The following is a 276,568-nucleotide window of genomic DNA, read 5'->3' as shown; positions in this document are numbered from 1 at the left end:
AGGAAGGAAGGAAGGAAGGAAGGAAGGAAGGAAGGAAGGAAGGAAGGAAGGAAGGAAGGAAGGGAGGAGGGAGGGAGGGAGGGAGGGAGGGAGGAAGGGAAGATATCCAAATATCTTCAGTGTATTTGAATATTGAAAGTAAAGCAAAGCATTAAGCTTTCTAGGAGTTTACTCTTACATGAGAGGAAGAAGAGAAGGATAAGAACTACCTCAAAGAGTGAGGCAAGTAACACCAGTTTAACTTGGTTGGCTGCACCATTTTACCCAACCAGAGGCCTATTGTAATTCTAGTTTCTCTCAAGCTCTTACTTCCTGTTGTTAGGTGAAGGTGGGTGGCAGTTAATGGGGAAAAGCTGATGATGTTCAAAGATGACTAAGGCTGTACAAGACAATCAGGCTCTTCCTACAATTCATGCTTAGGAATTAAAAGAATCCTCCCCCCTCCCCCAACCTTCCAGAAAGTCATCTCTACTCCACCCACTGTCCTTGGCTTATTTTATCTTTTTGAACACAGTTGACCCTTGTAGATGTGGGTACTTGTCTTATGTGGCAAAACCATTTGAAAAGACCTTGATAACAACCATTTCATTTAAAGGTGTGTTCTTCAGCTACTAGTGATTTCTAAAGGCTACAGAATTCTCAGAATAGCTTGGCTATCCAAGTAGCAAACTCAGTGATCAGTCTCCCTACCTGATTATGCTTCCCTTAAGAAATAGGCTAATCTAGAAAATCCTAAGTGAATGTACATCTTTCCTTGGCTTTTGCTTTGTTGTATCCACATGTTGTAGTGCTCAGTGCTCAGACCTATACAAAGCAATCAGATAACGAATAGTGCCATGGGAGTAGAAAATTATTTTTAGGGCACCTGGGTGGCTCAGTCGGTTGGGCGACTGCCTTCCGCGCAGGTCATGATCCTGGAGTCCCAGGATCGAGTCCTGCATTGGGCCCCCTGCTCAGCGAGGAGTCTGCTTCTCCCTCTGACCCTCTCCCCTCTCATGCTCTCTCTCACTCTCTCTTTCTCTCAAATAAATAAATAAAATCCTTTTAAAAAGGAAAAAAAAATATTTCTTGCCCTATTCAAACACTTTTATTATGAGACACCCACAAATCATCTTAACTATATACTGATGCCTGTTTAAGTGTGCAGCTGAGGTGTGGTATCTAGACTGTTTGAAGAGAATATAATTATGTGTTTATTTATGTAATCTCTCTGTTACCAAAGAGTTATGTATGGGAAATATGGATCATTTGTGTGCCATATTATCATAGTGTTCGATTGCACATCATTTGTGTTCTTTTCAAAATACAAGTAGCTATTGATATGTCTAGCCTTTTTCTATATTTTTAGTTGCAAGAAGATCTCTGTCTCACATAATTCTACAGGATTTTTCTTTGTCTCTCTCTCTCTCTCTCTCTCTCTCTCTATATATATATATATACACACACACACATGCGCGTGCACACACACACACACACACACTGTCAAGCACTCAGGGAGGCACCTTCATAAACTTGCCCTGCATGGTTGTTGGTTTATCTGTCAAAGAAATCCATTACCAAGAGAATGCCTTGCTTTATATGCTTACTAAATTTTTAAAAAATGTTTTTCATTATATTTATGCAAACGTACCTTGGCCAGCTCATAATTTACCAAATGTGAGCATTTGTCAGGGTTATTTCCAATCACTCAGAAAAATGTGTCTTTGTGTATTTTGATTATTTAAAGCAATTTTGTTTCCATTATGCATCTGTGTGGCCAGAACAGCATGACTGTCTTGACTGAGGAAGTGGGAATGCTCTTAATTTTCATATGTGCATCTGCAGAAGTACTTTTGATTGTTTAACCAATGTACAGATAGTGACATGGGCATAAATGCTTTTGCACACATTTATTTTCCTTGGCACTTCAGAAGAGAAGGGTAATGCAAAAGAAAATTGCATATGCTGTTGTTTGCATTAAAAATATATATAACCGATTGTAAGCTGAGGATAGGTTTAATATTTTGAAGCATAAATATTAGGATACACTATATAGAAATCTCTGTCTTGTGATCACATCTTATTTATACATTAGCTAAACATCTGGAATTTTTTTCCCTTTGGGCTTGTGCAAACTTTATACCAAACTCTGAAGTTCTCAGGGATCAAATAATGTCATTCAAATTTGCTTACTTTGCCTTGAAGCAAGTCAGCTTATTTGCTCATTAGATGAGAAAATAGTGGTATTTTCCAATGAGACAGGAAAGGGAAATAGAACCAATTCAAGGCATTAAGGACCACTATCCTGATTATGGTGTCACCATATGACTGTAGAATCAAGTCTTATGTAGTTTTCTGAGATACTATGTTTCATTGAATTTAAAATGCTATCAATAGTAAGATGCACCAATATTTTATATTGTACAAAGAAAATTTAAAACTATGCCAATGAAACTATGATATATCATTGATTGAATAGCCTTATCCCAATTTCAGAAATGTTAAAACAAGGGGGAAAAATACATCTCACAATGAATAAAATAGCATATAAGAAATAATTACAGAGCTTTAGATCTTGAGTGTAGTATATTAACTACATCAGCACAACTGAAAGACGTTCTTTTCTTGGCAAGAGAAGATTTATTATCTCCTTCATTCAGGGGGCCAAAAATATGTACTGTGTATTCCAAACTGTTTCTACTTTTTCTCATTCATAGAGTTATCAAGAAGATACTCTCTCTTTTGAAAGACTTGACTTTTTTTTTTTTCAGGTTTATTGAAGTATCATTGACAAATAAAATTGTAAGCTATTTAAAGTGGACAATGTGATGATTTGTATAGTGAAAGGATTTCTCCCATTGAGTTAATTAACACATCCATCCCCACACGTATTTACTTTTTCTTTCCCTTTCCTTTTCTTCTTCTTCTCCCCCTCCTCCCCCTCCTCCTCCTTCTTTTTTTTGGTGAGGACTTTGTCTTGAAGGAAGCAAAATTGTAATACAAAAAGGAAAAAAAAACCTTATAGTGTCGAATTTTTTAAAAGTTCTGACTTGATTCGTGTGAGACTTTAGTCTGTAAATTAATTTAGATGAGACTCTGTGTCCTCACTCACTCTGTCCCCTCAGGTTTCTGTTTTTTTGTCCATCAAAACTCCCCCTCCATAGCAGTCTAGGACTAATAGGCATTCAAGGTTTTATGACAGGAAACTGAAAAAGAGGTGGGTCCTAAATATTCCTTAAAGCACAATGATAAAGCAATATAAAAAACAGTCAACCAAAACTTGTTAAAATCTTCAAAAGGTGTTAAAACTATTTTATCCCAAACGCGTTTGTTGTAAAATATATAAACAAGTAAATTCTTTGACTTGGCTGTCAAATAATGAACTTTAAGAAAAATAAACTATTTCATTGTCCCTCTCATCACTACTGATATCCAACCTAGAGACAGGCAAATGGTATTTTCCCAGTAGATGTCTGTTGAATAATTTAATTAAATGATAAATTATGACCAAAGAGTCTTTTTCCTTATCTCAGTTTTGGAGAGAGGCATTATGAGGCAAGAAACAAGGGTAGACAAATAATAATAATAATAATAAATTGCATTGTAATTGATTCCTTACATATTACATATCAAGATATTTTCTATTATAGTAAAGATTTTTTTCTGGCATTATATACAATATTCTGTTACTTTATCAACCATCTATCTATTGAATAAATATGTATAAAATACCTAGTGAATAATAGGCATTTTGGATAGAAAGATGAATGGTGTTGTCCTCTGAAGCAGTGATTCTTACAGTTTTTGGTCTCAGCACCCATTTCCATCCTCAAAAATTATTGAGGATCCCCAAAGCTTTATTTGTTGATTATAGCTTTCAATATTTTTCACATTAGAATATCAAAAAAGTTTAATATTTATTCAATTAAAAATAGCAATAATAAACTCATTGCATTTTGGCATAAAAACACATTTTTGGGGCGCCTGGGTGGCTTAGTCAGTTGAGCGTCCAACTCTTGATTTCTGCTCAGGTCATGATCTCAGTGTCTTGAGATCAAGCCCCATCTAGGGCTCCATTATCAGCAGGGAGTCTCCTTGAGATTCTCTCTCCCTCTCCCTCTTGTGTGCTCTCTCTTTCTCTCTCTCTCTCTCTCTCTAAAATAAGTATATCTTTTTTAAACAACCATATTTTTATGAAAATTTCTTGTTTTCAAAAATATAGTCTGAAAATTGACATTTACATTTTTTTGCAAAATCTTTAATATCTGTGTTGAAAGAGGACATCCAAATTCTCACATCTACTTGTATATCAATCTATCGCAATGTATTATTTTGTTTGAAGTATATGAAAAAATTCAGCCTTACAGATATTAGTTGAAATGAGGGGGAATTATTTTAATAGTGTTTTGAGATAAATGCGATATTCTTCGTTGGTACTAAACTAACTATGAAAGCATATTAAAGAACATTTTAAAATCTGTTGCATTAAAACACATTGGTTTAGTGTAGTGTTCTATGATTCATTGTTTGCATATAACACCCAGTGCTCCATTCAATACGTGCCCTCTTTAATACCCATCACCAGGCTAACCCCCAACACTACATCAAAAAATAAATAAAAAAATAAAAAGGGAAAAAAAACCACATTGGTTTATCTTACTTTTTTTTTTTTTTTTAAGTAATCTCTGTGACTAATGTGGGGCTCAAACTCACAACCTCAAGATCAAGAGTCACATGCTCTGCCAACTGAGCCAGCCAGGCGCTCTGGTTTATCTCACATTTTGCATAGATCTTTTACCCATGCATTACTTGCATGATTTTATAACATGATGGAAAATACTGTTTCACTGAATTATGCAGATTTCCCAAAAGTTGACATAAGTCATAAAACTTTTTTTTTTTAATCACCACTGTTAATATCACCACCAAGCTTACCAGAAAAGTCCGTAAGTATTGGGAAATTGTCAAGTTCACAGTAGACAAATTGTTCTTTAGATTATAGTTTTAGCAGGAATGTTTGAATTTTATCATTGGCAATAAATACCATCGGTTGTTTTCCTTGAATTAACTTACTTGCTTTCATTCATCTTTTGAAAAATATCTGTGAAGTACCCAACTCTGAATAACCATGTTTTGTCTGTCAGTTACTTTTTAAAGTAAAAATGGTATGCCATGAAAAGAGAAGCTATTTCAGCTTGCAACCCAAATATTTTATCTCACAAGTGCTTGACAATCACCATCCTTCAGTTACAGTGTGAGTGCTTTTTATATACATCCCATTTTGGCACACAGAATATTAAAGATGTGTATTCAGGAATTTGGACTTTATAAAATGAATGTTAATTTTCATTGTTTTTAAAAGGGCATTGTTAACTGAAATTGGTATGTTATTTTTTGTTCTTTGTTTAGTATTATTTTGCTTTTGTGTTATTGCAAGTGTTAGGTGATTAATATAATGACTACAATACTACAGTTTGATGTACAAATTATACACAAACTAGTTTGGTGCCACTTAATTCAAAATGTTAGCAGTTTTATACACCAATGCTTTTCCATCCTCAGTACATATGTCAATAGAGTGAAATAGACAACTAATGTCTTAGTATTATTTTGAAAGTAGATTTGGCTTTGCAGATCCCCCTGAAAGGGTCTCAGGAAACTTGAGGAGTCTGCTGATTTCACTTTGTGAACAGTTACTCTAGAGATTGAAAGGTTAAGGGAGCACATAGATAAATGAACATTAATGTTCTGTGGTTTGTAATAAGTACAGTGATAGAGGAAAGCACGGAGTCTTTGAGGAACATTTCCCAAAAGAGAGAGAATGTGTCTGACTGGGATCCTGAAGGACAACTAGGTGTCAGCCAGGTAAAGGATGGAGTCTGGGTGATTGAATCCTGTGCCTCACAACGTTGTTTCTGTTTTCATTTTACTAATGCTCTTTGTAAAGTCTAAAGAGATCTCAGCCATATGGTTCCTATATGGCAACTGGATTCCAAAAAACATGCATGCCTAGTCAAGTAAGGTCATTAATAAGCTATTACCACTCAAAGCTGAGTTACTATGGGAATTTGAAAGAGAGAACCTGGATAGTTGCATGAGGCTCCATGTTGTGTTGCACAGACATTTTTATGTGTTAAGCCAGATGTCATCTATTTTATGGGCTTTTGGGCTCTGTGTCTCCACAGAAATAAATCCAAACTGGTCCTCATCAATGTGACCTGGTTAGGTATCATGAACCATTTTAACTAACACAAAAAAGAGTGTAAAATAACTGACATGGATTGAATTCCTAATATGTGAGTTAGTGGGCTTACCGACATGATCACATTTCATGATCAAACAATTTGATAGGTATTTATAGTATCCCCATTTTTAAGACCAGGAGACTGAGGTTCAGAGAAATTCAGTAGTGTGCCAAAGGCCATGAAGTGGGTAAAAATGCAGAACTGGCTTCTAACCCAACGAGGGGGTCTCTGTTCTTTCTCAAACTGGGGTAGAGGTAACCCGGAAGCAGGCAGAAGGGTATCAACAGACAGTGTCAGGAGCACATACTTACCCATCTCACCGGAGCACAGATTTGCCTTGGGCAAATTTTTAAAACATATTAAAATTCAAGACAAAAACAGGTATGTAATGAAATAAAATGGAAACCACTTGAATTTTGAAGAATCAGATGGAGACTTCTAAGAAATTTTCTCTCAGGAGGGGAGAATCAGGCATTTTCCCAGATGGTCCAAAAAAGTCAGAGATCATACTCCTCTGCCTTGAGGGCACTTCTGAGATGCACTCTGAGACACTCATGCCCTATATCAAAATGAACCAATGTGTTGCCCCAGGAGCTAGACCAAATGCTGCCCACGTAGTGTTCAACACAGCCTCAGTCTAAAGTGCTAGGAAAGTGCTCCTAATTCCTGGTTGTTATGGGTACAAGGCAAATTTCTAACCATCTTCCATACATGTGACATGAGTACTAGAAAAGGTGATATTAGAAGGAGAGAAGAAATTAGCTCTAATATTTACAAACAGCCTCTAATGGCAGACGATAATGATGATCATGAGAATGAGTGTGACGAAAACTGTATTTTTGTGTATTTACCATGTGCCAAGCACTATGCATAAATTCATCATCTTAAGTTAACGGCACAACAATCTTATAAGGTGATCTTATTATCCCCATTTGTGTATGTACCCAGACATAATACTATTGCATTCATGTTATCCCAATAAGTCTATGAGCTATTATTATCCATATGCTGTTGATGACAAAATTGGTCTCAGAGTAGATAAGTAATTGCCCGAGTATACACAGTAAGTAAATGATGGAAATATGCACAGACCCCCATGGGCTTGTCTCAAAAACCTCAGATCTTTTCATGCCATGCTGCCTTGATATTAGGTAGGCATAACTATATAATTTTGATCTAAACTTGGATGCCTCTGAGAGTAAAAGGGATGCTATTAATAATTGTGCCAGAGCAAGAGACATAAACTGGGATTGCCCAGATGAGGGATAAATGGTTACCTTATTATTAGGCAAACATAGGGGCTATATGATATCAAACTTCTTAAAAATAAATGCATTTTGATATTTCTTTGTTTTATAATATTTACTAATCATTTTACCTTAAGCAAAGTTTTGTAACTTAGGGGCAAACACTTTTGTGTATGCTATAATTTAGAGCTGAGAAATAATTTTTACCTAGCAATTTAAAAAAGGACAGTAGAGTAAAAAAATATGCATATTTTTTTAAAGATTTTGTTTATTTTTATTTATTTGACAGAGAGAGAGAAACAGCATGAGAGGGGATAGGGTCAGAGGGAGAAGCAGGCTCCCCGCTGAGCCGGGAGCCCGATGTGGGACTCGATCCCAGGACTCCAGGATCATGACCTGAGCCGAAGGCAGTCGCTTAACCAACTGAGCCACCCAGGCGCCCCTATGCATAATTTTTGATACATTTTTATACACAATGAAACAGAAGTCAGGCATAAAACTCTAAAGGGGATAAAGGAGATTTAGAAAACTCTAATTCAGTATTAGAGTTTAATGAATGTGGCACTTGCTGTGTTCTGCAATGTTATAACTTACTGATTGAGGGAGAAAATTCTGGGAAGTATGTTGCATACTTGAGTATTTTCCTATTTCAGAAATAATCCTGTAACAATAACTTGAGATGGTTTTATATAATTGTGGCAGGTAGCTACTCCACCTTGATCCAAATACAGGTTTGGACATGTTTTTTTTTCTTTTATAGTTGCTTCTACTCCAGTGTATCATAGGTACAAGTCTTAATTTCTTTCCAGTAAAAGAAGAATAGCATATAATTTCTTTTGTTTCTTTTTCTTTGATGCAAGAGTTCTCTCCTCCCAGTTTTTAACCTGCTTTGTTCAGTTTCTTTTTTCTGCTTTCATTTTTTTCCTCCTCAGTAGATTTACGTAAAGCTAAATGACTTAAGCTGTTTATAATATTATTTTTGGATTTTACTGCTTCTTGCTTTGACTGTTCCTGATCATATCCAGATTTGTTTTCTAGAAGAAGCTAATTTAGTAAGATCTTTTGTTTTGGGGGGGGTTGTTTTTTTTATTGTAAAATAAGTACTATAAACTTTCAACCAAACAGGCCACTCAAAAATACAGATTCATTCACAAACAGATGAATTTTTCTTTTTACTTTTTTTAATTCTGAAGAGACATACGTATATTCTTGAGTGATACAATATGTACCAGCTTTGAACAAACATTTTATGCAGACTTTAGGTCTAAACAAGAGAAAGAGCAACAGCTCAAAGAGTGTATTTTACCACTGTGAGATTTTGCTCTCTGTGTGTGTATCTTGTAAATTTTTGTGCTTAGAGTAGCCTTTCAATCTTTTTAAATCATCCTTATGAATCTTTGCAGTTGGCTGGACATAAGAAAAGAAGGCTTTTCTCTTGAATGAATACGAGAATTATTATGTTAAGCATTGAGTAAGAGTGTGCTGAGTACTTAATGCAACTTGACATGCATGGTACTCCCCACAAGCTCACCTTCAAAAGGATGAGACAGAGATAAATACAGATCTGCATACATGTCAAATTGCCAAGTGCTGGGGAAAATCTCTCTTATCCCCCCTGCTTTCTCTTTCATTGTTTCTTCATGAAACCAGGGGCACATAACATAATGAGGAACAGAAGTCAAAGGAAGCAGAGTTCTTATGTCCAGTGTACACATTAGTAGAACCTGGTATTATAATTAAGAGCTGAGGTTTTGAGGCCAACTAGGTCAAGGTAGGCAAGGCATCCTGTACCCACAGACACCAGTAAGCTTGGCAATTCTAGAGTTAGGGATGGTTTGTTTCTTCCCTTCACTTATGACAACCGCTGCCAGACATCCCAAGCTCCACCATATCACAATTGTTCAAAGTACTGAAATATATAATATCATTTCACATAAAAATGGGACAAGAGTGGACAGAAGGAAGATGCAAGTGATAAGGGAAGAAAGAAAGAAAGGCAGTTATGCTATTGTATCTTTTCTTTTAAGATTTTATTTATTTATTTGAGAGAGAGAGAGATGACAAGCAGGAGAGAGGAGTAGATGGAAAAGCAGATTCCCCGCTGAGCAGGGAGCTCGATGCAGGACTCGATCCCAGGACCCTGGGATCATGACCTGAGCTGAAGGCAGATGCTTAACCTCCTGAGCCACCCAGGCGCCAATGCTATTGTATCTTATGCTAATGATCTTCACTTTTTGTCTCTAACAGAGTTTGTCAGATCCTAAAAGTTTATCTCTAGCCTAAAAGAATGTAGCTTGGAAGAATTAATATTCCTGGATATGGAAAGCACAAGGTCATGGAGACAGAAAGATCTATGTTGGATCAGTTCTGCTATAGACTTTTTGTAATCTTAAACAAGTTCTTTAAATTGTTTGAGCTCCATTTCATTATCTGTAAAATGGTTACAATACTTACTCCACAGTGTTGTGTGAGTCCTGAATGAGTTTCTATACCCAAAGCATCTAGCATAGGGCCTGATACGAGTGTGCACACATTCATTGGCTATTTTTTATTGTTGTTAAAAATATAATTATATTCCCAGAAATTACATTTTGTTACTGTCAGAATCATATAGACCAATAACAAACAGAGGAATCTCTATTTTCTCTTCCACATATGGTCAGCATTTTTAAAGAAAAATCTCTTAGAGGGAAATAAGAGCAGAACCAACTGTAATTGGCCAGGGTCATACAAAGAGCTGCATGCTCCCACCACCAACAACAAAGTCATAATCTAAGACCTAAATTAAACCAGGTTAAAAACTATCAAAAGCAGCATAAAAGAATAAAACCACAAAAACCAATGTATATCCCAAAAAGTATGTATAAAGGGCAAATTACTTACTTGGTGGTGGTGGTGGTGGTGATTGTGTTGGGGAGAATTGAAGGGAAAGACAGTATTTAAAGTGGTTAAGAATGTTTAAAATCCAACTCCACTACATAGCATTTGATCTTCAGAAAAATAGAGTGCTATATGGTTTTAATCCTCAATCTTCTCATCTGTAAAATAGGGACAATAATAGACCTACTTTATAGGATTGTGCAAGGCTTATATGGGATAATGCATGTAAAGCAATCACTATAAGCCTAAGTAAGCACTCAATATTGCTATCTGTGCCTGTGGGCCTTTTGCCTCTGTTTAGCAAGGTCACGTTGCCATTTTCTCATCTGGCTGTTTCTCTAAGTCATCAGGACTTCCCAAAGCATAGTCCTGGACTGTTTACTTCCAGAACCCTTTGTGCATTTGAGAGCTCCATGAGAGTGAAGCATTTTAAAATGTAAATCATGAGCCAGTCATATATGATTCCCTGCATAGACCCACAGGAACCTGAGGCTGGGCTTCTCTTTGGAGAAAGGCATTGCATGGTTCCCAAAAGGCTAACTACAAGCCAAAGGTCGTGCATCATGTTTTGACATTTCACCATCAAAAATCATCTATCAGTGAGACTCAGTTCATATGCCTAATCTTGTTTGATTTGGCAATGAGGTGAAATGTCAATAGGCTTCCTATTTTGACTGACATTGTTGAATATACCAAAGGGAATATTGCATGTGTGTTAATCATCCCAGAATAAAGATGAGTATACTTTCCTGAAAAGTTCAGCTACACTAATGGGATAGTGGATCACCAGAATACTTTATATTTGAAATGGGTACTTTGTTCACATTCTTGCTTCACTTGGAAAATTGTGTCATTGTTGCCAAAGTCTTGAGTTTCCTTTACCCCATGCCTGGATTCTCCATTGACACTAATGGGAATTTCACCTTCAAGCACAGACAGTATATGGAACTAAAATGACAATAGCAGAAGGTAAAGAATACATTTTATACATTGTGCTACATAATATTTTTCTTGACGGTTTCTGTTATAGTCATTGACTATTGCTAAAAAAGATCCATTTGGAAATCTGAAAACATATTGTCTCTAGGGGCTAATCTTTTGAAAACACACTTTTACCCATACATGTCATCACAAATTATATAAAAGAATAATTATAAATCAATCTACATAATTTTAATTTTGTGGTTAGTTAATTACAAAAGCATATCCCTCTGGCACTGCCATTAGTCTATAAGGTATGTGTGATTTTTTTTTTTTTCAATTTAAAAGAACGACATTTGGAGAAAAAAATTGTCCATATTTTCTTAAGGAAACATAATGCAAAATTTGCCACTTGCTGAAATTTAAAGTACGATGAACTCTTTGTAGTTCATGTTCACACATGAGCAATAACCTGTAGAGCTATGAGCTGTTAGAATGTAGCATTAAAAAAGAAAACCTATATGAAAGGAGAAATATAAAGCCCATTTTTATGAGTGACCAAATGTCAAAAATGTATTAAAGCAGTTTACAGGCTATCCTGTTCATTATTTTGCTGACTTAGAAAACTTGAAGTGTTTTGTATCCATTTCATTATCTGCAAAAGTATGAACTGTAATGGAATTTACATAAAAATCCTGCTAGAGAGTGGGGACTTTACTGCATAGTCAGCTTTGCCTCCTAATCCAATCTTCCCCAATGCAGTTGGTAAGGCAGTTGCCAAACTCAAACAGCAGGATCTCTTTTATAAAGAAAAGTATGAATTCGAGCTGTAAAATGAGCACAACTATTTTTCTATTACTCTGGATGCTTCCTCTTGCTGAGTTTACATAAGAAGTCTAGCAGGAGGTGTTATTAAATAGCCACAGAAATTAGCCCCAAAACAATTATCTTGGTTTAACTATGGAAAAAGACACAAGAGACTTAATGAAAAGAGCATTTAAATTTTTGTGATTGAATATCTGTTGGACACCTCTGTAGTTATTAACCCTTGTGGGCAGCATTTCAGATTTTTTATTATTTTTAATTGAATTGTTTTTGGAAAACTGCAGATTAAAAACCATTTTCTCCCCTATGTTAGTCAGAGATCTCAGGGCAAACTGTGAAATAATGGGTTCTTTAAAAGTTTGGTTTAAGCCTCACTGCATGGCAAGGAGCATACCCTTGTTCAATATAAATTTGAATTTACATATTATAATAGATTTGTAGAAATACTAAGTAGGAAAAAACATCTCCGGTCGTATCACTCACCACTCATTCCTTACAATCATCTTCCAACACCCATGGCTTTCTTTGTAGTTAGTAGTAAATTTGCCATGAATTAAAGCTTCCTACGGTCTCCTTAAGAAAATATTTCAAAAGTTACTATTTGTGTTTGTTTTTCATTTTCCCCATACATAGCCATAATTTTGGATTTCTCAGTATTGCTTATTTTCCTGCAGTCTTTTGTCATTCCAAATAATTTCTCTGTCTCAAGTCTCTGTCTTAGTATTTGCTATTTTAAAATATTTGTTGGCTCTTATCATGTCAGATCTTAAAACTTACTTAGTCAGTTGCTTTAATCTTTCCTCCCAAACCCCCCTCCCAACCTCACCTCCCTAGTCACTTCGTCATTTTTCCCCCTCTTAACTCTCTCCAATCTTCTACATATTTCTGGAATTGAGTTTATCCAAACTCAATGCACTTTTCCAGGTGCATCATATATCATTCCCTGAGTCTGGGATGTGATGGCTCTTTGTATACAGTCCAAATGCTAGCGGAGTTTGTTTGTTTGTTTTTTCCTGATCACTGTCAGTACGTTGACTCAGAGTGTTTTTTTGAATATTTCCCACCGATTCCTGAGGGAGCCTTTCTGAAAATGGGCTATCTTCTACTTGGTTAGTCTATTTAAAGGATATGAAATGGGAGAAAATGTAATTTTGTAAACTCTGTTAGAAAACATGTCCAGTTACCCCACCCAATCCCCTGCCACTTTCAGAAACACATCTATTTTCTTGGCATTTCCCTCTTTGTTAAATATATTTCATTATGAAAATGGAATGGAAGCATATGCAAACAAATTGCTGTGAAGTTCATCAGAGCAAAAGTGGAGAACTCAACTCAACTTAGGGCATGATGATTCTCCTAGCTGTATTACAGATGTTTAAAAGAGAAAACAAACAAACAAAATATTTGAAAAGGTCTGCACTGAAATTAAAGCATTCTTTATGTAATGATAACAAGTTGGGTCTTTACGTTTTCTTCACCTATTCCGTACAGTTCATTTTAACTACTTGTTCTGACCTTCAAAGCCAGTGATAGTAGGTATAAATTAGGGGAGAGAAATAAGAGAAAAGAAATATAAAATTAAGGGGCGCCTGGCTGGCTCAGTCGTTAAGCGCCTGCCTTCGGCTCAGGTCATGATTCCAGGGTCCTGGGATCGAGCCCCGCATCGGGCTCCCTGCTCGGCAGGAAGCCTGCTTCTCCCTCTCCCACTCCCCCTGCTTGTGTTCCCTCTCTAGCTGTCTCTCTCTCTGTCATATAAATAAATTTTAAAAATCTTAAAAAAAAAAAGAAATATAAAATTAAATATGGCACATCAAAACGTTAGCAATAAACTACACAAATTTCTTTCTGTATCTTCAGAAGAACTATGACTAAATATGAAAAGACTTATGTGTAAGTCACAGTGGGCTTATGTATCCAATTATTGGATAGAAGCAGGCTACACCAAAATGAAACACAAGCCACTTCAAGCAGTCCACAAAAGATTATAAACACCTATGCATCAGTAAAGCAAATCTGAGAATGTATGAGCTGATGAAGATGGGGGAAAAGTTACTGTCCTCCCAATGTTTTCTATATTAACATAAATATGTATCATATTCGTAGATTCTAAGAAGCTATCAATTATAAGAATCTACTCCCACTGATTTGATAACAGCTTTTCAGAAAATAAATGACGTGAAATTTACACACAAGACTTCTGTTTGCTAAATGGCAACAGCATACATATATCTATGTAGTTACGTATCACTCTCATATTTGAATTACAAAGTTTGACTCAAAATCTTTTTTATATCCTTGGAGTCACTTTTGAGCCTTGATGGTGGCATCAAAGAGACAACCATGATGCTTTTCAGTTAATTCACCTTCAATTATATATCTCAGTCAATACTCCTTCAGCTATATATCTAATCAACCTAGTAGCCCCCAAATGATCCTGAGCAAAACGGAAAATTATTGGCTTTTGTAACTTAAAAACCTGTAAATAGTCTTTAGGCACTGCCAGTTCATAGACTCCGGAAACATCATCATGATCTCATTTCTCTCTTCCACGCAGTTTCCATACTCAGCAGGGTTGTCCCTTGTGGAAACTGCACTAGTTCCAATTTCATATCCTATTTTATTCCAATAGAGTCACGAGAACCTCTCTCTTTCAACCCTTACAAGAGTCCTGGTCCTGGCTCTCACCAACCTGATTGGATCATGTGTCCTCTGAATTCATCACTATGGCCAGTCACATGGGATTTCCTGAGTTACTTAATTCCACATCACAATTCAAAAGAACTTCCTGTGATGATGGAAATGTCTATAATTTACACTGTGCAATGTGGTAGCCACTTGTCATGTGTGGCCATTGATTCCTTGAAATATGCATGATGCAACTGAGGAACAAAATTTTAAATTTTATTTTAAGCAATTTAGATTTAAAATAATAGCCACTACCGCACTGAACAGCATAGCCCTAGAGTTCGGTGTGTGGGCCAAACCTACATGGATTACATGAGCTGAGAAGGGGTTCCCCAAAGGAAAGGTTTTTTTGTAGAAAGCAGGTCCTATTTTCCAGAGTGGGAAATACAGATGCCAATGTGTAAAAACAACAGATGTTCACTATAATGTACCCTAAAACTTGGACTTTTTATTAACATCTTTTGGACTGACGGTTTAATTTCATATTATATGGCTTGCATTATATGACTTACAGTTGTTCTATTTTCGATTGTTTTGTTTGTTTTCCTTAATTAAAATGCATACAATGGGAACTTTGGACACAGAGCTATTCAGGCTTGAATGAGAAACTATTGTTAGGGATCCACTACCTTTAATTAAATTGTCTTTTAGGTACACTGTGCTCATCTTTTCAAAGGACATTTTAAACAATATATATGGATACAAACAAGTTAAAATTCATGTGGCATTTTAGAGACAAATAGCTCAACTGGAGGGACAAAAGTATTAATGAGCTTATAGGCAGCCTTAATGTCAAACATACACAGTGACAATTGTACTACAATGTACTCCTTTGTCTAAAGGATGGACGTTTTCTTTTTGACACGATCACATTCATTGATGCAACTAAGTTTCTAACACAGATTCCTGCCCGCATTGAGCTCATAATTCTCAATCTTAAAAATACAAAAATGTGAAACATCATGCATCTTCCACTTGAAGCAAACGATATCAAATTAATACAGTTTCATTACAGAAAATCTAGAAACATGGAGACATAATATGAGCAAAATTAAAATTATCTATAATCTCATCATACAGAGGCAACGACCAATACTGTTTTCGTATATATTTCTTTTGATTTAAAAAAGTATATGTGTGTGAGTATTCATCTCACTATTTAAACTACTTGAACAATTTTTCATAAGGATGAGAACCTACTGTAGTTACTCCTTTATAACCTAATACTTAACCTAACATTATATTCTTTAAAAACATGTGTTTAATGGCAACATAGTATTCCATTGCGTGAAAAAAATGCATATACATATATCTAAAAACTACCACTTTTAGGTTAAAAGGATATGTACAGCTTTAAACTTTTAGAAAAATATGTAGGTTCCATGCAGGCAGATTTCTGTCTGTTTTGTTGACTGCCAAATTTCAGTGCCTAGAACAGTGTCTGACATCGAAAATACATTCATTAATATTTGTTGAATGAATGAGAATTGGTATATTTCCTATTATAATTCCAACACCCAAGTGTGACATGGCCCATTTCCTTAAACCCTCATCAACTCTAGGTTTTTTGGTTTTTGTTTTTTGTTTTTTGTTTTTTTTCAGTTTCGTAGACAGAAGATGGCATCTTATTACAGTTTTTCTTCTAACCTCTGTATTTCTACCAGAAGTACAAATTGTGTCACATCATGCTTACTTAGGCAAAAACACATTATGTAGAGGAAGAACTTGAAGCCTAATTTTGGATAACTGTTTCAAAATCTTAAAGTTTTGACTAAGCAAAATCTAATAGGAGGATTATGTGTTTGGAAATCATATTCCAGTCCACTAAGAATCCATATGACCTGGAGAAGTTACTAAACCTACTCATTCCATTATTATGTGTTAACATATAGTGAGCCTATAAATGCAGGTATTGTGTTTTAATAAATTACCAAATAGAGTAACTTAAAAGAAGAGAAATGTATTGATTCTGCTTCATATTTACTTCTCCCCCTAACTTCTGCAGAACCTTGCCTTTTCTCCATGCCCTAAATTTAACTCATAGCATAATGTTTAAGCAAATTGAAGATTATCATAAAAACTGTAAGGAAAACTCCCAGAAACCCAGGATGGGGACTCCAATCAAACCTCATGTGAAACCATAACCATATAGAACAAGAGAAAGTTTCATGGGGGCGGTCTCTCATTGAGTATCTGCTTTTCTCTTGTGCGTACCCTCTACCTTTCTTGCTTTTGCCCCTCAGTCTCTCTCTCTCTCTCTCTGCATCTCTTTCTCTCTTCCTCCCTTTCTCTCAAGTGACTTTCTCTGCTTCCACACATGCACATGCTCAAACACAGCCCTGCACTGACTTCCCATCCCTTTCCCATCCTGCCCTTAATTAACTATGCTTCAGTTCCAAATTCTCTAGAGAGAGAATCAGCTCTACCCATGTTAGGGCAGATCTTTTTCACTCTGTCCTCAGTCCTATCTGCTATGATGACAGGGAAGGATCACCTCGTTCAAATACGGGACCTAGCATTCACTATAGAAATGGGACTAGTTTTCGAAGAAGAGGATTAGGACTAGTAAACATCCCAAAAGGTAAACATCATATGTGCTTTCACTTATTAGATGCTGGGATTATAAATGTAGGTAGAAAGTGGCCCCTATTATGTAATAATTCACTCACCTAATTTGAATATGTAATTTTAAAATATCTTCCAATCTTCACCATTTTAAAAATCATTTATGATAATCAGGGTTTTGTTTTGTTTTCAATCTAGTTTTAATTCTATGGCTAAGCTTCTTTACATTTATTTCTTTTTCTTTTTTTTTTCTTTTTTTAAGATTTTATTTATTTATTTGAGAGAGAGAATGAGATAGAGAGAGCATGAGAGGGGGGAGGGCCAGAGGGAGAAGCAGACTCCCTGCTGAGCAGGGAGCCCGATGAGGGACTCGATCCAGGGACTCCAGGATCATGACCTGAGCCGAAGGCAGTCGCTTAACCAACTGAGCCACCCAGGCGCCCATTTATTTCTTTTTCAACTTAAGTGTTTTGCCTTTTGTCCCTGCTTGAGATCTTTGATTCCTTAGTAACAAAACTTTTTTTTTAAGTTTATTTTTTGTTCTACCAAGGATAGCTTACTATTTGTAGTTATTTTTAACTGGGATGCTGTGTCTAGCAATTTTGGTAACTTCTGCCGTACTGTTTTTCTCAAAATTATCTGACTTTGCAAAAAATTTTTAAAGATGAACAGAATTACCTTTTGCAATGCCACATTTTAAGCATTTTTGGAGATAATCCATTATTAACTGTGCTCTCTATACTAAGCAAAATGACTCATCTGAACTAATGACTTGATGATGTGTGTATTTCTTCCATATTTTCAGTTTCTTTGCATTTCATAATTTTTATATTTTTCTCCTTCAATTCTGATGTAATTTAAATATGTTATGAGATAAACTAAATCATTTTCTCTTTCTTAGTTAAGTAATTTCTGACAGTTAATCTTCCCAGTCTCAACCATGGTTCTTTTGAGGAAAAAGGAAATAAATTACACTTAGGTTACACCTGTGGACAATAAACTATTTAAATCAAGCCATCTCCATCATTAATATCCATCACCCTGGCCATCGACTCTAGATCTTGTAATATGTGATAAATGGCTAAATTTACGGGATTGGGCATGTTGCAGTTTCATTGCTTCCACTATTCAGACATGTCCTCAAATTATGGCAATATGCGTGAAATGACAGCCTTCCTTAATGACTGATGGGGATGGTCTCATCATGGTTCTGGCCACTGTGATGAGCATCAATCACAAAGACAGCCAAAGATGTCAAATCTGCTGAGATGCTCTTTAATCCTGTGATCCTAGAAAGTCACAACTGTCAGCACAGATCCAAGCAATCGTCCAGCTCGATGGTCCCTAACCTTTTCCAGTTAGAAGAATGTATTATACCAGAAAACATTGTTGAAGAATTCCACTTCTTCATACATACAATAGCCCTAACCAGGCACATTGTCACAAAGACCCTTTGAGATGTTTTGCATTTTGCACTGCCTTAACTAACCCCTCTTCTCTGAGAACTGCTCCCACATCTACAGAGGTGGTACTTTGTGCTATATTTGAAGTCAGAAATATTTGTAAATGAAATTTTGATTTTCAAAGTATCATAACACTTACTTATTCCAAAAAAAGTGTGAAACATACTATTTATTCAGTCAATAGATAGTGCTTATTTTGTTTTAAACAAGATAAGAACCACTGATCTAGAAAATGTACTCTTTATAAAACCCACTCTTACCTTAATGATTCAGGTAATTGAGGGAGAAGTTTTGTTTTGTCATTTTATTCTTTTTTTTTTTTTTAAAGATTTTATTTATTTGACAGAGAGAGCACAAGCAGACAGAGAGAGAGGGAGAAGCAGGTTCCCTGCTGAGCAAGGAGCCTGATGTGGGACTCGATCCCAGGACCCTGGGATCATGACCTGGGCCGAAGGCAGCCGCTTAACCGACTGAGCCACCCAGGCGTCCCTTGTCATTTTATTCTTTACTCAACATTATTGATTGACTTGGTTCTCTAATTCACCTGCACAGCCAAAGCCTGTGATTTTATAGAAAACCATGTCTAAGGTATCACAATTACTCTCTCATGATTCAGGTAGGGTAAAATTATGAGTGTGTTTCCCTAAGGTGCAGTAAAATAGTTTATTTATTACTACTTCCTCAATGTCTCACTCACAGGTGGTTAGATTTTGAAAGATTATTAACTGGGCTTGTGTAGGCAAGTGCAACAATTTGACTTCAGGAAGGCATCATCTGAGCCAGCCTCCCTTCTGCTAGGGCCCAAGGATATTATTTACAGAAATAAACCATTGTATTATGCTTAATACATTCTTAGAACATTTATACATACACTATATCAAATTTTCCTGTTTCTCTGTTGTATGAGTTCATTAAAAAATTTGCCCACATTATTCTGTCCCTCAATTCCATTAGGCTTTTCAAATTCCTACAGTGGCTTCCTAATCTATCAATTTTGTACTTCTTACCAAATGAGAGCTCACACTTCCTTCACAATTGGACTGAAACCTTATTTCGTCCAAGACCTTTTCACAATATATTGCATTTGATTTTGCATTTCCTCTAGAGACGTCCTAAGATTTCAAATGTCCTATCATTGGTGGTGGGGGGAGGGTTGGGGAGGTAATAACATAGGTACCATGTTTATATATTGTTTGAACTGCTTGATGGGCTGTGAGATATATGTAATTGCTGTTACTTCCTTATTTCACAGATGTGTGTCTGTGCTTGTTCCTCTCTCTGCATCTTTTTTTTTAAATTTTTTTATTCTTATATTATTCCCATACATTACATCATTAGTTTTAGATGTATCCATGATTCATTGTTTGTGCATAACACCCAGTGCTCCATGCAGAACGTGCCCTCTTTAATACCCATCACCAGGCTAACCCATCCCCCCACCCCCCTCCCCTCTAGAACCCTCAGTTTGTTTCTCAGAGTCCATCGTCTCTCATGGTTCGTCTACCCCTCCGATTTCCCCCCCTTCATTCTTCCCCTCCTGCTACCTTCTTCTTCTTCTTCTTCTTTTCTTAACATATATTGCATTATTTGTTTCAGAGGTACAGATCTGAGGTTCCTCAAAAAGTTGAAAATAGAGCTACCCTACGACCCTCTCTCTGCATCTTGATAATGCTTTGCTTGAGCCTGAGGCAAAGTGGCCTATATGTTTTTTGTTTTTTGTTTCAATTCCGCCAGATGGAGCTCAGTACCATTTATCACTGTTGACTAAGCAACTAATAATATTTTTGCTAATGAAGAGTGGTGATACATTTTGCAGTTTGCTCATTCACTAATTTACCCATTAAAAATTATTTATTGATCACCTCCTGGGTGCCTGGCACTGTGCAAGCGCCTGGGAAGCAATGACAGAAGAGAGAAACAGTTCTAGACCAAGGAGTCTGTTCAAAGCACTTGAATCCTGATGTTTTCCAGGATCATTCCAACACTCACATGTTAGCCAGAGAGATTATAGAGTATCCGTAGCCTTGTCTCCCTTGCTTTTCTCAGTACCCTATTTATTCATGTTAACACAGTGAAGAAACATGTAGATTGTAGTAACGGTGAGAAATCCATGAATTTTCAGAGGGAACTGAATGGTGGATCACATATTCATTGTCTTGACCTTGGAGCAGGTCAGAATAGACACAGAGGAAAGGAATGCTACCTGCTGCCAACTATTGTTAAGAGAGTACAATGTGAGATTCACCCCCAGAGTACTGGTTGATGTATTGCCCTAAAATCTCTAGACATGCCAGTCATAAGTAATATGTCAGATAAATATCTCAACAATAAATATATTTGAAATCATACTTGTCAGAGAAAAGCTTAAGAGAACTATATATGCTTCTTTAACTTAATCATTCTGGCTTTCTGTTTTAGAGGTTGACGATATCATTATTAATATTTACCGTTAATTGCTTATGTATATTATTTGAACACCAGCATAGGCTTACAAATGTGGTGTTTTTAATGACAAAGATAATGATAACTGAATTGGTGATTAAAAATACACTATAAGCTTAGCACCTTCATAAAAATCCCAAAGCTCTTTACAAAAGCAATAGAACAATGAACTAAAATAACAGCTGTGCTAATCATAAGCTAGTTAAAAAAGATAACACTTAGGAGTTTAGGGTTTTTTCAAGCCCATAAATTAAAAGACGCAAAGTTTCATGCTCATCAAGGCTATTTTTAGAATTTGTTAATGGAAGATGGTATATAATAGGTAACTTAATATACAAGTGAAATGGCTCTTAAGTTGAAATGGGGTAAAATATCATGTATATGTCTGAGGACTTTTATTTTACTTTAATAACCAAAATTGTCAATTAACCAGATTTTTTTTAACATTTACCTTGCAAAAGGAAAAGGTAGATCACAAGAAAATAAGCTTATAATAGTCCTCTTTAATCTAAATCCTCTATACCTTCTAGATTTCACAATAACCATACTATTCATTATGATGGTCTGAGATACTACAGAATTTTAGTTGCCAGGTACTTGACTATATTCACTGTGCTTCACTTAGTTCAGCTACAAAATCAGGCAGAATTTCAGTAAAGTGGCACTACCTACTGTATTAAGTAGTATCTAAGCAGGATACTACTCACATTGTAAGGTTACTGCAAACAAGGGATTCATGAGCACACTCTAAGAAGTCAGATTCCAAATGATGAATCACTAAATTCTACCTCTGAAACTAATAATACAGTGTATGTTAATATAAAAAAATTAAAAATAAATACTGTACTGAAAGTGAAAAACAGAAAAAGAAAGTCAGATTCCATGTGTAGACTGCTAGGCCCCTAAATAAACCAAAAAAAAGGGGCACCTGGGTGGCTCGGTCAGTTGAGCTTCTTCCTTTGGCTCAGGTCGTGATCCCAAGGTCCTGGGATCAAGTCCCGCATCGGTCTCCCTGCTCAGCGGGAAGTCTGCTACTCCCACTCCCGCTCCCCCTGCTTGTGCGCTCTCCTTCTCGCTCTGATAAATACATACATACATACATACATACATACATACATACATACATACATAAAATCAATCTTAAAAAAAAGAAGCCAAAGAAAGCAGGCCCCTCGTTAATGTAATGTATTATGTTAATTTGTGAGGGCGGCCTAACAAAATACCACAGACTAAGTGGCTCAAACAACAGAAATTTTCTCCCGTTCTAGAGGCTGCAGGTACAAGCTCAGGGTGTCGGCAGGTTGGTCTTCTGAGGCTTACCAAATGGCGACTTTTTACTGTGTCCTCACACAGAGCATGCTTTCCTCTGTGCATGTGCATTCCTGGTGTCTCTCTTTGTGTCCAAATCTCCTCCTGTTACAAAAACACCAGTCAGACTAGATTAGGGCTCACACTAATGGCCTCATTTTAACGTGATTACCTCTTCAAAGGCCCTATCTACCAAATGCAGTCGCATTCTGAGGTACTGGGGGTTAGGGCTTCAACATACCAACGTGGAGGGATACAATTCAGCTAACCACATGTTTTGTAGTAGAGTGAACTATGTTCCTTCAATAGATATGTCCACTCGGAACTTCTCAATGTGACCTGATTGGGAATAAGGATCTTTGCAAATGTAATTTGGTAAAGATCTCCAAATGAGATCATCCCAAATTAGAGTGGACCACAAAGACAATGACATATATCCTTATAAGCAACAGAAAAGGAGAAGACACACAGAGCCACAGAAAGGAAGGCCATGTGAAAACAGAGACAGAGAGACTGGAGAGATATGTCTACAGGTCAATGATTACCAAAGAATGCTGGCAGCCATGGAAGCTAGGAGAGAAACATGGAAAGGATTCTCCCTCAGGGTCTCCAGAAGAAGCCAGCCATGCCGACAGCTTAATTTTGGATTTTTTACCTCCAGAACTGTGAAAGAATAAATTTCTGTTGTTTGAAGACACTCAGCTTGTGATCATTTGTTGCAGCAGCCACGGGAAATGAATACCGATATTGGTATAGGGAAATAATAAAACTACCAGGTACTGATGACTTCCATGTGCAAGGCCCTATCCTATGTATATATCATCCCTTAAATCCTCTCATCATCTATGTGAGATGGGTACTATTTTACCCATTTTACAGTGGAGACACTGAGGCTTAAAGAGGTATAAGTAAACTTCCCAGGGAGGCACAGATGGTAAATGTCAAAGCCAGAATTCAAACTGATATCGGTTTGACTCCGCGTTGTGGTCATTCCATCATGTTGCATCAAACTGATAGGTAAGAGTATCTTGGAGCTATAATGAATTAAAGATTTTGTGCTGAAAGCGCTCAATTTATTGAGTTTAGGCAGTGACCCATGGAGGCAGTTATAGAGAAAGACAAGAGACAGGCAGAAGAGGTATCATAGGGAATTGATATTGATAGGGAATATTGTAGGGAACGCCTTGCCCGAGCATCATCCCAAAACTAAGGCAAAGGAATGAGGTCACCTTCTCTTCTAACCATGCTATATCAGTTGGGGTTCCTATGCTTTATTTCCTCCCTCAAAGCTCTGCTGAACTCAATATCACCTACAGTTCACTGTTGGGCGAGAATGTGTTCTTCCTTGACGTGGGTCTAAGAGGCCATATTCAGTTTGCAATCTTGGCTTTCTCTTATACCCAGATCTCTGTGCTTAGTAACCTCAGTCTGATTCTTAGTTGCTTCTTCAGTGTTCTGGACTCTGCATATCATGAACAGAGTAGAAGTGGTCACTGAGGACAAATTTATCAGGAATAAAGATGAGATAGCAGCTGGAGTTTAATGTGAACATTCTTGCCCCATTCATTTATAAGATTTTGTTCTTCTCCACTAATAGCCCGGAGAAGCCTCCCTCAATCCCAATCCCTCACCCAGACTCCAACTGATGACTTGTCATGTTGATGGAGCCGGTTTTTCTAACTTGTAAGTCTGAACCATTAAACAGGAAATATTTCCGTAGCTCAGATATTTTCATGTATTTACATACTTTGAGTCCATAGAATACGTTCATTTTCCATTTCTTCAAGAGCCTGTGATACTGTCAACATGATCTGAGTCCACAAACAGAAGCTGACTAAACAACAAGCAGGATACCAGCCATGGAGCTTCTAGAGTCATCCTGGCAAGTGGAACCTTTCAGGTCTGACCTTTAAAATTAAAACAATGTATATGTTTGTATTTATAGTTGCAAAATGAGAAGATGTCCAAATTCACAACCCCAAATATGTTTAACCCATAGAATATTATTGTTGAAATTATCGAACTATCCTTTGATTCGCTGGATACAACTAAAGACTTGAGAACAAACTGAAACCCAGGTTAGAATTCAAAATTTGAAACCGACTGCTAAGACAGATCATGGTGGCCTCAGCATTCAATTTAAATAAGTAATTATGTCATAAACAAACTCTATATATCCTACAATGCAGGAAATGTATCAATGTTGCCTAAGTATGTCTTTAGCGTGCCCTAAAATTCAGCAGGACCTAGATTTAGGTCAAGATTGAATGCTGAGGGCACCTGGGTGGCTCAGTTGGTTAAGCGACTGCCTTCGGCTCAGGTCATGATCCTGGAGTCCCGGGATCGAGTCCCGCATCGGGCTCCGTGCTCGGCAGGGAGTCTGCTTCTCCCTCTGACCTTCCCCCCCTCTCTCAAATAAATTAAAAAAATCTAAAAAAAAAAAAAAAAAAGAGAAAAAAAAAACTGTGAGGAAAGAGGAAGCAAACATAAAAAAGAAAAGATTGAATGCTGAGCTAACTTATAAACAATATACCAACCAGTATATTGTTACCCAAGGTCCTAATTCTCATGACTAGAAGAATGACAGATTCTCTGAGCTAGCCCTTACTCTTCTATAGTAGTTTCTAGCATGATAGTAGCTGTTGAAGAAGCTCTTCAGTCTCAGTCTGATTCTCCATCAGAAGCAATAGTCCAACACAAGGAAGGTCAATGAAAAAGCAGAGTGGAAAATGAAATCTTCCCACGCATTCCTAGGTGTAGCTCTACCGGTTTAGGAACCTAGAACTAAAAGTGAGAGATTAGTGTTCACCATCAGAACCTTATAGAAAAAGTAGGTAGGCGAGACACAAAGGGGTTGCCATAGCAGCTACAGATGCAAAAGGGACCCCACCAAGTGCAGCAGACTATGCTTGCTCTTTACCTGGCAGTTTAACCTTTCTGCATTCTACACAGTGAGCCTGAGCTGTGGTGTGACTTTTCTACCCCTGTTTTCCTGATGCAGTCTGGTATTCTAACACCTGTGTTTTTTACCTCATTTCCCTTGTGCTCTCTTAGCCTTACCTCAGGCCCTGACCTCTGTGTTCTTCTAGCACCCTTAACCTGGTGACCTAAGTGATCATTTCTCAAGATTCTATCTTCACAACAATTAACCTGGTTATAGAGCTGTAGCCAGCAAGACTTGGGCTACTTCTATCACTCCTTCCAGTGGGTGCTTCTCTATACCTGCTGCCCCAGGGACCAGTGACCTAGTGTCCTCCTGATAATGCTGGTGTTTTGCTTTTGGAATAATAAGCCCAAGAGAAAGAGCTTCACCCAAAAACAAAAAACAAAACAACAACAAAAAGTTTTGTGCTGGCAACTGCAGACAAGGCAATCTATTCGGCGTGATTCAACCCAGCAAAGTAAGCCTGGCAGACAGAAAACAAAACAAAACAAAACCACCACTTCACACAACAAGAGTTGAATTAATTAACTCAGTTACCCTAGGACAACCTTACTTGTTGAGAGGGCAGTCTCTCAAGTCAGATTGCGGGGTTCCATCCCTGGCTCTACCACTTGCTGCATAACCTTAGACAAATTTTTTAACTGATTAGTGCCTCAGTTTCCCCATCTGTGAAAAGGAGATAGATGTGTTGGGAGCCTGAAAATGAAATCATTTACGTAAACATCTTCAAAAGTGCTGGTACATAGCTAGTGCTCAATAAATTATGAGTGCTTTGATAGAGTCCATCAACCTATTTCCTCTGCCTTAGACACAAAACCATGAGCTCACTCGAGAAAATGCCCTGGCCTGAAACACTGAGAAGGAGCCAGGGTAAGGAAGGCCTTGTAACTGTTTATATTAGGATGTAATATAAACTAATTTCTTTCTACCCCAGCCCAGCCCTGTGGGCTGAGAAAAATCGAAAAAGAGCCTAAATTGTTCATGATGAACAATAAATATTGATTGATAAATAAAGGAGGTAAGTGAAGTGGGAGATACTCACCTCAGCAGAGGCCCTATAAATATCAAGCTTAGACTCACCCACCCTGCCTGCCAAGCAAGACTCCATGACACTTCCAGTGTCTCTCAACAGAGGAACTCTTGGCGGTGAAGTCACTTTAAAGAAAAGAGTGTGGTTCATGTGTTTTTCTTCCAAATAATTCTCTGACAAAATTATTATTATGCAGTTTCCATCCATTTAAACAAGGGTTTATTAAATGCTACCGAATACATAGCACTATTGGATACATATCCACTTTAAAAGGGTTATTTGAATAAGAACAAAGCACAGTGAATTTCTGGCATCCTTGAATATGATTTCTAGTCTATTTAATAGCCATGTCTGAGGTGGCATCTTATTTTTGAGCTCTGAGTGGTTGTCATTCACACAATATAGCTTAAAATATTTTTTTCTTCCTTTTTTTTTTTTTTTTTTTTTTTTACTTTTTGTTATTTTGTGAACCTAAGTCAAACTCTGGCATGGCAGTATTTCTAATACAGCTTCAATGCCTTTTGGTCTGAATGACTGCCCTGAATAACCCTAACAAAATTGAGACAAGCACATGATTATTCAGACAAGATATGGAGTCCAGACATATACAGGGAAATAATTTTAAAGGTTTGAGCCCCCATAGTGCTTACTGTTTGTACTGTACAGACTTGCCACTTGGCACTCCAACCAACGTTCACATTTAGTATTTGAAAGTGAAACCACTTGGTGGGTTTTCTCCTCTATATCCCCTCCCTGGATGAGCTATCTAGAGGGTCAGCTGCCATGAACAGAAGTGGGGCATTTTTGAGAAGAGATAGGCATGCAATATAGCAAAAAGGATGAAAGGTTCAATTCTCAAAGAGATAATAGGGAAGGAGGATCAAAACCTGCAAATTGAGTGTGGAAAAGCAGAGTGATGGATTATAGAACAGAATGGAGAAAGACATGGTTAAAAGTTTCTATTACCACAGAAAGAAAGGCTTCAAATGGAAAAAAATATATATTATAAACAGGAATGTTATGTTTTCAGTACACGGAATGGTCTTACCCCCCTTTTGTATATTATAGGCTAGAGGCTAATCTCAGGTGAAGATGAGACAAGGGAATTCTAAGAGAAGTGACAGGTTATAGAATAAAGGTAAAGAAAATTACAGTGAAATGAAGTTGAAGAGTGAGGCCACAATAGATACAGAAAATGGGAAAAAAGGAATCAGTGATAAAGAAAAGTATATTATAAGGAAAAGAAAAGCATACAAAAAATAATTTTATGATTTCCTTTGAATTTAGAGTCATCTTACTTTTAGAAAACAGACCTTTTGTGCAGTATATTTTAGCATTTTGAGTACTAACCACTAAGATACTGAAATTTTGTTCAGGGAGATGTAGTCTTTGAGTTTCAAGATCCATATCCTTAGAACAACTTTAACAAAGTAATGATCATACTCAGAACATGATAATTAGATACATTCAATTAAATTTCATTGAGAGTTACCTTTACTTCTCACAAGACTTGTGATCTTTTGCACTTAAAATTTAAAGGTGCATGTGAAGTCTACACAAACCTACCCACTTTTTCTCTGAAATCTAACACACTACTGCCCCTAACTGAATTCTCCTTAGAAGCTGCATTTTTCTAAGTAAGAAAAATCAACTGAAGACAACTTTTAAATATGTCTAACCAAGAAGACTGCAATATTCAATCAAGTTAATATTATCAGTGTGGTGATTATTTGAATATCTTTGATGTCAAAGCCATGCCTCAGAATTTCAAAATTCACTTCACTTTGAAATCAAAGTATACATGAGTTTTTCCTACTGTAATATAAAATATATATATTAAATTTTTATCAAAAAATTGAACACACAAAAGGAAAGTGCAAACTTTACCAAGGATTTTGATAAAAACTTAATTTGTTTTCAAATATCTTATTATCTATGAAATATATAAAACATAAGCTAACTGTGAATGTGGTATATATTTGACTATTTGTATGGCAAAAGACTGCTGGTATACACTAGCATGTCCATTTTTAAAAGGCAGAAGTATGTATTATAATTTTTAAAAATCGAACCAGGATTTGGAAACCTATGTTTTAACCTCAATCCTGCTTTTGTCTACTAGCTATGCCACTTGTTTAACTTTTCTCTTTTTTTCTGTGAAAAACATCTTTTTTTTATTTTTATTTTTTATTGAAATAGAGTTGACATAAAACTTTTTTCTCTTTTAAACTGGGAGTAATATGTTTCCTACCTAGTTTGTTTAACATAGAAAGGTAGTTTTAAAACAAATCTATAAAAACATATGAAACATAATTTCATTATTTAACTGTAATTTCCTTAGGGGTCATAAACAACTTCACTCACTAAACGTTTGTTATCCAATATATGGCTCTCTCTCTTTTCTTCAAATTGTCACACTCTTGGACTCTTCTTTTACTAGTAGAAAAGGTAGGAAAAGGAAGGGAGAGATGAAAACATTTTACTTTATTTTATTATCATGATTTAAACTATTCTAGTTGAAGCTTTTGAGGGAAATGACATTGAATTCAATACTTAAAGCACGTGTTTGATGTCTTATGTGTACCTTTTGACTTTGAATGGTATCATGTGAAGAGTGAGGAGTGGAAGCAAAGACTGCAACAAAAAATAACTTGTTCCATAAATGAATACGCCAGAAAATAGATATTTTACTGCTAGGATCGTTATTATCATTCCAGGCTCTGGTGTAGTAGAGGATCTGGGATATTTATTATATGAATGAATGTCTCTATCTTTGCAAGAAAAAAAATAATTTCTATTCTTCTTATACCTAATTATTTGCCATGGAGTTATTCTTACCACAAATTTTTCTCTGTCCCCATGTAATTGCTTTTCCCGGGGTTTCTAAATTAGGATTTGTTGCCATTTTATCAAATGTAGGACCTATAGTCATCTCTTAACTTGTTTGGCAAGTTCAGTGGTAACACTTATTTCTTCTCCTTAATCAGGAGGTGAGATTTCCAGAAGCATCTCAAAGACAGAGGGACAAGGCTTAGAGAATTAAAAAAAAAAAAAAAAAGGGCACTGTCCTTGCAAAGAGTGATGTAAGAGGCAAGGAGGTTAAGAGACAAAACTGAACAAATGAGTTTGGGGAGAAAGCTAGGCTTTTTATAGGGTAAAAGGAAACAGAAGTACTTTTGGCCAGCCTAATGAAGGGTTTTGAAATTGAGGGTCCTTAGAGGAAACCTGGAATTAGAACAAGTTAAAAAAGTAAAGAATGTAGGGAATGAATGGAGAGGGCTTGTTTGTCTAGAGTTGGTGCCTTAATAGAAAAATGGCAGGCCAGCAGCAATGCTACAGCTGATAAATTGGCATGTGTAAGAATGGGGACAGGAAAGCACAGTGCTAATAACAGTTAGAGATTTTTTTTAAAGGAGCACATGAACTAATCCAAAGGAGTTACTTAAAATTACAGTTTGCTCTTTTTTCTCTCTCTCTCAGAATTGTTTAAAGAGAAGAGGGAGAGGAAAAGGGAAGGTGTAATTTATAGGATGTACCTTAGGAACTATTATTAGAAGAATAAAAAAGAGAACTACTGGCAAATGTAAGTGCATTAGAAATGCAGTAATTAAAAGGTTCTACAAGAAAAAAGGAAAATCAGAGCTAACAGTCTTCTATTAACCTACTGTGATTTATAACTCACACTCTACTTTTTTCTTCTAGTACAAGTTCTCTGTTACTGTGTATAATATCCACATGCAATTTTCTGTTGTGGTAACCTATATTGGTTGTAGTGAGTGGATCTTAATTTGTTTTTAATGTGCCTCTAGTTCATCAGCTTCAATTTCAGGGGAAAATTTCTCTGTGCTTCGAATAGCACTCAGTGTTGCTACTCTGTATTTGCAACTGATGTCTATTTGGTAATACAACAGTTATCAGTAAATGAGAAGAAACAATGAAATATGTTACAACATTGAAGGAAAGGACAAGGATAGATATAACTGGTGATGAAGTATATTCTGGAAAAACTGAGATGGTATGAAATGTTGGGAAGTGGGAAAAGATACATTAAAGATAAATCTAGAAAATAAAGTGAGAATAAGATAAACGCAAAGAGTGTGATGAATCATTTCTTAAGGAAATTAACCTAAATTCCTGATGGATGGTTAAGCATTCTCTGAACACATGAAAGCACTTGTGTTCTAAATGTTAAACTAAGATATGTTGAAAATTTCATGAGAAATCAATACCTATTAAAATGCTGAGCATGTTTGGCAATATTCTAAACATTAAGAGCATTATCCCATTTAAAATACTTCTAAATTATATAAGTAGGAACTAATATATTCCATATGAAAACCTGATGTACAGAAATATGAAGAAACTTGCCCAAAGTCACACAAGTAGTTAAGTGGCAGAGATTTCAAATACAGGTTGAGTTTGGTCTCATACACAGGTTGACTCCTGAGTCAGGCACTGGTAGTTACTAAACCCTCTGTGTCCAGGAGAACCATAAAGATAAACTGTTACTGTTGCAGCTGAAATTTTTACAAGGAAGCCACTAATGGAATTTAAATACTTCATTGGAGTAGTATACCTAGCACATGTTGCTAACTAAGATCTTCATGTTCTCTTGAAGATGGTCTCTCCTAGCCTTATTGCAGGGCACCAAATGCTCAAAGATGATGTCTCAAAGTGCCTAACTTATACAGGGGCATTGATGAAAATAGAGCAGAAGAGGGGGAAAAAAAAAAAAAAAGAACAACCAGATGTCCCTACTTAGGTTCTTCCTTCTTCTGCCGTGTATGCTTTCTAAAATGTCCTGGTTCCAGCTCAAATTAAATCACATGAAATTTTGTTTGAAGATTATTTTGTGTGCTACTTGAGAAATGATAATGTTTCATGAATGTTTTTATGTTATCTCCAATAGCCCTTGCACCTCATCTGTCCCAAGGACATCATGGAAAATAATTTGAGATCAAACCAAAGTACTTTAGCACCTTAATCATTTAGCATTGGGTTGATAACAGAAAGAGCAGGGAAGGATGACTGCAGTCGCCCTGTCATTTTGGAGGGAAAACATCTCAGAAGAGAGTAAATATGATAGCCTTTTCATCTTGATAACTAAAGGCATCATTTCCTTGTAATCCTTGGTTATTGGAGAATGAAAGACCTAATATGACTGTAGGAAGAGATTTTATATTAGCAGCAGAAATAGTTTAACATTTTAGCAATATGAAATGTACAAAGTAAATAAGCAGATATAATCTCTTTTGATCTAACTCCCTGAGAGGCAGGTAGCTGTGTATCCTTGGAAAACTTGCTTGTTCTTTCTTAAACATCAGCTTTCTCAATTGTAAAATGAGAAGAACAATGATTCTCCTTAGGCAAGTTACTTAACCCCTCTGTTCTTCAGTTTCTTCATTTGTAACATGAAACGATAGGATGAGGTTGCAATATAATTCTGCTGATATTCAACTGTTTTTTCACCTATAGAAATGTCAATTTCTTATGCTTCAACCTAATATTTGTAGTGTTGTTGTGAAGATGAATACACTTAAAACAGGGGGTGCCTGTGTGGCTCAGTTGGTTAAGCGTCTGCCTTCGGCTCAGGTCATGGCCCCAGGGTCTTGGGATCGAGCCCTGCATCAGGCTCCCTGCTCCGCGGGGAGCCTGCTTCTCCCTCTCCCACTCCCCCTGCTTGTGTTTCCTCTCTCCCTGTCTCTCTGTCAAATAAATAAATAAAAATCTTTAAAAAAAAAAAAAAAGACACTTAAAACAGGACCAAGATCTTAGTACACACATTTTATAAATATGATCTCAATTCATTCTTATAATAGCCCTGTGACAGATAATTGGGTTCCACCTTTGGATATAAATTTATGTGAAAAAACATATACTATTTATGGATTTAGGGGGGGGGGATATAGCTTTACAGCAAATACCACTGCAACCTAAGCCTTTGTCTAGTGCTTTCTAGGCTGCTCAGTGTATGTATATTGTATCAGCCAGCTAACAAGGTCTCTGAGCTGCTTTTTCCTTCCATCCAAATTTGCCATCCACTGAATACTTCACCAGTTTTGCAGCTGAGGTTTTAACAAATACTCACGTGACTTTGTTTAGCTTATAAAATGGCTTAAGGCCAAAAAAACGAGTATTTTTTTAAGATTTTATTTATTTATTTGACAGAGAGAGACACAGCGAGGGAGAGAACATAAGCAGGGGGAGTGGGAAAGGGAGAAGCAGGCTTCCCGCTGAGCAGGATCCCAGGACCCTGGGATCATGACCTGAGCCAAAGGCAGACGCTTAATGACTGAGCCACCCAGGTGCCCCAAAAATGAGTATTCTTATGCTCATCAATTTAGGTAGGGGTGTAAAAGCACGTCAGTATGTCAGAGGAAATTTTTTAGTGGATTCAGGTGCTCTTTGGTTAAAAAAATAAAGTAAATTATAATGTACAGGAAGAAATAAAATCAAAGTTCAGAATTATTTGTATGTTCTGATTATTTTGTGGAAAGTTTTTCCATTTTGGTTTTGATTTCTAAAATACCAATCATAGCACACATACTAAAAACTGGAATGATACAGAGACGATTAGCATGGCCTCTGCACAAAGGATGCCATGCAAATTCGTGAAGTGTTCCATATAAAAAAATAAAATACAATAAATAAAATACCAATTGTAAGGTCCTTGCCAGTGAACATTGCACCTTTGCAAATATGTGTATATAATATGTATACTAAATTGGTACACATTAAAAAGGAATAATTCATTAAAATTGAAAATATAGGATGCTAAATATTATGGAGGCAAAATCAGTAAAAGAAATACATTTTTGAAACTGTTTAATCTGTATTTTATAAGATGCCTTTGAAAATGAACTAGGAAAATCACATGCATATTTTGTAAAGTATTCTCTACTGTGAATAAATGTACTATATAAAAGCCAAGGTATTATTGTGGTTAACAAAACTTATTGGATTCTTTTTTCCAATAATTTAAATAGTACAATAGTTATTTTGGGTCCCCTTCTCTCTGAGAATGAATAAACTAATTCAACCTTGTACATTATTATTATTTATTTGAGAAATAATATAGAATGTATCAGGATTTTTTCCATAAAATGTATTTTTGCACATATGCAAAGTCTAAATGATTGAGACATAGACGTCTTTTGTGAACTCTATGAAAAAAATAAAGATCAAAAGAGAAATATAATGTAGCTATTTCTCCTATCCTTATTTTTTCTCAAATATAATCGTTTGAGAGGATTATTGTAATTTTTGAAAGGATCGAAACTAACAGAACAGTAATCTTAGTGAATAGGAATTTTAATAATTGAGTATTCAACATATTCTTTTATTTGACTGAAAAATAATTTTTCTTTAGTACTGTATGTGTGTGTATAGTGGGAGAAGGTGTGTGTGTCAAAACATATGAGGCTGATACTTTTTTATTGGTTTTGTTTGTTTTGACTCTAGGATTTTGTTTCTAAATGGTGACTTTAGACACAAACTGGCATCATCTTCATTTTGCCAAAGAGAAGACTGGAGATAAGAAAGTAGGATTTGTTTGCCCAAAGTTACCTAACAAGAACTAGGAAGAGCTCAAATCAGGTCTCAAAATTCCTGTCCAGTGATCTTTCTTTCACATATAGATGCTACTGACTTCTATTTACTAATCTATCCTAGAATTTACTCACTTTCATTTTCTTATTTTTCTTTCTGTTAAACTGATATTATCAATTCTTTACATTTATAACAGTACCATCGGAGTAGACAAATCTTTTGAGCTAAGGAATAAGATACCAAATTTTGCTTGAGAATAATAGAAGGGTTTTAAGCCATATCCATCATTTAAATTATTAAAGTAGAGTGACCATTTGTGGGAGTTAGTAAAACATACATATCTGGAAAGTGGCTAATGAACAATAGAAAGATTTACAGATTTTTGTCTTTCTCAATCATTTCATCTTCCATTCATTCTTGTTCAGGATACATAAGCTCTATCAGCATACTGTTTGAAGTGGAATTCAGCTACTGTGAAAATATTTTTTTTTAACAAAAATAGCTTTTAAACATCATGAAGATATCGTAACTCATGTAGAAAACCTAAGCAATATACGGGTTTCTTTTTTAATTTAAAAATCCACTCAAACTGCTTCCCCAAATAACTCTTTCTTTCCCTTTTACCTTTCCAATTTGCCATCTTGATTAATATCTGCCCAGTCTATTCAAAATGATTTAGATACAACTAAGAGTTTACTATAAATTTGACCCAAACATATTAAAGAAAACCAGCAAACAAATATGAGAACAATGTATTTCTCATCTTGAGAAAGAGAATCTCATTGGATAAATGACAAACTGATGGCAAGGAAAAACTAAATTAGCTATCTTTTTAAGGCAGCTCCCCTAGCTTTCTTTGTTTTTCTTCTTAGCACTTATAATACCTGGAATAGCACATATTGACTGTTTATTATCTTTTTTCCCCTCACTAAGATGTTAAACTCCATCAAAACAGGAACTTCAATAGATTTTCTTAAACAGTGCCTGACACATATAGATACTTCCTAAATATTTGTAGAATGAATAAATAAACTAGAAATTGGTTGTTTGGGGAATATAGTTTTATGGTTAACAGAATAAAACAATATTTGTTGAAAATATTTCTAACATGTCTATAGTGAGCATGGCAGTATTTAGATTGTGATTGAGTTTCATATTCCCTTTCAGGGTCATAATTCTGAATATCACATCTTATATAGTATAATATATAAGTCATGTGAATTACAGTAAAATCCATACTGACTTTATGACTGACCTTGTTTGGAATAAATCTTCAATTTGGATGTGATTTCTTATAATTGGCCAATTTCCCTGAAAAGCAAGTAAATAAAATATATTGATTGAGAACTGCAGTTAATTGGGTTTTTACTAAAATTTATTTATACTGGCACAGAGTAGGTACTTAATAAATATTTGTCAAATATTTGAAGTCTAGTTAGTTAAAGTAGACTTGTTATTTTGTTTCTTGTTACTCAATAAAAAGAGAACTTTTCAATTAAATATGTAATATGCAATGGCATTAGAATCCACAGAGCAAACAAATAAGCAATTTAAAAGTATTACAAGTTCTTCTCATTCTCTTTTTTTCCATCTTCCTTTGCATCTTTCCTTCTCTTTCCTTCTCTTTCTCTCCTGAACAATTTAGTCCCAAACTCGTTACATGGGGACAAGTAAGGTTAGCATCCATAGAGAGTGTAGGTGGGGAGAGCCTCAGCAGCATGAAGAGCAGTGTTGGAGCTCAAGAAGGATGAGAAGAGCATCTGGTGGGGGGAGGGAGGACTGGGATGTTTAGCAGCAATAGAATATTGGTTATACATGAGGAAATAGATAAAATAAATAAATATATTAAGGATAATTGGGAGATAGGGTTTTCTTTTTTGGAGAAAGTAGTTATAAATATGAAAAGAAAGAAACTATGTTGGATCCTGTGGTGTTGGTTTAAAAATGGATATATCAGTGTGAACTCCTAGTGTGTGGATATAGATATAAGATATATCTTAATATGTGTATATATGTAAAATAGACAGATAAATAGATAGATGAATTTCTCCTACATATATTTCCTTAGTTTCAAATCCTGAGAACAATGACACACCCAAAACAATGGGCACATCTACCTCCCAAATCTTGGTTTCTAAATACCATTTCTGAATAAAAGAAATTAGGACTGCTTGGAGAAGTAGCTGTTTGCAGAGCTGGGGCATGAAAAAGACGAAAAGAGCCTCTCTTATCGTGGCAAAAATATGGAAGTATTCAAAACAATGCCAGAGACATGTCAAAGAAAGAAGTCAGATTAAAGAGGATCACACTGCCCATATCTGAGACTATTGGAAGATCAAAGTGAACAATAATAAAAGCAGATTATAACCTATTGGATAAAATGGATATCCATGAGTTCATATTGATATAAGTAAATCAGTAAGTTGAAAGTTAATGTACTTCTCCACAATATACTTACAAAAAAATTCTTTTTCAGTGATCGCCTTAATCATGAGTTAATACTAACATCTCAAGTAATGTACCAAATGATAGGATACCATGAGATGTACACAAGATCACTTTCACGATTCTTCAAAGACAGATAATTTAAATCCAGTAATAAGAAAGCAGAAGATAAACCTCAAACAAGGAGCATCTTGCAAAATAACTAAATTGTAATTTTTTTAAATGTCAAATCCATGAAAATAATGGGGAAATTGAGGAAATCTAGATTAAAAGAGACTAAAGAGGCATGGGGTGCCTGGGTGGCTCAGTCATTAAGCGTCTACCTTCAGCTCAGGTCATAATCCCAGAGTCCTTGGACTGAGCCCCGCATTGGGGTCCCTGCTCAGCGGGAAGCCTGCTTCTCCCTCTCCCACTCCCCCTGCTTGTGTTCCTGCTCTCGCTATCTCTGTCAAATAAATAAATAAAATATTAAAAAATAATAATAATAAATAAAAAATAAAAGAGACTAAAGAGGCATAATAATGAAATGCACTGCTTGATTCAGGACTGGATCCTTTTGCTATCAAGAGTATTATTGAAACAAGCAGCAAAACTTAAATGCAGTCTGAGGATTATATGGTAGTGGTGTATCAATTTTCTGAATCTGGTGGCTGTATTTCATTTAAAAGAGAAATGCCCTTATTTGTGGGGAAAATATGTTCAAGTATTCAGTTGTTATTACTCTCAGATCATTCAGGAGCGATATTATTTGTTCTGCAGTTGCAACATTTTTGTGATTTGGAATTGTTTCAAAGTAAGAAAATAACTTTTAAAAAATCCAGATTCAACATCTCCCTTGAAATTTTGTCATAATCCTAAAATAATGTTCAGGTTATAGAAAAGTCATTTATATTTTATGAATTTGTATAATACAATCTGAGGTATAGAATGCAGCCCCCCCCCTTTAAAAATAAAGTAGAACGATAATAAAAAAAGAACAATATCCTCTGCGGGGGTTCCAGTGAAAACAATTAAGACTTCTCAGATGTTTGGTACTAACAGCTGTAAGGATGCTTTCAGTTTTCTTTTACTTAAATGTTAAAGGCCTTTTTATATACTTTAGTAGGAAGGGGCCAAATCTCTATGATAGGTATTAAAACATCAATGAACGTTATCTAAAAGGGAAATTATGAAGGGCGCCTGGGTGGCTCAGTTGGTTAAGCATCTACCTTTGGTCAGGTCGTGATCCCGGGGTCCTGGGATCGAGCCCCATTTCGGGCTCTCTGCTCCGCGGGGAGCCTGCTTCTCCTATCCCTCTGCCTGCCACTCCCCCTGCTTGTGCTCTCTCTCTCTGTCAAATAAATAAATAAAAAATCTTTAAAAAAAAAAAGAAAATTATGATATGTCCTGAGGGGCAGAAAACTTAGTAGAAATAATATGTGGATAGATAACATTTTTATATTTACTTACATTACTATAATACTATTTTTAAATAGTATGGCAAATAATAGATTACAATGTTCCCTCCATGTATGAACTTGAAGTAAATTCCAGCAGGAACTGGCCATCCAGGTCACGGATGAGGAGAAGCCTAAGATGGAGCTACAGATACACTGCATCTCTTCAATGTTATCAATGTCTGCGTGTGCAAAAGGCACAGACAAATTTAGAAGAGCAAGTAAATTTATGAAGTGGAAGTTGAAGTGCAATCAAAAATGGATATGCACGGGACCCCCGGGTGGTGCATTCGGTTAAGGGTCGGACTCTTGGTTTCTGCTCAGGTCATGATCTCCAGGTCGTGGGATTGAGCCCCATGTCAGGCTCCATGCTTAGCATGGAGTCTGCCTGGGATTCTCTCTCCCTTTCCTTCTGCCCCTCCTGCTTGTGCTCTCTATCTCTAAAATAAATAAATCTTTAAAAAATGGATATGCTCAAAAATATATTGGTGTACTTGGGCAAATTAAATCATTTTCTTTATAATAAAATATGAAAGTGCATATTTTCAGAAGTTATGACATTATCAAATTTAAATATTAAAAATTTAAATTAGAATATTAAGCTCGTGTGGCATAAAATATTCTACTTGTATTTGAATGTTTATTTATTTGGTCAATCAAGTAATAATTTTTATCGTATCTGACATTTAAAATATCTGAAAGATTATCATTATTAACCTAACAAGGGAATACAGAGGTCCACTATATTTTCCTAAAGGCAAAAAAAGTTTAAAGGAGACTTTCCTTTGAATATTCCTTTCCCTGTTTTGGAGAATACTCATTCTTTTGTGGAATTGAGTTGTGGGCATGAGGGGTTTGTAGCATGACTGGAGAGGTGAGGTGTATGGGGGCCCCAGGTTATCTGAAATTTGCTATGCTTTCATAGAAAAAAAAATGCCTTCATGTCTAAATGTCTGCCAGTCTTGGGGAATTCCTCCTGGTCAGGCATTGTAATGTACTCATAGAAGCAAAAATATAACAATAAGATCTCTTACATTTCATGGACTCTTTCTTAGCTTGTGAGAAAATTAACTTTTCACAAATATTATGATTTGAAGAAATTTATGGTGTTCACTTAAGAAAAACTAAAGAAAACACTCAGAACTCCATGTTACAGTGTAGTGGGCTCAAACTACAATTCTGCTCTGTAAATATGGAAATGTAGACAAATTATTAAATATCTTTGTGCCTCATTTTCTTCATACGTAAAACAAGGGTAATAATTACACCTAAATCATAGGATTATTATGAGTATTAAATGAGACAAAACATGTAAATTGCTTAATGTAGTACCTAGGACATAGGAAAACACTCACAAATTCCTATTATAATTATTTGAGATCAAATTTGCTATCAAGCAAAAACGGAAGCTACACTAAGAAACCAGTGATTTCTTAGGACACATCTTGACTGATCATTCTCTGAATAAATATATTTATTGGCATGTAGCTAACACCATATTAAAGCATGTAAGTATTCTTTTCTTTTTTCCATCTGTAGAAATGGGGATGATAATAGCAGTCCTCGCAGCATTTTTATAAGGATTTAATTATAAAACTTAGCAATTTGCCTGGCGCTCCTAATAAGCACTCAAAAAACACTAATTGTACTACTATTGCTAATTATTATTATTATTATCTTTATGATATAATAAGATCAGAGTCTGAGACATACATCTGAGGACATGATTACGATTTTATAGTATGATAAGAACAGAAGAGTTAACATTTCAACTATTTTTAAGAAGGAATGTAGTTTTTCCAGATGCAGAGGAACAGAAGAGCCTTCATGAATTCCCCATGTGTTTTACCTAAACTTGACTTGTTTTCAAAAGTCAGTGGGCCCACAGTTATTCCACTGAGAAAGTACTTTTGAACTGACCATGTCCACACAAACTAATCAATCAACAGGTAATTGAAAACCAAATCTGTGAAATATGCAGATAAAGTGTAAGACAGCCTCCCAGCTGGTTTTCCTATATCCACATTCTCTCTTCCTTAGCATACTATTCATAAGGTTGACACACTAATCTTCTTAAATGCAGTTTTCATCATGCTGTAACTGCTGGAGAACATAGAGTAGTTTTCGAATAACTGCTGTATCAAGTCCAAATGACTGTGTCTAGCTTTAAGAATCCTCCACAGTCTTGCAATTCAGAGCATAGCACCAGCATCAACATCACCTGGGAACTTGTTAGAAATAGATAATCTCACACCTCAATCCAGACCTACTAAAATAGAGTCTGCAGTTTAACAAAATCCCCAAGAATGCAAATTAAAGGCTGAGAAACACTACTATACAATATCCATTAATCTAAACCAAACAAAATCACTAACCCATAACACAACCCGTGGTCCCATCAAGAAGAATGAAATCCTTTCATTAATATCTCTGCATCCAAACAATCCCTTTGCTCATAATCTTAACACTACTAGAAATACCTTATTTCCTTCCCCTCTTCTATCTAAATCCTATCTATTGCTGAAGGCCCCATGGAAAAACCCCTTATCTTCCATGAAGCTAACACCATTTCAAGCCACACTAACCTTGCTGAACGTTCTTGCATTTAGGTCAATACCATTTCATTCCTCTTATTATTCACTCATTATTCATTGAATAATCATTTTCTAAATGCTTATTATTGTTTACCAGGCACTGTTGCTTTGGCCAGAAAGCAAACAAAAACACAGACTTTTCCTGCCTTCATTAAGCCACAATCAAAGCAGTAACGGGGTTCAGTAAAGATACCTTATGCTCCACAGACACAAAGTGTAAATGGGTAGATGTGGAGGTGCAGGCCATACTGGGTAAAGCAACATTTTTGTGCTTCTATGTTGTTAAAACCATTTAAATGAAGGAGGTAGAGCTGTTGAAATACATTCAAACCTTCTGTGGCATAAAATAGATTAAACATTTTAACTGATAGAGACAAGACTGAGATATTGCGCTTTGTTTCTTGTTAATTTTATAATCCTATAGATGATTAAGGTTTTTTTTATAGGACAGCAGTATGTCTTCATTCATTCAACAAATAGCAGAATTTTAATTTTATTTGTCTTTTCTGACTCTTTAAGCTTCAGACATGGTATGCACTAAATAAATATTTGTTGATTGGAGACAATCTTTGATCTCAAGTTGGGGACTAGGTTTATACACACGGAACAACCATTGCACAAAAGCAGCCCTTTCCTCCTACTGCTTTTCATGACATAAGGAAATGTTCATGAATTTGCAATGACACTTTGGTTTATTAGTAGTGTCTTTTGGATCAAAAATTTCCTCCAGGGTGCCATGGAAGTTTCTGTTTCTCTGAAGCTAATGTTTTTGTTCACCAAAGACCATTTTGGAGTATAGCCAACCAAATGGAATTGGCTAATAAAAAGCTTTTGTGGGTGAGCAGTTTGGAAACAAGTTTCAAGACCATTTGCCAGCAAAACCTCAGCAGGTAGAATTTTAAACAACATAAGTTAATATAAAGGCTTGATTTGAAGAAGCCTGGAGAAGCAGGAGCAAGAACATGAAGTGGGTAACATCCCATATTCTCTGAGGGTAAAAATTAAAGTTAGCTTCTCTTATAGTTGCAAAACTACCCATCAGCTGTTTGGATAGAAACAGATGCTTCTGGAAGACAGTCATTCTTCAAAAGATCTCATGCTCCAGACAACAGCCCTAGAGCACATTAAGGTTAGGTATTATGCAAGACCTTTTGTGAGTCTTTGGTTTCCTTCAGTGTGATTTGAAAGCAGGATCACACAAGGAAATTTCAAAACCAAACTAAGTAAAAAGATTATCTCCAACTAACATAAACTAGAACTTTATAGGATCTGGTATTACACAAAAAGTGCCCACTGCTTTGACTCAAGAATCAGCAATTTCCTTATATTTATAATCTTCAAATTAGTTACAACTTTCCCTTATCTTATTCAGCAATCTTGGTGAAGATGAGCATTCCCACATCATGCGCAATTCTCTCTTCAACTTTTAATCTCTCTGGGTACAGAAAAAACTCTGGACCCTTAATTGAGCAATTATTATTCTTAAGTGAATAAAGAGTTTGAGGATAGTGCCAACATCTTCCTTTCATCCAGAGAACAAGTCTAACACAGCAGCATACATCGTCTGGCAACACCCCAGCTTTAGGTAGAAGAGCCAAGTGAAGACTGAATGGGAAACTCATTCTTCACCCTTAGTCACTCCTTGGCATCTACTGAGGTTCTTGAAAGAATGCCAGTTAGGGCCGATTTACATGTGTCGTTGGAGGTTTTAGGTAACTCTTCACTAAGAACTGTTTGTTTTTCTCATTTAGACCATTTCTCCAGAGTAGGATTTGCAAACTTGCTGCTGAATATGCTGTTTGCAGATAATTGCTAGGTTTCCATACTGACATAAAGGACTGGTACTTGAAAAATTCATTAAGAAGGGACTCATCTGAACTCCCAGATCTAAATCTGTGGAGTGATTCTACCATGTTTTCTATGATGTTGTCCCAGAATTAAAGCAACAGAAAATGAAGAGTCTATATGCAAACAGTTTATAAAATATGCCTTGACAAGGAACTTACTGCTTCATAGCTTGAGCCATTGTTTGAGCAATTCTAATTGTCTTAAAATTGTCTTTATATAGAACTGGAATCCACTTCTCTGAAACTTCCACCATTTCTCTTGGTTTTCTAAGATACTCACTGTCTCCTTTGCATAAGAAGCTCTTCGAATATTTGAAGATAGGTTCCATGCTTCTCTTCCTCTGCAGGGTTCTCTTTAATTAAACTACTATTCCTTCAGCTACTCCTAAGGTTATATGGCATCGAAACTTCATCATTAATGAGTAGATTTTGAACATAGTCTGTTAACAATCAGCTCAATTAAAGTTAAAAATATGTACAACTGGTACCTTAAATAATCTTTTTTATGTTTGGTTAAGTTTTGATTGAATGCTGTATTTAGTGGTCTATAATACTTAAGATACAATCTAGAAATTGCTATTAAAATGTCAGAAACCCAGCTACAGAAAGCATCTTTTTGGTTGCTTCTATTAATGAAAATTTTACTAGACACTAGTAAGTAGTGATTGAAAAATCATGTTGAAATATTACTGTTAGCTACTGGTATAAAATTTCTCTCCAGAGGACTATCACAACTTTGGGATAAAATAAATACAAATTTTAGCAGCCCCTAAAATTGTTAGGAAGACCTTAGATCACTTTGCTTCTTAATTACTATTTCTAAAAAAATTTATTATACAGTATCAAATTAAAATATAGTTACTATTTGAAAAATTCCAAGCATTTATGAAAATATAATAAGCTAACCCTTTAGATCAGACTTGAAGACAGTTTGAATATTCCTTGCATGCACACAAAAGTTTCTCTAGTCTTCTGCAAAGTGCTAAAATGATGGTTTGTCCAACAATGTAGATGGTTAATATTCACCCAAGTGACATCAACAATTTAATGCATCATGCTTTTACTTCTCATTAAAATTGCTATTACTGAAGCTTGACTAAATTTCCTTCATGCTTGGCCCTCTAAGTCTGATACCCTACAGTTTTCCTCCTATTTCATACGTTTTGCTTTGTCTTCAGTTATTTTTCTTCCTTCTCTTACCTGCTTTCAAGAAATAGAGGCTCTTTGATGTGCCAATTCCAAATATATTCAGATAAAATGCAAATAATTCAATAGGCTTCTTCAGGAGGGCTGACATTTGAATGTGAGAGATTGTTTCCCTTACTCATTGGCTCTCTCACTGAGGTTAGATGACCCATGGTAGTGACTTGCTGGAGTGAGTTTTGAATTGGTAAAAAAAAAACTTCTAATAAAGGAATGATGGCAGAAAGAGAGAAAAAAAATCAATGAAATAGGAAAGTCCAAAAGTATGTTCTTATCAAGTCTTATACTTGTCCAATAGTTACAGGCCTCTCTGAAAATATTTATATGTGTGGGTGGAGGCAAGTTGCCCATTAAATTGTAGGAAGTGTTATCAGATTCATCAGGACTTGGTTGTAAATTTGACTACACAGTTTTGGCTCATAAAGAAATAAGGAGGAAATATCTGATTAAAGTGTGCATTGCTGCTGAGGCAACTGAATGTTGCCATAGCAATTGAGATGAAATGTGCAAGAAGTGAGATAATTAAGTCTAACCCCTTTAGTAGTTTTGACAGTCAATGCACTGCCAATAGGAAAAGTTATCTACAGTATTAAGATAAAACACATTCCTCATGGAAAGTCTCCTTACTAGTATTTTGTTGTTCCCTTTCTAAATACATTGCTTTAGGTGTCTAATTTGAATGTTCTCTTTTAATAATCAAATACAGTTTTGACCTTGGTCTACAGCTGCCTAGAATTTCTGCTAGTTTATTGTATCATGGGAGCAGACATCTATAAAAAATATCCAATTTTTTCTCCCCTCAAATTCTTAAAAAAAGTATATTAAAGCCAAAGCTGTCAGATTTGAGCTTAGAATTCAATAATATCTAGAACGTGCTGCCCTCTTCAGGAGCTGGTGCTTAAAAATACTTTGCTTTTTTTTTTTTAGCAGTTTAGAAATTATAAATATGAATTATAATATCAAAAATTATATTGATAATTATTTGAGAATAAGCACCACATCAGTGAAGTATTTCTAAGTTAAAGAATTTTTTTCCATTAAAATATTTCAATAAAAATCAATAAATACAAATTTTGAAATAAATTATTAATATTTATAATGAAGTATGAAAATAGTTTTCTTAAAAGAAACTACACTCAGGGCACCTGGGTGGCTCAGTTGGTTAAGCGACTGCCTTCAGCTTAGGTCATGATCCTGGAGTCCCGGGATCAAGTCCCGCATCGGGCTCCCTGCTCGGCAGGCAGTCTGCTTCTCCCTCTGACCCTCCCCCCTCTCCTGCTCTCTCTCTCTCATTCTCTCTCTCAAATAAATAAATAAAAATCTTTAAAATAAATTAAAAAAAAAGAAACTACACTCATTGGCAGAATTCCTGAATCACTACAGAATTTCAGACTTCCATGTTTTCTACCCAAATGTTTCTTTGAGAATAAAAATACCTAAAAATATGTCTTCAATGTCAAAATCTAAGTAGGACACACTTCAAATCTTAATTTTATTCTCTAGAAAAAAGTAAATTTTGTGAACCTCAATATTTGTTGTTTGAGGGGCGCCTGGCTGGCTAAGTCAGTAGAGCATGCAACTCCTCATCTCAGGGTCATGAGTTCAAGCCCCATGTTGGGCATAGAGCTTACTTAAAAATATATATTTGTCATTTGAAATTTTAGCTAGTTCTCATTTGTAGAAATATTATCTTTCTTGGAAATAATGATTCAGATTACATTAACATATGATAATTTTTATTCAAAATTACTTCATTCAAAAATAATCCTGAAAGGTCTGAAATATCGTTATCCAAAAATTCAAGTAAAAACCCTTTTCTGAGTGTTATCCATTAAAATTTCATTAGCCATCATCCAGTTTTGGTAGAAGGGTTGAGGGAGATGAACTCATTGTGGTTAAGTTTTTTAATTAAATTAAGTTTTTGATATTTAAAAAATAAGTAAGTAAAGGAACAGAAAACGACCAATATGTAATAACATTTTTCAGGATATGAGAAAAGCATATTTTCTCACATCTGGACATGTTTCTTTCTTTTTTTTTTTTTAAAGATTTTATTTATTTATTTGACAGAGAGAGAGACACAGTGAGAGAGGGAACATAAGCAGGGGGAGTGGGAGAGGGAGAAGCACGCTTCCCATCGAGCAGGGAGCACAATGTAGAGCTGGATTCAGGGCTCAATCCCAGGATCCTGGGATTGTGACCTGAGCCGAAGGCAGATGCTTAAGGACTGAGCCACCCAGGCGCCCCTGGACATGTTTCTTTATGTTAGAACTATTGACATTAAGAAAGGTTATTTTTTACTAATTATTAAATGTGAAAGTGTTAATTAAAAATTTTAAAGAACACAATAAATTCAAGAGCAAATGCCTTTTTAAAATATAATTTTGTTCTAATTCTTATCATGTGATGCAATTAAAATCTTGTTTTGAATCAACAGAAAACAATAGGAATATAAATAATGCTTTATTATCATTTATTTAGTGTGAAAAAGTAGGAGCTTGGACTCCTAATTTTGTTTCTCAGTTCCTACATCAGATTTCCAGTTCATGATTCCCAACAGGAAACTAATTTACATCTTAAAAAAATGGTCATTAATGTTGACTTCAAGAAAGTAGAGTGACCCTCAGTTTTCCCTTAAAAAGTTTTAGGCATGGCTGTCCCATCTGTATCATTGAAAGATTCAACTGAGCGAAAGGGGACAAGAATAAATAGTTCATTGACAATATTCTCTTAATCCTATAATATTTGTTTGGGGAAAATAAAATGTTTTATTTCTGACTTTGAAACTACTTATCACAACAATTGTTTAATCTTAAAGTAGCTCTGTCCAAAGGCATGCAATATGTGTTCAATAATTCTTAGAACATTGATTCACGTTTTCTGCAATAGATTTACTTCATTTTTGTTTTGCTGCTGATGCATTACATTTGGTGGTTAGAACCCCTATGGATGGAGGTATAATAAATAATAATATTTTCTTTGCTTTCCAGGGTATTTATGGCATAATGATAAATTTCATTTTTCCCAGAATGGTAAGTAAAGAGCTCTTTCTATATATGATAGTACTCAACACAAACAAGAAAAAGTGAATTGTTATAATAAAAGTGGAGTGGCATTTGCTAAATATATTGAATGATCTGATAATTATAAGGTAGCTTATACTCTTGAAATAAATGGATGCTGCATTCAAATTCTATAAGTCCAAAATTCTCACCATATATGCTCCAGGCTCTTCAGAGGGAATATAAAGTTTCCGTTTTCTTTGTTGTATTGCATTTGAACACAGTGTAGTCAACATTTTGTTTTCTGGGGTAATTTATTTTAAAATATACACAGATATAGAAATAAATGTGGTTTATATTCTATGAGCATAAAGAAAAAGCATATCTGTGATACATATTGAGAGTGGGTGAGTAAGAGTCCTTTGGAATTTTTACTGTTACATAAAAACTGATTGTAATTTATGTTTGACCGGGGCTTTGCAGCATCTGTGAATTTAAAAATGTTTGTTTTTTAAGAGCATATATCATGACTTCTCCTAGGCAAGCTAGATACTGTATGATTTTGTTTAAACACATAGTTTTCTTGCCTTTATGTTTTTATGATGCAAAAAAGGTAATATTTAGTTTTAGTCTTAATCATAACCTCTTTACAATTCAAATAACAATAAAAATTAATTTTATTGAATGGGAAAGGTCAATGTAAAATGATATTTCTCAGCAAGTTATTACTGTCTCCTATGAAGTTTTTTTTCCCCTCAGTGGTCTTCGATATTTCCTATAAAAAGAAGGAATTTCTCACTGTAGGAAAAAATCTCTTTGAAATAAACCAATCATCAAAAAGTGTTATTAAGTGAAAAAGCACAGCCTAGAAAATATACATTATATGTTGTGTACATGTGTGCGTATGTATCCAGTGGAGAGAGAATTGAGAGCAAACTGGTGGTAAGCCTAGAAAAAGTTTTACAAAAGATGCACAAAACAGTGGGAATATGGGTGGTTTAATAGTCTTCATTCCATCTTCATTTCCAATAATAAATATGTATTATGGGGTGCCTGGGTGGCTCAGTCGGTTAAGCATCTGCCTTTGGCTCAGGTCATGATCCCTGGCTCCTGGGATCAAGCCCCGTGTCAGGCTCCTTGCACAGTGGAGAGCCTGCTTCTCCCTCTCCCTCTACCCTTCTCCTTGCCCCCTGCTTGTGCTCTCGCTCACTCACTCTCGCTTATCTCAAATAATTAAAATCTTTAAAAATATATCTATTGGGCGCCTGGGTGGCTCAGTTGGTTAAGCGACTGCCTTCGGCTCAGGTCATGATCCTGGAGTCCCGGGATCGAGTCACGCATCGGGCTCCCTGCTCGGCAGGGAGTCTGCTTCTCCCTCTGACCCTCCCCCCTCTCATGTGCTTGCTCTCTCTCATTCTCTCTCTCTCAAATAAATAAATAAAATCTTTAAAAATATATATATATCTATTATTTTTATAATCAGAATGAAAATATTATTTGAATAGGCTACTCAAAACTGTATATTTATTATTAATGAAATATAGATATATATAATAGAGGAAATACCTCTTGTGCCAATTGCATAATCAAAATGATCTTATACAATTTAAAAAAAGCAAAAACAAAAACAAAAAACCCCACCTAATCACAGAAGGAGCCAAAAATATAAATTGAAGATTACTTGGATTAAAAAAAAAAAAAAGACAATGAAGGATTTTAAATGAGGTCTAGTCTATCACTTTTATTAATTTTACTACAATACAAAAGTACTCCTAGAATTCAGGCAAATGTGCATGAAAAAAATAAACATTTTTGATATTTTAGGAACTTTTTCAGAAGAAAATGTCTAGGGGCACCTGGCTGACTCAGTCAGTAGAACATGTGACTCTGAATCTCCCGGTTGTAAATTTGAGTCCCATGTTGGGGGTAGAGATTACTTGAAAATAAAATCTCTTATAGATAAATAAATAAATAAATAGATATTTTTTTAAAAAGGAGAAAAGGTCTAGCTAGGGAAAGGCTAAAACATGAAGGTAAAACTTTTAAAATAACTCAGACTTTAAGTCAGTAAATCAAACTACTCAATAATAACAAAAACTTTGATCTAAAATCTGTGTAATTTACTCATCTACAACCAAATAGTCATCTTTGCAAGTTTAATGTGTATTATTTTAAGGTACAAGATTGAAAGAAAGTATAATAGACAACTAGGCAATTTTAAGGAACTTCTAGCACAAGATACCTTAAAGATAAAGATATCTTTAGTATATTTAGATATAACATCTTTAGTTGTATCTTTAGTACAACTGACATATCATGACATTTTAGAAAAAAAATAAAATTAACTTTCCATCCATAAGCTAGATTGGGTCAACATAACAAATTATTGGATAACTAAAACATCTGCTCATTCCCATTATTTCTTTCTGATCTGTAACTGCAAATTTAAGCAAGCCACTCATTTTCTGTATTACATGAACTGAATTGAAATGTAAATATATATTTTGTTTGACATGTATCTATTCAAACTAGCTTTAAAATAAAATAAATCTTCAGCATTAACAAGTTTTTCTAGTAGATTAGAGATAAATGCCAACTATTTAAATAAAGCAAATTTCTCAGTGTAATTAATCTGCACTTCAACCAAATAGATCTTTCCTCTCATTCCCAATTCTGACTTAATGAACAAAGATTGAATGCATATTTCTGTGAATAGTCACAGCATCTAGTCTTCAATGAATAATAAAATATATTTTATTTCTGAGAACATTAATAAAAATTTGTTACTTTATTTCATTAATGACAAAAATTTCATATTGGAGTTAACTATAGCCAATAGTCATTTTGCCATTTATCTTTTAAAGTTCCACAACAGTTTCCAATATATCAGATGTCAATTTTTAGATCAGATGTAGTAATAGTAAAGAATTGTTAATTGGCCAACAGGTTGATTAGTTTTAAGATATTGAAAAAAGCAAAGATTAAAAACAGTTCTCTCCTTTTCCTTCAATTAAAATTGCATGCAATTATTCTTGTAGATTATAGATCTCTTTTGGGATTTCCGGTTTCATATAACTTTTTGGTTCATTTCACAGGAATAATATTCATCTTAATTAGCAAAAAACAGTTGATGGGCTTTTTATAAGAGGGAGTTCACTCCATGCACTGATTACTGCCACTAGATTATTCTGTTTAAAAATAATAATAATAAAGCAGCTCTGCTTTTAGAGCAGTTAAATATGTTATCTGTTAATAGCCATTGTCTTTGAAGACAGGATGTCTTTCTTTTTTTTTTTTTTTTAAGATTTTATTTATTTTTCAACAGAGAGAGAGACAGCGAGAGAGGGAACACAAGCAGGGGGAGTGGGAGAGGGAGAAGCAGGCTTCCCGCCAAGCAGGGAGCCCGATGCAGGACTTGATCCCAGGACCCTGGGATCATGATCTGAGCCGAAGGCAGATGTTTAATGACCAAGCCACCCAGGCAGCCCAGATTTTGCTTATTTTGAGAGAGAGAGAGAGGGAGAGCAGGAGTGGTGGGGAGAAGCAGAGGGAGAAGCAGACTCCCCACTGAGCAGGGAGCCCGATGTGGGGCTCAATCCCAGGACCCCAAGACCCCGGGATCACGACCAGGTGCCCCAATTATTTCTATTTTAAAGTGATGGTTTCTAACATTTGTTTCTGATACATGGAAACACAAATTTTTGTATTTTTATTTTATCCAGAAAACCTTCTGATCTTTCTAATTAATTCTCATAATTTATCTGTATTTTCTCTTATATTTCCTATGAAAATAATGATTTCTTCTGTGAGTAATTTCATTTTTATTTCTTCTAGTTCTTATACCATTTCATTTTTGTATACTCCACCAAGTCGACATCTTGCCCAGTATTGTACAGAAATGGTGATAGTTGACAACTTTGTTTTTTCCTGATTTAAAAAAAAAATGCTATGAAAGTTTCACCATTAAATTGTAGGGGTTTTGTAGATATCCTCTATCAAGTTAAGATATTTTCCTTTTTTTTTTTATCTTTGATGGATATGAAATTTTACCATTTTCTTTCTACAGTAATTTAGAGGACAACATAATTTTTCTCACAAATGTTTGTTGAACACTGAAGTATTTCTTACCTTAAGGACATTTACTGAATGGGGTGAGCAAGAATTTTACTTTTCATGTTCTTGCTCGTACTAGAAAAAGTGACAAAGCCCAAGGCTTAGTGCTAGGATTCAAAATGGATATATCCTCATCATTAATCTGGTCTACAAATAAAACCATCCCATAGAGGACTGCAAGAAAAATTTTAAGTCTTACATGCATAACTAAAGAGAAGAAAAATTCTCCTCTGAAAGTTCTTAATCATAATCCAGCCTTACTTTGTTTCTAGCAAAAATTCACATAATCTCAGTGGTCTAAAGACTCCAAGATAAGAATTTAAGCTGGTCCCTAGTTGTGCCTTTTGGGCTCAGTAAAATCAAAAGAAAATCCACTCTAGAGAGCCCTTTATTCCATCACTCCGAGAATTTTAATAGATAAAATTCCATTAGTATAAGCCCACAGTCAGAAATCACAAACACACTATTAAAAAAACAGAGGGGGCAAATAATCAAGAATCAGGTGAAAAAAGATAAAAAGCAGAATCAGACCCACAAAGACTTCAAATATTGGAATTACCATTTTCATTCTTTTCTTTTTTATTCTCCCCTTCATTGATGCACATAAAACTAAATTCAAAAATATTTTTTGGATTTAATTTCCTCATGAATAACATAAACTTTCCTTTCTATAATGTTATAAATTAGTAATATAGTCAAGTTTAACTTGCAAGCTAAACCTGGTTATATTGAAATGGAATTTGATCACATTTATTTACCAAGCTATAAGAACTTTGGGAAACAAAAAAGAGTAGAAATAAGAATATGTACTTTTGTGTTCAGCTTAAATAAACCAATAAGATGGTAAATACTGTATTAGAATAAAAATACCAAAATATATATTGATGGTTATTACAAAAAATCTATTTTTCAAACTTTTTTTGTAGACAGATTCCATTTAGCTAAATACTCAATATGATAAGCATATTCTAAATTTTTAGAATATCCTTTATTTGTGTAGCATGTTATTTTCACCCAAAATCTCAAGGACTTCCAAATATTTTTAAATTTGTGTTTTGAAAATTTCTAGAAAGGAATTTATTCTCACTTGACCTTGAACTCCTGATTGTTCTTATGGTACCCACTGGCCAAAACTGAGCCAATCATAATCTGCCCTTGTAATTTTTTAAACTGGAATTATGGAGCCGATTTGTAGGCAAAGGGAGAATACATGGGTTTATGGATCCCAAGGAAGGCTGATTTTGAGACTGAATTCCAGTTATTAAACTTTCTAGGGATCCATGAACCAGTAAATTGCTTTGCTGAAGCTTATTTGAGTTATTTCTGTAACTTGCAAACAAAATGGTCCTGATAACTACACTTATATAAAGAAAATTAAATTCTGAGATGGTTTCACTGCATGCTGATAATCATAGAAGGCAATAGATGAATAATACTTTTAATACCTTTTCCACCACAAGGGAGGGGAACTGGGAAGAGTCCTGGGTGAATTCTTTTGAAGCCCTGGCTCGACCAGAATGTACTTCTTCCCTCTGATTTATTCTTGAGGCAGGTCAAAGTTAAAAGGATTACCTAAGATTATTCCTTTTGATAAGGTTTAAGATCCCTATTATTTTGACAGTTAAAACTTCTGGTATCTAGGGGCGCCTGGGTGGCTCAGTCGGTTGAGTGGCTGCCTTCGGCTTGGGTCATGATCCCAGGGTCCTGGGATCGAGCCCCACATCGGGCTTCCTGCTTAGCAGAGAGCCTGCTTCTTCCTCTCCCTCTGCCTGCCTCTCTGCCTACTTGTGCTCTCTCTCTCTCTGTCAAATAAATAGGTAAATTTTTTTTTAAAAAAAAGGTTTCTTTAAAAAAAAAAAAAACTTCTGGTATCTAGAGGGATTCTATCATGTAGCCCCTCCTAGGTGTATTATTTTCCAGTTTTCTATTTGAGATTTTTACATGGCCTGAAGAGAAAGGGACTGAAATTTAAGGGAAGAATGTAATATTTATTGAGCATTTGATGTTATATTAAGGACCTGGTTGGTCCATTTTAATTCCTTTCCTAGTTGGGTGTTATGAGCTGAATTGGGCCTCCCCCCCCCCATTCATGTATTAAAATCCAAAACTCCAGAGATGTCTGGTGAACTCTGTCAGTGGGATATGTGACTCTTGATCTTGGGGTCATGAGTTCAAGCCCCACGGTGGGAATAGAGATTACTTTAAAAAAAAAAAAAAATCCAAAATTCCAGTACCTCAGAATATGGCTGTATTTGCAGAGAGAACCTTTAAAGAGGTTATTGAGATTACATGAGGTCATATGGATGAGCCCTAATCCAATATAAGGGCTCCATATAAGAAGAGATTAAGACACAGACACACACAGAGGAAGACCATGTGAAGACCCAGGGAGAGGACCACCATCTACAAGCCAGGGAGAGAGTTCTCAGAAGAAATGACCCTGTCTGACAAATCTACTCATAAAATGTGTTGCAAAAATGTCTGCTCTACTCTCTGTGCCCACTGTTATTGCCTTAGTTTAGGCTTTGTTTTTCTTACTTGAAATATTCTAGCAGCCATCAGCTTCTCATCATTCTAATTTAAACATTCATAGTCATGCTGGCAAACCCACTTATTACTGAGGACAAGTTCTGCTCTGTAGTCTCTTCTTATCCCTAGGGTAAAGCCCATGGTTCCTGAACCTGGCTGTGCATCAGAATTTTGGGTGGCATTCTTTTAATTATAGATTTTCAGGCCCCAGACAATTTCTATTGATTCAGAATCTATGGGCATGTGGTCTATAAAATGGTATTTTTAATATGTTCCTAAATTGATCTTATGAATAATGGAATCTGTTACATTTATTTGCCCATCTTTTTATTAATGATCATATGACAGCTTCCCCCAAACTTCTGACCTCAGCCTTTTGAAAATATATTTCTTACTATACCTTCCATGATCACAGTGTTTCTTGACTAGTAAATGTAATTACACCTTTTTGAAGTAAACTGGTGATTCCTTTATATTAACAATTCAATTTCAGATATTTTCTTGTTAAAGGTCTATACTTATTGTAGGTTACAATATGTCTGTCTTCTGAGAAGCTACAAGAAAAGTCATAAAGGTATTTTAATATGTAGAATAGTAAAAATAAATGAAGCCTATCTAGTTTGTTCACTGTAAAACCCTTCACTACTGCAACTATATGAAAGGACTCGCAGAAACATTTACTTCTCTTGTAGTTAGTTATTCTGTGGCCTGGCCCTATTCATAGTGATACAAATTGTGTGGTAGGAGGACCACAAGTGAATGTGGGTTTAGAGCTCACCTTTGAAAAGGAAGTAAGATCTCAAACTCTAATGCTGTCCTCCATATCATAAGCTCGATTTACGCACTTATCATTTCGCAAAAATTGACAACTTTATACCCCGAAAAGAAAAATCATACTGCTTTTCTTACCTTAAATTAAAAAAAAAAAAAAAAACAGTTTCAAGGCTGAAGCAGTGGGTCTTTGCAATTACCCATAGATAGCATGACTTTTAAAAAGAAAGATAACAAATGGCAATACTTAAAAGTAAACTCTGCAATAGTCTACACTTGAAGTCGAAAGCACTTTTTCTGACCATAATTAGATAACAAAAGAAAAACTTGCTGAATATATCTGCCAAACCATTAATTCATGTGTTTTGTGTTTTTTTTATATCAAGCATTTATGATATCAAGCATTATATAATATAGAAATATCAAAACAGACATTGATTCTTGATTTTGCAGAACTTTCAGTTTAGTTAATGGAAGTCCTGGTTTAAAAAAAAAAAAATGAGGGCGCCTGGGTGGCTCAGTCATTAGGCGTCTGCCTTCAGCTCAGGTCATGATCCCAGGGTCCTGGGATCGAGCCCCACATCGGGCTCCCTGCTCCGCGGGAAGCCTGCTTCTCCCTCTCCCTCTGCTGCTCCCCCTGCTTGTGCTCTCTCTCTCTGTGTCTCTCTGTCAAATAAATAAATAAAATCTTTAAGAAATAATAATAATAAATGGTATTCTTACAGGAGTCTGGAATGGAGGCAGAGAGGGAGAGTGTGTATGAGTAGAGGTCATGCCCAAATGACACTTCCTGGAGGGACCACTTATTCTGTACTCAGATGCCAACAGCCAGGAGTACTTTAGAACTTGAGTAAACAAATGAGCATGCCCTCTTTCGGTACAGTCTTTGCTATCTGCACACACTTGTAAAAAGGCTGGTACAAAAACTATATATTATCCATGGTCTACTTTTCCTGTTCTAAATGTGTACATTCATGTATTCATTGCACAAATATTTTATTACAAGTACCCACGAAATAAGGCTTCTTAAGCTGACTGAAAGGCCTCAGTATAAAGTGACATATTCACAACTACCTAGTCCTTGGCTTATTTTTTCCTGGCTCATATTTCTAAGATGGTTGATCCTTCAGATTATAATCTTGACCACATAGAACAATAAAACTGTAGTGTTTCTAGACTTGGGTTAGCATCTCCAGAAGCAGAAAGTTCACTATTTCTACAATCAAGATACTGCATCTTTGAAAAAATTTGACTATAAGTGGTTCTGTTTTTAAACTGAATTGTGCCTCATTATACCTTGCAGCATCTTAATTCAGCATCTTGGGACATTCAGAATAAAGCTAATCTCACTTTCACATAATAATGTCTTTAATTCAAAAAATATAGGTGAGACTTTCATGAAATTAGGATAGGGTTAGTCAAGAGAACTTGGAAATTAAAAGAAGTGGATAAAAGAAAGAACTAGCCATATTCTCATTACCCAAGACACCCACATTTAAAATGTTGATGTTCCATTTCCAAGCTTTATACTGTAAATAGTTTGGATTCTCTCTCATTTTGCATAATTTTATCAACACATATGTAAACACACACACACAATATGTAATTGAGTTTCCATGTAGTGGGGGGAAATTTGCTGTAGAGGATAAATGGGCAGGCACTGGAGAAAGACAAACCTGGGTTCAAGGTCAAGCATTATCTTGCTAGATTTTATAACCTCAGATGTGTTACTTAATCTCTCTCAGTCTCAATCTTCTAATCCATAACTAGAACCTACTTCTTAAGGTTGTGGCTAGCATTAATTAACATAGAATGTTTAGCACAGTACCTAGCAAATAGTAAATGGTGAATAACGATTAAAATTATTATATTTATTTTGTACTATTCTAATAAAGCTATCAAATATAATAACTTTCAGGCCAGAAGTTCCTCAATTCTTTTAACCTTTTCTCATGTGAGATGGTTTTAAGTCCCCTTACCATGCAGGCTGCTAAATTCCAGAAGTTTTGTAACTTTTCCATTTGTATCTTCCTTAAAATGTTGCTCTGAGATCTGATTTTGGTAATCTGAAGAGCTTAAAAGACAATCAGATTATATCCTCCATTATTCTATGCACATCCTAAATTTATTAATGCAGTCAAAATTATTTCTTCTTCATCTTCTTCTTTTTCTTTCTCTCCTCCTCCTCTTCCTCCACCTCCTCCTCCTTGTACTTCTTCTGTAATCATATTATCCCATTGATTCACTGCCAAGTAAAGCTCTTCTTTTTTTTTCATAATGCTGTTAGTAAATCTCATATCCCTCAAATTGAATTTAGGCAGTTGGTGTTTTGTACCAAGGCAGGACCTCACAATTATTCCAACCAAATTATATATTGTTAGATTTAGCCCATTTTTTAGTTGTTAAGAACTTTTAGATCCTGATCTTGTAATCTAATGTATCTACTACTCACTTTTCCTATCTCATGTAACCAATTTTCGACAAGTATGCCTTCTTACAGATTTATCTCAGTCATTGATAAATATGTTTACATCAGACAAAGCCAAGGCCAAGACTTGTGGTATACCACTTGAAAAACCTTCCTCCAGGCTGACACAGATTCCTTAAAATTGCCATTGGGTGCAATCATTCAGCCAGTTATGAAAATATATAATACTACTATTCCTAAACCTATATTTCTCTATCTGGTCCACAAGGATGTAAAGAAAACCTTATTAAATGACTTGCTAGAATCCAGATGTCTATTTCTATTGCCCTAATATACTGGTTTATCAATTTTATAGAAAATAATATATAAGATTGGGCTGAATAACTTATTCTTGTTGAATTTATACTTTCTCCTAATAGCCACTTAAAAAAATGCTCACAAAATTGTCTTTTGTGATTGTGATTTGTAATTGTCTTTTATAAATATAATCTAGGCTATTCTCTCCCAAGCAACATTAGTTTCATAGATTTGAAGTTTGCAGACTCTGCCATTTTTTTAACATAGAATATTCTTCTCTTATCCCCTTCATTCCGTTTCTCAAAGGTAACCAGGTAACCACTCCATAATCTCACTTAGAAGGTCTCTGGTAATAATTCGGAGGGGTCCAGAAACATATTGGCACCTAGACCAGTCAGGTTCTCCTAGCATATCATATAGGTGAAGTGCTCAAACCATGGACTTAACCCTTGGCTCAAATCCTAGCTCTACACCTGTCTAGTTGTATCATCTGGGACATTATCAATCTGATAATGATGCATACTTTGTAGTGAGGATGATTAAATGAAAAAATGCAAATAAATACATAGGTGTATGACACCTACTGGGTCCTCAATAAATGTTATTTACATTAGAATCACTTTAGCTATTTTGTCTTTCAATTTTTGGCCAATGTCTAATGGTCTTTACTTCATTCATTCAACAAATATTTATTGAGTGGTACTTGGTACATACAAGGCACTCAAGATACTGTACTGAACAAACCAAAACTCCTTGCACTCAGATAGCTTACATTCTAGTACAGGAGAAGAAAAACACCGAAGTATGTGAAATAATGGCAGTCAGTGATTGGAAGAATAAAAAGCTTAAGAATCAGAGGATGTCAGAATTATTTTATAAAAGGTGGTCAGGGTCCACTCTGAAGAGATGGCATGTAAGCGGAGATACGAATGAACCAACAGGGAAGAAACATAGAGAAGTAAAGATGCTTTCCTTTCCTTTTCATGAATAAATGTTATGTCTTCAACTGAAAAAAAAAATGGGCCTATTCCTGTATTGATCTTCTTCCTCATTTCATGCTAAGGAAATAATTTTTGTTTTCTTTGGCATCTTTCACAAGCCCCAGCTCTTTTTGTGCTTTAGTCTCACTGATGTTATTTTTATAGATCTATGTTACCTTCCCAAATTTGTGCTTGATTATGTGCCCCCTTTTACCATCTTTTGCACATACTCTTTTAAATTCAAAGCCTGTCAGTTGGTCCCTGCGATGCACACTGGTTACTTTAGTTTCCTCCCCATTTTCTTGCTCATTAGAATCATTTGTGTTTGCATAGGCAGGACACTGCTTATATCAAACTCTGAGAGTGCATGGTTGCTTTTCTCCAAGTTTCCCATCATTTCCATCTTACCTACTGATTTCTGTCAGAATTGGGTTCAGAGTAGGAGTTCCCCTTACTGCTTACTTTGCTGTCTGGGAAATGAAATTATCAGCAAGGTCGGTCAAGAAATTGTCAGTGTTTTGCTTTCTGAGGAATAAAAGTTTCTGCAGATACTTTGAGACCGAAATCCCAAACACTAAGATATGTTGCTGCCCTGATAATTTTGTGGTCTGCACTAGAAAAACATTCTTCTGTACAGGAAGTCTGTGGTGCAGTCACATAGTGCTATCACTTCTTGTGGCTCTTATTTATATTCATCTAGATTTTTCTCCAGTGTTTCCCCACCCACAGTTTCTTGACTTATCATGTGGGTTCACAGCTTTTAACCAGTCAGGACTATTCACCTATATTTTCAATAGTTTGGTCTAATTATAATTAAACATAAATTAGATTAGAAGTTAAATTGTTACATGACCAAATTCTATGCCTAGGAAACCAGGAAGTTTCCCTATAGCTTAATATTAACTAGCAGCATGAAATCATAGAAGGCTTTGGAATAGAAGGTAGATTCTATTCTTGACCAAGCCATATAGTATCTTGCAGAAGTCAGACCTGAAAGACCCTTAACTGAAGGATGAAAGATCTGGACTCTGCTTTTACTGAGGAGCAAACTGTCACCTACCATGGTTAGTTGACTTGTCCACAGTCTCACTATTAGTTAGAGATAGTGATTGCAAGATAAGGTGTTTTTCCCTTAGGCCAGTAAATTTCACCCCACCAGGTTACCTTCCATGAATAGCCCAGAGACTTACTTCCCCTCAGTGAAAGCCAAATGCCTGCCCTTCCTACCTCACAGAGCTGTTATGAGAGGGAAGGAGCTAATAGGTGTGTAAAGACAGTGGCTGTGTAAAGTGGTATTATTATGATAATGATTTTAATGATTTAATCTGTTGGTTTCTGTGGGCTTTTCCCCCCTTCTTGTTTAAGAGATTTGCATTTTAAATTTAAATCTGTGGTAAAATGTGCTTACTTTGTTAAAGATTTACCACAAATTGCAGGCTGCATCCTACAGAAGAGTCTCTGGGTTTTGGCATCCCTGGGATCAGGATGATAATCCTTATTCTGACACTCAGGGGATTCATGACAATACATCATCTCCTTAACTTCTCTGATTTTGGTTTTCTCATCTGTTAAAGAGCTAAACATTCTCATCTCTTACAGTTGTGAGAACTGATACGAAAAGTCTCAATATTGGTGGTTGTTTTAATTTGTTTGTTTGTTAATTTATTTTTCCTGTATTTTTCTCCTCCCTCAGGCTATGAGCTTCTTGACGGCAGACAGTATTTACTTATCTTTGCATTCCTAGAGTCTGGCAGTCAATAGTTACACAGTATGTTTGTTGAATAAATTATTTACCAAGGTGAACAAGAGTGAGTCTGAGGGAGGCAGCATTTTGGAAATCATTGTTTTTCCAACTTGATCTTAAGAGCACTAAGTTTCAAAGAGGTACTTTGGGCACTGCTCAAAGTAGAGACGGTGGCGCTGAGCGTGAACTCTTAGCCTTCATCTTGCTTTAATCAGAGCATACATTAATTGTTTATTAACTGATTGGGTTGCTATGTAAGATTGTTTTTAGAGAAAAATGTTTTTCAGCTAAAAGAAAGTTGAAACAAGATGTGCACGTTTTAGAGTCCCAAAGACACATCTAATATTTACCTTACTATTAGCACCTTAGACAAAGTAACCTTCCTTTGTCACACTTTCCTCATTTATCATAGAATTTACAGCATTTCAGGTTGGTTATAGATGGGCAGGAAGATCGCACACGTACACCTGCCATTTCCCAATAGTTAGCCAAAAATACCAAAGTGGATTCCACCTACATCCAGGTGGCCATTTGTATCAGAAGCAGGTGCATGCAGACACAGTACACCTTGGCTTCGCTCTTCTCTTCCTCTGGTTCCCTATGGGCCACACAGCTGCCAGAAACACTACTTCCAAGGTTGAAGAACACAATTTTTTAAACTCAAACTTACTATTTTAGAAGAATTTATACCCTAGGCACATCCATGTAAGAAAATGCTTACTGATAGTGGGCTCTCCCAGTTCTAGAGCCAAACGAGCACACGCAAGAAAACCTCCTCTGGGCATGATGGGGACGAGCAGGCAAAGTCAGGGTCAGGGGTCCCTGAATAGTATCTCTGTCTCCAGCTTCCAGGGTTCCTGTCTCCCAGGAGGTTTATTTTGAAGATTAAATAGAGTAAGGATAACACTAAAATATTTAGCAATGTGTAAATGGTTGAGCTTGGGCACTAATAGATCAGAATAGATGCTGGTCATAAACTACCAGCAAGCCTTGCTGGAGCTTGCCAGCTGAATGCCAGCCTTAAAATAAAATAACATTAAAACGTCCTCATGATATCTGACACATAAAGATGGTGTCTGATTAATGTTAATCTCCTACCCTGCTTCACAACTTCCTTTTGAACAAAATCCAGTAAAAGCAAAATAGCAACTCCAAGAAGACATAGCCTCAAACAACCAGACAAGTCAAGTTTATTATTTTATGAGTACGGTATATTAATGGAGATCATGTCTCTCCATACCAATAATACCAAAACTCACTCTGTGCTCTACAGTAAAATGGATATACTTTAAAAATATATTAATTGTAAACCATTCCCTGAGTTAGAACCCTGCTGTTAACTAGTACTATATCTTAGTTATACCCAGTGGAGCCATTGTCTCTCTCTCCTCCAAGTTTATCATTTCCCTACAAGGAAGGGTTAATTCATTAAATTTAGTTAGATTCTGTAGTTGCTTTAAAACAATGTTTCCCAGGGGTTGGCAGTGGAAATGGGGAACACGCCACCAAAACCATCTTGGGCTCTTTCTCCTTACTCCCCAAAGTCCTTCCAGAGATTTTGATGCCTTCCTTTCTATTATGAATCTTCCAGAATGACTATTTATTCAGAGTTTGCTATAGCAGATAGTCAGTCCCTAAGACTTGCATTTGGCAGATTCAAAGTCAGGGTGGATGGGGATGCTTTATAAAGAAAAAAGGGGAAGGCTTCTAGTAAGCACTGATTGGAGGCTGCTGGTATGGGGAAGCTAGAAGTGGGTTCACTAGAAGTGAGTCTTGTGTGATGGTTTGGGAAGCACATTTGTCTTTTTCTGGTTGTCTTGAGTTAGAAGGAGGATCAAAAAACAGGGAAGCTGGTAGTCGCTGATCTAGTTTGACCATTCTGTGTTGATTGCTGCGGAGCTTGTGGGTCAGAGTTCTACTGTCATATTTGGTTTGCCTATTGTCTATTTGTGTATTCAGTCTCTCAGACAACATGAACATATATGTGGAAAATCAGGAGGAATCTATTAAAGAGCTCTAGAAATAATGAGCGTAGCAAGGTCTCATGCTATAAGGTCAGTACCTAAAAATTAATTCTACAGGCAAATCCACAGGAATAGAAATAGATTAGTGGTTGCCAGGGGCCGTAGGAGGGGAAATGGGGAGTGACTGCTAATGGGGTTTCTTTTTGGGGTGCTGAAGATGTTATAAAATTAGATAGTGGTGATGATTGCCTAGCCTTCTCAATATACTAAAACCACTGAACTATATTCTTTAAAAGGGTGAATTTTATTCTACATGAATTATATCTCAGTAAAAGCATTAATTTTACTTATATATACTAGCAAAAAGAAATTGAAATTGAAAATGTAAAAAAAAATATTATTTACAGGAGCATCAAAAGATATGAAATACTAAGGGATAAATTTAACAAAATATGTGCAAGACCTGTACACTGAAAACTGCATAATTTCTCTGAGAGAGAAATTAAAGAAGACCTAAATAAATGGAGAAATATTCTATTAGAAGAAGAAAAAAAAACCTGCCAGAATGAACCAATCGAAGTATGTATAGGATTCTCTCAGTAACTTGGCTTAAAAAAAAGTTGAACTAGCCTTTGGGGAGGTTTTGTTGTTATTGGAACAACAGAGGAAAGAAGGAAGGACATCTTTGTAGCAGAGGCAAAACTGGACTATCAACTTCAGTAGTGAAGACAGGATGGAGGGATGGACCAGAAATAGAGATGGGATGGGAGGATAAGTAATCGACCAGTATCACCATTTAGTCAGGGTTCTCTTGGATCTCATCATCAGGTCATGCATTTGCTGGGCATTGGGAAACCTGAAACAGCCCTTCTCTTTGTGTAGCTCTTAGACTAAAGGCAAATCTAAAGCTGGTGTGCATATAAGCATACCTTGCCTACATTCATTTTCCTGCTATTTACTTTCCAATCTTTACTTTGTCTTTGCCTTGTCATTCTTAGTTACTCTTATTACTTGTATTTCTATTTATTTTTAAATATCCTTAAATTCTTTTGGGAATATGAAAGATTATAAATTAATAAATAAAAATTAAGGTGCCTAATAGACAGCTGTCATCAATTGTGTTTAGCTATTTCAGAGTATAATAAGCTTAACCAGATATTCTTCTAATGTTATGGATTTATGAAAGCACTAGGCACTTTATTTTTATATGGAGAGAAAAAGAGTGCACAAACACGAGCAGTGGGGAGGGCCAGAGGGAGAGGGAGAGAATCTTAAGCAGGCTCCACTGTGGAGCTGGATGTGGATTCGGGGCTCGATCTCACAACCCCAAGATCATGACCTGAGCTGAAATCAAGAGTCAGTCGCCCAACTGTCTGAGCCACCCAAGTGCCCCCAAATGAAGCACTTCTGAATAAAAAAAGAATGAAAATCATAAGCTGTGAACATAACTAAGAGTGAGTGGATTCTTCCAATTGTTAACTTAAAGCAATCAAAACTACCAGCAACAACACTGGCATACATGTGACAAAAAATTTCATTTAGTCAATATAAAGCTGTATGTTTCAAAACATACTTCTAAAATCTTTTGCTATCATACAACCCAATATGTAAGAATATATAAGAATGTTCAAAATTGTTTCACATTAGCTCCTACAGTTTTAGGCATTTATGTGGCAGCATTTTGAAGAGTTGTCAACTGTTTTATGCTATTAATGTACCAAAATAATAGTAAATATTTGAGGACTGACTTACTATGTGCTAAGGACTACCTGTATTAATTCATATAACCCTCACGACAACACTATCAAATACACATAATTATGATTCCCATTTTAGAAACAAGGAAAGAAAGAAAGAAAGAGTTAATTTAAAGATGAGCCTCCATAACTTGGGCACGTTATGGAGGCCTCAACATGGTAGAGCTGAGACAACTGGTGGTCTGGTCCAAATTCTAAGCTTTTAGCTTGTGTTGCTTTTCTAAAGTTTTTTCAAACATCTTAAAATTAACATTAGCCAAAGTTAAGTGAATTTATACTTTATGAAGCCCTTTACAGATCTTTTCCAAGATAAGGTAGAAGAAAATGTTAATCTTCAATATAGTTTTTATGTTAAAAAAGTAGGCCTGTGGCTTTTTTGAAAGGATATGTCAAATGCTCCAGTGGTGGTGTTTCAAAAACTTTTGCAGAGCAAAGTGATTTAAAATGGTTTTTACCATGGGGCGCCTGGGTGGCTCAGTTGGTTAAGCGACTGCCTTCGGCTCAGGTCATGATCCTGGAGTCCCTGGATGGAGTCCCGCATCAGGCTCCCTGCTCAGTGAGGAGCCTGCTTCTCCCTCTAACCCTCCCCCCGTCATGTACTCTCTCTCTCTTTCTCATTCTCACTCTCTCAAATAAATAAATAAATCTTTAAAAAAAATAAAATGGTATTTACCAAATTCTTGACTGTACCAAATTGTAGAATTTTAAGTAAGAAGTGAATACAAATGATTTAAGCTAGGTATAGCCTCATGGGATGCTTATTAAGCATTAAGAAAAGAAATTCTACTTCTTGATGTATGTGTTCTGTCAAGAGTCAAAAACAATAATAAAAATGTTTCATACTTTTTAGTATGGACACGGATTAAGTTAATTGGCCAAATTAATTATCCAATTTTATGAATGGAATATATCTTTTATTTCACAATTTGGCAGGAAAAGTGAAAAGGGAGAAAAGACAAAATTTCTGAAAAATAAGTACTATGATTACTAGAAACAATTTTACTTTTGTTGTTATAGAAGAGCTTTGCTTAGTGAAAAAATACTGAAAATTTCTAATATGAAAAGGATCCAATCATATATGCCAATATCAGTTTCTAAGTTGCATGGGAAATTTGAGATTTTCTTTTATATGGTGTCTGTCTCAACAACTGACATATATAATTGTTCTAATAATTTTTTTTAAAGATTTATTTATTTATTTGAGTGGGGAGGGGCAGAGAGAGTCTTTTAAGCAGACTCCCTGCTGAGTATGGAACCTGAAGCTGGGCTCCATCTCAGGATCCTGGGATCACTAACAGCCAAAATCAACAGCCGGGTGCTTAACCTACTGAACCACCCAGTTGCCCCTAAAATTTTATGAAACTTAAATAAGGACAGCAGTATCTCAGTAAAATTACTACAACGAGCACAAAAGGCTCTTTTCAGAAAGTGTGTGCTAGGGTTTTTTTACTGATACAAAGGATATTCTGCAAACTATAATTTATAGGACTTTTAAAAAACTAGTATTTTTAATACAGGTGATTCTCACTTTGTGGAGTTAATTCATTATGATCATATTTTCCAGGTGACATACTTACATAAAATTGAGTTATATTCATACGGGAAAATGTTTTGACCTGTAATCATAATAAAAATTTTGTATACGAAAATACAAATTATAAAATAAAAATAGGGATTATGATAATAGTACTAATAACACTCATAAATAGGAAACATAACAAATTTGGGATAATAAAAAAAAATATTCCTGACTCAGGTTCAGTAGATAATCTTAATTCTCTCTTTGAAAAGTACACCCTTAACAAAGAATATTTTTTAAACATATCTGAGACTATCAATTGCTTTTAGTATTTTTTAGTAAAGGCTTAGCTTGTTTGCCTTAAAACATTTTGCGTTTAGCTTTTTCTGCTGTATTAGTGTGTCATAATTATTTTAACTATTAAGTCTTTTAAACCCTGTGAATTAACACTTAAAGGGTATTTTCTTCCATTTGTTTGTTTGGTTGAAAAAGACTGATTCCTTTCATGTGTCCTCCCTTGGTGAACTACACTTATGAGACATTAAGTAATACAAAAATAATCAAAACCATCATTTGTTACTGTCGAGTTACCTTGCCATGTAGGGGGAAACTGAACAGGTCACAGAAAGAAAAGAATATGCAAGAGTAAACATCAGTGAAAGAGTGCTAGAAAGTGTTGTCAAATGAGGAGAAAAAGAAAAAACTGGTGAATATAAATATAAGTAGAGAGAGGATTGAGCTAGTTGGTGAGAATGGGGGGTGCGGCATTATAACTTCAGTGTTGAGCTACACAGTAAGTGCACAAATGAGGTGGTATATATACGTACCCTTTGAATACAGCAAAGCACCATTACTACTATACAAGACATTTCTTCATGTCTTTCTTTTTTTTTTTTTTTAAAGATTTTTATTTATTTATCTGAGAGAGAGAATGAGAGAGAGAGAGCACATGAGAGGGGGGAGGGTCAGAGGGAGAAGCAGACTCCCCGCTGAGCAGGGAGTCTGATGCGGGACTCGATCCCAGGACTCCAGGATCATGACCTGAGCCGAAGGCAGTCGCTTAACCAACTGAGCCACCCAGGCGCCCCCATGTCTTTCAATATATATTGACAGTATAATTCATGCATTCACTCACATTCAAGTTTTTGACCACTGGAGCTCAAAAATTAAAATGTTTATAGGAATAGGAAAGAAAAAGTGAGTGATGGGCAGTTAGGTTAAACATATAGTTCTCTAGATCTATCTTTCTATTTCTCACTTTACAAAGATACGGGTGAAGGGGCGCCTGGCTGGCTCAGCTGGAGGAGCACGGGGCTCTTGATCTTGGGTTCATGGGTTTGAGCCCTATTTTGGGTGTAGAGATTAATTAATTAATTATAAAACAAAACAAAACAAAAGCAAAGATATGGGTGAAGATATATTTCACTTTCCTTTAATGACACTTTTAAGTAGAACACAAACATTATCACTGATTAGGTGATTCATGGCACAAGATACTTTGTCTGGATTTTGAGGGGGTCATAGGGTGGTACTTGTTTTCATTAAAAGGAAAGGTCTCTCCGGTTGAATGCTGCTATGATGTAACATCCACCCAATGTTGTTGGACCTTTCCTTCCCCCCCCCCCCAGAAGCTGGAAATCCATGTTTTGATCAAAACCTCCTAATTTTAAAACTTGACAAATAACTGTTTAAAAACAAACAAACAAAATGCTATGTAACCCAGGATCCATGGAACCAATAAATTACATTTGTTGGCTAGATTTTATACAGGCCAGCAGTTCGTGACCTCTGTTGTATGCTGTGCTAAGAGCTGGCATAGAGAGTTTAGTGAGATTTTAAGGAGCTTACTGTCAGTCTAGTGTGAGAGGAGTAAATCAATAAATACAATGATGTGTAATAAGAGCTGTGATAATCAATGTTCATTTTTATGGTTCTTCAACACTCAAAAATTGCATGTCATCAAAGAAAGATAAAATAATATTCACTATGATTTCCTTAGATAGCAAAGTACTATACTAATATATTTTGAAAAGATTTTTTAAAAACTAGGAATATAAGGTGCCTGGGTGGCTCAGATGGTTAAGCATCTGCCTTCGGTTCAGGTCATGATCCCAGGGTCCTGGGATCGAGTCCCACATCAGGCTCCCGGCTCAGCGGGGAGCCTGCTTGTCCCTCTGACCCTCTCCCCTCTCATGCTGTTTCTCTCTTGCTCGCTCTCAAAAAAAAAAAAAAAAAATTGGAATATAAACAAAAAGAAATAGAATTTAAAGTGTCAGCAGAAAATGAGATCTTCCTTGGAAATTTTGACAAATTTACTCCTTAAAATAATATTAATAAAATTTGCTAGTGATTTGGCAGGAAAAAAAATGGTTAAAATGTTTTTTGGCTCTTGGATGTAGGGTTCCAATCTTTGACTGCTTAGTGAATCATAAATGAGCTAAGATGGAAGTATGATACTTTACCATAATACATGAAATATCAGATGTTTTGTGTGTGAATAAAACCAAAGTACTGGGGTACAAAATAAAACCCTTGAAATGCTTCATGTAAGTCCCATTGATTCTAATTTCTGAAGTTCCCTAAACACATCGTTATGTTATATAAGTTGCTGCGACAGAAAAGTAGAAGGGACAAAGCTTGTTCAAGGTAATATAGAACAGACAGCCAACTTTTCAACTTCTCTGAATTCAAAAACTCAAACATATTAACTTCCTGCCTTCCTTGAGCTATTTCCCACCTCTCAAACACACACATACATGAAGATAATAGTGCTATATACTCCCTGAACAATTTTGTCTGTATCTGTGATTCTTTACTTAAAAGCACACTCACACACAAATATTGTTATTAAATTAAATTTTAGAAAAACACTCAAATTTTCATTGCAGTCCAATTTGTAAAGATAGTAAAATATTTACATATGGTCTATAAAAATATTTCAATAAATTGACTAAACAAATGTGTTAAGTAAATTTATATATGTGTGTTTATATGTACACTTGTGATAAGTATATTTGTATAAGATTTCTAGGTTATTTGACTTGTAATATCCATATCAGCAAAGCAATGCTACAATATTTGGATAAGAAGTAACCTTATTATTGAACTAAATATTATAGTAGTATTCATGATTATAGGATTCTGACTCATATATTCTATAAACACTTTTCAATAACGAACTATAGCTCAGGTCCTTTGCTAGACACTAAAGGGGCCATTGTTCTTCAAAAATCTGAGAGTAGGTAAAGTGTTTAAAAAATTACTTCACCTGGGGCGCCTGGGTGGCTCAGTTGTTAAGCGTCTGCCTTCGGCTCAGGTCATGATCTCAGGGTCCTGGGATCGAGTCCCCACATCGGGCTCCCTGCTCGGAGGGAAGCCTGCTTCTCCCTCTCCCACTCCCCCTGCTTGTGTTCCTGCTCTCGCTCTCTGTCAAATAAATAAATAAAATCTTAAAAAAAAATTATTTCACCTGATTGGTGTGTACCATTCTGAACAGTGTACTATTACTTCATATATATAAATATATATATATATGCTTGGAGGTATTTTGGGGGCTATTTCCACTTCTTGATATAAGACTGTGGGCAGGGAGAGAGGAGCTTCCAGAGAGGAAGTTCCAGATAGGAGTTTTGGGCATGTAATCAATTTTTGAAAGACTATTGTCTCCCCAAGAGTTCATGATGCTACATTGGTATAACAAGTACCTTTAACAGTTGTATCAGTCCACTGAGAGCTTTTCATACCTTCTTACTAGGGTTTGAGTATTGTGGGTAATGGGTATAAACTATATAGTGTTATAGCTGGGATTATGGATTGTTGGGTAAGGGAGAAAAGGACTGGAGAAAATAGAACCTTCAAATTTTACTAAATGCCACAAACATAGATTGAGATTTTAATATACATAAAATTAGGACCTCTCTGATAAATAAAGCTAAAAGGAATTTGTTGAAAGGATGGGTCACAAAATTGAAATAAAACCTGAATGAACCCACCAAAACCTAATAGAATGGAGAGGGCTACAGCATCACCAAGGAAAAACTGGATGTAGTTTCCTAAAGAAAGATGACTAGAAAGTAAAAACTATATATATCCTGTTTCGTTCTGTGTAGGAGATACTTAGGTGAAAGTGTATTTTCCTTTTTTAAGATTTTATTTATTTATTTGACAGAGAGAGAGATAGCAAGAGCAGGAACACAGGCAGGGGTAGTGGGAGAGGAAGAAGCAGGCTTCCTGCTGAGCAGGGAGCCCGATGGGGGGCTTGATCCAGAACTCTGGGATCATGACCTGAGCCGAAGGCAGACACCCAACAACTGAGCCACCCAGGTGCTCCGAAAGCTTATTTTCCTGCATGTTTAAAAATAAAATTGGGGAGAACCTTTCATAAATTTATTCTATAACCTTACCAAACCTGGGGAAATATTCCATCATTTTCATTATTTTTATATGTAAAAATGCATCTTCGGGGAAAAAGAATAATAAGATCTATCTGAGAGAAAATTTTGTGAAGTAGTAGTCTGTGAAGAAATAGTACATAGTTAAAATTCCTGAATGCCATGCATATTAAGCATATTATATAAATCTTTATGTCCTAATTAGTTTTGTGTATTTGTTTATAAATTTTTGTGTACATTCTTACTTATTTTCCATGTATATTTGCCCTTTGTTTCCACACATGATTTATTTCTCTGGGGAAGAAGTTTGTTTACCACTTCCCACTAGCACCTAGAGCCCCGAATTGAGGGAAGCAAGTTTTCTATCAGTGTTGAATAATTGCCTTTATTATGCTTACATTTTGAAAATTTGTCAGCCTGCAATCTCAGTAAAAACACAAAATTAAAAATGAGTATAAAAAATAACATGCACATTTCTCTGACATGAAACCACCCTGTTGTGCCAAATGAGCACAAATGGCCCTCTAACAGGGGTCTTATGCAAACAGTGGGTGATCAAAGAACACTTTGCAGCAACACCAAGTCACACCGTGTCAAGGACAATGTATTCTGAACTCTATTTCGTATTTCTTCTGTGATATTGTGCCAGAACACAGATATAGAGACACAGATACATACATATACGTGTGCATATATATTTTACGGAATTTAAATAATTCATTCAAATAAATTATTTAAATGATTTAAAAATTCCTTTGTCAAACAGATTAATGGAACCTTGTTATTCAAAAGATAAATCATTTTATATGAAGTGGCAAAGACTTCAAGGGCTAATAAAGGTTTTATGAGAGATAAACTTTTAATGAATTAATACTTTTGCATGTACTTATTTTCTATATACATAAATATACACACAGACGCTTACAATGATATTTATATCAACATTTCTGACTGACTTTTAAGGAAACAGTATTCACAGTGTTTAAAATAAAGTGTTCTTATAGATCTGATTTTTAGGAGCTGATGGATTATAATTCACCAAGCTAAGTAGAAGAAGGTTTAAATAATAGTCCTGTAAATGTTATAATTTGTGTAATGAGATAAAATAGACTTTTTTTCTATATGTAATTTATATGACTCATTAATCCTGAACAATTTTATATATGTCATTTTCTAGGGTTTGTAATGTATTTAGCACTTACGCCCTTTTGCTGCACAGGTCTTCATCAGAAAGATGCTTTGCACTAGAAAATTATGGTGAACTACTATTTGTATAACAAGACCTTAAGACCCTGGGAAAAATTTTTAAGGATTTTTATGAAGCTCAGTACACATTCTTCAGCTAAATTTTGGCATAGTTTCAATTTGAGACTCCAGTGAAATTCAATTGGTTTATTTTATAATTAAAAACAAGGAAATCATAGTAACAAAAATATATAATGTATAGCACTCATGTTTATAATAGAAACATCCATAGAGAAAGAAACATGCTCTAACTTTTCTCATTACTCCAAAGAGAACTGCATCTTTAATCACAGAAAGCACAACTGCTTTCTAATTTTGTTTAAAGTGTTTCAATACTTACAAAACCCAGATCAGGTTATTGTAAATCTAGAGCAAATTAGAATCATTGGCCTCTGCTTAGCTCTATGTAAGGGTTCTATGTAAATCATAAATTTAATAGCATACTAAGACACACATCTGTTTCAGTTTTGTAGAAGTTAATAATCTAACTATAGAGTATTTAAACACTTCTTTCATTAACTGGAAAACTAAGGCAAAGGTAGACTTTCCTTAGTTATAAGGTGTAATATTTTATCTACAAATTTTGATAAGCTATAAACTTACCTAAGTAGTTAAAGGTAGTTTTCTAAATATTCAATCTAGTATCTATTTTTGACATTATATGATTTCCTTCTATATAGAAATATTCATTATAAACGAACAGGCTAGCATTATCATCTCAAATCTATACCTGCATAAGATACTTTGATTTATATATATCATATCTTAAATCATTTTGCAATAGGGCATTGGAGAGAAAGTAAATATTGAGTAATTATATGAAATGTCAAAATTCATTCTTTTAAATATTTTTCAGATTCCTTATTTGATTACCCATAGTTTTTTTTAAATGATCAATGATTGTCTTCTGGGGATCCATATTATTTAAAAATAGTTTATATTCTTGAATACTCAAACATTTATATTTTATACCTAGCATTCTTACTCAGCATTTCTCTAATTTAATTTTAACAAGTTTTAAATATTTTTTCATATTATTTCCATGACCTATTTCTTTGAGACATGCTACTTCATATATAGCAGTAATCCAGTATTATAATGAATTATTGTGTTTCAATTATCATTAGATAATAAACAGGAAATTAGTTTTTCTTGTAGTGTATTCTACATTGTCTGAACAATGAAATATATGTGGTTTGAATTTGGGTCATTAATTCAGGTAGTAAGGACATAGTTCTAATTAAATTGGTGTCATAAATTACATTCCCATAATGAAGGGGGGCACTCTTTTAATGCACTAAAAGAGTTATTTGTAGGTATGTGATTTTGGTAACCAGGACAGTCGGATAAGAGGGTGGATGGTTCAGTGCAACACATCGTCATCACTGAAACAAAACCATTCAAAGAATATACTGTTCAAGTGACAGTTCAGCAACTCCTTTTTTAATGTAGAATAGCTGGAGAGGTTATGTGTCCTTATTTTTTAACCTAAAACAAAAATTTTTCATTGAATATAGCTCCACAAAACCTTATCATTTCCAAATCATTTCAGTATTCCTTTAAGATATAAATGACATTTCAGGCATGATTCTAAATTTGGATGCTTATTTTAAAGAAAACGAATTCTTTTCTAAAGCACTTTTACTTATCAAAAAACATATGCCTATTACATCATTGTTTGGTCTAGGTCCTAAGTGATTGATTTCATAGTGACCTTAAGAATGCACTGTAATGAGCTGCAATAAGTTGAAACTTAATTATAAAGATTTAAATTATTCTTGAAAATAGAGATGGCTACATTCTATTATCTTATCAAGAAACTATGATGAGAGCTAGGCTTAGAAGAAAAATCTTTGCAAATTGCTATTCTATTTTCCACATGCTCAGACAAATTTATGTTTACTGAAATATACACAACAAAGAAAGGCCTTTAAAAAATAAAGCAGGTAAGTGGAGTTAAAAAATAACTATCATATTAGAGAACAAAATAGTGAAAAATGTTAGTAATCGATAGTGTAGATGAACAGAAGGATCAACCAAAGTCAAGGTCAAACATCTCACATTATACAGTTTTACACTGTATTTTCAAAACTGCAACAAAATAATTTTTTGTTAAAAAAATAGTGAGATCATAAATTACAATTATTATTTTATTATTTTATGCTTAACGTTAAGAAAATTATAATGTTTTCTAATAGGAAAATATTAGAAGTGTTATATAATTATACTTTGACTCACCTTGTAAGATGCAAGAGGTATTTGTGAGTTTGTTTTCTGACTCTTAAAAGCCGTTTGCAAGTTTGCTGTGCTACAATGAACTATGACATGAATAATCAAAAATATTTGCAGAGACACTAAAAATTCTATTTAGACTTCTCTGAAATTGCTATTTGGTTATCTCTGAGGGTTTAGATTCAGTAGAGTGGAGTTGCCTCTGCTATTAACCATTGACTTGCTTTTGTTCTCACCCAAGCTGTACATGTCTGCTTTATGAAGAATTGCCCATCCAAATGTTTTATATTTAAAACAAAGAGTTGTGATTTAGGCTACTCTTAGTTTAGCTTCAATACTTAAAAAAAAAATAAAGAAATTTCATCTCTATTGTTGATAGAAGTTTTCTGCATATATTAAAAAGGAATAGGGAGACCTATTTTTAAACTATGGACTTCAATAAAATATTTGGTTGTGAGTACAATGAACAAAATAATTATTATAAGAGGCCATAGAAAGCTTTGTATAAAATGAGTGTTATTATAGTTATACTTCATGGTTTGACAGAAACATTGATAGAAAAAGATCTATAAGACCCAATTATAGAAAATCCTCAAAGTGCAGAGATTAACAGGAGTAATGGGAACAATCTATGGGAAAGAAAGACTAACTTAGAGTTGTATAAGACTCAGTGGAACAGTGATTACGTAGGACATCTTTTTTAATTTGCTTACTTTTGAGTATCATAATGGCAATGGTATAAAATTTTTATAATCTTTTATATATTGTTATACATATAAACACTCTAAGTGCACAGAGTCATGCTACCAGTTGTATTGGTGGATTTTTTAAAAAAGTATTAATTATAAAATGATAAATATATAATAATATATGTGGTGATTATATACTTCTAAATAATATCATTAAGCACAGTTCACTATAATCATATGTATACTGTTGTTTAAATGTCATTGCTTTTGGAGACTGCATCTCTATATTTTAGATAGAGTTTGGCTTTCTTGGACAAAGATTTACTCAGCCTGAAGAGAGCTGGGAGAATAGTTAAACTTCTTGGCTTTGCCAAATGCTTTCATATGTTTCTGCTCTCATGGAAAATGAGTTTTGATTTCTTTTCAGCCTACATGCATGGCAAAGCTAAAATGAAAAATAAAGCTAGCAACTTTCAACCAGTTCTAGTTAAGTTTGGTATTCACATATTGCTTTGATCTGCTCTAGAGCTTTAAAATACTTTCTAGAGTAGGGAAAGCTAGTTTCAGCACTAAGTATCACTGAATAGTAATGATGAAGAAATGGGAACTGGTTAACTTTAGGATGAAATCTAATTTTATTTCTGTTTGTGTATTAGAAACCAGACCAGGTTCACCTGTTATTTGTTTACTTGTTTGTTTTATTTTAGAACTAACATCACTCTCATCACAGGCAAAATATACTCCCCATTATGAATACAGCCTACTCTCCTTAATAGTTCTCTACAGCTATGTAGCTCAAACTTAGAATTTTTGGCCCAGTATGAAGTCCCCAATCTCCCCACTCCACCCCAGCCCACCTCCATGTAGCCCCTTTTAGAACTGTCTTATCTATATCCAAGTTTGCCAGAGCGGGACAGTGAAGAAGTTCCTTACTGTTCTACTGGCTTGTGCTAATCATAATATTTTAAAGCCCATTTTCCTACTTCTTCAGATTCTTTAATTTGGTAACCAAACTATTGTTATTCATACTTGTATTTTGACAAGTGCCTCATCACTTTCCTTTAAACAAAGGTGCTTAGATGGTAATAGCTTCAAAAATTAGCATAATTTCTGTATCAGAAATATGTGAACTCACAGAATAAAATAATCTAGTTTTTTAAGATTGCTTAAATTAAAAACACGAGTTTCTACAGTTGGAAAAAACATATATGGTTAAAATGTTTGAAGCCCATCAATCTCTCTAACCACATAAGCTAACGAGTTCCTTCTGTTTTCTTTGAATGAAATCACCATGAGTGGTTAGATGTTGATTTAACATAAAACAAATGGAAATGGGTGTTTCCTTTGTCCTTTGCAGAATTTATTTTTAAAAACAATTAGCAAGTATTCTGAATAAGTCAATGATTTTGCCATTACTTAAACAATAATACAGAATGAGTAGTTCATTTGATTGGATTTTAGGGAATGCATAATATACTCCAACTCCCCTTAACTTGCTAACATCTGCAGACATTATTAAGCTTCTCATTTCATTTTTTTTCTGCCATAACACCTGTATTGTTATAAATTATGTTTTGAATTGTCATGAAGTGTCAGGCAAATTATGTTTTCTGGATGTGCGTGTCATTTAAGGGTTCCTTTGTAATGGCAGGTTTGTGACTAACAGCTTAAACCTGAATATATCAATGCAATTAAAAGCTCTTTTTCAATTCTTCTTTGTGGACACAAAGAAGGTTGAAGCATTATTATGGGTAAAGTGCAAGGAAAGAATTAAAAATTCTTTAATATTTAAAACATCCTAGAGAAGGAATACATTTAGCTGTAATTTTAAAAAACATAGCAAGCTTATTATATTCTTCACAAAAATGTGTTGAACCCTTTGAACTCTATAAAATACACCTCCTATTGAATTAAAATTAAAAACTTGTATGACACATTTTCCACTCTTTATAGTTTTAACCCACTTCTGACAATTTCTTCCCCCTCCATGCATCCTCCTTTTTTTGTGTGATGTAGTAGTCTCTTCAGGAACATAGTAGAGAGTGACTCATCTAGGTCCCGAACATCAAAGAATGTCAGACCTATGAAATGTAGACAGTGGGTTCTTCCAGAAATTCTTTCTGAGTTAAATAAATAAGTAAATGAGCCAACATATGGCCTGCTTAATTCAGTCAAAAATTTCTATTGATTACTAACTAAGCTCACTAAATAAAAACTTCAGCCCAGGTTTTGCCTCCCAAAAGAAAATAGGATTAGACTGATCTATGCACTCATTGAGGCTTCTTGTGAATCATGCCGAGATGAGTCAAAAACCTTCAAAGATGAACAAAGGAAAGGGCTAAAATTTTTCAGTAAATGTAGATTATTATTAGTTTGACATATTTTGGTTTATAATCTTGAATAAAACAATTTTAAATTCTAGAAGAGACCATGATATAAATGACCTCCGAGGTCTGAGAATTTTATAATTTTGCCTCTTCAACTAAAGTAGCCTGATTTAATTTTCCTAGGTAGATCTGTTGTACGTATAATTTTGACACGTTTAGAAACCTTAGGTACATAGTAAGGTTTCACACCAGCTCTGCATACGTGTTTTTTTCCAGACGAGGCTTGTGTCCTGCATCTATAATATTTGAATTATGCTATCTAAGAAATTCCAAATGGGAGTGTTTATGTAGTTTAAAGTACAAATGCTCTGAGTGGCTACTCTTGTCTTTTGGAATGGTGAGAATATTAAAACATCAATACATTAAGTAGAAAGAAGTTTGATGATCAAGGATTCTTGTTTTGAGAAGTATAATGAATCAACCAAAAGAGTACATTTCGGTTATTTGCACATGTGTACTTTTAACTTATGATTCTTTACAAGTTGAGAACAAACCTGACCAATAGCTGGATTTACTTTAGTACTACAGATACCTCGCTCTGTGACAAAATACTGACAGGTATTTAGAGGCTTCAAGTCTTTTGAACAATATGCTGTTGACATTTTAATAACATTGTTGTTTGAAATGATTTCTTAAGTATGATGACTGCAACATACCCGCAGCAACAAAAAGTACATAGTTTCTGAAAGCAAAGACGCTCAAGTTTCATCCTATTTTCTAGAGGTTTTAAATCTTGATGAATCGGTTTCTCTTGAAAACCAATGGAAACAGGCTTCTTTAATTGAGGGCTGCATTCATTAGTTCTGTCAGTGATTGAGAAATACGTCCTAAAACTTAGTGACTTTCAGCTTAGAGATTTTGTAATTAAAAAAGCCCCCAAACCAAAAAACACCCAGTTTTGATTTCCCTGGTATGCAGAGGACACTTAAACTGGCTTTAAAATATTTTTCAAGGGTGATTTGTCCCGGCGTGATCTGCTCTCTTCAGCTCAGATCCATCGTTGGCGCTGCCTGGTTGTTCGCTGACACTACCAACAGAGAGGTGGCAAGGAAGTGTGGTCAGAGGACAAGAGCAAAGGCAGTCTCAATGTAAGGAAATGAGGGAAACAGACCTAACAGCACGATGAATGCACTTTCAAGTAAAGAGCCTTGTAGTCTCCTTTCCTTCCTTCGCTTACCCTGGTGGATTTAATCAAAAACAAACAAAACGCTCTTGTGAAATATAGTTAATAAAGTCAAAGTTTGGCGAGGTCTCTGTAACTACAAAGAAAAAGTCACCGCAATTTTTAAAAATGTAACTTTCATTAACGAGCGCGCCGGAAATCTCAGGTATCAAAGACGCATTAACCCTGGAGCGTCCCCAGTGCGCGGCAGCCCGACGGAGGCAACCGCGGCAAACAGACGTTCTTTTCTCCTCGGAGCGGTCACACAAAAGGAGGGCTGCGGAAACTAAAAGTTTGGAAGCCTCCGGCTCGCTGCGTGGAGAAAAGAGAAAACCTGGAGACGGGGTGGGTAAAAGACGCATCCTGGGCGCCTCTCCGAGGTGCAGGCAAGGAGAAAGCTCCTGGGCCTGGAAGGAAGAGGGGAGGGGAGGGGGGCCCCCGAGCCGCTGGCCAGCCCCCTGCGCCCCGCCTCGGAGGCCCGAGCGCCGCACTCCGCCGCGCTCTCCCAAATGCCCTTCACCCCGTTCCAGAAATAAAATAAATGTTTTTAAAGCGCGTGTGTGTGGACAGGATGGAGAGCGCGCGCCGGAGGAGCGCGCGGAGGACCTAGCGCGCAGTGAGTGGAGTTTGGGGGTAGGGGTCGGGGTGGAAGGGGTGTGTTGATGGTGGGAGGGGGAAGGCTGGATGCCGAGCCCCGGGACTGAGCGGGGGGTGGCGAGCCGACGGGGAGGCAGAGGAGGGGCGCCAGCCGCCGCAGGCCGCCTCCGGGGCGCGTTCCGAGGCCGAGTGCGCGCGTCCCTCGCCGCCGCTGCCCGGACAGCCCTGCGGCCGCCCCGCCGGCGGAGCCGGGGCCGGCCTGTCCTCGGGCGGCTGCTCGGCCACCGCCGCCGCCACTCGAACTGCTCGAGCCCGTAAGTGTCCCCTTTCGCTCCCCTCCCTCCTGCTCGGGCGCACCGCCGCCGCAGCTGCTCAAATGGAGTGGAAAATGGCCATTGGGCGGCAATGAGTTATAGATTATCTGCTCCACGTTTTGTACTTAGCTGCCTGTAATCTTCTTTTGAGTTTGCCTGAGCCCCTTGCTGGAAAAATCAGGAGGGAGAGATTTGTCCTTTGCCGCTGTACACGCTAATATGTTTATATGATCAGTCAACTCCGGAGGCGGGGGTGGGTAGGTGGGGATTTGGGGAGGAGGAGGCTGGAGGTGACTCCAGTTCAGACCTCGCCGAGAGTCTGTGTCAGGACTTCGCACTCCCCCATCTCTCTCCCTCTCTCTCCCTCTCTCCCTCACTCTCTCCCCGCTCACACACACTCTCGCAGAGGTGCCGGAGCGAAATCGGGAGCTTACCGGAGAATTCCTTGGGATTGTTGGGGGGCATCTCCCCTCCGTAGCTGTGCGTGGCGTGGCTCTTCTGTGCACCTCCCTGCTTTCCCGAGCCAGAGTCCTCGCCTTCAGCCTCTCGTGGGGCAGCGGCCACCGCTCAGCCTCGGCCCGGAGCCCCGGAATGTGAGGAGGGGCCGCCGCTGTCTCCCGCCCCAGGCCGCAGGGTCGGCGCCAGGGATGCCAGTCCGGCCCGCGCAGACCGCGGGCTGAAGGGCTTCGCCTGACAAACTGCGTTGGCCTCGCGCCGCCGGCGCCTGCCCGCCCCTCCCGCTGCTGCCGCTCCGAGGGGACTCCCAAGTCTGCGCACCTCTGTCGGGCTTTTACCTCCGCCGCTCCTTTCGCTCTGGTTTCCGAAATTTTTGATTTTTCTAAGGGAGCGTGCGGTCTGGGGTGTGCGCGCGTGTGTAAAAGACCCCTCTCGCGGAGCGGCGTGTGGGAAACTGCGGGAAAATGTTGACCTAACCCCAGGAGCCGCCCGGCGCTGGCTGCTTGGCTGGAGGAGGCGGCGGCGGCGGCGGCCGACCAGCGGCGCCGTGTCCGGCCGGCGAGCCGCGGCGCTGCCTCCGGCGCGGACTCGGCGGCCGGCGACCCGCGCGCGCAGCCGGCCTCGGCCCTCAGCGGCCGGGGTCGCCGCTGCCCTCCGCTCCTCTCCCCGCGCGGCCCCCGCGCCAGACGGCCCGCCCCCGGGGCGCGCTCGCAGACCGAGGTAAGAGCCGCAGGAGCGAACAATGTGCCTCTGTGCCGGGCTTCGGAGACCTGTTTGCTTTGCGCCTCCTGCCCGGGGGTGGAGGCTGGAGGGGGAGGGAGCCGCGGGTGAGTTGGGGCTCGGCTGTTTGTTTCTGTTCGGCCCGGCCGAGTGGGAGACCCGCGCTGGCTCTTGCTGCCCCCCCCCGCCCACCTCCTCTCCTCGGAAATCGATACGCAGAACTCCAGTCCCGTCCAGCCAGCTTCTCCTTTTCTCAGGGAGCTGTCGTAACGCTCTCTAGGCATCAGCCTGTTTGCAGGGGGCGTGGGGGAGTACGATCGGGTTATGCGTTTTTTGATTTTCTGAAAGCTTGGGTTGGAAGGGGCCGCTAGCCCTTTTACAGCCCGTCTGGGGAGGGGGATGTGAGGCGCGCCCTCCGTGGGGCCGCTCTGCTCGGGGTGCGGGGCGCGGGGCCCAGTCCGCCACCGCCCCTCCCGCCTGCAGACCTGTCCCGGGCTGTAAGTGGAGCAGGGAGGCCGGGCGCCCGGGGCGAGTTCAGGGGGAAGTAGAGGTGGGGGGTGAGTTGTTGCGGGTTGTTGTTTTTTCTTGTTGGTGGTTAGGTGGTGTGGAGAGGCGAGGATAACAGCAAAGCGCAGCCAGATGTGGCCAGGCCGGCGCGGGGGCTGGCAACGATTAGGGGCGGCCCCGCGGGGTGGGCGGGCGGACGGGTGGCGGGGCCGGCACCCGGCGGGCCCTGGGGAGGGCAGAGAGCCTCCCGGACCCGCAGTGAGAGGGCAGCAGCGGGCCGCGCTGGGCCTGTGGGAGAAGTTCCCGACCGTGGGCTCCTGGGGTGGCTGTGGGGCTGGGAACCTCGGGAAGCCTGGTTTGTAGGATGGGGGTGCCGGGTGGGGATCTGCGGGGAGGAGAAGGCGTGGGAGGGGCGCGAGGAAAGGGGAGACCCCCCGGGCTAACCGAGCCTAGGCTCCTTGATTGGCTGGGATGACCCGACCCCTCCGGTAGAGAGGCGAGGGCGGGCGAAGCGACAAAAGCGTCCTAGCATTGGGGAGGCACGCTTGCAGGACTCCTTCGCTTGGCATCAGTAAAGTTTGTTCCTTTCGCCAAACTGCGGGGCTTGGGGTAGGGAAAATCGCTGGCAGCTTTACTGTGTGCCCAAAGTGTCGCTGATCGGAGGCTAAAGGCTAAGGAACGTATGTCTTTCGTGTATATATATATATATTTTATTCTCTCTTCATTCCGTCCTTTAAAAACATAGTTGGAGGGAAGAGTCCTGCGGTGCGGCTTCTTTCCTGGTTTTCTACGGACTCCTCCCCCCTCATCCTTTCCCCCTTCCCGGGCCCTCTCCATCCGATCTTCCTGGTGCAAACTGTGTTGTCTTGCATTCAGACCGAGGAAATGTTTTCCTCCTGTTTCTTGAAAGGTGTCAGGCTGCTGAGCAGCTCCCTCAAGCAGCCTGGAGCGTCTGAGCCGCACCACCGACCAGATGGTTCCCGTTACAAAGGCCGGGTTCTAAGGCACTGTCCTCCCCGCCCCCGCCCCAATTCTTAAATTTTCTCCTGCCGCCTTTACGGTGCGTGTACTTCTCTCTTCCCCTTTCCAGAGGCATAGATTTAACGGACGCTGTTGGTTCATTCATTTCCCTGTCAGTGTTTGTATCTGGAACGGGCCGCACCGAGTTTGCTCTTTGCTCAACTCGAGTTGCACAATGGAGAAAAGTCACATCCGTTTGGTAAATAATTTCCTGTTGGGATGTCTCTTACTAAATCAAGTTTGATCTTGGGCAGACCTTAAAAGTTGGGTACTAGGAGGCAATAGGCGTCCACAGCAGAGAAAAAGAATAGTTTCTGTAGTGTCTTTAACAACATTCCAAATTGTTATGGGACTTTTGACCCAAGTAAAAGGTAACTTGGTAACTTTAAATTTAGTATGTTTATGATATTTGGAAAACCTTATATAAGAAAATCTACTTCTGTTCAGGTGTGTTGTGGAACTTTTTGTTGTCCCTCTCTCCACCCTCCAGGAAATTTATGCATGATAGAGAGAATACTGCAGAACAAATGTTCTGTTGTTTAGTTCCTTCAGACATTCCGATTCTCTCCTTTTGTTGCTTGCCTCTAAAAGAGGTGCCATTTCACATCATTCTGCACAAATTGTTTGAATTAATGCAAGTGTGAATTCTTACCGTTTGAAGGGGACTATTAGCATATCAAAGGTTTCTTAGCTTCAGCTCAATTGAGAAAACTTCAGCCTGTCTTCCATTTGCTTCCAAGCAGAGGCCCAAAGGGCAATGAGAATTGTAAAGGGTAAAAATAGGGAGGTGGATTCAGGCTGTGTTTCTGAACTTTCACTGTTTTGTAATTATGTGAGCGAAAAACATTGTCTATTGCTGTGGAGCCCTTGCAAATGGCAAGACAATTATTTTCTATTGATAAATGGTTTGTTCCTAGAAAAAAGGTGACCTTTTATTTAATGATAGTCACTGTTGCCTGTCTTTTGGGGTCCCTTCAGTGGAAGAGAGTGAGAAAGCTTTTCCTTCTAACTTAATACTTTTCTAGGGCCTACACTTTGTTATATTAGTAAAATGGGGAAGAAAGCCTTTTAATTAGTCTATAAAACAATAGAGATCTTGTGATAAAGGGACACTCATTTTTACGCCTAGGAAACTTATTTTTAATATCCTTGCTAAATTAAGGGGAAAATCAATGGAGCGTTTGAATATTAAAAACTCAGTATGAACTTTGTTAATGCAACTTCTGCAAGTGTAAATTTGAGAAAGGGTTCTAGGTGATACTCAGAATATTTGTGAATTCTAGTTAGTAGTAATTCTTTTTGAATATTGATTTTGTCTCAGAAGTTTTGTATTTTATCAAACACTGTAAACTGGAGAATTCAGCTTACAGTTGGTTTATTTTTCCTAATATTTATAGCATATTTGTTAATGCTTTTTTTACATTTGCAGAGAGATAAGTTCTTTGAATTTCTTTTAACAACTCAATACCCATGAGTAAAGAAACAAGAACAAGTACTTGGGTCATTTGGGTCATTTTATGGCAAGCAGATGGGTCAAGGGAGAACTTTTTTCATCAACTTCTGCGGAAGTGTTGGTTTTACTTATTTAGCTCAAGATTTCCTAAAGCCTAGTCTTAAGATGAAAATGAACCTCAGAGAAGGTTTTGGAGCCCATATTTTTTATACTTTTACCTTTGATGGTTAGTTGATTTTGAACATAAGTTTATATTCTTTCATTAGAAGTGGACTTTTTTTTTTTTAACTAATGTTCGGACCTCCTTGTTTTTCATTCTAATACTGAAAATTAACTCTGATGAACAATTTGGGAGGGAAAATATCATTACATTAATTGCCTAACATTTTTGGTTTTTAGTTTAGTAAGATACTTTATTCAGACTAAGAGATTTTTTTTAGCGCCATTCAAATTGTATATCATGCCCCTGAAATCATTTTATGATAGTTTATTTATCTGGTCCCTTCAGTTGTCTAAGAAGTACTTTTGAGGTAAAAATGCACACGTTGATGTAATTGCTATTATTGCACTTAAGTTGCTGTTAACTAGTCTGCTTTGAATGCAGAGTGCTATAAAGAAAACATTATCCTTTAGAGCTATTAGTGATAATCTAAAAATTGTCTTGAAAACATTGTTCTTCATTTTATATGATGGTGCTCCTGAATTCAGCAAATCTCTGAAGGTGTAAAATGCAGTGAAAAGATTTTTTCAACATTTCAATGACAAAATTGGACTACTTAGAGAAAAATTAATGTGTTGTAGAAGCACTTCAGCTGCCATTTTCAATCACTGTGGGTTACTATGTGTTGGCAACAGAAAATGAATTTAGAAATGCAGATAGCTCTGGGAGCAGGTAGTTGGAGAAATCAGAATATTAAGTCATGTGGGGTAGAACAAACCAATTACTTCTGGTTTTGACTTGAGAATTTCCAATAAATAAAAATTTTTCAGGCTTTTGACTCTGCTTTATTAATAGACTAACATCAAAGCAGACAACAAAACTTCCAAATGTTATAAAAACTAATATTAAATATACATATCTCACATAGAGTAGTACTACAAGTCTTAATTTTAAGACAAGCATTGGGGTTTTTATTGCCTCGATTTTCACAATCAGCAGAAACGTTAACACCAAGCTTCTGGGTGTTTCCTTTCTTAAAATATGCAAGAGGAAAGCTTTAAAACCAAGGTTTACTTAAGGTTAGATCTTTATTTGATCATTATTGAAGCTTTCTGTGTTTTATTAAAAAATCTAACATAATATTTTAATGTCTTAAGTAATACAGGAATATGTGAGCTAAGATTGAGAAGTTGGGAAGGTCAAGAGGTAACTGGAAGTCTGTACACCATAGTAATAAAATGTTTATTGCTGTATTTTCTATCAAAATATTTATTTGACCTAACTTGTGAATAAATAACTCAAATCACGCTTTATTGATAGATGTAGTATGAGATGAAGAGAGAATTACAATTTAGGTATGGGCTACACACACTATACATACCTGAGAGAAATGTGTTCTCATTTTAATAAGAATCCATACCACTTGCCCAATTGCTGATATTTAAGAGAGCAGATTAACTGTATTTAGATTAGGAATGAACATTCTTGGAAATTTGAAGAATTCAGTAATTGAAGAATTCACGTTTGCTATTTTTACCAAAAGTCTCCTCAAAGACTGTACACTTTGCCTCTTCATGTCCACCGTATCTGATTTTGAGTCTTGGAGAGGTACACATTTGACATCTGTCTGCTTTTCTGTGGAAAAGGTTCATGTAAAATTAAAGTGGAATTATTTTCAAACTAATAAATTCTAGAAATAAAGTGCATGATTATGAAGAAAGGTTCATCAAATTATTTGCAAAAATACTTAGCTAAAAAATTTTGCAAATTGATGGTTTAGATCAAGTGTTAAAAATAGCAACTTTAGCTCCTAGACCTGAAAAGGCCTTGAAATCCTGTTTATGTTTTGGTCATATCAGTTCTTAAGGTAATTTGTTTAAATATTAGTTCATATTACCTAAAAAGATAACTGTTTTGTAACTATTTTCAAGAAAGATTAAAACATTTCTATTTTAAAGATAGATTAAAATCATAGCTTAGTTAACTTCTCTCTTACATAACACTAATTAGTCTATAGCCCCACCTAAATATTCATCTCTTCAAATAATTCTTGATTGAAGGTTGAAAGGTTGAAAAGTATTTAATCACCCCGATTACTGTAATTAGACTTGATGTTATCAGAAAAATTGAGACTGTTCTCTGAAATCTTTTTGCAACTCAAGATTGGTCAAGCAGTGATTTTTTTTTTTAATGCTTTAAGAAAAACTCTTAAGAAATGGGTTATTTAACATAAAGATAGTTAATGATTGGAATTAGAGAATTAGAATCTTAAAATGATGACATTTTTCTTGACCTAAGTGTGAATAACTTTGAAAGAAGAAACTATATAACTGGGGGTCTGTAATTCCTAAATTTTATTCAGGACGTCAGTGTGGTATTTTGACTTTATAGGTTTTATAATGTGTATATTATAAACAGTGAAAATCTCTTTATGCTCTTCTGACATAAGTAGAGTTTTTTTAAGTGGGTCACTGTGTCATAAAAGGTCTTAACCAAAAATACTTAAAAATCTTTTTACGTCATTTATCTGATAGATTAGGCAATGATTTGCAGATATTTTCTAATATATTCTTATGCAATGATTTTTAAAGTTATTTCTTAAGAAGAAAATAACTTCCCATATATTGCCAATAAAAATTATCTTTAAAAAAGGTAGATCGAGTGAAGGAACCTAGCGCTTAACACCTGCAAGTAAAGTGCAGCTTACAGCAAAATACTATTGATTGCTTTGAAACACAGAGCAAGTTTAAATACAATTTGTTTAATTACAACAAAAATGCAGTTTTATGAAGTAATAGAGTTTGTCTTCATAGAGAATTTTATGGCATTGTGTGGTGGTAAGTAATATCCCATCACAGTTGTATAAATTTGTTCCATTACCAGAACGGCTAAAAGAAAAAAAAAATCAATTTACATTGAAAAGCAACAGAAATTAGATTACCTTGGTTAGTAGGAACTTGCCAGCAATGTCTAAATTGCTTAATAATATCAAAAGCTACCATGTTTCACAGTGTAAGGATATTGGTGCCTGTTTTAATATGCATATATCTTCTTTACTTGGTGACTTTTGTTATGTGAACTTTTTTTTTTTGTTTTCCGTTTTTGTTTTTATGGAAGCTGTTACATGAAGTCCAAGAAACTATTTCCACTTGCATATTCTTATTTGTTTTAGAAATTTGCTTTTTGTTGTTGCTTTTCTGGATTTCTAGAATTTGTGATCAGCTGATATTTCAGATGAGTGTCATGAAATATCAGATGTAATTTTAGGCATCAAAAGAAATCTGGCCCATCAGTATGGATAGCTAGGTTATTATCAGCAACAGAAACACATTTTAGAAATTTTTATTACTGACTCTAGAATTATTAAGAATTTTAAGTCTTAATTCTTGTAGCAATAAGGTGGCATGGGATTCATCATAGCGGATAGCTGGGCACCTGTTTTATTACCACCTTGATTCATTCGGCACCCAGATTTACCGAAGTGCAAGAACAGGACACAACTGCTGCTCACAGCCACCCAGCTGTTTTTAGGTCATGAAGTCAACTTCCTGGAATTTCTGGGGAAACCAGTTGAAAAGGGAGGACAAATGTCACTTTAAATAGAGATGTTTAAATCAGATTTCTGCCTGAGGGTAAAATTTAGGTCTGTTTTAGCCCGGATGTAATGTCTCCCTCTACAGAGTACAGCATTAATCACTACCTGACAAGAAAACCTATGCTGAGCAAAATGGGCCCCTGTTGGTCTTGTCATTGATTTTTCCAATCTGTGAGGAGTACGTTATAAACATTAAAATTCACACACAGGGATTACACCTTAATCTCTGAATTTCAGTATTGAAATTAGTTGCCTTAAAAGAAGCCTACTTAAAGCTAAGAAAGAAAAAACTTTGGGAGACTTTTTGTAAGGATAGATTGAATATTTTTATAAAAATAGAAATATTAAAAAGCAGGCAGGTTAAGCAGAAGTTAACATCCTGAAATAATGACTTAATTCTGTTTAAGATGCATTAAGTAACTTCAAAAATGTGTGGGTTTTTTTTGTTGTTGCTGTTGTTTTTAATAAATCTGATAGTAGAAAAAAGAAGATAAAAATGAACTATTAGTTCTTGGCCATGAGAGATGGAAGAAGTTGAAAAGATGGTTAACTTCAGACTTAGATCGGTTCAAAGGCTTATTGTTTTATTAGAACAAAACTGGATAAATCTGTTTCTAGATGAATAATAAAATCTTTAGCCATTGTAGTGAAAAATGTGTGGTGAAAAATGCACCATGAAGTTCCTCATAAAATAAAAAGGGTTAGTTTTGCTCTTTCAATTATTAGGTAATACTCTTTAACTCCTTTCTTAATCAAATAAATATATAACACACGTACATATATAAGCATGGAATTTATATCCTGTTCCTTTGTATGTATCAATATTTATGACTGTTACTGGCTAAAAATTAATGCAAATATAAGTTTAAAATGTAAAATATGTATGATTAAAATAACTTTTTAAACCGATTTTGAAAATGATATGACTTAGTTAATCTCTATTTTGTTCTCAAAGGTATTTACTATTTTTGGATCACGAAATGCTTGTACTACCCATGCTTTGCATCATTTTGTAGGTATTTTTACATCAGCCCATGCCTCAAACAGATGATTGCCCTGGATTTAGATGACAAAATAATCTAACCCCAATTATTGTCAAAAATGGTTCTTGGCTGCTGGGGGTGGGCTAGATGACCTTGCTTTTGACTAATGGTTTCTATTGTAGAGGATAGTAAATAGCATCTATAAAAGAAGCAAAAGAGAGTTCTTTTTTGTTTATAAAGTAAATTCTAATTTTAATCGTTTATTCTTAAAATAGAATACTGTGACAACAGTTCTCCATATAATGAGGGAATCATTACAAGATTTTAGAAAAGGTCTTTAGTTGATATATTTCTGTTTTATGTAGATTATATTAACTTAATCAGTTCTCAACTACAATTTACATAGAAAATCATGTCCTAAATGATTTTCCTGTCTTTTTTTACTTTGAAACAAAGTATTTCTATTAGGAATTATTATTTCTTATTCCATTGGTACTTCCCATACAGAAATTTTATTCCTTTGCCTTAAAAGCCTATCATTTTTTTCACTGGTTATTACCCGGTTATTTATTAGAATTTACAGAAAACATGTTTTTATACAATATTTTCTCCACTCATCTTTATGTTCTTAATCTCGAGATGCTTATGGTATGTTTTAATTCTTAAGATTCCTGGTCTTCCTGGGGTTAATGTCCAAGAGAGTTTGGGAAACATTAATTTTGGTGATGTTGTAAGCCTATGCATTTGTATCCCAGTGATTGTGCATATTTTTGTAGAATTTGACAAAGCCTTAATGTATTAAATGAAGAATTGATGCACTTTATGTATCTTGTCTTACATTTAAGAAAAGATGGATGTAATTCTGAAACGTTTCATTTTGCTTCTTATCCATCAACAAATAAAAATTATACTGAAATTTTGATGTCCTAGACATTTCATTTTTACTAAGGACATTTAACTCTTTCTGTCCTTTTGAGTAATAGAGATGTCTCCCCCCATCTTTGTTTTTTCTGCTGTAAATGCTGTGATACCCATAGCCTTCATGGAGGTCACTTTTCATATTATCATTGGTTTTAAACTAGGCCTACAGCCTGAATATTTAAAGATACAAGTGAAACAAAATTTTATTTTTCTATAAAGTGAAAAACTCACTACAATGCTGCTTATTACAAGTTGCCTTTCCCCTTAACCTTGTTTTCTTTGTTTAAGTAGAAAAGAAATTTAACTGGTATCTCTGTATTGGTATTTTCGTATGTTTAGCATGAAAGTGAGCATATCTTTTATAATTTACATGTTTTTAATTAAGGATCTTAGTTTAAAAAAACACCTTATAATAAAAGCATATCAGTTCATTTATGGGTAAGTCAAATTGAATGCCTCAAATTTCTAGTCACTGCTTATATGCTATAAGGTGGTGCATACATGTTTGAAGGGAAAAATCAGGGGACATCAAATTGTCCAGTAATAATTTTTGGTAACACATTGCCCCCTAAGACTTTGAAAATATTCTTTTATTTATTTATTTATTTTAAAGATTTTATTTATTTACTTGACAGAGAAAGACATAGCGAGAGCAGGAACACAAGCAGGGGGAGTGGGAGAGGGAGAAGCAGGCTTCCCGCAGAGCAGGGAGCCCGATGTGGGACTCGATCCCAGGACCCTGGGATCATGACCTGAGCCGAAGGCAGATGCTTAATGACTGAGCCACCCAGGCGCCCAAGACTTTGAAAATATTCTTAGCTTTGCCTTTTTCCCCCCTGCTCCCTTGTCAGAGATGTACCTTATATCTGTATTCACAGAGAAAGGAATATGGTGAAGAGGAGAGTGTGCAAACACAAATCTAAAACAGATTTGAAAAAAATATGATGGAGGGGTAAAGGGCATTTTGCAAATCAAACGAGTTTTCTTTTTCTTTTCATATTGAATTAATGAAAATAAATTTATTGTTCAGAAAAATACTTCCAGATTTAAGTTTCAGAATTTTTCTAAATTCTAAGAAGAAAATGGTAGTAGTTACTACATTTATTTAAAATTTATCTTTATCTTTCACTGTAAGTCAATCCTAAAATATCACCTTTGATTGTTTACTTTGGGATCAGAAGATGCATCAGATAAACAGGTTGAACAGCTTTGATTTGGGTGGTCTATCATTTCAGGCTGGTGCTGTGTAAGCAAGGTAATGTTTTCTTTTCCTTGAAATACACTTTGTAAGAGTGGCTCTTGGGTGACTTTGAAAAGTTTGTATATCCTGCCTGCTCAAGCTGCATTCTTAACCAATCTGAAGGACAAGAATAATCATGTTGAACCACAAATTTTCAGAAGCAGTTATTTTAATCAGATAATTGGTAAGGAGGAGACTTTAGATAATAGTATTTTCATACAATGGTGACCTGCATCTTTACCAGGCAACTGCCTACATGTTTCAGATATTTTTGCTAACCCTTGTTATTACCTGCAGAGGGAGCTTGTATATGAGATAAAATAATCAAAGCAGTATCAATTGGTATTGCTTTTTTGAAAATTATATATTTTAACATATTTTTTATTTTTGTTTGAGAAAAATTGTTCTAAGGAAAATAAAGCATTTGGGATTAGCCAAATTATAGTGAAATTTAATATACTAAATGTCCAAGTATTTATCATTTCCTGTATTCACAGATTACAAATGTGCTTTTTACCTTTCCTTAATTAGTAAAGATAACTTGAAAGGTAATGAAGATAATGAATCAGACTCATTTTGAGATGCTAACTAGTTTTATGATCAGCCAGAGCTCTGGATGACTGTAGAACTGTGTCGTGTTTAAATATTGAATAATTAAAAGAGAGATGGGATTTTTTAGAAAATTTTCCAGATTATGTAAAATATTGTAAAGCGATCACTGAACAGTAAGTAGTAAATTACATTTCTCTTCATTTAATTAATAGATCAAAGTAGATGAGTTGCATTTGCTCTTTTCTAAAATCAAAAATGATCACTTTGGATTAATGACTTTTACTTGCAATAACGGACCGATTAATGCAGTGACACTTAAAAACAGGGAAACCACCGGTAAAGATCTAATATTAAATGGTTTAGAAAGTTGCTGAGTAACTTGGAAAAAAATGAATGCAGGCAAGATAGATAGTACTTAATTAAAAAACGGAATTATATTTATGAACACTGTGTCAGCTAAATTTCTCAGAAATTATAAGCCAGATACTCAGAAATACTTGAGAGTTTTCCGATCAGGTGTTTTGGTAATCAGGGTTAAAATCCTTTAGAAGCATTTGGTTCTTTTCAGTGAGCAAAATTTTTCACATCATATGTATAATTGTGCCAGGAAATTTAAGGATAAGATATTATATTAAGTTATCCTAAAAATGAACCTTTTTATTTTTATTTTTACATTTTAGTATAAGAATGTTATTTCAGAATTTGCTTGTTGGAAAAAAAAGAAAGGTTATCCTTTAATGCATTCTTGAAAAGAGATGTAATAGTTCATTTCTCTTCCTTAGTTTACCAAGGAATGATATGACAAGTAAAAATATTTATTTGGTATTTTAAGAAGCTTTGTTTCTTAATGAAATTCATTGTTGTAGACTTACTGTTTTATTAGCTAAGCCTTACTAATGTGAAAAGTCAGATTGTTACTGTTACACAGAATGACCCTCTAAGTAAGAAAACTGTTGTCTAATAAAGAGATTTATGGTACTGGCATGGGCTTTTATATAAGTATTAACCTCTCAGCATGGTCATGTATTATCTTAACAAGTCTATGCTACATTTATGCAGAGCATTTTCATACCAGGGTAAGAATATTAGCAACAGCAATTACACTTCAATAGGATTATGTCGGTATGTTTTTACAAAAGTATACAAATGCTCCTTTTCGGTAGAATTATTTATAGGCATCCTGTACTGCCAACTTCATTGTCTTAAATAATATGATAAAAAAAGATTTCTTATCATTGTTGGTGCTAACTATGATCGGCACCAGAAAATGGAATCTGATATTACAGTTCATTACCCTTTTCCCTCGAATATCACACCTCCCTTCACAGAGAGGTAAGGGTTACTAGAGAATTCATTCCAGGAAGATTGTTACATGAGGAACAGTAACTGTCACAGAGTGCATAACTTCTGTGAGGTTATTGGAAAGGCACAGCTAGGGTAAGTTCTACTTGTTTTGTCTCAAATTTGGAGGTAGACTATTGAGTGTTTTTTAAAGTAGTGAAATTTAAATCCATTGCAAAGAAAATGTTTCGTTGACAAGTTAATTAAGTTACTATTGTAAAAGTGTTATTGGTATTATATTGGGGATGTTTATGATAAGGAAGTTAATTGGCGATGTTTTACAGTTTAAAATAACCCTGACATTCTTTGTAAGTTATCAGAGAAATTTCTAGCAAATATTCTTGGATGAATAATAAAAAATATTAATTATGATATAATATCCTCTGCTCATTTATATATATGTTGAGTAAATGTGTATGTATTAAATTGTTTCTACATCTGTTTGAGCAGATTGGCTTTTTTTTAAAAAAATAAGCTACATTATGAATAGAATATAATATGAGGAATAATTCTCGAGATAAGGGCAGTATGTGTTACGAATGCATATTTGAAATAATCTTTTTAATATACATTTTATAAAAATGGAATTTTCTGTTAAAAAACTTGCTATGTTTATTCTCTTTGAACCGAGTCAAATATTTTAACAGGTTAACATTTTAAATGGAAGTTAATAAAACATGTAAAAAACCCTAAATAATATTTATTCAAAATTTATGTGTACCTATATGAAGAGTCTGGAATTCAAAACTATGAATCTACAAGTTTTAATAACTGTTGGAAAAAATATATTTTATATTGCTTTATTAATTTAAAAACTAAATTTAAAATTTAAAAACTATTGCTTTCATTTTAATTCTAATAATAAACAATATTAGTGCCTTTTTGCTTTTATATTTTCAAAGGCATAGATTTCATCAAGTTGAAATCTAACAAAGGTTTTTTAAAAGACTACTTTTTATTATGTACATTTTATTATGGCATTCACAGGATATTGCTAATTCAAAGCTGCACTGAAGAGTAAAAATGTTAAAATCTTAGAATATCAAATTTCTATTCATTTTTAAAAAGAATAAATTATAAGATTGCACATTTTTTTCTCCAGTAATTTAAACATGATTGTGTTACCTATGTATAAGTAAAATACAACACCTGAGGAAATAACTGAAATTCACAATAAAAATATTGATGCTTTCTATTCATGGATAATCTTGTCTCATGTTTGTATGGTTTTCATACTTTTATATAAATATGATTTTAATATAAATTTAAATAGCCTTTTTGAGACTTATAATTAAGGAAAAGAAGCCATTTACTCATTGAATTTTTATGTAATGTTTTTTAAAAATTAGTTTATATTCAATGCTCTTTAAATCAGAATATTGACTTGAAAGGCATTTTTGTTTTGACCAAATACCAGTCAAAGCAGAAAAGTAGTTGTTATTGCTCATATCAGAAGCCTGAAATAAAAATTTAGGTTCAAAGAAATAGCTTAACCGTAGTATTTTATTACTTGCCAGAGCATCATAAGGGATGCTTTGTTATCTCTTAGTAGTAATTACTGGCCCGTGGTAGCTGTTGGCAGATGCAAAAATAAGTACCTGGACCTTTGAAATTATTTGAGTTACATTCAAGAAAATCTTTGTTTTAGATCTTTGCTACGTGGGATTCAGATAACAGCTGAAATATGTTAAAGTATTTAAGAATACACTCTAAAAGCACTCTTCTGTCTTGGTCCTCTTCATAGGAATTTTGGGTTGATCAGTGCTTATAAAATATTTTGTCAAATTATGGTGACATAGAATTACAATGAACTTGATGGTCAAACACAACTCTACACTTTGCCTATTTTAATAATGTAGTACTCTCCCATACCTCCCATTTGTTTTGTTGTTTTTTTACTGATTTTCTTGTATTGTGTTACTGATATGTTAAGTGCAAAGTTCTCCTGACATTTCAGCCTGAAACCTATAACTGGTTTCATTACATGAGAAAAGATATTTTTTCAAAGCATTTATTATTCAGTCACTAATATTATATGATTAAAAAATTGAAGAACAAATCTTAAGTGTATTAGAATTCACATTTTCCAGAATTGGCTTTAAAAAAATATTTAGAATTGATTTTTAATAGCTTTAAGTGTTTTTAAAAATTAGAATAAGAACTCTTTAGAACAATACTAAATTGAATAGCCTTTAGTACAAGCATTGCTTAGGTGTTTGAAGAATATTGAGAATGTTATATATTACATACACTAATGGTCTCATTCCCTAGATTGCCTGTTAAATCTGGGAAAATCAGGAACATTACCAAGAAGGTTGCAATTAAATCACCACAATGTTAACGTTTAATTGAAAATAAATTAAAATATAGGCTTAATTTGTTAGCTTACTTTATTAAAATTGATTTTGTCTGTTTCTGAAGAATAAATCACCAACTCCTATTTTTTTAAACTGGTATTTTCAGATGTTTTCGTACTTAACACTTCTTCAGTATTTTGTATATTGCTTTATAATATTTTTGATATTTCCTCTCATAGAATGTTTTTGTTCTTAATAATTGGATATTATTCATTTCTGAATTGATGGCTGAGGGCCTTATTTCTCTTTTTTGAAAAAAATCAAATCACATTTTTTTTTTTATTTGACTTCCCAAGTAACATCCTGTTTGACCTCTGAAAAAGAGCAAGGTATAAATTTAGTGATTAGTATCAATGGATAAGTTTTTTATTTAATGTGGAATCATGTGGTGGTGGTCTTCAGATTGTTTCCATATGACTGAATATATATTGAGCCCTCCATAATTAAAAAAGGATATTTCCCATACCTTCATGTTTGGCATAATTTAACTCTTGTAAAATATTTTTTTAATGTTTGGTCTGATAATCCATCATTCATTATGATATGAGTGATTTTTTTATACCTGCCTGTTTTTGTTCAGCCTACAAAATAAAAACTTCAGTCCATGTACTTTTTTTCTCAAAGAAAATATTGAAAATTTTGATTGAAACATCTTAAATGACAGTTTGAGGAATATATATATATTTTGCCATTCTATAATTCGTGTTATGAATTAAGTGATTTTAAAAGAAAAAAAAGACAGTTTGTCTATAAAGAAGGATTTGTGTGGGCAACTACATAGTACAATTGATGCCTTTGATTGACCTGCCATTCTCCTTTGTTTTATTTATATTTGCTTCAACCAAAATATGGTAAGGCAAACATGTTTATGTTGTTGGCCAAGGATTCAGCATTGTCTTGATCTCATTTTTGGCTGAAGATTAGGCTGTCTGTTCTCTACACTTAGAAATTATGACATTATGTCTAAGACCTAAGTATCTATTAATTTTCTCTCCTTACCCTTTTAGAACCTAAGGGTTAGATAAAATTGTAATTTTACTTTTTTAGTTTGTTGACATTTTATTTATTGCATAAAAAAGATTTAAACAAAGTGAAAGGTAGGCAACTCTGTATAAGGGTAGGAATTTAGATAAGGAACTATATATAATACGTATGAATAATTCAAGTAGTTAGAAAGTTAAACTAAAAATATTAGGAAGGATTCCAGGAAACAATATATAATTTTGACTAAATAGTTAAAATTTTCATTAACACTGCTTATAAAGGTTAACTTTTGGACAGAATCACAACTATACCATTCAGAATTTCTAAAGCTCCTCTAATCTATTTGAAAATTAATTCCTTACTTACTAAATTGACTTTTTAATGCTGAGTACTCATTAAAGCTTTAATATTTTACATCATTTTAACATACAATTAGAAGTTGTTGAAATTGAAGTGTTTAACATCCAGGTTAAAATATTTCGAAATCACCTGTCACAGTGGTATAGAAACCGCCTTAAAGGTGGGACTTAAGTCCATTTTTTTTTATTATTGCAAGATTTGTAAGTAGATTGAAAAATATTTTAGTGAACAATTCAGTGCAAATTAAAAGCTCCCTATCTTTAGTAGTAAGCTTCTTTTAGATGGACTTTGAGTTTTATTGATTCTATGCAACAGATAAAGAATTAAGTAATAAAGCTAGAATACCACAGTTTTTGGTTTAATATATGTAAATATTACAAATTTTAAGAAATTGAAAATTGCTCTTATTTCTAAATATGGTAGTCAGAAATTTATTTGTATCTTTCAGAATATAGTGCATTTGATGTATTTAGCTGTTTAGGTGAAAGGCAGAATTTCCATCTTTGGAATTGTATTCAAGACTATATTAGTCTAATTAAAACTCCTTAAGCCAACTTTTCATTTATAGGGACATTTATAGGCTATAGCTAAGATCATAAAGGTAAATTTGATGAAGTAAATCTTAATTTTTGGTGGCCTTGTCACCCTTCCATGTTGTGCAATTTATAGTTTTCTCAAGGCCAGGGGGTATTACCAAGCCAGAGCGATTAAATTATTGCCACTATCCTACTTCTCACTCCCAATTTTGATAAATTGTATTAAGATATTCAGTACTAGAGATTTCTTTATAAAAGAATTATTTTGAGAATTCTTTAAAATAAAGGTGAAACCCAAATTATCTTTTGAAAAAATCTGATATTTCACATGTGGGTACATTCTCTTAAAGTCCATTATGCTTCTGTAGTTGAGAGCAGTCATTCTTGACAATGTTGCATGTGTATAAGTGACAGGTGAGGGCTTGGATTTATTTAATTCACCGTATTTATGCTTTGGATTTTACTTTCAAGATGTTATTTTTGGTTTCCTGCAATGCCACAGAGGTTATTATGGCAGCACATGTGGTTTTTAAAAATGTGAGAACTTCTAGTACTGAGTTTGCCAAAATTGCCAGACCAAAAGTATGCATTTGCTTGAATTGGTCTTAAAGTCTGTGTTTTACAATATTGATTGTATTTTATCCTTTACAAGAACAGTTTTATCTATAAGTGCATTTCATCTAGTTATCCATTAACTTCTGGGCTTTGTTTTTATTCATTTTGGGTCAACAGCCATTTATTAAGGCCCTGCCTAGAAAAATGTGCTGTGTTAAGGACTGCTCTGTAAGAGGCATGTATAATCTCATGAGAGAAACAGACATTTCCACAAATAATTATAAGGCATACTATAGTGACGTGCCAAAATGAAGTGTAGAGGAAAGGCTGTGGAATATAGGGTAGGTGGAGTGAATTCAAAATTGAAGTATGGAGAAAAGAGACTCCATTTAGGTAGAGAAAAGAGACTCCGTTTATAGGTAGACCTGAAGGCAGATAATGATTTCAGCAGATGTAGGGTTTTTGAGAGGCGGACAGGTCAGAGGTAAAGGCACTGGAAAATAAAGGGAGAAATTACAGGACCTTCAGGAAAATGTGTATGGAAGGTAAGAATCGCACAGAAAATGGAAGGAGATGAAAATGAGATGTTAGTTTGGGACATGATTATAAAGAGCCTGCTCCGCTAAAATTAGACTTTACATTTCAGCCATAAAAAGCTGTTAATATTTTTGATTGAGAACGTGTTATATTTTTAATTGCTAACTCTCAAGATGGTGTAAGCAATGAACTAGAGCAGGGAAAAAATGAAGGAAATAGAACTTTAGAAGGTGTGGATGACAGTCCAGGTGTGAGGCAATGGTCATAGACAGATGGGAAAACTTTTGTAATGATGGGATGGAATTTGGTAATTGAATGTGGGGTAGAGAGAGAGCTAGAAATCAAACATAGGTTTGAAACATCATTCATTCCTGCCATTAGCTTGCTTGACAGCAAGGAGAAAGAATGAGTCCATTTTCCTGCCCGTACTTTGAGGTGCATGCATTATGCCTAAATAATACCAGCAGTCCAAAAAAAATTGCTTCAAGTTGATAAAGCATATTTTTAATGTATTTGGGAAAATATAATAATTTTGCTTCCTTTACACATGTTCCTAAAAATATTCTTGAGTATATACCTATACATGTTTTAAATGATATTCATGTTTCTTCAAGTGCTGAGTAAAGTAAAAAATTTTATTATGTGGTTTGGAGGCTATAAGTTTAGGTTTTTGGTTTGTTTCCTTGTATTTCATGTGAAGTTTCTTCTAAGGTAATCAAGACTTATAAAAGTCACCTATTAAATTCTGGTTAGAGAGAAATCTTTTATTTTGTGAAAGAATACTTTTGGCTTTGTTGAGGGCCATTTTATTAACATTCTTAACAGCTCTTTCACAAACTAATTTGATATTCTTAGGTTTCCTTAGATACAAGTCTTGTCACTTTTTGGAAAGCTTTAGGAGTTTCTGTGCCCTCAAAGATCTTTTTTGGTAAACATACATATTTATTCTCTTGGTACCTAGAAAATTTCCTGGCTACATCTATTCATTATTAAGAATTATGAAATTATTTCCTCAATAGTTTTTCAATTCTTTAGACCCAGCGATAACTTTTAGGTTATTTATAGCTGGTTAATTATGGGTGACAAGGCTGAACAATGACCACAAGCACCTATCAGCACCTATCAACAGTTATTAACTCAGAGTAGGCTCTCAATATATTTTTGACTAAATAGTTGTCATTTATGGTAAAAAGATCACAGTAAATTGGGCTAGAACCTAACCAGTTTCAGTTTCCTCTCATGGATATAAGAATGAAAATGGTAGTAATACAAGAGTTAGTACTGATTTTTCAGTGGTAATCTGAAAGTATTCTTACTTCCATATAATAGAGAAAAATTGTGTGATTCAGTTATCAGAGTTTAATAGAGCTTCATACATGGAAAGCTCTCAGTAAATGCTTATTATTATCATTATTGTTGTGGATTAAATTTGGCTCACATATTTAAGTTGCTCCTGTTGTTTGGCATCTATTTTCACTCTTTAGTTTTATTTTTTCCTCATTTTTGTTGGGAGATTCTTCCTCCTTTCTTAAGTTCTGCTCAGAGTTTTCTATTTTGGTTGGTGTCTTCATTAGGTGATAAATCAGTGATTGACCTGATTTGCCTTTATCAAAATTGATGTTCTGATACTGAAAACAAGAAATGTTGATGTCTACCCACCCACCTGAAAACATCTGCTTCCACTTTTACTGTGTGATTAAATAAAAAAGATCAATAATTTTCCTCATTTTACTATAATCTGGTATCTGATTGAATTACCATATGGAAAAAATGGAAACAGTAGGATTCTTCTTTGTAGTTCTCCCTGACCTACAATCACAGCTTCAAAATCCCTGCCCCCAAATCATCGCAAAGATTAGGATCCTCCCATGTATTAACAGTTTTAAAAGGAAGACAGTAGAGGCAACTGTCAGAGCTGTGCCCTGGTATGAGGCTGACTTCTTTTTTCTACTGGTTGGTTATCAGCTATGCTGAAGATAGATTTGCAGGTAATCAACATGAAATAAAGGGAAGTTAACTAAATGTGGGTGTTGATACTGTAGTGTGAATTTTGGTTTTTTAGTTGGTAAACCGTAAAAAAGAATAGCAATGTTTAAAAAAATATTTTAATGGTCATGAAATAAAATCTATAAAGAAGAATTGTGACAAAATATTTTAACAAATCCATGTTGTAACCATCTAGGCATTTAGCAAACTATGAAAAAATAGCATTTAATATCTCATATAAGTTTCTAGTAAGGGTAGCCTAAATCTGAGCTTTAGAAACATTTTCTGGTATGTAAGGAGCCATTCCACAATTCCTCAGTGGGTATCACAGGTGGATAATTTTTATCTTTTAACTGTGAAATGATGGTTTTTTTGGAGGGGGGTGGTGGTGGTTGTTTACCTTCCAAAATGTCTTCTTGTGACTAACACTAGATTCCGATTAAAATCTCATTGTGTTCTTGCATTTACAGCAGAAGACTACTATAAATCGCATTATATAAAACTGAATAATAACTATGGTTTGATTTAAAGTATTAATAAATTCTAAATTTGCACATTGTAGCTTCAGGGTTTCAAGATTTTAATTTAGTGAAATGCCAGAACAACTTCTTGTGTTTAGTTTGATGAGTGTTATGTGAGAAGTGCATCTTCCCAAATTAGGACAGACATATATATTATACAATTTGCAGAGTCTAATTATTAAAACCTGTTAAGTTTCATATTTAATATTCAGATATCTTTCTGCAAACAAGCTGCTTAGATTTATTATCAATGCTTGATTCGTATATTAAAGTCTCTTAAATTGCAAATGCAGGTCTGAGGAAGGGTGGAAAGTTAGGCTTTGGAAGTAGCTGTGGTTTTTCAACAGACTCAGCAAAACATAAATACCAAAAAGAAATAATCTACAATGCCGCATGTTATAGGCAATATCAGATACCTTAATTGCAAAGTAAGGCTGAAGTGTAATTCCCATTGTGAAATTTACTGTCTTTTCATTTAGAGGTGTGGTATAAGCCGTCAAATTGGCAGTGAGTTGGAGTGCTAATGTCAGTCTCATAATTTTGGTGGAGAAAAGAGGTGTGGATTTTAATTTTTCCATTCTTTGTTCTGAATTGTGATAAAAGTATGTTGTGCCCATGTGTTGCCCTCTATTTAAAAATTTTTACTTTTAAGAGAACTTTTACCAAAAAAAAAAAAAAAAAAACCCAAAACCCCAAACAAAAACTTTTACTGATGGAAATAGTATTTTCTCCAAATCCCAAATATTGCTGGGCAAATGTATAGATGTGGAAGCCTACCTTGTCAAAAAGTTTTGCAAAAAAAAAAATTTCTTGTATTTTTAGTGTACTTTGAAAATAAATGTCAATTTTTTAAAATATACCCAGTCTTATTTTTATCTAAAAGCAGATGTATCAGGCATTTTTAACATAATTTCATATAGCTTCGTATTTTGTAATACTTAAAAAAGTTTTAAATTATTTAGAATATTTGAAATTACCAATTGTTTTCATAGATTCTATTGAATATTCAAGTATTTAAAGATTTATTTATTTATCTTAGTGAGAAAAAGAGCAGAAGGGGTCGCGGGGGTGGGGGAGGGGCGGAGGGCGAGGGAGAGAGTCTCAAGCAGACTCTGCGCTGAGCATGAACCAGACGCAGGGCAGGGCTCGATCCTAGGACCCTGAGACCATGACCTGAGCCGAAACCAAGAGTTGGATGCTTAACCAAATGCACCCGTAGGCACCCCAGATTTTCAAGTATTTTAAAGAAAAACTTCCACCAAGCGATTATTTGAATTTGGTTTTGGTTAGAGCTGAGCTGTAGGTTTAGTTTCCCCATTAATTGTGACCTTCCTGCTTCATTCACTTTTATAATAAGGAGGCTCAGTTTATTTGGCTTCTATAAGTGATAAAAATGATAAGGTATTTTATGCCAAACAATGGTAAATTAAGCTTTCTGAAAAACATTCATTTTTTTATTTTGTCTTTTAAATAGGCATGCTCAATATTTAATTAAACATTTAATTAAAAAGAGTCTTTTGTAGGAAGAAAAATCCTTGAAAATCCCTATTCTAGGGGATCTTAAATTTGTTTCTACTTTTAAAATACTATGTTTCTTTCACACCTTAGTTTCTGGATTCCATTCAGTTTTCTTTATCCACCATTCATGGTCTTTACTTTGCATCTGTAGTCAGTTTTCTCATTCACAGTTTTCTCCTTTTTTCCCTGTTTTCCTTTCTCTGTCAAAAACATTTGCTATGTGCTATTTGCCACGCATTAGGCAAGGCTGCCTAGCACTGAGATTATAGATGTGAAAGCTGTGGGTTCTGTTTTCAGTCAGCTTACAATAATTTGAGATGATATTTTAGATACTCTGTGATATGGCACGTTGTGCTGTGGACGCAAATGGTAGTGCTCGGGGCGCCTGGGTGGCTCAGTCATTAAGCGTCTGCCTTCGGCTCAGGTCACGATCCCAGGGTCCTGGGATCAAGCCCCGCATCGGGCTCGCTGCTCGGCGGGGAGCCTGCTTCTCCCTCTCCCACTCCCCCTGTTTGTGTTCCCTCTCCTCGCTGGGTCTCTGTCAAATAAATAAAATCTTTAAAAAATAACAACAACAACAACAAAATGGTAGTGCTCTTTTGGCGTGTGGGGTAAGGTTTAGGGGAAGGAGGGAGTTAAATAGTTTAGTGACAGGCCTAAATTGAGTGTTGGAAAAAGTAGTAGTTGGCCAAGGAGAACGTGGCAGAGGGGATTCTAGGCAGAAGGAACATCGTTAAGTATGCCAAGAAAGGTACAGAGGTGAGGGTAAGCTTCCTCTGGCCCAAAAATTGAATCTCGCTAATTTTGAAAGAGGAAGAACAGGAAATGAATGAAGGATGGCTATTCTCAAGCTTGGATGTTAGCTAAAAAAAGGAAATCCGTTAAAAATGGTAATTTCCAGACACGTGTTTAATTTATTGTATATTCACTGTATTAATCACCAGGATATTATGCTACGTATCAGACTCTATTAAAGCAGTGGGCAAAAGCTATGGTCTGTAAGGACCACTTACTCTTCTTAATTACATTAAAGTAAGTAAAGTTATTTGTGCCTTTGTCTCATTTCCTTACCTTTGGCATCCTTGTATTGCTTGCAGTACCAGCCTCAGCGTCTTGAACAAAGTATGTATATTGGAAAATTTTGGGTTTGGTTTGAAGAGACTTATATTGAAGAAAGATAAACTTGGGAAATTTGGACAAAAGAGATTTTAAAAATAGTTTCAAAGCTTAATTGAAGAGGAGTCCTAAGATAACTCAGGGTCACCTACCATAAAAATGATACAGGTGATGACTATAGGAATTTGTGGAAGGAGAGGTTTTTTCACCTTGAGGTGGTCAGATTGTCTTTATGGTTTAGGTGGTTTTTAAACTTATCAAATCTGTATAAATTTCCTTAGGTGGAAAGGAGGGTGATGCTTTGTATATGGGTATCTTGGTAAAAATCAGTTGAAAGGCATACTCAGAATTACTGGGCAAGTAATTTTGGCAGAAGCAGAGCGTTTAAGTATTTTAAATTAGATCTATTTGGATTCTATTCCTAGTTTTGCTTTTTGCCACTTTTTATTAAACTCTGCATTTATTACTCCTTCAGCCCCCGGTTGTAATTTCCCTCTTGTTAAAATAGAGATACTAGATTTGTTGTAATAATTGAATTACAGCAAGATAATATATGTACTTACGGAAAATTTAAAAATCAACAGTTCTGTGATCTGCCTTTGTCAAGTCACAACCGCAGGGGTTTTCTTTGTCGTATGTATGAAGTGATCTCTGGGATTGTTTCCAGTTTTACACATTTTTATGTTGTAGAGTGAAGTTAGGAAGATGAGTCCAGTGGAGATTAGCAAGGTGGATGGAGGGTGAGGAGTCACCTAGGAGGTTTTTGCACAATAAAAAGGTGTTAGGGCCCTGGGAATGAAAACAGTAAGAGGGGATGAAGACGTTTCAGAGAGAGTCAAATCAACTGTGAGTGAATGTGTGCCACCTTACATTGAAGTGCCTTTTATATTTACAGAGCATTGGTTTATTGAAATTTGCCATGAGTAATGATACCGAGGATTTTTGGTTTTAAAAACTATATTAGAGACTGAGCTAATTTCATTTGTGTGTATATATCTGTACATGCACACTCAAATACATTTAGTTAAGTTTGGTTCAAAAAGATCTGTTACTTCACAGAGAATGCAATTTTTTTTTTCTTTTACCATTTCATACTGATTTATTTCTTTGTTGTAAGTCACCAATTGAGGGATATATGTATAATTCATGCTAAATCAGTATATTGGTCTAGAAGGATTTTTAGGAGACTAATAATGGAGTAAAGGCTTCTTTAATACATATGACTATATAAAACATTATTAATGTTAACAGATGTTGCACTTAATCCCCTAGAATGATTGTTTGGTACCAGCAGGAGATTTATTAAGCCTGAATTGTGTGAAATTGTGTGTGCATAAGCTCCTACTTAGATTGTAAAAATGCTATTGAAAATTGTTAAAAAGTTTTAGCTATAATTGGCAGAGAAGTATTAACTGTGCTAAAAGAAGTATGTGTGTATGGTTGGCCCATGCGCCTTAACCTTTTTATCATTTATCTTCTTGTATTAATGTCACTGAATTATTAATTCATGAGCCAGAATGGGAAGGGTGAAGGCACCATTTAACTGTGTGGCAAATTTATCCTTATCGCTAGAGACATGAAAAAAAGTCATTTTGTGTTATCTGTAAAAGGAAAGGACATTTTAAAATTTCATTTACAGTAATCCACTTCACTTCCAGTAAAACACCTAGATTATTACTACCATAATATAATGCGCTTATTAAAAATTTGTAACCTTCTCCACTCTTTTGTCTTATATATAATATTGATAGACAAGTTTAGCTCTCATGTATTTTAATGTGATACCTATTAATTGTAGCTTAGAAATGTTATTCTTATGATATGTTAAAGCATGGCTGTTCAATTTTAAGAAATACTAGATTGCAGGAAATAAAAATATTTACTGCATTAGTAACATTCAAAATACTTGGATTGGGGAGAATCTAGAGACAGGGAATTAGAAAGCTGTAAAAATACTTGTGTTCCAAAAGAATTGTGTGCATTTATCGTGACTTCATAATTTTTTGGAATAAGATTGGTGATTTTGGCCTTGTAGTATTTTTAGCTTTCTAGCGGAAATTCAGCAAATTAGAATTTAGTAGTTTCCTGCTGAACACAATGTGGAACTGGGATATATCCAGTATTTCATACGGGTGAGTAGCAATGGTGACAGAAATTTCAGGAGTATGAAGCCACTTTTACCAACAGCTCTTTGAAACCATCATGCTAATGGTAGAATACCTCAGGGGTCTTGTCCAAACCTCATTACTTTCCAGTCTTCCATTACTTACTGTTTTGATTGGTTTTACATTCTCTCCTGCCAAACAGAGTAGCAAGATAGGTTACTGTGGTAATGTCCTTTATTTTCTTTTCTGGAGTTTCTCCCTAGACACTGCAAGCTGTACCTACGGCTTTGTTATACACACACAGTGAAACGCTAATTTGTTTTGGTCAGTATAATGTTGCTTTGCTTTATTTTTCTCATTCCAGCATGGTTAATTTACCTCTACATTAACATTTAAATTAATTTCTTAAAATAACAGACTAACATTGGTCTGATTATGTTGGCAGACATTGTAGTTATTGGTCAGTTCATTACTTGACTGAGCAGCATTTAGTTATCTTCATCCTGTGCCAGTTCATCTCTAGCTGGGGTTGGCAAATTGTAGCTAGCTGGCTGTTTCTTGTAGTAAAGTTTATTGGCACACAGCCATGCTCATTTATTATTACGCATTGTCTATGGCAGGTTTCATGCTATGATGGCAGAGACTATAGGGTCCTTAAAGCCTAAAATATTTACCACTTGGTCATTTATAGAAAAAGTTTCCTGATACCTGCTCTGTAATATCAGCCTACACAATCCCTTGTTTCTTATCTTTCCAAACATAATGGAATACTATTGATAATTTTTAGTTTACGAGATTTGAAGACTCAGTAGTTATCAGTGGTAGTTATTAAGTACGGCTTTTTGCTTTTCTTTATATATGGCCTAGTAGCAAGGGATATATTTTCCTCAAAGTTTTCTGAATTGGTAAATTTTTAAAAATTGTTTCAATATTACAAAATACATTAGTCTTTTACTAAAGAAGAGAGTCTTAGGGCGCCTGGGTGGCTCAATTGGTTAAGCCTTCTACCTTCTGCTCAGGTCATGCTCTCAGGGTCCTGGGATCGAGCTCCTGGGCCCTGCGCATTGGGCTTCTTGCTCAGTGGGGAGTCTGCTTCTCCCTCTGCCCCCCTCACTTGTGCTCTCTCTCTCTCAAATAAATAAAATCTTTAAAAAAAGGAGAGAGAGTCTTGGCAAGTTAATTCAAGCTTCTAGTCAGTTTTTCTCAGCTTTTTGTAACCTGTATTTTTTATTAAACATTCTTTTATTACCACTTTAATATTATTTGAAATTTTAATAGAGGTCATAAAATTATATTTTAAAGTCGCAAATTCCTTTTCTAAAAACCACATACCTCCCCCATTCCATGATTGAGTAGTTAAGAAGCACTAACACACACAACCTGATTTTAATTTTTTAATGAACTGAAGTTTTTATTTTATTTTATTTTTTGTATTTAACAACCATTCAGAATAACCCAGTCCATTACTATTTCTTTTTAAGATTTTATTTATTTGACAGAGAGAGACAGAGCGAGAGAGGGAACACAAGCAGGGGGAGTGGGAGAGGGAGAAGCAGGCTCTCCGCAGAGCAGGGAGCCCGATGCGGGGCTCAATCCCAGGACCCTGGGATCATGACCTGAGCCGAAGGCAGACGCTTAACGACTGAGCCACCCAGGCGCCCCTCCATTACTATTTCTTAAGAGTTTGTCTGTGATTATTTTTCTTGCCTTCTCATCTAAGTCCTAATGTTTTTTAGAGGAGCCATACCAACTACGCAGAATGTGTCTAACAATGAAGAGTCTTTTCTGTTCTTACACTACAACTTTATTTCTGATGTTGGTATTCAGAAATAATTGATACTTTTTTTTTTTTTACAATGCTGTTGTCTTGAGTTTTGCTTGTAGACACAGATTTATATGGTATGGAACCTAAGGTTTAATGGAAAGCGACCCTGGCTAAGGCACAAGAACTTGCTTTTTCTGGAAGAAGTACCTGATGTCATCCTGCTTTTTTGATCATGTGTAGTTTTCCCATGAAGTCAGAGTGTGGAATATATGAGCTGAATAAGTCAGGTTGTTATTATTATTATGGCTGCCAATGTGATCATATATAAGTAGGTTTCAAAAAATGTTTTTCTGAAATAGGAACTCCTTTAGATAAAATTTTTAGAATGTGAATTATTAGAATAATTGCTGAGACATATTTTGAGAGAAGGGACAAGCCCTTAGTGAAACATATTGCAGTAGCCCCTAAAAATCTTCTTTAAGATTACTTACGGTGGACTCAGGACCATAAATGTATAATTGGAATAATTGGGAAAATAATGGGATAGTAGATTTATTGTCTATTCCTACGCTCATATATAGTTGGTGGACTTGGGGACTACACGTTTGTGAATTGTATCAACCTTCGTAGGTTAAGACAGGATTCCAGAGTGTGCCCTGATCTCAATTTTGGACTCTTTCTATCCAGATGATGTTGGTTGATCTAGGTATACATCTCAAGAAAAATACAGGTCCAGAAATTGCATCTATTCTCTTCTCTCTCATTATTTTGGTATGAAATACATTTATTACCATAGAGTTTTTGGGGAGTACAGCAATTACTACATTTATTACCATAGAGTTTTGGGGGAGTACAGCAATTACTAATTAATGCATCTTTTGGGTCTTAGTCATTTTCTTCTATTTCTAATTCTCCTTAGAAGATTATTAACTTTTTGAAGGTGGCAACCATATCTTAATCTATATTATAATTCCTTTTGAACCTAACACGGGACCAATTAATAATATATAAGGTAAAAATAACTAACAAATAAGTAACATTCCTTCCAGTACGCAATATCAAAAATATCTAGAATGTAATCACTAGATACTCATTGGCCTAAACTGATGTACATGCAATTACAGTGTTAATATTATCTACTTTATTTTAGAAGTGAAAAATTTATTTTAGAAATTTAGATGACACTATATATATTGACATAGCTTCCGAATGAGTTGTATCATTTATTGATTACATAAGGCAATGTGCTATACTTCACAAAATTTTCTTCAGCTTCTTACTGTGTATTCATAGTAATTTTTCATATTTAAGATCATTTGACATAGTTTACTCAGATTACCTAATTATCTCTAAGAAGCCTCTGATGGTGATATTGATGATCTAATATACAACATATCCTGGGTCATTATTATTTCATTTAGTGGTTGTATATATAGACCAAGAGGGAATCTGAATATTGATTCAGGGAATGACTAGTAACAATGATTTATGAACAAAGGATCCAGTGCAGTGAACCAAACATAAGGTTGAATCTGATGAGCAACCTTGGATTTTTTCTTTTCTGTTTGCCTGAACAATGAATGATTAGTCCATAATATTATAGATATTAGTGTGAAAACATTCTTTCCAGGACTGTTAAGATTCATTGTTAATTATAATTGGAGGAAATACTTAAGTTTATTGTTTGACTTGTAAGCAACTTCTCAGGTATTTTGGCTGATAAGATTTATTAGTTTGAATAATTTGTTAATTTAGATAGCACTATCAATGAATGAAATTAAGATAGCTTGACTGGAAATAATAAAAATTAAGTTAACATTTAGCTATCATTACCTAAGGGATGTTAGTTTTACAAATGTAAACATTTTAAAAATCAACTCATTATTCTTTTGGTATTTTGTCATTTTCACAATCCCAAAATGCCTTTGTTTTACTTCCATTTTTTATTCTAAAGGGAAAGATGATAAAACATAAAGTAAGTTTATCTGAACTACTTAATTAGTGGCAATAGTGGTTTTAGAACATGGGTTTATAACCCAGCACTGGTATTTACTTACTGTCCTTGAATAGGTTATGTACTCTCATTTTTTTTTTTTAAAGATTTTATTTATTTATTTGAGACAGAGAGAATGAGAGAGAGAGAGAGCACATGAGAGGGGGGAGGGTCAAAGGGAGAAGCAGGCTCCCTGCCGAGCAGAGAGCCCGATGCGGGACTCGATCCAGGAACTCCAGGATCATGACCTGAGCCGAAGGCAGTCGCTTAACCGACTGAGCCACCCAGGCGCCCCTGTACTCTCATTTTAAGGCAAAATGGAAATAATAATATATATTTCTTCAAGTTGTGAAGATTTCATGAAGTTCCATGAATAAACTATTTAGACCTTACAATGGACGAGGCAATTATAGCTTTTTATTAGGAAGGGTTATTTTTGAGCTGGAATGTAATCTCCCAAGGGTAAGAAGTTTTGTCTCTTTTGTTCCTCAGTACCCACCACATAATAGATGTTCAGTAAATATTTGTTGAATGAATAATGTAGTGACTAGCAGAAAGAATGGCTTTGTAATTAGCCTTGATTAGAATTCAAGCTCTGCTACTTGCTAGCTGAATAACTTCAATCGAGTTATTTTCCCTCTCTGAGGCTCAGATTTCTGACCTTTATAATATTGACCTCATGAAGAATTAGTGATGTATGTCTTCAACAGTGTTTCAGCCATAGTAGGCACTCAGGAAATAATTTTTGGCTATAGTGCCCATAATTTACATTTAACTAAAAGAATTGTATAAGAATTCTAGACTATTAGAAAGTGATGAGGAAATAGAATGTCTTAAAGTTAAAGAGGACACCATTTAAAAATACCTTCCCCTTTCCCCCTAGTGGGGAAAACACTAACTTCTTATATTGTAGGTGGAGTATAATTTAACAATAAATATAAAATATTTTAAACAAACAGATTTACGATTTTTTTTTGGTAGAAAAGTTGAGGAAGCCATCAACTTTTTTATGATATGTAAGGTAGTATTTTGAACTGGGCATGTAACTTTTTTTTTTCTTTTGAGACTTAATTTGCAAGTTTATGTTCAGTCATAAAATGTCCCCTACATTGGTTTGAAAATGACAGCAATTTGTTTTTATTATTTCAACTGGAAGGATTTTAATGAAGAGAATGGCAGACTGCCCTGCACTGTTCCTCCCATGTCCACAGCTACAAGCCTCTTTTGCATGCTCAGCATGGCTGGTAGATGTTATAGCGGATTGCTGGTGTAATTTCCTAGGAGCATTCCTGAACTCTTCTCCTTTCTGCTCTAAGACCTCTCCTAGAAGAATTTATTCCCTCACAGTGCAGAAGTTTCAGTAAAGGGTAAGACCAGTAATGAATGTTAAGGGGACTTTGGCATAAATAGTTTAATTAAAGTACTCTGGACTTGATACCAGTGTCCACAGAAATGAAACGGAGAGAGAGGGTGGCGACTGGTGGTTGGCCATGTGGTTTTAAAATCTCTGTCAGCATTCCCAGCCCCAAACTATCTTTGTGAAAGGAAAAAAAAATAAACTGAAACACAAAAGAATGTTGAATGTCTGGAGCTAAAATAAGCTCACTGATTAGCGATAGCAAGGGTTTACTTAGACAACTTACTGAAAGAAAACTCCCAAGGGTGTCAGTGTTTTCTCCAATGTTAACAAGAAGGGGGAATTCTGGCCTGTTTGGCCCACACATAAGATATTTCTGGAAAGTGAACACCCCGAATAAGATTTAGATTGAAATGAAACTAATTTATTTTTCATTTTCTAAGACTTTGCATGGGGGCCTAATGGGTTAGTATTACCCTTTTTTGTTGTTTTGTTTGTATGGGCAAAATGTAGAAGAGCAGTTCTCTTTTGCTAGTAAGTCCCATTTCATAATTATTATAATTTTATAGTGCAAATAAGATTAGAAAGACTGATTTTGTAGAAATAGCTTCTTTGGCTTTCATTTAGCGCTGACATACATTTAGTGCGTAGAATGAAGCATTAATGTTTCCTTTTACACAGCTTTAGTGTATAATAACAAGGATGGGTGACTTTGGTAGGTCTCATACTTAGATGGTGCTTTTCTTTCCCTGTTCTCATGCTTTTAGTTGTTCTGGGCTTATCATCCAGTGGTCTTAGTACCTCAGAGTCCATAAGTAGAAATCAAAGACAAAGCTTTGGATATGAATCTTTATGTTGGCTTTACTCCTAATAGAATATCAACCTTAGTTAACCAGTTTTAGAAAACTTTATCTTTTCCTCTTATTAATTTGAAGCATGATCTAGTCTACCTCTTTCATTGATACTTACAAACAAACAGGTTTTATTTTTTTCTATTTTTGCTGAACAGGCACATGTTTCCGATTTTATTAAGAAAGGAACCTTGACTTAGCATTAAGAGGAGTTTGATCTGTGCACTGTGCCTTTATAATCACAGTTTTTTCCTCACCAAAGTTCTTGGAAAGAGGTTTTCCAAAAATCTAAGGACAAACTGGTTATTAATATGGAGAATTACTTAATCTTTTCTGTTCATTGAAAGGAAATTTAATGGCTTTTTTTCAGATTTTGTTCTTTGTTTTTGTTTTGCATTATAAGAAGCTTTTGCTGAGCTTCATTTTGCAGGTAAAGAGTTTGGAGGAGTCTGTTAGCTAGCTACATTTATGCCTGTGAGTGTCCTTTGGCTCCACTCTGATTAGGAGCAATGTTTTCCTAAGATTAGTTTCACCATGTTTGATTATTTATTCATTCTGTTTTTAACTGATTGTGGTTTGTTAAGTGTTTCAATTTTCATTGACTTTTTTTTAAATGGAAGGTTGTTCTTAATTTGGATCACAACAATAAAATCTTTTGACTTAGTTTTCAAAATTGTATTTAAAGCTTGAATTTTTGTAAATAATTTTATTTTATGTGAAGATGATTGGATATAGATTGTAGGATGAGAAAAAATAAATTTGATATTCTTTTTACTTATTGCACAGATGGACGTAAGCTTTATTTGCATGAAGAAAACCATGATTTTATTACATTCCAGAACCTGTTTCCATTTGTTAGAAATAATCGTCTAGATTAAGTCTCATAATTGACTGTAATTTTAAAACTGTGTTTCACATTCTCAAACCTTAAAATTGTGTTTCACATTAAAATCCTTAAGAACACACTTACATTTTAGTATAGTTGAAATCAGTTCATGAAATATCTGTCCTTGCCAACGACCACAAAAGAGGTCTTGGTTGCGCGGTTTCCTCCTCGTTTTCCCCTTACTAACAGAGGTTTTCCTATCTTGGCCGCTGTTTCCTACAAAGCAGTCATCAGTCTCTGATTTCTTCCTTCCCTTTCTTCCCACAAACAAGGACTCCTTTCAAATAGCAGATGACTGAAGACAGACTGATCTTGGATCACTTTAAAAAAGTAGAAATGTGTTCAAGAGTTGTGTGCATGTAGGCAGGCAGCCTGTATGCATGTCATTGAAATGAAAATACTCATTACAAGCAGAACTTGGACAGTCAGAATTCTCTGATCAAATCAGGAGCGTTCCAGAGGCTGACTTAATTTTACGTGTACTAATTAATGTGTCATGTCCACACATTAAAATTATTCTGACTGCTTGATTGGATCATTGAACAATATGGAGGATATAAGAAGTTGTTTCTTGATTAGCCTTTCCAATATGACAGGTCATGAAATTATCTGACTTCTCTTTTTTTTTCTCTCTCTCTTTCTATTTTTTTTATCATCTGCATTTTATTTATTTTTTATTTAAATTCAGTCAGCCAATGTATAGTACATCATTAGTTTTTGATATAATGTTCAGTGATTCATTACTTGCATATAACACCCAGTGCTCATCATATCATGTGCCCTCCTTAATACCCATCACTGAGTTACCCCAGCCCTCCACCCACCTCCTTCTGCAACCCTCAGTTTGTTTCCCAGAGTCAAGAGTCTCATATGGTTTGTCTCCCTCTCTGATCTTTTCCCATTCAGTTTTCCCTCCCTTCCCTTAATGTCCTCTGTGCTATTCCCTATGTTCCACATATGAGTGAAACCGTATGATAATTGTCTTTCTCTGATTGACTTATTTCACTTAGCATAATACCCCTCCAGTTCCATCCATGTCGACGCAAATGGTAGATATTCATCCTTTCTGATGGCTGAGTAATATTATTAGATGTTCCACGGCAGCATGTATGGACCATGCTGGTTCCATGGTTCCATGTACCCTAGAGTGAATCTTTGCTTACTTCCCTATCATTTCCTTAGGCTAGATTTCTAGAGGTAGCTCAAGGAAGACACACATATTTAAACCTCTTATTACATATCAACAGATTGTTTTCCAGGAAGATTCAACCTGTTTAGCTCTTGCTCTGAGCGAAGGATAATTTCCTTTTTACCTTTGCTGATGGAACTCTCCAACTCTGGCCAGAGTTCCATATTATCTTGAGAAAATATTTGCCAATTTGATGAGTTAATAAAAGATATTTTGATTAGCATTTGTTTGATTAGTAGTGGGATTATTTTTTAATGTATTTATTCTTACTCTTTTGTGAATGCTTTATATAAAATAGCTTGCAGTTTTAAGGCAGGTACTTTGCCACTGCAGTTGTAAACTGCAGGTTTATTTGGGTTTTGTCTTTTGAACAGTCTTTGGGAGTTCAGTGTGAAAAAAGAATAGAAGCCAATTCTACAAGGTTGTGTGCCATGTTTCCCCATCAGATTAATTTTTGATATATCATTCTTTTTATATTTTTGGCATTCATTAGAGGAAGTTTGTTCTTTCCTTTGTTTTTGTCGTATTTCTTTAGGCATATCATCTGAAGTGTTCTTAGAACTGGGTCGTACCATTTCTGACCCCCTTTATCATGATACCTAAATGTCTTCAGTAGTTTCAAAGAGAGCTAAAAAAATTGGGTGTTCTGGGTCATGGAGGGATGTATAGAGAAGCAGTTTTATCCTGAAACTATAGGCTTGATAAAACAAACTGCTTATTATGGAAATATCTTGCTAGTTTCATCTGTGATTTTGTGGATCTTTATATTTAAACACTAGATAATAGCTTCAGATTAATTTTTTTACATTCTTTTTGGTGTGGTTGTCAGTGAAACAAGACAGTGACTTTGTAGGGTGATAAGTGTTCCAAACTATTTAGAATCTGACTGCTTTTCCACTGAAGTTAAAGCATCGTGAACTGATAATAGAATATAGTGAACTGATAATAGAATATAGTAAACTGCTAATAGAATCATATATGATACATGAAGCATGCAGCAAATGCAGAGTAGCTTAGATAATGTGAAAGAGAGAACTTCAGAGTTATCTAGGAAAAGTTTTCTAAATTTTCTTTATGCTTTCATGACAGCATCTAAATTATATAAGAGTTCCTTCTTTATAGGTACAACTTCAGAATGAGGGATATTCCCCCCCACACCCCCACTTTAAGAACTCTTTACCTGCAGCAGTTTAAGGGTAGATTGAGAGAACTTGGTAAGAGTATTATTTAGAAGAAAATTACAGGAAGTTAATATGAAGAAACTGTTAAGATATCCCTTTAAAGGAAAATTTTGTAGTTTTTCTACCCTCAAGGCTAGACCAGGAGGCTGGATGTATTTGAGAACTGTCTGTATTTTCTGTGTATTGTAAGGCTAGTATTTACTCCGATTCCTCATGTTAACCTAGGAAGTGAAACACTTCAGTAGAACCTAGCAAATAACCTGGTCTTATGTCCTAGGAACTGAGAAATTCTGATTAAGTCATGCTCCTGAAGTTTTTGTATCCTCTCCAGTTGAAGAACCGGATTCTTAAGGGCTAGTCAGAATTAAAGTTGGTTTCAGGTTTTATATTCTTTACCCATCTCCCAGTTTTTAGAAAAATAGTGTTACAACCTTGGAGATATAATCATCATGGTCTTGGGGTTTTTATTTGGGTCTAGTGGATGGACCAACCTGCTCAAGAATATAGGTTTAATCTTACTAAGTTATACTTTGCTGTAAAAAAAAAAAAAACCAATATGTGAAAATCTAAAACTTTAAAATGAAATAGTTAAGAGACCCTTTATTAAACTGCTCCCTCTATGAATAACTATAGCAATTTGATATGTAGTGTTTAGGAATGTGGTGTTTTTGGAATGCCATTATTATATAAATGTACATTATTATATTAAAGTAAACCCATGTGTTAAAAATTGTACATCCTTGTATAGAAAAATAAACTGCTTAATTATATCTCTAACCTGTCTTGCAAGATAACAGGATAAAATAGTAGATAATATTGCTTTTACCATCACTAGAAACAAACAAAAAAAGTATATGTATTTATAGAATTTTTTAGAGGCAATATATACTAAAGCTATTTATTTGATAAAAAGACTGATATGTGGCATAGAGAGACAGATGTATTGTTCTAGGATGACTTCCTAAGCTTTTCAAAGAAAAAAATCATTAGGGATTTATATAGCTGTTCTACAAATTCATATGTATGGTTATCTATAAATGTTTTTTGAGCTTTGATCGTTTTCTTTATATTCTTTTAAGGCTCAGATATTCAGTATGTAGGAGCAGCTCCCATATTGGATATAGAATCAAAATATATACCATTTATTTTTTTTTATATTTAGGAGATAGAGGGAGGTAGGGAGGGAGAGAGACACTTGTTATTATTTTTGCATTTTTTTGTGACATAACAGAACCATAAGAGTAAATGATGGATTTGTTTGTTTTTCAGATATGAGGATCAATGATGCAGACTGCTGGGTTCGATGAAGCTGGGCATTTATAACTAGATTCATTAAGGAATACAAAGAAAATATTTAAAGGAATCAATAATGGTGTCTTCTGGTTGCAGAATGCGAAGTCTGTGGTTTGTCATTATAATCAGCTTCTTACCGAATACAGAAGGTAAGATGCAATTTAAATTTTATTTTTCAAGTCTGGGTGAACTTAGTTTAAACTATGCAATCTTCTCTATGTAGAAGTGGCTAGAATGAGTTTTATTTTAAAAAGTAGCTCTTAAAAAGATTTCCCGAATGTCAAATTCTTTTTTTGGTGGTTGAATTTATTTTCATTACAACACAGCTATAGTATGGAAGAAAGTGCTAGAAGTCTGAATTTATTTTTCACATAAATTTGTAAAATATTATTGTTAATAATCCTGAGAGAAGTAAATGAAATCTTTGCTTTGGTATATATTTTACACTTATCGACTAAATTTATTCCAGTAAAATTGAAAGTATTTCATGTCAATTTTTTTACTTCATCTTTAGTTTGTTTGCTTAAGTGGAGTCATAGTTTGGTTCTAAAACTCCTAAATAAAGTTTTTTCATATCTTCTGGAAATGTTGGGGGGTTTTTTGTTGTTTTTTTTTTTTTTTGGTAGTGCTTCCTTTTGAATGTTATTTATCTCTTTTGGAAGATGGACCTTTTAAAGAAGTAAATACACTTTTGAGGCTTAATGAAATAATCGGAACCATCATTTACTAATTATTGTATGGATTTCTTGATATCTGTTATTTCTTTAATCTTACGTATTATTTCCGTGTGAAAATAACACCCTTTCAAGTGCTTTTTATAGAGCAGGTCAGAAGTTAATATGGAGCTAAGATATGTTAATTTTATAGCTACTTGATAATGGTAGTTATGTATTCAGCGTGAAACTATATTAATCTTGTAAAATCTGTGAAGAATACAAAAATCTCTGAGAAATGCATGGATTTTATTTGTCCCAATTAAATATTCTTGAAGAAAATATTTTAGAATTTTTAAATTGGTTTTATATGTATTTTTAAGTGATCCCATTTAAACCTATTAATAAAATGATAGGTGGAGGGGAAAGGCAGCTGTCAACTAATAGAAGTTTATTATTCCAGCATCTTTGTAATAAGCTTCAGTGTTAACATTTTAATTTTACTGAATTTTATTTGAATTGCTATTCCAAAATCATATTTCATCATTTTCTTCTTGCCTCCCCAGCCCCCTACTTTCAATATATTGACATAACGTGATAATATAATTCAAACAAATGACAAATTTAGAAATATTTTAAAATAAGAAATTCTGTATTCAGAAAGTAAATAATGTTCACTTGGATTTAATTCAAGCTTGAAATTACAAATGGGTTAATATTCTATTTTTAGAAGATACTGCTCTTTGCATCAGAATTGAGAGATACATTAAATCTAACAGTAAAATGTAATATGTCTGAATGAATAGTACCATAATGATAAACAACAAGCAGAAACTGATTTAAGAATATGAATCTCTGGCTTGGATTGTTATGAAAATCTTGTGTATAGTCCATAATTTTGAATCTGTTTTTTTTTTTAGGGGGGGGAAACTAACTGAATTCCTGCTGTTATGTTTGAATGTTTTTATACATTTAAAAAAGATTCCAGGTGTGGACCAATGGCTCATTAGTCCACATAATGAAAAAATTTCCAATCAAGATAGAGACTACTTTGCTGGCACAGTAACTTAACTCAGCGGGGGGGCTAGCAAACAGAGACTTTTTCATGAGATACTGCAGTTTTATTTCTAGTGTCACCTATCAGGTCAGGATTCATATCTGCCCTTAAGAGAAATTTCATTTCTGGCGCATCAGGCCAGGGGGTGTTGCTTTTGAAGCAGTTCCCTCCTACGGGTAAAAAGAACCTAGGAGGAATCACATTGCTCTCTGTGAGAGTAGTCACAGTTCATGCAAACTGTTAGAATACTGATCCAGCTCACATGGTTTTGTCTTAGAAAAGTTTTACAAGACATGATAGTCCTTTATTGCCAGAAAGCATATAATGTTCTGTGAACACCTGTAGAGAAAACCAATCAAAGTTAGGTATGAGAACACAGGAAAGGAGTTATGAATTCAACCATTCAGCCGTTAAGTTTCTTCAGAGCTCCTACATGGTGATTACCTTTTCAAATCTTAGAGAGATGAGCACTTTTTGTATTAGTGTCTGGATTCTTATAGGTATAATTTAGATAAAGTTTCCTAGGTAGGTTCTTCCTTTCTCATTTATTGAGCGATGAAATTGAGCTAGGTGCTTAGGATTCTGAAATGCATAAGGCACAGTTCCTGTTCTTGAGGAGCTCATGGTCTTGTGCAGGGTCAGAAACCTCAGGTACCTACTGGGGCCAAGCAGGCCAAGTAACTAGTGCAGCAGGCCAGTGAAGGTCTGCAGTAGGCAGGGAAAGGCTTGCCAGAGGACCCATGATTGCCACACCAGCATTTAGCCTCATTTTGCCAGCCTTCTCACATTTCAGTAGAAATCAAATGTGGATTTTAAGTAATAGTAGCTAATTAAGATCAAAACAAAACGGAACAAGCCTGCGTATTATATTCAGTGATTGACTTCCCTTTTTCAGAGCTTTTATTTTTCCTCCTCTTTACATTAGTGTTTCACTTTAGTATATTATTATAAAGGCCAAACATAATTTTGGATTTATTTTATATCTATACACATGAGAGGTAAATTTCCACATTTGCAAGGACTTACTTGTTTTATGCTCAGAGGAACGTTATAAATATGTCATGTTTTGTGTACACAGTAAAGACCAAACTACTGAACATTTTTTTAAGTTTTTACCACAGTAAAATCTAATTATATAAAGGTTTAATTGTTAGAATTAGCTTCTTTCCCTTTATCTCTAACTCTGTCAACTCGTATTGAACAATCAAATCTCACCCCTTAAATTTACTTGTTTTTGCAAAATAAGAACAATGTTTTATTTATTCTTAGAGTCTCATTTCCCCTGTGTATTTTTAAAAATTGCTTTTGGAATTTCCAAATAAAAAATGATTATGGAAGATCAGACTTTCAAAATATTTTGTAAGTTTTTCTTAGAATTGATTTTACTCCTACAGAACTAATCTCAAACCCTTCCAAAATCAGTTTTGTTGAGAAACTGGTGTGCTTTGATTCTTTTGGCCAGTTTTTATAAGCAGAGTAACCACTGTGGCATCATGTTATCAGTAAGTAGGAAAGTAAATTGAGTTTTTGTGTCCTAGAGAATTAAATTATGCTATATAATGGAGCCCTGGCAAGCATAAGTCAGACATGTGAAGGCTTGCTCAAGTGACAAGTTACAAATAATAGCAGTTCTTCAACAAAGTCGGTTTTAGAATGGGTTTCAGGTTGAATTCTTTATGCAGTGAGTATTTAATTAGATTTCAATAGTCAAAATTTTAGTTAATTAGTGCAAATTATGTTGTTGTTTATCCTTATTTTTTAAAAAATGTTATACCCGTATAAATGCCAGCTATGCAAGATACAACTTTACCTATCAATTTTACATACATCAAGAAATTTTAAGAATACCGCTGTATGGGTGCCTGGATGGCTTGGTTGGTTAAGCGACTGCCTTCGGCTCAGGTCATGATCCTGGAGTCCCAGGATCGAGTCCCGCATCGGGCTCCCTGCTCGGCAGGGAGTCTGCTTCTCCCTCTGACCCTCCCCCCTCTCATGTGCTCTCTCTCTCTCATTCTCTCTCTCTCTCAAATAAATAAATAAAATCTTAAAAAAAAAAAATACCGCTGTAGAAATAGGGTCTTGCCAGTTTTAAATGTACTTTTAAATTCTCTAAGCATATTTTACAATGACTTTTGTATTAATGATATCTTACTAAAAAATGATGTTTGGCTATAGGGTCTTTTTGCTAATTGAGTGGCAGAAAAAAGTAGATCTAGGGGTTAAATATGAATTAAAAAAACTGTTTTAGGCATATAAATATTTCCTTCAGACTGGTCCATAATTTGGAAGGAGTAGTAGCTTTTCATCCAAGGTTAAACTTAAGAAGGATTAAAGTAATTCAGACCTGTATTCATTCTTTCTTTTATTTACATACACATATAAGAAAATGTATAAAATTTATATTCATAAACACACTATGTCAGCATCACAAGGGCAACAGTTGTTTTTGTTTCTTCAGTTCATCAGTGTGTCTAAGTGCCTAGAACAATGCCTGGCTTATAATAAGTACTCATTTTATATCCATCACATAAGTAACCGAAATCTTTGAGAGGATAATGAACAGTTGTAATAACAGGGTGGTAGAGGTGAGATGTAGAGAATATCTTATGATATTCAGAGAAGCATTGGGATGAAGGGTAGGGGGTGGGTGGATGTATGTCAGGAAAGGCTTCCAGCTGAAATGATCATGATGCTTGAGCTGACTCAGTATGAGTTGAATAAACTATGAAAGGCAGTGGTGAGCATGGTGGTGGAGATAAAAAAATCAATGGAGAACAGCATGGTGTGAAATAAAGTACTGTAGTGGTTCTTAAGAGCACCAGAATTACCTAGAAGTCTGGGATGGGGCCTGAGCGTTGCATTTCTGACAGATTTGGGGGATGATGTGGATGTCCCTCAGCATCACACTTAACCATTGTAGTATTGTATATGAGGGGGTGGTTGAGGTGAGGTGTAGAGATGAGTGGATATGGATATAAAGTAACTTTTTTGAAAGTGTTCTTGAAAAGAAATTACGATTTAATTCACTGTGATCCAGGAATAGTAACCAGTTGATTACTAGGAGTTACTATCTATATCTTTTCATATGGCTTTTTATTCCTCTGATCAGGCTTCTTGGTCATAATTTTAGGCTCTAAAAAGGGATTTTTTCCCCCCTCTTTCTCGACAGTGTACTGAGAAGAAAAAAAAAATGGAAAACGTGGCTCCAGATTATAAAAAACAGGACATATTTTCTGTAAAGAGTAAATGTTACATTTTCAGAGCTCCTAAACCCTTGCTTCAGTTTGTCTCTTCATTGTGATAACCTTGTTCTTTTTCTTGTTGGGAATAACTACATGGCCGTTGCTATGAAAATGCTGAATTGACTTACTGTAGGGACTTGAGATTTCCCAGTCTTGCAAAATTGACTACTTTTGTTCATTTCAGTATATTTTTGATTAGTTGAAAGCTAGGAAGTAAATTTTTAGCAAGGTTTGTGGAGATTTGGCCATATGACTCCTATTAAACTTAATGGGAGTCACAACTCCCATTAAATTAATAGGAATCGTACAGCATATCTGTGTTGGCTGCATAGCAAATGTAACCTTACTTTTTAAATTCACAAATTATGTAAATTAACATTGGTTTAAAACAACGCATTTTTTTAAATAATGATTTTATTTATACATTTAGTGCAGATCAGTGTGATTTGACTCCTTGAGAAAGTACCCAACTATATTGCTCTTAGGATACTTTATTGTATTATATGAGTGTAATGTAATTTGATTGCAGTGGCTTTCCTCTGCATAGGTAGTGATGTAATTCAGTTTTAAAAATATAAATATTAATGCCATTTACAAATTATATAATGTTGCGTCTTGTAAAAACCAAATGTGTTACCGTGTTACTATCAGGATTTAAGAATAAGGTTTATTTGTTCAGAATATGACTCAAAATTGAAAAAAAGAAGACTAAACTTAACTAGGAGACACTAGCATCTTTTAAAAAGTCAGTTTATTATTATTATTTTTTTAAAGATTTTATTTATTTATTTGACAGAGAGACAGCGAGAGACGGAACACAAGCAGGGGGAGTGGGAGAGGGAGAAACAGGCTTCCCGCGGAGCAGGGAGCCCGATGCGCGGCTCGATCCCAGGACCCTGGGATCATGACCTGAGCCGAAGGCATAAACTTAACCACTGAGCCACCCAGGCGCCCCTAAAAAGTTAGTTTAGAATATACATTTGTCATCTCATGTACCAATATTCAGTGTCAAAATATGCCATATTTCATATATTGAAGATTAAATTCCAGTGCTTGATTTCCCACTTTCTTCCCACTTTTCTTCCCACTCTCACCTTATTCCATGCTCTTTTGTTCTTTTCCAGTGTTAGAAAAGGTTTATTCACAGTCTATGTTGATTCACAGGTAGGTCTGTTGCTGGTGGAAAAGTGTTATAAATCAGTGTGTCACACAGAACAGCCACCCAGCGGACCTCAATAACATTGTACTGCTTGGCTGTTCAGTTTTTACAAGCCTCCGTTTTCTGACAGAAAAGCCTGCGTCACATGCTAAATAAATAAATCTGTTGTTATGAAATAATACTTTGCTAAAAGTAAAGAGGTTATGAACTTGTCCATATAAGAGTAAATATTTGAAGTATTGATTTTACATCCATATTAGGGATTTATCACAGTTGTTACATTTTTTGAAAGAACAGTTTTATTAAAGGTAGCTTAATTAAAAGCATAGGAAGCATGTAAATCATCTTAATTTTGCCAAACAGTAATTGTGTTCATTACTCCTTACTGAGTAATTTCAGTTTTGATGAATCTTTTGCTTCATTTTTTGAATTAATACACCTTTTCACTTTTTTATATGTTATATACTTAGGTTGTGGTATTAGAGAATATGATATTACAAATGATTGAGCACTTCTGAGTATTAATGTAGAACTGATATGTCTCCAAGAACCGATCTATCTGCCACATTACTAAGGGAGTGTTTTCCTGAAACATATGCTTGGTACCCTATGGTACTCTTTATTTTCTTTTCACCTCCTGCATGACAGAGAATGACATATGACAGCCATGCAGTCTACATGTATTAGACATCAATGTGGATTAGTGAATATCTCATGACATCTTTCAACCCTATTCTTGAACTCCTTTTGTCAACTTGACAGAAGTGATTCCAGGAGAATACCTAGTGCCGGCCCTGGGATCTCTTGGCTAAAATGTAAGGCTGAGAAGGGAATTCCGTATCAGAGCTTCAGGAAGCACAAACAACATTTATAATCCTCCTTATCAGCATGGGACTCTACTGGGTTTGACTTTTATGTCTGCCATTATTCTTGTTCGGAGGGCTTTTTTTTTTTTTTTTTTCCCATAGAAGTACTTTTCCCCCCTTCTGATTTTGAATGTAGTTACCTTCTCATGAGAAAAGATAAAAAATTAGGAAGTTGAAATAAGCATTTAAAACTGTTCATAATTGTAGGACCTTGATATAACCACCGCACATTTCTTTTTCTTTTCCCAACATACCTGATTTTTTTTTTAAAGATCTTATTTATTTATTTGAGGGAAAGCACGAGAGGGAGAGAGAGAGAGAGAGAGAGAGAGAGAGAGAGAGAGAATGAGCTGGGGGAGGGGCAGAGGGAGAGGGAGAAGCAGGCTCCCGGTTGAGCAGGGAGTCCGATGTGGGGATTGATCCGAGAACCCTGGGATCATGATCTCAGCCCAAGGCAGATGGCTTAATCAATTGAGCCACCCAGGTGCCTTACCAACATGCTTGATATTATGGATAAAACAAAATTATGATGTGTGAAACAAAATTAGGTTCTTCATTTCCATATACTTTTATATTCTGATTTTTCATTTATATTATCATAACTTGTATTACCATGTCATTATATATTTAGATAATGGATTTTAACACCTGCATGGTAATTTATCCTTTATATGTCAAAAATGATATAATCTCCTGTCTGTACTCTTTGGCCATTTGAACTTAATTTCTTTCAAGTATAACTAAAATAAATATCTATGTAAATCTTTTCCTTCATACTGGTTATTTCCTGAGACTGGAATTCTGAAATTCTGATCGCATGTGGACATCTTCCAAACTGGTTTTCTGAATGATAATACCACTGTTCATTTTGATTTCCAGTGTGTGGAAGTATCAATCTTACATACTTTATCAGCATTAATTTTAAATTTTTAGAAGAATTGACACTTTGATATGAGAAAAAGGGTATCTGTAAGTTAAATTTATAATTTGGGGCTAATTGTGAGGAAAAATTAGTTTTCGTGGATTTATTTATTGGCTAGTTGTAATTTTGATGTGAATTTTTTTGTGCACTACCTTTGTCAACTTTTCTGTTTAGCTTTTCTTATTTTTAAGCTCTTTGCTAATATCGTTTTGTCATTTTTATTGTGAAAAACATAATGTGTTTGCCTTATAATTCATTTTGTTCTGCTTAATTTTTTAATGAAAATTTCAAATAGGAGAAATTTATAAAATAACAATCGCAGATTTAACAATTATCAACATTTTACTTCATTTGCTTTTATCTTTTTCTTCTTTTCTTACTTTTTAATATATTGCTATTTTCTTTTGTGAGATCTTCCATTATTTTTATCTTAAAAGTCCGTATCTTGAGATTGGTTAAATATTTATTCATTTGCATTTCCCTGTAACTCTTAAATGTTTTTATTTAATTTTTTAATCCATTAGGAGTTAACTTTGTTATTAGGTAAGAGCTCTAAACTCTCAGTCAATTAATTTAAAATGAAGTGAACTAATATTAAATCTCTGGTGTGGGGCACCTGGGTGGCTCAGTCGTTAAGCGTCTGCCCTCGGCTCAGGTCATGATCCCAGGGTCCTGGGATCGAGCCCTACATCGGGCTCCCTGCTCTGCGGGAAGCCTGTTTCTCCCTCTCCCACTCCCCCTGCTTGTGTTCCTGCTCTTGCTATGTCTCTCTCTGTCAAAAAAATAAATAAAATCTTTAAAAAAAAAAAAAAAGTCTTTGGTGTGAATCAGATTTTAACTAACAAAAGTAGATAAAATTGGGACATTACCCATATAAAAAAAGGATAATGGACAATAAGAAAAAGAAAGAAAAAGAACACAACTTTATCTATACAGATTGAATTATGGATGAAATGTAACTGTTCTGATTCCAGTAATAGTGCTCTTCTCTGCTTAGATTTTTTTTTTTTTTGGTGTCTAGTCTGTTTAATAAATTTTATTTTAAGAGAGAATTTCTTGTGAGAGCGAGCAAGAAGAATGAGTACAAAGCATGACAAGAGTAATTAAAATACCTCATAGTAAAAATAGCATTTTAGGAATTCTGGAGTGTCAAGAAACACAAGAAATTTTCTGGGGAAAAAATAAAGGAATTCAGAGATAGCAGAGTTTTGTTTGGCATAGGGGTGTAATCTAAGAGATTAAGTAAAATTCTCATTCATTTTGTCGGTTATTTGTAGAATGCTTCTTACTACTGTTTTACTATTTCTTTGGGTGTGTGTATGTGTGTGTGTGTGTTAATCATTAGTTCTTTCTCCCCTTCTTTATTTTTTCTTTGTGGTATTAGAATCTAAACCATGTGGTAGACATAACAAATATTCAGGTTTTGATTAGAGGCAATATATTTATGAGTCATGGACTTCATAACTTAGTCAAACACAATAGAAAGTATGACTGGGGTTGTTGCTGGGGGGTAGTAGGGAGAGAGCTGTCTGGGATTTTAAGAGAACCACTTTTACATGGCAGAATGCTGTGGGGAGGTGGTGGCGGCAGGGGATTCGATAAGTAAAGTAAAGGAGACAGGTGGTATTTCAGTATACTCCATTGTTTAAGGAAAGTACTTTTTATAATTTTCTTTTTTAGTTGTTTTTAGTAGATAGGTTGGGTACCTGAATTTTTTTCCAGGCAGAAAAGAAATGGGATCCAGTTCAAGGACAGGAAGGCTTTTCATCTAGGAAAGGAGAATGTGTATTAGGATCCAGGGAGAGGAAAAGTAGGGAAGAGATGTGTTCGGGAGAAGAAGAAATTTAAGGCAGACATGCTGGATGCTTTTAATCTTCCTGTTTATCTAGAACAATGCCCCTCAAAATTTAATGCACACATAAATCGCTTGGGGATCTTGTTAAAATGTAGATTCTGACTCAGTAATCTGGGATGGGTCTCGAGAGTCTGCATTTCTAATAAGCTCCCAGGTAATGCTGAGGTTTCTGGTCTGTGAGAAGACATCTGTATCCAGGAGTTTTGGTTATTAAAATGTTTGTCTAGAAAATCAGATTTTGCATGACAGTGATTTCTACCAGGGCAAATCAAGGTTTGTCTCTAACCTTAACAGCATAGGTGGAATACAGAAAAAATATCACTTTCAGTTTTGTAATTTCTTTTATTTAAAAAGGGACTAAACTATCTTGAAACGTTACTGAACATTTTTATATTTTGTTACACTTGTAATCCAATTTTATATGCTTTCTGTTGACCTTTTATCTCATGATTTGTTTTAAAGATCCCTCAGTAACAATGCAGCCTGACCCTTTCTCCCTAATATTGCCTTCTAGTCCCCATTGATCTGTCCTACTTTCATTCTGTGCTATGTGGAAACATTATTTTTAATAGCATTTTACTACAAATGTGTTTATTACTTAAAGTAACATTATAAAATCATGTAATGCAGGCCATATATTTTCTTAACCTATTTGGAAAAAGTTTATATTTTACTAATTTTTCAAAGCCCATGAATTTAAAAAGAAACTAAGAATTGTTGCCATTTCCCCTTCAATATTAACACTCTTGACATGTTAGCCCCGTAAGAGAGTAGAGGGTAGACGTACTGGAATATAAACTGGTATTCAAAAACAACTTAAAGATATTTTATCTGCTTATGGTTAATTAATGATTTTTCTACTTTGCAGTATTATACATAATCAAAGATTTTATTCATTTTTAGTAGTGGACATAATCTCCTTGTGCTTTTCCTGTCAGAGAGAAAGATAGATTACTGATATGATTTACTTCAAATTTATGATAATACAAATCACAAATTACATTTATTTCTTCATGAAGTTTATTAGCTTCTTCAGCTTTTTAAAGCCATCTGAAAAGTAACTAAATAGCAGATTTTAAACAGAGAGTTTTACATAGTTATCGTAGGGGTCAAAATACTTTTGTTTTTATTTTTTGGTAGAATTGAAGAATTATAGACTTAATATCACAAATTGAGATTAGTAGTTATAGAAGTTTTCAATTAATAGATGAAGAAACTAAGAAAGGTTTGCAGAGCTCACCCCTCTGCCAAGCTCTACTTATTGCCAGTCCATTTTTCTTTCTGAGAACTTGATGCCTAGCCTCAGGTCACTGGTGTATTTTCCTACCTCATGAGGCTGTCAGATATACTGTATATTAGATATACAGATATACAGAATATTTAAGATATACTTTAAAATATATTGTATAACATTGTTTAACTTAATGTCTGTGATTAAAAAAAAAATCCTATATTTCAGTTTTTTTTAAACATTACCATTGCAGATTAAAAACAGTATTAGCTAACTCTGCAAGTTTCAAGTGATCTTGAGAAGTTTACAGCCACAGGCGTATATTTTTTTTTAAAAATCAGTTTCTCTTTGGAAGTACAAACTGTTGCTAAGAATGATTTACTGCCACAACACTGAAAAAGTGAAATATGAAACAGTAATTTTAACTTCTACTATATTTAGTTTATCAGTTCACACTGATTAGCAGTCACCACTAAAATAGTTGAAGGCAAACCTTTGGGGAGCCCCTCCTTCAAAAATGGGGTTTAGACATTATCTTTTTTCTTTTGTTTGCTTACAACAGGAAGTTCATTTAATCCTTTGCTTTGTTTTAGAGTTTAGGCAAATAGAGACTATCCTTGTTAGCTTTCAAAAGCTCTTACTTTTCCTGCATTAATGGCACTCAGGGTACATTCTGTGATCCCTCTTTATTTACTAGAAAGCTTGCCTTTGAGAGCCGTCACTCCATTCTTTCATCCATGTTGTTAATTGACTGATAGCGAAAATTGTGTGGAAAACCTTCAGTGACAAAGACTGGGTAGAGGTGTTACTCCAATCTAAATAAAGGCTGGTGAATCTTTGCTTCTTGATCCCATTTCTGTTTGTACTAAAATACTAAATATAGACTAGAAGAACAAAGTACTTTTAAAAGCATTCAGAAATGTTAAGCAACAATAAAACTCCGTAACCATTTAAATGACAAGCAGCTGACTGTTTGAATTAACTTTGTGTTTGGCTTAATTTGGGGCCCTAATTATTCCTAACTTACGTGAGTAGATTTCAATTACAGTATCCTGCAGGGATTTGTAGCTAAGGCAACTAAAAGAATCATTTTACAATAAAGTACTTTTGTTCAACTGATTAAGCAAGTTAAAATGTAATGATGTAAAATTGAAACCCTTCTGACAGGGTCCAAACAAATGTTTCTAGTAATTTTGCTTAAAAAAAAAAAAAAAAAGATTGAACTGAGTTTAATTTTAAATAATATTTTGGTCTTTTGGGAAAATTGACTTCATTGTGATACTGATAAATATATAAAAGGCCTTAAGATCACGTGTTTTAGTAAAGTAGTAAAACATGAAAGATAAATTTGTCATAGTGGAAACCTTCGTGAGCAATGTCTGTTTGCTTTATAATTCTTGATACATGGTTTTTGACAGCTTCAAATGCATAGCTTTAGAAGAGAAATATAAATTAATGATTTGAATGACTAGCACTTCTGTGGTTTGGAATTCATTTCAACTGAACACAGATCAGAGACTCATTTATAAATATAAAATGCTATATACCCATAAACACAAGGACACACAATGTGTTTGACACTGTGCTACAGTCAGTAGACAACTTGATATTTAACACACCCTTCCTAAATACTCTTTCTCCACCCTACAAGATTCCACCAGAATTTTGAACAACTTTACCAAAGTAAACTTACTTCATGGCTGTTTGTGGTGGATGCTACTTTGGTTCCTTACTAATCTGTGTGCTGGAGCAAAGTATAAAAGAAGCATTTGCAGGCATCAATAGATCATTCTGAGGCTTAACTGTAACATTTCAGTACAGTCTTATAGCTGTTTAATATTAGTCTAATACAGTGAACTTCTTAGCACCTTTGTGGTCCTCTTTGTTCTCTTCCTCTCTCCTGACCCTTTTTACCACTTCACCACTAAGTCTTTACATACTTACATATGCATTATTTCCTTTAATCATGTCAATTCTGTGAGCAGTTTTTCACTGAGTAAAACCAAATCTAAAAGGCATAGCATAAAATTCAAGGACCTGAACTTTGATTTCCAAGTGAGGTTTTCTTCCCATTGCTCCAGCCAAACTGTTACTAAGTGTTCCTTAAAAACAATGCCAAGCTTAATCTTAGGAAACAAATTGAGGGTTGCTGGAGGGGAAAGGCGTGGGGCATGGGATAACTGGGTGATGGACATTGGGGAGGGTATGTGTTGTAATGAGCACTGGGTAAAATATAAGACTGATGAATCACAGACCTGTAACCCCTGAAACAAATAATACATTATATGTTAATTAGTTGAATTTAAATTAAAAAAAAGAAGGAAAAAAAATGCCAAGAAACCCAACCTCCCACCTGTTTGGTTCCTATTTGTTCCTTAGGATACTTTTCAAAAACTAGTACCTTTAGGATGCTTTTTCTCATATAAACAGGAATCCTTTGAATTTACATAGCAGCAGCCAATAGAGTTAGTCACTAGCCACAGAGGTTAAGGAGCACTTCAACTATGGCTAATGTGATTGAACATGTACATTTTGATTTAATTGTATTTTATTTTATTTATTTTTTAAGATTTTATTTATTTATTTGAGAGAGAAAGAGAGGGAGCATGAGAGGGTGGAGGGTCAGAGAGAGAAGCAGACTCCCTGCTGAGCAGGGAGCCCGAGGCGGGACTCGATCCTGGGACTCCGGGATCATGACCTGAGCCGAAGGCAGTCGCTTAACCAACTGAGCCACCCAGGCTCCCAACATTTTAATTTTATATTAATTATTTTAAATTTAAGTAGCCACAAGTGGCTAGTAGCTACCGTAATGGACAGAACACTTTGTAGGTACTTCAGTTTTCTTTGTTCACTTAAGGCTTTTTTTGGTCACCTCTTCTACCTCTTCTATATGTTTTTAGTGAATTCCTTGAGGTCAGGGAAGATGTTTTACTTATTTCTGTATTTTTCAATGTGCTATGGTGCTTAGAAAAATATTTCAATTAGTTGAGAAATGCATTTAAGGTGTATTAGTACCAAAGCAGTGGTTTAAATATATACTTCATTCATAGTATAGCAGTTTCATTATCACCGAAAACAATGTGACGAGTTTGTGAATTTCAAAAGCAAATGTAGCTGTATGCATAGTATGTAGCTTGCTGAAATGGAGTCTTTGGGATTAACAGCTGAGTTTAAATATACTTTCAGACATAATGGTAGCAAACCCTAGTTGCTGACTGCAGTCTCAGTTCGTACATGATTTTGATAGTTCTTTAAATTATCTGGATGGTAATAACCTACATCTAAGTTAGCTAATGTTGATTTCTGTTCCCTGATAGAGCTTCTTCCTTGAAATCCAGTGATGAACTCAGCTGATATTGCCATTTGCTTTCGATAGTTTGAGAAAATGCTTTGGAGGATAAGTAATTATGAAGGCATCAGCTTAAAAATGATGAGTAATGTAGTCATTTAGGAAATTCTTGTGATCTTGGCTTGTGAATTTCTTCTTCTAGTAATTAGAAAATTCCTTAATTTTAGCTTAGCTCTAAGACGGAGGGAATTTTATTTTTATGATAAATAATGGTGTTTAATTATAATGACATTTTGCATAGACTTATACATCACATTTGAAAATTATTACTATTTTGTTTAATATGTTCTTAATGACTTATTATTAAAGGGTTTACAGCTTATTAGAATTGATGGCTTTGGTGGGGAAAGCTTCATAAAATGCCTTTTAATTATATATGTATAAAATATACACTTACATATATGTGTGTGTGTATATATCTTTATATATATGTGTGTGCCTATGTATACTGGCATTCAAATTTATTTTTAAATTTTTTTCCAGTTTTATTGAAAAATAATTGATATATATTACTTATAAGTTTACGTTTAAATTGATATAAATTCGGGGTGCCTGGGTGGCTCAGTCGTGTAAGTGTCTGCCTTCGGCTCAGGTCATGGTCCCAGGGTCCTGGGATCGAACCCCGCCTCAGGCTCCCTGCTCAGCGGGGAGCCTGCTTCTCCCTCTCCCACTCCCCCTGCTTGTGTTCCCTCTCTCGCTGTGTCTCTGTCAAATAAATCAAATCTTACAAAAAATAAATAAATAAATTGATATAAATTACTTATATATATTATAAGTTTAAGTTTGGTGGTTGATTACCATATATTGTGAAATGATTACCACAATAGGTTCAGCTAACATCCATCTTCTCATATAGATACAGTTTTAAAAAAGAAAAAAAAAAGAAAAAGAAAAAAGGAAAAAAATATTTCTTCTGATGAGAACTCTTAGGATTTACTCTCTTAACAACTTCCCTGTGTATCATAGCACTGTTAGCTATAGTCATCAATGTTGTACATTACCAAAATTTCTTATTCTCTCTTTATTTAAATAGCATTTGCAAATGGATGTCTGATTTAACATGCTGTCTGTTTCTGTCTACCTATTTCTCTCTAATGTAGGAAAATTACAGATTCTCTAGTTAGGTAAATGCACAGTGCAACTAGAGGAAGTATTTTTTATATTCGTTATTTTTGCAGAAGTATTTCACTTAGATTGGTGATTTTATTTATTTATTTTTATTTATTTTTTTAAAGATTTTATTTATTTATTTGAGAGAGAGAGAATGAGAGAGAGAGAGCATGAGAGGGAGGAGGGTCAGAGGACGAAGCAGACTCCCTGCCGAGCAGGGAGCCCGATGCGAGACTCGATCCAGGGACTCCAGGATCATGACCTGAGCCGAAGGCAGTCGCTTAACCAACTGAGCCACCCAGGCGCCCCTAGATTGGTGATTTTTAAAAAGTACTTTATTCTAGACTTCTAAATATTCTAGCCTTAAATACTTTGTAATTAAAAGGCTTGCTCAGAGAACTTAAGTTTTCATTGACGTGCTCTGCATTGATTTGAGGTTTTTGGAGAGTTAGTTTATGAGCCTCACATTTAATAGTTCATTACCACCTCTTGTTTTATAACAATAATTGTGTCTCTCAGATCGAAGCATTATTTTATCAACTTCATTTCTGCATGATTTATATTTATTTTAGCAAGTCAGTTCATTCTTTTTTTTTTTTTTTTAGATTTTATTTATTTATTTTGAGAGAGAGAGAGTGAGAGAGAGCATGAGAGGGGAGAGGGTCAGAGGGAGAAGCAGACTCCCCACTGAGCAGGGAGCCCGATGTGGGACTCGATCCTGGGACTCCAGGATCATGACCTGAGCTGAAGGCAGTTGCTTAACCAACTGAGCCACCCAGGCACCCAGTCAGTTCATTCTTAAAATGAACATTTGGCATCACTGAAAATAGTTGAAAAGAATCTGTTGCCATTTCATACAGCAGATATAAGAGGAGAGTTCCAGAAATGCTTGAGCTGTGTTTTATTGTGCTTGTGTTATTAGAACAAATGAATAATCCTCCAGGTGACTACCTGGAAGGAGAGGTATACTTTATTTTGGGGAGAGATATTTTTGAATATTATCTGGTATATATACGAAAAAAAAAAAAACACATGTAGTAGTACTTTATAGGTATAGTTCATGTATTTGCCATTTAAATATAGAAGGAATAAAAAGAGTCTAAAATTTATAATTTCCTGACTTAATTATCTTTATATAGTCATTTTTCAAATTATGATCATATGAAAGTATCTGGAAAATAAACCTGCATGGATTTAGGTTCAAATTTCTCTTTATTTTTTATTTGGTATTTGCAAATAAATATTCGATTACCATGCTGTCGCTGTGTGTCTGTCTCTCTTGCTTGCTTGCTTTTGTTCTCTTTATATCAATTTAGAAAAAAAAAATTAGTACGTTGTGTATTTAGTAGAAATATGTACTTTCATGTTGTTTGGCAGCTGAGCAATAATACTGCACTATATAAATTAAGGTATACTTACACAGTGAATTTTTTACAGCTTCATTAAATTATTTTTCTTAACTGTGCTAAGGACATTTTATTGGTATTTATTCTGCATGAAGATCTGATACTTTAAATTTACTCTATAAATTTCAATTTTTTGTTGTTGGTATACTTGAAAAAAGTACCCAACTGTCAGTCCATTCCAAGAGTGAAGAAGGCAGATGTAGCTGGTCCAGAGGAGAGAGGGTCTAGTTGGTGCATAAAAAATTCATGTCAGCATTTCGACACTGCATTCTTTTGGGGTATCTGTTATCACTGAATAGGAAACTGTTTCAAATTGACAGGCAGACAGAATGTTGTGCTGAATGTGTAAATTGGAATTATCACATCTAGCAGTTCCCTTCACCAGGTGCCTGCTTGGAGCTCCGTTCTGCACTAATGTCGAGAGAGTGCCAGGAATAGTTCTGTTTGCTAATTATCCCTCATCTTTTCCAATGTCTAGTTTTTTTAGTAAACAGCTTGCCCAGGTGTTTTTAGGAATGTCTAGCAGGACAAGGCAAGACTGCAGGTGCTTATGTGGCAAGAAGATGCCATACAGAACACCGAAAACATCTATATCCATCTGTGTAAAAAAAGGTTATTGCTTTCAAGGGTTTTACTCTCTAATGTACTGAAAACAATAGTTGTCAGTACTTTGTTGGCCCTGAGATACTGTGCGGGCAAAAAAGTTGGGGTTGGTGTTTTTAGGAATGCTAGAACATTTAATTAGGCTTTATTTGGAGTCTCTTAAAAAAACTTCATGATATGCAACCTATGTGGATAAGCAGTGACGTTTTCAAAGATTGTAAAAAATGAAGGCAAATCAAATATTAGTAAAGGAGTATTAAAGATTATTTTTTGTTTCTTCAAACTTTTTGCTCTTTACTGCTACATATAATTCTGTTTTTTCTTTTTTAAAAGAAATTGTTGTGCAATATATTACTATGATGTTTGAAAACAAAATTTAGAATTTTTATGCTTTATAAATTTATATCAAGCTGTTGCTAAGTATTGCTCAAATTAATTTGTGCTTGAAGCATTTATAATAGTATTACTTTTTTTGAAATTTAATAACTTGAATCACAAAACTATCCTTTAATTAGTTCTATTAATTGTGTTTTCTTGGCTGTCGTAAACATTTTTCTGAGAGTTTGTGATCTATCTTTTGTCTATCCTGTGGGCATCGAATTTTCTTCCCCATTGTAGATTGCTTTTTCATTTTCTTTTTTTCTAATCATTTTTCCATTATGGTAAGATAATGAAGTGCTAAGTGCTCAAAGTCTGAAGATTTTATGAAGTTTCCTCTAGTTTGCCTAGGACTGTGAAAGTTGTCATGGCATTTTGACAGCCAGTCACATTTCAGTGATACTGCTGAACATTTCACAGGATTTATCCTGTCAGCTTTGATTTAGGATTAGACATTATTATCTTTTGTATTGACTTGGTCTCTGTTTCCTTTCACTGACATATCCTGTAGTGAAATTACGTTTATACCAGAGTTTCCCATGGGAGTGAGAAAGGGTATATATTCAAAGGCAGCAAGTTTTGGTGTAAAGTCCATCGGTTCAGATTCTGACTCTTAACTTACCAGCTGTGTGAACTTGTGCAACTTATTTAACTTGAGTCTGCATTTTCTTATTTGCTGTCAGGTTGGGAAAATGCCTACTTTTTAGAACTGTTGATGCTTAGAAAGGAGATGCTTAAAAAATCATTTTTTTCCGGGCGCCTGGGTGGCTCAGTCGTTAAGCGTCTACCTTCAGCTCAGGTCATGATCCCAGGGTCCTGGGATCGAGCCCCACATCAGGCTCCCTGCTCAGCGGGAAGCCTGCTTCTTCCTCCCCCACTCCCCCTGCTTGTGTTCCCTCTCTCGCTGTGTCTCTCTCTGTCAAATAAATAAATAAAATCTTTAAAAAAAAAAAATCATTTTTTCATCAGTTATTATTGAACACCTGCCCAGTGCTAGGACTGTGCTGTGTGGTAGGCATGGTTTTTGCCTTTACTGAATTTAGCAGTAATTAATGTACAAAACCTACAAGGAACCAGGGAGCGGTGCATAGGTGTCATACCCAGCTGAAACTGGATATGTCAAGAAACACTTTCTGGCAGAGATACCTGAATGTGTAAGAACTGGGCAGCTGAAGAAGAATGAGGCATTCCAGGAGAGGGACTAGAGTGTGCAAAAACATTGCCACTGAAAACTGTGGGGAATTATAGGTGGTCAAATGTGTGTTTAAGGTGGTGGTGGTGGGGGGGGTGACAAAAGATAGCACTGGATGGAGAATAACACAGGTCATATGAAAGAGTTTAGGGTTTTATCTTGTAAGTGACAGGATAATTACTGCATAATTTCAAAGGTGATCATAGATTTTTATTCTGGAAGCATTTATTTGCGTTGGATGGGATTGACTACTGAAAGCATAGAAAGAGAATGTTGAACCAGTTTCTGTGGGGCCTGGCAATTAACATAGAAAAGTGAAGCAGGCAGAGTATGAAACAAAACTGGAAAAATGTATGCTTCTCTATAGCTACTCAGCTCCAAGTGATTATTTTCAATGTATGTTGTCAGTTGGTCTGATTTATTTTCCCCAATAGAAGTTAGAAATTGATTTTTTTGTTAAGATTTTATTTTTAAGTAATGTCTACACCCATCATGGGGCTCAAACCTATGTCCTGAGATCAAGAGTCTCAGCTCTTCTGACTGACCAGCCAGGCACCCCAGAAATTGATTTTGAATGATGTATTTCCACAGTTTGAAACATTGGCAACTAATTCAAAACACAAATTCAAATATGGTGGGGGGTGGCAAATGAAATATACCTGTGAGTAGGCATTATCCTATTGTCTGTCCATTTATACCCTTTTTCTTAAGACTTTTGCAGTAATCTAGGCCAGAAACAATGAGAGACTGGAAAAAAAATTGCAATGAGATTAGATAAAAAGGAATGAATAGATGAGATTTCAGAGGTAAAATAAAAACGTTAGTTGATTCTGGTAAATCACTGATGAGGGATAGGGTGATTTATTCAGGTTTATTGGTGGTAAGGACGTGAAATTAATGGATGTTTGGGAATAAAATAAACTGGACTCTCCCAGGGATTCAGGGGGAGTCATACTGCCAGGTTTGTCCTGTGGAGGCTGAAAGATATAAGGAAACTGGTCATATCCAGCACCAATCCAAGATCAGGAGCAGCAGTTTTGGGGACTCTCTTTATTTGCTGTGGCTTCCCTTTGCATCCACTTGCCCTTCTCCCAGATACCAGGATACCAGCCGGCTATCTTTTTTTCCCCTTTGCCTTACCCATGAATGCTCCTCCCTCACAGTTTTATCTTTAGGATGACTTTAGTATACTCCACCCAGCCTTGTTCCACCTTGACAGCTTTAGCTCTTTCTTTTAATTCTTTTAATTCTGGAAATGCCCCAGTTTTCCTAATTGAGATCCTTGAGAAAGAGAGAAATCCATGGGCCTCACTCCTTTTGTATGAAGTCTTGTCATACATTTCTGTTGGGATTACAGACTAACTGCCCCTGCACTGAGGAACCGTCTTTTTCAATCACCTGTGTCTGGTTGCCCGTAGGATCTCATAGTCAGATTGACTTTGTCTTCTCGGCAGTGCTTATAAGCAGAGCATTTTTAGTTAAAATGAACTGAGTGCTGGCAAAAATGGCAATTAATATTTAGATATAGTAAGTGATGAATGTGGGGAGTCACGTTGGATCATGAATTCACTAAGATGAGAAATATAAAAAGAGAAGTGGGTCTGATGGGTAATTTGTGTGGTCAGTTTAATGAAGTTGCTAATGTGGGAAACAAAGGCAGAAGAAAAATTATTAAATGTCTTTACTACTTACAGTCCATTGACAAGTGTTTGAAACGGGCAAAGTGACATTCCTCTAGGAACTTAGCTGCCTCGACGTTAATACTTGTTAAGGGCAAAAGGCCCGACCCCAGGATCCTGTAAGTCTACTTTAACATATAAAAATTCCTTTGGAAAATTCCTTTATCTCTATCTCCCAAAATACATGTTGGCAATTATCCTCCAGGCATATGACCCACTGATAATACATCTGAAGGGTCTCATGACTGAGTCTTTATTAAACAGTAACAAATGACCTTTTCCTAACAATAGCTAGTCCCCTCAAGGTCCTGGAAACCTGTTTCCAAAATACCTGGGAGGCTTACACTATCCATAATCACCTCCCAACTGTAAAGTAAATAATGGGTCACTCCTCATGACCCTAGTACAGCTCTTGCTGTTCCTGGGTCCTGTCCCCGTGCTTCAGTAAAACCACCTTTTTGCACCAAAGACGTCTCAAGAATTCTTTCTTGGCCGTCGGCTTCGAACCCTAGCATCTTTCCTACATCAGTTGCTACCATTAGAAGCATAATAATAGTAAGCTCAGACTTAGACAAATGTGTAAGTGAGGCATACATCCAGAATTAAAAAATATATTATTAGGGTCTTAATATTTCACGATTTATAATCCTATAATACGAAACTTGCCTCAATAATTAAATAATAAATATGAGTAAAGTTTGGAATTAAGTATAGAGACAACTAGTTTTTAATTTCTCTAATTTGTGCTTTTAATTTAAATCTAAAAACAATGGCTGCCCTTGGATCCTTCTAGATCTCAGAGACTACACTAGATTCTTTCTATTCATTGTGCTGGATAATGTTCTCAACAGCTCTATGGGGTTTGTATTATTTTCTCAAAATGTACGTGAGGAAACTTACACACAGATAGGTGACTTAGACGGCATTAAATCAATAATAAATGCAGAGATGAGATTCATTTGTCCACCAGGACTGTGTGACATGACTTCTTGATGATTTTTAATTTGCATAATAATGAAAATCCACTTTCATTTTCAGTTTTGGAATGTTTCTAGATGTATATAGTGTGGTGCCTGCGATTAAGCCATTTGTATTTTAAGCAATGCATATGTATAAAAAGGAAATGACTTGTAAAAGGTTCATTAATGTACATGCACTATTCAAAGTCAGGCTAGGTCTGTTTGACACCAGAAAGCCTATTGAGAAAATGGAAGATGTAGGCATTCAACATATGCTTTTTGTCTCTGGTGCCAGACATCCTACTTAGCTTTATTTTTTTACTTCGTTGACTACGTTGACACATCAGTAGAAAAGCCTCTATCAGCCCACAGATGATTCCTTCTGGTAGCAGTTCTCTCAAATTCACCATCCATTGACAGCTTATATGCAGAGAGGGGTCTGTTCCTAATCCATAAATATGCAATTGGAAGATTATATTGTGATTTGAATGTACCACTATTTTTTTATTTTAAATTTGTGGGTTCTTGGTATATTATAGTATTTAAATAAGTAATTGAATAAATGAATGCAATTTTTAAAACCCATATTGTGACTTTAGAGAGAATATTATTGGCTCTATACCATTGATACAACCATTTATAAGACCTCTTAGAAGAATTATTTTTGTGCTTATATAGCAGTTAATCTTTACTCTTACAACTGTCATTTAAATCTTTACTGTTCTACGTTGAGAAGTGGCCCTTGAAAATGTATAGGAATGGTAAACATTTGATCTTAAATGGAAAATTAAAATTAGCGGTTAGTTTGCACTAGGGAAATAAGGAAATGTAAAGATAAAGATTGACTACATTTGGACTTATGGAGATGAAACTGGATCAGGAAGGATGAAAGTTAAATATTATAATGCTCTAACTCTCTGAGGTATAAGCAGTTAGTTCTAGCCATTGAAACCTACAGTTACTCTCCTAGGTTCAAGCAGTATTGGTTTAAATGAGGCTTCATGTAGAAAATTGGAAAGTCTACACATGACATGTTAGAAGGGAGAAAGCCAGACCTAATGACATTTAGGACAGAACTATGTTTATTCATAGAGTCATTTGTCATTTCATTGAGCAAATGATACATTATTTGCATTTTTACTATGTGCAAGTTTTTTTGTGGTTGGTGTTGTGAAGAACTGAAACCAAGAATTTTACCTGTTCCCATAAACTTTCTCTTAAGGCAAGAACAAACGTATTATGAAACTATTTAGAGCTAAGAACTAATACAGTATTTTCCTAATCTTTGCTCTTTTGAAGCATGACATGTTCTCACCTCTTTGGAGATTCAGCTTGAATTACAACAGGGTCAGTACTTGAGTTAGCATTTTACTTGCTAAATTATAAGAATTCAGGATGATTACTTAGATGAGGGCCAGTTAAATGTTAGCCCCCTTTAAAAATGATAGCAAATGGGGGGCGCCTGGGTGGCTCAGTTGGTTAAGCGACTGCCTTCGGCTCAGGTCATGATCCTGGAGTCCCAGGATCGAGTCCCACATCGGGCTCCCTGCTCAGCGGGGGGTCTGCTTCTCCCTCTGACCCTCTCCCCTCTCGTGCTCTCTGTCTGTCATTCTCTCTCTCAAATAAATAAATAAAACCTTTAAAAAATAAATAAATAAAAAATAAATAAAAATGATAGCAAATGGAGAAAGACCTGAAGAAAAATCATTTACAAAACCTAAAAGACACATGAAATGAACTGTACACACATTAAACACACCCCCCACCCATGTAATAAAGAGTAAGTGTGCTGTTTGTAATTTAGAGTGCTTACTTTCTATTGGATATGGCTTATTTTCAGCTTGCTATAGAGTTTTTATTTTAACATGCCATGAACTTCGTAGTCACATAATGTGTATCATCATTTATTTTTCTAACGTTGGAAAATGTTGATTGAATAGTTTTGCTGTGTACCTCTATGAAGTTAATTGTGCAGAATTTAAGTAACTATGAACATACATATTTTAATAATAATTGAGAAGGATTGAGAAGATATTACCAATACAAGTTGTAAATAACTGACACAGTTTAAGACAAGAAGTAAATCATAGTGACTGAGTTTTACAATATTTTAATAATTTGAGCATCTTATGATTTTAAAACATTTGCCACTTTAATTGTGATATGATGGTGTATAAATGTTCTTTAAATTTATGAAAGAAATTGTGTTGTTTAAATCATTTCTGTCAATTCACCAGTATTACTTTTATTTCTACTGTGTAGTATTTTTTTAAATGTTTCATTTTTCAACCTCTACATGATTTGAAATTCTCTTAAGTAAAAATGACCAAAAAAGTAATTTAACTATACTCTGAAATATTATTTAATAAATGCTCACTTTTGTGTGTGTTTGTGTGTGTGTATGGGGTTTTTTCTTGTTTTTTGGGTTTTTTTGGTCATTTGGACTGTCATATTGGGTGAGACTTTAAAAAAAATATGTAATAAAGGCTTTTAATGACTTTATTGAATTCTAAGCAAATTTAGACATCATAAAAAATTAGAAAGAAAAAAAAGAATTTGAAATCCTGATCTCAACAAACTGATGTTTTCTTGGAACATCTGTTAGTCAATTTTTTTAAATTAAAAAAAAAAAAGCACTTCTTTTTCTTTAAAGATTTTGTTTATTTGTTTGACAGAGAGAGAGGGAGAGAGATAGAGAGAGCACAAGCAGGGGGAGCCACAGAGGGAGAGCCACAGAGGGAGAGGGAGAAGCAGGCTCTTTGCTGAGCAGGGAGCCCGATGTGGGACTCGATCCCAGGACCCTGGGATCATGACCTGAGCTGAAGGCAGACGCTTAACTGAGCCACCCAGGAGCCCCATACACTTCGTTTTCTATATTTTAAAAAACAAAACAATATGTTCTTACTTTAGACTTTTTTTTAGTGTACATTAACATGTTAAATGTGTATTATCTCTAGCCAATTTTATAGTCACAGATGTCAGTTACTTAGGTCTCTGTATTAGCTGGAAAAATGTCCCATAGTCACATGACACAAAAGGTGCTTTAGGGAAAAAAAGTTTCTAGGAATACAAAATTTTGGTTCTTGGTCTAACTCAGAGTGTAGTTAGTTAATTTCTCTGGTCCAAATTTCCTAATACCAAAAGTTAAGAAATTTAATTGGAAGGGGGCCAGTATATATGCTGATTCTAAACTTTGAAATAAAGTTAAGTCTACTGGAGCAATATATTTCTTTCTAACTTTGAAAATGTGCTTGCCTTTAGTATACTTTTTACTCATTGATGTTTTTGATTTTTTTGTGTATTACCACTTTTATCATGTGATAGGTGATTGTTCTTAAGCATACAGCTATTTTCCAGTTGCTTAACTCATTTTCATTACATAGCTGCATTAATTTTAGAACATGTGCACATTTCACTGACATTTTAATAGGATGATGAAGTATTTTACCCTAGTTAATTTTGCAAAGATTTTAATGTTTTCAGTAATATTATATCAGTTAAGAAACTTACCGACCACTTGATAAGAGATGTTAGAATGTCATGGCAAGTTCTGCATGTTGGTTTAAAGGTGTTGCTATGCACTGTTGACCAGAGAAATATAAATTTCATTGATTTATATATTATATCTTACTGATTCTATCAGTATCACTTCAAAAATGCCTTTTAACATTTGCTATTGTTATTTATCAACAAACCCATGAATGTGTTTGGTTTAGACCTTGGACATATTCTATTATGTGGTATTTTGTCATAAAAGAATTTAGACTAAGTATTTTTGTCTTACATCAGTCTGTTTATGTACAGTTTTGTCATTACAGAGTACAGCAGAAGGCAGTTTGTGAACAAAGAAATCCTATATTTATCCTGGAATTTTATTTCCCTTGCCAAAGTTAAAACTAGCAAAGTTTGTTAATTAAGAGAAAATTCATAATATGTACTCATCATACAGTATTATCAAGGAAATTTTTTTTTAAAGAAATCTAAGGTGGATGAGAGAAAAAAACTTAAGTTTTGAAAAGTAGATACTTTTTTTAGAATAGATTAACCATGTTTTTACATTATCCCTGTTGGTAAATGCACCAGAAAAAACATGAACTAACCCATAATGAGCCAACACCTTTAGCAACTCTTGCTTCCCTTTTAGTTTGTCACTAATTTTTTAACTTTCTTTTAGTCACCTAGTAGCTCCTATAATTTTTTTTTTTTTATCTTCCTCTGGACCTCACTATTCCTCTCTGATAGTAACAAGGTAACTATAGTCTTTTCATGTAATAAATAGATCTTGTTTGAAAGCTAGTTTTACTTAGCTTTATTCTAGCATTAGGAGGGCCGGGATAATGTCTTTTGCCAATGTGGTTCCCAGACCTCAAAAAAGGGCAAGGCACAACAAATATGTTTTAAATGAACAAATATTTGGTGAATGAATGACTAGATGAATGAATGAATGAATGAATGACTATACTAACAGAGCAGATGATTTTATTAATAGAGCTGAGTAAGCCTTTTTTGGACGGGATTCACTTTATTTATAAACTCTAGAGAAAGGATATTAACTTTTCGTAACAGTTTTATTCTTTGACCAGGCAAGTGCACCTATCACTTTTCACATCTACTGATGTCTCCCATGCAACCAGAGCAGTGTACGTCATAGAGAAGATACTACTAAATAAATACTTGTTGGAAGAATGAGTAAATGAATGATCCCTTCTCTAGTCACACTATTGTTAAAAAGAAAAAATAAAAAAAGACCAGACCTTGTTTTGGTGGAAAAAAACTTTCCATGAAATCAGATAACATAAAAACTATGCTAGTTTGTAAGTACTCAGTCACAGAGAAAAATAAGCAAACACTGGAAGGCTGGGAATATGATTTTTAGTGTCATAATTATACTTTCTCATAGACAATATTCAGTATAGATTTTACAAAGGCAAGGGGCCTCCATTTTATGGGAGTTTAACAGTGCAGTTAATTTAGGTGATTTGTTTGTGATCAACAATTGGAGATAACTGGTGTCAGAACACGAATTAGAAATTGGTTTGTATGATTCCCAGGCTATTGATCTTTGCTGTGTGTAGGGTTGTTTCCTTTATGGTTTTAGGCCCTGTTCAATCGAATTGAGGATAGACAGCTCATGTTGGTCTTCATACTGTATTGCAAGCTTTTGAAGTACCTACACCACAGTACTCACTGGATGTGACTCAGGGTTGCTTGGTTGTAGTATTTTCCTGTTGCCTTCTAAGTATTGCCTTTGTGCCTGAGGAGCCTGGGGTTTTAAATGATAATCCCAGAAAGAATCTTCTCCTAGAAACTGAAAAAATCATGTAAAGCCATGTTTGACAATCCTTTTCCACCACTCGAGCTGCCGCCCTCACCCCTTTGAAGAATCTGACACTTTGCCCTAAACAACAGTGGCTCTCCTGTGATGATTCTTAAGTTGCTAATAGTGGATTACAGTGAAGAGATGAAAAGATAGCAGATTGGGTGGGGTGGGGATAGCTCAGTCTCTTGCTGTTATTTACATTTGATTTAGTATAAAGTGAGATTTAATTGTTTATATTAGGGCCAATTAATGGAGAAACCCAAGAAACTGGTATTATATATCGAGAGCCTGCTAAAGAATGAGGAGCATGTTTTCTCACACAAAAAGGTTAGAGGTAGAATTATATACATTGTATATAAAATAAATAATGATGTTGTCTGAGAAGATTAGAAGTTAATACATTTGACCCGAACTTTTTGAATTGTGTGTCACAAGTATTAAATCATCTCCAGACTTTTGTAGTTCCTTAGTACTGGGGATTAAATTTATATGGATAGCAGCAGATATTTTGTTTTTAAACTGCTTTGGGTATTTATAGAAAAAATTGTTAGAAAGCAATTGTAATTTTCTGATATAAGTAGCAGCAATCTGTTGTGGAGGAAGAGCTAAAAATTCTGGAATTAAATTTTTCTTTATTATATGTCACTAAAACTGAAAACTTACATTTTCAGCATTTTGGGTCTTTTAATTTTATACTTTAGTATGCACTTATTTACTGTAAGTACGGATCAACAATGTTATGGCAACAGTCACAAACATTCCAAAATAGTAAGTCATCACAATATATTTCATGGCTTAATTCTGTATATCCTTCTAACAGTAAGGTACTCAGTGTGAGCCTCAGAACTATCAAGCATGAAAATTTGGTTGTATGCAAAATGAATTGCCAAGTGATGTGTCTGAAGGCAGCGTATCACTTGGCAAATGTGTGCTAAGTGAGGACCTCCTTCTGATTCAGAAAAAATTCAGTGTGTTTCCTATAGCCCTGAGACAATGCGTAGAGGAATTCTTTTTCCTTTTCCTCCAAATAGCAGCCATTGACATAGGTACCATATTGCACAAGTGAATGAATTGGTAACTGGCTTATTAAGATTAAAATTACATATGTGTATATATTTACATGATTATTGCATGATTTCTATTTAATTTGACAGCCTCATTTGCATTTTTGTTAGTATGAAAGTTTCAGTCACTATAAATATATTTACAGTGAAGTAGGAAAATTAGATTTTCTCATCTCCCTGGATTTGACTGTCCATTTTACTTTATTTCTAAAACTTGTGAAGGCTCGCATATACTGCTTTGCAGGTAGCAGATTCTCCATATGTGTTAGTATCTCGATCCTTTTTCTCTATTTACTATTCACTCTAAACAAACAGGTTTAACTATTTTTAAGGGTAATTTAGCAAAAATGTTCCATTGTCTTTCAACGTCCTAGATATATTTCTAAAAATGTAACCTTTTTGTTTTTCCAAAGTTTAATTTAATTTCAACTGGTAGACAAAACCAGTTGTGGAGCACTGGCCAACATTTTTTTTTTCAGTTACTTCCATGCCATCTTTCTCTTCTGACTTGTTAGCTAAAATATATTGAATTGGGGCGCCTGGGTGGCTCAGTTGGTTGGGCGACTGCCTTCGGCTCAGGTCATGATCCTGGAGTTTCCGGGATCGAGTCCCGCATCGGGCTCCCTGCTCAGTGGGGAGTCTGCTTCTCCCTCTGACCCTGCCCCCTCTTGTGCTCTCTCTCTCATTCTCTCTCTCAAATAAATAAATAAATAAATAAATAAATAAATAAATAAATAAAATCTTTAGAAATAAATAAAATACATTGAAATATTGCGAGTTGATGAGTGAGCCATATCTGATTCCCTAATTAGACTTTTACTGATACAAAGATAAATGTGAAGTATTAAAACTGGAAGAATTTTAACAACTTCACTACATTGCAGCTATTTTTTAATCACTTTTATTTGGAGATATGGAACGTTCACATCGTATATGTTTTAATGATTATAATTTACTCAATTTTCCTTCCTTCCAATATGAAGAGATCACTTTCCTCTGAGCACTATAGAGTAGGAGCTACCTGTTCTAGGAAGTAATCTCCAATTCTTCCTGGTTTCTTATTTCCTCAAATGTGGTATTAGTAGTTTTAGCTACTGGTTTTGAGCCAGTAGTTTGTTTCTTCTAAGAAATACCCAGGGAAGTGTAGTGGCCTTTGTAGGTAACCTTTGTTGTATGCCGAATAGACAGAACTGAGAACAGAACTCCCAGGGAGACAGTTCCTCACCGTAAAGGGAGAGAGAAAGGTTTACATCATAACTTTCCGTGAAAACTTAATTGATTTTTGAGGAGCATTGAAAATTTTCTTTGAAATATTTTTATTTAAAATGTTCTGTACAGATTGTGAAATTTAAAAAAAATTGTGTTTGTTTAAAGTTCAGAAAGATAAAGGTGATACCAAGAAGGAACAGTTTATTGGGCATTTTTTGTTTGTGGAAGATTTTTTGTGCTAATGGTCATAAAATATGGGTCTTATTTTCTATACTGTGTAGATTAGGGAAAAAATGTCTAAGTATTTTGGTAATTTACTGTCCAAGATCACATAATTTTTAAGTTAGTACAGCTGAGATTCAGATCCAGACTTTGCTCTGGAGTCCCATGTTCTTACTTTTAAGGCATGCTGAATGAACTTAGAGGAATAGGGAAGAAATATTAACATTTCATACACTTGCCTTCTTTCTGTTTCTGGAACATGCCATAAATTTTCTTGTGCCTGGAACTCATTCCTCAGGTTGTCATATCACTGATTTTTTTTCTTATCCTTTAGGTCTTGGCTCTAATTAATGTCAACCCCCCAGAGAGGCTTTTCATAACTATCTTATGGAAAGCACCTCCCAAGTTACATCATCCTATTTATTTTCTTCTTTAACAGTTCTAGTATCTGTAAGTACTTTTATTTGTATGTCTCTCCCACTATAAGCTTTAGGAGGACAGGGATCTGTCATTTTCCCTTTTGTTTCCTCAAGTTTTATTTCGCATAACAGTACTTGGCTCACATTAGCATATTCAGTAGCTATTGGTTCAGTGATCAAATACAACTTTTTATATATCTAGTTCCCTTTAAATATGTAGAGATAAAGAATTACTATTTTCTCAAAAAGTTTTAAAGAAATAATTAAAACTGCACTTCAGTGTTAGTTTCCAGTTTTACTGTGGTAGTCAGAAGATATTTAAAAAAAATAATGTTATATGTAAATTTCCATGAAAATTATTGGAAATTCTTATTGAAACGATACTGATATAAGACATTTTGTAATCTTGCATTAGTTTTCCATACAAGATCCACTTCTACAAGCATATTTTAATTATTAAGTTATTAACTTGATTGTATATCTTACACAAAAGAAAGTAATCTTTCACAGATATTTGGGGTTTATGTGATTTCAGTTTTTGCATGAAATAGGTCCTCTCAAGACCTTGTGTTTAGCATCAGAATCTTACACAAGTCTTAACAAACATTAACCAAGGGTGAGCTCAAAATACAGAATTATAAGTGGCAAGTAAATGCTTTCATTGCTAGAATGCAAGTTGCTACCTTTGGTTACAAATAAATTATACTAAGTTATTTAAGAAGTGCATTATGTTTCTAGACAAAAGAATTTGAGATCTATGTTACATAGAATAGTGATTTCTTTTTAAACTGTGGAGAGTAGGAAAAAAACCCCCACTAATTTAAGTAGTTTTTCTTAAGTAAATTTAAGTAGGAGTGATTCCTTTCTAGTCTAATTAGCTAGACAGGATAGATGAGAGATAGAGTAACCTTGTAAAATATTTCTAGTGATCTTATAGTAGCCAATTGATTCTGCTTTAAAAATTATAATATTTTCATATCTCAAAATTCTTACACATCTTACTTGATTTTGGCAATAAGCTACTATTATGATTAGTGTTTGGTGATTACTGCAATCTCAATGTTTTGAAATGTTTACTTTCCAAAAATAACAAAACATAGCTTGGATGTCATAGTGTTTTGTGAAACTAGAGGGCAAGGTAGCGTTGTTGCTGAGCCCCATGGGAAGAGGGGAGCGCTGTTTTGGGTGCCTATAAAATCAAACCAAACTCCTTCCCGGGAGTGTTCTGACTTCCTTTGCTATGTGCAATGGGCCTGCGATGATGTACCAGATGAAAATCCTGAACATAGGCCACAGGGTCCCACTTGGTCTGAACACAAGATCTCTATACTTTACTTCAATTAGTCAAATGTACCAAGTACCTTTCACAATTCTCCAGAGAAGAATAACATGACTCCCCTACTTTGGTCAAACATTCCCACCTACATTCCAACTCTTTATTTATTAAAGGATGACAGCATACAATATACAAGGAGCTGGCTAAAACAAAGATAGGATTCCCAGCCACACGGAGCCAAAATTAGTGTGAATAATAGGTACCAGAAAGTCAAAGAGTAGGAGGTAGTTCTACTGATATACAAGAGAAAAAACAAAATTGAGGCTGGTGAGTGAGTTTTGTATTTAATTCTATACTTGAAAGTAACTGGTTTTAAATAACTGTGCAATATCTGATTATCTGCAGATTAATACTTACCCACAAACATTTTAAAAAGTGTGATTGTATACTGCTTTTCCTTGGAATTGCTAAAAATGAAGTACCTAAGTGAAATACAATTATAAAGGAAAACTAAATATTTGATTGCAGAGTCAAGAATAATGTTTTTAAAAATTTTAATTTGTATGGTATTTGCGCTTCATGTGAGTATCAGGAATTAATTTACATGTCTGTGAAGAACCTAGATTCTATTCATTGTTCTATGTCCTGCGACAACTCTACCTTCTAGACTTAGGGTGAGATACAGACTTCAGTGGTTCTTAAAATTTTGGAGCTTCGGGAACCCCTGGAGAATCTGATAAAAGCTGGACAACACCTCCCGGGTAAATACAAAGATTGACACAGACACAAAATATTAAACCCTTAGAATTTACTTAATAATAAAGCTCCACTTTGGATAGATTGTGTGTGTGTTATAAATATTTTACTGTCTTTTTCTTTTTCTCTTTAAGGGTTTCATTGATTATATCCATCTTTGCCACTTGCTATATCCCAGACACTGGTGATATTGTTGAAGAAAAACCAGACAAGTTTTAACTTACACCTAGTTAAAATCTAGGGGAGACGGCATTAACTAATAAATTACAAATGGGGTCGATTCTACAATGATGTTTTCTTGGTGTAGTGGCCACTTTCATCTGAGTCCCCCACCCCCATCCCCTTTCCCTGCTCTTTCTCCATTTATTCTCGACCAGTTAGCAAAAATTAGCTCTATGAAATGTAATTTGGGTCACTTTCTTTCTGTATTCGAAATTCTTTGGTGTCCTCAATTGGTGTAAACCCCTAAGTGATGTAACTTATGGTTTTCTCTCTGGCTTTCCATGGAGCCACTCTTGGATAGACTCCCTTGTCTTCAGGCTTACTAGTCTTATTTTAGTTCTTGTAAACATCTGAAGGCCTTTACACGTATAGTTTCTTTGCCCAGAATCATTTTCCCCTCACAATTACTTCTTTTATATTTCTTAGATTAAAATTTAAATATTCTTATCTCACAGAAGCTACCTGCCCAAATAAAACATCCTCTTCTCTCACAACCTCCAGACATACAACACTTTAACTCCTCACCTATTTCTTTATTAGTACCTTCTGCAGCATGAATGTGTGTGTTTATTTTACATCTTTTGAGAGAGAGGTAAGTACCTATTATTCACACTAATTTTGGCTCCGTGTGGCTGGGAATCCTATCTTTGTTTTAGCCAGCTCCTTGTATATTGTATGCTGTCATCCTTTAATAAATAAAGAGTTGGAATGTAGGTGGGAATGTTTGACCAAAGTAGGGGAGTCATGTTATTCTTCTCTGGAGAATTGTGAAAGGTACTTGGTACATTTGACTAATTGAAGTAAAGTATAGAGATCTTGTGTTCAGACCAAGTGGGACCCTGTGGCCTATGTTCAGGATTTTCATCTTCATGCTAAGAACTGGTAGTAACCAGGAGTTTGGCCTGATCAGGCTGTGTTTGGAAAGGTCATGATTGCTGTGAGGAGAAAGGCTTATGAAGTAGGGAGGTTGGAACTAAAATGAATGTGAGGAGATTTGAGAAGATGTTAGGAGAGTTCCGGCATCAAAGATCAATAAGTGGATTATCTTGCTCAAAGTAGAGACAAAGAAAAGGAAAGGCATGAGAAAAATAAATAAAACATTAAAACCAGCCAGAGTTTGAGGTGGGAAAGCTGGTGTCAGGTTGATTCTTGGGTTTCTTGCTTGTGCAACCTGGACGAATGTGGGTGTTTTCGGCTGAGATAGAAGAAGACCACATTGTTGTCCAGGTACAGATATAAATCTGTTTCTTGTGTTTTACTCTAGGTCTCTTTTTTCTTTCATTTTCATCTTCAAAGTGTGTTTTCCACTATTTTCAAAGACTGTAGGGGTAGAAAAATTGGCCACCCCTGTTATTAGCATTAGATTGCTATGTATAATGACTTCCAACAGTGGTAAATGCACTTGAGCCTACATATAAAAGTACTGTAATAGAAAATTACTAACATATAGGTATACTTTGAATACTTCAACTATTCTCTTAACAGTTTATAAAGAAGTATAATTTCTCACTGTTGTGTAGAGAGGATGAATGTCAGTCAAACTGATCATCAAAACCATTGAAAACAATTGGTTTATTAAGTGTTTATGAAATGTAAAGTATAATTGTGATTTCTTAAAATTGGATAAGATACATTAAATGTTCAGATCATACTTTCCGTTTACTTAGGTTGACATGTTAGCTTTTTTTTTTTTTTTAAGGGAGATTTAAATGGACTCTTTATAAGGTCAGGTTTAATTTTGAATTCTTTTGTATTTACTTATTAAGTGTCCATATCTTTGTATGACAACTTGTTAGTCATTTGAGCTACATTGGCAAATACTACAGCTACATATCTTGAAAACTGTAGTGTTACACCATGTCAAAATTGAACAAGGAGGAAATGCACATTTTCCTGTATGAAGCAACAACAAAAAATTAGTAACACTCATTATGAGAGTTGTATGAAATTAAAGACTTGGTTTGTGCCAGACAATTATTCAGAGTTAATTTCATACATATTGTGTATCTGCACATAAAACTTTTTATACATATTCATGAGAGTTTTTTAAAAGGAGAATAAAATGTGGTTAATTTATTAAAAATACATTTTTGATAACCTAACATTTGTTGAAGCTTATGACTTGTACAAAAACTTTTTTTAACTTCTAATTACCTAAATTGGAAAAATTAGATTCCTTAGATCTTATTTAGTACATCTACTCAGTCTAAAAACAAGGACTTACCAGTGTTCTTTTCCCATTTGTACTTGAAATGCTCTCATAAGAAGTAAATACTGTTTATCCTTTCTTGCAACATCTTGATATATGTTAACACAAAGTAAGACTTTATAAGGTAACATTTCTAATCGAAAGAATCAGTTTTCAAGTAAAACAGAGGTAGATATGGGGACTTTTCTCTTTGTCAATTTCAATTAATAGCTTCATATTTTGGAAAATACCCATAATGATAATTTAATTGGGCTATGAAATTATTTTCAAGAAAGAGGAATATAAACTACATTTTAAGTTATCAGAATAGCTAGTCCTAATGAAAACATATTTACATTTATTTGCAGATAGTATTATGCATCGATCAAGGTTCTGGTTTTTATCGGTGTTATACTATCAAAAATAGTTTCTATTTGTACATGATTCATTTACATGTTAGCATAGTTAAAACAACCAAAACCATACTTTTTTTTTTGAGGTTTTCCATTTTTCTGCTTATGAATACTTTTATACACTTATATTGGTTGGTACTTATATAAAACTACTTTTAAAAACAATTTGTTCCAATTTACCCAGTTAAAGTTATTACCTAGTTAAATCATTAGTAAATGATAATCTTTTGCCTCTTTTGGAGACAATATTTTTATTGTCTGGTTCTGAACTATATAACATAATTGTAAATGACTGTGTTATTGGTGGAAAATGAAAAATAAAACTGTACTTTTCAAGTCAGTGTTTTAATAATGTCTTACTTCATTTCTCATTGATTTTAAGTATTAATTTGTCACCAGACACTGATAGCTAGAGAGATTAAAATTGTTTAAAATTAAATTTAGCATCTTTTTTAAAAGATGAGGATGTAGATTGGTTTGTTCCCAACTATTTTGTATTCTCAAGGAAATGCATGAGGCCAGAGTAGTACTGAAAAACTTAAAAGTCAGGCCATAACCTTCTGAGTGTAAGTTTTCATGGATTTGAGACAAGAGTTCCTTAGAAATCCTGACTTTAGTCTGAAAAACTGCAAGTAGAATCACTTCCCCTACCTCAAAGGATTCTTACCAATTTTTACAGTTTGTGGTTTAGATCTTGCACATTTTTATTTTGAAGGCGCTTCTGATGCTGATGATCTGAATGTTCCCTGTAACCTTTTTGTATTGACATATTCTTCTCAGAAAGACTTATTTGTTCACCCTGTTAGTACTGGTGCTGACAGACTTTTGTGTTTTAGTCTGGCTCTCCTAATACTCATGTCAGATTAAGTAGAAGGAGGCATATGTCCTTAGAAATTATATTAAATATTTTGTACTTTTGTTTCTGAAAAATCATTGCCAACAGATGACACTAAGATATTTTTATAAATATGTAGATATATTCTGGGTATCTTAGGGATAGTACATAGTCAATATAATCATGATTTTCCTATTGTGTTGGTGTCAAAATTGTTTTTTATTTAAAAAATTTTTTTTTACAGTCCCACCTTTTTTTTTTTTTAAAGATTTCGAGAGAGAGAGAGCAAGAGTGAGAGCACACGAGTGGGGAGAGGGGCAGAGATAGAGGGACAAGCAGACTCCCCGCTGAACAGGGAACTCGCAGCAGGGCTCAGTCCCAGGACCCCGAGATCATGACCTGAGCCAAAGTCAGATGCTTAACTGACTGAGCCACCCAGGCGCCCCTAAAAATGTTTTTTTAATGTTCATCAGTAAAAAGGAATGCTGGCAAGTCTATAGTGTGCAAAAATAAATACAGTAAAATAAGACAATCAGAAACACTTGTAATTTATTACTAGATCGTTTTGTTAGCTTAAATGCTTAGCTCTTTGGAGAACGTGAAAGATTAAAATGAGCAAATTTATGGTATGAAACCAGAATGTGGAATGTAGATTAAAATAAACTAAGTACTGTGTTTATTCTGTATTACGGCATCTTGTAGAGAAAATGATGAAGTTAAAGCTCAAGTTTATTTTTAATTCAGGGTCTTGACTGAAATGTAAAGGCACTTTAAGCCACCTACCTATTTCAGAGATGGTATGGATAGACCACCTGCTGTTAACACGTTGTAAGGAAAATGGAGGGATGTAAGTGAGTTTTGGTGATTTGCCTGCCTCTGAATATAAATGAAGCTGAAAATCTTCTGTCCTATGTTCTCAATAGTGAACTACTAGACTGTTCAAATCTTTGTGCAAAAATGAAGGCTGTTATAAGGGATTACCATTAGCTTCTTTTATTTTTTTTTATTATGTGAATACTTGTTAACTCTGGATAATCAAATATAATTCGGTTATAATACTCTTTAATATGTCTTTAAATATGGTACTTGGTGAAGGTGCTTTGACATATCCTGACTGAAATGTAGGAAAAAAACATTTTATTTGAATAGCATAAATGATAGATCAGAGTTATGGCTAAGAATGAGAGAAAATGGAGTAGCCATAGTCAGCCTAGCTAAGGTAGTAAAAATATTTTTAGAGTTCAGATGTCTTCCACATGAGACAAGACTGGTAAAATTTGCTGAGTATATTAGATGGCAGGAGGCTGGAAATTTTTTGAAAACTTGGATATTCTATGAATAGTATTGTAATATCTGAGTAGAGAATGAGGGAACTTGAAATAATCACGTGATTCTTAATTTCTCCCCAATATGGAAATACCTAATTCTTACCAGTGAACACATCCAAAGTGCTGGTGTTGCTGAAAAGAATTTCAGTTTTGTTTTAGTTATCTATTGATAAAGTTTACTATAGGTTCACATTCCTTCTGATGGTTATATATTAAGATGAGAAAAATATACAAAGCTGTCTAATTTTAGATATAGGTAAAAAGATGGATTAGTGAGAAATTATATTTGTGAATAATTCCTTATCTCCAGGTTTCTGTGTGACATTTGGGTGGTTTTATCCTAAGAATCCATAAAGAGTTTCCTAGATCTTTTCCCACTCATAAACTTTCAAAACCACAAAACCATGCTTCATTTTGGATGAGCAGCTGCTCCAACATGCCCTCTTTATGCTCATCCATGGCATCAAAAACCTGCCATTCCACTCTTTCTGCATACCTGTCTTTGGAAACAACTTAATTGTATGACGTTGTCATAATGTTGCTTTAAGTCCTTCTGAAGATCATAGGTCAAAGTGAAAATTAAAGGTGAGCCTTGCTTTATAGTGTCAATTATACCTTTTGGAGCATTGGTGGAATATTGATCAAACATTTTAATAATCCGTTTCAGTCTGGATTAATTTATATATTGTGTAAAGTTCATTAAACGTAACAATCAACATGGAATGAAATTGTGAAATTTTTGATCCTGGAGGTCCCTGCCTTATTACCCTTAATGAAATTAGACATAAATGAAATGTTTATTGATATTTAATATAAAAGAACCTATAGCATTATATCCTCAAGTTTTCCAAAAATGTTTCTCAGTTGCTGTTTTCCAGATCTGAACTCCCATTGTAAAATAGCAGAGGAACAACATCTTAGTATTTATTAATACGTGCTTCTAAATATTATTTTGCGATTAAGTCTTTTATACAATTGTCATGTAAATTTAAAGGAAATAGGACTTATGGAAAAGTCATAATTTCTGATATAGCTTTAGGTTTTTGAAATTAGTATTAAAGGAGAAATGTTTGACTTGCTCAATGAGCAAAAAACTTTTTCTGTAGTCGTGATTTGCTCATGCTACCAAAAGAAAAATACCTGGCTTGCTTATGTTCTAAACTCTTAATTCTATAGGTTGCACATCCTTTCTTCACAAAATCCCTTCAGTAAGTGACCTTGTCAAACAAAAGTGGGGAATAATGGGAGGCAGCCCAGGGACAGTGGCTCATTTACAAGCAGCTGTTTGCTACTGTCAGAACAAAGGCAAATCAGAGTTGCATTAAAGGGATGTGACAGGCAGAGTGAACAACTGTCCCAACTGCCAGCCCACTTCCCTAATAATACTTATCTTTTACTGTTTGGTTGAAAAATTCACTGGCTTAAGTAGTTATTCATAAGGGAATGGGGTGAAAATGGATAAGAAAATAAAGATCCAATTCTGTCATTTAAAAAAAATACAGAATTATGGAGTAAAATTTATTAAAGCACCTGTATAATGCTTTTGAGTGACAGAAACATTATGAATACATTCCATTCCATAGACTTTTAATTGCATTGTTTCTTGTTACATAGGATTTGAACTATGATACAATTGTATTTTTAATATTGTACCAAGTTGTGATTAGATTCTTGATGTACTTTTATAAATTTGGAACAACAGTTAAATCTTATTCCTTAAAAGAGTAATTGAGCGCAGCACCCTTCTTACCATATTCACATGGGAAAAGATTTGCCTTTTATTTGTGTCCTGATATACACTCTCCCTTTTTGTTATTGTTTTTTTTTTTTTTGGGGGGGGGGACTTTAGGTTTATTGTGACTTGTGTGCTGATGTGAAATGGAGAGCATTGCCTGTATACAGCATTTGCATTTTTTAAATAGTGCTTTTAAAATGTTCCAGAGAGGTACATTTTCTTCCACCCTGCCTCTTTAATGCAGTTAGTAATATGTCCTTCAGTTGAACTTTTCCCCTATAAATCAATTATGCATTTGTGATAGTAGTTCAACTTTTTAAAGTGCATAAAGGAGATTACTGTATATCAAGGGCTTGTGAAAGAAGTCTTTATTCATTTGAATAAGAATCTAGACCTTGAAAATTTTCACATTTGTGTGTCTTTCACTGAATGGTGTAGGTAGTTAAAAAGTTGACATTTTCTAAAAATTAGCACATTTGAGCTAAATTTTTAAATATTTAAAGCTAAACTATCAAAATGCTTTTCACATATGACTTTACAGGATATAAATGAATTCAAAAATATAAAAAGTTTTTAATGCCTGGCCAAAAAGGAATTGAGGTTGGTTGTATCCTATGCTTTGAATATGATCTTGAAATATTTTTTAAAGCAGATACAGGTCTATTTTCTCATTTACTCGTATCATTACTTTGTATTCTACCTTGAAATATTTAAGAATCCCAACATTTGTTAAGGCTATACCTTTGTTATATTGTTTTTCATTATTTTCCTGTAAAACTCTTAATGGTACTAAAATGGACAATATGTGATCTTTTGCACTTATTCAGATGTACTACAAAATGACTTTTTTTCATTGATTCTGTTAGACCATTTTGGACCATGAGAGAAATCCTCGATTTACACTTAATAGAGCTTTTCATGTAATAACAAGTAGAGTTACCTGACTATCAATAAATGCTTGTTTAACTTGAATGATAAAGATAAAGACTGCAGAATTTAAAAAGGACTTTGGAGATAATTTAAATCCTACCCTTTCATTTTTTACTTGAGGAATATTTCATGACTTGATGTTTGTTCAGGATAGCAGTAAGTTAGTAGCAGATTCAAAGTGACTCAAACCCTCAGACTGAGAGAAAACATATTTTAAAATTCTTGACTTTCATTGTTATTCCCTGCCTTTGGTTTTTACACAGCTAAATCTACTGATTTTGGAAGCTCAGCTTCTAAAAAACTCTCAGCCGTGGTTTCTGAACTGTGGACTGGTGCAGGTTATATATCATCAAGCTCAGTCTCTTACGTAATGGAATTGAAAGTCGAATTGATTTCCTTTTCTGAAACAAGATTCCCTGGGTGCTCATCTTAACCACTCCTGCTCAACCCCTCATTCTACAATATTGAGTCTTAATTCCTATTCCTGTCTCCCTAATCACCCTTTTTTATAGTTCTTGTTTGTTTTGAGTGCCAGTGAAGTAACAACATTTTGTTGTGATAGATATTCTCATTTTAAGATGACATGGATTCTCAGGATTCATTTTCAAACTAAAAAGTGTTTGCCTTTTTCGCTGTGCGTCAGAATTTATTGCTGTGATTGACATGACTAAGGTGGCATGACAGTGCTTACGAGCATGGTCTGGGGCCGGAGTGGTTGAGTATGAATTTCAGCCTGTTCAGTCTTAAACAGGAGTACTCTCCTGTATGTGACCTTGGGCTGCTTCCTTAACCTCTCTATGTCTGGTTTTACTTTTCTTTACATGAAGATTGATTACAATAGCACTGTTAGGAGGATTAAGGAAATTAATATTTATAAAGCACTAAGACATTTTGTTTAAAAAAAAAACTTGGTATTTTGGGGAAAGACGTTTGAGATAGATCTTAAAAGAAATTTTGCCACCAGCTTAAACAGAAAGCTATAGGGATACTTGCCCTTAGAAGTTACTGAGTGTGGCTTACCTGCTTAATAGCCATCAAAACCACTGGAAATGTTTACCACGTGTTAATCACCAGTCAGGCTGACAAAGGCAGTTTAATTGTGTTTGAAAGAAAGAAAAATCTCTATAAATAGTGTTTACAGATTTAAAAAAAACAAACTAGATGGGAGTATTTATAAAAATCTATAATTTTCCATTTGTTTTACTATATTAGAATATTATGTAGTTTTAATGAATAAGCATTTATAGTTCCTGGTCCTAAAATTGTACTACAATATGGGGGGAGGTTTGTTCTCTGGTAAGCTTCCCTAGAGATTCAGGGGACCCATAGTTTTCCAAGTGAGTAAGTCTCTTATGTTCAAAGTCCATCCCTTAGGCACAGGAAGACTATATAGTGGCCTTCCTTGTTCCTCTTCCCTAACATAACCTGATATGACGCGGTTTCTCATTAGGTACACATCTTACATACTTGTACAGGTCCCATACTACACATACATAGAAATTACTATAATAGAGATCAGAAATCTAGTTATTAATTGATTTGACACTCTTACAATTATTTATAAATAAATATTACTTTATCCCACTCACAGAATACTGATGACACATTTTTGGAAAAATGTTTCAAAATATATGAAAATATAGCAGCATATAAAATTTAAGTTATTATGTGTATGTTTTTAAAATTATGTGTTTGGCTGATATTTATGTTGGGCCATAGCTTAACTATATATGAATTGATGGTGAAGACATCACATGAAAAGAAATGATAAGAGGTTTGATTTTTAGTTGTTTTGTTAAAGTATTCTTTTTGTTTTTAAGATTTTATTTATTTATTTGAGAGGGAGAGAATGAGAGGTAGAGAGCACAAGAGGGAAGAGGGTGAGAGGGAGAAGCAGACTCCCTGCTGAGCAGGGAGCCTGATGTGGGACTCGATCCCGGGACTCGAGGATCATGACCCGAGCAGAAGGCAGTTGCTTAACCAACTGAGCCACCCAGGCGCCCCTGTTAAAGTATTCTTGACTTAAAGTAAAAAATAGACGTTAGAAGATTTATTTATTCTTTTGATTAAAGCAGGCATTTAAAAATTACTCTTTTGTTTGGAAGCTAAATAATGAAAAATGCTTTTTACATGGCACTGAATCAGTCTGTTAGTCATACTTCTTCTCATAGCAGAGGAGGACATTTATTCATTACTTTGCTGAATAGTACTAACACACTAGCAGATGGTATCTTTCCAAGGAGTTTGTCTTCAAAAAAGAAATTAAAATATTGTAATACCAGAGAGAGATGTTGTAATGTGTCCCTTTTAAATTAACTGGTTATTCTTTCCAACTCTTTTAAAATTATGAACTAGCTCAATGTCACATAAAAGGCTAAAAACTAGAGTAAGTGGCATTATGGGAAACTTGAAATAAATACAGGTTTATAGTTCTATTCTTGAACACACTAGGATGTATTTTCTTAAAAAGATAGCATGTTATATACTGTAATTGATTCATATAAGAAGTTAGCAGTTTTAAATTATAAATAAATACACATTCTGAAAGAAGATACTTCCCCTAAAACCATTAAAACAAATTTGATAACCTAACAATGAAATTAAATATGAAAATAATTTCTCTGTTTCTTCCTTTTACTCATACCTGGACCCTTTCAAGGAATGATCTGTACGTCTGATTGACTTTGAGACCACTGAATTATTTCCAATGCAAGACCAGACTGTGGGAGTCTGTAGCACTGTAGGATTAGAAATGCGTCATATGGAGAAGTAGATTCAGAGTCCGTGTGATTAGGAAATATCTGGAGGAACGGAACTGTTCTTATAACATAGAGTTATTATTGAAGAGACTTGGGAAAAATCTCAAAATACTTAACAACTAAATGTTTGAAAAACTAGAATCACAGTTGAAAATAAATCATTTGTTTTGACCTTTTCCTGCCACTAATGTGCCCCTAAACATATCCTTGGGCAGAGACTTATTATTTCTGGACTATCGTTTCCTTATCTGGAACATTACCTAATTGGATTAGACAGTTCTTAAGGTGTTTTTAAAAGCTTTATAACTATTTGATTGGTGATTATTTTCTCAACCAAAATAAAAGATTTAAAATGAATTTGCCCAAGTGAGACAGGTATATCTGTAATGACATGTAAGGGAATTCTTATAGTGACTATTCTTCATACTTGTGGTAAAAAATCAAATGTTATGGAAGCTAAAATATAAAACAACTGAATTTGATTTCCAGTTCTTTTTATTTTAAAGATTTATTTATTTATTTGAGAGAGAGAGAGGGAGACTGAGAGAGCACAAGCAGGGGGAGAGGCAGAGGCTCCCCACTGAGCTGGGAGCCAGACATGGGGCTCGATCCCAGGACCTGGAGATCATGCCATGAGCCGAAAGCAGACGTTTAACCATCTGAGGCCCCACAGGTGCCCCTGATTTCCAGTTCTAATTTCTAGTACTGTGAACAAAAACAGCCTTATAAATGTGCTGAGATTTGTTTCCTCATCTGAACGCTGAAGATAATACTTCAAGTTACCTCACCGTGTCTAAAGAAATTCCTTGATGTTTTTTTTTCCTTTTCCAAGAGTGATGGTTTGAATATATTGTTGGTGCCCTTGTTAGAATGCTTTCTATCATATTACTTAAACCTCAGATACTGCTAGGGGAGTTATTTCTCAAGTACTTGGACATTTCCTGTCTCTCTGAGTAAAAGACCTGAAACGGCCTCCTCTGATTTTTACAGATAGAAGATTAAGTCAGCCTTAAGTTCTTTCAGCAATGAGAGTTTTTTGTAGAAAACAATTTTAAGATCTCTTAGTCTTACCCCTTCAAATCCTGAATTTAACCGATAGCATCTTTCAGTCTTTAACATTGTGGTGGGATGACTCCCTTAGGCCCCCAGCTTCATTTCTTCATATATTTTTTTGAAATACCAGTGTACTCAAATTCCTATATTATGGGATTAAATAGGTTTATATGTTAAGTGTGAAACTATATATTATTATGAAACAGTATGGGGATTGATGGATATGGCACTCAAAATAATGAGTAATAGAACTTTTTTGTTGTTGTTGTTAAGGTATTAATTCCTCTGTATTTTAAATATTAACCCCATGCTAATGATTACATTGTTCCTGTCAAATCACTTTTGTTATTTTCAGTGTTGTTACAAACAGCACATAAGAGAGACAGACAGACATAAGAAAAGGAAGGGAGGGAGGGAGGAAGGAAGGAAGGAAGGAATCTACCTTTAAGATTGTTCTTAACTCCTGGTTGTCATCCTTTCTGTATTGTCTCTCTGATCATCCTTCAAGGTTAAAATGAGATTTCCTCTCTTCATAACATCTTATCTCACTATACTAGTTCTCATTAATCTTTCTTTACTCCCAATTTTTATACCATGTGCTGCATAATTAAATGAATATATATGTGTAGTCTTTGTATAGATCTGTTTCTTTGCTCCCCAAAATTATCCAAGGTGAAGACAATGTCTTGTCTTAATCTTGCCCTAAATCCTCCTCAGACTGTGCTAAAGCACCTTAGTGGTGGTCAGTGGATACTTGATTGATTCACATTTTCTTTTTTTTTTTAAGATTATTTATTTATTTATTTACTTGAGACAGAGAGAGAGAGCATGAGCAGGGGGAGGAGGCAGAGGGAGAGAGAGAGAGAAGCAGACTCCCCGGCTGAGCAGGGAGCCCAACATGGGACTTGATCATGAGATCATGATCTGAGCTGAAGGCAGATGCCCAACCACCTGAGCCACCCAGGCACCCCGATTCACATTTTCTTTCGGGGAGGGTGAAAATTGTTTAGAGACCTACCCATTTTTTCCTGAGTCTGCCATTTCAACTGACCTCCCTGGTTCTCTGATATGGCAACATAGATAGATGTGCTGTAGAAGCCTTTAGGTTACACAGAATTTGTGCAATTTGTCTTCTGATTTTAGGTATTAGGAAAAATGATGGAAAAATGGTAGAAAAATGATTCTAACTAGAAATGAGAAAGGTGATCAAACAACCAAAAATTAGGGTGGAGATGGTTTTTCCCCCATAATCCTTGCGGTTTGCAGAGTTTACTGGTTTCTATAATATAGCTAAGAGACTGCTTTTTAGCAAATCTACTGAAGGATTTTGATTATGCTAAATATACTACCAATAATTAAAATGTCCTACATATTTTCTTGGCCCTTTCAGTATTCATCAGAGTGAAAGTTAATTTTATCTAAAAAAATTATAGTAAAAACTTTTTTTTTTTACAATAAAAATTCATGCTTCCTGCAAAAGCACATTCAAATAACTAGAATTGTTTATATGGGTAATGACATAGTAAACAAATGTGAAAGCAGTTTGAAAAATTAAAACATTGTGAACATATAAACTAGCTTTATGGTTAGAAGATACCCCTGAAGGAGAGATTAAATGCCTTTTGTAACCATAGCATCTTTTAAACTTAAAAATACAGTCTTGTTCTCATAGTTTTTAAGGGAGATGCTCTATTTACCCCTTTCAGCTAGTTCTGGTAGATAATTAAGACCCAACACATCCATTATATGTAATGAATCAACTTCTTTCCAATGCATTTAGAATAGCAGAATTGGGAAAAAAGACTCAATCATTTTATGTAGGGCTTTATTCTCTTGTGGAATCCTAGTTGAGAAAAGCTAAAAAAATTTTTTAAATCTCTTTTAACCTTCTTTTGCATAAAACATTTCCCCACAAATATGTTTCTGTGAGCGTTTCCCTTCTAGATTATTCTTATTTGACCCAACTGTTTAGTGGTTAAGATGTATTGATATATACAAATCTGGTTGGCCTTATTTGTTTTTCAAAGTTTTAAATGTTGTATCCATGTTTTATTGACAGCATTTTTTCTACTTAATTATGTCTTTTGTTGACAGCTCAAACTGCCTCTATTTACTCTTATTTAGAATACAGCTGGTAACAGCATTTTGTTTGTGAAACCAAAGCACGTAATTAACTTACCCCGTTAAGTTATGGTGTGTTTCAGTGGGACAGAAAGGACTTCATAGGGTGTGTTGCTTTAGTCTGAGAAGTTATGCAGTTTATTTTCAGGATGGTGTATTTTATATGAGAGAACTTAAGCAGAGAATACGAATCATGTGTAACATCCTAACACTACTTGAGTACTAACTAAAGTACTACAAAAAGTACTTTGATTTTTTTTTTTTAAGTTTATCAGTTGCACCAAGAAAATCAGATACCAATATTCAGTGTAAAGTTGAATTAACATGGTGTAGCCAATAGGAATGTTTGGGATCGTGTTCTTTTCACATCTAGTTGCATGATTACTTAAGCTTTGACTATATTGCTTTGATGCAGATTTTTGAAGAAATGTAAATACCTTCCTGCTCCTCCTATTTTCAATGACACTTTGTAGTTACTAATTCTAAAAGAAAATAAGTAAATCCATTAATTTGAAATAATATAAAAATGAGGAGAAAATATTTAAGCAATAAATTTCATATTGTGTGATTTCTTAACGTCCTTGCTACTTGCCCTGGGTTTCTCCTGATACTGTACCAAACTTTGATTCTAGATCCTTTTCTTCCAGGTATCAGCTAGTTCAACTTTATAATTTTTCCATTTCTAAAGCTCTGCCTGAGTTCCCATAATTATTACACTTTCTTCATTGGTTTTATTTAACTAGTTACTTTCCATGCTTAGGCAAGACAAGGTTTTCTTTCTTCCTTTCTCCTTCCTTCCTTTCTTTTTTTTTCTTTCTTCTTTTTCTTTCTTTCTTTCTTTTTCTCTTTCTTTCTTTCCATCTTTCTTTCTTTCTTTCTTCCTCTTTCTTTTTTTTCTTTCTTAAGATTTTATTTTTAAATAATCTCTAAACCAATATGGGGCTCGAACTTACAACCCCGAGATCAGAGTCGCATGCTCTACCAACTGAGCCAGCCAGGCGCCTCTACCTGTCTGGCATTTTAATTTTGAAGTGAAAATGGGGAAATTCCTAATGCTGTTAAAAGCTAAAAGTTATTGAATGCTCTCTGACTAAACATGCATTGAACAGAACTAAACACTATGAATGCATTCTTTCATATAACACTCAGAAACTCTTAAGACTTCTTATGATGTAGTAGTCAGTGTTACTATCTTTATTGCTAGGTTAAGTGACCAGCTCTAGAGAAACATATTGAATTTAAGTAAATAAGGCAGAAAATATTGAGGACACTGAATCATGGCAGTTGTTCTGATAAGATCATTTTGGTTTTCAGTGTAGACTGATAGAATTTAAAGATAGAATGGTAATATTGCTTTTATACTATTTAGCGGTTGAAGTGAGTAGAGAGAAGCTCAAAATTTGAAAACGAATAGAATTGTATTAGAAAACAAATACTTTTAAGGAGATAAAAATAATAGAAACCAGTGGAAGCAATGTATGGAATTAGGGACATAAAACTGCCAATTTATTTCAGCATTTTATTTTAAAATAGTTATTATTTGAAAAATGACCAATAAAAAAAATAGGAGAGATGAGTTAGGTAAACCATTTTGAGCTGGTTAATACCTATTTGGCACTGCTTTTACTGTTTTACTAAAAATACTCGGTTTGCCAATATTAAATGTACTGTTTTGGTATATTTGTGTTTATTTTATACATATTATCTGATCTTTATTTTCAGAGGAATCAAAAGATGATATTTAACTTTAAGATATTAATGATTACTGGTTCACAAACAGGTCTTCTGATAATAAATTAGTAAATTAGTGAAAACTTCCTGTAAACACAGCTGCTAGGACCTGCCAAGGCGCCTTGGTTCCATTTCTTTTTTTTTTTTTTTTTTAAAGATTTTATTTTTATTTATTTAACAGAGAGAGACACAGCGAGAGAGGGAACACAAGCAGGGGGAGTGGGAGAGGGAGAAGCAGGCTTCCTGCGGAGCAGGGAGCCCGATGCGGGGCTCGATCCCAGGACCCTGGGATCGTGACCTGAGCCAAAGGCAGACGCCTAACGAATGAGCCACCCAGGTGCCCCCTTGGTTCCATTTCTTATCTAAAGCTTGATAGGAATATACTGCTGTTCACTAGTTAATTACTGTCTCTAGATAGAAAAGGAAAGGCCTTGAATTCAGTGTTTGTATGGTTGCATGGCCCTGTTCAGTCAAGCTCAATGCATGTTACATGATTGCCTGAAAGGAATAGAAAAGCTACTTTCTCAGTCTCTGACCAGAATGCATGATAAAGTTTGGTGTCAAAAAGGACAAGGTGGGGATCACAGCAATTACGGCAGAGGCAAAGTAGTTTCCTTGACAACCAGATTGAGGATTCATTGTGATTTATTATTTACTACTTCAAAACCTCATTCTGTGACTTAATTAAGCATTGGGATTTCCATAAATTCTGTCTTTTCCAAATTTGAACATCCTGTTACTATTGTTAAAATGTACATTGAGACAGTTCCAAGTTGATGTTAGTCTAAAATAGGGACAAATTAGGCTTAGCCTGTAGCTTTGTGAAAATCTAAGCAGGTCACTTAGATAACAGTTAACTAAAGTTAAATAGATCTTATATTAGGTGATGTTAATCAACACTCACTAATAACTTAGTAATGACCTCCCTGGAAATATTCAGAGCAGCATGGTTGCAACAAGTGAATTTTATCTTTTTTTCTTGAAAGCAGCTTTAAATAATTTGTACATGATTTGTATTTCAGTGTATTATTTTAGATGTAAACTACACATTACTTCTTTGCAGTTACAATCATAATTATACACCTTTTATATTGTCCAAATTATAGTCTTTTAAATTTGGTAGTAATCAGATGATTTTTACCCAGAAAGCCGAAGTTCAGCTTCTTAGAACAAGTTAACCATAGATAATTTTGTATTTCCCAAATATTCCTTAGATACTTATTATCTTTGCAGATGAAGCTCTTGGTTGACTATGTATTCTGCATTATTAATAATCAAATGCGATAAGCCTTTAACATGTGGTTTTTATTTAAACGACAAAACCTACCAAATAAAAATAATTTTAAACCTTCGTTGAATTCCTATGCAAAATGAAATATTTGCATGTACTCTTTTTAATTAAAATAGCATTTGCTTAGCTCATTTACATTCTTTCTGTCAGAATTTCTGCCTGAGGATTCTATATATAATTAATGTAAGAAAAACAAGATGATAATCCCTTGATAGAAAACTGGTAATGGATTAAAAGACCATAGCGCTGACATTCCAGGAGTGTGACATATTTTCTCAGAAAGATGCACTTAGTCCTAAAATCTAGAGATTTTGAAAAGTGCCCCCTAGTGTAATTAGCCAAAGATAGACATTCTGAGTATATATTGTTGTACGTTTAAGAGGGATTGTTACAAGTAAATTTATAACTGCTATAAAATGTGATTTGAGGAGAATCATTACTATGTCATAGTAGAGCTTTGAGTATTCAGTGGAAGCCTCAGATTTCTTACTGAACCAATTGATAGAATACACAAATATGCATGCTAAGAATGTGTAGAATGGTTGCCTAGGTTAGTATGACCAGGATCTTAGAATATAGTGTCGAACATTAACTAGTCCAGGAACCTCAGGGAATTCACATAACAATCCTGAGTTCCACTTCTTAATTTAAGAATTTACACTAGATCAGTGCTTTTCAGATTGTAGGTCGCCACTGATTAACGGTTTGTGAATACAGTATTTGGTGGGTATGATTAACACTTAAGTGAAAGAGAATGACAAATAGAATGCATTATTATATGAAAATATTTTTCATGAAATTTGTATTAATTGTATGTGAACATAAGTATAATATGTCTTGATACTCTCTTATCAATATGTATATATATGAAGAAATACTGGGCTAAGTGGTTCCAAAGTCTGTCCCAGTTCATCCCCAAATGAAATTTTAATTGTTTAGGCTTTTCTGGGATTGCATTTTTTTTTTAAGATTTTATTTATTTATTTATTTATTTATTTATTTATTGTGTGTGTGTGTGTGTGAGAGAGAGAGAGCACAAGCAGGGGGAGCGGCAGGTAGAGGGAAGAGTAGGCTCTCCGCTGAGCAAGGAGCCTGACACAGGACTCGATCCCAGGCTCCTGGGATCATGACCTGAGCCAAAGGCAGACACTTAACTGACTGAGCCACCCAGGCGTCCCATGAGATTGCATTTTTTAAAAATAGAACTTATCACAGGCAGATACTTTTAGGAAAAAAAGATAAATAAGAAAGATACAACAGTTCATATTCTGAAAGAGTAAAACCTATATAAATTGTAATTATTCCTAATCTCTAAATGTGATAATTTAGGCCTGTATGAAAGCTATGAAAGCATAAAGAACAAGTGATTATTTCTGATTGTCAGGCTCAGAAAATACTTCATGACATTAGAATATATCCTTGAAAGATGAGTATGATTAGATTCATTTTAGGTAGAGAATTGAGAGAGATGAGTCTGGACACTTTGGATGTGGCTAGAAAGTCAAGAGGCATTGCATGCCATACTTAGGCATGTGAAGTTTATTGTGAAGACCAGGGAGAGCTGCCAAACCTATTAAGCCTGCTACAATTAGATCTGCTTTTATTTTTTTTAAAGATTTTATTTATTTATTTGACAGAGAGAGACACAATGAGAGAGGGAACACAAGTAGGGGGAGTGGGAGAAAGAGAAGCAGACTCCCCGCCGAGCAGGGAGCCCGATGCGGGGACTCGATCCCAGGACCCTGGGATCATGACCTGAGCCGAAGGCAGACGCTTAACGACTGAGCCACCCAGGTGCCACTAGATCTGCTTTTAGAAAGAAAAAGGTAGTAGAGTGGTGGTTGAACCGAAGTAGAGAAAGATCAAAGTATGGAGATGATGAATTATGGGAGAATTTCAGAAGGGCCATTCATGAATTGATGAGGGTGGGGGCTGTAGACAGTGAGAAACTCCTTTTTTGATAAACAATAGAACTGATTAAATTTACAGTCTTTACACAACGCACTAATTGAGTTCTATTGAGTTCCCCAGCACATTGGGTTTCATTTTATTATTTTTTTAAGATTTTATTTATGTATTTGAGAGAGAGAGAGCACAAGCAGGGGGAAGGAACAGAGGCAGAAGGAGAAGCGATGATGGGTTTGATCCCAGGACCCTGGGATCATGGCCTGAGCTGAAGGCAGATGCTTAACCAACTGAGCCTCCCCAGGCGCCTGAGTCTTATTTTAGTATTTTGGAAATACTGGAGCAGTTTTCTATACTTTGTAAAATACCCAAACAAACATATGAAATCTTGAATGACAAATGACCACCTTTGTTGGTTAAACAAATAATACAGTGAGAAAAATTTAGTTAGTATTCATAGGTTAAAAAATGAACTTGATGTGGTCTTTCTCTCATTTCATTTCTGGTGAGATCCTTACCTGTTTGAGTTTGTGTATTGTTGTTATTGGGGTTTTTAAAACATTGCTTTCCCTGAGGAACCTTCCTCGATGTCCCTTTTGTCAAAACAGTTATCTATCTTTTATGAAGTCATTCACCTTTCTTTCACTGAATGATGTGCTCCCGCTTCATACTTTTAAGACTGAGCTGCTTAAAACTAGAAACTGAAAAATTTGGGCGCCTGGGTGGCTCAGTCGGTTAAGCGACTGCCTTCGGCTCAGGTCATGATCCCGGAGTCCTGGGATCGAGTCCCGCATCGGGCTCCCGGCTCGGCGGGGAGCCTGCTTCTCCCTCTGACCCTATCCCCTCTCATGCTGTTTCTCTCTCTCTCTCTCTCTCAAATAAATAAATAAATAAATAATCTTAAAAAAAAAAGAAACTGAAAAATTCATTTTAGTATATTATATCTCTTGTATATGGTATGTGTATATGTACCATATTTATGTACTTGTATATGGTGAGCAGTCAGTAAATGTTTCAGTGGTGAATAACTGAGCTAACAAAACTGAAATATGCAATAAAGGTAAGGGAATAAATAGGGAATTGAGTTTAAAAGATTAAAAATAGAATTATCTCAAGAAATTAAAATTTAAAATTTGATCTAATAACATATGGACATATGATGGTTACTGTTGGTATGTTAACATGGATTTATTAAGTATCCACCCATCTTATAGATGCTGTGATTATGATTGTGAATGGAACAGAAACTACATAATACCCTCCTGTAGACTTGCCTTTTCATCTTTAGTCAGAAAGCATGTGAATGCAAATTGCAGCATGATGGACACTGAGAAAATGTCATAAAAAATTCCTAATTATACTTGAGAAAATAGTGGAGTTGCTTATTAAAGGTAGTTATATAATTTCTGTTGCAGCAGTTACTGACATTAGACGTTAGACAGCACAGTATCTCCTATTTTTGCAGACCGTGTAACATTTAACATTTTGAGTCTGAAAAAGTGAATGGTAAGACTGTTCAGAAGTAGTGGGTGCCATCTGATTATTTTGGCTCAGGTAAAATTGTTAGTGAAATAGGAGATTGAGATACAGGGGCTCAGGCAAGATGACAATTCCTACATAAAAACATAAGCACATATTTTCCATCTCCAGAAAGCACACTCCACTGGGTTCCTCTTAAAGCTCTGTATGGCTTAGGAAAACTATCTGGGCTTCCTATATAGAATGATCTCTTTCTTTTTCATATCCACAGAGGGTATATCTATATAGACTTTGAATATATACTCTACAAAGTAATGTGTAGGCAAGCATATTTCCTCAGAAATAATGAAATGGATTTTTAGTGAGATGATTAATTTATTCAACAAACTGACTTTGTTCTAGACACTATGAAAGCAAAGGTGACCAAGGCAATAGACCAAGATATATAGACCCTTTTAGTCTAGTTCTTTTGAATCCTGCAGAGGTTTTATGCTTTTGATCATTTGGTTTGGGTAATAAGAATTGCTGACATCTGAATGTTCAGAAAAAAATTGTAGTAATGTTATGTGTAATGAAGTTTTCATCATTATAATGTTTGTTACTAATGTTTGGATGACTTTGAGATTTTCAGATTTCCAAATAAATATTCTACTTGTATAATACACAGAAGTGTTACTAGGTGAGAGAATTATATATTCAAACATACAGTTTACAAAACAGGTTTAAAATAACCTATGGAAAATCTGAAAAAAAGTATCAGTGTGTCCCTTTAGTGTGTATTTGATGGGTTTAAATTAAAAGCCTGGGAAAGGTTTTGAGAGACTTCTTAGGATTGCAATGATGCCCATGGTAAAATAGACTAAAAGAGTGTTGAAGTGAAGTGGCTTGGAATCCCAAAAATTAACTACTGATAGTTGGACTTGACAAGATATCATGGTATATAGAGAGAAGAGCATTACAGCCAGGCGTCAGAGTTCCTTTGCAGTGATGTGACCTTGGATCAGTACCCCAGAGCCTCCATGGTCTGAGCTGTAAAATTAATATCACATCTATAGTAAGTGTTTCCTATAACCAGGCACTCTGCTAGATGCTTGGGATAAAAATAGAAGTAAATATTCCTGCCTTCAAGGAATTTTTAGTCTTCGAGGAGAAACACATAACTAGATAAGCTTGAAGTCATGTGGTAAGTGCAGAGAATGCCCATGGATGCTTAGTCAGATTATGATACAGTTAGGAGGTGAAGTGGGAGAGCATGGTTATATGGTCAGAGGAGGTTTTTCCTGTCTCTAATGTTAAAAAGGGATGAGTAAAAATTCACTACGTAGGCAGTATATTCTGTGGATGCAGCCAGGGTTATTGTGATAATTGAGTAAGATAATGTACGCTGTGTCTAGAATATGTTTGTAAGTCCTTACAAGTCCTTTTTTCCTGACCTGTCTACCAATGTACTCTGTGCACACATGCAGTTGAACACGCGCACACACACACACACAATTAGCAAGTGAACTTTGTGCCCTCAAAAAAACTATTGGGAAGAGAAATGGGAAGGACACGGACTAGCTTATTTCTAATTACCTATAATTATGATTTCATAATCTGCAAATTATCTATACATATAATGAGTTATTCAGTCATATCTGGTTTATAATTTACTAGTTATGCTATTTCCTTAGTTTATTGGAGGTGGAACCCAGAACCTATGACTAGGTATCATGCATCAATCACTTTTTAAGAAAAGCGTGTTGGCAAAATTGAGCACTTAGAGTTGCCATGCACTGTTTTTGAATACTTTACATGTAGTAACTTATTTAGTCCTCACAAAACCCTATGAGGCATATGAGCTATTATTATCTCAATTTTACAGATAGGGACACTGAACTACAGACTTTTCCATCTCAACAACATCACTCAGCTAATGAACAGAGGAGCCTAGGTTCAAATCTAGACAGTTTGTGCTGGGCAGTGTTCATCTGAAAAATAGCATATGATTAAGAAGTTCCTAGAAATAAGCCTTGTCCCAGAAGACTAAGACTTTCAAGATATGTGGAACCAACAACTATGTTTTATTTATTTATTTAAGATTTTTATTTATTTATTTGAGAGAGACAGAATGAGAGAGAGCACATGAGAGGGGGGAGGGTCGGAGGGAGAAGCAGACTCCCTGCCAAGCAGGGAGCCCGATGCGGGACTCGATCCCGGGACTCCAGGACCATGACCTGAGCCGAAGGCAGTCGCTTAACCAACTGAGCCACCCAGGCGGGTGGAAAAACAACTGTTTTAAAGCACACAGGAAACAAGCAAATTAGTCAGCCTGTGGGATATAAGTGGATACTTTTCCTACAAGATCATGTGGCTGATAAGCTTCCAGAATACTTTTGCAAAGCAGAAACTGTAAGTCAAAAGTCACCATCATCAGGGTGGGTGGAGAGAGCATCTCACTAAAAGGGCAGAATTGGTTATTTGTCTCTGCATTCTTGGGGAATCCTGAGGAATATGAATGTATTGGCTCTACTCTTTGCTTTTTCAGTAAGACTCATTGTACAGAGTGCATGTGCATGTGGGTCACTATGATTCCCAGTGACCCCTCCTTTAATGCTCTTGTTCCTTTGGCAATAAATTCTCTTTGAAAAACCTACCATTTATTAGTGTGATTTTGGGAGTCTTGTGAATATAATTTGTATAAATATGAAACTTACTATCCCTTCTCTGAATCAGGTGTGCCTTCTCTTGGGTTCTGATGGTTTTATACCGTAACTTCTGCTAGGGAAGGCTTTTATTTTATTTATTTATTTTTTTTAAAGATTTTATTTATTTATTTGAGACAGAGAGAATGAGAAAGAGAGCACATGAGAGGGGGGAGGGTCAGAGGCAGAAGCAGGCTCCCTGCCGAGCAGGGAGCCCGATGCGGGACTCGATCCAGGGACTCCAGGATCATGACCTGAGCCGAAGGCAGTCGCTTAACCAACTGAGCCACCCAGGCGCCCTAGGGAAGGCTTTTAGAGGAGGGAGCTCTTGAGCCCTAAAAGAGGGGGTGGCCAGGAAACTGGGCATATAGGAAGGAATTCCAAGAAGGGAGAATTGTATGAAAAAAGTTACAAAGTCAGGAATGCACATACTAGATTTTAGACTATAAATAAATTATTTAAATCTTAAATAAAGTATTTAAGTGTAAACAGATTAACTTTGTACATTTTAATACATTATATGGAATACATAAATTATTAGAATTTTCTACATAGCACCTTGATGTCACAAGTACCATTTGCTTCTTTCTTCTACATGAATAGTTAATTCCATAAAAATAGATTATTCATCCACCTTTCAGCATGTAAGAATTAACACAAACAACAGCAAAGTGGCCACCCTGGGATGTACTTGGAGGAAGTCTGGATAGAGTTGCAGGAAATTTGGAACAAATGGCGAGAAGAAAGTATGAGTTGGGAGAGGTGGGCAGTAGGAAAAACCCATTCAGTCTATAGAAGACAGGCCCCTGCATGAGCAAAATATTTCTTACTGAATAAGTGTGCTTTGGCATAGATTATCCAAGAAAAATGTATCTCAGATGCAGTGAGGGAATTGTGATGTAGGGAGTAGGGATATATGTAGTCTTTGGAAAAACTACCAGGATCTCCCATGTCCACATAGGCCTCTGTTATGCATAGTCTGGTAACTCAGAACCAGGAAGGTCAGGGAAGCACTTCACTTCTCAGGCTGAGATATGGTATATTTTCAGATTGTTCCCATAAAGGAGAACAGGATTTCTGTTATCCTCCCAGGCTGAGTGTTTTTTCGTTCACCTGTTCACTTTAACCTGAGTTCTGCTTGGTATCTCAGGGTTGGTGGCCAGTTTTCTTCAGCTCCCAGTTGGTTACCATAATGGTCACTGCTATGCCAAAATGGGTTTCCACTTACTGGATTTTTTCCCCCTATGCATCTGTCTGTCTGTCTATCTATTATCTATCTATCTATCATCTATCTATCTATCTATCTATCTATCTATCTATCTATCATCTATCATCTATCTGTCATCTATCTATCCATCCATGTTGAAGTAGATTTATAATTCTTTTGTACAGTTTCCTGGGAATACATTCCCAGGTTATTATTATTTATAATATTTACTGTTAGTTACTATATTTGTAATATAATGTTGTTGATTAGGTTTGCATCATATTCTATTTTATCAGTCAACTTTTAAATCATTTCCCTAATTAGGATCTTTAGTTTGTCTCAGATTTTTCATTATTACAAATATTCAAATCTTTGGCAAATTTTTGGGTTCTTTTTAGAGCATATTCTTACAAAAGGAATTTGATAACTTTATTTTAGAAAGATTGTACCAATTTGTAAGGCCTCAGAAATATATGAGGCTGTTTGTTTTATAATACTCTAACAAATTTTTGGTAATTTATAGGAGAAAATTTGGCCAAGTTTTAATTTTTTGCCTTCTTTTTGTTCTTACCCATTAAATTGAGCATTGTTACATGTTTATTTGCTACTCACATTTATTTTCTTTTCCTTTCTTTTTCTTTACCTACTTTGAAATTAATACTCAGGGGTTTGTAAGCACTGCTTATATAAGGTATTTAACCTTTGATTATTTGTTTAGACAGTTTATCTTGGGAGATGTAATTTTCCTGAAACATTCCTGTTGTCATTATAAATCAGATTCACCTAAACCTACTCTCATTTTCTGATAAGAAGCACTGCTTGTTTTTGAGATTCTTATCAAGCTCTTCTTCTGTTTTTCTTTTTCTTTTTTTTTGTTTTTTACCTTGAATAGTAAGGGAGTTTTTTTTTAAATCTGGTAAAACTTCAACTTCATAAGGGTGAAATGACAAGTATTTGAGGTTGCAAAGGGAAATAAACATTTTTTTTTTAGAGTTTATTTATTTGAGAGACAGAGAGAGCACAGGCAGGGGACGGGCACAGGGAGAGGGAGAAGCAGACTCCTGGCTAAGAGTGGAGCCAGACACTGCCGGGGCTCCTCCGTTCCAGGACCTGGAGATCATGACCTGAGCCGAAGTCAGATGCACTTAACCGACTGAGCCACCCAGGTGGCCCCAAGGGAAATAAACATTTTAAGTACCAGGGAAGCGGCATTAGAGTAGAACCAGGGCATAGCAACACTGGTTCAAACAGGGTTTCTTAGAGCCTTTTTCCTGCCATTCCTTATAATTCGTTAGAATGTCTGAGTCCAGAAGTTGGAACTGCCCTGTTGTCTCTGCACTGTTGGTACCTGTAGGGAACAAGTATGAAAGACAACAATGGGCTATATATGTAGGGGCAGGGTCTGTGCTTTTGGATCTGCTACCATGCTGTTTCTTAGTTCCCTTGATGTTTGGTTTGGCAGTTAAATATGAGAAAGGATGTAATTTTAACTCTGCAGAAAAGTAGTGGTATTTCTTTTTTAAGGCAACATTTTATAACTTTACAATGTCAGGTTAAAGTTACCTCTCTCTCTCTCCCTCCTTGCTTCTCTCCCTGAATGTTCTGGTGACTCATATTTGAGAATAGTCTGTGTGTTCTTTAAAACCTCATCTTTCATTAAAAATTGAACAAACCTCAACAGCCCAACACAAAAATAATAGCACCAAAACCAACCATGAACTCAGTGATATTGTCATTTAAGGAATTATTTGACAACCTTCATAGCATTTTGGGAAGCTGTCTCTGTTTTAACTAATAGCATCAGAGTTAGTAGGGGAGTGAGTATTTCTGTAAGTCATCTCTTTACCTCAGGGAGGACTTTTGCCACCATGTGGGCTTTCTCTAGTTTGTAGAAGTAGTGGAATTGCCTCCGATCTGAGAGTAGTTAGTTCCTTTTGCTTATTCCGAAATAGTCTAAGGAAGGAATTCGAATGTGCTAGAGACACAAATACATAATGGATGAATGAATGAGCAATAAAGTGTTTGGGTGAGGCTGCCAAAGATGTTAGTAAGAGATAACATTACAAATGCAATTTTCATTTAGTGGTGCTTTTGATTATTTTGAGTTTGCATTTAGAGGTAAAGCTCACAAAATGGGCTCACTACTGCGTTTAGTTTCACTCATTTTGTCATTTTGCAGTTTTTAATTTGTCCAGGAACATTCATTGAAAAAAGTAATAGCATAATAGTTCACTGGAGTAATTTTGTTTCTTATAGATAGTATTAGCCACTTGATTAGTTGTTTCCATAAGCTCCATATATCCTTTAGAAATTTATCTTTCTAAATTGTTCATGAGATAAAAATAACCTTCAGCTATAAAGGAATTCTTACATGTTAGGAGTGAGAGTTCAGAATTTGGGTTAAAAAAAAATTCATGTAGGGGCCCCTGGGTGCTCAGTCCATTAAGCGTTGGACTGGATTTTGGCTCAGGTCATGATCTCGGGGTCCTGGGATCAAGCCCTGCATCAGGGGCAGTTAGCTTGTCCCTCTCCCTTTGCTCCTCCCCCATGTGTGCATGCACTCTGTCTCTCTAAAATGAATTCATAAAACTTTTAAAAAAAGAAATTCATGTATGTAGCATAATTTAGAATAAAATTTTAAGCATTATTTAAGAGAAAAAGGTAGGAAATTTTAAAAATCAACTTTGGTGTCATGAGTAGCTTTTTTGAGGTGGGAAGTTACTGCAGTAAGCATTTTTTCCCCTAGGACCTTATTGGAAGATGCTTTCTCACTCCTAACAGAAAAGCCTTTCTATCATCTTCCATAGTATTATTGTGTTCAGTAAAAAAAAAAAAAAAAAAAAAAAAAAAAAAAAAGTTCTAACTTTCAGGAGTCCTGTGTGGTTTTAGGGAAAGAAGAGTACCTTTTACAGCATGTAGAGGAAAGACATGAAATTTCTCCCTTCTTCAGTGGGAAAAAGGTTAAATGGCTGACACTTTTTAAATGATCGAAGTGTTAGTGTGGGTGACAGTTTGTGAAAAGTCAAGATAACAGTTGAGACTGGTTTCAGGCTGCATTAATCTTTCCTACCTGAAGTGAGAAATAAATACATCATAGGAATGTATAGGGAGATATAATGCCTTTCCTTCTAGGACACTTGTTTGAGTCACCTGTGGTTGCATGTGATTACCTTTGGATTGCTGTTTGGGATTGAGAGAAATGAGTGGGTGGTTTCAGTGCAGTTTCAATGTAGTTAACTCAAGTTTTAGAATTAGTATTAATTTGGCCCCCTTATTAGATACCTTTAATGAGGAAGCCAGTTGTTACACAGGTAACTTCTTCACGGCTTTATAGAGTTTATTGTTGTCAAATAAAGGTAATTGACATGGGAATCTTATATTCATTTACATTGTTGTCCCTCTTTGATTCTACTTAAATATACCTTTTAAAGAATGAAATAATGACTAGTAGTTTTTTGTGGGGTTTTTTTGCATTTAAAAAATATTGATTATGTTTAAATACACATAACATTAACAAAAAGACTCAGAATCCAAATGTTGACTCTCCTTGATTTGAGAGACCTATCTGGGGAGTACTTTAAATGAGGGCTCCGCCCTAAATAGTTTTATTTGTCAGACTAATACAGTGACAGGAAAGGAATAGAATCTTAGCTAGTATGGCTTGGGGTAAGTCACTGAATGAGGGAAAAATCACAGTTTTGCATTTTTGCTGCTTGTTTAACTGCTTTTAAGAACAACTCTCTTGAGACTTGGTGGGGTGGGAGTTGCTATGGAATTTATAACAAAATAGTAAGAGAAATAAATAAAATTGTTAGAAAGTTATATTAATCAATGTGAAAGTAGAAATGAATTGTTGTACCTGAGGAGATGATGGAATTGTTGTTTTGTTACTTATTCTATGATTTTGTTGTCAATGAATAAATTACACAGAATTACTTAAGACTTTTTTAATTGGATGATCCAGTGTGAATGACTTGAGAATTGCGTTTCTGATAGTAACTTCTTAATGTTAAACTGGTATTAACTAGTTATAAAAAGTAATAAATGTAAAGAGTGTTTCCTATTTACTGGGGTAGAGGAAAGAGAGGGATAAATTTGTTATTCTGTAATGTTTTTATGTGGATTCCTGGATGTTTGTGAACTCCAGCAGATGGTCGGTCATTTAAGGGTGCATTTCATAGTTGAGGCCCACTGATTTGGGGACTCTAGTGAAGATGTCATCTTTGTTACATTTATATTTTTTATTTTCTGATATCTGGATTTTTAAAACATTTTAACATTTATAAAAAGATACAGTTGTGGTGTATGTTTTTTTCCCTTATAAAAACATCTTCATTTTATGTTCCTGGGAATATTTGACATCTTTTTGTATGAGGAATTAAGGTATAAAATATAGCACAAAATAAAATTAAGTAAAAATTGAATGCCTATTGTGTGTTACACATTGTGCTGGAAACCAAGGATACAAAAGTAAATAGGATTCACTTTTTTCTGTTGAGTAGCTCAGAGTTCAGTAGGGGAGGAATATTAAGTAAGGAGACTGTTAGAAGCATGTTGCCTCCTCTGACAGAGGAGCTCATAATTGTTCGTGCACTTAGTTCATTCATACATCCATTTATTTAATCTATCTTTATTTCATGCCCTCTATAAAGAGAGCACTGTCAACTGACTGTTAGGTTTTGGCATTATAATGGTGAACTAGAGAGATGTGATACCTTACCTCAAGGAGAACTCACTACCCATGTACCTTGCCCAGGCACAGGGTCATTGTCATGTTTCTTCACTGTTATTTCTCAGTGTCTAGAAGAGTGCTAGGTACATAGTACGTGTACAGTAAATATTTACTTATTGGAAGAAAGAAAATAGATGACCCAAAACCTGAGCTCAGATTCTCTTTTCCCCATTGTTGGAGAAGGCCTGATAGGAGTTTGGAGAGTAATTGTTGCCTAAGAGAATAATGAGTAGAATATTCTATACAGAGGGAGTAGTTTAAACATAGGCAGTGAGTAGTAAGGGTAATATTGAGGCTTAATACAAAATTCACTAATTTCTTTAAGAAGTAGATCAGAATTAAAGTATCCTATATTTCTGAAATTTGAAGAAGTCATAGCTTTTGTTGAAACAAAGACATCTCTTCATGTGGCATGTATTATTTTAATAGACACGCTTATCAGGAATTTTTATTTTAGGGCTTAATATTAAACTGATAGTATTATATAACTAAATTGCTGTATTTTAGTGGCACTTGTGACTTAATCAGTGGAAGATAATTTACAAATTTTTAAGTGGGAAAGATCAATTTCTTTTTAATAAGGAATTTAATCCCAAAATGTTTTGAAGGACTCATAATGCATACTTTTCTCCTTAAAATATCCAGCGGCTTTTCACAAGTGTTAATAATTGAACCTAATAGCTGATGGCATTAGAAAAGTACTTTTACCTTGAGTGTACAAAATGTCCAGAATTTTGTTACTCTTAGCAAGTCCCAAAGATAAAGGTTTCTTTTCCCTTTTGTTGTTTGTATAATTGGATTTAATTAAATATTATTTTTTTTATCCCACATTTATTTGTTAGGATTTTTCCAATGTAAGTCATAGTGTTTTGGATAGAAGTTGGATATAAATAAGAAAACTATAAATATACTTCTTAAAATTTTTTTGTTTGAAATGTCTCATAATTTAAAATATATCCTCCCCTAAAAAAACAGTTTGTAAGCCAAAATGACACAAGAATCTAAGGCATTTCATTTATAAACGGTGAGATGATTATTTTGTAGTTTCATGATCTTACTTGAACACTTTCTTTTACAAGAACTTTATTTTTCTGTAAGGATTTGATTTGTGTTTCATGCTAATAACCAAGTTTACTTACACAAAAATTGCTACATTTTCAAAGCCAGTGTGCTTATGCTAGAAAATGACACTACATTGCTTTATTTTCTTTATTCTTAGCATGAAAATAAGTTCAAAGGTGAAAGTTTTTTGTACTCTCTGCATGGCAGTTTTAGTTACTTCACATAAGATGGATAGGTTAAAAGAACTATATTTTAATAAACATAAAAACATTAGATGTTTTAGGAGTTGATTGGTAAAAGTTATTTCTTAAATGGACTAATAGAATAACTAAAACAATAGAGTGATAATCTGTAAACTTACGTGAAATGAGTTTTTAACACATTGCCTTTTCACATACAAAGAAGTTTTTAAATTTTACTTATTTTTAAAGTAAACTCTCCACCCAACATCAAGCTTGAACTTAGGACCCCAAGATCAAGAGTCACTTGCTCTACCAACTGAGCTAGCCAGGTGCCTCTACCAACAAAAACTTTTTTATACATCCTTGATTTTTAAAATTTTGTTTTGATGACCTCATGAATATTCAGAGAGAAATAGAAATGTTGAACCATTAGTGAAGTAAGTTATCTTTTAGGCTTATTTTTGACATTTTCTTTTCATCTAAACTAAAATGAAATGGAAAAAAGTTTTCTGGAAGCTTGTAAGCTGTAGGTCAGCCTGGTTGAAATCATGTCCCCTCCTCATTAAGTATTTTATTCTCATTTCCATTTTAGGGAAAAAAAATCTCATTAACATATATAAACAGAAATAAATCAGATTTCAATATGCCAGCACTCATAGTAGACTGTGGCTTGCGTTAATTATTTCAGTAGAGCTTGAAGTCACAGCCTCAGTTCCATAGAGGTCCTTGATAATCAGAAGGCATGGTGCTTACCGGGACCCTGGAGAGCATGAGCATTAGCGTCCATGACAGGGTTTAGTTCAAAGTCATTAAGAAAAACAGTACCAGAAAAGTTGATGTTTTTATATTACAGCTTAATAAGACTTTTATAGGAATGTGTGATTTTACAGAAATGTATATAAAGGGCAAACTGAATGGAGACAATGTTAGAAAAATAAAGTTTTCATAATCAAGTGCCTAAAGTTTATCACAAGTATAAACTTGTGGCAGAATATACTGTTGTGAGAGTAGCATATATTCTAGCAAAAATGCTCATATGATGCAAAATCCAATGACAATTTCAATTCTGGTCTTACAAATTTCCATCTCAGAGCGGTGCATCTGTTTATTGGGAGTTGTCCTCCGAATGTGAATGATTTCAGTCCTAAGTCACTGCACCTGTTACCAGGAGGTATTTACTCCAATCACTAGCCTAAAGCACAGAGAGTTATTGCTTGACATTTTATAGCTTGGGGGGGAGGGCGGGGAACCTGTCTTTTCAAAATCATTTGTTCAGAGTGGAGAAAATGGAGCAAAACAGTTCATTTTACTCTAAGCACCGCTATTTGGCGATATTCACATTTGCACAGCACAAAGCTGCAATATTGATTTTTTGCTCACAGGGCCTCCTACAAGTTTTTTCTTTGATTGTCAGGGCCGCAGGATGGATTGGATTACACTTTGTTTGTTGGGATGCTTTTTTTTTTCTTTGTTGAAATAGAAATATATTGAAAGTACAACTTAGAATAAATGTCATAGTAATAGAACGATTAAAGGGTTTTAATTTGGGAATTTCTTTATGTTGATTATGTTGATTGGACAGGTTCATTGAAAGCTTGGCATACAAACACACTATTACTTCCTTTCTTGTTCTTCTTCCCCTAAGACTGGAAAGCACCCAGGACACCTTATTAACTATGTCCTCTGCAACAAGGGTCTGCAAACCTGCTTCTAACTGAAGAGGCATTAAAGAAACATTTAAGGATATGAACTTGGGAGCTGCATTAATGTATCTCAAACCTTGATTTCATTCTTACTGGATGGTATGATGATGGAAAAAGTAATTTTTCTGTGCCTCAGTTTTTTCCTCTGTAAAATGGTGATAATAGTAATACCACCTATTCAGTATGGTTGTTTTGAGCATTTTAGTCAGTAAATATTATAAAGTCCTTAGAGGGATTTCTGGAGATAATGGGGTGAAGAGGGTGGCAAATCCTCTCCCAAAACAAGTATAAAACTGAACAAATTGTGAACCACAACCATTTAGGGCTCTGGAAATTAACCAGAGCCAAATAAGAAATTGGGAAACATTTATTTATGAAAAGCTATAGAACTTGTGATATGAACAGTGGAAGTTCAAAGCCTTCTAGCCTGGGGTTGCTCTTACCCTCCACCCTCCACTCCTTAGCTAAGTCTTTGTGGTAGTTTCATTAGGGCAAGGCTGGCCTTGAAAGTCAGTGACTGCTGCCAGAGAGAGTTGCCTTGATTTGGAGTGGAGGATGGAAACCCGTGCCCAGCAGTGTTGCCAATAAAAGTAGTAAACACTGTGGAAAACAGATGGGAAAGACTCACAGCTCTGCTAGCCTGAGATTGTGGTCCCTGTTGGGGAGATTGGAGGGCCAGTCTGAAACAAACCCAGGAAATCTTTGAAATGAAAGAGCCAAAAGTTCTCTATGCATTCTTGACTAAGTGGGAAGCTACACACGTGCCAAAGAGATGTGAGAAGAGTTGGCAGAAAGTAAATAACCGAGGCTGGCTTGAAAACTGCCTGAACTTTGAGCACTCTCCCTAACACACACACACACACATACACACGCAGCAGTGGAGACCTTGTTATGGGTTCATGGTGTTTATGTAAAGACTCTGCCCAATCATTGGCTGATCACTAAGCTATGCAGACCTGGGCGATCCCTAGAAAATAAAAATTAGAATTAAAATAACAATAGTGAGCAGAGACTGCAGCCCCAGGCTGAGGGAACAGATTCTGTAGATTAAATCCAGTCAAGATACTAAAAAGAAAATATTACAGTAGCAGCAATTCCCTGGGGAAGAAAATCCGGATCCGCAGTTGCTAACAGAATATTATTTAAAATGTCTAGTTTTCAACAAGAAAAAATTTATAAGATATGCCGAGAAACAAGGAAATTGACCCATAATCAGGAGAAAACGCATTCAATAGAAACTGTATCTGATGTGGGCCCAGATGTTAGATTTAGCAGATAAAAATTTCGAAGTGGCTATTATGAATATGTTCAAAGAGTAAAGTAAAGCTACAAGTATATTAGAGAATTAAGAGGAAATCTGATGGCAATGACTTAATAAATATGTAATCTCAATAGAGAAATAAAAACTATTTTAAAAAGGCCTTGGAGAAATTCTTGGCACAGATTAGTTACTATACCAATGTGTTGCAAATAAATTAACATTTTCCTTCCCAAATACAGATACCCAGCTTTATCTGAACCCAGAGATTGTGATTCAGTAGGTCTGGATTAGGGCTTGAAGATCTTTTTTTTTTTTTAAGATTTTATTTATTTATTTGAGACAGAGAGAATGAGAGACAGAGAGCACGAGAGGGAGGAGGGTCAGAGGGAAAAGCAGGCTCCCCGCCGAGCAGGGAGCCCGATGCGGGACTCGATCCCGGGACTCCAGGATCACGACCTGAGCCGAAGGCAGTCGCTTAACCGACTGAGCCACTCAGGCGCCCGGGCTTAAAGATCTTTTTAAAAACATTTACCAGATGACTCTGATGCAAAATCATGTTTGGGAATCAATTATATAGTCCTGGCAAGTGACTTTAAAAAAAAAAAGTCCTAAAAATACCCACTTTAAACAGTTAAGAATTACATCATATACAAAGGAAGAAAGTGTGTTTAAGAAGTAGTAGCCATACCTGTGATGATTTATTTCTGTGATTCAATATATTAAGTTATTAACATGATATAAATAAAGGAGTAAATAAATGTATTTAGGAATAAGATTTGTTCCCTTTTTTCATCACATTTACTTAGTGAAAATGTTGAATTTTAAAAATTCAAAAAGAAGGCACAGCAATTTACATTTTTCTAAAAAAATTATGTAAATTTTTCTTGTGATTCCCATGATTGACCCATGTTTATTTTAACCCTTTCACTGTCTTTGATTAAAATAGTTTATCCAGGAAGATGTCTACTTACGATTTGTGTGAACCCTGGCTGCCTAGTCATCACATATGCTTTCCAGAATTACCTTGACAGTACTGTATAAGCTACGTGGTGTGCCATAACACATCCATGTTCGCCTTCTCGTGTATGCTTATATTTTAAAGAAATAGAGCAAGTAATATATTACTTGGTAATCACTTGAAAATGTTAGAATAGCATGTGTTACCTGATAAAAAGGAGGTTGCCTATTTAGAATCATAGATTGATGAAATTTGATGCAACTTCGAAAGGACTTTAATTCTTCAGAAAAAGAAATCAAAACACAGAAACATAAAATGACTTAAGCCAAATTCACAAGGCTGACCCAGACACACATACTTCAGTATTCCGTGCTCTTGCCATGTGTACGTATTTGAACAGCGTAGATTGTGCTCTCTTTATATTTATGGCACACTACACTACCATTTCCAAAAATATAATTTTCATTATTATCTATATGTTTTGTGGCCCTTTCCCATAATTGTGTCCTGTCAGATTTACTAATATACATTGGTGGATTTCAGACTGCGTGAAAATTTGTAAAATTATTATCAATAAGGTGGCTTGAGAAGACACACAATACTTTTTCTGTTTGTGGCCACTAAGAAGAGCATGAACTCAGAAATCTGAGAACCCTGTGTGCATTATAGTCAAACTCATAGTAATCCTTGAGCCTCTGAACTTTATGCCTTGGTTTCATACTCTGTAAAGTTGGTATTATAATAGTAACCTACTCCATTGTTTTTTGTTGTTGATAACGTTGCTTAGCATAAAAAAAGTGATCCATATAAAGCGTTTAGCACAGTGCCAGAACGTATTAATTGGTGTGTAAATGTTAGCTATTATAACTTTTCTGTGTCCCTATTTGAATTTTTGTATTTCTGATTGGAAAAGCAGGGTTTAAGTAAATGAAAGTTCATAAACATGTTACTCACCTATCTTTATGAGAAACACTAATGAACCCAGCAGAACCTAGAAAATAATAAATTGGCAGAATTTTTTCTTTTTTGAGGATGGCATATCATTTTCATTGATTATAAGTGGTTTATCTGTTTCTAAATGCTAACTTTTTATTTCTATTACCAAAGAAAATAGGTATTAAGGAGGGGGAAAATTGCAATTTTTTATGGTTTTAACAAACACTAGTTTGATTTAGCTTTGGTTTGACAATACTGGTTAGAATTATGTGTCACGTACCCACCTAGGCATTGGAATTATAACTAAGAACTCTATCATCATAGTCTAGCAGGGAAGATATAAATTAAAAATGAATATGCATAGTACGGTATGGTAATAATAAGCACTTTAGTGAAGATGTATAAAGTTCAATGGAAACAGAAGGGGAAAGGGCAAGAATTTATAAAGGAGAACACTTATGATTCAAAACAATAGACACTGTAGCATTTAATAAGGCAATATTCACTATTAAGAACTCATTCAGTTCTCTGCAGTGAAAGCATAAGTACCATGATCTCTCTTCTCCAAAAGATTCTACATTAGAAATCTAAATTATTAAAGTATACTGATCTTTCTCTCCTTTTCCTTTTCTTTTTTCTTATTTTACTTGTTTGGATGACTATGGCTAAGGTTTAAAAATCCTCTCTCTGAATTACCAAAACAGCAGGACACTCAACAAAACAATTTCTTAAATATCTTTCAAAAGCAGCGGAAGATTAACTTAGAACCATATCTGTAATCCTGCAAACTATCAAGAACAACAAAAATTAAGGGCTTATTTTAAAAACCACAGTGCTTCATAATCAATCCTATATTTTTGACAAGTAGTGAAAGTTGTGAAATATGGCTCCACGACAATCTTCTAATAACGTGTTCTAACGGTAACAGTATTTTCTAATATGATTTATTCTCATTTATTAAAGATTTATAATTACAAAATATCTCTGCCTTTAAAACAGTCTGTGCTTCAGAATTTTGTATGTTACTTGTTTGAATTCCCACAAAGCTTTTGCCATTGAAGTAAGTGAAGCTCTAAAGCATATATATTTTTTTTATTTATTTGAGAGAGAGAGCACGGGGGCGGGGATCGGGCAGAGGGAGAAGCAGACTCCCCGCTGAGCAGGGAGCATGGGGCCTGGAACTCCAGGATCATGACCTGAGCTGAAGGCAGACACTCAACTGACTGAGCCACCCAGGCACCCCCTAAATCGTATTTTCTACAGAAACAAATATAAGAATACTAGTAAAAAAAAACCCCACTAGTTTAAGTTGAATTATAAAGTCAGTTTAGTACAGTATCAGGAAACAGAAGAAAGCAATAATAAACGTGTAAAAGTTTATTTATGAACTTTCACAAATAAACTTTTTAAAAGGTTGGCCAAATATAGCTCTATTTTTTTTTAAGATTTTATTTATTTATTTGAGAGAGAGCACGAGTGGGGGGTGGGTAGCGGGGAGGGGCAGAGAAAGGGAGAAACAGACTCCCCACAGAGGGCAGAGCCCGAGGTGGGGCTCAATCCCAGGACCCTGAGATCATGACCTGAGCCAAAGTCTGACCCTTAACCAACTCAGCCACCCAGGAGCTCCTGTCTAGCTCCATTTCTGTATTCCTTCTTCGTAGAGCACCTTTCCACATACCTGTAGTAATCTCATAAGACCACAAACCTTCTTAGTAAAAACCTCCCAAGTTTGGGGTGGGCCGCAATCCTCTGAATATTGCTGTTCTCCAAGTTGCGTCCTTTTCTGCTCTCTTCATTCCAATTACACCTTTAGTTTTCTCAGTAGAACTGAGAGCTCGGCCGCATCTGAGAATTGGTGATTTTTAAGTCATATCAAAGTGTAACCCAGTCACCCTTCTGGAGGATTATTTGTTTGTTAGAAAGAAGGTGCATGTTTTACCAGGTGACTTTTTTCCATTGAATTAGTGAGAGGCATTGTACAATACAGTTAAAGAGAACAGGTTTTGGCATTGGATTGACCTGGACGTAACCCAGTTTTATGAACTTGAATTTCATAACTTGGAACTGTTTACTTCTGAATGTCAGGTTTTTTTTCTATAAAAGGGACATAAAGGATAATTTATGTGATGCAGAGTAATTGATAGAGATAAGAAAAAATACTAAAATTATTGCTGGTCTTTATAACAGGAATGTTTGAGATGGTGACAGGTTAGAAAACTGAAATACAAAATTGAGGTAATGTTGAAGTTTTTGACAGTTGTAGCTAACCACGGGGTAGAACACCAGCTCAGTGAGGATGGACTTCACTCGCACATACTTCTGGCTTTCTTTGTGTTTACCCTTTGTCCTGTGCTGTGTTACTACTTCCTGGGTCCCCTGGTTGAAAACTTAAAATTCTAATCTTTTATTCCATCTGGGAATCTTTTTCAGCACTCATGAACAGAAGTTGTCTATGCGCTTTCTAATACACTGCACTTAAATTCATACGGCACTTTTAATTGAGCATTGTTATGTACATGATCTTATTTTAGAGTCACAGGTAGGAAAAGTCACATCACAGGTGTTTCATCTCAGTTCTCTAGATGACAAAAGTGACTCTTAGACAAATTTTGCCCTTCCTGGGTTATTTCAGCTTGTTGGACGCTATTGGAGCTGTGCTGGCGCCTTTGAATGCCCAACTGCTGCATGCTTCCATTTATGCCAGTTTTAAATAAAGTGTCTATAAATTGACATAAGCTATTGTGCCATAAGTATGTTATTGTAATAGTTTTTTTGGGGGGAGAACTGCTAAGACAAAAGCATTTTTTAAGATAATGCTACTAGCAGTGGTTAATACGTCTACATTAAATGAGACCTTAAAGTCAGTGTATATCAGAGCTTTTATTCCACTGCCTAAATGAAGATGGTTTCTTGATTAGTTGTTAAATTCTGTATTTGTAAAACTTGTCATTATTTATAAATCCATTAATTAAATTGGCCATTTTTCTTTGGATTTACTCAAAAAGAGTCACTTAGTTTCTGATTGTGAGTAGATTACACAGAACATATTTTGTTTGAGTAGTTTTAATTTGTATTTATAGGTGAATAGTTCAGCTAAAGATATATATTTAAAAAACTAATAAATTCTTGACATATAGTAAGGAGTCAAGGAATTATTTAATAAATGTATGAATGGATGACTTAAAAAACATAATTTTTGTGACACCTCTTGAATATAGACATGAATCATATTACTTGAAAAATGCCTTATTAAAATAATATATTTCATAAATGTGTTGATTTTAATTTCTTTTTTCTTTTCTTTTTTTTCTTTCATTTTTAAGGTTTCAGCAGAGCAGCTTTACCATTCGGGTTAGTTAGGCGAGAATTATCCTGTGAAGGTTATTCTATAGATCTGCGATGTCCAGGCAGTGATGTCATCATGATTGAGAGCGCTAACTATGGTCGGACAGATGACAAGATTTGTGATGCTGACCCATTTCAGATGGAGAATACAGACTGCTACCTCCCAGATGCCTTCAAAATTATGACTCAAAGGTAAATACTTATTTGTTAATATTCCATTTTAGCTACTGCATCCAAACTGGTAAAATTATTTTAATAATTCCAAAGTCGATGAATAGAGTCCGTATCTCAGCCCATTTATTAAACTGAATGAGGCTTTTACCTACTAATGTTGATTTCTACTTTTAAGCTTTCGACACATAAATCTCTGTATCATTTTTATATAGTTTGACATATCAGAAGGAATATGTAAGACCTATCTTTGATTTTTATATGTCATAAAATACAGAGTAAGAATAATATTCCATTGTAATCTTCTTTTTTATGTCTGCAGAATTTTGGAATATCTTTGTAACATTAAGAATGTTTTTAACTGTCTGGGTCTTTGGCAATAATTGGTCCTTAATTTTTTTTAAAAGATTTATTTAGGGGCACCTGGGTGGCTCAGTCGGTTAAGCATCTGCCTTCGGCTGAGGTCATGATCCCAGGGTCCTGAGATAGAGTCCCTCATCAGGCTCCCTATTCAGTGGGGAGTCTGCTTCTCCCTCTCCCTTTGCCCCTCCTCCCTGCTCGTGCTCTCTTGCTCACACACACACACTCTCTCTCTCAAATAAATAAATAAAATCTTAAAAAAAAGATTTATTTATTATTTTAGAGGGGGGAGGGGCAAAGGGAGAGGGAAAGAGAGAATCCTCAACCTGACTCCCTGCTGAGCATGGAGCCCAACACGGGGCTCGATCTCACAATCCTGAGATCATGACCTAAGCCAAAATCAAGTCAGTCGCTTAACCAACTGAACCACCCAGGCACCCCAGTCCTTAATTTTTTGATTAGTATATTTACAGCAAAAATAAACAGAGAAAGTACAGGGTTACTGTACTCCTATTGCTACATAGGCACGACCTCCCCAGTTATCAACGTCCTGCATCACAGTGGCTCATTTGTTACAATAGATGAACCCACATTGACACCTCATTATCACCCGAAGTCCATAGTTTACGTGAGGGTTTATTCTTGGTATTGTGTATTCTATGGGTTTTGACAAATTTATGATGGTGCGTATCCACCATTGTAGTATCATACAAAGTAGTTTTGCCATTCTAACAGGTATGTGGTGATATGTTATAGCTTTGATTTGCATTTCCCCAATGACATGTCATATTGAACATTTTTTAATATGCTTACTTGCCATTGTATGTCTTCATTGGTGAGGTGTCTGTTCAGGTCTTTTGCCCATTTTTAATCAATTGTTCATTTAAGTGTTCTTTATATATTTTGGCTAACAATTCTTTATCAGATAGGGCTGTGGCAAATATTTCCTATCAGTCTGTGGTTTATCTTCTCATTCTCTTGAAACTTAGCTTTAAAAAAACAAACAAAACAGCAAACTCAAGTTAAGAAAACATACAGCGTGCTTTCTTTCTCTCCTTCCATATATTTATCTCATTGGTTAATATTGTATTTTTAAAATGATGTGTTGGAGGGGCACCTGGGTGGCTCAGTAGGTTGAGTGTCTGACTCTTGGTTTCAGCTCAGGTCATATCTCAGGGTTGTGAGATCAAGCCCGAGTCTGGCTCTGAGCTCAGCATTGAGCCTGCTTGAGATTCTCTCCCTCTCCCTCTGCCCCTCCTGTTTTCTCTCTGTCTTTGTCTCTCTCTCTCAAAGAAATCTTAAAAAAAAAGATTTTCTAAAAAAAATGTGTTGGAAAGTGTGTTATAAAATTTAAAATGTGTAAATGATATCTCTTAATGGGATAATTGCCCTCCTACATATAGGTAGAATACCAAAAAACTGCTGAGGATGGGTATTGCTTTTCCTCTGCCTTAATAGAGAGCACCTAACTCCTGGCCTCTTTTATTTTCTCAATTTTGCTACATTTGGCATCTTAATTAAAATTTTCTTATATATAAGATATTAAAATCATGGTTAGTTATGGTCAAACTATACAATAATATCCAGCAATTGTAGTTATTTGGAATATAGAAACTCTCTGAAGGAATGTTTAAGTATCACAGAGTTTATTATACATTATTGCTTTTGTATTTTGTTTACTAGGAAAACCCTCCATCTTTCTATTCAAAACCTTCACCCTCTTCTCCTGCCTCTTTTCCCCCTTTGGAAACAATATTCTGTCTAACTTTCTAGCTTATTTATTAGCGTACCTTAAAGTAGAATAGCAAATTTTCTAGACTGGGGTCTGGTTAGTGTAGGAAAAATGAAAACATCAAAAGGTAATAAGAGGCAATGTAGAAAAAAAAATGGAAAAACTATTTTTAAAAAATCCATGCCATAAGAACATGGGTACAAATTGCTGTAAAATTTCTGATTTCACAGAGAATATGTTTTAGCCATATTATAAGTAGCACATTTATGTAGTTTTTCTTTAATGTTAATACTGGTCAAGATTGTTTTTTAAGAAACCAGAGAACATATACAATACTTTTAAAAAGATTTCCATTAAAATGTTTTTATTTTGGGCACCTGGCTGGCTCAGTCAGTAGAACGTGTGACTCTTGAGGGTCAGGATTGTGAGTTCGAACCCCACATTGGGTGTAGAGATTACTTAAAAAAAATAAATAAGATCTTTTTTAAAAATGTTTTAATTTTAGTTCTTAAAGTGTTCTTAAAGTTATTAAAAAGTTATGGCAAAATCTCATTTGCATAAGTGGCACTTGAGAAAGGTTTTTAAAATTTAAAACAGAAGTTCACTATGGATTGTGTAGCATTTGGAATCTGGCCTGTGAAATAAACCATAAAACATAACTAACTTTCCTTGGAAGAATAGATTCTATGCTCCAGTAAATTGTAATAGAACAATTTGCACGTAGTGTTTCAAAATTGGGGTACTGCCCATGCTAGGGAGACACTAATAATGGACCATTTATCCATTCTTTACATGTTGAACTGTTTTATTGTAGTGATATTAGATGAGTATTTAGGAGTAGGCCAGAGAGAAGTGGGAAGTAAAGAATTATTATGTGCAACTACCTGTTTTTACAAAATTGACAAGCAAAAATCAGAGGAGTTGGTACAAAGAGAGGGTCTGGAAGAGCAGCCTTGAGGAATTGTACATTGTAGGTAACTTATCGTTGTTTGTGGATGTCTACATTTAAATACATTGTTCAATATCTAACAAAATGCATAAGTCTTAATCATATTTGTATCTATTAAATATAATTACATATTATAGGAAATGTACAAGATAAGTTATTTTCATTGTTTCATTGTGTTATAAAAGGAGGGCTGCATTTTTGATAATACTTTAAAAGAAACTAGAGTTTTGGGGGTATTTAAATTCTGTGGAAGAACACAGTGTTCACTGTACCCTTGTTACCAAAATCTCCAAACAATTTATGATGTATTAGTGCAAATAAGGGGTTAATTCCAAAATTAGGTGTAGAATCCCCATTTTCAAATTATTTTGTATTATGGTGGTGGCTTATAATTATTTAGTCAGCACAATAACAATTTAAACAAGAACACTTTAGTGACAGGAAGACAATGTTAAAAGGACTTAAAAATGAGTTTCTCAGTGGTGGCTTATAAATACCTCATTCTGCATATGTCAGAATATAAATCTTTAAGGAAGTCTGTCATATTTGACTGGTACGCAGATTCAAATAACTGTAAGAAAATATGTAGACAGTATTTTTGCTGCTGAATTGTTACTGAATAATGATTGAGTGCCCTGTTTTTGTTTGTGTTTGTTTGTTTGTTTTTTTAAAGTAAGCTCTCTGCCCAATGTGGGGCTTGAACTCATGACCCGGAGATCAAGAGTCTCATGCTTCACCAGCTGAGCCAGACAGGCACCCCATTTTTTAAGTATATCCCTGTTTTTTTATTGAAAAATACTCTTTCAGTGTTTACAAATAAAGAGTTATTTTTACCATATTCCTAATAATTTAGCAAATTTTCTATTTATAATTGTCAGAAAATGTGATGTTTGATAATGTAGAAAAAAGACTTTTTTTTTTTAAAGATTTTATTTATTTATTTATTTATTTATTTATTTATTTATTTATTTGAGAGAGAGAGAGAAACAGTATGAGAGGGGATAGGGTCAGAGGGAGAAGCAGGCTCCCCGCTGAGCCGGGAGCCCGATGTGGGACTCGATCCCAGGACTCCGGGATCATGACCTGAGCCGAAGGCAGTCGCTTAACCAACTGAGCCACCCAGGTGCCCAAAAAGAGACTTTTTTTAAGATAAAAAAATTTCTCTCTAGAAAGCTCAAATAAAAGCACTTGAACTTTTCTATTAAATTTCTAAACTATAATGATGGAGATAAACACAAATTTCAATACCATTGAAATTAAAATATGTTTGTATTGTATTTCAAGGCTTTTTCACCCCCTCCCTCACTGTCATCACTTCAACACTGAGAGTCAAGTAAATAAATACACTTGTAATTTTGACTGTGGCAGTGGTAAAAGTATTAATAATTGTTTTTCATTCTTCACTTTCTATTTCTATTCATTCAAAAGTGTGAAACGAAGGATCTATTAGAAACTGACATGACATTTGTCTTATAAGTACAACAAATGGCTCATCTGAGAAAGTGAGAAATGAAATTCTTCCCTAAAATTTTATGTATTTTAATACTTTATAAAATAATCAGCTTGTGCTTTCTATTTCTCTCTCTGACAAATAAAATCTTAAAAAAAAGAAAAGAAAAGGGACGCCTGGGTGGCTCAGTCAGTTAAGCATCTGCCTTCGGCTCAGGTCATGATCCCAAGGTCCTGGGATCGAGTCCCACATGCTGAGCAGGGAGCCTGCTTCTCCCTCTGCCTATCGCTCCTGCTTGTGCTTTCTCTCTCTCTCTCTGACAAATAAGTTAAATAAAATCTTAAAATAAACACCATTAGAGATAATGATTTAGGACTCTTTGAAGATAATTATAGTGAGGTACCTTAAAATATTGTGCAACAGTTTTAGCTCTTTGATTTCATTAAAGCAACACAAACAAAAAACCTGAGTACTATTCCGAAGTATTTGATGAATAAGAAATTAGAATTTTGCTAACAATATCGAGTTTCTGCGGCACACTCAGGTACAGTCTAGTTTCTTAAAGTGATGTGCTAAATTGTATCTGAGATCATCTTCCAGTGTTATTTATGACTGTCCCTTTGTTCATGTTCTTCACTCTGAGAGCCTGCCCATTCTGATCAAGGTAGTTTGCTGCCTTAAACAATGCTTTATAATATGCCCTTATGTTTTTAGCATTTCGGTTTAGAGATCTGAAAGTAAATATGTACTTTTTTCCAATATTTAATGTTAGGTTAATGGGCATGGGTAGGTGAGGTTTTACAGTGGATGAGTTACAGAGTTAACTCCTACTATCAGATATGCATCAGTGTACTTCTATCAGTACAAAGAGGTTCTGAAATTAATAGGTATTCTCCTCAAGAAGCTAGAAAGAATACATTCCTCAGCGTTTTCTTATGGTAGGAAAGGTATATTTTGTGTAATTGATTCAAAAATAGGCTGTTGTTTTGAAATTGCCCGAGGACAATAAGGGACTGCCGTAGACATGGAGAACTAGCTCCTTTAAAGCTTCTGACTGGGGCACCTGGGTGGTTCAGTTAAGCGTCTGCCTTCGGCTCGGGTCATGGTCCCGGGGTCCTGGGGTCGAGTCCCGCATCGGGCTCCCTGCTCAGCGGGGAGCCTGCTTCTCCTTCTCCCTCTGCCTGCCACTCCGCCTGGTTATGCTATCTCTGTCAAATAAATAAATAAATTAAAAAAAAAAAAAAACTTCTGCCAAAATTTTAGCCCACATGTAGACAGCATGAACCTCATAGCATAACTACATGATACTTCTTATTAAATAAAGTTCAATATATTTTTGGCTATTATACTACCCATTTAAGTTTCTTTAAGTTTATTTGGGAACAAACGTGCATATAAATAAAGCAAGCAGTTGTTTATACAGATTTGGCACTCACAAGAGTAGTGAAAGAACATATAGATGAAGCAAACATAAACGCAAAGTTGACAGTTGCTGGTGACTAGATGATGTCATTCACAGAGGTTCTGTAGTTTGAGCATGCAAAAACTCTAGAGAACACCTGAATATAAGGGACAGAGGTAAAGTTGCCATCAAGGGAACCAGGACAAGCACAAGAAGGTAATGTCTCATAAAGCTAATAGCAAAGTTAATAGTAAAATAGCAATAGTAAAATAATAATAGTAAAGTGTAAAAGATGTACACTTTTTTTTATTGACGTTGAAGATTTTTATTCTATCTAGACAGCCCAAATAAAAGAACACGCAGGGTTTTCATGATAGAGTTTCAGAATAGAAATCAAGAAAATGGCATTCAGCCTTGCCTAGACCAGAAGAATTAGGTATTTCCCTAGTCACAGAGCCCACAATGAATTTTATAAAGTAGGGGTACAATTCAGGAACTTTTGTCTTAAAGGGGAAAAAATCTGCTTCTAGAACTTGGGTACAATTTCATTAAATTAAGCTAAATAAGTAGGTTACAAAACTTACTTCAGAGCCTAGATCTTTTCCACATTGGTTGGGATGATGGAAGTAAGCTCAAATATGTAGGAACCAGATTAATCTATTTTCATCCTGTATCCCATTCAGTAAATTTTCTATCCTTAAACTTCCCTCTTCTAAACCTATCAGTGTCCTAACCTGTTATCTCTGAGCATAATTACATTGTATTTAACATGTCAATCCAACAGCAACTCAAGTAGTGACAGTTTCTTGTGTGTATGAGAATTTGAAGAAGTGTATTGTTGTCTGTGTATGTGCGTTACTTTTTCTGTTCAATGCCTCATTCCATAAATGATGGAATGTAGATGGACAGTAGATGCAAAGTGAGTCTCGAAAATGTAGTGCATATTTCCAGCATGTAGTTAGAAGTAAGGCTCCATGGAAAGGACCATGCATGCCTTAGTCTGGAATAAGCACAATGATCTTTCCCTCTACCTTTCCACCTCTCATTCTTGCTACCAGTCAAGGCACATACCTAGGGACCCTCTGTGGGGTCAAGGCACACACCTAGGGACAGTCTGTGGGGTGGGTGGTGGGGACATAGGCGATTGTTTCTATTTTAAGAGAGTTATTGAATAACATGGTTAAAACTGCTGAGGAACTTGGGACTCATCATATTCTAGTTCCCTTTCATTACATCGGGGAATAAACTATCATTGCATTCAGTACATTTTGTCCACACTGCAGTATGTATTTTCTCCTCACTTATTTTGAAAATATCCATGGGAAAGTGTGACAACATGATATCCCTCTTTTCACTTTGTGAACCTTTGGAAAGGTTGAATTATTTGCTATAGGGGCTGAAACGTCAATTTGTCTATACCTAGAATCTCATTAACTAATATCTTAGTGACATGAAAATTTATTATTAAGTAATAATTAATAACTAGTCTTAATAATTCTGTTATCTAGGTTTTAAAAATACACTTCTGCTATTTTCAAGCATACTGATAAGATATTAAGTGTGTGTAAGATACTTAAAAGAGATACTTAAATACACACGCATACATGCAAAACTTTCCTATGAGAACTGATGAATATTGGAAGCTTCTCAAAATTTAACCAAGAAAATCCATTAGAATGCAGTCACAGTTCTGCCAGTATTCTCTGGGAGACTTCATGATTATAGATTTCGGTGTGAGTATATTTTCCTTGACATACAACCCTCTCAACTTTTATATTGATCATTCAGTCTTCGTAAAGAAGCTTTGTATCCAAGTCCGAGCTATATGAGAGTTTAATTATTTTTGTTTTGATCTCTCTTTATAGGTAACAATACACTTAAAACCTATCTTTCTAAGATATTCATATCCCTGCCTTACTAATGGAACTTTTTTAGAAGGAAAAAATAAGCCAAACCTGCCTTTTCACCTAATTTGATATTTTATAATATTTTGGGGTTTTGTGTATTTTCTTCTTGCATTGTAAATACTGGTCAGGGATACTTTTCTCTTGCTTAGTCTATTTATTCATTGAAACTATTCATTCTCATAGGATTTAAGACTGCCATTTCTGAAGAACTACATTTTTACCTTTGTGCTGTTTATCCCAAGTGCTTTTATCTATCTGTGGTGTCAGATTTATCAGCCATTTGTCCATTAAGATGAAATGTATCTGGGGAAAAATGAATAACTCAGATGCTACTAACTCATCATCTCTGTGCAGTATACTTAGGTTATTTCCTGTTAGGTGATGGATTTCCACTAATTCTTACTCTTGGCCGAGTTGCTTTAAGACAACGAACTGGAATTATAAGCATCTCTCTTTGGCCAAGGATTGGGAGGTTACTAGTATAGACCCTTGATCCTTAGTATAGTAATAAATAACCATTAAAGCTCTAATTGGTATATCTAATTGGACACATACTTTGCATGTCACTTACTGATGGGCATTTAAACCAAAGCATTCATTATAGGAAGGGGAGACTGTTGGCAGTAATAAACATGAAACATATTAAACATTCACATTTACTGTGCAAGAAAGACTAATAAATTGTAAAATGGCTTAGAAGACAAATAATCTAAATATCCCTTATGACCCTGCTTATCAAATGTAGAAGAAAGAAACAATGTCACATCAAAGATTCTGCCCTACAGGGTCCTCTGTTTCTCCTTTTAAAATGAAAATTAGTAAAACAATTCTACTGGATAATGAGGACTGAGAGAATAAGTGTGAATTGCCAGTTTTATCTGGTACTTCTGGTTAATATGTGGGTTTTTAACCTTTTATATCATGTCTTTTGGTTGAGGAAGCCAGGACCAATTTTTCCTAGGACAAAACATTACTGATCTTCAGTATTTCCTAAGGATTATTCAGTGAAGTAAGAGGTTTGAATAATACTTTAAAAGTTTGAATTTGATTTTGGTTTTGGATTCTGGTCAGATAAGGGAAAAGGAAGTTAGTTTTCAAAAGGAAAGACACATCTCATTTCAACTCTGGTGCTTTTGCTTCAGTTTTTATTTTTAGAAGTTGTCTTTATTTTTTAAACCAAAGTGGAGAGGTGAAGAAGTAAACGTGAACATCGATTTGACATACAAATTTCAGTATTATTGAATAATCTGTTCATAATGCTTTTCATAGTCTTAGGTATTATTTACTCCAGCTTTCTCATTTGAAAGATGTTTCAGATGAGATTACAATGGTATCTCAACAGTACATGTAATGTCATATACCTTGTAGTTTTTACTCAGAACATTCCTGACTTCATCACACTAAGATATTGGCTTCTCTTTACAAAGTCAGTTAACATTAATTATGTTAATTGACAGAAACCAAGTCCAATTTAGTGTTATATTACCTAAATGCACCATATAATCAATGTTAAATAACTAAATGAAAGCACACTATATCTGCTTACGTAAGACTAGTTTCAAATACCCAACTGAGTACTTTGTTTTGTACCTAAGTGTGATTTCTTTTTAGTGTATAGCTATTCTCTGATGGCATGCTACTGGTGTCATATATAAATATGGCTTACAGGCATCCTTTTAAAAAATGTTATACTTTAAACAAATAAAAATAGATGCTTAATCAGTTATAGAGAATAGAAATGAAATTTTACTAGATTTTCAAATCAAAACATATTCACTATTTTTTCTTTTTATTTGGCTTTCTCTTCCCTTTCCCCACCAAAAATTCATAGCCAAATGCTACTGAAATGCAATGTAATACATATTTTCTACCTTTATAAAAAATAATTATGAATTGTAAATTCATTTAAAAATTTGGAGTTATTTTTTGTATGTAGTAGAGCTTCTTATCAGCATGTTTATTACCAGAAAATTAATACATGTATTCATTAAAGCTTTGGAATAATTTCACTGTCTGAAAATATACTGTTTATTATTTAATGCCTTTTATTATGCAATAAATAATGATAAAATACAATTTTGAGTGAAGATGAGAATCTTCCATTCTAACTATCCTTTTTATTTTATTGAGATTTTTAAGTAAATAAAAAAAAAATTATCCTATATGTTATTTGGTAGAGAAAAAAATCCTTAGTCATTGTTTTATTCCAAATCCTTACTTTATTTTCTTATTAGCAGTTGAGGAGCTCTGCTTTGCCACTCAAAAGCAGGTAGCAATTGTGAATCAGTATCATTTATAATACATTTATTGGCTAATTTTATCAAATGAAGAGAGAAAAATATTTGATATTAAATTATTTTCAAAGAGCTCAGCTGTCATTTATTATGGCCTTACTAATTTTTCTATATATCACATAATGTAATTGTACCTAGACTATATTAGCAATAGCAGCAGTAACAAAAAACACTGGTATCAATACACTACTTTGTACGTAGTCTGAAGAAGATTATTGTGGTTAATTAGGTTTTTGATAGCATAATGAATTTATCTGTCTTACAGGTTTTAAAGACCTATTCTTTTTACTTTGCTATGTATTTTCTTGAAATACCATATCGCAATTCAGTTATAGTTCTTAATGCTGCTTGCTATTCCACAGTAGGTTTGGACCTAATATTTCTTAAGTTTCTAGGAAAAATCAGGTTTTGAAGAAATGAAAAGAAGTGAGCGATTCTGTAGTCTTGATATTTATTTCATATATGTCAGTCAAATATATTGTTTAACTAATACATTTCCCCGTTCTCCCAATAGTTCTTCACGTCATATGCAGCCAACACAGACATGCTTTTAGAACTCACCTAAACACACTCCCCATGGCCTTAAAGAGAGTGTCTGAAATGATAGTCACTCTGTATAAGTTGTCTTGAGATGGTAGCAGTGGTCTTTCTTTTCTTTTCTTTTCCTTTTTAAGATTTATTTATTTATTTTAGAGAGAGAGTGGAATGGGGCAGGGAGAATCTCAAGCGGACTCCACGCAGAGTGCAGAGTCCGACTTGGGGCTTGACCCCATGACCCCGAGATCCTGACCTGAGCCGAAACCAAGAGCCGACGCTCAGCCAGCTGAACCACCCAGGCGCCCATGCAGTGGTCTTTCTGTTCATTTTTGCAGACCAGAGATCTGTCATTGTTATTGAACTCACCTGTAATCTGTGAAAATATTCCTGTTTCTGAAACTGGATTTACCATGAAGCTAATGAATCTTAAATGTCAGAGCTGTTCACTTGCACAAGCCCTTCTAAGGCATTGTTAGCGCCCCTAGCAGTGTGCTCAAAGGGTCATATGTTTTTGTAAAGTTTGCTGAAGTATGATAGTTAAACAAAATCTTTTAAGGTTTTGATTTCATTCTCTGACTTCTTCTCTGTTACACTTCCCCTCATTTATGGCCACTTAGGAGTAGCCAGGAGCTACTGGGATTCTGTTAAGTAGAGGTTCAGCTGGTGATTAATTCCGTTTGGATATAGTGGGGTATTTCTATGTGGTCTGCAGACACTCGTGTACAGTTTAGTTATTGCTAGCTATTCTGGTGAAGAAATGGCCTCTAGAATTACTCCTATTATTCATTATATTGCCTTACTGATTGGGACATAAATGTGCAAGGCCAGATGTCATGTTACAATTTGAATGTGTCCTGTGGCACCTGAAATATGTGGCAAGTGGAGGAGAAATATATGGAGCCAGGAGCTAGTCTGTGGAATCTGATTTTCAGTCATTAAATGTGTTAAACAGTAAGTGGGGGATTTGGTTCTCACCTATAACTAATCAAAACAGAAGTTCTCTCCTTCTTGGGGGTACATAGACAACATTATCAGATGTAGTGCTTACAATTATAAAGACAACATACTGTTCCCCTCTTTCAATGAGTATCAGATAAAATAGAATTTATCAGAATACCTGTATTCGTGGGGCATAGGCTGTAGCAATTCAGCAAACATGAGCCCCTCTGACATTGTACACTTTATGTATCCCAACCATCAGTAATAAATAACAAATTGTGAGCAGCTGTTCTAGAGGAAAACCAAATTCATAGAAAGTGACACTGAAATTGTTATATATGAGACAATGGTAGGATTTGTGGTAAAAAAAAATTATTAAGGAAAATATCATAAAGGAATGCTGGCAATTAATTTATTAAAATGTTATTTCAGTTTTCTGGATTTTCTTGCTTGTGATACTTCTTGGCTTTTAAAAATGAGTTGTTTGTTGTGATTTTTTTTTCCTAAATAACTATTCACTTTGGTACCTAATTTTCTACTTGTAATTTTTGTTTTGTTGTTTTTTGTTTTTTTCGTAAAAGTGGTACCCCTAAATTTTATAAGCTTTGGACCTCACAAAATTTGAATCTACCCTACCATTTTTATTTATAATGTGATGATTTTAAGAGAAATTGGCAGTGTTCTACTCGACATTCATAGCTTGCTATATGCATTTCAGGACATTTCATTGTATCTTTTTTATTTTATTTCATTGTGTCTACATTATATTCTAAAGGTTCAGAATTTGGGATGAGAATTTGAAAAATTAAAAATTTAACAAATTAGTGGACATTAAGTAGATAACAAAACATTCATTTATTCATTAAATAAAAGATTTAAGGTAAAAAAAAAACCATTTTCACAGTTTACGTTAAATAAATGCTTTGTTTAAAACCTTTCTATTATGACGTAGGCTAAACTAGGGGAGTTTTAAGCTAAATGAGGTTTAAACAATTTTTTAAGAAATTGTACAAATGGACTTTGCTTTTACACTTTTCTCCATTCTCCCCACTCCCCATTTCTGGAAGTTTCCTTCACCCTCACCCCACAGTCCTATTATATTATGACTTTTATGTGATGAAAAAAATATTTTTAAGTTACTTTTCTTTAGTAATCATTTCAGTGGGTTTTTATAAGATCCATAATCAAAAAATGTTTTAGTAAATCAAACCTTTTTTTTTTCCTTATTACTTTTGGAACTTGCCAAAACAATGCAGCAAGAAGCAGCAAGAGAAAGTATGCCAATTTTTCTAGGATATGTTCTAATTTGTGGCTTTTTTTTCATACACTAAATTATCTTATGACCCAGTCCTAAGATGTTCTCATTGTTAATTCATGGATTTCTGTATATATAATTTAAAAAAATGTTTATAAGTAACTTTTGAAATCTATTTGTGGGTTGTTAGGTGAATGAGACTCTGCTATTTGAAAAGGTATATAAACAGGTATGTTAGACAGAAAGATAAATAATGGTCATTACAAATACATTATCTGATAAGTTGTTTTGAGACCTTTATGTGTCCATTGCCATTTATTTCAACCCTTGACGAGTAGACCTTTATTAAGCTGTGATGATTACTGAATATGCAATGTAACCAAGATTATTTTTTATTCAAATATAATTTAAATATTCATCAAAGAGGAGTTGTGCTTAAGACTGACAGAGACTATTAACATCAAAAAATATAATTAACTGCATTGGGTATCATGAAGCGGAGTTAGCCAAATAGCCGAGAGGTCTAATTGCTCTAGAGTTTGAGAAGCAATGGTTTTATTTTATGCGGTAGCTGTGGAATTAATAGTAATGCACTTGCCTATGTGGGCCAATTAAAAGCTGCCTGTTAATGTTCATTGCTCTATAGGAAGCCCATTGAATATCGCTTAGTAAACAGGATTGACATGTCAGTGTGTACAAGAAGAAGAAATACAATAAAATCTGTGAAAATGAGAAGTATCATTAAAAGAACTGTTTTTGAAAACAATTCATTAAACTCTTTACAATAACAGCGTGTTAGGCGATGTTGTGGTGTGCCCTCAGATTCTCCATTCAGGACCAGCCACTCTTTCCCCCAGCCGCCAAAGGAGTTGCCGGCTGATGGACTCCCAGGGAGTTCCCGCCCAGGACTGCCGCGGGCTGAAGGGATCTGAAACCCTTCCCCCCAGAGGCAGCCCTCATTGAATGCCAGAGTACAAAGCCTTGGCCTCCTCATCCTTTGCCTCGTTTGGAGACAGCTCTGAAGGGCCCTCCCAACTCCAGAGCTCCCTCCCTGAAGAATTTGCGGGGCCTTTACTGCAGCCGCATTAATTAGACTTCTCCCCAGTTCTGTTTCCCTGATAGTTCCAAGAGCACCATAAGCCTCCCAGAGATCTCTGCCACAAATTCTGCTTCCCATGTTACCTAACCTAAGAAAGGTACTAATGATAAATATAAAAACAAGTCCTGTCCGTGGGACTGGCTACATACATTGTAGGAATCTGGCAATTTAAAAACTAAAATAGTTTTAACCTACCCCCCTGCCCATTGCCCAATTCAGGTCTACAGATAGCATTTTTATCTTTGTCATGTGATCCTTTTTCTTTAATAAAAGTAATATTCTGACCTTTGTGGTGCTGTTATGCCTTTTAGCTGGATACAAAAAGAAAGCAGTCCTGATTGAACTCAAAAGATTTTGCCTTGCCCAGGCTGTAGAGATTTAAAAGTGGGCCGACATTGTCATGGCGTTTTGACATTAATGAGGTTGTTGAAATGGAAAAGTTGAAGGGTCAAAGATATGAACAGTAGCAAGCTCTTCTAGTGTTTCTTTTTCTTAATAGTGTTATATCAAATATACTTAATAAATTGACTGTGATTCCTAACATAAAATCTGTGATGTCATGTGTTAAATGTAGTACTTTCAGGATTAGAAGACTTTTTTTGCAGATAAAAATAATTCTAACACTCCCTAGCTATAAATTTACACAATCTCAAATACAGTTTATTAAATTAAGATATTATATATATCTGTAACTTTTATAAGATGTGTAACAGATTTTAAATAGCTTCATAGATCTTAACAGGTATAATGTAATAAGGTATACATTGTGTCTTTAGTCTACAGTGATAAAGATGTTTTCCTAGTCATTCATTATTGAATATGCTTACCCTGTTTGTATCTGTGGCCTAAGACTGCATGTCAGCTTTCAGAGGAGTGATGTTGCTGCTTCAGAGCATACAGCCCTGTATTCCCAAGCCTGTACCTGGTGTTAGTGGTATTAAAAGCTCTTGAGTCTGACATTTTATAGGTCACGATGAACTGAGCCTTTCAGACAAGTTACTGTTATGAAGCTAATTCAGGCTAGGAATATAACATGGAAGGTAAGCCTCTGCCTGCTTTGTAGTTTTTAAAAACTTACGCAAACCATGTAAATCAGAAAAGTTTTAATTTGGTTTCTGTCATATGGGTATGGAACTATGCTTGACTTCTGAAAGTTATATCTTATCTTTCATTCATTGATTTATGCTCCCAAATAATTACTGAGCTATATGATGTACAAGCGAATGTGCCAAAACACTGTAAAGGTATTTATGAACAACTGGTAAGAATATATATTTGCAAATCTTCAGACTGATGTTTATGGAGCTAATAAATTGTGGAATAAGGCACAGCATTATGTACTGCATGTTTTCAGAGATTCTTAAAGCAGGCATGAGCCCCCCAAAGATGTAGTCTGGTGAAGAAGATGAGATGTGTGCAGAAATAAGTATGATAAAATCTCTCATCACAATAAACTTCTAAAAACTGATGGAGAGGGGAAAGTGATGAGTAATGTCCTGAGGTGGGAAGATGTACTATACGTTGAGGGAATGCTGAGTAGGTCTGTTAAGGGAGTTATTCAACTTCTGACCTCAGCCTTTCAAACTTTCTATACCATGAAACATCTCATCAGCTTTCTTCTTCCTTTCAGGCACTATAAATTCTTTTCTTGTACTTAGGCTAAGGAAGAAAGGATCTTTCAAAGATTGTGTATGTTTCTCAAAATTCTATAAAATATATTTTAAAAATAATTTTTAACTCAGTAATGTGAATATGGAAAATAACACTAGGACTTCAGGTCCTCTATATTAATTCTGAAACAATGAGTTCACTCTTTTTATGGCAGAGAACTGTAATACATAATTTCATATCCATTCATTTTCTTCTGCATATTGTTTCAATGTGGTATATTTAGGGTATTACCATTCCTTTAAAATTGTAGGTATTTCTACACCTAGAATATAGCAGCATATGTCTTATATTGCTGTTGCTAGTGCCAGAATCACAGGTGGATATAAAATGTTCATTTCCTTCCTCCCTTCTCCCGCCCGCCCTCCCTCCCTTCCTTCCTATTTGTCCATCTTTCTGTCTATCTGTGTATCTCTCTCTCTATCATCTGTCTATTTTTAGATAATTTCTTGCCTTTGGGACTGAGATGCAGCAAGAGGACACTTCCCTTGATCTGTGCTTTTTTTTTTGTTTTTTTAAAGAGCACTTTGGGTTAGTATGCTGACAACTGAATGCTTATGAGTAGGTGTTCAGTTATCGAGAATGCCGTGAGCAATGCCTTGTTACTTTCTTATCAGCTACTTCCTGCTGTCAGCTTGGCACTTATTTCAATAGAAAAGGATTTGCATCAAATGTAATGCCTTATTATATACAGCTAGCATGGGGTTTTTAATTGTGCAAACACATGAGACTCCTGCAGTGATAGTCAATTTGATAAAAGGATTAGATTATGAATATTTTGTCATGATTAAAGATTACTTCTGATTTATCATAAGTAAGCCAGTGAAATTTGCCATATTATTTATCTGTCAGGTGAGACTCCATTAATTTTGAGAGTGTATGAACCACACGGTATCCACCTCTTTATAAAGAGCCTCTAATGAATTTGATTATTTATATTCAGATTATAGGTATTAAGGATTGTTTTTAGCCTTCCACACCTGCTCTTACTGCTAAGAGTATCCCAAGAGTCTATGGTTCCAGCTTTTTGTCTTTATTGTTTTTCATCTCTTGTCTTACAGAACAGTTAGGTAAACATCTATACAAAATCTCCACAGTTTTTATTAAAGAAATGACAACTGGTATGTATCAGGACATTTTGAGTTGTCCCTTTGATTAAAAGAAACCCTTAATAAAATAATAGAAGAATGGGAATTCTGATTTAGAAAGTATTTATTGAGTGAATACTTCTTGCTGTAAACAGGACTAGGCATTCTGATGTATTTAAAAGAAGCTGGAGAGATCAGACTAGGGCCCTAGCAACACCTAAAGGCATTGAATGAGACCTAATACAAATAAGTGCTCGACTCTCTTAGGGGTGTTTGGGAAAGAATGTAAACAAAAACATAAGGAGTTTACCAGTTAATTCTAAACATGGAATATACTTGCTGAATTAAGTAAAAACTAAAATGCAAGATATACAAGAGACACCACAAAGCAGAATATGATTAATTGCCAAATTAGTTATATAGACAACCCCTGCTATAGGGAAAAGAGACAAAGATCACTTGAGGTTCCATTAATCAGGGATGAATATAATCCTGTTTGGCCAGCCTCATTTATGTGTTGGCTTTCTTTATTACCTCCTCGTTAGCTGATGCTTCCTGCAAATGTGTGTGCCTCCATCACACCTAAGTACATGGCAGCGAGTTGCCTAGAGAGAATCACTTTAAGATGGGAAACAACAGTTCAGCAAACTAGTAGCCTAGTGTCCTCAGCTCTAAAAATGTTCTACCTCAGAGACTTAAGGTCCTTCAAATGGTCTACATATTAAGAAGGAAATAGTTCTAGAAGTATACATAGTCATTTCTGTGAGAATTGTGTTCTGATGCATTTTTCTAGATGGGAAAGAACGACATAAGGAAAACACAGATAACAGTGTTTATGGGGTGCAAAACTAAAACGAGATAACCAATAGAAACATATTCATAACTTCTAGAATAATTATGTAGCACTTTATTTTCGGAATGAGAGTGTTTTCACTTTCTTGACCCTTTGGGGAAATATTAACTCTACGTATTTTCCCTGTTCCAACATTACTCTATTAATTCAAATCATATTATTAAGACACTGCTCAGTCATACTTTTGCATCCCCTTTACACAAGGCATTCCTTTATTTTTGTTTATGAACTATGTCACATATTTTACTACCAAATATTTCACAAGTTGCATGAGGAAAATAAATTACTTTAAAATAAAAGCTATATAAGAAAAGTGTATTGAATTGAAAAATTTTGGTGAGAAAATAATAGTAGTGAAAGATGTGAAAGATTTTATGCCAAAAGAATTCACTTCAGGTAAAGAATAGCTGTGCTTTCTTGCCTCTTGATTAAAAACCAAAGCAAAACCCAGGCACTTATAGAATATAGTCATTTTAATAAAAAAATGAAAAACTTGCCCCGAGTCAATTAAATACTTCAGCAAAAAGTTGTATTTAGTCTTAAGTTTTGCATAGATGGAAATTTTTTAAAAGCCATGCTATCAAGTCTTATGATTTTATTTTTTGCTTGCAGTTCGATTTGTATAGGAGTTCTGTGAACATTTGTTGCTGTGCTGTAATCAAAGTGAGGTCTGTAAAAGCTGAAATTATATTAGCCGTCAATTAGATTAGATACTCGTTTGTTTTATATGCAGAGATCTATCATACTGACCAAATGATGCCTCATCAAACATCTTGGGAGGCAGAAAAATATATTCATGGCATAATTTTCTTGGTTTTCAAAATCATATCCAAACCAAGGGAGTTATCTTTTAAGGTGAATTTAAATAACAATGACAAAAATCTAGTTTACTCAGTGTTGTCCTCTAAAACTCCTTTTAGTTGCAGATTCTTTTGCATTATTTCAAACTCTAATCCTCTAAGTGGGTAATTAACGGACCAGAAAAGCCATTTGTGAAAAAGAAGAGCCATAAGGGTGTAAATATTTCTTCACCGAATGATCTTTAAGAAGTAAATAATTATAAAAGAAAAAGATTTGGGATGACCAATCTAAATCTGAAGATAATTAGAAGGAATAGAGTATGAAAATCGAAATGCTTGGCATGTACAACAATTCTCATATCATAACAAGACTAATTAAATATTTAGAAACCAAAAATCCCCTCACAATTTGAAGAAAAATAACCCACGACAAAAGGGTCTGCAACTTTGCAGATAATTAGCTAGGGTTATAGGAAGGAAAAACATCACAGATTGGCTGCAAGGCTCTGCAAGGTCATGTCTTATTACTCTGTGTCTTTTGTATGGTCTGGTAACAAGTTTCTTGCTAATTTAATCTAACTAGGGCATCCCATAGTGATTTCCCATTTCCCTTGTTAAAAATGTGATAGTTTCTGCAAGTGCAAACTGTAGTAGGTTAACATTTTTATAAATAATTGCTCTTAATTGATACAGATCATAATAATTTTTTGAATTATTAAAAGCAGAGGTCTTGAAAATTTGGACGCAGAAATGATATTTTTAAGTATTTCAAAATTTTACAGTTTTTACCCCCACTTAAATTTTCTTATTCCTTTCATTAAGTAGTTAGACCTGATGACCCTGTGAATGAAACTTAGTCTCAGTGGCATGCTTTGTAAATAAATACTTCTTATTTTGCTAATAAAAGCAAGCACATTTATGTTGAATGTGCATTTCTGCAAACAAGAGAGTTTGTACTGGATTAATAAGGCTCTGAGTGAGTCAAGCCTAATTTGCATTAAACTGACCCCAAGGTCCAGTAAAAACTGCAAGGAATTTCAGAGGTTTCTAAAACATAGTAAGTTGTTTTTAGCCAATCAGCATTGCCATTTCAAATGCTTATTTTAGTAATTAATGTGGAATTTTTAAGGATTATTAAGTTTCTAAGATGCAAATTTAACTTGCAAATATTAAAGTACGCAAACTGTCTGGTTATAATTCCTGACAGAGTATTTTATTCAGACACAAAATGATTGTGGAAGGTATCACTTTTATGTTATTCCTGTTTTTAACACACTGAAAAATGGAATGACAATATTTTGGACATGGGTTTAAATAGGATTTTACTGTCAAAGCTTTTGTTGACTTGCTGTAGGTTACCTGATATTTGGTTTATTTTGGCTTTCTATTTCTGTTATATACTGTACACTGTTTCAGTCAAATAAGTTTACGTTTATATATTGACAATACTGAAAGAACTTTATTTTGTATTTTTGCTTATGGTTATTTAATTAATAAATTGTCTTTTTCTATACCTTTTTCTTTCAAGTACAGTTGCAAAGATGTAATCACAGTTGCAGGTTTTTTTGGAATCAGGACTGTATTTAAAAATTTTGAAAACACCAGCATATTGGAATCTGAAGGAACAGAAATTGTTATTTTTCCAAATTATGTATTCATATTATGTACCAATACTCATGCATGTTTTCCTAAAGATTCTATTAGTAACTTTATTTCTATAATTCAACTTTATTTCAGTGATTTCAAAAAATAGTTCAAACAACACATACTCTGTAATGCTTTGAGTATAATCTTAACATGCCTAAAGAATTAAATGCTATATGATGGATAGAAATCTACTAGAATACACAAATTATTAAATAAATTATGAGAACATAGTTATGTGACAAATGGGAACATTACTATAGAACATGTCTTCTTTTTCCATAATAATTACACACCATTTAGCTTCCTAATGTTATGTTTACCTAGCAATTAGTTAGGCTCACAAATCATCATTAATAAATATTTGAAGAAAGCGGGACCCACTTTTCTTAGCTTTACAGAATGAAAGTTTAGATGCTAAAAGAGCATTATACGATAAGAAAATAAGAGGTTTGCTGTAACATTCACCTCAGTTTCCCTCTTTGATTTGTGAGGATGATTGTCCCCTTTTATCTTGGAACATAACTTCTTTTTATCCCCTCAGTTTATTTGATTACTTTCCTTGAATAAATCTGTTCGCATTAGAACTTACCTATTAGTATCTTAAGGTCATTTGCTATGTGTGTAAAAATTTATTCTAAATTTGGACTGAGAAGGTCAAGGGTTCTAGTGCCTAGAGTACTGTACGTTCGTTCCTTGGTCATTTGGAATTGTTAGTGTATGAAGTGATTTGGAAGTTTAAAGGGTACTTTTTCCCTCTGCCTTTAAATAGCCTATCTCTTAAGTGCTGTATCATTGGCTTTCATGATACAAAATTATGTCCAAATTGACAGAATTCTCCCCGAATCAGGTACAGCTGATTAAAGCAGAATTGGATGTCTGGTATTTATTTTCTCCTAACTGTGTTTATTTATAAGCAGAAATAGCCAGGCTAACTATTCATCATTTATTTCATTCATTCAAAAACAATTACTGAATTTCTCTTCTGTGCCAGGCATATAATCACCTCCAGTAAAAATGTAGAGGTTGACAGTGTCTTTTTTTCTTTCATTTCTTTTTATGTTTTGCCCTTTGATGTAACATTTCTAATTTTTTAAAACTGGTTTACTTGAGTAGAATAAAATTTACTTATAGACATATAATACGTTTGTTTTTTGTTTTGTTTTTAGTAATTGAGACTCAGGAATGAATATCATTTCTATTTATTAATGAGAGAATGGATTCAGTTGCAGTAATTGAATGGTAGCTGTTGCATTCATTAAGAAGAAATAATCCCCCATGTGCATGTGGCTTACACTCTCCCAGGGTACTCTTGTGAATGTTCTGCTTATATATGGCACTTTGGAAAAGAGTGTCATTGCATGATACCCTGGTACCTTGAAAGCATGTAGTTTGTCTCCAAAAAAGTAAGCAGTTTTAACTAAGGTAGAAGATTACTCAGGAAAGAAAACAGACCTATTATTGCTAGTATTTTATAATTGAATTTAAAAAATAACAGATGCCATGAAGAGACTGAAATTGTGGAAGCAATCTTCACTGAACCTACAGGCTCAATAAAGAATTGGACTAGTTCTAGAGGGTGACTCCAAATTTCAGCAAACCTTAATTTTTAGTTTCTGTCATGATATACTGAGCTTTTCTGTTGAATGCTGGAGTATTTGTTCAGGTTGGTAGATTTTGCATTTTTAATCTTCCTTAGAACTGTGGTGAATAATGGCCCCTGGCAGGAGATAATGAAATTTTCTTAATTTATATTTTCAAGCAGAAGCTTCAATTGAAAATGGCATCCTATGGCCTGGAGACATAGCTCTAGTGCAAGTTTCAGGGGAGATGTGATAATAATGCAGTGCCATCGAGACAGGGAATGAAGGGACAGTGAAGAAGTAATTTAAGGAAGAAAAGAGAACGTACCAAAGCTTTATTGTAGTATATCTAATGATCTGCTGAAGATTCCCAATGGTTTTTGGAGCATGACTGGAGAAACTAATGTTATCTTGCCAAAACAGAAGCCCCTGCTTAATCAGCAGAACAAGACTATTGATTAAAACACCTCTCACAATAGATTACACATGGAATCTCATCTCCATACTTTGCACTTGGTAAAGTGTAATAATGAGCATAAGATAATCAAAAGAAGAGTAAAAGCAATTTGTTGGGCATGGTACAATTCAAGATTAGGGATGGGAAGGAAATGAATTTACATGAATAGTTGGCCTTTTTTTAAAGTTGTACACAGGAAATCATATGTGCACTATAGGAACTACTCTGGACAATAAAAGATATTCTGCCCCTTTAAGATTTGCAAATCTATGCCCATCTTATATAAGGGAGTACTTATCATTATTGATGTTTTTGGTAATTCATGTTTGTTGAGGCATTGTGCAGAGTTTGCCTGCATTATCCCATCTAACCTTAAAGACAAACTTCGAAAGAAGGCTATAAGGTTTAATACATGGCTTATGGGCTCATAGTTAAAGGAAACAGACAAACTGGAATTTAAACCCCAGTTTTTTCTGATTCTAAAGCCTCTGCTTTTAAACAGTAATCTTCCCAAATAGCAAATGATTTTGCTTCTGAACAGAGTCAAATGATACGCTATATTGTTCATTTTTATACAGTTTATTCTCAGATTGTAAGTTATGTGTGCATTGAGTCTTCTTTCATTTACACTTTTAAAAGATTAAGGAAGAGCAACATATTAATAGTTTGTTTGCATTATTATTTCATTAGTGATGAATCAGTACTGTCCCCCTAATAAAAAAGATAATGTTTCTTCAAAGTACTGCTAATTTGTGCATGACAATTTCTAAGGTAATTTCCATATAAGTATGTAAATTAATGATAATACCCGTTTATAAAATGCCTTTTCCATTATGCATTTTTGTGGCAACGTTTAACTTAATTTCAAAAATGATTGTGGATGCCTTAAAAGTTAATATTGAAACCTGAGAATATTGATTCCATCTGGAAGATAAAATACACAATTTTAATACCTTTAACTTTTACCATATGCTAATTGTGATGGTGAAGAGATTCATTAGATATTTTGTAAAGTATTTTTCTTTTACATATTATGCACAAACCTAGACAATATCAATGACTTCAAATGTTATACTCTAAATTTTGCTGAGAAGCAAAGATATTGGCATTCCCTTATTCATAGGAAGTAAACTAATAGGCATTAATCTCCAAAATTATGCGGTTTTATTTCTTCAACTTTTGAGATGTACATTTGGCTTCATTCCCAAATAGATTTTTTTTTTTTCCATTTAGAGTAGAAAGACTTGCAGGAATGAGCTTAAACTGATTTTTAAAATGCAGGTTTTTTGCTCCATTTAAAACAGCTTTATGACCTATAAAGTAGGATTTAGGATTTTCTGCATTGTAGATGTTGGGTTTTATGATTAAAATGTAAGTTTTATGAATATTAATGTCAGAAATAATACTTTTCTTCTGGTGTTTGAATTTGATAATGTTACAAAGCATTTATTATTGGATTTATTTTAGTTAACATGTGGGATTCTCAAGATGAGGGTTGTACTCTGTTGTATATTTTAGATTAGTAAGAAAATTAATGGAAAAAATATTTAAAATGATAGAAAGTTGTAACCTGAAATAATGTGTAGAAATAATACATAGGTGGTATTTTTGATAGTGGTTTTAACACAGTGTTGTGAAATAAGTAGCCTTTTGTCTGTACGTGCCAACTTTTGGAAATTTTTGGAAATGTGCTTAAATATTAAAAATAATTGAATGCTTAGAATTTGAGACTGAGTGCTTATTAGCATTTTACATTTATTTACTGGTTGGTGTTAAATCGTACATTATACCCTAGAGATTGCTTAGACATTATTTGCTAGGGCTGCCTTTATGCCCTTGAGTTCTAAAAATGATCATTTTCTTCCTGTAGTTGAGCCACTTTATTAAAACTTACTTTAAATAAAGAAATCAAAGCTTGAACATAGAAAAATTTGCAGTGATTAGAGTGGATCTTTTTTTGTTGTTATTTTTAATGACATCCTCCTAGGAAACGTGGTGTATTTTCACAGATTGTCAAAAATTTTATTTCCAGATTTATTTAGTGTTAGAAATTTTCATTAGCTAGCAAATATTTAGGAAAAGATTATACTTTTCTTCTGTTGTTAAAAATGGGCATACATGCGATGTACCTATTTTAAAAAACCGTATTATTCTGCCTTGTTCTCATTCATACTTAATTTTTTTATGCTTAACATTTAAGAAAGGTGTAGATTTTTAACAATGAATCCATATAATACTACCAAAATATGCCGATAATCTAATAGTTAATAAAAGCCATACCTTTACTGATAAATCTTTTTCTGTGGGAGAAGAGGGAGAAAATCACGCCAGGAAGTATGCCCAGGACTGAGAATACAAGCAACTGAAGGCCTTTCTTTTCTTGGCTTAGTTGTAACTTTTTATTTTCATTAGGATGAATACTTGAAGCAGAGCAGTTGGTGAGATTTACTTTGCTTCTGTGGCTAATTGCTTTCTCTTTCACTATCATCTTAAATGATAGCAGTTTACAGTTTTACAATCTTAATAACAGTATACTGGTTAAGGAATTTTCAGATTTTCCTCAGTCCTAACAGCTCACTTTGGTATTTTCTCTCCCCTTGTGTCCCCACACTTACTGAATTTGAAAACTTCAGGCTCTCGCTTCATTCATAACTGAATGTACATAATTGTATCACTTGGTCCTCCAAAAGCTTAGGTATTCTTTCCCATGAAGCAAGATACTGGTATGCAAATCTGATAGTCTTATGCTTCTAGCAATTGTGTTCCTCTTATTGCTGACCCTTTTCTGTTTTAGCCCCCAAATTCCACTTTTTCTCAAGATCAATTTCTAGTATTTCCAATATATAAAATGAACATTTTTGACATCTTGGGAAGCTATGAATTCTAGAAATCTATATAGTTTTATTTTCAGGAACTCCATTAAGTCTCCTTACCTTCGTTTTACTTAAGAATATAGCCCTATAACACTTTTTTGCTATCATAAAGTGTTTTGTACAATGTGATTATTAAAAGAAATAAAAATCATCTGGTTGATATAAATTGTGGTAATTGCTTTTGACATTAATTTGAATTTGTCATTGTTGTCAGATGACTAATGCAAAAAAAATTCAGAAGTAAATATGAACAATTATTTTTCTTTTTATGGTGTTGGTCTCTTTTAAACAAAATGTAATGGAAGAAGGAATACGTATCCCTTGTATACTTCTTGCAAACATCCTGTGACATTGAAAAGTATGAAATAAAAGATATATTTTTAAAGATTTTATTTATTTGAGAGAGAGAGCATGAGCGGGGGAGCAGGGGCAAAGAGAGAGGGAGAAGCAGACTCTCCGCTGAGCAGGGAGCCCAATGGGGATACTCGATCCCAGGACTCTGGGATCATGAGCCAAAGGCAGATGCTCAACTGACTGAGCCACCCAGGCACCCAAAATAAAAGATATTTTTGACCCCATATTACATTCATATTTATCTGATCATCTGGGGGGAAATGGATAATTGTCAATGTATTCTTTTTTTATTTTTTAAAAGATTTATTTATTTATTTTGGAGAAAGAGAAAGAATGCATGCATCGGGGAGCAGAGCAGAGGGAGAGATAGTGTTAAGCAGATTCTGCGCTGAGTCTGGGAGTCTGACGTGGGCCTCAATCTCAGGACCCTGAGATCATGACCTGATCCAAAACCGAGTTAGAGGCTTAACCAACTGCACCACCCAGGCATACCAATATATTCTTTATTAAAAAAAAAAATGATATAAATTCCTAAATCCTTTGGGCTATATCCTCCTTCACTTTGTTCCAAAATCCTTCCCAGTCTTGGTCCATTTCAACCTTGAGTACCACCCCCTTACTCTTGCCATGTTTTGCCATGGCAAGGTTTTGTTGAGTGGCTATAAAATGTACACTAAGGGAGTATATAAAAGGGATGTTTAACTCACATGAGTTTAGAGTTTAGATATGTTTCTGAAAGGTGTGGGAGTGAGAAAATGGGAAGATCCTTGCAGGTGTATATAAATATAAGGAAAGAAATAAAAGCACTTTGGTTTTTGATAAGGACGAGGTGGTGGTTGAGGATTCCTGGGAGATCAAGAAACTAACAAAGTGGCGAACTTTCTTATTGTAAAATTTAAGAAAGAAGAAAATGAAACATTAGTTGAAATATTAAATACTGATCTATTGACAAATCTTAAATTTCTCTGTTGTTTAAAATTTTAAGATATAAAATTGGTTCTGTGATTTCATGTTAAAATAATTCACTTACCAAATGGAGAACCATTGGCAAATTTCTTCAAATGACTGAACCAGTTTAAAAGAAATACAGATAATGGGAGTAAAACATGATGTTGCATAAGAATGTGACACTGCACTCTTTACATTGTCCATGCTTTTGAAAATTATTCTATATGGTATGTTTTTAAAAATATATGGCATACAGTATTCTAGATAAATTGTGATAAAACTTATCATTAGTTTAATATCTGTACAAGCAATATTATAGTTTATGTAATATTTAAGACTTTTGTTGGAAGTTTATTATATATACTTTGACCTATAAAATTTACCCATTTGGTCCTGTAGAAGTTTTCAAGTCTTGCTGCTCTTCAAGGACGAATCCACCTGGTTTGAGTAGAAATGGCTCCAAGGATGCGTGACTTAACATACCTACCCCTCGGGCGCCTGGGTGGCTCAGTTGGTTAAGCAACTGCCTTCGGTTCAGGTCATGATCCTGGAGTCCCAGGATCGAGTCCCGCATCGGGCTCCCTGCTCAGCAGGGAGTCTGCTTCTCCCTCTGACCCTCCTCCCTCTCATGCTCTCTGTCTCTCATTCTCTCTGTCTCAAATAAATAAATAAAATCTCTAAAAAAAAAAAACAAAACAAAACAAAAAAACATACCTACCCCTCTTTAATGCATGTCTCCTTCCCCTGTCCTTCATTAGCTGTCGTGCTAAAAGAAACCGAGCTGGTTTTACAGTCTTTATTTGCCATTTTATAGTCCAGTTATTTTACGCACTATAGAATGTCTGGTATTCAAATTGTTAAATAAATTTTGTTACAATGCTCTTGTTCTTCTTGCTTTGCCTTCTTAATTTATGTACTATCAGAAAATATAATAAAACCCTGCAAACATTACATTCCTTTGAGTTGCAATGAAAGCAAATTATAAAGGAAAATGGTTCTTGCCTTTATAAAGCTTATAAAAAGATCATTTTGAAAAATTCATAGAACTTAAATAACTATCATCTTGCCTAAAATTCTACCTTAATCCTAATAATCTTGATGAATAAGTGACAACACAAAAATAAAAAAGTACTTCCAGTAGTAATAAATAGGACATCCTAGGCATCATGTTAGGGCCCGTCTTTTTAACATTTTATTTCAGAGAGTATTAATTTAGAAGAATCTAGGTTCATAGTCATGTCATATTTAGTATAAGCACATGGTGATCAATGAACATAACAAGAGTAACAACAGTCTTAGACACAGTATGTGCCAGGCAGTGTGCTAACTGCTTTAAACGTGTTCTATCATTTATCAAGCCAGGGCATGGAAGGTGTGATCTGTTGGTTTGGAAGAGTGCAGAAAGTCCCTGTAACACAAAACTTAACACAAAACTGGATTTAATGGATAAACTTAAAAACCTGGCTCCTTCTTTGTTTTAATATGTTCTCAAAACTTACTTCCAAGCTATTCAATTTATGACTGTATCATAGTATCATTTTTAATTGTTATTTTAGTTCTTAAACATGGCAAGTATACTTTTTTTTTAGTACATGTTGAATATGCTAAAAATTCCAATTAAATGTATAGTAGAATAATAGAGAACTGTTATTTTCTTTTTACTTTGAGTGAAAATTTAGTGTGGCCCATGATACAGAAATAGTACAACATAAAATAGGATTTTTATAGCTCTTTATTTAATAATGTGGAGCAACCTAATATCAGTTGAATTTTTTGTTTTACGGTGCTAGTTGCTTAAAGAAAATATGAATCAGTTCTGTATTAGTTTTCTTCATTAAAAACAAACAAACAAATACACCAGTTTGATTTGTTTTGTTTTCTAGGTGCAACAATCGAACACAGTGTATAGTAGTTACTGGGTCAGATGTATTTCCTGATCCATGTCCTGGAACATACAAATATCTTGAAGTCCAATATGAATGTGTCCCTTACAGTAAGTATGAAGTTTGTGATTTTCACTTTCTCCAGCATTCCTCGTTGATGCTGAAAGACTACACATGTGAAAGAAGCATATGTTTATGGCCTACGAAACCATTATGCATGCAGAGCACTAACAGACTTGGGCCTCCAATTAGCTTCATGAAGTGTGGAAGGAAGCCATAGTGTGATGCTGGCCAAGTGTCTGTCTGTGTTCTTAAGTGTTTGGCTTTTAAGACTAGTGTTTTTCCAGAAAACAAACTTGAATTAGCTATTCAGTAGGGCAGATCGAAATCTGTACTTTTGCCCAATACCAGTTGCTGACAAATTGGTTTGGCTCCCAGTTTTCTAAAGAAGGAATTGACTTCGGTTTTAATCGTGAGCTACTTGAATGGCTACCTGCTGTTGTGGTAAAAGCTACCATTGTAGTAACTGAGGCGAGTGCTTTCCTTTTTGTTTCCTTGTCCTTAAAGGAGCATTTCTTTTACCAGATTCAGTGTTGAAATCTTAAGAATAAATAAAATAGATATAACCAGAACTTACATATACTTCTATTTTTAATTTGACAACCTCCATTAGATCCTGTAGAGGGATATTTAAAATTCAGGTGGAAGTTTTGTAAGTAATCTTTAGCTAATGCTCAAATTCTGTGTAGTTTTCCTCCTAATCTCAGAATTCATACTGCTAAATTGTATCCTGCACTTTCAGTAGGAAAAAGCATTTTAGACAACCAAAAGTTTCAGTATGTTAGGTAATTTTCATAAGCTAGTTTGTTTAATAGTGTTCTTGTCTTCTTTACTTTTTTAAATTGGAAAAAAGAGGCGTCCTGTAACCTTGATTCATGGGCATTTGAATTGAAAGTTTTCAGCAGCAATTTTAACGATTCGAGAAAGTTTTGTACACTTCCCTCCTTAAAAAGATGGATTTAAACTAAATAATGAAATTGCCTTTTCCAGAACCTCAAAAGCTAGGTCACTATTCCTGATAGATTTCTATGTCCAAACTATCAATATTTCTTAAACGAAAGGGCTGAATTCAGAGAAATATAATATGTCCATTATGATAGTAATACATTCTTACACATTCTGTGAAGGTGCGGTCTCTCTCTTCTCTGCCCACAGTTTTGATAAATTGGCTTTTTGTGGGTATCAGTTAAAGGCCAAACACAGATTATCTTTTCTTTTCATCCCTGCTCTGTGTTCCTGTGTTACTGTGAAATGGATGCTTTTTATGTTTTCAGTATTTTCTATACCATTTGTAGGATTGGAAGCCTACTCAATGCACCGATCTTTGTATTATTTCTCTTGTATGTGGAGTTGGTGGCTTACATAATCATTCTCCTGTGCCACTAGAGGAACATTGTATTCTTTTGAGCTAACCAAAATTTTGTTCCTAAAGTCGCTTTCATTTGAATTTATCATGGTTTTTGTCCTCAAATTAGAAAAGGAATACAGCATCCATTCCCAAACAGTGGAATCAGTCAGAGCTGCCAAGAATTGTCTTTCTGGAGCCCGTTCCTGTAACCTAGTCTATAGACCAAGAACAGTGTTAAGCAAATATTATTTTCAGACTCTTAAGTTATTTCTTGTGCTGTTTTAGAAAGGAAAATGTGGATATCTTCTGGAACATCTAACTTTCAAAATTTTACTTTTTCAGTTCTCCAGAAGTATTGTATATTGTGCACTAAACTTGCAAATAGCTATACACAGAGAAGTATTTGTTCTTTTTAGTTTTTGTCCTTAAAAAAACCAAAAACCAGTAATTAATTTGCTGTTACCTTTCTAGATGTTTGCACGAGGCAGAAATAAGTCTGGCATTTTTTTTTTTTTTCAAATTATTCCATGCTAAAGAATAGAATTATAATTACTGTATACTGTATAGTAGTGACACACTATGTGTTACGTGATTTTCACTAATATTAAAATTTAATGCAAAGGATCTTTTTAAATTGCTTTGATATTTGGCAGGATTGTGTAGTTCCTTATCTCTTTTCCTCATTTTCCTCTCCTTTTGTTTCTTTATGTTTCTGTTATACCCATCCCTTATACTTTCATGTTAAGCCTGTATTTTTCCCTTCCCCCTTGTTTTAATAGTGTTTTTGTACTTTGTATCATTTGCAAACCCCTTTTAAACTTTACGTAGTTGATAAAAATTGTCCTTATAACATTTATTATATGTCTTTTACCACCTGGCTTTATGCCAGTTTCAATCCAGAGCAAATGCTCTAGGAGTTTACACATCTAAAAAGCATTTCCTCCTTCTTAAAAAAATATCGAGATTTCCCATGATTTTTGAAAATTTTTTAATAAATTAACAGAATTTATTAGAAATGCCATTGTTTGTTTTACTTTTTATGTTTATAGACAGGCCCATGTAATATTACATGTGACATTTATACCTACCCAGATAATGCCTGTGTCAAAATGTCAAATATCCTGGTTATCCTTTATCATTAACAGAAGTGTTAGTAATTGAATGTATATGTGTTTAAAAGAAGTCATAAAGATCTTAGAGGATAAAGGAAAATAATTATTAGAATTTCGTACCTTACAAGCAAGATTTGGTTTGATATTTGTGCCCTATTTTTCATATTATAATTAAATTATAAAAATTATAGCATAATTTTAGCTGTAAGTTTTGTTTGATGAGAAAAATAACCATTACTATTAGTTAAATATTTTTAATGAATCAGTGTGAAATTATTCAAAGCGAAATAGTGTGTCACTTCAGATACAGAGGATGTAGGCTTAAGTTTCTTTGGGTCAATTTCGTGTCTTGCACATCCATGTAGTCCTCCACTGATGTTAGTGGGTCGTGTATTTATGTTTGGTCTATAGAATAGTAAATGTATTGTTATGAATTAATTCATACAGTCTTTTAAGACAAGTTGCAATACACATTTGGCATGTGATGAAGAATGCTAATTTCATTAATTTTATTGTATTTTTATATTCTTCTGGGTTGATGGAGTTTTGGCTGGTTTGACAGATCTGTCCTTTGGGTTTTCATAAAAATCATAATGTAAGGACTTTTGTTTTCAATATCCATATCTTATGTGATTCATCAATCATCAAAGTTTTTAATTATTTTTTTATTTTTACATTTGGGTGTTACTCCTGTTTTCATCAGAACTATAAATTATATACAATTTCTATACATTTTCTTTTCTTTAAATGATTGGTTAAATCACAAAGGAAGACTTCCCTATTTAATATTTTGCCAAGCAAATGCACTGTTATTTTAGTGTATCACATAATAAAGCCTGGCCATTTTCAATTAATGGAAAACAAATATGTTTTATACATTCTGTATTGAACTTGTTTTAAGTTCTGTTTTAAATATGTAACATATTTTAAAATGTATTATTCCCATGCTTTACATTTAATTGATTTACTCAGTAAAATCATTCTTTCCTGAGAAAAAGAATACAGCTGTATATAAATATAGTCTGAGAAGTCACAACACTAATGATTTCTCTTATCCTTATTTTCCCACCATGCCCTTCCGTTATTGATTCTAAGCAGGTATAATATTGCTCTTCATTGAGGAGTAGTTTTAGGCCTACTGGTTTATAAAAAAGAACTGTTTCATATCAGTAACACTGAACTTATTTTTACTGGATATAGTCAGAATTACACATTATAGGGCAAGTATGTTTCCTGAAAGTGGTCAAATAGACCAAGTTGGATGGGGAGGTGGTGGCTTAATGCAGAGGCTTATATGCTATTCCTCTGGCAAAAATATTTGTATAGTATTTCTCCCTGAGGTATTTCAGGAGGTCAGTATTTAATCTTGATGAGTTACTGTAATTTTTAAAAATTAATCAAGCCAAGACATCTTAATGAAATGTGCAACTACGGTATCTTTGAGTAATCAGTTTGGAGATAGAGTATTAGCACACCCTAATGCATTTTAATAAGGAAAGAGGGAGAATCACAGACATCAATCTGGTCACTTTATGAAATTCAGGCAACATACTTCAAAGCCTACATACGATCTAAAATAGCGTTTTATGGTTTGTAATTATTAGAATTCTATTTACCAGCAAGAATCTTGTATAGCACCCTTCCTAACTGTGTAACCCATGTCTTTAGACTTCTTGGAGGGGAGGATTTTCTTTTCTCATTTAACTGTACTAATCAGGTTTGTTTTATGAAAGCATTTACCTTTTATGAGGTCTGTGGAGTCAAGGTATTTGCTTTGAATGCTCGGTATGATTATTGCATGCATGCCAGCTTGCTTTCTGTGTACATTGATGATGGTAGACAATGTCATAATAAGCTAACCATAATTCTTTCTTCCTTTTTCTCCTTGCCTACTGTGCTTGCTTTTTCCTTGTATGTATTTTGCTTACTTTTTTTTTTTAAAAATAGACTTACTGTTACAAGTTTGAGATATGTAATATACGGAATTTAGTAAGAATTTTATAATGTAAAGTATATATATATACCTAAATAAGGAATTTACTAATTCTTAGTGGGGAAGAAAGGCACTATGTTACCCCACCCTTCAAAATCCCTACTGGGGTTGCAGGGAGATTTATCTATTCCTGCAAAGGAGGCATTTTTTCTTATGATTAAGATGGATTTTTCTAGAAATAGAAAATAATAAAAAAATTGAAAAGTACTAAGATGCGTAATTATATATTTATTCTTACATAAATATCTTTGGGGGAAAATGTTAAAATATAACCATATCAATATTCATTAAATTTGACCTAAGCTCCAAAATTGAGTTGTCATTTTTGTAACATATTTTCCTGTTATGCTTACCTGATTTTAGTCAATTTAATAATGAGTTCGTAGGATAAGATAGGATGGGGATGATACATCTTTGCATGCATTTGTGTCTGTAGCATACATACATAAAGTAAAACTGGATAAAAATGCTGAGTGACTTTGGAAAGGCAAGAGTATATATACCATGCATTAGTGAAGAGTTTCATTATTTATTCAGGTACACTAAGTGAAGCAACATGCCAACATATTTGTATTGCCTCCTTAATCTACTAAAATGATTGATCCATGTTCTTTTATGTAACTTTAGAATCTTTCTCCTGCTAGGTTTTCCCGTTGTGTGTTTCTCTTTATCCAAAGTAGTACAGCTCTTATTCTTCCTGTATTTAGCATCTATTACGAATTCGGTCTTAGACTAATAGTCAATTTATTTTAATCTTTTTTCTTTTTTCCTTGCACTTCTTTTGTTTTTCTTCCGATGCTTAAAATAGAAGTGGAGCAAAAAGGTAAATAACGTACACAGTCTGAACCCCAGCTCCCTGTTATGTGCCTTATGGCTGTCACCTCCTCCCTTCCCTCCCCCCACAACACTCCTGATGTTAAAATAATCAGCAGGATCTCATAAATGCACCTCATAAAGAAGTTGACTGTTTACAATGAAATTATATGACTGCTAAATCTGGTGATGGGGTAAAAATTCTGAAGTCGGCGAGGGGGAGCTGCTCCTTTCTGTGTTTCTTTTTCACCCTTTATCTCTTTTTCTGACACCCTTGGATATTTTATTATTAAAGTGTCATCTTGCCTGGCTTCCAGAACCCTCTCCATAGCATGCCATGGTTACAGGGTCTCCTGGTCGTTTCATCACTGCTTTCCTTGTATTTACTTTTCTCTGTTCCTAATTACATTTTCTGAGTATTTATGTTCCTTCAAGTGAAGCACCTTTGTTTTCAGTCTAACTTTTATAAAAGTTCTAAATAAGCCTTCACATTGGGTTTTTGTTGTATTTCCTTTATTTTGGTGTTTTGCTTTTGAGGGTTTATACGTGGGCTAGGGGAGGGAGGGTACAAAGTTGGGACTAAAATAACGTACTTTGTACACTGTTATGCACAAAGCTCAAAGTTTTAAAGTATAAATTACCAAATTATAAGATTAAAAACACATAGCAAAAAATGCACATTGTCAGCTCAGTTATGAATGATCTTAAACTTAGGTTTGTATTTGTGAAAATCAACCCCAGCCAATTTGTATGCTGGTACATTGATTATTGTAACTTGAGGAAAGAAGGGGTGGTACTTGTATTAAGTATAAATTTTGGTAAAATCTAATGTTAATAAAACACATTTTCTCTCTTTTGATTTATGATCATTAAAATTTGTGTCTGCCTGTTTAATTTTTTAACTTGGCTTAATTGTTGTCTTTTCTCTGTGACTGTTAGTTTTTGTGTGCCCTGGGACCTTGAAAGCAATTGTGGACTCACCATGTATATATGAAGCTGAACAAAAGGCAGGTGCTTGGTGCAAGGACCCTCTTCAGGCTGCAGATAAAATTTATTTCATGCCCTGGACTCCCTATCGTACTGATACTTTAATAGAATATGCTTCCTTAGAAGATTTCCAAAATAGTCGCCAAACGACGACATACAAACTTCCAAATCGAGTAGATGGTACTGGATTTGTGGTGTATGATGGTGCTGTCTTTTTTAACAAAGAGAGAACAAGGAACATTGTGAAATTTGACTTGAGGACTAGAATTAAGAGTGGAGAGGCCATAATCAACTATGCCAACTATCACGATACCTCACCATATAGGTGGGGAGGGAAGACGGATATCGACCTAGCAGTTGATGAAAATGGCTTATGGGTCATTTACGCCACTGAACAGAACAACGGAATGATCGTTATTAGCCAACTAAATCCATACACTCTTCGATTTGAAGCAACGTGGGAGACTGTGTATGACAAACGTGCTGCCTCGAATGCTTTTATGATCTGCGGCGTCCTCTACGTGGTCAGGTCAGTTTATCAAGACAATGAGAGTGAAACAGGCAAGAATGCAATTGATTACATTTACAATACCCGATTAAACCGAGGAGAATATGTAGATGTTCCCTTCCCCAACCAATACCAGTATATTGCTGCAGTGGATTACAATCCTAGAGATAACCAGCTCTACGTGTGGAACAATAACTTCATTTTACGATATTCTCTGGAATTTGGTCCACCTGATCCTGCCCAAGGTAAGAATGTTTGCTTGCTAATGCTGATGTCTTGAAGCTTACTTTTAAAAGACTTGGGAGTCCTCTTCCTGCCGGTTTCCTTCTCCTTTTCATAGCTAAAGCTCAAAGGATAATGCTGTGATATTTCATGCTCTCACATAATGTGCACATTTTAGCCTCAGTTTGGTCTCTTTTCTTCCTCTGAATTTTTTCATTTAAGATTTTTTTTTTTTTTTTTTAATTTGAGACAGAGAGAATGAGAGACAGAGAGCATGAGAGGGAGGAGGGTCAGAGGGAGAAGCAGACTCCCTGCCGAGCAGGGAGCCCGATGCGGGACTCGATCCCGGGACTCCGGGATCATGACCTGAGCCGAAGGCAGTTGCTTAACCAACTGAGCCACCCAGGCGCCCCTGAATTTTTTCATTTAAATGTTGACGACGAAAAACTGTGGCATCATTGGTCAGTTTACTGTTTTTCATTGCTAAAAATATAATACCAGCTACAAACCTGTTAGCTTTCTTTTCTTTTTTTTTTTCCTTCTACCTGACTTCTGAATTGATTACAATCTATGTGCAGACCTTTTAACTTCTTGGCGCCAGTGGTTAAGGGAAATGTGTGTTAGGAAGTCCCAGGAGAATTGCTAGGCTTGATGTACAATGTCAGGCATAAGTGTTCTGAAGTTTTGGTGTCTGCTGTCTGGGTAGGAGAGGGAGTCATCCAACATCTTCCTAGTAAAATTATACATTTTTATTTCCTGATAAATTAGTGATGGTTTTAAGTAAATATTTCTGTGACTTTAACTGTCACACATAGACTAAGCATTAAATGATCCCCCGTGATGATTTATGAAGATGGATCAGCTAACATTTTTGATTTGTGTTCTCTTTAGGTATCTTTATGGAGGATCATTACTTTAGAAAGTAATGTAAAATCTTTGGAAATATATTTTAGTTGTTCAAGTGAATTCAGTTCTGTGGGAAACAATTTATGAGGATAAATTAAATGAATATTTCATTAAAACAAGCTTACCTCATACTCATGATAAAAGTAACCTATTCATATGTTGTTACAGAGCTTGTACTAATTATAAGTCTTTTGTATTTGAACAGTAATATTTGTGTTTTAAAGATCTGAATATTTAAATTTACTGAGTTAACTGGAATTTTCCAATTATTGAGTTTTGAAAATTTCAGGAACCAGGAAGTTCTTTGGAGTGATTTAATCAATCCCTTCAACAAGGTGAAAAAGAAATTAGTATCTTTTTCTGTCAAAGCAATACATACACTCTGTACACTAAAACATAATTACATGTACCTAAATGTATTTTAAGATAAACTATTACTGGGCACCTGGGTGGCTCAGATGGCATCTGCCTTCGGCTCAGGTCATGATCCCGGGGTCCTGGGATCGAGTTCCGCGTCGGGCTCCCAGCTCAGCGGGGAGCCTGCTTCTCCATCTGCCTCTCTCTCTCTCTCTTGCTCTGTCTCCCATGAATAAACAAATTTTTCTTTAAAAAAAAAAGAAGATATACTATTACTAAGTTCTCAATATTGTAATATGGTCAGGACCTTAAAAGCAAAAGTCACAGCTTCTTATAGTTGAATTTCTAATTTGAGTCATTATAGTATACCAAAATATGTGATTTTTATTTAAAAAGTAAGAGAATGACATATTGACTTAATGCAAGACCCCTTTAATTTTTTGCCTTAAAATTACAGTAGTAATATCCATTGTTAAATTTTGCCTTAAAATTACAGTAGTAATATCCATTGTTAAATATCCAACAATTAAATCTTTTAGGATAATATCATAGAATTATTTACTTTTTAAAAATTTTTTTAGAGATTTATTCATTTATTTTAGAGAGAGAGAACACAAGCGGAAGGGGCAGAGGGAAAGGGAGGGAGAATCTCAAGCAGACTGCGCTGAGTGCGGAGTCTGACATGGGGCTCTATTTCACGACTCTGAGATCACGACCTGAGCTAGAACCAAGAGTTGGACATTCAATCGACTGCACCACACAGGCACCCCAGAATCATTTACTTTTAAATTTAGACATATCTTTTTTTCTCATAAGACCAGCAATTTGGAATGTTTCCTGTATGTCAGCTCTTTTTCTAAAAGCTAGTACCATCCTTCTTCCTTTATCCTACAGGTTTGTCAAAGGCAAACTTGAGGAACTGACAAAATTTGACATTGTATATTGATTGTTGTGTTAATCTTTTTTGTAACCTGTGTTACTCTCACAGCTGTTACATTTGTTTTGGGCGGCAATAAATCTCTTCCCCCTCCATTAGGATAAAGAGAGATAAAATACTTTTAAAAATGGAAATTCATAATCAGGCAACACCTGAGAGATTGTGAATAAATTGAGTACAGACTCAATTCAACAAAGAATCATTGCCCTGTCTACTTGTCACAAAGTACTTCATGACTACAAGATGAGTAATAATGTCATTTTCCACATGTGGCTTATATTCTAGTAAATAATTTGATCCATTTCAGATGAAAAAGTCTTTGATAGTTTAGATATTTTTTGAAAGAACAGTTACCAGCTTTGAAAATGGGGAACTTAGACATATTTGGTAGTTGTGTTTCTACAACTGTGTTGTTATCCAATATAGTTAGCCATTCTTAAATATTCCCAGAAAGTAAAAAATTCATATCGGCCCCTTATTAAGCCCTTAGTGTCAGCATTGGTGGTTCAGTGGTAGAATTCTCGCCTGCCTTATTAAGCCCTTAGTGATACAGAGTTTTATATGACCCTAAATCTCTCTTGCTGCTGTTTGAACCATATTCTCTTTCCTCTCCCTTGTAATTTATCTTCATGTGCTTTTAGAGACTCCTGTCTCTCTCATCCAAGATCTGTGCTGATACCTATATGCATGTAGATGGGACTTTGCAGAACTATTCTGGCCCATCAATTTAGGTCAAATCAATAAGCCACTGTCAGCTTTTCAGAAGCAAGATCCACAAAACTGATAGAACAGAGCAATCAGAGAATTCAGGTCTTCAGCCGTCATAAAGCAATGATTAACTGGTTTGGCTGTAATTTAGTCTTATGTCCTGGATTTTCTACCGTGTATGTTTCTAAGGTATACGTTGTGCAGTAAAATTATCATTCCTTTCATTTTTTGTTGTGGACTGTTTCATAGGATATTAACTTCAATACTTTTCTCCATTTATAAACCCAAACCTTTTCTTTCCTAACAGGGCAAGTATATTAATTCTTTGCTCTAATCATGATTTTCAAATACATCTTTTTTTTTCTTTCAATCTTTAGCCTTATGTTATCTCTACGTAGTTCAGTCACTCCATTTCTCTAAACTAGTTCTTTTTTTCCTTTTACCTTCTCCCTATCTAAAGTAGACTTAGGAAAAACCCTTTCGGTCCTATTTTAACTCTTTTCTGCTTCTTAATCTGAATTGCTTTATATTTACTTTGCCTGCATATTTGATGTCCCAAATATTAGTTTTCTTAAAGATTTTATTTATTCATTTGAGAGAGAGAGAGAGCACACACAAGCAATGGGGAGGGGCATAGGGAGATGGAGAAGCAGACTCCCCGCTAAGCAGGGAGCTGACATGGGGCTTGATTCCAGGACCCTGAGATCATGACCTGAGCCGAAGGCAGACACTTAACTGAGCAACCCAGGTGCCCCTCCCAAATATTATGGAAAAAATATTGTGTCTTGGGTTTTGACAGTTCCTGAATATTTGTCTTGGGGTAATTATGAAGTAAGACACTTCAATAGTATGAAGAAAAATTTGTATCAAGAGAACTACTAGGTTTATTTATTTGGCAAGTGTTGAGCATAGAATACACATTTCTTGAAACATTTTTCCACGGATAACGATTGCTTAATAAAAGATAATCGTTATTTTTAGATGTTGCATAAAGGTAAATTTAATGAATACATATTTTTGCCTTCCCAGGCTACAGACTCTTTGTAACTAGAGTTCATTCAGTGAACAATGAGTGAGTTCTTGGACCTGGGTGAGGGAAGTACTACCCTTAGCTTAGCATAAATGGATTCTATTGTTAGTAAGCACTACCATAGTAAATTGAAGCATTCTGTATGTGTTTGTTGAAATTTTCAAGGGTAGTTCTTAAATATGTTTATTAACATTTTATTAGTGCTGTTTTGGGGTCTCTATACTCAAATGACAAAGGTAGGCAGAATGCTAAGTCACTTAATCTGGATGCTTGATACGACACTCTGATAACTCTGGGACAGAACTTTGTAAAATAAGGTTTAGATTTGAGATACAATTCTGTTGTGAATTGCCATGTTTTCTAGTACCATTTATAGGATAGTCTTGAGTTTTGAATCTTTTGCCACATAAGTTACATTATGAAACTTTTTATCATCTGTTGCTCTAGTATTTTATGTTATCTTCCCACAGCTTTTCTTGTTTTAGAGATTTACACAGAGAGGAATCAGTTAAATGCTCCTAAATAAGGGCAGATAGCTTTGTGGGATGCCATACTTTTCCAGAGTCTATGAAAATCTTGTGCCTAGAAAAGTAAGATCATAACATTCAAGAGTATGACCAGGTGACCTTGAATAAATTGCCTAACCTTCTCCATGGCTCAATTTTCTCATCTGTAAAAGGAAGATAATCATAGTGCCTACTTCCTGGGGTTGTGGTAAAGATTAAATAAGATGATCCGATGATCCATGAATGGTGATTAGCATAGCATCTGGTACATAAATGCTGAATAAGTGTAGCCTTTTATCATTATCAGATGCCCTGTTGGGACCTGTCTTCACTTATGGAAGAAATGTTAATTTTGAGAAACAGCCTCTGTGTTTATGGCTTCATCATTAGAAAAACATGCCTTCTGTAAAGTTGCTAAACTTCAGCTCTGCAAAATTCCAGAAATTCTGATTGTCTTTCAAAAGGGTTTAATTTTGCCACTTACAAGTTTACTTTCATGTTTTTCATGATGTCCCAATATTTCATTGATTTATCTTTGAAGAAGATCGATTCCCTTTAAACTTTTGATGAACAAAAGGTGAAAAATGTGTGAAATTTACTATCAAAAACACAAGCAAACAGGCTATAGCATGTTGCAGGAAATTTTGTGCATATACTAGAGGTCATTTTATTACCTACCATGAGTCAGTTATTATGAATCTTTCCTGGTGCTTAGCTAACAGATCACTAATTGTAGTATTGTTAAGACCTATTTCAGTGGCTAAATACATACTAATTAGTGCAGTGTCGAGAGATACATAAGATGGTGTGACTCTAAACCATGTTGCTCTGTCCTTTTCGTTTTTACTCCGATTCCCCACTACTCTCTAAGATTTGATTCAGAGGCAGTCATTTGACACTTCTGTAAAAAGAGTGTGATGCTTTTGACAAATGTTAATTGAGAAAGCCCTGAAAGCCTGGCTGCATTGTAATCAAAAGAAAATTACAGAGGTTTAACAAGATGTCAGGCAAGTGCTTTACAGAGAAAGATAGACAGGTTTGAATAGGTTTCTGCAGCAGCTGGCTAGGCATGATGTTTGACTAATGTGCACGGCATCTCTCATATGGTCAATAAATTATGCCCTGGAAATAAAACACATGATTAAGAAATTTCTCTTGAGATAGAAGGGAAAAAGGTGTAGAAAGAGTATGGTATGCATTTGTTGACCAGAAGAAGCTTCTCACTCCTAAAGAACTGGAAACATGTGCATACACTACTTTTTGTGATGGACTTAGGGTACTCTGTCAATAGTGATAGCATTATATAAACAACTACTTATGGACCAGAACTTAAAATGATAAACATATCAGTGATAATGTGAACTTGTTTTCTAAGTTTTAATGTTCTGGTTTGTTTCTTACATTATAGAGAAAGCATAAAAAAAGGTAATGTTTTTATCAGACTACTTGAAAAAATAGTTTATTTTTTTTAATTTGCTGTACTCTATTAGTTTAAATTTAAAGCATCACAGATAGAAGGTTTCAAGAGCCAGTTTTCTATAAATGTTGATAAAACTTTAGTGTGATCACCTAGTAGATTTTAAATGATAGCATTGAAGTTTTACTGACAGAATTTGGGTTGTTTAAACTAATTAAATGGCAATTAATGAAGGAAACATTAAGCTACATTATTTTTTTTAACCTAGTAGATTAAACAGTTTGAAAGGAATGCTGGAAATTTTTTTAAAACAATTTCAAATGTGTAACGGCAGTTCGTTTTACGCTCTCTATAAATCGTCGGTATGGTTTGTAAGGTTGATTTCAAATTAAGCCTGATTTGATCTAACCTGTTACCTTGCATTATAATCCTCTGACCAGAACTAGTCGCTTTTTCTACTACATTTTCAAATGTAAATATGCCTAACGAAGCCTCAGATGTTTTCTTACTGACACAGCACAAGCATGCCGAGCTTATCTTCTGTTTGGATCTAATCAGGCATGCTCAAAAATCTCTCAAGCAAGAATGGCTGCTGGGTGGAAAGATGTCACAGTATTTATTTTCCTGCAAGATGTAGAGTGGGTGACTTTAAATTTTCTACTGTCCTAACTATATGTAATTGTCAGATTTTTATTGATGCTTTGAATTTGATTATTTATAGGATATGAACTTATATTAAAAAAGAATTTTTCTGTGTTGTTTCATAGTAACATATACTTGGTATAGACACTGAAACTATTTAAAACTGTCCTTCGGTTTCTGTTGGATGATAAATGATGAAATATACTTAAGCTGCATTATCAAATATGTCATTGAGATGTAGACTTAAGACAATGAGAGTCATACAGAAAACTCTATAGTAAAGCCTAAACTTCCCTTCCTTAGCCAACAATACGAATAAATTGGAACAAATGAAGGGATTTATTCTTTCTCCAACCTTACTGGTGTTCTCACTAATTCTCATGTTGCTGGTTTGGGGGTAGTTGGATGGGGAGGGGTTTGGGGTTGTGTGTGTCCCTATACATATTCACGTGTGTGCCTGTATGTGAGTGCAAGTGTGTGTTTGAGATTAATATACTCATCTTTTCTCCGTAGTGCCTACCACAGCTGTGACAATAACTTCTTCAGCTGAGCTGTTCAAAACCACAGTATCAACCACAAGCACTACTTCACAGAAAGGCCCCATGAGCACAACTGTAGCTGGATCACAGGAAGGAAGCAAAGGGGCAAAACCACCTCCAGCAGTTTCTACAACCAAAGTTCCTCCTGTAACAAATATTTTTCCCCTGCCAGAGAGATTCTGCGAAGGCTTAGACGCGAGGGGGATAAAGTGGCCTCAGACACAAAGGGGAATGATGGTTGAACGACCATGTCCCAAGGGAACAAGAGGTAGTTCTTGTAAAATGCCAAACGTACATTTTTACATTTTGTGTGAGTAGGTTCTGAATTACACTGAAGTGACTTCGAAGAAAGAGAGACATTTACGATAGCTCATTTTGTTACTGTTTTTGTTAACTTTGGTAATAGCGCATTGGTAGATAACTTAAAGGCTCATAAATGGTGAAAGTTATTTAAGGTCAGGCCCTGAAGTACCTCTCCCTCTTAAAGACCTAGGTCGAGCCTGACATTTTTTGCCCATGGACTCCAGTGAGGCTTCCTTACAGCTGCCTTTCTCATTACGAGTACCGTTTTGGATGAGTCCCAAGAAAATCAAGGGCTTTTTGTTTGTTTGCTGTAAACGTCTGATATTTCTATGCTGACTTTATATTTACTGTTTATAATCTGCATTATACCCTGCTCTTTGTCAGCTATTGTCAACCACTTCCATTAGCGTTTATTCAAAATTTAACATGCAGTGTAGTATCATCGTAGCTGATTTCCCGAATGCATGCAGAAAAATGGTTTCAATTTCTGTTGTAGGAACTGCCTCCTATCTCTGCATGGTTTCCACTGGAACATGGAACCCTAAGGGCCCTGATCTTAGCAACTGTACCTCACACTGGGTAAATCAGCTGGCTCAGAAGGTTGGTTGGAACCTTTTAATATGATACACATTGGTGATTAAGGGCTTTAACGTCTAACATAAATAATTTAGCTTTGTATGTTAAAACCGGCTTCATCGCTCTTTGTTCAGTATTAAAAAAAATTATGCATAGTTTTGTCTGTAAACTATTTATTCAAAGTTTCATATGTTTTGGGGCATGCTGTTTTCTATGTTGAGCTTTTTAATGAGTAGATACTTGCTTAATTTCTTTCTTTTTAATTTCATTCATATTCAGTTTGTTCTGTTTCTTTTGATGTTTTAAGACAAATGGTCCATCGGCCTAATAAATCAAGTACCATTAAGTTTGAAACTGAATCCACAGAATGCAAGCAGATGTTTATATCACAAGATGATTATGATAGAATAAGTAAAAACGACTTTAAAAGGCATTAGTAACTTTAATATTACAATGCAGTGCAGTGACATTTTAGTTTCTCCTTCGTCATCTACCTTTCTGAAATGCAAGCAAGCAGTAGATAATAACTCCCAGTATCGTACTGATTACATTCTGATTTAAATTTCTGGATCATTGGAAAAAATAAATAAGATTTTTAAACAGCAGTTTCAAATGGTGGCAGTGAAATGAGAAAGCTGTCTGAAACTTTAAAAAGGATTTCTGGTTTTCTTCTTTTCTTTTAAATGTCTGGTTAAGAATTTTTGTGTGCTGAGAATCTAAGAACCTTTAATCATCTGAAATGAGGAGAAAGTTATTGGTCTCAAAGTTGCAGGTTTTGACATATTTGCAAATGTGTCTCTCACCACAACAAAGATACTCAGGAAAAGAACAAGAAGCCGCAAACAGGACAAGAAATCATACTGAGATAATATAAATTGTCATTTCAGATCAGAAGTGGAGAAAATGCTGCTAGCCTTGCCAACGAACTGGCTAAACATACCAAAGGGCCGGTGTTTGCTGGGGATGTGAGTTCTTCAGTGAGATTGATGGAGCAGTTGGTGGACATTCTTGATGCACAGCTGCAGGAACTGAAACCTAGTGAAAAGGATTCCGCTGGACGGAGTTATAACAAGGTAGGTAGGAATTTCCTGTTATTTAATCAGACATTTTGTATGGCAGCTCTTGATTCCTCTAGCAACGGACTGCCAAACCTCTGGCCCCCTTGACATATACTCAGAAACAACATTTCTAATTTGGTCAAATTTCCCAAGAAAGAATTAACAGCTGAGAAAGGAACAACATGGCAAAAAAAAAAAAAAAAAAAAAAATTAAAATCTCTGAGGGAGATTTTAGTTGGTGGCAGACATTGCCTGATTGTGTTCAGTACTCCCACTTAAAAATGCATTATCTGCATTTGGAGAGATTATGTGTTATACATCTCATATAATCTGTACACTAATACATGCAACTCTTATGTTTCCACTAAAATTGCGACGCATAGGGGAATGTCAGCCACTGTAATGCTTCTTTCAATTGCAGGTTTTGGGAGAAGGGCAAGTTTCCCTCTCTAGGAGGATAGTGTGTTAGTGCTATTAATTTTTCCTAATATGACAAAAATTCAGTAGTTATTTTAACCATACTATAAAATAATCATAGGAGATTCATATTAAGCCAAACCCAGGGCTAATACGGTGTTATAGGGTTAAAAAAATAGACATTTTTGTTTCTTTTAACCACATATTTTGTCTCTGGTTTTATTGTGATACTTTGGATTAGGACACTTAATAAAATGCAGCTATGAACTATAAACATGCAGTTTTGGCAATCGGTATAAACTCATAAAAATCCAGAGGACTACCATGCATAATAAACTTTGAAATCAGGAATGCCAGCCTAAGTTTTGAGGATTTCTTTTTTCCTCACTTTCAACAGATAAAATCTAACCTCTGATTTTCTTTTCTTTTACTAAAAAGCTCCAAAAACGAGAGAAGACATGCAGGGCTTACCTTAAGGTATCTCTCCTGTGCTGTCACCCTGCTTTCTCCCTTCTTCAGCTACCTGCCACGCTTTATCATCTTGCTGCATGATCCAATGTATTTCAGTCTTTGATAGTTATATAATGTGCCCCATATCAGCTGTACAAATGTTGGCTCTTCTCAGGTATATTACTCTCAGAATAAGCAAATAATTTACCTTTATAATTTTTGCTCTTTTTCCATTCATCCAAACATACAAGAATTTTAATGAAATATCCTCTGAATTGGAAAGTAATCATGTAGTCTCTCTGTTTCCTGTTGTCATCTCTGTGGATTAAACAACAACATGAGTGAAACAGCTATGATATATTCTTGGCAGTTTATCATATCAAAGACTGTATAGTCATAATGTATGTGCATGAAAAAGTCACTGCTTTCTTATCTCTGTGGTGTACTCTTAAATAAAATAGGCTTTGTCCTGAAATTTTTAGGAGTCATTTCTAGAATCAGGTTAATATGGGGATGGGTTACTAGAAATGAAATATAAATAATGTGACAGTGTTATCAATGTATGTTCTATGTTGGTTTTTATCAGGCTAATAGAAACAGAAAGCCACTGTTGGGCTCAGAATCCTTGTTCACTCCGGCCGGTTTTTCTCCCTGGTATATCCAAGTAATAGGAAACATGCTGAGGCGAACAGTGGACTATGCCATGCTAGTTCTGTGGGATAGATCAGAATAATATTACCAGCTTGCGTTTTGTTTTATTATGTGAATTTTAGACGTTTTTTTGGGGGTGATAGTTATTTTCTAATCGTTCTCATCTGAGGACCGTATCCTTAGTAAATCCAGCCTTGAAGAACTTACCCGTATACATATGACAACAAAACAAAAGAAGCTTGTAGTTTTGTAGAGTAGAGGTTATTCAAAAGCCATAACTACCAGTTTTGGTTGGCAAGCTCTAGGAAAAAAAAAAAAAAGAACGGCACGTCACTAGTTCGTAATAGACATTGTTGGACCTGAGAACTTTACAAGAAAAGGTGGTGGGAAATTCTGTTTTTAAGTAGTAATATTCTGAATGTTCTTTTTAGCCTGTTTAATGAGGGCAAAGAAGTAACTGCTGGAGTGTATAGAATTTGTCATATTGAAATTTTCAGTTCACCTTTAAGGTATTAGTTAATGTGTGAAATGTAATAATTGGTATGTTGCCCAGGACATATGCTCAGTGGGAAAAGAATAGCTTTTTTTCTTTGGCAGGGAGAGACTACTTAAGGAATATGATTAGGCTAATGATCATTTTTGATTCCACTAGAAAAGTACAAACGATAATAAATAAGGAGCGTTTCAAATTAATAAAAAGCATGTCATCAGCGAGTTATGTGTATATGTAGTAAGTTTCAGCATGACCTTAATTTCTGACCAGTGTCATTTTCAGTATCTCTCAAATGAGCTTCTCTGCTGAGATAAGACTAATAAAACTCCTTAAATTACAAATCAGAAGCTGACTTACACTATGCAAATGAAGCGAGTTCCCACTTTGTGACAGAGGATTCATTTGTAACTTAGATTAGAGACTCCAGTCTGTATTTCTTGGTGGCTAATGAATCTGGCCTCGGCAGACCAATTTCTGTTCCACTCTAGTTAATGGTTGCATCAGTATCACTGTGAACATTTTGACTATTCTACCTCCCATTAGAGAGACAAAAAAGCCTTTAACGCCACTTGGAAGTATCTTCCCCTGCCAGGAAGGTCGTGGTGGCGCACAAGGCAGACCGAACGAGGATATTAAGATGGATTAAGATAATTAATCGTATTCTGACAGTAGCTTCAAACAACTTTTCCCTCTGCTTACTTCAATATCATACCTCAAACTAGTAATTTCTGTTGTTGTTCTTTGCACAATGTATGTTCTTTTCCCTCAGTGATTACCAGTAGATCAAAACAATTTATATATGGTCTTAATGACATATTATAGCTAGGTAAATGGGATAGAGTAAATAAACTTAGTGATTTCAGCTATGCAAGGCATAGTCCATGAATAACTATAGTATCAGTACAAAAGCCTGTCTTCAATTGCTTAACTGACTGGGTTTTATTTTTTATTTAATGTTATTTTGCATGGTAATAAACTAAACCTAAACAGATGAACATGTACAACTTGGATGTTTATGAAGACTTTATTCTACTTTTCTTAAATTCATTAAAATCTTTCATTAAATTATTTTCATTAAATTATTGGTATAGGCTTTAAGCGTTTCGATCTCTTGATTCTTTTAAAAACGGATCATTGTTTATGAACCAAGGTATACTCTCAAGTGTTTTCTAGCTGGACAGGGATTTAGGAGAGTGAAATATTCACAGATAATATAAAAACCTTGAAATCAACTTGGTTTTTCCCCAGTGGTCATAAGTAGACAATGTTACAAGGCATAATTCTGGTTATTATTTTAGTTCAGGTTCCAAAAAACAGTATGGTGTAACTTTCAAGCATAGGTATCAGGCTATTCCAGAGACATCAGTGTTTTCTGTTTAGAACATTTAAACCTTGAGGTTATAAATAGGAGACACCGTGTATGTACCAGTAATACCTCAGGGCAAGAGCTGACATTGGTTGTGTCTCTTTGACAATCGGGATATTGTTAGGTAAGTATCAACAAGCCATCTTTTCACATTTACCCTTTATAATCAAATAGCAGTCTGCTGATCTGCAGTTAGTTTTATTTTGAGATGGTAAGATATGTTCCTAGTTGGCCAGGTATAGGTGTTCAAGTGTTCTTCCATCTTGAAATAAGAGTAAATCATCGTGACAGATAAATACTACAATTGTCACTAGTCAGTGATTGAAAATCGGCTTGGTACTAAAGCAGTCGAAACTAATGGTAGTTTTCTAATGGATGCAGGCAATTGTGGACACAGTGGACAATCTTCTGAGACCTGAAGCTTTGGAATCATGGAAACACATGAATTCTTCTGAACAGGCTCATACGGCAACAATGTTACTTGATACATTGGAAGAAGGAGCTTTTGTCCTGGCTGACAATCTTGTAGAACCAACCAGGGTCTCAATGCCTACAGAAAATATTGGTAAGTGAATCCATTTGTCAGGGTTAATTTTGATTTAGAAGATACATGCGTCAGAGAATGGTGCTTCCCTTCTGAATCTGTTCTTTCCCAAGGCCAAACTTCTCTTTTCTCAAATTATTATTGATCCCACTTCATAAAATTAATGCAAAAGCTGAAATCTGTCTGTATCTTTTAAAAGTTGGTTTTATGTAGGTTTTTTTTCCCCCAACTGAAAAATCATTAAATGAAAGAAGCTTAGAGTACTTAAATGCCAGAATATGGATTGCGTAAGTAATGAAAGTGCTTGCTGTGGAACTGTGGCAAATGCTTTTCCATTTTATATAATATGTTCCTAATGAATTTAAATTACTTTCTGGAATGTGTTCTCCCAGTCAAATATTTTAGACACACAGAATTTGATCCAAATGTTTATACTAAACACAACTGCCTTCAGGTGAAAATGTGGTCAGCGAACTACATCTCCCATAATGTAGACTATACATGCTTCATAGATTGCAGAATAGCTGCAGATAGTTTTGAAGCATTTAAATTTAGAATTTAAATGCTGGCCATGAGAGGAATTCAGTTTTGATGATATTTGAAAAAAAATTACAGTAAGTACAGTACAATTATATTCATTTAGGCTTGACTGATTTAGAATTGTTGGTTATTCAGAGAGGTTGAACTCAAATGAGATTTATAATGTCTTAGTAAAGTAAAAAAGTTTCCCAAGCATTAATGTAAAGAAAAGAAAAGCCAAAAGGGAACACAGACGACTCTTCCCACCGAAAGAGCGCACTGGCACAGCAGATACTGAATGAGGTATTGCTCTGTGAGATACCGTATCTCATTGCCTGATTGTGCCTGCCTAAATCATGGGACTTTGTATTTTAAAATGCAGAAAATAAAGATGTATAGAATCAGATTATGATAAATGAATTTAAATTCAAAACCTTAAGTTTATTTTAAATAACTGAATTTTTAGAAAGAAAAAAACTATTAAAATCATGTTTTATGTACTGTGAGTTTTGGGGATGATAAATAATTCAATAACTTCAAATTAAATGAAGTCAAGATACATAATTTGGCTGGCTGTGATCTGGGATACCAGTCATAGGGAAAATGATGCTCTACCATAGCTTTAGTAGTAATACAAAATGAATAAAGCTCCCTGTTTCTGTCTAAAGCTTTCATTATATTTGGTTAATTTATTTGCTGGTCTCATAAAATTCCTAGGATGTACATTGAGCAGTTCTTCTCAAATTTTCCCAGCGATATAACTGTAAGGATAAAAGAGTATAAACTTGATCATCTTAGAGGATGAATCATAGAAAGTATTATCTGAAGTGGCATGTTTTGGCCTACATTTGTTTTCAGAATCTTCCAATGGCTATTTTTAAAAAACACCTAATATTTCCCTCCTACATCCTCTCAAAGTGTGCAAGAATATTTGATGGGCCAGGGTGACATGCTGTGCCCCCATCAGCTTCACATATGTAGGACACACTATTATTAGATATCTGAGATATTTCTACACCAGTTTGAGACAGTCTGAAAATGTAAATGTCCAGGAATATATTTTTTCTAAAACCTGTTTTTCAGAATTCTAAAGGATCAATCTTCACACTGATTTTTTTAAAAATTTTAACAAAAAAAGATGCGGCACCTGGCTAGGTCAGTCAGTAGAGCATGTTACTCTTGATCTCGGGGTTGTGAGTTTGAGCCCCACATTGGGTGTAGAGATTACTTAAAAAACTAAAAGAGTCTTGAAAATTTTTAAAAAGAACATTGTGAGTAAAGATTCTTATAGAATGTAGTACACATTTTACTGACTTCTCAAAAATAATGCCCTAACTTACCATATGCATGTAGATTACCCAAGAATTATCAGTACGAAAGTCATTTTACATTTTCTAGCATAGTTATGTCTTTGTTTTGTTTGTTTCTAAAATACAGTTTTGTGGCAAATATCATCCATGATTTAGTATGAGGAAAGCATTTACCTTTTTTCCTAGAACTTGTTTTTTTTTTAGACATGAGGACTAAAATAGCCTATTATTCCTTTATCTCCTCACTTTCCTGAAGCTCTTATCTAAATTTAGGGCATGGCTACAATATCTTAGGTTATTAAGACAATTTGATTTACTCCTTAGTGATTTCTCCTTGAATCCCTAGTTTAACTTCATTGTGTGATTTACCCTTATAATACATGACCTCATAAAAATGGTACAATTATATCTGTTATAAATATATCTGATTATAGCTTTTTCAAGTCAACTTGGAGATATAATCTATATACAATACAAGCAGTTGTCGTTAAGTGTGCAGTTGATGAGTTTTGAAAAATGCACACTATGTGACCAACAGCATGGCCAACATTCTGTCACCCCAGAGGAGCCTTTTATTCTCTTGCTGTAGATCTCCTCATACCCCCAGCCCCAGGTGACCACTGATCTGTTTTCTGTCACTGTAATTTAATTTTGCCTTCTCTGGACCTTTAGGTGAATGGTATCATACAATATGTACTCTTTTTGATCATGCATTTTTACACAGAATAATGTTTTTGAGATTCATCTGTGTTGGTAGGAGCATCTGTAGTTCAATCCTTCTTGTTGCTGAGTAGTATTCCATTATAAGGAAACACCACTATTTGTGTTTTCACTCTATTAGGCGCTTACATCATTTCCACTTTTTCACTGTTATTTGTAATGCTGCCATTTTCCCAAGTGGTTGTACCATTTCATACTCCTAACTGCTGTGAGACTTCCAGTTACTCCACATCCTCACTAACATTTAGGATGGTCAGTCCTTTTAATTTTAGCCATTTGAGTGGTTTGTAATGTCATTGCATCCTGGTTCTATTTTGCATTTATAGAATTGCTAAGTTGCTTATTGCTGATAACTATTCAACTCTTACGTGCTTATGGGCCATTCATGTATCCTTTTGTGAAGTGTCCATATATTTTGCCCATTTCTAATAGGACTGTTTTTCTTCTTAATAATGAGATTCTTAATATATTCCTTATATAAGTCTTGCTGGATATATGTACTGTGAATATTTTCCCTCGGCACGTGACGTTTCTTTTTCTTTTTTTTCTTTTTTTCTTTTTTATTTATTTATTTTTTTATTTGAGAGAGAGAATGAGACAGAGAGAACGAGCACGAGATGGGGGAGGGTCAGAAGGAGAAGCAGGCTCCCCGCCAAGCAGGGAGCCCGATGCGGGACTCGATCCTGGGACTCCCATCCTGGGACTCCAGGATCATGACCTGAGCCGAAGGCAGTCGCTTAACCAACTGAGCCACCCAGGCGCCCTCTTTTTATTTTCTTAATGACATCTTAAGAGGAGCAGAAGTTTTTCATGTTGCTAAAAAATTACCCACCTTCAACAATGTCTAGTTAATCCTATTTCACTCATTCCTTTCACCATTATATTTTAAAGCAAATTTTAACATGCTATCATTACTGTAAATACCTTACTATGCATCCTGTGCTTTAAAAAAAAAAACACGTCATTTTCATACTTTTAAAAATTAACAAAAATAGGTTCAAAAGATAACAAAAGTATGTTTAAATTTACTTCATTTTTGTAAATTTGTTAATACTTAATTTGCTTTGACCAGGATACAGACAAGTCCATGTGGTACATTTGATACGTTGCTTAAGTCATTTCTCTCCACATCTTTTTTTAAAAAACATTTTCCTTTTTTTGAAGAAATTGAGCAGATGATTTGTACTATGAAATTTCCCACATTCTGGATTTGGCTGTTTTCATCCCCGTTGTATCATTTTACATGACTGATATATACTGTAATTGGATCTAGAGCTTGATCAGGTCAGGTTTAAGTTTGTTTCTTCATTTGTTTTCTCCAAGAACTTTCCAATGCATCCTGCAGAAAAGGCACGTGTTAGGTTGTCTTTCTTTGTGACTTTATGATTGATTAGGTGGTTTAGGTGTTGTCAGCCTAATCCATCCATTATAAAATTCTCTATCATTTATTTTCCCATTTATTTTAGACTTAGTTATATTGTGGTAACAAAAACCCCAAAGTCACAGCCGCTCACAACAGCAAAGGCTTACACTCCTTCAAGCCATGTCACCATTGAGGCTCGGCTTTGGCTGTGGGACCTGTCATCTTTAGTCAGCTCCATATTGTTTGTAACTTGGATTCAGGCTGATGGAGCCTACCTAGAATGTTGTGGATCTTCTGGCAGAGGTCATAATTTTTCCTATGTGTTCTCTTTTCTTCCTCTCTCCTCTCATTGCAGCCACTACTCGGTAATGAATTTGAAAAATACAAGGACAGAAAAATATATTAAAATACTATCTACAGCATTGGTTGTGAGGGAGGCTTTCCTATGAATGAAGTGTATTCAGTGTCAGGAAATCTGTTGTACAAGGCATATATTATTTCAAGCATACAGAATATATAGGTACAGAGAATATCATAATCTGTATTCCGGAGCGCCTGGGTGGCTCAGTTGGTTAAGCGACTGCCTTCGGCTCAGGTCATGATCCTGGAGTCCCGGGATCGAGTCCCACATCGGGCTCTCTGCTCAGCAGGGAGTCTGCTTCTCCCTCTGACCCTCCTCCCTCTCATGCTCTCTGTCTCTCATTCTCTCTGTCTCAAATAAATAAATAAAATCTTAAAAAAAAAAAAAATCTGTATTCCAGTCACTCAACTGAGCCACATCTTAGTATTGTACCTTATTTGCTTCACATTTGGGGGGGAATAAATAGTTACCGATAATGTCTGAGTCCTCTGGATCCCCTCCTACTTGATCAGATCAAGAGGGTGTAACCTTTCCTTAGGAAGCTTTTTTTTTTTTTTTTTTTCTAATTTTGCTCTACAGCTATGTACATTTAACAATTGCTTTTAGTGTTCTTAACATTAATGATTTCACACTACAGATGTAGTTGTATAATTGTCCCTAGCCATTATATTTTTATACTTATGCATGTTAATATGTGCATCTCTAGTTCATTCTTTCATTTGATCTAAGATACATCACAATTATTTAACTATGCCAATGATAGGTTTTTTAGTGGCTTATGCTTTTTTGCTAATAATAAGGAAAACAGTGAAGGTTTTTGTATGTCTTTGTTCTCATGTGTATATGCCTTTCTAGACATATATGGATACACACACCTAGAAATAGAATTTTTGAATGATGGAGCATGCCCACCTTCAACTTTATTAAATACTGCCAAGTTCCTTTCTAATATTGTTACCAATTTACATTCTCACCTGTTAACACCACTGTTCTCTCCCCATCAGTCTCTTTGATAAATAACACTTTGTTATTGACATATATGTTATCGTTCTAATGGGTTGAATTGATCACATTATTGTTTTAATTTACAGTTCTCAGATTACTTAATGCCTTTTTTGGGTATTTTAGATTGCTCTCCTGTGAGTTTATTCTTCACGACTTTTACTTATGCATCTGTTTCTCTGTAGCTAATGCATCTGGACACTAATTCTTTGTAGACTATATAGTTTGAAAACGTTTATTCTGTGCATGCCTTCTTTTTTTTACTTTGTTTATGGTATCTTTTGTTTTACAGAATAATGAAGTCAAATTTATCAATCTGTTCTCTTAGGGTAGGTGCTTTTGGTATCTTATTTAAGAAATACTTTCCTTTTTGATGTCTTCAAGAAAATTTTCTCTACAGTTATACCTGTAACTTTATAAATGATCTTATATAAGCCTTCAGAAATGATAAAACTTTGCCTTTTTATAATTATGTTTTAATCTATCTGGAAATGATTTTTGTTTGTGGTATGAATGAAGAAACTAATTTGGTTTTTGTTTTCTGGGGTTTTTTTTGTTTTTGTTTTTGTTTTTTTTTTTTTGATAATGCGTTGTTTCAGTACTTTTAGTTCATAATTCATTCCTTTCCCCAGTGGTTTGTAAGGATATCTCTTTCGTTTCTATACATGTTAGAAGTGTGTTATGCATTGCTCCTTTTGTTTTTGTTTTGATAATATTATTATCTGGTGAGTTCTTTCATTTCTGCTCCTGGAGGAATTGCCTTAGCTGCTTTTGGCCTGTCTTTTCTGTATGAATTTTAAAGTCAGTTGCCAAGTTCCACAAACTCAAAAATCTTTTTTTTTTCCCCAAAAAGTCTTGCTGGAATTTTTATTAGAATTAGGTTGAAGAGAGGGTAACACACCATAAGAGACTCTTAAGTATAGAGAACAAACTGAGCATTGCTGAAGGGGAGGTGGGTGGGAGATGGGCTAAATATGGATAATGGGCATTAAAGAGGACACTTGTGATGTGCAGTGGGTGTTGTATGTAAGTGATAAATCACTAAATTCTACTCCTGAAACCAATATTACACTGTATGTTAACTAACTGGAATTTAAATAAAAAATTGAAAAAATAAAAAATAAAATATTATAAAAGAAGAATTAGGCTGAGTTTGTAGATTGATTTTGAAAGAAATTTCACAGATTTATTTACCTGTTGAAGTCTCCCAAATAAGATCTTGTATAATTCTCCATTTGTTGTTAGGTCTTCTAATAAAGTTCTGTATTTTTCCCATTAATATCTTGTACTTTTAAAAATCTGGTTTATTCTTAGATAACTTGCAGTATTTGTTTTTATTGTAAAGTATCTTTTTTTTTTAAATTACATATTCTAATTGTTTGTTGCTTGGTGTATAGGATCACAGTTGATTTTGCTGATTGCACCCTTGTTAAATTCTTTTACTTCCAATCATATATAGATGCTCTCTCAAAATTACTATGTAGTTAATTATATCTTCTGTAAATAATAAGTTTGCTTTTTTCTTCAGTCTTTACACCTTTTTTCTTTTCTTTTTTTTAAAGATTTTATTTATTTGAGAGAGAGAGAATTAACAAAAGCATGAGCAGTGACGGGGGAGGGGCAGAGGGAGAGGGAGGGCTCCATCCCCAGGGCCCAGAGATCATCACCTGAGCTGAAGGCAGACACTTAACTGACTGAGCCACCCAGGTGCCCATACACCTTTTTTCTTGAATTACTGCAAGGTCTTTTAATACGATGCTAATAAATAAAACCCCTAATAGGAATCATCCTGACTTTAGAAAGAATATTTCTTGAGTTTTTCACCATTGTTTGCCTGTACGTTTGGGTAGATAAACTTTATTTGATAACAAAACCTTTACCTGGGCAAGGATTTTTTTCTTTTCTTTTATTATTTTGTAAAGTTTTTTTTTTTTTTTTTTATTGAATGGGTTTTGAAGTTTGTTGAATTCTTTTGGTTAATAATTATTTTATTTTTAATTTCTTAATTTGGTGAATTATATTAATATATTTTCTAATGCCCTTTTGAGTTAAACTCTGTTCAGGATATTAAAAAGTGTACGTATAATTTATTAAATATTTTTGCATCCTTTTAATAAGAGAATATCCTATAATTTCTTTCCTTGTGCTGTTTCATGCATCAGAATTTTGCAAGTCTTATGAAATGAGTTGAAAAGCATTCTTTATTCTAGAGCAGTTTTTTAAGATTCAGTATATATTTAGCTATCAGTTTATTTTCTCTAATGGTCATAAACTATTAGGGTTTTTAATTTACTTTTGTCAGTTTTTTGTTTCTTGGAAGTTTTCCCTTTTGTCTGTTTTTAAATTTATTTATTGATATAAATTTATTGATTGATTAATATAAAGTTGATTATTGATTCTCTACAAAGATCTGTATTAATGATCCTTTTAAAATTCAAATTATTTTTTTTTTACTATGGATGTAATTTTTAAGCTTATGTAAATATACATTGAATGAAATTAAAGTTTGATAAGTAAATATTTGTTGAATGAAATTAACTCTTTGAGCCTGCATGGCTCTGTCCGTTAAGCGTCTGCCTTCGGCTCAGGACATGATCTCAGGGTCCTGGGATCAAATCCCAGATCGGGCTTCCTGCTCAGCAGGGAGTCTGCTTCTCCCTCTCCCTCTCCCTCTCAAATAAATAAATAAAATCTTTAAAAAGAAATTAACTCTTTGTACATGTATGTCTATATTTGGAACTTTTCATGAAAACTCAAAAGATTTCAGTCTTTCACCCTGTCTTCTGTCTTGCTTTAAGAAAAGTTAATTATTGGGGAAAATAAAAGAAAGTTAATAATTGAGAGTCCCTTTCAGTGTAAGAGTGAGGCATACATTAGATGTATATTTTTCTCTTTTCTTCCCCTACTTTTCCTCCTTCCCACACACATGGAAGAGGAGATCACCTACCTACCCACCTGCTTAATCTTTCAAAGCATAGACCAATAACATAAACATTTTAACCAGCTTTTGCAGCTTACAGAATTCTAAGATTTATATGACTCTCATTATAAACTTGCATTTCAGGTGCTTGACATGTGGTCCGATAGCTTATAAAAATCTTCGAATGTTATGATTTCATATTTACAACTAAATCTACATGTACTTTACAGAACAAATTTGTAAAAGATTTAAAAGAATAAATTATTATCCAAAAGTTACTATAATGGTATAAGTCCATATTTGTAATAAGAAAGAGGGTGGATGAATTCATCATATCTGTGTGTGTGTGTATGTACAAACACATATACACGTATTTGTCTAGGTATAGAAATAGCTATTCAAAAATATATACCAGGAGAGTGAAATTTAGAGAAAAATGTATGAACTGTATGTATTGAATTATTTTAAAAGTATTTGTTGGGGCGCCTGGGTGGCTCAGTTGGTTAAGCGACTGCCTTCGGCTCAGGTCATGATCCTGGAGTCCCGGGATCGAGTCCCGCATCGGGCTCCCTGCTCGGCAGGGAGTCTGCTTTGCCCTCCGACCCTATCCCCTCTCATGTGTTCTCTCTCATTCTCTCTCTCAAATAAATAAATAAAATCTTTAAAAAAATAAAAAATAAAAAAAATAAAAAGTATTTGTTACTTTTAGAAATCCTAACATATGAAACTAATGAATTTTGTATATAATTCCTCTAATTTCATCAACAAAATGACATTTTCTAATTACTAATATAAAATAGTTGACTTTAGTAGAAACAATAATACTTTTCCATTCTTTTCAAAACTTAAATGAGTATTGATGAATAGTGATGTAAAGTATTACACTCTTTACCGGAATTACAATAGACATGTTTATGTTGATGACCACTAAATGTACATATATATTTGAAAAAAAGTTTAACAACATTGGTCTTGTTGATTAGGTAAATGTTCTTAGTGTTATAGGTCAACCTGTTTGCCTTTCCATGATTTTTGAACTTTGGAATAAAGTATAGTGGTTGGTAAACTTACCATTAAGGCCTAAATAGTATATATTTTAGGCAATTATACCACATGGTCTAAGTTGCAAATACTTAACTGACATTATAGCACCCAGGCAGCCATAGACAATATGTGAATGAGCATACATGGATGTATTTTAATTAAACTTCATTTATGAAAAAAGGCGGCAGGCCAGATTTGGCACACAGGGCCTGTTTTGCCCAACTTAAATATATAAGCATTTATAGTTACTAGTGAGAATTAATGGGAAATTTTAGCATAATGCCAAACATTTTCTCATAAATATGCTGTGCTGGCCTCACCGTGTTTAGAAATTAGAGAAAATCAAGTATTGCAAAAAATTGAGCTGCATTATGCAATCTCATTATCTGTTAAAATGTATCATATACAAAGAAATAAATGTATACGTGCAATAAAGGCACTCAAATTTATACTTCATATTTCGTTTTGCCATTGTCAAAGAATGTTCATTGAAGAGTTATTTAATGTAAAAAGCCAAAAAATTCCTTTTGAAATATGTTTATTTTAATGATATAAATGATATAAATGAAACTTTGAAAGTTGTGCGCTTTCAGCTCATACACTGTTCGTATTCGTAGGGTAAATGTCTGGAATTAGTTGGTGACAAAAGATACAAAACTATGAAAAAGTGTTAAAATTATTATATGAAATTTTTTAGGATAGTCAAGGTTTAAGACCTCCTAATTTAGTTTGTTTATGATTTTGTTGAAATGTAACAGTAAAGTTTTCTACGTAGAAAAAAAAGCAGCAGTGGTTTTCATGCAATTATCATTTGCCTCTTTGTAGTTTAAAGAATGCCCTTTTTTCCTCCCGCTTTATCCTTTGCCTCCGTCAGTTCTGGAAGTTGCAGTACTCAGTACAGAAGGACAGGTCCAAGACTTTAAATTTCCTCTGGGCATCAAAGGAGCAGGCAGCTCAATCCAACTCTCTGCAAATACTGTCAAACAGAACAGCAGGAATGGTAAGATGGAGCAAAGTCTTAAAAATTGACAGGTTTTTTGTTCATTTAAATCTATTAATCCTAAAATGCTGGTATTTGACTCCTAATATAACAATGCTGCTTATCATTTAAAAGCAGATTTAAAATAATGCTTTACTCTTTCCCAAGAAACTTAATCTAAATAAAGTCCATAAGGATTTTTTCCCTTTTATTCTTATTTGAATGTATCTTATTTTATTCATAAGCATATTTCCTGTAAAGGCATGTGACTGTTTTTACCTTCCTAGGGCTTGCAAAGTTGGTGTTTATCATTTACCGGAGTTTGGGACAGTTTCTTAGTACAGAAAATGCAACCATAAAACTGGGTGCTGACTTTATTGGTCGGAATAGCACCATTGCAGTGAATTCCCACGTCATTTCAGTTTCAATCAATAAAGAATCCAGCCGAGTCTACTTGACAGATCCTGTTCTTTTTACCCTGCCACACATTGATGTAAGTTATATATGCTAATGAAGTACTGGAAGGCTATAAAATCAGTGAGGAAGGAAAGCAAAACTTGACGTGCTGGGGATGGGGAGAGAGGGAATGGGGAGATGGCAGAGAGGAAAGAAAAGACCTTTCCATTTGAATTTCAAATGTTGGACTAGGTCAGAGACATAAGTTTATTTAAGTCTGTGAACATAAAATTAAATGAGCCTGGTTCAGTGATTATTAGAACTTAAGTGTATTCTTAATGAAAGCTAATTCAGTAATCAACAGGAAAATGTAAATGACTGTAATTTGTTTTAGAATGAAAATTAACTCTTACCTTAACAGCAGGATAGCCGAGTATTAACTGTTAGGACTCTGCCTTTTTGGTGTGGCACACCTTTTGTTTTTGTTTTTGTTCTTTTTTATTTTACTGATCATATGTGACACAATTGTTATCAAGCATTGGGTTTTTAAAAATCTAGACTTAAAGAGATGTGATTTCTCTGCCGTGCCTTAGAATGAAGTTGGGAGTTAAATCATTACACTGTGTTGTAAGGTTGTCTGCAGAATCTTGGCTTTCCGTTACAAGCAGAGTGAATAAGTGCCCACAGATAGCCATGTGGGTCTCCAGAATTGGCAAACAAAAATAAATTTGTGCAGTCATTCTCTTACATCTGCTGCAGTTGGTTCACTCTCTTAAGAACCTTGATGTTGCTAACATGTCAGTCACTTAGAATAAAAATGGGCCCCAAATCGATTTTAAAACACTTGGTCCTTATAGAATTTTCTCAGAACAAATTCATGGGTCTAATTTTGTCAGAAAAGAAAAAAAAAATGATTCCAATGTACCATCACTATGTAAAATCATAAGACGGAAATCGTAATTGTGTAAAATGGGTCTTTCGTAATTTGGAGTACACTTTAGAGTGTTTCGGACTATAAAATCCCTTTTAAGTTAGATATCTGCCTTGTATAACATAGTCTACAGTTTTGCTGATGAAAAACTTTATAGTCCGAAACATGCAAAGTTTAATCTAAATTACCTTTTACACATATTAAACAATTGCTGTTGCCATCTTAGAGCGTAAAACCCTAATTTTATCTTGTCATTTTATTTCCCAGCCTGACAATTATTTCAATGCAAACTGCTCCTTCTGGAACTACTCAGAAAGAACTATGATGGGATATTGGTCTACCCAGGGCTGCAAGCTGGTTGACACTAATAAAACTCGTACAACGTGTGCATGCAGCCACCTAACCAATTTTGCAATTCTCATGGCCCACAGGGAAATTGCAGTAAGTATTTGCACTTCTAATTAGTAACAGAGAAAAACCTCAGAGATTCAAAACAGCTTGTATAATAGTCCCTTCTTTGGGTGCTTATCGTAACTAAAAAGCAAACAAAGTAGTGTGGATTTCTAATTGTTTCTACACTGTCCATATATCTTAGGAAGTCTTGGCACTGTATTTATTGTTACTTCTCAAAATCATGTGTTTCACAGACTCGTTCTAAGTTTTTCTCCTTTGGGCAGGTGTTTGGCAGAGGCAGTCGGGGATTTAAAAAATGAACAGCAGTAGGTCCTACAAAAGACTGAGGGCTCTAAAGTTTAACACACCCTCTTGAATGTTTGAATCTTGTTTTACAGCTTTTGTTTTAAGTTTTCCTCACAACTTTGCACACTGTGCAAAACTGCAGATTTTGAAAGGTCAGGATAGCTCTGGAATGTTTCTTCATATTCCTTTCTGTGATTAAGGGAATGATAGCCAGAAGGTAAAAATATTTTAAGAAATAGAGCATGAAGGGCGCCTGGGTGGCTTAGTCGTTAAACGTCTGCTTTCGGCTCAGCTCATGATCCCAAGGTCCTGGGATCAAGCCCCGCATCGGGCTCCCTGCTCGGCAGGAGGCCTGCTTCTTCCTCTCCACTTCTCTTACTTGTGTTCCTGCTCTCACTGTCTCTGTCTCTGTCAAATAAATAAATAAAATCTTAAAAAAAAAAAAAAGAAATAGAGCATGAAAACTCGCAGATCTATTGTGTATTTGACGCTTAGTATTTAAATAAATATCAAAACTCAAGGGGAAAATGAAAACTTAAAATTTTTTTGTTAGCCAGGAGTCATTAAGATACCAATTATTTTTAATCATAACTGAGTATCCTTTAGTCTATTATATAAATATTTGCTTATGTAGGTAATTATTTCAGCCGTTATTTTGAAATAATTGGATTCTTGCATTATTTTCTAGATAAAATCTTCCACTTTCTTAGGTCATTCTTTGGATAGAAGATAAGATTGAACTCTGTTACATAGATCAAGTTTTTTTTTTTTTTTTTTAGTTTTGAGCCCTGTTTGAACACTTAAGAATATTCATAGAGTTTGGTATTAAAAGATGAGCTACCACATGTGAAAGCTATCTTACCTTTAGTTGATGCAATGCAAGAATACTAATGTTCCTCATACTATTTTTATTTTCAGTACAAAGATGGAGTTCACGAATTACTCCTTACAGTCATCACCTGGGTGGGAATTGTCATTTCCCTTGTTTGCCTGGCTATATGCATCTTCACCTTCTGCTTTTTCCGTGGTCTGCAAAGTGATCGCAATACTATTCACAAGAACCTTTGTATCAACCTTTTCATTGCGGAATTTATTTTCCTAATAGGCATTGACAAGACGAAATACATGGTAAGCACCCCTTCAGCTTATTGTCCTTGGATCTCTGAAAATTATTATAACAGGTGTGACTCCACACATGATGCCCATATTGATATTTGACCTTATAACTTAATAAAGTTGACAATGGCGATATTGGAGGATAATTTGTAATAAATTAAAAGACAGCACAATCGTTAGGTATTATTATTATTATGAGTTAACTCATTTCTTGTACAAAGGTGCATTTGCATTTTTCTGGATTGTTATTAAGACATGTAATTTGAATAGAAGAGTGCCAGAGACACTGAAAAAATCCTATTTTTACAGTTTTCATTTTGCTTATATAGTCATTCTGACCAGTGATCATTTCTTCATCTTCTGAGCAATTTTTTCATCATCATGAGGTCTCAGTATCAGAAATAGTACTTAATAAGTAGTTAGTGCTTTACCCTGTGTTCATCTGCACTGGGATGAATTTAAGAATGCTCTGCATATGACAGGAAAAGAATGCTAGGAATTAGACCCAGGGTATTTGTCATTAAAGTGAATTTTTAAATTCTGTTACTGAAAAAATAAAAATAATATATTTGGAAACAGTTGTTCTAACAGTTGCTCTATGGAGCAAATAATGTGTAAGTAGAGTGTTCAGATTTAATAGTGGATAATTCTAGATGAGAAATTAATATATGTTTTTTTATTTACACTTAATTTCACTAAAAGTAGTTGTGTCTTACGGTGAAGAAATTTCTAGCACACCTGCCATTATACTCTATAAGCATTAAACTCTTCAAATTTGTCAAGGTTTAGAACTCATTTCCATTTGTTAAAAATTTTTTTTTTAAGAAACAGTTTAAATAATGTATTTTAAAGACAATCATGAGCACTGTCAGTGAATACTGTCTCATTTTGGGGTGGTCTGCTTGTATTCATGTGTTCTCTTTTGTGCTTCTTGTTCTTTTCCTTTCTAGATTGCTTGTCCAATATTTGCAGGACTTTTACACTTTTTCTTTTTGGCCGCTTTTGCTTGGATGTGCCTAGAAGGCGTACAGCTCTACCTGATGTTGGTTGAAGTGTTTGAAAGTGAATATTCAAGGAAGAAATATTATTATGTTGCTGGTTACTTGTTTCCTGCCACCGTGGTTGGAGTTTCAGCTGCTGTTGACTATAAGAGCTATGGAACAGAAAAAGCGTAAGTAATTGCAAGCGACCTGAGTGTTTTTCAAGTGAATAATTTTTTAAAGCCTGTTAGCTGTCAGTGAGGGTCCCTGACAGACTAAAATAGCATCTGAAAGCTTTATTGGTAAGAGAATGGGCATGCCGTGCACAAATTACAATCAAGTCTTTTGTAATTTTCTAGGTTCAGGGGATTTGTACTCTGGCGAGGCAGACTCTAAATTATGGACTTTCTTTTTAACACAAAAGATTGACCTGAAACAAATTGAAAAAGTAAATAACTTTTTGGCCTTAGAAAGATATTAAGTAAAAATTCTTCTGAACGTAAAGCATCTGACAGGTTTAACCACTCAGTTTTAACCTGATGCTTCATTAGCTCTCTTTGTGCATCCGACCCTCTAGCTAACTCTCATTCTAAATTGTGATAGTAGCACATTCCATCCCATATGTTCTACTTTGATAATATTTTATCAGGCAGTTTGAAAGGATTAAAATAAGGCACTGTCTTTCATTTATAAAAAATACAGATATTTATGGAAAATGACAAAAGGTAGACATAGCCATATTTCTGAGGATTTTATTTGCTAGGAGCATGAATTTGCCTACAAATTCTGTTTATATTTGCCTTTGATAAAATTAGTTATATAAAGATTCCTTGGACTAAAGAAAGCTTTTTGACTAAACAGATGATGAAAGACAAATAAAAGAAATTCAGTGGGGAGTCAGTGTTATATGAAAAATGAACCACTAAGTAAAATCTGTCTTAATAAGTTTATGCATCATTTACTCTAATACTATGAGTGCAATGCTTTGATTTTTTTTTTATCTCGTATTCATCCATTCCCAGTTGAGGTATTGTATTTATGCTGTACTGTTTTGAAGCAAGCATAACAGCTGAACATTTTGTTTGTCTGTTATGTTCCATAGGGTTAAACACTGTAGCTCAGATACAGATCTGAAAGGCAAATTTTGAAGATAAGAACTTTAAAATGATGAGACAATTTGGAATATTGAGTTTCAGGTTTTTCTTAGTAAAATCAGAGGTCTTAAGATTTAGGGGTTGGGTGTGGTGGGGTTGTTTATCCCATACGAGCATAATAATGTATGCCTTTACCAAATTTAAAACCTGTAATGAAAAACAGTAGGCGGAAGTAAAGAAATTACTACTCTTTACGTCACAGCCCACTCAGAATCATTAAAATTGTTCTTACCCCTGGTAAATGGAATTTCAAAGGCAAATGTAAAGATAGTTTTGTTAGATTTTCAAAATTCTATATTTTTTGTAATGTTGAGGATCCACTGAAACTTTAATGCATGCTCTTCTTTTCGTCATAGTTGCTGGCTGCATGTTGATAACTATTTTATATGGAGTTTCATTGGACCCGTTACCTTCATTATTCTGGTAAGCAGGTGCTGCTTTCCCTTCGTTTTTAGCTTGCTGCTTCTGCGGTGCGACTGAAACAAAGATAATTGGTGTTATTTTTAATTCACGCATCCAAGGATTTATAAATGTGTCTAGCCTACAGGATAAAACTACGTAGTATACCTTAAATGTTATACCATTATTGAGAGTTTATGTACTTGCTAATTAGTACTATTTTGAAAATCCTCTTTCCTCTAAAAGGTACTTTTTCTTATCTAATTTACTTTGCTACAATGTCATGTCATAATCTAAAAAAATACATTGCATGATTTGGGCTTAGTTTAATAATTAGGAATAACTGAAATGTATAGTGTATTTTGTGTTTGGGTAGTGGAGTTTTTTGCCAAGAGTTGTAGTTCAGGAAGTATGTCTTCAAAATCTGTACTATTAGCCCTGTACCAAGCTATGTGGCATTTGTAAATTAAATGACTGTTTTGTGGAATTGAAATAACATTAGCTTAATATTTATAATATTAATTTCCACGTAGTAATTTAGTACTTTTAAATAAATGCCCACACCCTAAATTCTTTTTAGGGGAAAAAAATTTTTTAAGCTTAGATTAATAAGCATTAAATCAATTTTAAACTCATTAGAAATAAAATTACTTTTCTAAGACTTTAAAATGCCAAGTAAAAATACTGGTCTTCAAGAAATTTTTTTTAAATAAATTTGATGCAAGTTAAATATAGTGACATAAGTTGTTTTTTTTTTAACTGCTTACATTACCATTAGTCAAATATTTGAAATATAGTTGAAATGGATGTAGCTAAAATATTTGGATTTCGGGATTTAAAATTTTCACTGAGTTTTAGCATTCTGTTGTTAACAGATAGATGCTATCGACCATTATAAGATTGAAAAGGAAACATAAGCAAGTTTAAATATTGCATATATCTTTTAAATACCTATTTTAAGGATTTTTTTTCTTTAAAAGAAGTGATACACATGAGCGTATTAGGATATTTCTATAGTTAACTAGTGTTTCATAAAATTGAGGAAAATATGTTAGTAGTTCAAGGAAATTTAAAACCATTTCAAATGCATGTACTTTTGTCCTTAAAATGAATTATACACTTACACAAAGCAAAATGAAAATTTGAGGTGAATGCTTGTATGAATCAAGCCAGTAAAACATTCTCAAGTGTTCCTAGAAAAGCTAATTTCTCATCAGAATTACTCAATCCAAATGGTTGCGCTAGTTTTTGTTCTTGGTTTATTTAATTTAACATAGCCTAAGCCATTCTCAAATTAAATGGTAAGCAGCTGATTTGAAGTGGCATGATCCTTAAAGACACAGGCTTCTCTTTTTTTCCCCGAGCCCTTGACTAAACGTATTGGTAACTTTGAAAATTGTAAAGACCATTTTAGAGATACCTAGTCTATAGAAGTATCATGTTAACTTCTTTTGTACTAGTTTTATTTCCATCTAAAAATAAATACTGACTTTAGAGTATTAAAATTTTTTTCACTTGGCCGAAAGACTTTAATGTTCACATATATTCAGCTTCTAGTAAGAAAAGAGGTGAAGGACATTTTATTATATTGCCCATTTACAGTGTGGGCCTACCATTATTTATTAGTCTTGTCATCATTGCTATCCTGTACCAAATCATTTAGGTTGAAATGTGAAGGGCTTTGGGGAATAGTGTTCCCAACTTAAAAAACAACAAAGAAACCCAGCAGGTTGGGGCGCCTGGGTGGCTCAGTCTTTAAGCGTCTGCCTTCGACTCAGGTCATGGTCCCAGGGTCCTGGGATCAAGCCCCCATCAGGCTCCCTGCTCAGCGGGAAGCCTGCTTCTCCCTCTCCCACGCCCCCTGCTTGTGTTCCTTCTCTCGCTGTGTCTCTCTCTGTCAAATAAATAAATAATATCTTAAAAAAAAAAACAAACACAAAAAAACCAGCCAGTAGCTGTTTTGACAGTACAGATCCTAGGAGTAATTCTTCTGCAACTGCTTTGCCCTCTAATTCTCCCAACACAGAGAGTCAGAGAGTGGTATAGAGGTGTAAAACATTGTGCATAACCTACATTGAGATCTAATATGATTGTTCAGCATATTTGTTGAATCTTAATATATTTATACCACATACATCCTTCCGATGAGAAAGGATATCTAAAAGTCAATGCAAACACAAATCTTAGTAATATAAGTTATATTTATATATTAATTTGTTTATATAAATATTTTATTTATTCTTATTTTAAAAATATATTAATATATAACAATATAATTAGTTTATAAATATATTTGTATTTATTTATATGAAAGTTATTTATGTGTATATATATTATATATATTATATAATATAGTACTCCCTTTTAAGGAGTACTCTTACAACAAAAAGTACTCATTACCGTTCCTGGAAAGTGTAGTTTTGCATTTCCAACTTTTCTGAATGGAAGCCGTTTAACTTAATAGTATTAAGTAAGTGTACGTTTTTAATAATGTTCTATGAAGAAAAATAACATGCTATGGAAGATAAAACTTCCTGCTTCGGTATTTTTATAGACTGTCTTGCCTACAGGCACTAGAGTTATTATATCTATGAGAAAAGTGCTTGTAAGTAATGAGCAGTGGGAAACCATTAGTATGCCTGAAATGGTTTAATGAAAGCTTGGATCATGACACGTCAGGAGCTGTTCTTATCATTTGGACAGCTCCATCTGCATCGTTAATAATTAATTCAGTTCAGTAAGAGTTCAGCTCACACACTCATTTGGAAGTCTTCTTCAGAGAACACCTCTCTGGCTGCTAGTCCCAGGGAGAAATCGGCTTCTGCTCGGCTAACAGCAAAGATCTGGAGATACAAGTGCAGTTTTAGAGTTGCATTTGTCAGGTAGCAAAAGCTCCAGGGAGGACAAAAAGGGTCAGAACATGTGCAGTTCAGTTAGGTTACTTCAGAGTGGTGTTTCTGTTCTTCTGTCTTACCATATCCATGTCAGCACTGCAAGCTGTGGAGTGAATTTTAAGCTGCTAAGCTCAGACGGATGTGATTCAATTGAGCAGGTTGATGACTCTAAAGCAAACTGTGTGCTCCTGTAATAGCTGGTACCCTCTGCTTTGTTGTAACTTCTTTGTATTTTCGTGTCACCAGTGTGGGTGACAGTTAGCTCTGCCATATCATCAAGTACCAAATTCTATCAGCAAATTATACTGGCAGATTATTTATACAAGGACTCATGAAATTATTATTTTGAGATAGGTATAAAAGAGTATTATTTGTCCTTAGAAGAGAAGGAATGCCCCATTTGGCAATTAACTCTATATAGCTGAATAGGAAAATCTGTTTCTTCTGAATTTGCTGTCTTTCACATAGAATTCTATTAAGAGATGCCCGTCGGGTGCCTGGGTGGCTCAGTTGGTTAAGCGACTGCCTTCGGCTCAGGTCATGATCCTGGAGTCCCGGGATCGAGTCCCGCATCGGGCTCCCTGCTCAGCGGGGAGTCCGCTTCTCCCTCTGATCCTCTTCCCTCTTACGCTCTCTGCCTCTCATTCTTTCTCTCTCAAATAAATAAATAAAATCTTAAAAAAAAAAAAAGAGATGCCCATCTACTTATTTACCTATGTATACACACACACACACACACACACACAGAGCAGAGATAAAATCTGATTAATCCCCGGATGAGTTGCCTCATCTCTAAAATTAATCATCAGTGTGGGCATTTAGGCTGGTGGGTTGGCATTCAATATTTAGCACAGTCCTAAGACTAGTGACTTCTCTGTGAATGACTGAGTAATGACATGCACTTTCCAGCTTTAGATAAGTCTTTGGATACACAGTTGTAACTCCGTCTTTTTTCTTTCTCACTGATGCATAGCACCTTTCAACCTATCTCAAAATATGTACTATGTTTAAGCTTAGTAGTATTTATGTTGGGAAGAAAAAAAAAAAAAAAAAACAAGTGGACAAAAAATGGCTGCATTGGAATTTGAGGGGAGAAAAGCAGCACTTGAACGGTAGAAACATTCTTCTCTCCCTGGCTTTTTGCCTGCTTTCCTGGAAGAAATAGGAGAAATTTCTTTGACGGTTGGGATTTCTTTTATTTTTAAAATGCATACCAAAGGCAGGAAAATAAATTGGGAAGAAGTAAAAGGGAGGAGAAAGAAATCACTTCCTGTGGTTAGAAAGGGAAAAAAAAAAGAAGCCCAAAGTTTATGGCTGGAAAGAGCCATTTATGTCATGGGGAAAATGCGAAGAAGGGAGAACTCAGAATTGCAGTCAGTACTTCATTTGAAACTAACTTTTTTTTTGCCTGTAAATAACTATTTTGGATAATAGATTTAATCAGAGATATTTCTACTTGCCCTTTAGTTTCTTGTTCTGATTCCCTTGGTTACATTTTAAGAGAACAACAAAGGAGAAGAGAGGGAAAAAATATTTTACTCTACAAAATCATGACTCTTTTATGAAGAGTGTATCACTTCCTGAAAAAGATCACAACCATTACAATATTTTTTCTATGAAAATAAATATATTTTTTTAGCAGTGGAGAGAAAGAAAGAACTCTAAAACTTCATATTAAAAATTTTTTTACACTTCAGGATTTGTTCTGTTTAATTCCGGAAAGCATTTCACTGTCATACATATTGGTGATAATATATAAAAATGTTTAATACCTAAGTGATATAAGTATCTTTTTCACTTCTTTAATAAGACTAATAAACACCTTATCAGTGAAATTTTTAATGTGGATTTGGGGAAAAGAAAAGTACCTTATGTTTAGCTTCTTTTTTTTGCCATTTTATATTATGGTTCACAGTATGTCTTGTGTGCCTTTTTTCATAACAACTTTGTCTTGAGATGATGGTATTTTGTCCTGTTGAAGATACCATTGCTTCATTATTTGTATATTTTCAAGTCATATTTCAAAGTCTAAATTAGTGTTGGATTTAACTATAAATTTCTTGGCAACGTAAGTATTAGTGCACTGGTTATAATTCTTCCATTTAGTTTTTTGAAATTGGAGAAATCACAGACATTTGTGAAACAATCTGAGTGCAAGAATCTTTCTGTGGTTTTATGATTATTTTTCTAGTAGTTTTAATTATTTTTAAAGAGATTCACTTTTAAAACATCTTTTTGAAACATTCAATTCTACGTATGTTAGAAATGACAGCCCTTTTCTGGACTCAATTTGAGTTTGTGTGATGTTTAGTTATATGAGTGGAACACACACAGGTTTGAGAAAAGAGAACTAACTGTTAAACATACTGTTTGTCTAGTGGGAGTAGGAGTGTGTGGACATTTTAGCCATTTGCTGATTATGGGATAGTAGTGTTTTCCAAAGAAATAGAGAATTAGTTATTCTAGCAAGTCGATCAGGTAGAAGTCATTTGAAGAGCACATCTCTTATTCTTACGTTCAGGATTTCCTTGAGGCTGTATTTTATATATTAATTAATTTATTATTTATCTTCAACTCATTCATCATCTCTGAGTGATTTCTAAAATGGATTACTCTTTATAGAAGTAGAATCTTTTTTTGTTTTTAAATAAAAAACTAGTATGTCTTTGCTTTGCTAGAGACTCTTAATTTTCTTGCCCAGAATAAACTGGTTAATTTTATTTGTGAAGATGCTGGGCTATGGACCCAGCACACAGTATATTGACTCCCAGCACTGACATTATAGTAGCTAAGTAATCTTTGGCAAGGTACTTAACATCTTAGAATGTAAACTGACTCCCCAAGTGCTCCCTGTTACCTCTGGACATAGGATTATAGGTTGTTGCTGTTTTTCTCGTAATTTTCTGAACTTGTTTGTATTGTGAATATACTATATTTGTAACTAGAAAGAAGCACTAGATGCATTTATAATGTTAAAAAAAACCTCAGTAGAGTGAGGAGAGAGGAAGGGGAGATGTATCTACCAGTCTGTTTTTTAAGGATTAAATAAGATAAGTTTTCTGTGTCACATTCAACGTGGTTAATCCTCAGACTAAAAAAAAAAGAAATGGCTTTGTATCATATTTAAGATGTAATTCTATTCTTCAGTGGGTAGATTTCATTTTCATTTCAGTTTTATTAGAAAATGTGTTAGTTCTGAAATAACAGATTTTAACCTGGTCCTCTTCATTGAAAAAGTATGTTGGTATGTGTTCATCCTTTCTGCTCATTTTCTTTTCATAATATGATACTTTATACATCCACATTTTTTCACATTCACATTCTTTATTTTCTTGTAATTTATACATTATAGTGGTTAACTTTTTTCCTTCCTGGAGTGTACTACTACTACTATTATTTTATTTCTGAAGGGATAATTAATATGCTTAGAAAGTGATGAACACCAAATTGTGGCCACCCTATATGCTTTAGGAAATATTGTAAGTAAAGGAAGGGGGAGGAAACAACCCTAGGTCCAGAATTATGGAATGAAAGAAATAAATGGTTATGTTAGGACATTCAAAAAGAAGGGTCTAGAGATTTAAAGGATTTTAACTCTGAATCTACAAAGCAGCTTTTCTTTCCTGAGAGTTGTATCAGTTTGTGTGTTTATTGGGGTTTTGTTTTGTTTGTTTTTAGGATATTTGGAGTTCTTATTTGTAACCATTCTCTAATTTTACTAGTTAAGACCTACTGTTGCATAAAATAAAAAGTAAAAACATATTGATTTTGCCTTTAAAAAAATTAGAGATATACTGTACCATCATTCTGTAGAAACTAAATCAGATATTTACTGTACTATCAGAAGGATCTCCCTAACTTCTCAAAGGTAGAAATTGTATCTTACTCGCAATACAATAGGCACATTCTTGTGTGGAGCAGTAGGTCAATAAGTATTTGTTGAATAAATGGCATTATACTGTAATGTCTCTGAAAATGTAAACATTTATTTATATCGTGACCAACTGGAATAATCATTAGAATATAACACTAGAAAATCTATTTGCATTTTCTCTAGACAAGTATTTTAATAAGTTAATTTTTAAGTTGGTTTTTTAAACAGAGAGCTTCTTTTGTCCTTCTTTTGTTAATGTTAAGTAATTAACATGAAACGATAGAATGCTATCTGCCAACATTTGCAAATTATACCCATTAACCTCATTTTATCCCTTAAGAGGAAATTCTACATCTAAGAGAAATAATAAGGCACAGTAGACAAAATGAGTGATAAACAGCTTAGATTAAAGCCTTCACTCTGTTCCTAAACTCATCATTAGGAAGGACTTGGAAATTTTATTTATTGCCCTATATAATTTTTCCTAATTATAAAATCAGAAGTAGTGATGAATGAGTAAAATAGCATTATCATTTTATCAGATGGTATTGTGACTCAGTAAAAATGATCATCTTATTATGACAAAATTATGCTGAGTGCTTACCATCAAGGAATTGCTTTTATCCCTATTTGCCCTTTTCTGAATACAGCATTTGGGCTTGCACTCTCTAAGCCAAGTAAAGCTCACAAAATATAACTTTGTTTTGTCTTTTTAAAAGTAATAATCTGAAGTAAATAAAATGTCAAAGAAATCCAGGAGTGATCAAGCTTAGTTCTGTTTTTAGAGCATAAAAATGGAACTGCCTATCCTCTGTCCAGCATTCTGCCAGGTTTCTGTAGAAGCAGGCAAAATTGCAAACATTATCTCTCTTCAGTCAAAACATGTCTTTTCTTCTGAGTTCACTCATGTTGGCCTCCCAAGCCTGCCCTCCATGTCAAGTTCCATCTTCCCTTTTTTTGCTTTTGTTTGCACCTCGATTCTTTGCACAGCTCAGTGTTTAGAGGGACTCAGAGCAACCTTTCTTCAGAATTTACCCACACCCATACAATAGAGAGGACAAAAGGACTGATGATGGCTTTTATTTTTTTTTAAAGATTTTATTTATTTATTTGACACAGAGAGAGAGAGCACAAGCAGGGGGAGCGGCAGGCAGGCAGAGGGAGAGGGAGAGGGAGAAGCAGGCTCTCCACTGAGCAAGGAGCCTGATGCGGGGCTCTATCCCAGGACCCTGGGATCATGACCTGAGCCGAAGGCAGCCGCTTAGCCGACTGAGCCACCCAGGCGCCCCTGATGATGGCTTTTAACCATTTAACAAATGGTATATAACAAATATATACATATTTTAAAAGTTTGTCTTTCTAGAACTAATAAATATTTTTCATATATTTTTTCATTATTTTTCATTTATTTTATTTCATTTGATCCTCACAATTACCTTACAAATAGATCGTGCAAATGTTATTATCCTCTTCTAATCAGTCAAAATCAAAAGCTAGACTCTCAGCTAAATCTTAGGGTCCCAAATCCCGCAATTCTTGTAAGCTACGTGATGTAAATGCCCCTTCTAAAGATTTCACTTTAGTGTTTCCATTAGATGGCTTTTAGGCCCTGGAGTACCTCTAGCTAAAGAAACTAATTTAGGTTTTCTAATTTATTTAATCATCACCACATGATGCTGATTTAATGAGGTTGCAATTTCATGTCAAATGATCTATTTAAAAAATCGATCATACATAGCTGGAGTATTTTTATTTAGACTCAACTTGATCATTGCCTATGTAAAATTCAGTCAGTGAGTGTCTACTATATACTCATGTCATTGGTATTTAGCTGCATTAACTTGTTAAGTATATTTGCAAAACATTCATTTTTTACTCTGTGGTTATAGTGGTCTAATTCTTTATTTGTTATAACAGCTCAATATTATCTTCCTGGTGATCACCTTATGCAAAATGGTGAAGCACTCAAACACTTTGAAACCAGATTCTAGCAGGTTGGAAAACATTAAGTAAGTATTTAGTATTTTAATTTTAGTGCTTGACAAACTAAGATACTCTCCACAGAGAATACATGAATGCCTTCTATCAACTGTAGAAATTATTCAGAATGAAGTTTTACTGATCAAGGTTGAGTTTCAATGTTAATCATGTCACAGACATTGGTCAAAAATCAGATAATAGTTTCTGTCTTGATCTAGAGCCAAGAAATTGTTTTAGTGGCTTTGTGGAAATTCCGTATCACTGTAACAATTTCATTTGAGTTTAAAATGTGGTTCAAAATGATGCTGCTGTTTGCATGGCTGATATGATTATATTAAGTCTGTTTTGTTAAATGACTTTTTCGATTTAAGGATCCTGAGCAGTTTTCTATTTCTAATCCTGTTTTCCTAAGATAATTTGCTCTATTACTATTGTTAACTTGGAGATTGTTGTTTTCATGATAATTAAAGAAATGCTTATTTCAATATTGAATAAAAACTACAATATCCTATCAATGGAAAATGCTATCTAATTAAAAAATTTATAGTTGTTGATTCATTAAGGCATTCATGGAAGCATTTTCAGAGTTATCTTTTAGAAATGAGTTAATTTAAAATTTGAGGAGGTATTATTCAAGTTGGTTATAATGGGATTGTGAAGAATATTTTTAATGTAAAAAATGGCAGATCTATAATAAGGGTAATTTTTTTTTTAAACTTAGCTGTTTTAGATAGGTTAGTGCCAGCTTCATCGCATGTTGCATGGTAAGAGAGAGAGCTAATCTTTAGCATCTCTCTCTTTTCTTCCTTTTCCTCTTTCTGTCTTCTCATCTACACCAGTAATTACCGTGTTTGTGATGGCTACTATAATACGGACTTACCTGGGTAAGGTAGAACCCTACATTAACAAATTTATGGCATGATTTATATTTTTTACAAATCCGTCAATATCATGAATTGCCCTTAATTTTTATAATTATTTTGGAATATCTAAGTTGCTATAGTATTTTTAAACTGTAATATGCCTTTATTTTTTAATTGCTTGCCTCTGCATTTTGACTTCCTTAATTTTGACTAATTTATAAAATATATAAATGCTTTCTTACTACTTTCTATTTTAATTCTGTCTAATAATTTTGTTTCTCTTTTCTGCTTATAATGCTTTCTAGCTATGAAGATAATAAGCCATTTATCAAGTAAGATCATTAGTTAGACATGGAATGCACTGACTTTAAATCCTTTCCATTCCGTCCTATTTTCTACAGTTCTTTTCTCCTTAAGCTATTCATGATGAAATCTCTCCAAAATTATTTTATTTTGAAGTTCTCATTTTTGTCCCATTTCAGCGAGGCTTCTTCATGCTTTAGTTAAAATACCTTAGGTTCACCTAAGATTAGTTTATTAGAACCTGCAGTTTAGGTGTTAAGCGATTATCTGCCATTTAACCTTTCTGTATGTGTCGCATTATTCAGTGTCATGAGTACACCACAGGAATAAAAAGATAGGAGTAAACTAATTAAGGACTCCTTAATTTCTTATACTAAAATGCACATAAAAGACAATAAAGTCGTGGGGGATGCTTTACACCTTGTATTTTAATATAGTTTTGATACCTTGTTAATGCTGGAGTAAGAAAAGGTCATACCTGCTGTTGCTGTTTTCACTGGAGGCTGCAGTACTAAATGCTGTTGTTCTTTCTTTAATCAGTGAAAGGTTAAAGCCAAAATGCTGGTTGAATTTGAATGTGAACATAGAGAAAGTCAACTGCTACTACTGATAATGTTAATATTTAAGTGTGAGATATATTGTTCTCTCATTGAACTTGTTAATAAAATTCACTTTATTTTTTCAGGTCTTGGGTGCTTGGCGCTTTTGCTCTTCTATGTCTTCTTGGCCTAACCTGGTCATTTGGGTTGCTTTTTATAAATGAGGAGACTATTGTGATGGCATATCTCTTCACCATCTTTAACGCTTTCCAGGGAGTGTTCATTTTCATCTTTCACTGTGCTCTCCAAAAGAAAGTAAGTGAAGACACCTAGAGGCTCTAGTTCCTTGTTCCTTGGTTTGAAAATCAGAGATGAAATAGAGAAGATTTTACAGTTTTACAGCTGACATAGTACTAAATAGAATCGTTTTTAGTCATACATTAACTGTAATAATGCATGTCTGGAAATTCGGGCTTCACATATAAAATAACTCAGTACCAGTCATCTTTTTGGATCTCACTTTGGGAATATTAGAAACTAGACACTCACGTTAAGATTTCTTTTTTGCTAGTAGGGTCTACAAACGTGCTTTGTGCAAAAGGTGTACAAGATAAAAAAAGGTTAAATAATCTCATTTTTTTGCTCGATAAAGGGAATGCAGTGGTCCAAAACGAAATTGAACATAAGGATAAATGACCTTGATTTTAAAAGCACCAGACATACAAAAAATTAATATTAATGTTACCTTTTGAGCAGTTGTGGAAGATCTAAAACCCAGTAATTTAATATCTCACATCTTATTATTTTGTCCTGATTTTATGTTAACTGGAGTCAGCAAAAATGATTCAAAAATTAAAGTTAAAGATGAAAAACTTGCAAGAAGATGTAAACCTAAGAGAAGAGCTTAGCCGCCTTTTAACTAGGTATCACATCCTTTCTCTGTCTGCATATCTAAAAGAGTATTTTTATTTTGTTATTACTAGTTGGTCACTAAATTGAACAGAGAAATAGAATTTTGAAAGTGAAAACTATTATGTTTTCAGTCTTGACAAGATGATAGTGTTGTTACTTCCATCAGTTGTTGAGTAAGCTATAATTTTGAGATAATGACAGTGGAATGTGCATACAGATAATGTACATTCACAGCAATATAGGCATTAGGCAAAACCAACATTGGAGGGTAGTATTTGGATAAAATACCATTTTGATTGCCATTGTCTTGGTCATACAGCATTTCAGAGCAGTTAATAGCCATTAAATGTACAAAAAAAATTTTGTGAGGTATCAGGTGTTATTTAGTAACACTAAACTTTAATTTTCTAAACATTATACAGGTATAACCTTATAATTACTTTAGTATTTACTATTTCTTACACAAATGAGCATTTTGTATACATGCATAGGATCACATATCATAATTTCTTCCAAATGTGTTTGACGTAAAGCATAAATTATTTCCTCGTAGAGGTATGTGCATTAATTGAACAAAGAGATTTTGCTGTGCTTTTTAATTAACAATTACATTTTTGAAACAGTGTGCTGGACTTCCTTTTGAACACATTCTACTTAGTCTTGGATATGTCCTGTTGGGTGCTGCCAGGATGAATGGCTAAGAATATGATATAAAATGATTTAGTTAAAATCACGCTTCTTGGGGCTCCTGGGTGGCTCTGTTGGTTAAGCGGCTGCCTTCGGCTCAGGTCACGATCCTGGAGTCCCGGGATCGAGTCCCACATCGGGCTCCCTGCTCAGCGGGGAGTCTGCTTCTCCCTCTGACCCTCCTCCCTCTCATGCTCTCTGTCTCTCATTCTCTCTCTCGCAAATAAAATAAAATAAAAATAAATAAATCACGCTTCTTACTGCTTGAGTGAGCATATTTAAGCAAAGAAAATGCTTTGAAAGTTCAAGCCCATTGTTACTTGTTCTAATAGGTGTAGTTAATTAAATAAGGCTAAGAAGATGAAAATGCAAGTGCACTTGGATTTAAAAGGTCATCTAGTACCTTTAATGCTGTAATTTTTCAAGGAGTAAGTGTCAAAGTCATGGTCTGTGCAGGCAGATACTGAGCACAGAACTGTGTGTGTATGTGGGGGGGGGTCTTTTTGAGTGTTTTTGGCAACCTACTAGAAAGTAATTTCTTCTGCAACTTCTCCTTCTTGTGTGTTCTAATTTCAGTCTGGCTCTAAGCCAGAGCAGAACTTATTCATAGGCCAAGAGAACTGCACAGAATCCAGCCCTCCTCCCCATGCTTCCCAATTCTGCACCACCTTTCTAGGTGGGGCCCTATTCTTTAGCAGTTGTTTGGACTTCACTTTTTAAAGTTTCCTTTAAACTTTCTTTAGGCCTAACAGCTTTCCTGTCTATTCATATATCCAAGCTTCAGGGGAAAAGGGAAATTACATGGGTAACTCATTAATGTGAATGGAAATTGCATAAATAGTTCCCTTGTGTGCTAATGAAGTGAATAGGCATCTTAGATGCTCTACACTAAATGTGAAAGCTAGACACATCAGAAAATGAAGAAAACATTCCATCCTAATTAATAGCATATGTATCAAAGTCCTTTTTTTCTTTATTCATGTGCCAAAGTAGTCTTGTCATTATAAAGAGGTTACCCGCAAAACTATGCAATCCAGTAAAAGAAGTTTATGTATTGACCTACCTAAAAGGACACGAAGTGTATAAAACTCAAATGACTGAATTATGAGTGGTTAATGTAATTAAGCAAGGAAAGTACTAATTTTTTGTCCTTATTTTCTTAGCATGAAATATAAAATTGGGGTTGCTAAGTATATAGATAGAATGAGGTTTTAAAACATTATTATGTGTGTATTAACAACATTTGTATAATAATAGGGCATAAAGCATTTCTACATATTACATCACATTTTGAAGATTTTACCAGCCAGCCTGGTAGGCAGAGAGATTTTTCTGATTACTATTTCAGCAGTTTCCGTCGAGCTTGATTTTAGAAATCCGATGTATTTGCTCCACAGAAGAGTGTTAGTGGAACTTATTCTTCTCAGTTATTTCCACTGCTCATTTAATTATAGAGAGAGAGTGAGAGAAGCAGGTATGTTTTTGTTAATCTCTCGGTCTCGTGGTTATTCAATGCAGGTACGAAAAGAATATGGCAAGTGCTTCAGACACTCATATTGCTGCAGCGGCCTCCCAACCGAGAGCCCCCACAGTTCAGTGAAGGCATCAACCACCAGAACTAGTGCTCGGTATTCCTCTGGCACACAGGTAACAAAGAACTTGACAGCATCTTTAATTAACCTTCTTTATAGAAAGCCTACTGAGACGTGTTGTGTTCAGATGCACTAATTGTCTCCTCATTGTAATGATCTAGGTAGCAAATACTTACTTTTTTAGTATTTTGGTCTTAATTTCTTCTTAAGTATTTATTCAAGGTGTTTCTTCAGGTGTGAACATCATTTTTGAGAGCTCTCCTTCTTTAAGAAGTATATGATCCTCATTTGGATACCCTAAGTTCTCATGGTGGGCACTCACTGAACATTTGTTGAATTAATCAGTCACCTCCACTTTTTAAAAACCTTTTTAAGAGTGGAAGATGAAATATTCTTTAGTTCTAGACTTCCTTAGTTTTAGACCAGAATCGACACACATTCCTTTTTAAAGGCCACCAGGTAATCCTACACAGGTTGTTTAGGGTAGGCCTTTATGTGGCTTTCAGAAGGTGAGCTTGGGGAAACTAACATAACCTATGTTTGCTATTTTATGTTAATAGAGCCGTATAAGAAGGATGTGGAATGATACTGTGAGGAAACAGTCTGAATCTTCTTTTATCTCAGGCGACATCAATAGCACCTCAACACTTAATCAAGGTCAGTTACTAGGGAAATTGGAGCCTACAATATAAATTTTGTACCTTTTGCCAATTTACAATAATTCTAGAGAAAATACCGATTTATTTTTCCCCCTCTCGAATGGGTTTATATCACAAGCTTTTAATCCTGCTGAGTCAACTTTTATCCTTTATAAAAGTACATATAAATTCGTCTTATTCAATAATGTAATGCAAAAAGTAGAATTTCAAACTCCGCAGTAACAGAACAAGGCAGGAAAAAGTAATTGCTGAGAACATACTTTGCCACAGATTAAAATGTTTTCCTTTAGTGAATACAGATTTTTCTTTTCTGAGACATTTGTGAACGTTTTCTTTTTAAAACATTTAATAGAGTTAGAATAACTCCTGTTCACATTAAACAGTGCCAGTTTTGTGGCGAAAATTCTTATTTGTAAGATTATTTTATCTTATGCTTCCTCCCAAAAGTAAAAAATAAGTGTCAAAAACATTTATAGTAAATCTTCATAAGCAAATAATTAAAGACATGAGAATCTACAAAGCAGTTTTTTCTCTTTGAATTACTATTTTTAATGTGTTTACAACTTTAAACTCATATGAGCAATATAATGCTTACTTAAAATAAGCTGGCAAATAAAATAATTTAGCAGGATAAGGACACAAGTGCACATAGACACACAAAATCCTGAGTGCAAGCTTAGTTAATTTGAATTTGGTACGAAAAAATCATGTTATCTTATGTATACATATCCTTAAAAAGGTAATTTATCCAGGTAATTTGTTTTGATACACTGATTTGTAATATAATAGAACATGTTATATTTTATCACAAATATTAAAGACATTTTCCACTGTTGACATTGTTCTGATGAGATTCTGGTTTAAAATGAAGAAAGGAGTATGTATGGCATCAAAACCAACTTGAATTTTAAAATATTTTTAGTCAAATTACATTAGTGATGCAAAACATATGTTTGATAAGTATTGAAAGGTTTGTAATTTGTCAATTAGAATGAGTGAAATGTGTGTTTATTCCATTGCTCTGATGTTTTACCTAATTCGGTTAAGATGACTATCAAAAAGGAAATGAATTATTCAGTGATTCATTTTTGAAACCTGGCAAATAAGATTACAGAATAAAAATTCTTACTGTATGGAGTTTGTGAATGGTCTAATAATTGATTATACACACAGTCTCTTCCCCTCCCCCCCCCGGCATGCGTGCTCTTGCATTTACTAAGAGAAGCTTTGTGCAGTGTGTCATACTTTTTACTTGTTTGTGGAAGTTGTTTTTCCTCCTGCTTTGTCAAAGTTGGTATTAACACAGATGTTTTCATGAGGGATAATCCCACACCTGTAAATTCTGAAAGTTTGAGATTCCCTCTTCTGGGCCTCAGTGGTTAGGTTTTTAATATTAAGCAGTAACATCTTGAAACATAATGTTGATCTCTGTGCATTTAATTGCCATTTTTGTTTAAAAGTGATTTTGTATAAATTAGTAAATGTCATCCTCAGCAGGTGTTTACTTGGGGGACTTAGAAGGCACCTGTGAATTACTGAAATTTACCTTCCCTCTCCCCTTTCTCCTTCAAATTAGTAGTTCAAATACAGTCAGAAAATTTCAGCACATTATCCGTTGCCAACTTGTCCGCTACTCTTGATGAATACAAAAAGTACTTTACTGCAACTGTAACACAAAAATAAGAGAACTGATGTATTTTTTTCTGTTTCTTTGCTTTAGGAATGACTGGCAATTACCTACTAACAAACCCTCTTCTTCGACCCCACGGCACTAACAACCCCTATAACACATTGCTCGCTGAAACAGTTGTATGTAATGCCCCTTCAGCTCCTGTATTTAACTCACCAGGTGTGCTTATACTTACGAATAAAACTACCTTTCTTTGCTGCTAAACAGAGCTCTGATCTTTGCCCTTTTTCTAGAATACTCAAGTTGCCATGTATTTTTTATTACATCTTTAATTTCTCAATTTAAAGAATTACGGTATTGTCCATGCCAGGCTTCTAAAACTGCACTATATTATAGTAAAAATTCAGTCATGATAGTATTTACCAATAATTATCCATGTTTTTAACACAGGTGGCATAAATCTTAATATATTATTACAGGACTGACATCACATGGTCCGAGAGCCCATCTTCAAGATTTTTATCATTTAGAGGTATCCTATCTATGTAATATACTGTTTAGTTTACTCTAAAGCTTGCAGACAGAATTTGCTTCTGAAATGAATTAGCTGATAAAGATAATTTGGATGCCTAGGTATAGAAAACTACATCCAGCATTATCAATGTAACCAAACTATAGTATAGTGCAGCTTTATGGTAGTGTTTTTTTTTTTTTCTTAAAAAAAAAAAAAACTTTGAGAATGAAGTTAATATTAGTCAGTTTATGCCTTTAGTTTTTTATTGGGGGAGGGGGACAGATTGTCACTAACCCATCCTGTATTACTATGTTTTCTAATAGCTTATTAAAAAAAAAAGCATTTAATATTAACGCAGTTTTCAAGATTTCGGTGAAAGTTATCACATAATTACTGCTAGCCTATGATATTTATTTATGGTTGATATTTGCCGCTAAATTAAACAAAGAACTCTGTTTCCGTTTTTTTTTTCCTTAAAATTCTTTTTTAACGTAACTGCAGTTTCTCTTTTCATTCTCTTGTTTTTCTTACTTTCCTTATGCTTTCCTCTAGCAACCTACAGAGAGACAAGTATGGGAGTCAAACTTAACTTTGCCTATCAAATGTAAATTTTTTCAGCATGATTTTTAACCGGCACAATTAAAACATAACTAGCAGTCATGAAGTAGACTCAGCGGGCAAGTGGTTCACAATTTCCAACTAAACTATTACCAAATTCAAACAGTACATCTATCTGTACTGCCTTTTTTCAGTAATAGAGGTCTGTAGCAAATGCTGTCCATACTTAAGTATATGCAATGCTGAAATAATTTGCTCTTTAAAGCCTGAGGTGCTGTCAACCAGAATGCTTAATAATTGACTTATCATTTCTGCATTCCCACAGTAATCTTGCTACAGGCTGTGGAAAGTCTTCAAGTGAATTGCCTGAACTTGGGCAGAAAAAGTTGCCTCTTCAAAACCAGTCAAAGATGTGCTTAAATCTGCAGTATATCATAGAAAACACCTTTTGCATTATCCAGTATATATTTTTATATTCATTAAGCAATGATAAAAAGAAAGAAAAACGGCAAGATCGAACCTCGAGAGGGGAAACAAATACTAGCAAGTGATCTATGTGTCACCTATAACTTAAAACACCAGATGTTTTCTAAATAAAGATGGTGGTGCATGCATGAATTTAGCAAGCTAGACCATTACGTCAGTCAAGCTAAAGGAAGCCTTACAAATACTATTGTAACTTCATTTTGTTATACGTGGAGCCTGATAAAAATGAAATTGTCAGTTTTTCCAACGTAGAAGTTGGATCAGAGTTTTTAAAAGAACACGAGGCACCAACAGATACACTCCCCCCACACACACACACGTTCTCATTTTCTGCTAATGAGTTATTGAACAATGCCCACGTACTTCTTGGTCCTGAAACTGAGTTTTCTAGGATAATCTGCAGCTTTAAGAGTGGAGTCAGCACTAAAAAGGGAAATTTCCTATTTTTTCCAAGAATGAAATTTTTCCTCGACTCCTCCAAGCCTTGCATACAATGCAGCAGCCGCACAGTGGCCAGTCTCATTCAGTAGCATCATTTCATTCTTTTTTTTTTCTCCAGACCTATCTGTAAACAAGTGATTTTTTTTTTTCTCTAGGATTTTGAGAATGAATAACCTAACTTTCCATGGTGCAGACCATTTAATTTTCTTGAAAACTTTTTATTTCCATTTGCCTGAGAAGCACTGTGATGTCTTAGTTTACATGTTTATGTGTCTGTAGAAAATACAACTCTGATTCCAAGAGAGCATGTTACCATCTTTTTTTTCCCCTTCTAAACCTCTTTTCATATCTTCAGCAGACTTACCAGTCTTTCATTCCTTTAGAGATAAAAAATGTATTAGCCAAGGCTGACACCCTTTTCCCATTCCATAGTTAATATCTCTTATTGGTTTGATTTCTGTGACCCATACTTAAGAAATCTCTAACATTTCTGCGTCTAACCTTCATGCCCATGGTGTCTGTGGGCCAGTCTTGTACAGTAGACTTTGCTGGTTCATTCGGTGCTGTCACTGTGGCTGATGCAATTGCAGGGCTGCAGGCAAACTTTGACCATTAGGAGCCTGGGGCCATTGCGATTAGAGAGAGTATTAGTACCAAAAGAAAAAAAGAATCAAAATAATAAATACTAAATGAAAAAGCAAAAGGCTGCTATTGCTGGTAATCTAATTTGTTGAACCCTTGCTCTGACTAAGTTGCTGAGAAGCTTAGAAATTCTTCATCATGTTACAATAAATCATTTTACTTTCTTTTATATATCAGCTACTCTTAGGCCAGATAGCCTGAGCAGACAGACATGATGTGAGTTGTCCAAAGTGAGTCATTCCACCTGCTGTCTATCGTGTTGTTGGATGGTGCTTGTGGGCCCTTGGTCCAGTCAGTATGAGAGATGGCTGTCTTTGTTTCACATGAATTCTTTGTCTCTGTCCATTTTTTTTTTCATTCTTTTTTTTACTTCATCTTCAGAAAGAGGAAATGTTAGAATGTTGTTTAAAAAGTTGCTTGCCAGTTATGTGGGTTTATGTTGTACATTGCCTTCGGTTTTTGTATGTGACTTATTCCTTTTTAATTTAGTGTTGTTTAGGACAAATTCTGTTAATTTTATTTTTATAAACCATAGTCTCGTACTTTAAAATGTAAATGTCACTAATGAATTGCTTTGCATTAACTATGCAAGGGCATGGAGTGAAGTCTTCTTTGTAAAGAGTGTCAGAGAGTTGACCAAAAAAATCAATCAATTGATAACCACCGTCTCCCCGAAATTGATGAAGTACTATTCTGTATGCCATCTTCCCTCCCTGGAAAATAGTATTATTCTTTCACACTTTTTCCTATTACCTAAGGGGTCGCAACTGTTTACAGTTGGGAACGCGGGAAAGCCTGGCACTGTTCAAGGGTTAGCTTTCAAATACAACTTTGTCCTGAACGACATTAAAGAGTTTTGTACGAAAGAAGTAAAGATTCTTTGGGAAGGAACAGAGGCAGTAACGGCCCCCCCCCCCCCTTTTCCGTTCCAGGACATTCACTGAACAATGCCAGGGATACAAGTGCCATGGATACTCTACCGCTAAATGGTAATTTTAACAACAGCTACTCACTGCGCAAGGGGGACTATAATGACAGCGTGCAAGTCGTGGACTGTGGACTCGGCCTGAATGATACCGCTTTCGAGAAAATGATCATTTCAGAGTTAGTGCACAACAACCTGCGGGGCGGCGGCAAGACTCACAACCTGGAGCTCACGCTGCCAGTCAAGCCTGTGATTGGGGGCAGCAGCAGCGAAGATGACGCGATCGTAGCCGACGCGTCCTCGTTAATGCACGGCGACAACCCGGGGCTGGAGCTCCATCACCAAGAGCTCGAGGCGCCGCTCATTCCTCAGCGGACTCACTCCCTTCTGTACCAGCCCCAGAAGAAGGGGAAGCCCGAGGGGACAGACAGCTACGTCTCCCAGCTGACCGCCGAGGCTGAGGACCACCTGCAGTCCCCCAACAGAGACTCTCTTTATACAAGCATGCCCAATCTCAGAGACTCTCCCTACCAGGAGAGCAGCCCGGACATGGAAGAGGACCTCTCTCCCTGCAGGAGGAGTGAGAACGAGGACATTTACTACAAAAGCATGCCAAATCTTGGAGCCGGCCATCAGCTTCAGATGTGTTACCAGATCAGCCGGGGCAATAGTGATGGTTACATAATCCCCATTAACAAGGAAGGGTGTATTCCTGAAGGAGACGTTAGGGAAGGACAAATGCAGCTGGTCACGAGTCTTTGATAGTGCAGCTAAGGAATTCCGGGGGCCACAGGCAAGTATTAACAAAGACTCCGTTGGCCCACTGCAGCTCCCTCACACTCTGCTCGGAGACATGGCTCTGTTGACCTGTGGTTCTCCAGTGTAAAAAGATGACTGAACCTTGAAGTTCTGTGAATTTTTATAGAACGTACAGAAACTTTGTATATACACAGAGTATACTAAAATGATTATTTGTTACAAAGAAAAGAGATGCCAACCAGGTATTTTAAGATTCTGCTGCTCTTTAGAGAAATTGTGAAGCAAGCAAAACAAAACTTTTCCAGCCATTTTACTGCAGCAGTCTGTGAACTAAATCTGTAAATATGGCTGCACCGTTTTTGTAGGCCTGCATTGTATTATATACAAGACGTAGGCTTTAAAATCCTGTGGGACAAATTTACTGTACCTTACTGTTCCTGACAAGACTTGGAAAAGCAGGAGAGCTATTCTGCGTCAGTTTGCAGCTCGCTGCAAATCTTTTACATTAAGGCAAAGATTGAAAACATGTTTAACCACTAGCAATCAAGCCACAGGCCTTATTTCCTATGTTTCCTCAACTGTACAATGAACTATTCTCATGAAAGATGGCTAAAGAAATTATATTTTGTTCTATTGCTAGGGTAAAATAAATACATTTGTGTCCAACTGAAATATAATTGTCATTAAAATAATTTTAAAGAGTTTGAAGAAAATATTGTGAAAAGCTCTTGGTTGCACATATGTTATGAAATGTTTTTTCTTACACCTTGTCATGGTAAGTTCTACCCATTTTCACTTATTTTCCACTGTACACAGTGTTCTGCTTTGACCACTTAGTCTTTATTCTTACATTTAAATTTCTTATTGCCAAAAGAACACCGTTTATGGGGAAAAAAACTCTTCGAAGCCAGTTATGCCATGCCTTGCACAAATGTGGTGAAATCTAGAAAAGAGTGTGTGTTACCCCTCTGTTTATTCTTGAACAGAGGACAATGAGGGCACGGGGCACTTCTCACAAACTTTCTAGTGAACAAAAGGTGCCTATTCTTTTTTAAAAAATAAAACATAAATATTACTCGTCCATATTCCTTCTGCCTATATTTAGTAATTAATTTATTTTATGATAAAGATCTAATGAAATGTAAATTGTTTCCGCAAAATTCTGCTTTTCTTTTCATCCCTTTGTGTAAACCTGTTAATAATGAGCCCATCACTAATATCCAGTGTAAAGTTTAACACGGTTTGAAAGTAAATAAATGTGAATTTTTTCAAGTAGTTAATGTGCACTTTTATGTATGATACCTAATTGGCTTTAACACACTGGCATTTCCCCTCCCCCCCCCCATGGCATTTGTAGGTCCCTTCATAATAATAACCCACGGGTATGAGAAAGAATACAGTTAAGCTGCCTGATGGTTCTCTGTGCTGTCAATAATATATTTGTATTCAGACTGCCCATTACCCACGCACAGAATCTGGCAGAAAAGTTTCAATGGAGAAATCTACTGAAAATACTTATGCTTGTTGCATTGCATCAGAACTAAAACAAAAATTAAAAAAAGAAGAAGGTTTGGAAATTCTACAATCAAATTTGGGCATCATTAAAAAAAATTGATTTTTCAGCAGAATTGAGAAGAAATTCCTAAAGCATACTTTCACAGTTTGAGGATTATAACTGTCCCTATAGGCAGCTGCGAATGACAATATTTGTTTTCATGGAAAGGTTCAAAAATCATATAATTGAATCTCAACAAATAGATTTTTCCTGTCTACATCATAAGCATGTATACCAAATTCTTCTAAAGGGTAGTGGTTCTCAAGTGCTTCCACTAGGTTAGAAATAACTTTTTTCTGTGGACATACTTCGTTATGCCTATTGAATTGAAAAAGAATAATGAGAAAAACTTTTTCAAGTATATATTCATATATCTAAATGCAGACAAAGTAAGGCAGACACTATATAATAAAGTATCAGTATTTAATAATAGGGTAACAACAGAGAGGTGTATTCATACAAGAGTTAATATTTAAGTTGGAGACTGACCATAAGAAATTGTATTAATGTTCAAACAGATTTAATAATCCTCTGAGAAGGGTATTTTTATTTCTTTGGCTAAAATTCTTCAGGAATTTACAAAACTTTATTTGGGGGCATTATATAATTAAAATGAACGTTTTAATTTTCTATTTTGTTACACTTTTTTCCTTTTTTTTTTTTTAAAGATTTTATTTATTTGAGAGAGAGAGAATGAGAGACAGAGAGCATGAGAGGGAGGAGGGTCAGAGGGAGAAGCAGACTCCCTGCCGAGCAGGGAGCCCGATGCGGGACTCGATCCCGGGACTCCAGGATCATGACCTGAGCCGAAGGCAGTCGCTTAACCAACTGAGCCACCCAGGCGCCCGTTACACTTTTTTCCTATCAAGCTATACAGTGTTGTGTGATAACGTACTTCCCAGCATACAAGCTAACTAGGGTTGGGCTGGTTCAGTGATGAATTACCAAAAAAAAAAAAAAAAACCAAAACACTGATTATTCAGTTAGTACTATTTCTCTTGAAGCAGTTCTTATTAAAACTGATACGATGTGACCAGGTACATAAGTACATAGTACCTAAATGGTTACTGTTCTCTTTAGAAATCGCAATTTATGATAAGTCTGTATTAGAGAATGCGGTCTGGAATCTCTCATCTTTGTCACCAAAAAAAGAAGCATTTTTAAAAGGGATTTCTTTTTAAAAGTATATAAATGTTGCCTTAAATTCCATTCAGGATGTCCCCTAGTACAAATTAATTTCTTATGTTTAAAATTACTAATCTGTTGACTGACACATTATTCTGTTTAACCCAGTGGTTTCTTTGGGACTTCTCAGACTTCACCTGGATATAGAATTTCCACATCCTTGATTGTTTCTCTTTGCAATAGTCACAACTGTGAACTTTTATTCACATTAGTGTACCTATTCTCAAAGACAGATACAACTGGTCTACTAGTAATAAGGATTTTTTTTCCCATTTATTTAGATGCAGCTTGATACAAGTTAATTCAGATTGACCTCCTTTATTTTATTTTAAAATATAGGCTTGGTTTTGTTCTTTTCTACACACACACACACACACACACACATATTCATAGCTCATTTATCTTACAGGCTTTTAAAATCATTTAGGCATAAGGAAGAGAATCCATACAAATCTATAAATTAAATAGTTGTCAATTCAAACTCATCCACATTCATTTGACGGTAGCTATATATATAATATTTTAACCAATAAAACAACAGCTGCACGTGTGTGACAAAATCACCATCACTATCTTCTCTCCACAAAGAAAAGAAGCATTTTGCACAAATTCATTAACAAATTAAAAAAAAAAATGCATGTGCACATGTTAAAGGGGTGTATTCAGGATGCCTGCTTTATTTATTTAAGTGAGAAAGGAGAAAATGTGTGTTTCCATCAATTCAACTTTGAACTTCAGTTTTAAAACTGACCTTCAAGATGCTCTCATAGGATAGAGTGTTTGGTAAGAATTTTAACTCAGTAAAATTTTTATTGGTTTTAGCCTAACTAGAAAAGCTTGAATGAATGCATACAAGTTGAATTTCTGCAGTGGAAACAGCTCTCCATATTTGGTTGATAATGAAATTTTCTTTAAAGACAGTAGTCCCTGCAGTGTTTTACAAGTAAAACTTAGTACCAAGTGTTCACACAATCCTGTGTTCCACATATTTCTCTTTCCATGAAATTGTTGCATTTAATCTCACACATGAGTATGAAGAGTTATTAGCATGTTGAATACAGATGAGGATTGCTTCACAGGATAATCAAATTGGTGTGCTTTTGGTGAAAATGCCGTTATCTCATGCTTCCTGCTAGTAAGCATCAAGTTGATTTTGAGTAGTCCTTAAATAGTATGCATTGGCAGACAGGAAGCATTGGTGGTTTGCAGATTAATTCATGACAGTCTTAATTATCATTTGAATGGTATGGAATGAGGATTTTCTGTTATGTCACTTTGAGTCTTTCTCCAAATGATCATAGAAACACATTATGTTAGCTAAATGCACCAAACAGAAAACCTGAATGTTTAGGAGATCACACACTTAACCAACATGTACGTTGTGCATATTACTGGTACTTCGTTCCAAAATGTATGGGACTGGTGGAAATTCCCGCACGTTATCCAAGTTCATTGCAAGGCACTGTGGCCACCGAGCTTTCAAGGCCAGGGTAACATCTCTGTCAGAGTGTATTAATAATGAGCTGTAGGTGCACCATATAATGAGGCTCGTTAAATCTACTATAAACTTTTTCAAATATTGGCAATAGATCACCCCTCATCTCTTTAATAAGGTTTCTCTGGAATCCTCGTCCTTTTCCTGATGGCTTTACTGTTTAGTGAGTGTGCAGTTTCTGAGAAAGAGGTCTTCAGAGGTCAGTTTGATTTTTAAAGCTTATTGTTTTAACTGGTAAAATTTTTCTGAGTTAATACATTGTGGATGCTGTCGGGTATACTAACATTTAACATTAGAGATCACTGTATGAAATAAGAAACAAAACAGATAACCCAGTACAACTAACTGAACTGACCAAAGTCTTTACTTGCTACAGCAAAAAAAAAAAAAAAAAAAAATACTGCTCCATTAATCTTTCACACATTTCTCCTATTATTTGCTTATTGAAACTCTAAGACCAAAATCCCTTAGAGATGTTTATATATTTTTTTGAAATGTTTAAAAGACATAGTCTTAAGCAAACCAATGTTGTCTGAGCATAAGAGACCGGTGTTGAATGATCATGGTTTGAATAGTTTTCTGAATGTTTTTCATAGGCATTTTTAAAACCATATGTCAGAACTAAGCTTTTTTTTTTTTAAAGATTTTATTTATTTATTTGAGACAGAGAGAATGAGAGACAGAGAGCACATGAGAGGGGGGAGGGTCAGAGGGAGAAGCAGGCTCCCCGCCGAGCAGGGAGCCCGATGCGGGACTCGATCCCAGGACCCTGGGATCATGACCTGAGCCGAAGACAGACGCTTAACTGACTGAGCCACCCAGGCGCCCAGAACTAAGCTTTTTAAAAAGCATTTTGGCAGTCACCGCAACATGGTTTTGTTGTTTGATTTTATTAGGCATAAAATGACCGGTCTTTTGATATTCTTTTAGAAAGGCTGACAGCTATTATATAGAACACCCAGGAATAATAATGATAGGTATCAGAGATATTGATTAGATGAAAGATTCATTTATGTTTTTCTGCTGAAATATCAATCCTAATAGATAGCTTTTAAACGAAAACAGCACTAGCACACAATAAATTCAACAGTATAATGAACTACAAAACAAGAATCGCTGTGCAATTTTTAAAAGCTATCTCAGCCTAAATGTTGTCTCACATTTACTAATTTTACATATTGCAACAATAAAAGTGCTAGTGCCTACCATTTAATAGATGCTGCATATGTGCCAGGCTTTGTGCTAAATGTTACGAGTTTTATTTGCACTCCATCCTCTCAACACTCCTCTGAGAAGGGTACTCATTATCCACTTTGGCAAAAGAAGATAAATAATTTGCTTAAGGTCTCACAGCTGGTGAGTGGCCGGACCTGCGCGGGTGTGATGGTTGTTTGGCTACAGAGTCTGATCATTTAGCCAACATAGGTCACTGTGGTTTTACTCGGAGTTTCAAGAATATTCTTTATACTTCTTTCTCTGGCGGTAATCAGAGAGGGTTGGCTTGTTGGTTGGTTGGCTTTGAGTTTATAGGGCTGTAAAGGAAAATGAAGTAAAGCAGTCAGTTAACTAAGTCAAAGTGTTCAGAAGATACCCAGATAAAAGATCATCTATTTACCTCAATTTTTAGCAGAAGGGGGCACATTATCTAAGTGGTAGTCTAATGTAAAGTTTACTGGTTACTAATTTACCATTTCCCTTGGAAATAAAAGGTCATCCTGAGGGAGTTGTGATAGGAAAAAGAAGCAAAAGATTTTGATTGAGGATGTCAAATTTCTAGTCCTCACCTGACCAATAAAATAATACCGGCTTACTCAGTCAACAACCACAAAAAATGAAAAACAGTTTATTCAAGTACATGCTTTTTATTTTCCTTCACAATCAAGCCATAATAACAATGAAAAAGCCATGTGAAAAATCAAATCATTTGAATTCCCTTAACTCTTGTAATAGTTAATATTGTTTTAAATTTAAATGTATATAAGGTGGTGGGGTGTGTGTGTGTGTGTGTGTGTGTGTATTTGTATTTAGGGCTTTTTAAGTTCATAATCTAGCATTTTCTTTAACATTTGGCCAGAGACCTATTCTTTCCCTTTGAAAAATGAAGGGTTTGTTGGAAATGTAGTCCACTAAGGCAGGTATTATCCCAAGCTTTCTGATTTATTGCATTAATTCTCACAACTGTTGAAGGTAAATATTCTTACAAGTGAGGAAACTGAGTTAACCTAAGTACATCAACTTAGCCAACTGCAAGCGGTGTGTGGGAACTGGAACTTAGCTTCATGCCTGAGCCCAGGCCCTTAAGCACTGTCCTGGGACAGTCAGTCACCTCAAGCCACCCCCACCTCTGTCCCAGCCGTCAGGTAGTACCAAGAAGCCATGTGCATTAACTTTTCTGCTCATTAAGTAGCTGGTCTTGGGGTGACAGAGGTAAGGGAAGAATACACAAGGGATCTGAGACTTTGTCCTGTGGGCTCCTGTCCACTTAGACACTGTCCCTTCCCTGTCCCCCCGTGCCCCCCCACCAGCCACTGCACCTAAGGGCTGTCTGAATGGCCTTGTTTATGCTACTCGTACTGCAGGCTCTTGCTCACCTCCCTTGGTACCCTACTCTCCCTCCTCTATTTTCTCTTCAAGCTTTTTGGGTTTTGTTTTTGTTGGTGGTTGTGGTGGTATTTATTTTATTAAGAAAAACCATTTTAGTTCTTAATCATACCTACTTTTATATATCATCTTTTCATTTCGTGGATTTTAGCCCTTTTCTTACTAGAGTATATATTTTAGTGTGTAGAATTCCTCTTTAATCTCATTGTCTTCTAGCTTCATATAATACACTTTTAAAAATCTCATATATTTTATATTATTTTTTAGTATTAACTTTTCATCTTTATTGGAAATAAATTGCTTATTTTAAATTTCTTTTTAATTTTACTTTTTAATTTCCTCCCCTTCACATTCTTTAAAAAACAATAAAGACTCTCTGTTTCTTTTTAATTTCTTTTTTGTTAACTTTCTTTTCCAGTAGTCAGCCAGAGTTACGGCCACGAAGATGGCAGCACTGAAAAACATTCTCCAACATGTCAGTCCTAGTTGTTATTCTTACATATTTATCCCAATTTTAGTGTTTATTTTATATGGTAAGATATTCATATAAATAATTTAATCAAATAGAGGTATAATGGTTATGGAAACTTTAGATTTACATAGACAGAGGTTTAACTTTGCTCTCTCTTGGGCAAATTGCTTAACCTCTCTCAAATTGTTTCCTCCTCCATAAAATTGGAATCAGCCTACCTTGCCAAGGGTTGCTGTACAGATTAGAAGTAATGTATGTAAAGTGCCTTTAGTGCAGCATCTGGCATGTGATGGGCACTCAATAGATGGTGGCTTGCTTTCTCAGGAAGATATTGTGAGTAGCATAAACATCTCCTGACTTTAAGTCTTAAGAAAATAATCAGTCGTCAGGACTTCAACTGGATTGTCATTATCTGCCTCAAGCCATGCGGCTAGGATATATCAGTAACACTTTACGCACAATGCATGGGCTTCCGCCTATGAGAGATGGGTGACTCTAGGGAATGCTCAGCTCTCTGCATTGATCTGGGTTAATGAGAGCAAAGGGGAGCCGGTCTCTCAGTCTCCTTCTGGAATATTAATTTAGCTAATTAAAAAAATATTTATCTTATGCAGAGAAGTCTGTCACTCAGTTTTCCACTTCTCTACTTTTTCTTTTCCTTCCCTTTGCCTTCTTGTTCTTGCCTACAAAGCAGTAGATGAGTCTCTTGCTTTATTGATTTCCTCTTTCTCTAATGATATTGAGTATCTACTATGTGTTTTATGTATAGAAGTAGGTGGGAGAACACAGAAATGAAGGATGTCTCCCCTTGAATTAATGATGGCAATAACTAACATTGACCACCTACTGTTTGCTAAGTTCTGTATTTAAACCCTTCATCAATATTATTTCATTTAAAAATTCTAATTTTTGTAACTTTCCTATGTTACAGAAACTTATTACCTGCATTTTTGTAAGCGAGGAAACGGAAGCTTAGCAAGGTGAAGTAACGTGCTGAAGATTAAAAAGCTAGTCACTGGAGAACCTGAGAACCTAAGTTCCTAGGGACGTTGTTAGGATACAACTTACATAGCTTGAAACCAAAACATATTTAAAAGGATAATTACAACATAATAAGATAAAGGCTTAACTATTGTGAGAGCACAAAGGAGAGAGTGCTTGACTGAA

The 276,568-nt window shown here is 34.9% G+C and overlaps 2 protein-coding genes, 1 long non-coding RNA gene and 1 other non-coding gene across 16 annotated transcripts; 2 read left to right on the top strand and 2 right to left on the bottom strand.

The window, feature by feature from the left end:
- Positions 1–22,379: 22,379 nt before the first annotated feature.
- Positions 22,380–26,405, bottom strand: LOC118019232. Its single transcript, XR_004681627.1, has 3 exons — positions 25,112–26,405; positions 24,308–24,467; positions 22,380–22,665 (listed from the first exon to the last, which is right to left on the bottom strand). It is a non-coding gene; the product is annotated as an uncharacterized LOC118019232 (long non-coding RNA).
- Positions 26,406–33,059: 6,654 nt separating this feature from the next.
- On the top strand, positions 33,060–33,165 carry LOC118020439. The gene has a single exon (XR_004681879.1). It is a non-coding gene; the product is annotated as a U6 spliceosomal RNA (small nuclear RNA).
- A 2,101-nt stretch (positions 33,166–35,266) lies between these two features.
- On the bottom strand, positions 35,267–79,188 carry LOC118018943. The gene is made up of 2 exons (XM_035017714.1): positions 78,163–79,188; positions 35,267–35,393 (listed from the first exon to the last, which is right to left on the bottom strand). The coding sequence occupies exons 1-2, from the start codon at positions 79,186–79,188 to the stop codon at positions 35,304–35,306; spliced, it is 1,116 nt and encodes a 371-aa protein (XP_034873605.1). The 3' UTR covers positions 35,267–35,303.
- ADGRL2 (adhesion G protein-coupled receptor L2) lies at positions 77,381–269,368 on the top strand. Of its 13 annotated transcripts, XM_035018172.1 has the most exons (23): positions 78,770–78,904; positions 113,743–113,915; positions 183,732–183,945; positions 212,000–212,109; positions 218,265–219,065; positions 226,059–226,352; positions 226,884–226,987; positions 227,851–228,036; positions 228,877–228,915; positions 231,780–231,963; positions 242,056–242,181; positions 242,448–242,653; positions 243,755–243,928; positions 245,105–245,314; positions 246,253–246,473; positions 247,793–247,859; positions 256,521–256,612; positions 258,435–258,603; positions 261,406–261,534; positions 262,040–262,136; positions 264,248–264,300; positions 266,587–266,639; positions 267,342–267,485. In XM_035018172.1, exons 2-22 carry the CDS (start codon positions 113,843–113,845, stop codon positions 266,608–266,610), a joined length of 3,573 nt encoding a protein of 1,190 aa, XP_034874063.1. In that variant the 5' UTR covers positions 78,770–78,904; positions 113,743–113,842; the 3' UTR covers positions 266,611–266,639; positions 267,342–267,485. The 13 variants fall into 13 exon arrangements, with proteins under 13 accessions (XP_034874057.1, XP_034874058.1, XP_034874063.1 ...); XM_035018178.1 differs by lacking the exons at positions 264,248–264,300; positions 266,587–266,639 and adding an exon at positions 263,859–263,987 and having other exon boundaries at positions 267,342–269,368; XM_035018174.1 differs by lacking the exon at positions 228,877–228,915.
- Positions 269,369–276,568: the final 7,200 nt, after the last annotated feature.

The sequence above is a fragment of the Mirounga leonina genome, unplaced genomic scaffold (assembly GCF_011800145.1).
Source record: "Mirounga leonina isolate KUSES-001 unplaced genomic scaffold, KU_Mleo_1.0 Mir_173, whole genome shotgun sequence".
NCBI classification, from domain to species: domain Eukaryota; kingdom Metazoa; phylum Chordata; class Mammalia; order Carnivora; family Phocidae; genus Mirounga; species Mirounga leonina.
The sequence above is the reverse complement of the archived record's forward strand: the minus strand, read 5'-3'. Positions and strand labels throughout refer to the sequence as shown.

Bases quoted from the DNA above. Each gene is read 5' to 3' on its own strand.
- LOC118018943 (XM_035017714.1), bottom strand. From the start codon at position 79,188: ATGCCTAGAGAGCGTTACGACAGCTCCCTGAGAAAAGGAGAAGCTGGC. The intron at 35,394-78,162 runs GTAAGCTCCCGA...CTTGCTTTTCAG, and splicing joins CAATCCCAAGGAATTCTCCG to GGAAATTGGCCAATTATAAG.
- ADGRL2 (XM_035018178.1), top strand. From the start codon at position 113,843: ATGGTGTCTTCTGGTTGCAGAATGCGAAGTCTGTGGTTTGTCATTATA. The intron at 231,964-242,055 runs GTAAGTGAATCC...TGCCTCCGTCAG, and splicing joins AATGCCTACAGAAAATATTG to TTCTGGAAGTTGCAGTACTC. The intron at 258,604-261,405 runs GTAAGTGAAGAC...TATTCAATGCAG, and splicing joins ACTGTGCTCTCCAAAAGAAA to GTACGAAAAGAATATGGCAA.